Source organism: Leptosomus discolor, chromosome 11, assembly GCF_034619465.1.
Source record: "Leptosomus discolor isolate bLepDis1 chromosome 11, bLepDis1.hap2, whole genome shotgun sequence".
NCBI classification, from domain to species: Eukaryota; Metazoa; Chordata; class Aves; order Leptosomiformes; family Leptosomidae; genus Leptosomus; species Leptosomus discolor.
The window spans coordinates 20,812,911-21,075,745 of NC_141401.1; the positions used below are offsets into that span (position 1 = coordinate 20,812,911).

Genomic DNA, 262,835 nt, shown 5'->3' on the forward strand with positions numbered 1-262,835 from the left:
CTGCTTCCTGTCTGCTAAGTGTGATGCTTTTTTTTCTGGCTAATATCCTGTGAAGGTGCCAATTACCCTGCTGCTTATCAGCTGAAAACTATGCTTTGTGCAAAGGGAGCATCAATTATTTGCGAGCAGAGAGCAAAGCCTGTTTGAATCATAATGATAGGATGCTGGGGCTTCCAGCAAATAGAACATATCAAAAGGTAACATAAATCTAATAAAGTGTAGGTCATAAGGGATCATCTCAGAAGTCTACACTTCAATCTTTAATTGTAAAAATTATGTCAGTTTTGCAGAAGGCAAGTCTGTGAGTGTACATCAGTTTACTATAGCTTAATAATGGAAAAAACCCACAGCAGAAAATATATTTTTTCCAAGCAACATTGTCTTTAAGACACATAATTTCTTCCACTCGATTCATTCAAATCGTTAGGCTTTCTACTTCAGTGCTGTTGTTTATGCCTTGATTCTACACTGATAACCATTTTGCAGCGAACCCTCCTTGGTCTCAGCCAGACAAACACGCTGCAAACCTGTAATCCTCTGCAGATTGCAGAGAGAGGCTATAAAATGATTTTGTGGGGACACTAGTCTCTTTATTTGGTATCAACATCGCCTTTACAAGCTTCCTCCCCCTCCTTTCAATTTCAGGCAAGCTTTTGTACATAGGGGGATATGGGACAGAAAGATTAGGTTATTCCTTGAACTACCTCTGTAAGGTCAACTCTTTATATGCTTTTGAAACCCAATTTGAAGGGCTTGTCCCTACTTTTTCCTCAAGGATTGTGATTCACAAGGGTTACTACAAGAGACCATTATCTTATCGTAACACCTGCTCCAAGTGGTGGGACTGCAGGGTAGCTCCTGCAAACCGGCTTCTTTTCTATTACAAAACTGCTTACCTGCTGACTGACACAGCCTCATTCAAATGATGTACAAGTGTGTCCCAGCCATTTATAGGATTATGGTGCTCTTCTTTCATGAGGCAAGTACCCACCCCCACCCCGACTCGGGTCAGAAATCAGGAGATGGTGCTTCTATGGAAGGTCTGACTACTCAGAGTTGCAACACGTAAGGAATAAATACTGCACTGGTTTCTATACCTCCAGCGGCATGGGAGTCTTATTTTGGATTATTACCCTGTTACTAGGAGAGCAGCACTGCCACTTCTTAGAAAACTGTTGAAACTTATCAAAACAACCAGTACAGAGTATTGCTTTTAGGCCACTGAGCCTTAGGCAGAAAGCTTCCTAATTCCTGAAAAGTTCCCGCTTCCCAAGGAGTGCACAGAATACTGCATTGGTACTGCAAGAAAAAAGGGGTGTCACAGTCTCAAAGTACTCGTCTGAAACACTTTGATATTAACAAAATGCATATGCACACAGACATAAAGACAAGCCTCTAGTGATGGTCATCATCTGGCAACAGCTGTCACAGGATGGTCAGAGGCATGGGAGATGCCTGAAAAACCCAGGGCAGCAGATGCGACACAAACAGCGTAATGGAGAAAGATGCCGAACGAGGCAGCTGAGGAATGGTGCCTTTTTCTGCCTCATCTCTGCACATCTCAGACTGGCCTACAATGTTCTGTGATCAATTATTATACTTGCAGGTCTGCTTAGGGATCTAGAGAAATTCAATATTTTCAGTTGCAGCTTTCTTCCCAGCAATTGCAGGCCTCTAGCTTCCAGAAAATGCACCCCACATATCAGCTTGTAACCCTGTGCCCCTTGCAGCTAGGAGCCTGCAGGCACTCTTTGTGCTAGGAGAAAATACTGGTGCTGACACTCATTAATCACTGGTGTTCTTCAAAGGAACTGAGGGAACAGTCTCTTCCCTGTATTACTTGTTTCAGTGAGTACCCACTATTTTCCATTTCCAGTGGTTATGAGTGTGAGGGGCACACGCTGCCCTGTCAGAGAACAGCGATCTTCCATCATTTGCCTAACATAGTCAATTATTCTTCTACTCTGGCACAACACTCAGAGTACAGCCGTGCCTTCACCTCTATTTCTCTACACTGCCTTTGGAGGAATTTCCCAGGACACGGGGTTAGCTCCTGCGGAAGTCCTCAAGTCACAGCTTGTAACTTGAGAAAACGGTCCCTAAAGTCAAAGCACAACACGTGCTATAAACCTATGCAGGAGAGGAAAACTTGTTGCTCTAGCCTGCTGCACCTGTTCCTCACAGCATATAGTCCTCATGTGGCCCCAGAGACCATCAGCTTTTTAATCTCAGGAGGGATCTGAGAGCCTTGGGCAGAGCCAGGCTGACAAGCTCACAGGATGGCATGTTATTTCCTACAACTGAGCATCAACAGAGCCACAGATTCTTTCTGCTGTCCAGTAAATAGAAGATGGGAGGAAGTGCATTTCTCTGAGCCACAACCCTCCTCCTGATGAGCCATGAGGATCACTCAGTTCCTTGGTTTGCAGCCTGGCTGGGACAGGGGGCTCCAGACCAATAACCTGTGTCACAAGGCAACCCAGTCAAACAAGTTATTGAAGCCAAGGTTTCCAAGGCTGCAGTACCTAAAGTGATATTCAAGCCATTTTTAAGTGGTATGCAAATAGTCTGTGGACAGCTGACTGCTTTCTCCTGGCATTTACACAGCTTGGCCCAGGACCAGGACTAGCAGCTGTAGTTGCTGCAAGCAGGGATAGCTAAGAAAGCTAGTTAATATAAATAATAAGGATACAAATTAGTATCAACAGTGAAAAATCACAATCTTATCAGAGAAGCAATTCTTCAACTTACACAGCCTTATACAATTCACAAATTCTGGGAAAGGACGGAAGATTAGACAGACCTTGCCATGATCATGAAAGTCATGAGTAAAAGGGGGACTTTAAGATATAGGGCATCATGGCCATTAAATACAAGCAGTTGTATACACAAAAACAATTGGGCAGCCCAGTAGAGTTCGAAATACCACCTCATCCCTACTAAAAAACCTTGTAAACAGACCATCAAAACTGGGACATTCTCGCGCATCATGGAGTGCACAGTCTGTTGCACACTCCAGTTGTTGTGTCCTCGTGTCCAGTCTGATATTCTTCTTGCCAACACTGCACCTAGAGCTGCCTGCTAGAAAGCAGGGAAGAAAAAACACACCGTCTAGGGCCAATGAAATAGAAGATCCAAATACAAACAGCACCATAATCTCCACATCTCACTTAAAATGCATGCTGACTACAACAGCTTTGAAGGAGTCAATCTTTGGGAAGCTTGGCTTGATTTGTTCACTCCAAGATGACATTTCGCCAATCCCTTTTAGAAAAGGCAAGTTCACTTTGTGCAAAGATACCACAATGGGCTGTGGCATTCCCGCATCTGCTGTGACAAGGCTCCTCTCACACCCTGCTCAGCCCCTTCTCTGCTGCTGAAGGCTGAAACTGTTACTCTGGGGACTCTGGGGAACCTGTGGCAGATCTGACAGCAACCAAGGTTCTGTGCCAGAGCAAGCATTACGCCACTCTCCCTGGATGCACACAGGAAAATATCTCTTGGCCTCCTCCTCAGCCTTTATAGGGACACCATTCAAAGAGATAAGATAGGAGAGAACCTTTGCACAGTGTTTCTCTGTGGACAGTATTAATTTCCCAAGGATGATATTAATCAGAAGGGCAGGAATAATCCAAACATTAATCCGCACTGTGGACACGGATCATGGAGCCAAGCTAAGAAAGCAACTGGATTTAGAAGCCTTTGAGATACCTGAAAAAAGTGGCCACACAGAAGATCTTGCCTTATCATTTGCCCTAGCTAATTCTTCAGGTGATCCAGGTAAACCTTGGAAATGTTGAAAAGTCACAAATGAAAGAATGATGTCTTTTCCATGACAGTCCTCATTTTTCCCACAGAAATCCAGGCAATTTCTTTTCAAAGGTCTATCTGCTCTGTCATAGAATTTGAGGACAAATTTAGCCGTCTTGGTTGATGGCTGGTACAATTAGTCCCAGACTGACAGCAAATGTTTATCAGGTTTGAAATATTCTGGTTCTGCTGTTTCTGAGGTACAGGAATGAAGTTTAATACAATTTTCCTTTATCTGAAAGTTCATCTAAAGAGAAAGAATATAAAAGGAAAGCAGGATTAACTATTTTCCAGCTATATCCCAGAGTATAAACCTTCCTGGCTACCTGCAAAAAGGATTATGAACCCTTCTCACCAGCCTTATACCTTCCATTCTGCTGACACTCCTTTATGCAGCCCTGCAGCACTGGAGGTAATAATTTTTTCCCTTCCACCACCAGTGAGAGTGGATGTACCCTTCCTCATGCCTACTGGATAGGGCAGGAAGAGGAATGCATATTCTTGGTTGCATTTCACGTTTCCGTGCTGCCTTGTGGAAGGTGATATCACTGGGTGGAAATGACGATGGACCCAGAAAGGAAGGGTTGCTTTTGCTGTTCATCTGAGCTGCCTTAATATCTCTGCTTTTACTGACAATCTCTGATCACGTAGTGAGGGGACAGAAAAGCTCTTCAAGGAACTGAGTCAAGTCACGTAAATTAGACATTTGGTCAAAGTTGTCCTCTGCAGGAGCCCATCTCTTCCTCTATAAAATCCCTGTGAGACTAGCCTCATAGCTTAGGCACTTAAGATAGGGCCCTATGAGGGTTTGTATGAAAATCCAAGTGAATTTTCCCTAATACATGGTCCCTTTCAGTTACAACTGATGTCTAATATTACAGCAGTCAAATGACAAAGAAATACCAGTGGCTGCTAGGTTGAAAGGTAACATGAAGAAAATATTTGTACACAAGACCCAGTAAGAAGTCACCCCTAAGAGCAAGCCAGCAGGGTTCACCCCAAACGCTGTTGCAAGCAAACTCCTTGCTGTCCTACCAAGGAGGAGGGGAAGGTTTGAGCACTCCCTGCCTGCTGAAGACATCAGAGCTGCAAAACCCCCTATTTATCCTGTTTTCTTAGAGTAAATCTGGTGTTTCTGAAGAGGGAAGGGCCCTCATTTGCTCCCCTCTGCCCAGAGGTTTATTTTTCAAGAGAGGCCCAGTGGTACTCCCTGCCAGCCAGCAGCCACATCAATAGCGTTTGCTTCCAGCTGGCACTTTGAATTAACATGCCATGGTTTCTGGAGTTTATAGGAGGATTCGGGTCCCCCATGCCCTGTACATGCAAAATGGCCAACAAAGAAAAACCTCAAGTGAAACACAACGGTTCAGCTTAAGCTAGCAAAAAGAGCAGAGGAAACAGCAACCAGCATTATCAGTGCTGAAATAAAAGCTTGGGCAGAATTCAGCTAAAAATATAGATCAAGATGTGTAGGTAGGTTTTCATTTCATCTGCACCAATTTCTCCATCTCAAGCATTATGTATGGGGTTTTAAAAATACAAAGGCCAACCACATCATAAAATGACACATTCTGGCTAGTTTACACTGTCCAGCACGTCTGTTACGACTGTTTACTCTCTCATGAGTTGACAGCTAATTAGAGCAGATTTACAAAGAAATATATAACAAGTATGGATGCTTCAAAATACAATTTATAACTGTCTTATTACTGCAGGTGCAAGTCTTTAGCAGAGTGATCAATAGCACTAAGATCTACATCTCAAGTATTAAACGTTTTACCCAGCCTAAAAGTGCTAAGATTTGCTTATGTTTAGGAACTCAAAAGTAGATCAAGATAATATATCTGGCTTGGGAAAAATTATTTCCCTGAGGTACTGGTCTGTCTTGCTCATGAATCCTGGTGACCCCAAGCCAATTGCTACTTACAGTAACATAGTAACAGCAGTGGATTTGGCTAATCGTTAAAAATAGAAACTTTAAACTTTATAGAGTTTGCAGACAGTCCCTGGAGTGTTACAGGACACTAAGAATGAATGCCAAAGAGGGATTTTTTTTTATCTCTCCTTTTTCCCTTCCACTCTGAAACAATCATCAATTACCCTTATCCACTAGCACCATCTCATCTAAGTTCATTTTCAAGATGAAGTTTCCTCGTTGGATGGTGGCTGTCCAATCCTCTTTCTGTCCATCATGGACTGCTTTAGCGCTGTCCCCAGATTGACAGCCTGAGAGCGAATCAATAATAATTATCAGACTGCAACCACAGCGAGCTGTGTAATTCTGTGATGGGATAGCACTGAACAAACAGCCCCACATCTACTGCTACAGCTTTAAATATGTGGTCCAGGGCTGTCCATTTAACTACTCTGACCATGTGGTTAGTAGTTAGCTGTGTTGGCCTTATTTCCATTCCCAACATAAAACCTCTAAAAATTGCCTGCTACTCTAACACGATCATGCCATCTCCTGCCTTTTGCTATGTAAAAGCTCTTTGCCAGCAGATGTCAAATAAGCCCATGGAATAAGGCCATACAGAACTGAAGTGGTGGAGCAGGCTAGTTTTCCTGGGTGTGAGCACAATCACTGCAGTACAGTAAAAGTGATCGGCATTTCACATACTGTGTGAGTGACAAAGGTCTCGGGGCTTATCCAGGTGGTGATAATGGTCCCAGCTCAGCCGTGATACTGCTGGCATCTTAGTCTCACTGGATGTATGGGCACTCACCAGATGTTGCCCAACTACCCCGGCAACGAAGCAGCTGGACTAACGGAGAAAGCGGTTCATCTTTTCCCGAGGAGAACATCCTAGGGATCTACAACATAAGGGAAGGTGTATGCACGTTGTGCCACATGCTCTAGGAAAAAAGAACTAGGTATGTGTACAGGTAAATTGGTGCTGAAGTGATTCGCAAGTCAGTTGTGAGTCTTAAGAGCCAAACTAATGTTCTGGAAGCACTACAAGGTACGAAACTCAGGTGTAGGAAAAGAAACAATGTTGAAAAAGCAGTGGTCTAAAATGAATAATTTTCCCAAGATCCAGAGGTATAACAGAAGTATAAAGTAGCACAACATAAGGAAGAATAGCAGCTTTTCTATGACCATCATGTGGAGAAGAGATTGGTAGTCTTTCAGAACGAAGGCCAGAAACCGAAGACAGGAGAACTAAAAGGACACAAAAAATAAATACTGTAAGAGGCACCATCTTTTAACCAACTGTAAGAAAAATGAAATGAAGAAGATTTCTTAACAGCAACAAGACTAATTTCCTGACAAAAATAATATTCTAAAAATACACAAATACATAAACACACACTATACCGTACTGTTACCAGAATGGCATGGGTGATTCTTGATGCAGTACACTTACCATGGTGTTTACAGAAATACACAGTAAAAGAACTTGTAAGCTGATTTTATACTGCACTTTTCCAGGTTTGCTTCAGTGTAATTCCAGATGTTTCTTGCAGTCTCAACAGCAAAACAAGCCAAGGCATCATGACTTGACAGACCAGTATGAGGCCACCCGAAAGGGCCAAGTGCCAAGACCAATGTATATTACTGACCCCACAAATGTTAACACAGTGGAGATCTACTATAACATCAGGCACAAAACAAGACATTTCCTAAAATTTATGCACTTATGAAAGGTCTTGGGTGTTAAATGGAGAGACTTCATCACAAAAGAAATTCAATAAATCTTAGCCAACAACTTGTCTCCTCCAGAATTAGGAGGACATGTTGAGTGTGTTTAGGATGCGGACACTGCATGCTGGCAGAAAGCGTTAGAAGTTACCAAGCGCAAATGAACAACTGTGAGGAAGAGAGGGCTTCCCCAAGAAACTTTAGAAGCAACTTGAACATAGCAGTACAATCCACATCAACAGTACAAGACAGACCAAGGTACATGATCTCAGTAGATGACGGGTGTTAAGAGATCTTTAGAGACTATATGTAGAAAATGATTTGAGATTCTCATCAGTATATTCTCGACACAGCACCTATTGAAATGTGTGCTAAAGCTCCCAGTACCTTCATTCTTAAAAGACCAGGGGCACAGTGACATAAAGTAGAAACATTTTACTAATGGATCGATAAAAATTAGGTTGAGTAAAAAGGGGCCAGTGACAACAAACAAATCTGTACTTTCAGTATTTACGATAATTATCATGAATTTATCAAATGGATTATGAAGAGCTCCAGTACATGGGGGTCAATAAATAGTTTAACACAAATAAAACAGAATTTAAACTGTAGTTCAAATCCCCTCTGGTTGGATTTCTGGCTTTATGCCTTGCTGAAATTCCCTGTTTCTATGACCAAGTGAGAAGCTGGCTGAATTATTTCCTGGTTAGCAATCAGAATAAAAACAATGGCTGAGAAAAAGCTTACTGCTTCACAAGGACACAAGGACAGTGAAAAAATGGCCTAGTCAGTCAGAGCTGAAGGTCAGGATGTGGTCTTGAGTGTTATCTACCATTGCTAGATATCGGAAATCCTTATAAAGAGTCAGAAAGGTGTTGCATATTATGTGAGAGGTTTAACAGCAGTAAAGCCATTATTGCAAGAGCAATTTCTGAAAGCTAACAGAAAATCTGACTCTCTAGTTCCAAACACAAAACAAGCTTATCATGCTTATCGTTGAATTCCCACTGGAAGCTCCCCAAATTCTACCTTCTCCTGTGGTTTTTTCCCTGTGATTTTTTTTTTGCAGAGAAGCGCTTACTGCCTTCAAACATACGTAGCTACTTACTTTCTACTGGCAAGGAAGAAATTAAATGAAACAAGCCAGAGGCAGGATATTAATGCAGAGTGCATTAAAAGAAAAAAAATGATAGTATGAACAGGGTAGTGACTGATTTATAAAATCAATCACATCCTTTTGGCTCGATGTCATGTTATAAAAAGAAAAATAACCCTGTTTACATGAACAGGATGATTAATCACTCTTTTCCTACTATTTAAGATAGGCAATTTTTATTTCCTTTTTTATTTCCTATTATTTGTAGGCAGTAACAAAGTTGGTTTATAATATAAATCTATTGTGTTCTGATTATAGTGAAAATTTAATGCACTTCTGTAGTTAAAAGGTCTGTCAGCAGCAATTCTGAAACAAACTTTCAGGTATTTCTAAGTCAAAAATTCCATATTGGATGAAATTTGACTTTTATGAAGTTTTATTAAACAAGGAAATACTACAAACTTGGACATAATGTCTGTAGATCACATTGATAGCACTAGATTTCAAGGCAAGTGTTTGGAGCTGGATTGTTCTGGGGCAGCTTTTTTCCTTTTCACATGCATGGAAACAAATTGGCAAATTTTCAAGTAATTTAAAATGTGACTGCTCAAGGTGCAGCTGTTAATTACAAATTTGCAAAAGTTTATTACTAGTGTAAAGGAGGCTTCTTTTTATGCTTTGCCAGCTCCGATAATTGCAAGATAACACCCATCATTGATACTTCAAATCAACGCTGTAAGTCATTTATGTTTTGAAATCAATAAATCTGTACAAACTGTCATAACTCACTTTCCTTCTGAACACATCTATTTCCTGGGATACATACAAAAGAGAAATTAGAGAAGGAAATAGAGAAAAGTACTGTGAAAAATAATGGCACTGGAAATTTTATCAAGACTATGGGGCACCCATGCAAAAAGAGCCTGATGTCAAAGTTGTATAGGTTCCTGCCACAGTATTGTTGTAATTAATAGCCAATAATAGACATAATCCTCACTTGTATCTGAAAATGTACACTTATCTCACCTGCACCAGTGCAGAGGTACTCAAAGTAAATATGTAAATTTGTAAATATGTAGTACAGCTCCTTTGCATAGTGATTTTCGTCAAAACCTACGAAGGATTATAAACTTCATCTATTGCTTGAAGAAGAGACAGCAGAAATGCAAAAAATCCAAAACCTTGAAAGGAATAATATCTAAGAAAAACTATCAAAACCTCAAAATTAGGTACTGTAGTCTCTTCTTGGGTCTCTTTGCTATTCCTGTATCACACAGCTAATATTAAACACAGTTGTTTCTCGTTGTACAACCTTAAGACCCTCTGTGTTGCTAAATGCCATCTTTAAATTAATCTCTGAGCCTTCTTTCACAGTAGGTTTTCTTCTAGGCAGACCCTCTTTGAAACACTTTAGGAGACTGGCTCTTACAGGGAACAGGAATCAGCCAACCAATGCATCCTAGTTTGATCGACTTTGAAAGACAAAAAAGGAAGTTAGTCCCCCTGAGGATCTTATAGACATCCAGGATGAGTACAATGTCTATGAAACTGGCTTTAACAAGTGACAAGAAGTGCTGAAGATCCTTCTATGGGTGGTCCGGGTGAGAAAGACAGCAGCAGAAAGATTAAGAATTGGCTCTGAAAAAGACCTAGAGACTGGACTGCAGGGAATTGTGCAGAGACATGAGGGAGTCTGAGAAGTCAGTGTTTCCTTTTCTTCCCTGGAGAATTCCCAGATGACAATCAAGAAGCACATGAGAACTTCTTAGAGCACATGGAAGAACAAGACTTCAAACCTGCAGCTGCAGTGAAGACCCAGTGTGTCACGCCAGCAGATCATCTCTGTGTTCTAAATCACAAAGTGGTAAGAATTAAGGCCTTAGATTAATCTCCCCAGCACTCCTGGTAGTACTGAGAAAGGGACCAATAGAGTGAGAAAGTCTGTGACAAGTGCAGGCAGATAAGAGCACATGGACCACAGTGCTGTCTACACTGCCTCTTCTATGGTCTGATGCATGGAGGGAGTTCAACATCTTAAAAGGGCGTTGAGGAACAGCTGCATCATCTTGGGTTTTTTATGCACTGTGAAAATATACCTAGAGAGTAATTACCTACAACTGATTCCTAGTCTTTCCCTGCATTTTCTATCATTTCTTCACTTCTTAGGTTACAAATGTCCACATTTACTTGCACAGAAGTGCTCATTCTAAAGGAAACATTCTGAAAGCATTTTAAAATTATGTCACACAATCTGGGAGAAGATGTTGACATAATGTTGTTAGTAAAAATGATTTTTGTTATTTCAAAGAAGATCAAGTGAGATTTAACAAAATAATCAAGTGGTATGATAATCTCATGAACAGCATTATTTACATAGTGTCATCTTCACAGAAATTTTTAGCAATCTATGAACTGCTGTCAATCAACAACCAGTATGTAGATGTAATTGAACTTCTTGATGTGGTTTAATTGTTAGATATTTTGAGGGAAAATAGCTATGCTATTCGCCTTAGCTGTGTTCCAGAATCATGCACAATTCATTCAGGTGGTAGGACAACAAAGCATTATTTCCTAATCATGAAGAATACAAAAACTTAATTAAATTCTTGTCAGTGGTGAAAGCACTCCTTTCAAATTAAAGATCACTGACGACCAGCCTATACTTGCATAATTAAAATTAGAGTATATGAAAATAATTTATCAAAATAAACACACAAATACAATCAAAGTTAACTGATTAAAAGTCCATTGATTAAACACATGCAAAATGTTGTTAATATAATAAGAACAAACATCGCCACTTATAGAAAATGTGTACTTTGTCATCTAGGACATGTGAGCTTCTGTTGGCAGAACATTTATAGCTTTTATTTTCTATCATTGCCTTTGAAAGCTAGTTTTATGCTATACCTGAAGAAAAAACATTATGAACCTTATCATCCAGACTTCTTTTATTCTTCAATTTACTTTCATCTTAAACTTCTGGAGCATACGTTTTCCCTCCATAACACTACCTCCCTCCCATGATAGAGCAATGAAAATTATTCTCCTTTTCTATTAGAAATATTCTTCACTTATGCTGTTGCTTTGAGTTACCTTTGTATATTGCCAATGTAAGTGTTACCAAAACAAGAAGGGGATGGCACAAAGCAAACTCCATCTAATAAAGCGATAAACATATAAGCAAATGCAAGCAAAATGTAAGCAAAGCCCATTTACATTTGAATATTGCAGATTCCTGGCAGTCCCAGCTCAGATGGCACAAATGCAGACAAGGAAACATGAATATCAGTTAACTTCCACCTGGGATAAACAAGCTTTGAGGACCTAATCCACCCCAACAGGTTCCTTTTGTTACTGTTTACTATGATTTCTGTGGTCAGCACGAAGCATTTGATAAGGCAGTTTCAAAAGGTTTTCTTTCTGTCTCGGGCAGCTCTAAAGGGATACTGCTCCTCAACTACTTCCAACGGGATTTGGAGTCTTCAGTCAAATACAAGCTCCGCATTCATCAGTCCACGAACTGTGAAGTTAGAAAGTGTACGCTCAAACTTGTCTGTTCTTCTGATTTGGGAATCTAAAGTCAGATATCGCCATGGAACTTCACTAAATACTTGTATCGCTTACATGCTATTTTTCTTTCCTATTTCTGGGAATGATCTACTCCTGGAATAACCTTTGGGGCAAGGACAGCTTCGTCATTACATGTGATCAAGCATCATCCTGAAGGACCAGTGAATGAGGTGCAGCTTTGGTTGCATTCTTGAAGATTTCATTTACAAAGAAACAGTCTTTATGCGGCTACAACTTTGCAGTGGCATTTAGCAGAGTTGTGTGAATAATTTCTCATGATAGCAGTGCAGAATTGCGCACGATTAATATTTCACGATGTTGCCTAGGGCTCAATAAAACTGCAAATTCTCTTTTTAAAACTCAGGGAAATACCCTAGATTTAACTTAAACTAGGATCTTCCATCAAAAACTGGGAAATCTTATTCGAAGACTGATAAAAAGCAGAAGCTGCTTAGAACTTTCAGGTTGAAGCAGCAGCACAAGATCTGATGCAAACCTTGTTTCTCTTTCAAAACATGATATTTTATGTATTGTTTCATTTGTTCACTTGTCTGAATTATTTTATATGCTCATACCAACCGACAAAGAGAAAACACAGAGAAAAAAATAGATGAAATGGTTTAGATAGAGGAATTCCATTTAAATGTAATTCCCTTGATAGCATTAATTTGGTAAAAGCCCTGGTACATGACCCAATCCTAACCTTATATTGAGCAGTCAAAGACAGCAAAAAAATTCATTGTCAATTCCAAGCTGCAATTGCACTTGTTTGCCACCAACAAAGGCACCTTATATCACATGTGCAAAGTAACTAATAAGTGCCTGATTGAAGTTTTGACTTCTATTAGTCTAGCCAAGGCCAGAGCAATTTTCTGGGTTTGAATATCCAGGGTTTAGCTGGATTCCCCTGAGGATGAGCAGGAAATACCACTAGACAAAAGATGCTCTGTGCCTGAACTGCTTCTTCTGCATTTGGTGCTACTGCACTGCTCCAGCTGCTCCAGCCTAGCTGCTAATAATGTTTTTGTATGTCAGCCCTGGCTCCCAGCAGACAAGGACATTATTCTTAAATGACATTTGAAAGTGTGATTATCAAGACACTGCATTCAGTCCTGGTGTAGTTTTACAAGGATTTGGAGAGTACCACTTCTCCAGATTATATTGCAATCTTTTGTTCATGTGCCACAGTAATACCTGAAGGAGTGTAATTTGCAAACATTATGGTTAACTTCTGTGACGCTACTTTTTTAATGGATTTGGGAATTGGCAAAATTATAACCACACACAGAATGACTGACAATTCTAGAAATCCTTATGCTGACCAGTGAACGCACAAACCACCCACCCGATTCAAAGCCTGTGTAACAAGCATCGACTTCAATGAGATCTGAATCAGACTTTCCAGGTTTACTACGTTAACTATGAATTGCCCGCACTACACGGGTATTGAAAAGCACAGTTATCTTCAGCCAGCCTTTTCTCTCCCTATACCTTGCAGAGTTTATGGTCTATCAAAGGTTATCACTTGTTTTTATTAAATTCAATTTGAAGCCCAGGGGCTAAATCCTAAAGTCTTTGCCCAGCCCTTCCCTTCTTCCCCCAGACAAACATCCCCACTGCCTGCAATGGGAGCCTGAAATCAGTGGAAGTAGAAATGATTGAATCAGCTAAAATCTAACATCAGCTTTTTGTTAACTGGTGTATCATGCAGTACCTTTATTCACTGGATAAACCTACTTTATAGTAGTGTTGTCCTGTATGGGCATTAACAAGGAGGGAAAGGATTCTATACAGAACTTTTTTACTTGTTCTGTAAATCTGATCATGAAGTGTTTCCACCAGAGAAGATTTTATTGAAGCTATTACTTATCTGGTGATTCAGTCAGTGCAGACCTATAAGATCTGCGAAGTTTACAAGGTGCTAAACAAAACCCAAAACAACCAGATTAACTGGGATAGATTTCAGGGTATTATTATATGTGATAATGCCACCTAGAAAGTACAAGTCCTGAGTGTTTAGAATGGAAGACAATGTTCTATATTTAGAGGGTCAGATAAAATAGATTTTGCCTTTCCTTTCTGTGATCAAAATTGAATAGGGTTTTTTGTTAAGGTTTGAAATCCTGGATTAAACAATAATTCTTCTAAACCTGTTTGAAATCATTATTATTAGGCCATTAACACATGCAGTCCTCCGCTAAGAACAGGGCTGCAGTTGTAGGGAGTGCTGAAGAAGCAGCTATTGTCTGTCCCATGCAGATGCTGTTAGAACCAAATGAGCTAGGACCGCCACATTCTCCACGTGTATTATTTTTAAATTATTTCCATTACTAAACCCCTTGCCATTCTGTAGTACTTTAAACCCCTCTGCTTCTCACCCACCATAGCCTTGTGTCCACTTCATCAGCAGGTCCCTACATCTGAATATCTGAGGACTTATTTTAAAGAGCAGCATCTGTGCATGTAAAACATGATAGCTCTGCATTTGCTCACCACTGAGAGGGGTGCAAAGAAATTCCGTAACTCGTCCCACAGCGCACAGAGAGCCCCTGTCAGTGCAAAGGGCTGCATGGGGATTTCCCAAGCCTTTTTGTCATAAGGAGACTCTTCTCCTTACGCGGGACCAATGTGCTGCATTTTTTACATAATCTCTTTCACATACATTGTGCAGGAGGTTGCACTGGTGGTCCCAGATCTGTTGTATGCCACTGTCTGCTAAAGGCTACTATTCTGAATTGATGGTTTCCCTTGCCAACAGGGGGGCTAATGACACCAAAGGAGGCTGATTTCCATCGGAGAAAGTGTTTTCTCTTGTGCTGAACATAGTGACCATTTAACAAGGGATAAAAGTAGGGTAAGGAAATTGGCACAAGTCTGTTTTGGCTGAAATAACACTCAGCTGGAACATCCACAGAGAAAGGCACCCAGCCAAAACAAAGAACCCAACCTTTTCCACATTTTAAAAAAGACATTTTTAGATATCCTTGAACGTAAAAAAGCAGCTGTTCATATTACCTATCATAAATATGCTCCTGGATAAAAGGGAAAGGTAAGACCCTTCATATTTACAGCCTATGCTAAATGGAGATGGAATGAGGGAGGTTATTGCTAAAACTTCCCCCTAGACCTGCCGCAGTTACATCCAAGCTGTAACAAGAGAATGGACACACATTGACTCTCAATTAGCTACAAGGTTTTGATGAATGCCAATACCTTCAGGGAAAATCAGAACATTTTAATAGACAAAACCCTTCCAGTCCAGTGTAGTTGCTATAGAAGTTCATCACTTGCATGTCATGGAAATCTTTTTAAAGAAGCAATAAGTGAAACTGTGAATAAAATTGGTTAAAATTGAACCTCGTCAATCAGCTGACAAAAGAAACATGCCAGTTAATTTCCAGAAGCCTTTAGGCATGTATTTATTACTTGATTTCTAATCAAAATTATATACAAAACAGGAAAAAGTGAAATTACTGGTCTGTTGTAATACAAAACTAGTCCAAAGCTATGGATATTTGCAGCTGCGCATTTATAAACTAATATACTTACGCGCTGCCAAGACTAATACACTTTATTTGATTTCTGGCTGCAAAAAACCAATGATATATGTTAACCTGGATATCTGATTTTCAGCAAGGATACCTAAGTACTATTTAACATTGACAGTTATAGATAGCTTAGCAATCAACTGGAGTCTCCCTTGACCTCAATTACCACACTAAAATATTGTTAACAAATTTAGAGTAAAATTGGCATTTATTATACAAGATTAGGTTCACTCTGAGTAATTTACATACTGTCACCAGGACTGCCAACTGCTTACATCTTCATGTAGTTTGGGGAAAGCAGCCAATGTTTATATGAACAGGGCAGATACAATGACAAATAGAGTTTTAGACCCATGGCAAATTAGAATTTTCCTTTTGACAGCAATGGACAATGATTTCACCCACAAAACTAGTATCCTACACACTACCTACATCCTTTATACCACAATTAGAGGAGTTCATATACACCCAGAGGAAAGTTTCTGTAATTTTTGACCCATGTAAACTGTTTTTACGAGGTTTGAAGCGGTGCATGTAACACTGTATGCCTGGTGCTTTTGTGACAGCAATTGGTTTGTTATGTATTTCAGTATAAGTATTTCATCAACATCAGCATCACAGATAACATAATACTGAGTCTGTTTTTCACATTTTTGCACACTTATGTGTTCATGGTGACACATGAAAGATGAGAATAAAAATGTGTGGATGTTTACTCATGTATGAAATACATGAAGATAAAATACATACGCATGTTTCACTTGTGCCTCTTAGATTAACAGGTTTTTCTAATATTTTAGAATTGATGACCATCTCAATGCATTTTTGTGACCTTTAAGTTTTAGTCATAAGGGAGTAAGTCACACAGCATTAGAAATCTAACTTTGATCAGCCTTCAGAGTCCCACAAGGAAAAGTCATGAAGCCTCTGGTCAGTTTATAGTCAACCCCTAATTAGCCAAAATGCCCAATGCAGTAACGATTTTATAAGGACTCCGGGATTTGGCCTACTGTTATTAAGCAATGCAGAAGAGGAATCATGGAGTACTTCCAGTTTGCCCTCAATCTGAAAGGGTATTTAGTGCATTAGGGTAGATCTCATAAGAAATGCTTTCTTAAAGGCAGATTCTGCAGTGGAGGAGATTTCCAAGGTATGTAATCCCTTCAGCAGAAACATCAATTTATCTCAGCATGCTGTAAAAACCATAACAGCAAACAGAACTACAAATCCAGAGATCAGTTTATGCCTAATATTCTCAATCATAAGTGCTTTCTGAGACCTGCAGACATTAACACTGTGCAATTCTTTGGTTGCTTCTAAAAAATTACTTAGCTTAGTTTCATTGTAAATCTTTGGAATTGCATGCAACTATATGGCTAGTCCACTCCGACTGCTTAGTTTCTTGGTTGCATATTTGCAATGCTTTTATTCCAACTTGCCCAGCTCTGCAGACTGATTAGTCTTTCATCTTGCCTGTATGTCTTTTTTTTTTTTTTTTTGTTAAGAGGGGAAAAAGGTTTTAAGATAAACTAAAGGGAGAAACTGTGTGGAAGTTCATAGAGGTTCTCCAAAAACTTAATCTTCCTGGAGACATTTTCCACATGAATTGGTCAGAATCTGATGGACTTTTTGAAGAAGCATTATCACAGAACTCCCCAGAGACCTTTCGACTTGCAAAAAACATCATACTCCTACTCCTGAACTCCTATGAAAAGACAAAATAAGGCACACTTCAACTCCAAGTGAGGTTCTGACCCTAAAAGAGACTCTGAAGACTTACGTAGGATCTTTGGGTTTAGAACCGGAGTTGTGCACAAGTTTTGCTAGAAAACGCACACATTGGTCAAATCCAAAACATTTCTTGCACATGGACACAGGCCAAAATAACTGTTGTTGTTTGGGGGTTTTGTTTTGGTTTGTTTTTTAAAGTAAGGAAAACTAATAAATTTTGAAATAGTTATTCCTATATTAGAATTAGCAATCTAATTAAAATTAGCAAATTTACACAAAAGACAGATTATATGAGTGAAACTAGAAAAATATGCAGATTTTTTTATAATAAGTGAGAAATTGTCCTTTTCATTTTAACAGCATATTCTATTTATAAAGAGTCAGAACTCTACAACAACCTCATCTCAAGAGGCTGTGTTCAAAGTTATGCTGAGGAAAAAAAATCAGAAAAGATTCCCAGTAGTGAAAACTGGCTCCTGTGCACAACATCGCTAATTCTTGAAGCAATATTTGACTCTTTAAAAATGCCTCAAGTACTTCATATCCATAAATCAAAAGTATTTCAGAGTCAGAATAAGTGGGACTGTCAGACCGGCCCTACAACTACTTTTTTGGTCCTACCTGAGGACCAGACTGGAAGTCTCTGCATATTTTTCGTTATTGCATTTACAGCCAAGGAGAATGCCACTGAACTAATGGCTGACTCCAGTCAGGAGTGCTTGGTCTTCTGGAACCTGGGAGACTTTGATAGCTTTGGATAGCATGTTTTACAGAGCAGCCTCTGTGCAAATACTGGCCAAAGGCACAAAACAGGTATACTTTTGTTTTGATTACCTACAATAAGGTAAACTGGTGTACTATCCAGAATATAGCTTAATCACCTATGAAAAGCAACACTAAATCAAATAGCACACTAACTGCTGTCCTGGAAATATTATGTAACTGACTAATCATTGGTAACTAGACTGATGTGGTATATCTAGCAAAATGTATATCCATACACATTAAATGTACTCTGCTACTGAAATCCACCTAGTAGACCTTCAAGTCGGGTTCACCTGGACTACCAGTGCATTCTCAAGCCTATTAGTAGCCTGAATGGGGAGACAGCAAACGTGACTTGGCAGAAAAATTGCTTCCTATGAGCTGACATACTAACTACAGCACATCACGAGGATGTGCTGCTCTGAAATACCTTATTGGATGGATCCCCAACAGAAAGCACAAGACCTCCCTGACATTTTCAACAGCTGCCCTCTTCTCTGGTGAGCAGAGAACTGAGTGCGCGTTTCTCTCCCTACAGCCTCATGATTTGGATTCCATACAAGTGAGCTCCCTTGAGTTTGCCATAGCACTGAAGTAAAACCAGTTTACAGCATGGTTTGCCAGTGGATTAGTATTCAGCTGCTTTATTCTGGGCCCTCTGCTTCAACTATGCATTTTTCACAGATTCTTGATCTTTCTAATCCTCAGGAAAGCAGGTGTCCTTATATGCATCTTGAGTTTTTCAGGGGAATTTAATGTGCTTGCTGAAGATCCTTATAATACAGAGCATAAGTGTCAAGCCACCACCACAATGCATGCTGTAGCATTGCAGTAAGATATATTGCTTGCCATTTGTAATGTGGATGTGTGCCTCCACAGAGTCTGAGGAACCAGGCAGTTCTTACAGTTACAGTGCCATCCTATACACCTTAGAGTCAACCCTTCTGTAGATCAGCAACTCTTACTATAAAATGCCAGTAACCTAATTACAGTACATTAGACAGTTTGTGAACCTCCTCTCATTCTTTAAATACATCTTGCAAAAGGAAAAGGGCCCTAAAACATGCCCTATAACTTGACCATTTCAAGCCAGGGCTAGACAATGTTCCAGAGCCCAAGAGCCTCACAGAGAAAGCTACCGCAGCAATCTACGGACTGAAAGGCAGACAACTGATTTTTCATACCTTTCTATATAAGACTTCTGTGCGCATCACAGAAGCTTTTCAATTCTATTATAAACCCTCATTACTTCTTTTTATTGCAGACTTAGTGGAGCCTTCTTGTAGAAATTAATCATATGATTAACTGTGAGATGGTCTTTTAATACTGTATAGCCCATACATTGTTAAATGTCCTTCTTGACCCTTTATTTGCAGCTTGGGTATTCTCATAGGACAGAAAATAACAGACAAATCAATGCAATACGATATTTCATCCAAGGCTTCCTGCCCTACCCTAAATTCACATTATTTTAAATCTTATTATTCAAGGAAGGTATGGGATCAAATTCACAACTGTCAGAAACCATTAAAGTCAGTGGAGCTCTACCTGCTTATTCTAATGGCCATGGAATCTGGCCAACATCATAATTTTATTCTTGATTACCTTAAACAGGGGAAGTTTTGCAATACAATGGTGATACAGAAAAGAATCTCCAAACTAAAGACAAGGTGCTCAACCTTTAAAGGCAATGAGCCTTCACATAAGGCTACAGATAGAGCTTACAAGAGCAGAGATATTCAGAATAGACAAAATGGGGAAAAAAAAAATCCCATAAGCTTCATTACCCTAAAGACTTGGGGAGACATTTAGTGGAGATGGAACCCGTGTATCTGTGTGTGAGTTTACAGCTGCACAGAAACAGCTCCTTTCACTTGGTTTGCCGTTTAAATGGTGGAGCTGCAGTTACTGTTTTTGCAGGAAATTAAATCTGCAAATTTAAACGGAACAACAAATGCTTCCATCTGCTTGAGGTTTTTAGAACACACCCACCACTTATTTCTCTTTCTCTTGAAGGAGTCGTACTGAATGTCCCAGGACCCTCATTCTCTCTCAGCCTGGATCACCATCACAAGAGTTAGAGCATTTGTCAGCCCATTAAATGAAGCAAATGCCAGTCAAGATGTCTACAACACCCAAAACCTTTTTTTCACAGCTTGAAGTCACAGTACACGAACTGTGCTGTGGAGGCTCTAGAGGCTCTTTGCAAAAGAGACTGGCGTTTTGTTAGGTATTTACACTGCATCCCAGGTCCCAGGCAGTGATGCTGCAGCCCTGCAACTGCAGCATCTTCTCTGTGCTCAAGTTAGGCAACTCTCACTTAAGCACCTTGGGCATGTGGTAGCTGAAATTCCCTTTGAATTGGAGTAACATTCTCACCCAAGCTAAAATCAGCTCCACTAACCACCACAGCCTCTGAGGTTACTTTTCACCATTTCAGAGCCTGTACAAGAATCTACTTGTTTCAACCTGCAGCTCTGTCTAATGGCCAAAGCAACCCTCTAAAGGCAAGAAATGAAAGAGTTCTGAGAGCTATTGAATACTTTTCAGATTTTTCCAGTGGGTTAGCCCAAGGACTTTTAGAGTTGTAGTGCTCAGGGGTTGAGTTTTCAGTTTTAGACATTTTTAAATAGAAATATTTAGTGACAGACATATATAGGTTGTAATTGTAACTAATTGATGCTGCTATCGTAACATTTTAAAAATATTCATATCCAGCATATTTAATTGAAGATTTAAGCTGAAATATTTTAGGTGTGATGTTTTCTAGCTTATCTCAGTTAATGTATTTGTGTACTAGCCACACTAATCAAAGGTATGCAAGTGCTTAAGAGGACAGATAGGTGTCTGCTTAGACATTTGTGCCAATCTACCATGGATTTTCCCTGACAACATCTTAAAATGTCTATGTTCTTTTGTAAACCTGCCCTGGAGAGTGGAGCTCACTACTGGTCAGCACTGATTGTGCCTGAGAAAAATCTTTCTAAACGTCCTTAATCTTTTAAGTCAGCTATCTTTACTGTTGATGTAATGTTGTAATAGAATCTATTACGTGCAAAGGTATTTAGGAGTTACAAAACAGTGTACGGAAAAGTCAGCGACATTAATTCTTTATTTTACAACCAAGTGGAACACAAACTGCTGAATTAAAACACTGCCTGCTATTCTTCTACCACCTGTACGTTTTCATAGGACTGCAGGATTCAGCAGGGCTGAAATACAGAAATCGTAGTAGGCTGAATGCTGCAGCAAGAGCCGAGACACCCCCCAGAGGGGCTCAGCACCTGGAAAGAACAGCAATGTTCAGCATGTGCATAATGGGAAAAAATATTTCAGTCTCAGGAGTGGGATTCTCTTCTCACCACAAGTATAAATCAGGAATAGCTCTTCTGAAATCAGGAGAGGTCGATCACAGAGAAGAAAAATCAGACTTTGATGTATCTAAATATAAACCAAACATGCACTACATTTACCAAAACCTAGCTACCATTACCTTTTTCCCCACCAGAGATTGCATCCAAACCTGCTGCTCACCCTGACGTGTATTACAGAGAGATGTGAAAGCTGATCCAAGTGAATATGCATAGTCCTGGCAATTCTCTTGTTTATTTTGGTGCATTGCAAGACAGTCCAATATTATCCACTTCAGTATAAACTTGTCTTTTCAGCTATTTCTACAGAGAATGAAGTGTGTGCCCTGTACTGCAGTTCTACTCAAATCCATCTATCATTTTATTGACCTGCTGGGAAAAAATGTCCTCTGTTTTCTAGCTCACAGATCGGGGGTCTTTATGACCACAGAACAGAGATATTTCTGAAGATTTTTAAAAACATGCAGATGCTTTCCCTTTGTGTAAATGAGCGATGCAAAAGAAAAAAAAAACCAGAATAAATTCCTGTAAGGATGCTTATTGTGTCTTGCAGAAGAGTGACTTGGTTAACAAATCTTGAGTTCAACAATGATGAAATGCTTACTGTAGATTAAAAAAAAAAAGACCACAGAAGGAATCCAGCACTGATGGAGGCCCCAGAATAGGAGCTCAGCAGAACAGGATTTGCCACTCCTTTATTCTAGAGCAGCTGAGCCTGGTTTGTCCCTGGCACAAGGCACCATGAGAAGAGCTGCCCCGCTCTGTATTTGCCTGGTTTGTCCATGGCCACACACCCCTAAAGCTCAGATTCATGGCAGCTCTTTCCTGCCTGCTCCCCTCCATCCCAAGTCAGCTCAGACCTGCCTGGGACTCTCCAGGACAGTGTAGGACTTTCTTATCATGGGAGGAAGATCCTCCTCTGTGGGTGGGAGGGAAGAGATAGAAGTCCCGTAACTCACACTGTGGCAAGCAGTCCACAACGCACCTGCAAGTCATGAAGTTCTGCCACACAGTAGTGGTGAGCAGTCAGGGGAAGCGTGTGATTTCAAGAGATCTAAACATTGTATTAACCCAAACCATCTCCTTTATTAATGCAGTATAAGGAATATCAATTGAATATGGAAGATAAACCACTACTTTAATATAGGCCAGTTCACTCACAAAAGCTGGCATCATGTTGCACGTTTTAGCAACATAGACCTTCTTTCAGTTTGCTTTGTGCTCTTACCAGCTGAAAGGCATTCAGGTGCTTGATTTTTGTTACAAATTCTGCACTACAGATGGTTTCACAAACTGAAACTATACCTCAGTTGCTGAAATGTTTTCAAGTTACAAATGCCATTTATTCTCTCAGTGTCTTCCAAGTTTGGTGACGTGTGTTAAGTTTCTTGCCTATAAGCCAGTTGGTCCTCGCCTGTCCTGTTTGATAGATGGATAGGAACACATGACAGAAAAAGCAGAATACAGTTCTTTCACGTTATCAGCACTAACGTACCTGCGGTTTACCAGTCATGAAGTCCCTAGCCCAAAATGTTACACTAGCATTTTCCATAAGATGATGGTGAAGGCAGACAGGGTATTAGTCCAAGTAAGCTATACCACCTGACAGTTTTTTGTGTGACTGATCACACCATTTCATTTTTCCATCCACTTTCCCAGACAGCAAAGAAGGAAAAATAGCATATCAATACTTACCAGAGCTGGATATTGATGTTTGTAGAATATTCAGATATTATTGGAATGGGACCATTTTATTCCTAAGATTGAGGAATATCAAATAAAGAAAAAGCTAGATATTCAGATTATCTGTACTGGTTTTGTTCCTCAGATGAATGCAAGTATCCCTATGAAGTCCTGACATTCCAGCTTCTTGCATGAAAATGCTGTTCATCTCTCTAAAGCAGTGATCTATCCTTAAGCAGCAGTCCTTAAATTTTAATTAACGACCTTTAATTAAACACCTTTTGTTTGATCTCCTCCCATTTTCATTTCCAGTATCTGTTGTCATGTGTTTTTCTAGCAATGTGTCTCATTTCAGACAGAAGCAGGTAGTGTATGGCTGAATGAGGAACTGTATCTCCACTCAGCATTTCCTTGTGCAGTGGGGAAACCCGAGCTATCTTCTTACTACTGACAGAGTGAGAAACCTCAGTTCCGGGCTATGCCCCTACATCTGTCTTTGATACGTTTGTAGTTGAAAGAAAGGTACAATTTGGAACTTAGAAATCAATGGTAATTGGCCTTTGTACGAATTCACTTTAAGTGAAAGACTCAATTTCTTGTGATATCGTACTGATTGGAAATCAATTTTTACCAGCAAAAAATGTTTTTAGGCATCTCAAACTCATTCTTAAAGACCTGGATCACAACCACATTACAGGACGGAAGCATTTGTCTCCATACACATAAAGATTCAGACCATAAAGATTCAGACCTTAAAACTTCAGAAAAATCTGAAGTGAAATGTTGATGCAAAAGGCCAATCATCTGAAGCTCATTCAGCATCTATCCTGTGCAGATTTGTGAAAACAGAACAAAAAAGTCACAAATCAAATTGTTTCAAAATCTTTCCCACTACATATAATGTACAGCTGCAACAATACACACACTGTATAATCTCACTCTGAGAGGAGCAATGGCAACATCACACACGTATCTTTCAAGATATGTAATGTGCAGCTGTCTGGTACACGCTCCTATCCTTCCCTGCTGCACCAGTCTTTACAATTGCACAAGAAATCAGGGAGCTGAACATACAAACCCATAAGTTCAGGCTCTGCCCTCCTTTCTGTTCAGCTGGAGTATAGTCAGTAACCAAATGAATTGGTTTGAACTCTTCGAATCTTAGCCAGCATTATGCTGCTTCTCAGCAGCACTCAAATAATGCCACACTTTCTAACTATATCTGTTTGGGATCCTACTTCAAGATAATTTTCCACATTCTCTGACCTCCTCTAGCACTCTTGGTTTGGCTCCACCTTCTCTGAAGTATTAAAGAAAAAACACTTTTCCCTTTCTTATTTAGAAGGCACATCTTATTTTTCTTACATCTGCTCCCACTGCCAGAGGTCAGTTCCTGCCTCTCTCCATCTCATCCCATCACCTTCTTTGTCTTTTGCTAAAAGAGCACTTACATCCTCTCCCATGTTGTCCCTCTCAGTTGGGTTGGGCTTTCCAGGAACCTCTGGAAAGCCACAGAGGTATTTCATCACCCTCACCTAAACATCAGTTTAAAAGTCCCATTCCCTACGGTGCCAGCCCAGCCCTTGATAAAACAAGTTCAGGCCCATGCTGAGCTACTGCCTGATGCCCTGGGCCAGCAGCCTCCCACTCTTTCATCTGCTCCCTGGCTGGGACTCCCAGCACCAAGCATAGGGTCTTGGATCAGCAGTCGTCTTGCCTTATGGTAACGCAGTTAATAGTGATATAAATTAGCCTCAGACATGCCATTATTTGGTGATGCTGTATGATCTGCATGGAACTAGAACATATATCTTTCTCCAGATGACATCACTACTTTTTGCCCATACCAGCATTCCTCACTCCTTCAAGTCTTTTTTCTCTAACTTACAGAATACAGGTTAGGTCAATCTTTCTTTCTAAGTCATACTTTCAAAACCCTAGATCATACATTTGCTTGCCTTCCACTGCACTTTTACAAGCTCAGTCAGCAATGTCCTTCCTATAATACATTGCAGAATTGCAGATATTCCAAATGGAGTCTGACTAGTGATTTTCAAAGTGGCAGAGTAACTGTAGTAGTAACACACCCTTGCATTTGTACTTCTGCTAAGGTTTTCCGTTCCAGACCACATTTGAATCTCTGGTTTCCCTGAGCAAGATAGGAACTGGCGCATTCCAATGCAAAAGCAGGTGACCTAAGCCATAATAGTAGGGGTTTCTTCCCAAACATATTTCTCTGAAGGTGGCAAAACCACTTTCAGAGTAATTCACACTTCTAATACCCTACAAGCAAGCTTAACACACTGAATATATCCACAGCAGCGATTTCAGGTGTTGTAAGACGCATCAATATTAAATCAGTAACATTCATACCCAGCTAATCAAATGAATCCAGAGCCAAAACCACAGAGCGACTTTAAGGCCTTCCACCCTCTTTGATTTCCTGTTCATTGGATGAGATGCACGCTACAATCTCTTTAGTAAAAATCCCTTGGAGAACTTTGCAACAACCCTTTGGTACAATGCTCTGGCTCAAATCCATTTGCTACAATTCTGTTTCACTATCAATAGCCTTTCCTTCACAGTCTTACCCTACCACCCTGAAATACAGTCTAATGTACAATGCCTAGGAACTGCTGCATTATAACTTCAAGGGGGCATCATTTTAACACTGAGGATATTGATTCCAATTTAAACTTTGCTTAAATTGACGCTTTAGGACAAAAGATGCCACATAGAATCACTGCTAATGATCATCACCTCTCCCCAGGATTATATCCGTTGATGGGTTATTGTTTGCTCTGTCAGAGATTACACGCTGCCCACAACTCCCAAATTTTATACAACTAGGGGTTCTTCAGAGCCTGTGTATGTTTACCTGTTGAGATGGCATGATGCCTGGCTGCTCACAAGTTGGTCAGACACTTCCCTTAAGACATAAGTTTCCAGGGAATATGAAAGCTCAGACAGGAGGCCTAGATAACGTTTAAGTGCCATCACTTTTACAGGAAATCCTTTCCACTGTGACAGCTCTGCCACACTGGTGTCACATCCCTCTTTACACTTCATCACGCCTGTTCACACTTTGGTGCATTGATGAATCAATTAAAGCATTTTCTTGGCTTTTTCTCTCTCCCTTTTGCATCAATATGGGACAGTTGGCTCACAGCATGACAAACTTTCACATCTAGATTTTCAAACTTTTCCTGGAAGCTAACGGGAACACATGTTCCACACAAATCAACCAGTATAGCAGGACAATAATGGAATATTTCTCTGGCTCTATTTTGTTTTCCTGCAAAATTTACAAAATAGTGGCTCTGATGTCCCAGACTGAAAACGAGGATCTGGTTTACTTTTTATCAGTATAGGACTTGCAATAACTGCTACTATGAAAGCAAAGTTATGTTTGGATTGTGTTCTAAAAAAACTATATTTTTGGAGTCTGGCCAAAATTTGGAAATATTAGTGTATACACATTACACTCTGAACCTAATTTGGGTTCCCGACAGAAGTTACTTCAATTTCAGGAGTGATACATGCCCATGAATTCCATTGCAGTTAGAGAGCATTACAGGCACTTGACAGCTTGGAAAACATAGCTTCATCTACCTACATGTAGGAAGAGGGGTTAGAATCTACATTTAGGCACCCATGTTTAAAAATGTTTATCACACTGATATTACCATGTACGCACCAGTGTAATCCCTGGGCAACCTTTTTAATATCAAGTCTACAGAAAGCCTGATTTTCAGAAATACAAAGACATATCGGCATATGTCCTTGAAAATCAGACCAATAAAAAAAAATATTCTAAAGCTTTTTAAAGCTGCTTAAACAGAGTAACCCCAGAGAACTCTCCTTCTTGGAAGTTTGCCCACTTTCCAGATTGTAATATGGAACTTCCCCAAAGGGAATCAAATGAGTTTCAGACTTGCTGCTCCAGTCCTGGCCTCACACACTCATTGCAGAAACAACTCCAGAACTGGAAGAACATGGAAGAGGAGCCTGCTTTTACAGGTTATACCTACATACACACACACATATATATGCCTTTATAGATACATATGCATATACACACATATGTATATGAAAAATACAGTGTGAAAATAGAGATATTTTGCATAACTATAACTGAAGAAAACCTATGTCCACCCACGTTTAGGGTCATGGAGGTCCACCACCCAAAATGATTTAAGTCCTGTCCAAAGATTTACCAGTGTCACTCAAAGCTAACATAGCAAGCTACTGCTGAGACCATGACAGCACTTTTCTAAAAAATATGCAAAGTAATCTACTTAAATGACTATGACTGAAATCCTTTACTAAGTAAAAAAGCAAACACATGCTCTTTGAAGACAGCTACATTATCCTTTAAATAAAAGGATTTTCAAGCTATACTCCCTACCATACGTTAAGTATATGCCCTTCATAAACACATAGTGTTTAATCCTACCATTTCTTTCTTATGAGAGTTGTCTTCACTGTCCATTAGTAATTTTTCTAAATAGTGTTTGCATCATGGGTCCAACCTATAACGTGCATTTTGAGATATTTTATCCCAAGCGTGATTAAAACCACATTACCCATTAAAACTTTTCTTAACCTGTTGCAGCTGCAAAGAGAGCTGCAAATTCTGAGCCTTTCCCACTACACTTTTTCAAGAAGGTAAGGTAAATGAAGTTTGTGTTAAAGCTTCTGTAACATTTAAATCACCGAATTAGGGATTTCCCAATTAGAGAAGAAAGTTGTTCCAAGAAAAGTGACACGTGAGTATTTACTTTCTGTTTAAAGACTTTTTTGATTAAAAGACATTGGAACAGATAACACAACAAAATTAGTTTTTGCTGTGATGGTGAGGTTAAGGTTTCTGCTGTTGCTAGGATATACTGCCCTATCACAGCCAATCTTGACGGTGAAAATTGGTGCCTTAATTTCCCAGTGGTCCACGCTACTTCTGACTTAGGCCTCATTCTGGTTAATCATGCTGTCATTCTCACTACAGATTGCCTTTTGACATCTTCATCTGCAAAAAGATACTACAGTCAAGCCTGACCATGGCAAGTCAATTCAGTGTTTCACTGGTGGTCAAGGCAGAACTTGTGGCAGAGTTTCTTGTGAAAAGAGCAGCTTCACTAAAGGATGAGAAATATGGTAATTGGAGAGTTATTTTGCTTGGCAGAGGCAGGCATGGACCATGTCTGAGCAAAATGTAATTGGAGCAGTGATCACATTTGGCTCCTGGTACTGCAGTGTCAGGAGCCACTTACACTCTTACCAAGAGTCAGGAGACAGAGGCTTCTCCTGCTTGTGCTGGTTTAAATAACAAACCAGAACAGAGCTGCTTCTCATTTACACTCGAGAACTGGAGTGTGCATTACACTTGGTATTGTCTTGTCTCAGATGACAGATCCTGTTAAAGACACATATTTAGACAGTTTAGACAGCTTTTTTCCTAAAACTTAATTTCTGAGATTTTACTGTGATTTCTGTTACACTGTTCCTAACGTGTAAAGGGTTGTTCATTGTGTGTGATCCACGGGGATGATGGATTGTCTGTATCAATTCCTTCACGAAGTTGCAATTCGTGCCCTCGGTTACCTACACATTTGCCCCGTATAAGGCAGTTTCATAGTATAGTGAGATGTAATATATACCCAACAAAGCATACCCTGTGAAGACATGGCTGCTGTCAAATGCTGCTTAAAAACCCCTTCTGAGGATGAGTAACAGGTGTCTGACTATCGGCTTTGCTTGGAAAGCAATGTAAAAAACCTGTGAGATCTGAACAAGGTGACTTCTAGCAGGCTGAAAAGTGGGCATGTGTCTGAAAAATAAAAAACTTGTATGTTGTACAAGGAAGAAATTAATTCTGTTAGAAAATTAAAATAGAAACTGTACTTTATATGCAATTATATCCAAACCACATGCTTCTTCCCCCCCAAATACGTTATTGCTTCCACTGCCGTATGTTTAATGTGTCCACAAACTACATTAAGTCCCAATTTCCACCAGAGAATATGTGCAGATGTCAAAGTTATACCAGTAGAGAAATGCAACAAAACACTGTGCTGTTTTGCTATAGGTAGGAATGAACAGGAAGCATTTTAGTATTTTGAATAATTTATTGATGCTTTTGAAAAGCAGATATGCTGGCATTAACACTGCCTCTCTGATAACTTCTGCTCTTACTACCAAGATTTCTTCTGGTGACAGTCATATACAATTTTTTCCCCACAATTATAAAAGCAGACCACTTACTACAGAAAACTATGAAGAAACAGTACAGCCAGCCTTGCAGATTTCTCAACAATTACTATCTTCTTATTAGAAAAGAGCAGAAAGATAATCTGATGCTCTTAGCACCTTCCTTGTAACCCAACAGGTATCTCAGCTGTGAGGGTATCAATTGAACTAACGGGGGGGGGGAATCATTATTTCTAGTACATCCCATGAGCTAGACTCTGCTACTCTTGCTTACAGTAACTAATAGTTTCACTAACGGCATCTAAGTTTAAAACAATATTTCTTACAGAGAGAGTAAATAATACTTAACATAACCTAGTGTAAGAACTTGAATTTTCTAGAAAATAGGATAGCCCAAAATTAATCTGGCTAATGTAGTAGGTAAATGGAAGTAGATATAGTTGCAGGGTACTGGAACAGGGAAGCAAGCAAGGAGTCGATTGAAAATGTGGCTAACGAAGTAACTAAAAAATTTAAAAAGTTGTTCGAAATATATAACACAAACCCAGAATGAACCCCAAATCTCAATTCTGTTTTGCAAATACACAAAACGGCAAAAGGGCACACATTTTTAACAAAGCAGAGATCTATTTGGTCAAAGAGTCTCCAGAAAAGTGTTTCTGGTTAATGTAATTACAATTCCTCTGCTAATTCATATCATCTTGCCAGTAAAGACACCATTTCCCTTTTCAGCGAGACTACAAACAGTATTAGCCCTCATATAAAATAATTACACACACCACATATGCAGCAGTGACATACATGCACTAAACTCCAAAACCAAGTGATAAATTGCATTTCTGCAGCACCTCTGACCACCCCACCTGCACTCTGCCCACTAATCCATCTTTGCCAGGACTACCTCTAACCTTCCAAACTTATCAGCTGCTTGCAGACAAGCATCATTTTTTTTTCAGATAATAACCTGCTAAAAAAATATTTTCTTCCTTCCTACAAATGAGGAATTTGCCCCCAAAATGTATTGGTCTGAGGTTCAGGGCACTCTTGGAGCACCAACAAGTTTAAAGTCCAATATCACAGAATACTTGAAGCTTAGAAATTAGTACATTATATAAATGGGGGAAAGCCACAAACTCACCCCCCCTAACTGCTCGATCTAGGCTTTATCAGATGTAAAGTGTTTTATTTTAGACCTGTCAGATTGTAAGATGTCAAATTACCAAATTGCAGTGTTGTGAGGCACAGAAAGGCTCTCAGCTCACACTTAAACATTCTAAAGTTAATTATCGGGGTTCTCTGCCTTGAAAGGCCTGTAAAACTAATTCACATCACTGAGGCAGGTTGGTACAAAGGAAGTAAAGAGGACGCACACATACGTGATCCTTAAAAATTGCAAGACACATCTACTGTTACGTGGCTATATGGTTTACCAGTACGAGTTTGTTCACATCAAATCAGCTCCAAGTACAGATGAAGTCCATGCAGTCTGTCACACCCTGGGATTTTTTTTTCCCCCTTCCACAGTGTAAACAAAATACCAGGAGACGCCAACAACATCTTCAGTAGCTGGGTGCATGTATAGAGAACTACCGACATCAGGGTCGGCGTTCTGCCTCAACAGAAGGCAGGCGTTTCTCCCTGTGCACATGGGCTAAGCGGCATATCCCTCCACTGTACACAGAGATAACATTCAATCAAACAACCATGAAACCATCACCTCCCTTCCACCTCTGTGCAGCGCACTGTGATGGAAGGATACAAGGCACCGTAAAGCAACAAACTGCCTTTATGTATTCCAAAGCTTTCACACATACTCCTAAGGAAAGCTCTGTCCATCTCATTTCCCTGATCTACAGCTGGAGAGTCAGCATGACCCGGCGCATTGTGAGGCCTCAGGAAGAAGCAGACCTTCCCACGCAGTGCGCACCAGTAGGCTACTTGTCCTCCTTCCTTATTGCCCTATTGACTGGCCTCTTTCACTCAAAGAGCGAAGCACTTGGGAAGGAAGAAAAATGGCCAAGAGCATGCCCTGACGCCTTCCGTCCTCCTAAGGCGGTAGGAAACAGGAGCCCATGGAACAGGATTTTGGGTCATGCGGAGCACACCTGCCAACGAAAACCAACCGCAGTGAGTCTGTACAGCAACCGGGAAGGGAAAGGCAACCTTGCATGTGCTGTCCCTGCTGATGCAGCTCACTTCACAAGCACCTGGCCTACTCGTGCTTCCTCTTCACCATCTCTCAGAAAACTCGTATTTTGTGCAGGTATAGCAGCATCTTGTCCTTTTCCGTTATGGGAATTGAATATTATTTTTTTTTTTAAATCCCAATATAACCAGGGAATCTGTTAAACAGCAAAACAATCTAGTCACTTTTGCAAGAGTTTGGTAACTATTTAAATTATCTCCTCTGCATAGCTGGCTAATACTGAACTGATAACGGCACAAATGTGAGGATTCTTGGTTGAGAGTTTCCTTAAAGCCCTAACATTTTCCTCCCACTTTATCTTTTGGTTGTGAGAAGTGAAGAAAATCCATTATTCTTCCTGCTCCATAGGAATATTTCAAAATGGCTACAATGGCACTTCAAAATAACTAGATCATTATTAACTCATTTGCATTTTAACAACAGTAATCAGACTGTACTAACGTGACATTACTGTGATGCTGACAGGTTTCTAAAAAGAACTTTGAAAGACCGAAGATCAAGGAATGAGATTGGTAGACTAGCACTGAAGATTGGAAAGAAATACTTTTTCCATTTAAAAAGTTTCACCATGACCAAAGTTCTTCAGTTAACTTCTATGCAGGTTGTTCCTGGCTTTGAAATAAACAAAATTAATAAGAACAATCTGTAATAAATCAGGGTTATGTTATAAATACCTTATGATGCACGGACAGTCAAAAACCCTTGTTTTCCAGTGAATTTCAAGGACTGCTTCCAGCTAACTGTGTGTTTGAGACCAGAGCTGGTCAGTTGTGCACAGTTAGTTTTGTGTGCACTTTCAGATTTTTAATCCTTGGATTCCTGCAGAACAGTTGGGTTTTTTTCAACCGTTTGCAAGCCACATGTTCTAAAAAGATTTGAAATCTTGATGATTTTCTAACTCAGTGATTCAGACAAGCTGAGAGAGGTTATGCCAGCTAGGTGCCATCACAGATATTGTCCTCAGCTTGCTTTGTTTCAACAGTCATAGATGACAAGATTGCAGTATAACACTAGCTTCTGGATTTAGCAGCTAGGTTTTGCATGGATGCAGTTCATAGCATCTTCACCCCAAGAAATTTCCAGAAAGCCTAGGATGGCTGCTTCTCAGGTTCCCCCACACACAACCACAATGCCAGGGGGTATATCCCATTGCCATTTGTACTTCTGGACTTATGGCCCCGCAACTTCCATTTTCCAGGTAGACCAAAGTCCTTCGTGATACACAGAAAATATTAAACTGTACATGAAAAATCATGAAAGCAAATATGAGATCCAGCCCTTAAACTGCATATTTTGCATATATGTAAGCATCAGCTCATTCACCACTGCTGACAAAATCCCTTCTGGCAGCTCTTTACACCACAGAGACAACAGTAGAAAGGATGAAGCAGTTAACACTATTCAAAAACTGACACATAAAAAAACCATTAAAAGCCAGGATCAAGTTTTCTCATGACGGTATTTTAGGTCATACCCGGCCAGCATATTTGGACCATACCTCTATCTACAGAAACTATACGGAGTTACATACAGATAAATACCTGCTGGGACAATTCTATACAGTTATTTGGTTTTGCATACACTTAATCAAGAACTAATATAAATCTCAGAAGAATGTAAGGGTGTTGGTTGATATGGTCTCCTCCAAAAAACCTGTATGTGGAGTTGAATTCTACAATCCTCAATCTGTAAAAACAAATTTCCCTTCAACTTTAGTGAGTTACATTTCCACAGGACATACGTTTCCATAAGATGCTGCACATAGACCTTATTTTATCTTGTAAAGGTGAGCAGTTAGCAGAGCTGGGATTCACACCTTTGGATCAAAGGAGCATAGGTATTTGAAACCTGATGCTTATGCCATTAAAATATCTGCTCTGGAACATGCTCCCTATGTTTTCCCACTTTGCTCTCACAAGTTACATTTTGTAATAAAAGCTTTATATTCTCTTTCCGAATACCATGAATTTTACCAGAAAACTATGCTTTAAAAGAAAAAACCTAATATGATGACCTTTGGATGACATGATTGACTTTTAACAGCCTTTCCTGGACCTCCATGTGATAGCAGCATTAGGGTTAGTCATATGGACAAAGATAAGTTTAGGCTCTAGAAAAATTAGCAAGTTCTTCTTGATAGACCTAAAACCAAACAGAAGGAAGCGATAAGAAATCGGTGACAAATAAACATTTTATTTGTTAATTGTTTAAACAAGAATTGCTTATAATTACCTAAGTTTTAACGGTTTTCTAAAGGAAACCGAATAATTCTTAGCTAACACTTCACTTTGTAGCAATGAAGATGGTTGTAAAAGCACTGTACTGTTATCTGTGCCTTCCTTCATATGTTGTGATTATGTGCTCAGTAAATAGCATCCAGACTAAAAAGATCTTGTTGTGAAATCAAGCAACATTAACTCATTAAGTCAATAATTCATGGATTCTTTTATCTAAAGTGGCAACATCACACCATCAATTCACAAAACAGCCACTTCTCCGAAGTGTATGTGATGATAATAATGGATTTTCTAACAATACACTCTCAGAGCAAGGTCACTGCGCACAGATGCGGTGGACGCCATGATCTGACCTAGGTCAGCAAAACAAGGTTTATTATTGAACCTAATTATGAACTATCAAGATAATGGCCTAGACTAAACTGTTTCCTAGGGGATTATTTAGAAACTAGTCAGCCATTTTAGGTTCAAACCTACTGTACAGCCCTACCTTCAGCAGTAGAGCAATTGCTGCTAGCATGCATCGTATATGCTAGGTACAGTACATATATATACATACTACACAACCGCTTTTAAAATCCCCATAGCTGGCAAAGACAACTCACATATGCATAGCTCATATCCAGATCAAACTGAGCTGCACTTTTGATGAGGACAGTCTAGTCAAAGTGAAAGCACAAAGAAAAAGGATGTGTACAAATCTGAACGGACATCCACTAAAGGGTAACAATCTACACTTTGCCCTTGACTTTTCTTAGGGCTAGAGATAAAAAACTTTTAATATAATAATCTTTTAGTGCCTGATTGCAATACAATGCTAGTAAGTGAAGAGAAATGAAACAAAAACTGTTTGGGATACCATTGGCTGCTTTCAGACCAACCACACTAAAACTCAGGATGTTCATAATGCATTTCCAATTTATACCTTAAGAGAGCTCATGGAGGAAAAGTATTTTGTGCTTCTTACATTTCCCTGATTAGTTAAAATTAATGCATGGGATCAAAGCTGCCTAGTGTCATTTTTGCTCAGCTGAGGGTATTTTTACTTTTTCCTCCCCCTAGAAAGATAAAACATTTCAGTTGAGTTCACCTCTCCAGCCAGAATAGTCATTAAAATATTTCCTTCCCTTGTGTGTCTCACACTATAATTCTCCCAGGTATATAGAACTGACTCATTATTATTTTATATTTCAGCTCATGTAATTATACCCAAGTTCCAGAAAGGAATAGTTCCTTGAGATCAGAGCTCTTGTTGTGTTAGAAGTGAAGCCAACCTCTGAGCATTCCTGGCAGGGGAAGATTGATTCCCTGTATGATTCCCTCAATTATTTAAAATGATCTTGTTTTTATTTAAGGTTTTGATTCATATGATAATGAGAGACCTATTTTAGAGATGTTTGCTTCTCTAAGATCACAGTTCTGTTGCTGTGATAAACTTCTCACCTTTAATCCAGCTTCCAGTCCCAGTGAACCAGTCAACCTGTATGAATTAACATGATGTGATTGACCCCGTACCTTGCCTGTGGGTTTGTAATGAGACCCAACCCATGGGAAAATGCACAGGGAGAAGGGAGGGGGCCGCTCAGCCTGGAACCTTTCCTTTAACTGGTTGGCCTGTGAACCCATATGAACTGGATCTCCCACAGAAGTTACAATTTGAAAGTAACCCTTTCAAATCACTCTTGGAAAGGTTCACATAGCTCTAGTGCTAATACACTGGAGCAATTTGCAGAAAATTTTGTATTTCTTCACTCCGTACTGACAAAGACTGAAGGTTCACAAGCTCTAGGCCAAAAGCAGCCATAAGGGAAAAGCAATTTTGCCACAAAAATCAAGATAAAAGAATGACTTAGTCATACGTTGATGGAAAGAGTCTTTAGGAATAAATGTAAGAGGGAAGAAGGGAGAAAAAGCCTACTTTTGCAGGGGCACTACTGAAAAAGCTGTCTTTAAGAAACAGAGCTTTCTCCATTTCATGCCCCGAACTAGCCAAGCTGCATTTATTCTGTACTACGTAGACTTCCATAGCAAGGTTTCTGATTTTTTTCGGTAATAATTTAATAAAGTCTGGAGCAAATTGAGAGTCGTGTTAGCAATAGCTGCTTAGGAAAATATTCCCAACCATGTGCATTAAAGGATTTTTTTGAAGTATCTTTGAAAAATTTTGTGTAATAATTTATGTACTCTTTCGGTTAATATCTCAAAGAGAAAGGGCAGAAACTTTCTGATTAGAATTAGAGGTGCTGGTAGCAATACTGTCACAAAGTACAGTGGCAGACATCAACTGTATACCAGGTATACTATGCACCAAAGGCAGAGAAAAATTATCAAGCATTAGTTCTATCTAGCTCCTAAAGGACCCCAAATCATTTTATAAGGAATTCAAAAGACAGAAAACCCCCCTGTTAATATTAAAAAAACCCAGGGAACTGGCAAAAAAAAAAATCCTAAGCCCCTGGAACCCCAAGGAAGAAGTTTGAAACAGCAGCAAAATGCTCAACACTGAGAACATAGAAGGGCAGAGAAGCCTAGCGAGGAAAAAAAAAAGTACAGTTGCACAGGGCTATGGTAACATAAAGAAAACATTGATGAAACCAGATCTTTTGAAAGAAGTTTTGAGAGAACAATCTGTGAAAAAATACCAAAATATAAGGACCGATTGCTCCTCATTTGGAAAGAAACAAAACTATGTCATTTTACAACAGGGAAGGTCTAGCTCTTAAGTTAAAAACATCCCCCAGCTAAAAGCACATTGTTGTGTTTTAGTAGCTCAGTACACAGAAGAAACAGTCCTGTTGTCCTACAGCCCTGTTTCTTCCTTTGCAATAGCAGCTCAGATACTTCTCAATGAGAGTTTGATCAACATTGATAAATTTGGGACTGAATGCTATCTAGGTCCCCGGCCTATGACCTTATTTTTGTACATGCTGTACATTTACAGTTCTCATGGGTCTCAGGTTGCTACCAGATAATGTCCACGTAGATATCTAGATATGACTTTAGACATCTAGCTGTAGGTAAATGCTATTTGAAAGCAAAGTTTCTCTGCAATTCAACCTTTTGGAGCAATCCCGCCAACAGTCCCATCCCTTACCCTCCTGCTTCTGCCCCTGTGCTCCTGACCTTGCTGCGGCAACCCCAGCTGCTGCGTGGGTAGGCAGCAAGCGACACCTGGAAGAGGCGACAGCAGAAAGCCGGGGAATGGCACAGCAGGGAGCCAAAGGGTCAGTGCCTGATAAAGTTTTGGGGCACAAACAATGCTTTGCTTCTATAGGAAACAGAATACCCAGGGTCTACACCTTTGCTCCTGCAAGCCGTCTCCATTCTTCAGTTATGTTTTTAAGACAAGATGATGACGCTTATTCTATTTATTCTATTTCAGCAAGCTGTACACTGCTTCCCTGCCGCAAGCTGCAGGGAACACGGGCTTTGGGCAAAACATCACAGGATTTAGAAAGAACCTTCTCTTTCATTTAGTTAGACTTCAGCACGTGTTTGAGGAGCAACATGAAAACACTGGGTTTGGAAGGCACTTTAGTTACTGCATTGCTAATTAACATTTCAGGAACCTTTCTTGCAGAAAGCTTTTAAAATTGAGACAATTCCAAAAGGCATTTGGTGCAGTTAATTTCTAAGGTATAAACGACAGTGGGAAACATGGAGCAGTCTTGCATAATTTGCAAGCATTCTAGTCAGTTTACTTTCCTCTTTGTGTGTGCGCACACCAATCTGGTTTTACATCCCCACCCGCCTTTGGTAAGTGGCATTAGCCTTTTCCATAACCTCATGATACGTATGTGCTGAATCAGGCCAACACACTGCTTCATACATAAGTGCTAGCAACAAAATCAATTGTCTGGAGCATTATCTGATGTAGTCAGCCCATGGAAGGCACTTTACATTTTGTTTATGCCTATGCCTGTTTGCTATTTTAAAATACAGCGTCTCAAAATGGTGTTTGCTTTCCCCTATAATTATACTACACTTCTAGATTCCATATAAGGAAGGAAACGCAGAACAGACGTGTCTACAAAATTTTAAGGGGCAGAATACTTTAAAACATTAAAAACTAAGTGTTATTTAATAGAATTTCCAGGAAAACAAGACTCTCTTTTCTAGATTATCTTGATTTCAATATTAAAAATAGAGGTAAAATGGGAAGGCACCAGGCCAATCTTCAGTAACAGTAAAGAGAAACTTCTTGAGAGACTGGATTATACTACTAACACTATGTTCTTCCCACCTTGCTATAGTTTATTTCCCCAAATCCTGGCTGGAATCAACTCTCTTTTTATCTGATTGTGACTGTAGATAAGTATCAAAGTAGTAGAATTACTAACTACAATAAGAGGATACACAGCTTTTGTGCTAATAAGCACCTCTTTTTAAATGCTAAGAGCAATTAGTCCTTTTGTGTCAACTATTGATTATGCAGACTGATAGACAAAAAAACCCCCACACAGCCTCATTCTTCTTTCTCCTGGATTTCTAAAGAGCAAAACTGGCTTAAAGCGATTGTAAAGCAGAGCGATACTCTGTCTTTGGACATCATGAGCAGTTTAGCTGGTTTAGAGAGCAACAGTGATGGCTTCCACTATTAGTGAGAAAAGCAATTTCTGATTAGTTTCTTTTTCAACACTATTTCATGAAAATATCCACTTTTGCTATTGGCTTTCTAGACTAAGTATGAAGGTTCTTTCATAAAGTTTTAACTATGAATAGTTTTAGCTGTTTCTAATCAAAACTGGGTTTTTTTTAAAATTCACTTTTTGCATAGTTAAGCTACATTCATTAAATTTAAAATTTGCTCTCTAAAGAACAAACACATTCAAAGTTTGTGCATTTAGAATAGTCTTCTGACTTAATTATGCAGCTCCAGCATGATGATATCCTTAATCGCCATAATCCATGATCACATGCTTATAAAGTTACGTGTCAAACAGCTTGGTTCATTTATAAAGCATGTAGCGTCAATAAAATGGCTTTAAACGTTTGAATAATAAATAACTGGTATATTGCAACAGCAGAAACGCATGTTCTTTCTAAAATGTAAAAATGGTCCTGTACGTTTATAAAAAGATACTCCTTCAAAACAGCATTTGAATCCTATTATGACATCATACTTACATGGACACTGCTAAATCCTCACCAGGCTCTTAATGCATTTAAGCTAGATATACGGAAATAGTAAAAGAGTAGAGTCACCTATTTTCTTTGGTAGTAACAACATATAGTCAGGAGTTACAGGAGGTGTTACAAGCCTATTGACTGACTACAACTGTTTAATAGTCCTATGATTATTCCTTTAGGCATATTTCCATCAAAATATGGGAACCTTTGCAGTCCCAGAGCAAGAGAAAGGTGGAATACAGTATCTCCAAATTATCTGCAATTTGTTGAAGATATCTTTTCAAGACAGAAATATAATGCTTTCATACGTAGACGAAAAGCATAACCTTTTATAATTTCATGTCAAAAACAGCAAGGCATTTAATTTAGTATGCAACTGCAGCTGTTTTTTTCTTAGTTTTTCTTTTGCTGCACTGCCACTTCACACAAGTGACTGAAGATTTTTCATGAACTGCTAATTGATCTCTATGAATTTAGTACAAACACTCTGAACCTCATCATAACAGCATCCTTGAAAGACAAGCATTTTGAATGTCACAAGGAGATGTTGCCTTAATAAAGGAGAATGCAATAGGCCTGCATGCACAGAATTTGTGAGTCAGAAATTTTTCAAAGAGAATAACATAAGTGTGTGCCTTATAAGGAAGGCAGATCCTATACATATTGCCGTTTGAAGAGATGACACATTAAATCCATAGAAGGATTCTATTTTTAGGCATACACAAGAACATACTAGCCTGTATCATATTTGTGCTTTGGAGACAGTACACATCTGCCAAGGAAATTAATACACTTATTACTCTTTTCCCTCCAGAAAGACGAATACAGAGTATGAACATAATGTACACCAAAACTGCTAAGAGCATTAAAGTTCCTATGAATGTATCAAAAAATTTGCACAAATTGATCCTAATTCAGATTTCGGGGGTAATTGTTTGACAGTCCTGCTGATCTAAATGCAGTCTCGGTTTCCTAAAATGCCCAAGTGCATCTTGCCAGCATCTGGGCCCATATCACAAGTATTCATGCAAAGGAACTATAAGTATAAGAGGTAAACGTACTCATAACGCATCAATGTCTTCAAGGTCATAGATATTTGACACATGCAGAAGCACTGCAATGTTTTCGTAAGTGCTTATTGGCACATTCATTTGTGAAGTTTGAATGTTTAGTAATGGGTTATTCACATCTGCATTTAGAAACCAAGTAATGTGTTTATGTGAATCTGCCTTATCTGATTAATGCTTTGTTTCACTAGGACTTCTTCAGCTTGAAAATACCTTCTCAGTTGCCTTGCTTTCCATGAGCACTGTTGATCCCATTACTGAAATCTCTACTCAACCATTAGGTTACTTTTTGTAAGTGCATGCATTGCTTTTGAAAGCTGTTGAACTTCCAGATTTATGACACTGAAAATCTAAGCCATTGATCCACCGTGCAAATACGTTACAGAGAATGCTCACAGTACACAGTAGCTACTTTACTGAAGAGCTCTTTCAACATGCTTCAGCCCTGACCTGGCACCCATCTCTAGAAAGGAGAAAAGTCTTCTTGAGTCATTGGACTTCTCAGTCAGAGCTGGAAAATGTACAAATACTATATATTGCTATGGCGATGCTGGCATTACTGAAAGTGTAGCACACTCCTGTCCATACCAGTCCTTCAGTTTCAAGTTTATACCCTCTGGAAGAGAAGTGCTGCATCTCTTCTTAACTTCACTACAAGCTTTATGGCCTTTATAAAACAATTAGCAGCCTAAGCATAATTTAAATGACTAAAATGCCATACGAGTCTATAGCTCAAGACTTCTGAATTTCAGAATAAGGGCATCTATAAAATTTATTTTAAAATAATTATAATTAAAAAAATCTATAAAACCCTATTTACAGGCTTTCGTAAGGAAATATTTGTGAACATGCCATGATCTTGGTCCTTTAATTTTTAAACAACGGCCAACAAAAAGTGATAAGGCAGTAGAACAAAAATATTAAGTTACTAGCAATTCTGTGGAAGTCTGAGCAGATAGAGAAACCCGTATGTGCTCCACACTAAAGAGGAGGCATTCAATATCCTGTTCTTATTTCTGTTCTGAGAATCAACAGCCACTTGGCTGATCCCCATACCTGCACACTGGGTTTTTTAATCAGTATGTATGCATGCAGTTCGAAATCAGACACAGCAATAGCTTTCAGTGGCCAAACAGGGAGAGAAAGCTGGGACTGTGGGGATACCCAGTGTTGAGAGATGGGTGGGACAAAGCTTCACAAGACCCCAGTCTTCATTTGTCTCACCACTGATAGAAAAGCAGTTTTTACTTCCTTACAGAACAACTTAATTTCTCAACAATTAAACCATACCTCATACATGTTATGTATGTTAAAGTTTGTTCATAGCTCACAGACTTGGCTTTCTGAAAATAAAGTACTGGTGTAAATAAGTTTTAAATTGGGGGTCTAGGACCTAATTACAAGTCATTTGAAAGCATACCTCATCATTTAAAAAACCAACAAACACCACACTTAGGCGTGCAAAACTGAGCTTGAAAACAAAAACTGTGATAGCAAGAGTCACTGAACACTGAGTAAGAAGGCTGGATACTCAGTTTCCAGCACTGAAAAAGTGAAATCGTTCAAAGAAAATTTTAGATTATTCCACTGTTTTTCTTCCGTCTGTTCATTTGCAATTGACATGGTTTGTCTCACAAGCACAAGTCAATCAAATACAGTAACTCCTGCTGAACAATGGTTTCTGTGCACCCTGTGAGGTCCTGTCTCCTTTAGCTTTGTTGCTTCATTTTAAACATCTCCTAGTGACATGTTCAAACATCAAACCAGAGTCTAGTGTTCAGCATAAGACCATGTCAGCTCCTCACTGGTCACAAAGCATATTGTTCTGGTCCATCTGTGTTTGTCCTTATTACAAGCTTCCCATAGGACCTAAGAAACCAACTGAACTGACTAACCAGCCCAAGGTCCACCCTAGGTGAAACACACCTTTCTTCATATTACAGTCATTTACTTTCCCCAGAAAAAAAGCACATTAGTAGCAATATTCCATTGGATTTAAAGGAAATGTTGAAATAAGTTGATTATATGAAGAAGACAGTCTCACACACCATGTTTATGGTATAGTGTAATATCTAAGCAAAGTTATTGCACATGTATTACATAACAGAACAAATCATACTTAGTTGAATATACCTTGGGGGTAGGAACACCACTGGTGAAGCAACTTGCTTAAAAACTCACATCAGGCTTTTTTGTTGGCAGTGTCAGCTACGTCTGACAGTGAAACAATTTCTGCTGGTGCAGGGTTGTCTTGATGTTCCACAATAGCTGTGTTTGCTTGCATAAGCATATCCTGCATGACAAGACTATAGCCAAGAAATCACACCAAAGATACAAGAGAAAAGCAGCTTTGCTCCTAAAATATCCAGCTTCTCCAAAAAGCTACACAATTGAGAAAGAGGCAGGTACCTCCATCTTTATATTCTGACAAATCAAGTGAGGAAGGGCTTGGACAAAGGATGAGACAGACACAATACACATTTCTGATCATTTGGGAAGGGAACTAAACCAAAGACTTAACTGCAGATGGACTTTTCAATGCAGGTACAATTTACTACTGTGTTCATGAAAATGTAAAGTATAAGCAGATGACTGCTAGGAGCAGATTTACAATACATGAGGAAGTAAGATTATTTGTATGGAAAATTTTGGAAAAGAAGCATCATGGAATATCTGTTTCTCAGGATAATCATTCTTCAAGAAAAGGAAAACCTCAGACTTCAGAGAACGAAAGGCTCTTTTTTAAACCACAAAATTCCTGATAGTATATCAAACATTTAAAATGGTATTTAACAAAACTTCATTTGCAGTGAATTCTTGTATTATTTTCATGTCCTACTGTTGGAAGATGGTCAGAAAAAGGCAAGATATAACATTTAAATTAAATTTGCCACTTGAAAGAGATGTGCATAAACATTTAGAAAGAAATATACATCTGTTATTTAATATTAGACAGGAATACACTAACAATTTCCTGTAAACTCAGCAATTACAATGAATAACCGCTATTGTGGGAAACAGATAAATATATTGTCAAGATTAGATCATTCTTAGATTGGAGATTTTTTTCTCTTGTGAACTTTTTTAAGTACTTGGAACTAGAGGTGGCTCCTTTGGAGTGTTTTTTTTTTTTCTGGGTTTTTTGTTTGTTTGTTTTCATTTAATGCAAGTGTTCTCTCTTGGCTTATGCAATTGGTTTACTAAAGAAAAATAGTAGCTTCTATATAATGTAATTTAGGATAAATTAGAAACTTTGAAATATGCTTTTCTGTTGTGCAAATCATCTTAATCAAGGTTTACCACTAATATATTGACAATAATAATGTCTGAAATGTTTTCCTGGAATGAAAGAGAAAAATTCTCATTTTGATAATGCATCATGTGACAAAACCAGATTTAATTGCACTACCATTTCTGACCATTGCAGTCATAGTGACCTCTGGAGAAAGTTGTCTACATTCATCAGCTTCCTAGAGGCCCCAGCTCCTGCCTTCATTAATGACTACAGCCCTATTGCTGCGCAAAGGCTGTTCAAGGAGTGTTACAGAGCTCACCTGAAGTGTGACAGCCCCTTCCCTGTCCTGCCAGCACATGCACAGCCACCTGCACACTGAGGTTACAAGCACATGCTTTCAGAAAACCTTGTTCAACTTTTCCAATTGGTACAATTTATGAAAGTAAGTTTCTGTTCAAGGGCAGAAGAGGCACTGAGTAGCTGTCTAGCCAACCAGAGCTAAGCTCAACCTTCAGAGCAACTTTTTTCCCTTAAGACTTAATTAACTTAAAACATTGTTCCTCCAGCCAAAACTTGATACAGTGATGCACAAAGATTAATACAGCTAAGCATCACAGAAACAAAGAATTTCCTTCTAATTAAAACTTTCTGGCAAGATAACTGAATTGCCCTCATATTAAAGATTAATGCTTTTGATAGGTTTGGTGGCTCAATATCCCCTGTAAATCGTAACAAAGATGCTTAAAGAATTGATTCAAGCTTATTAATTGCAAAAATAAATATCACAGCATTTGCAGCAACTATAAAAAACTGAGTACTAATCATTGCTAAGTTAAATTTGTTTTTTTTTTCCTTAAATACACTGTATTAGTGGGGTAACTAAAGCATTGCAGCCTCAAGGCTGCATTTTGCAGCTTCCCCTTATGTATTGGACAAACACCCGCTGACCCACACGACATTATGTAAATGCTGTGTTTAAAAGAATAAGCTGCTGCTTTTCCCTTCAGCAGGTCTGTAGCTGGGCATTTATATGGACTGACCCAGTGCTGCTCTAAGAGGGTATATGCCAACTGGAAAATCAGCTTCTAGGGTGTGGTGACACAGAATCTCTCCAAGGCTAAGCCCCCAGGATCTCTGTGTTGTCACTCCAGACTTTACTCCTTGCCCCTATTTATTTTGCATTTATGGACTTGTCTGCCACTTAACCAATAAGAGCAAATCCTTACTGTGCATAAAGGCCTCTTCATTGGAATGTGAGCAGTATTTATTTCAAAATGAATACAGACATAGTTTTATATACTGCTCTGCCAGAAGCCCTATGTTAGAAGTGCTTGAGTTCATGTTTATGTTGAGTTTTCTACAATATTGGCCTTGAACTCCAAGGGACTGAAAAATATTACACAATTTAGAGATTTTTGATTTTTTTATTCTTCAAGAGATTAATGATAAATTGGCTGAAGATCTGAGCATAATAAAATTTAAGCTAGAACTTGTTTAATGTAGTATATTGGTCCTTCCTAATTTCCTGCCTTCGGACAGACTTAGTTTAAGAAAGAATAGAAGGTGTAGAGGTATCATCTACCTGGGCGTAATCCCAGTTCAGAGTCATTAACAAACTTCCTAGAATTCAAGCCTTTTCAACAAGTGGAAGCATTGTCCTCCTGAGGCCGGTGATATAGAACACTTCCAGTCTGTCTTCTGCGAGTGCCACTGTCTAACAGTTTTTAGAAACTGAACTTCAATTTTAAGAGGAAAAATTTTGGTATTCTCTCATCTTTGTGATGTTTATTAAGTCTCATAGAAAACTTACAGAAGCAATGCCAGAAACACAATAAAAGCAGTCCATATTTCATTATGCAAACGCTGCCCGGAGATACAATTTTTTTTAACCAATCTGCTTTCTGTTTATCCAGGATCAGTTTAGTACTCACTTTCATTTGCTATTCCAATGTGCTATATGCTTGTAATCTTTTATATTAGTAGGCATTAGAGGTAAAATAGAGCAAAATCTAAATACGTATGCTAAAGAACAGTACAGGAGGCATTGCAAAGTTCATTTTCTCCTGCAGGATTTGGAGAAGGGATAGTAGCTTAAGTACATTAAGTCAAATTCCAATTCCATGACTCATACAGAAGCTGAAGATGATTGCATGTACAAGAACTAGCCCATCATTTTTACTTATAGAAAACCGTACTAGTTTTTGTTACTGTTTCTCCAGTTAAATCAACACAAAATATCTCTTACTTGTCTGAAGAATTAGATATTTTAAAACTAATTCAGTAATACCACAAGCACCTGTGTCATTGTGAAGCTGGTGTGAATGGGTCCAGTTCTCTAAAAGCTGTCCTATAATGCTGTCCCTGCAAACGGCTCAAGGTCTTGAATACTCAAGCACCAAAATTTGTTTTAGCATTTCCACTTTCATGGGAAAAAAAGAGATGCCAAATAGCTTAGAATGAATGTTTTCTTATGTTTTGTGTGAGATACAGATGGGATTCAGCACAGCCCACTTGTATTAAAAAAGCAATCTTGTTTTATTTTTTTACGTTTCAACACTTGCTTTCACATACGGGCATCCCTAGGCACTTCAAAGTGCAACAGGCTACATAATTTAACTTACAGTGAGATAAAAACAGCTGAAAGAATCCAGAGTATTGCCTTCACTTTTGAAGTTCAGGAATACTTTCTTTAGCTTCTTAAATTTATAGTAGGCCTCCCACAGCCCTTGGGGATTCAGATTCTTCACTCACTGAATTGACTGAAAGTCTATTTCCTCAGTGGGGGATGTGTATACTTAAAATTGTCACTACCCTAAGAGCCCATCTTGCAGAACAGTTCTTATTCTAATAAGAATTTCATCATCCTATTGCATATTCTAAAACTGAATTTTTCCTGTTTCAAGTGTGATCACACCCCTGTTAGAGCACATCTGAAAGCACATTAAAAGTCAACAGAGTAACTCCTACTGAATTCACTGGGCTTTGAAATCAATTTCTTCACATTGATTCCAAATGGAGCTGAAAAAGGACTTGTGTGTGCTTATGAAGTTGCGACTGAGGAAGAAAATACTGCATTTCCCCTTATTATGATAAATTAAAACTGCATCATTTTTGCAGCCAATAGCTCGGACAGGATAGTATCAGCAGAGGTTTACTTATTTGAAATTAATGTCAAAAATGAACATGCTTAGATGCCTGAAATTCTATGTCTCAAATACAGGCAAAGAAGAAATGGAGATGAACTCTACTGTTTGTCTTTCCATCAGTACAGTATTTGAATTCATAGTGAGAGTTGCAGATTGCGATTATGAAGCAAGGCTTCTTGAGAACAAACTTAGAGGTGCCCTGCAGCATGAGTGGGGCTTTTCTCCTTGTAAAATTCTCCCTCCTGGGAGATGTTACATGGATATACAGCATCCACCAAGCAGCAGGGAGATCACTGGAGCCAACGACATAAAGGTACCAAGTCTGCCCATGCACCTAAGTTCTTGCTTCTCTCACAGTGTATCCTGAAGCAGTAGCAGCCCTGCAGTATCCTTTCACTGGGCTGGTCCTTCTTGAGTTCAGACACCTCTCTGTTTTCTAGACATTGCCACCCTTGCCTCTTTACAGTGCACTATCATTATCTGAAATGACCAAATTAAAAAAGGGACTATGTAATCACAGCATTTCCTGATGGAGAGGTGTTGGTCACTCTCAAGGAAGATGATAAAACCAGGTGGAACCATACCTTGAAAAACGAAAGCAGTTAAAATATCTTATCTGCCTTATAGTAATGTGATCATTAAAGAGGGAAAGAAGAATAGTCCTTGCTTAGTGCTTTGAATCGTGCAGAAGATATATATCCCCAGCTTACCCATGAAGCTGGAGATTATGACAGGAAGGATATGTGCCCAGCTAAGGCACTGAGCTCAAACAGCAGGCACTGTGAAGGAGAGCATTCTCCATCACACTAGCTTTCCAGGGACAGAAAGCTTTTTGGAGAAGTGAAACAGTTCTGTGAGCAACTAGGCACATTTCTCAAGACCTCAGAAAAGGTAGAAAAACATAGTTTTAATTTTAACAAAGTAAAACAACCAAGGCATCTCAAATTTCTTTATAATTCACAATTTAAAATATTTTCAGCAAAGAGTTCTGAATTGGGTGTAGGAACAGCACCTATCAAACAGTAAACTCGAATATCCATTACCCTCTGAATGAGAGAGAACCATCCCAAAAAATATCTTAACACAGGAAGAACCGAAAAATCAGAAAAGTTAGCATTGCTGTCTTTTACAGAAATACCATGAAATGGTAAAGATTCAAGAAAAGCTAATAGCCTCTTTTTTAAAAGAAAATAGATTGTCAGCCCAGTATATCTAGTCTGTAAGAATAAACCCCAGCAACTATATTCTTTTGTGACAGAAAGATTATTATTTTTTCATCTTTATTTCTTTCTAGGAACAGGCAATTCCTCTACAGTCAAAATTAAAGTAGTGAGGAAAAGCAGTCTGTCTCAAGTAGTAAACCAAGTAAGGGAAACAGTAATCCCTATGATAGAAGTGAACTTCTACAGGCTGTAGACATGAAAGCCTTCAGTCAGACAAAACCCTTAAGACAAGTGGCTTTAATCCTACAGAGAAGCTGTTGAGCTCTGGGAAGCAACCAGCTTTGTAGACCAGCAGCAAAGCTCTAGAGAGGCACCACTCTCCCCAGACAAGAAACTGGACTTGAGGGAACCATCAAGATTCTACAAAGGTAGAAACTTCCGTGGGCAGCTAACAAAGTCCTTGAGTGTGTACACATGAGCACACATACACAAAATTGAGTCTGTAGAGGGGACTCATGGAAAAAAAAATTGTATTAGTCAAAATCCTTGAAATAGGATCTTAGAGGCTTAAAACCAACTTTCCCTGGAATTCTCTTTCCTCTATTTTCCTTGGAAGGATGTTTTTCCTTAGAAACAATTAACTCAAGATTACTTCCTCTAGTTCCTAAAATATTATACCAAAGTTTCCCCAGAATAAAGAGCATTACAGATTGAAATGTTCCATGTCTTCCAATTATGGTGTCCCCTGCCCCCTGATTATTTCTATGCTCTGCTAGTATTCAGTTACACACAAAATTGTAATGGTTATTTACGGTTTTAAGAACTGTTCAATAGTTATGCTTGCATAGCTCTGTCCCCCTCAGTGCCGGAAAACAACTCGGAGGCAGAGAGTATCAGGGCTCACCAGCCTCCCTAGATTGGCTCCATGAATCTTTCTGGTAAGGTGCAGTTCAGTGGTTAAAAAAAGTAATCAGCATTCATTTTCAGGCAGACTCATTTCAATGATTATAAAGCAGGTTTCAACTAGATTGAACACAAATTAAGAAACTCTGATTAATAGCTAGTAACAGGTATGCAGGGTCAAAATGCAACAAGGCAAATTCATGGAAGGAAAATCCATTGAGCACTACCGAACAGAAAGGGTAGCCCACCAGCCTCTCTGAGCTACAAGCCACAGCAGGCTAGCTCGATTTGAAGTATCACTACCTGCTTGCCATATTCTGGTAGTAGGTCTTAGGTATCTACTTTCAGTTCCTCTCAGAGACCAGATAGACTCAATCACCTCAAGGCCACCTTGGTATGGCCGTTCTTGCATTTCACCATGCCTCAGCTAATCTAAACTAAATTCACAAGAAAACAGTACATTCTTTGCTTCCAAATCGCAAGGAACCCTTTTCTTCAGCACATAGTTGTACAAATTAATTGCTTTTGCTGGTAAAGCACTAACAAGCTTTTTGGTATCGTTCATATGACTACTATCTAAGGTGAATAATTGTGGAGTTGGGCCATCTGCCAGCTGAGACATTCTGTCACTTTTACTGAGTATTACTTTACTTTGCAAGTTGACCTGTAATGAGGTTCTGATGGGGATAGATAGAAGCTTTTCAGCCAGCATAATTCAATGATGAAAAATGATGGGTATGAAATTACATTTCTTTCATATCATTCTCCTGCTCCTTCTACTGCATCCCTGTAGCTTCTTCTTTTAAGCTACACACAAGGATTATATTACAACTTAGGGTAATAACAAGCAGAAAAAATTGACCACCTGAACAGTAAGACTTGCGGCACTCAGTAACACAGACGATTCCCCTCTAAGCTTTCCCCAAAATGTATTTTCTGAAAGGGTGTTGTGTTCCATTGCCTGCAGTGTCACAAAACTTACTTAACATACCTGAAGTCCTACTTGCTGTCACTGCCCAGTGCACAGAGTAGAAGCACACACAACAAAACCTGAGGACTTTTCAGAGAAGAACATGTGTTGGCTGCTGCTGGCTCTGTTTGTGCTCAGCAGCTGGTGGATCTCAGTGTACCCTAGCATCTGACACAGGTCAGGATGAGCCACATCAGATCAGCTCAGCACATGCTACATGTTAGCAGCGAGGCATCTGAACAAGCAGCCTGACACCACCATAGCACTTGCTTTCCTAAGGCACAGCTGACTCAAGGGCCAGCTACATATTTATTGTCAAGGTGGTTTAAAACTGGGGAAGGAGGTTAATTTTCAGTCCTGCTACAATGTTAAGTAATGCAGAAGAGAAATGTGATTATCAGCAAGAGGCCAAATTAATTTTCTTCTAACCATTACCAATCTAGAGAAGAAGTTGGCTTTCAAACGAACTGAGCTGAAAATACTTGGCAGGTAATTTATTTCCAGTTCTTTCTCAAAGCCTAAAATAGTTATACATACAGATCAGAAAATTTTATTTCCATAGCTTTGAAAACTGTAAATTCTACACTTTCTCCCCTCATAAGAAAAGAGATGCACCATAGACCGTAACATACATCAGGAGATGACACATCAGTTATCAACAAAGTCCCTGCCACAATTGGTGTCTTTTGCTGCTTTTCTGGAGTAGTGGCCTGGGCACCCTTTTTTCTGGGCAGTGTTCTCACCACTAGAAGCTGACTAGCGTTAAGGAGACATACGCCTTTCTCCTTAGCTGTTAGATTCCAATAAACACCATATAAACAAGTGCAGGAAATGAAAGTAGCTGGTAAGAGGAAACAAACAAGGTGTTACAGAAACAAGTTTACTCAGGTACAATTTTCTGGAAATATGAGTATAGGCAATAGGTGAGTGAATGTGTGAGCATTTGCATTAATAATTGCACATACAACAGCTACGACTGCCTAGTTGTCAACTGGGTCATTATTAGCTTTTAGCTTCAGATCCAAGTGAGGTCTCCAGGAAAAACAGAGTATAACAGCAGCATGACCTTTGTAGGAGGGGAAAAACTTAAGGATGTTTTGGTGAGAAGACCAGTTTTATTAATATTATTATTATTTTTGAAGCATAGATGGATCATCTTGGGTCCCTTGCTTATTTCAGGGTAGCTCCCATACTCCATTCCTTGTCCGAAAGGAACACATTTGGGCTGGCTGCCTCTACATCTGTTCATCCTCAGCTCTGCCAAAACTTGGTTTTGTGCTATGAGCAATTGACCACAGAGGAATAGGCTATTAAATAATTGATTTCTCAGAGCTTGTGTGGCCTCAAACAGGTTTAGAGAGTGCTGAAGCAAGACAGTTTAAGGCTGTCCCTAATTCTGCAGCTCAAATCAAAATGAGAGGCAGCTTTATGGGCATTTACAAACATACGGCTCTGCAACCAGCCGAACGTGTGGGGACTCATAGTTGAGGCCTTGAAGAACACCCTCAGTACTGTCACTCTCCTCCTGTACTGGACACATTTTGTGGCACAACTTTCGCTGTCTGGGCATTTTCTACTTCCTTTCAAAACTGAATAAACTGCAAGATTTCCCCAAAACCTCATTCCTTTGAAAACAAAAGTCTGGTTTTTTAAAACATTAATGCAAAACACATTAGCATTCTGTCTCCAAAAGCAATGAGTTCTGTGACCAACTTTCATTGTTTACAGGAAAACATGACAGTCAGCTCTAAAAATTTCTCAACGAAGGAAAATGACATTTCCTGACAAAACAGCTATTTTAAAATTTACCAGTTGATTTAGCCAAGTCCTTTGAAGTGTTCAGTTAAAAGCTCTGTGGCTTAGTCTTCTAAAAACAAACAAACAAGTCACACTACCAACACAATGCTGTAAGCATTATTACACTCACTAGCAACACCATTAGTGGACGCCCTGACAGTACTGGCACCAGTGACCTAAAGGTACATTAGCTCTTAAGTTTGTCTTTGCTATTTTACACAGCAGAGGAATGCTAAAGATTCACCTAAGGAAGCATTTCTGTGTCTGTTGCTCAGAGGCATTTCACAGTACCTATGTCAGCATCTCAAGGCTCTTTCAGCTATTAATGATTTCAGTAAAACATGAAAAAGATCTACAAGAGCTCAAGGCTCTTGTGATTGATAGAAATTTTGTTAATGTATGAATTAACTATACATGTGGTTTTTAAATTCAATTTAAGCCTGAAAATCTAACCTTGGGGGTTTGAAATAATGGGACATTAACTTCACTGCCTTTTACAAACTACCATGAAACATAAGTAAATGACAAAGATGAATAAAATCAGAATGATAAATGCTTTGTAGTTGGTATTTTTTTAAAAATAATGTTATTGCCATTGAAAACCTAAGTGAAATGAATTTGGTCATTTCAGCTTAGTCCCTGGTGTACAATAGTCCACATTTCAAAAGCATCACACATAATTTGGCAAAATTGGCAGCTTCAGCTCAGATGTAGCTTAAGGCTGAGTAAGCATGCAATTCCCCTAGTGAGAGTGCCCCTTTCCTTCAGGGTTAAGGTCAATGGCTAGTCACTGTGGGGTAGAAAGGCTGATATCGTCTGCTTGTATTCGTCTCAACTACAGAAACAGAATTTTAGCTGCTGGTGATGCACAGCCTCCCAGTGTAGGCGAATATATTATACTCTTCCCTTAAATATACATGCTTCTTCCTTCTCTCCCACTCTCCAAGATGAAACATGCACCTTCCCTTTCCAGGACAGACAGCCTTTCAGTCAGTTTTATAATCCTCGTCTCCCCCCTCTCCTCCCTTTCCCATTCCACAGTCATATTTCACCTTATACTAGATTTAAAAGATTGCCCATTCTTGACCCAGAATACAGCTGGGCAATATACTAGTTTAATGGCAGGAAAACAGGGGCATCAATGGAAATTATAGAAAATCAAATTGAACAGATGTCAGGAAGCACATCAGGCATTGTAAATGTGAGGGATGCCCATCAGACAAGGTTATGGAGGTGAAAAAACAGAACACGTAAAAAAGCAGAGCAAGAACAAGAAAACCAGCCCTCCCCGCAGCTGCCTGTGACACGCTTTAACTGACATGTTTGGAAGGTTATTCTGTACCACCCTTTAAAGTGACAATGAAATATACTGGATTATGTGATTATAAAATAAGACAAACAAGTGTTATAATAACATATTAATGTTACAAAAAACAGTTTAAAAAAATTTAGTCTCATTAAAAGTTAATGGAGATTTATGTCCAACCCCCCCCAAATCACAGGATGTTAGGGGTTGGTAGGGACCTCAAAAGATATTAATACATCTTAGATTTCACAAGAATTTCCCACTGATTCTAACCTACAGAAGGCCACATTTTTATTTAAAGGTATTCAGACTTTTAACACAGTAGATTGTGCCCAGTGGGATTTTTAAAAGAGCCTAGACATGTAATTCCCATTAGCAACAGAGTTTTGAAAAGCCTGCTGTCACCTCATCAGCATTCTTGGCATTTAAATAACTTTACAGACTTTGCTCAAACTGGAGCTTTTTCTGCCTTTATTGCCACATTTAAAGAAAACAGCAGAATCAGTTTCAAGTACTAGCAGGACGTATGAACTTTTGCTTTCCTTCAGATCAGGCAATCCCATTCACTGACACGGTATCACACTAGGACAAGTTTTGCTTTCCTTTATCCTACTGAGTCAAATTTAACTGGAACAGTAGTCATTTTGGGTCTTGAGAAAGAACAAATAAGCCTTGCTCTATCTTTTGAGATAACAAATGTCTCACTGAAATTAGCATTTAATTCACAAGGTACCTTTTTTATTAAGGTTGCCAAATCACATATTATTGTATAGAACTTCCTGTTAATACTTCTTATGCCTTTAAAGGAGTATGCAATGCACAGGAGAATATTTTGTTCAGTCTGTGACAAGAACTGTATTAATACATCTATATGACAAATGATTTAAAAGTTGCTTTAACAAGAAACAGTACCTTGGCCAAGCAGCTTTTAAAACATTCTTCTGTTTGTTCAGATATTTACTACTTCAAAATAATTTAAAAATTGTAAGGTTGTCCTAGTTTGTCCTGGCTATTAAAACCTGACCAAGCGGTTCCCTTATCAGTGGGCCATAAGAGAATGGGACAGCCAGCATGCCACCCCACACATGAGCCACAGGGTGCCCAGCTGGGAGGCAGGTAGACACTCAGGACTGATGGCCCTGATAAGCTGAGAGCAAGCAGAGCCAGGGCATCCCTCCACCTGACACAGGTCAGGACCACCTAAACAAATCAGAAAAACCTGTTTATATTAGACTGTAAATTTGTGCCTGGAATCCACGACATACTACTACCTGTTGCTCGCAATGAAGTTCAGGTACAAGAGTTTAGAAGGGTTCTGTGGCACTAGGCACAGAATAAGACAGACCAAAAGCAATGTCACTTATCTACATGTGTTTAAAACCACAAGAATCATACTCCTGCCTGGAAAGGTATTGCCTATTCTTGTCAGCCACTCCACTATTACTATTGCTGAAAAGGCATTTTAGTTTCTTCACCTATTAAGCAGCACTATGTGCATGATCCTTGTTTCTACTGCGTATAGTCAGTTGCCCTTGACCATGACTCAGTTTTAACCAAGTTAATAGTCCAACAAAATATCTACTTAGTTTCAGATGTTTCAGAGTAAATAGAGAAAGGAAATTAAAGGAAAAGGGAAAACAACACAAGAAAACGTGGCCAGCAGGCTCTGAAGCCAAAATGTTTTGAAATTACTAATAAAAGTTTCCCTTAATTGAAGACGTAAAGTCAAGTAGTGTGCAACTCAGATCTCAGCAGGAAATGATGGTGCAGAGAATATCAGGGTTTAAATGCATTGTTACCCTAGAACGTATCCCTTTCTACCTGCTTACAGCCAAAACTCTTTTCTTGCTAGAAATGAGACTTGCCAAAACCAGGATGTCTGACAGATCTCATCTCAGAGCCCACCATGAGGAAAAGGGTGCTCAGGAATCTAGCTTTTTCTCCCTATCATGTTCTAAATTTGCAAAAATACCTCTTTACTATCACAAGGTTGAATGTTGCTATGAAACCACCTTGCCCGTCATTTTGTTCATTACTTCCAGTTCTTAATTGCTCGGACCAAGCCAGGCCAGCTCATCTTTAATTGGAATAAAGAGTTAATCTTTTATACAAAGGACCCAGCTGAGTCTTTGTACGTGTTTGAATGTGTAAAGGGCTTTTGGCAGTTTAGAGTATATGTGGTGTTAGCGGGATTTAGCTCATTAGCAAACCACAAAGGCTCTGCTGACACTGTACTCTGGGTAAAATACATGAGGCCAGCCTACACCCTGTGGACATGTACAGCATAACTACATAATAAACAGGCATTTATTAATAATTTTATCTGTCACACATGCAGAAGGAGAGGGTGAGAAGTCAAAAGCTGTCATATGTTGCAACTAAAGAGGCATAATTAAAATGATAAGTGTCATGTGATTATAACCCTTGAAGAATTAATCTAGCATGAAACAACAATGGTATAAATACAACAGCATATGTTCCAAAAATTAATTTCACATAATAGGCAGCTGATGTAAGCACTTAGACCCAATTACGTATGGTCATACAATAGCAGCTGATGCATGGAAAATCCCTTCTACAGTGTACACTAGAATAATCCCATTATAAACGAATGAATAGAAAGACTCCTTTAAAGTCTTTGCACTAGTGTGTATTTACAGACAAATTAGAATTTATAGAAATATTACGTAGCTTTAACTTCTCCATTAATTTCTTTTCCAGGTTTAACTTTTCAAACCAGATATTGCTGTCTCTGTCTCAGAACATTAGCTGTTCTGCAGAAACAGAATTTGTGGTGATGGCAGTTACAACCTACAGATTTGTTTAACCTCAATTTTAAATAACTTTAAGCCAATTGTTTAATTTAATAATTTCTACTTTACTCAAACAGGACTTGATTCCTGGTATTGTTCTATGTGATTCTCCCTCTGAAGTCAAATGAAACAGAATACTACATGCTGCAGAGATCAAAATTGAAGAGATTTATCCTGTAACATTCATTAGTAGCTAATCTTGAATATTTTGGCTTTACTTATATTAACATTCATTTTAATACTCTGATTAATATTTTTCTCATACTGAAAGAGTGAATAGCTTATATATAAATAAGGCATATTGGTGTTTCAGTTCACACTGATCATGTGCACATGAGCTTTGCTCTGCTTGTCTGTTGACCTCAACTCTGGTTGCATGCAATGCAATGTCACATCCCAAGCTTCAGCTTCAGAGCACAATGTGCATCCAAAATTTTAAACCTGGAAGCACTGATAAGAATTCAGATGCACACCGATTACCTCCTGACAATGACAGAAATAAACTTATTCTAGAGAGAAGCTATATGTATTGATTAAGTTTTGGCCCTGATATCACTTCAGATGCTTGTAAGGTCAATCAGAATGACCTACCATATGTTTCAATAGCCTTTGGTTCTCTTTCAAATTATGCAACTTTTAGTTACGAAGCTGTGAACGTATCTGCCACTACCACTGACCAATGGCACTTCATATGTTTCTGCTCAGGAAAGCTAGAAGCAAATTTCATTCACTGCATCTCTGGAGTCAATATACTATACAAGAGGAAAAACAGTGGAAGTATTATAGCACTGTGACAGGAAAACAATGTTATCTACTCTCTGGAGTTAATGTTGAACTGTAAAACAACAGTATTCTAGGTGCCAGGCTAGGCAAAACAGATTCAGAGTAGAAGCAGACACGTGATTATCCATTCAGCTAATCACATAAAAGTATATCTGACAAAAAACATTTAACGAACAAAGTCTTCAGCAGAAAGAAAAAATGTACGACGTGTCTCCAAAAATTCACTTGCAATGTACGCTAGGAGTTCGTTTTAGCTGGGTGCCTATGTTATTCTTTCAGCATGTTGAAGAATGAGAAGGAATATGTACAGCTCACTAAACTGATTACTAACACAGTTCTTATGGACTAAAGACACATCTGGACTTTAAATAGAAACAGCAAGAGGTGGCCAAGATTTTAACAGCAAACAATATTTGTTTAGTAGACAGATTACATTATGGCAGCAGTTAGCCAATGACAGTTACAAGTCCTTTTGGGAAAGTAAATAAAGTGTTATCTTTGGAGAACACAACTTTTTGTTGGCATCTAATGATTTTCCAGGTGGAAGCTGCAGCCAGGACTCTGCAGCTGCAGGTGTGCTTTTCACCTGTCACCCAAGTAGAGCCAACCCTTAAAGTTTCACAAGGAGGAAGCAATAGCTATTGCACTCGGGGGGTGCACTGCACCACCAGGGAGTGGCTTACTAGCTGAGGGACTGGTGGATTGAGAGCAAAATGGACAAAATTAAATAAAACAGCAAAATACCATGGCTTTCTTCTTTCAAAATTTGATCTATTTCCTACAAGTCAGAAGAGGGACAAAACATTTTAGGGGGGAATAAACACTTGAGAGAACAACAAAATTAAAGGCCAAACCCTAATTGCCTACCTGAAATAGGAAAGGAGAGCTTCTGTTTGAAGTTAATGCATTTACCCAGATTTTTGAAATTTCACTTGACATTTAATTCCAGCCATTTGTAAACTATTGATTAAATTAAGTTCTGAAAACATTGACACAGGCAAATGACAAAATACTGCTTTAAGAGACTACTAGTTACAAACCCAGACTTGCTTCCTGAAGGCAGCCATCAGCACTACGCTCTCTTGGGAGAACGCCCTACAGATGCCGCTTGCCTCCGTTACATGAGTGTTCCAACATACCGTTTCCGACAAACTGTGCAAGTTACTCCCAGGCAAGAAGCTACATGTGAGGTGTGCACTCCAGGACAAGGTGTTCACAGAAGTAGCCCTTTAAGACTTCTCTGCAGAGCAGGCCAGACCACCCCAGCCAGTTCAGTAGGAGGGCTAGACTCCGCAGCCTCATAAAACACGGGATGAGCCATCGGACAGCTCTAATCTATTGCAACCTGGATTGGCCCCTTGGGGACCCATTCTGCCAGGAAAGGGTTATTGGACTTTGCTAACGTCCTTTCCACTCCTGGACATGCCTTTAAAGAGCAGACCACTGCAAGGGCTTGTGTGCTGACACAGCCTGCAGTCCACGAACTTGTCTTTAGGCAGGAATAGGATGTCCCCATGAGTGGGACGAGAAAATTCACTTCAGCCAAGGATCCATCCTTCATCCTTCAATTTTCAGCTAATTTTAGTTCAAATAGACTCAAAATAGTCCATCACCAAAGGAAGTTTTTCCTATTCTGTCCTGCCCTGCTCAGGGTCTAATGCATGCGATGCTGCACCAGATGGTATGCACCACACGTACACAACAAGTGACCTGGCTATTAGCTTGATCATTTAGTGTTTCAGCTACAAAGTTAAAGAGGAACTGCACATAGGTTTTCCTGAATGAAATCTTACCTTTATCAAACAAGCCCACACATTTAGGCCTGGAAGTAGTAACATCTGTAACTAAGCGAATATTATTAAGAAAGGAGATAATGAATTGGGAAGTATTTGAAGTTCTGACCTTTCACCCCTAGCACTAAGATTCAAGCTAACCCTGAAGACCTGACTATGATCTATCAATGATTTCTGGTTTAGATCCCCAATAGTTAATTTGTTTCACGCTGAGAGAAGTTGCTTGATACGGTTTAAAAAGTAGGCTATTAGTAATGGCATATTACCTATTTGTGCAAAACCATGCACACAAGCTTGCCTTAAGCACTGAAAAAACCTATATAAATATGTACACATATTACAAGATTCTGGAAACACTACATTGAAAAACAGATTTGAATTCTGAGAGTAGGAGTCATGCTAAATTATTTTTCTTGCAGAAAAGCCTTCAGTGAACGAGCAACAGTATTACTGGACTTCATGCTATTAAAATTAAAATAATATCTGATGAATTTACAAGTACTGGACACTTCAAAGGCCACTTCATTATATCTTTCAAAAATATGACTCTATTAGAGATGCACTTCATCAGTTAGAAGGGTGACATTACTCAGTATTAATGAAATACAGAAGACACCTGAGGATGTACATATCTAATTTCAAATGAAATTATTTTTTATGTTTTCATGGATAATAAAGAACAGTCCCTCTGAGTGCGGAAAAGTGCTAAGGAGCAAGAGGTTATGGGAGGATCATTCAGTGATGTTATAAAATCCTGGCAGCACCAAAACGATACTAAGTAATACATGTCCCCTTCTTTCTTAATAACTGCAGAAAGGAAACACTCCAGAGCTTTATTCACACAGTTCACTTTGTCTCCATTTAAACTGAACAGAGCTTCTTCCTTGCTTTTCCTCCAATTTTGGTGTCAAGTAAATATTTAAATTTTTCTTTGGCTATGTTGTACAAAATTCACAAAAGACCTAAATATAGTGGCCAAGACGAAGGAATAATGTTTTATCAGCAGTTTCCCCCCCTTTTAACTGTTGTTTGAGACCAATCCTGAGATAAAAAGGAAAGGTTATTACACTTGAACAACCTTAATTCTTCAGGGAAAGATGCACAGTTTAATAACAGCAGCCAGCCATCTGCTGCTCCCAAGGTCTGCGTGCAGATGGAGCAGCCTTGCAATTGTGCCAGCTTGGAGGCAGAAGATATCCACTCTAGTGCTGTGAAAAAACCCGCCCAGGACATAATCCCTTCTCACCAGCAGTATGGGCTTAAGAAGCAATGGGACTCTGGGTGCCACTGCTGTGAACCTCTAGCGTTCACTTCCCTAGTGTGGCCGCATCCAGGCCATAATCTCACATTTTAAAAGACAGAATGTCTTGGTTTGAAAGACAGGTGTCTGGGGAGGAAGGCAGGAGCCTCCCTTGAAATGGAAAGTGCAACCCCCTTCCCTCCAAATTATTATCATTTTGAAATTAACAGGCCTTCAGGCAAAGATATGGGGAATAGGAATAACAGTTCTTTACTAATATATATATATGTAACACAAGGCAGGGAAAAACAAACAACCCACTGGTTTACACTGACAGAGTCAGAAATACAACCTGACACCCTGTTAGGGTGGCAGTAGCAGTCCGATAAGATGCTGGCTGCAGTCCTCCTGAAGCAATGGATGTAGTTCTGTTGAAGCAGCGATCAGGTAAAAGAGTCTGGTCTTCCTCCGAAGGTCCAGTGGTAGGTAGCTAGCTCTTGTCCTCTGGAACTCCAGTGGGGGGAAAAGCTCCTCTGGGAATCCAGTGGAAAAAGGCTGCTAGGGTGTTCAAAATCTCTGTTTTTATTTGGCATGGACTGCTTGGCTCCTTCCCCGCCCCCCCCCCCCCCGGGCGGAGCATCTCACAATGGGATGGGGAGTCGTGAGGCAATTCCTTGATGGGCCATGAACAGGAGATAGTCCAGGAGCGAGTTATCGATGGGTCAGGCGATAAGGCATTGTTGTGCCCATTAACAGGAGATAGTCCAGAGGGGGGGGAGGCAGGCAGCACTGCCCCACCTGGTCTCAACAGCTCCTTAAGATGCTAATAGAATTTTTTTTTTTCTTTTGGCACATTTTACCCTGTAACCCAGGACACAGAATAAGTTGGATTTGCTTTTTAATGCCATGAGTTTAAAGACAAATTAAGAGACTAAAGGTTCTTATTAAATGCTTAAGTTTAGCAAGTAAGTGTTCACATGGCTCAGTGCACAGCATGCAGCACGACAGCTGGGAATGGAACGTTACAGAAGACACAGGTACCTGTTTTCCTACCATTTCATGGGTTACTAAAAGGAAAGGAGGTGGCAGGCTGGGACCCCAAACACGATGTATGGGCACAGATCTTGGTGAAGGGTCCAGCAATGGGCAAGTTAACACTGTGGAGAGACATGGACTGGGGACAGTCCAACAAAGGGCCATGAAGATGATTGAGGGATTGGAGCATCTCTCCTATGAGGAAAGGCTGAGAGAAGTGGTATTCTTCACCCTAGAGAAGAGAAGGCTGAAGCAGATCTTATCAATGTATATAAATAATTGAAGGGAGGGTGCAACCAGGACTGAGATAGGCTATTTCCAGTGGTGCTCAGTGACAGGACACGAGGCAATGGGCACAAACAGAAACACAGGAGGTTCTATCTGAATATCAGGAAACACTGTTTTTTTTTACTGTGCGGGTGACCGAGCACAGGCACAGATTGCCCAGGGAGGTTACGGAATCTCCACTCTTAGCGATATTCAAAAGCCATCTGGCCACTGCCCTGGGCAACTGGCTCTAGGTGGCCCTGCTTGAGCAGAGGGGTTGGACCAGATGACCTCCAGACGTCCCTTCCAACCTCAACCATTCTATGATTCTAAGAGTAATACATCAAATTGTTAAGCAAGCGTTAAGTCTCTATTCATTAGGAATTCAGTTCTCAGGAACTGCATCTTACACACTGGATGCCAGACTCAGAAATTGGTTATCCAATGAGGCATTGCAAGTTAACCCATACAACCTCCCAGAGCTTTTTGACACCAACATGTCCAACCTGAGTACACACAGAAAAGAGATCATACACACTCTGCAGGCTACAGGTAGAAAAAGGTTTAATTGTGGTTTTGCTGAAAGCTCTCAGATGGAGTCAGTATGCATTTCTGAGAACATGAGAGCCAAGGGTCACACCCTTGCTCCATTTCCCCCTCCCATAGATTTTCCACAGACATACTGGAAACTTTTTTGCCAGGTTTATACATAGCGTGAACTCTGCCAGTGCATCAGCTGAAATGGCCAGTGCAGTGTGGGAAAGCAGAGCTGTCTATCCCTTTGCTTATGGAGCTGCCACAGCTGTTTTTTTTCACCAGCAGCAACACTGTAGAGGATGGTAAGGAAGTAAGAAGAAATTCTCTGTTTTCTTACACTTTTGCATCAGTGTGTATTACCCTGTGTAGTGTATCATTCAAAGGCAAAGAAACTCAGAAATGTAAAATGTTCTATGGACAACTCAAAGGAAATGGGAGAATATCAGTTATTCTCAGTCTGAGAATAAGTGCTGACGATTACCATTTCCTCCTGTAGACTGAAGCAATATGAACTTCATCTGACATTCTGAGCTAGTTTCCTAAGTCAATATTATCATTGAATGGGACCCATTGATCAACCAAGTGAAGCAGTAAAAAATGCACTCCAGCTGGAGGAAAAACTCGCTTGGGAAGCTGCAAGCCTGGCTTGACTGGCTTGGCAAAGCTGAATTCTTTGTGCTTTGACTATGCTATAACGGCAGCCTGCACAGCCAAATAAACTCCAGGCAATTACAGCCTAGATTTAGCAGCATGCTGCAGTTAAAATATTTTCCAGACCAAGATTTCACTTAGCGAGCTCAGCAGACAAAGCTTGACCTGGCTCGAGTAGACTGAGCCCATGACATTGTTTGATACAGTTAGGTGGTCAAACAAAACCCTACTCACTACAGCCTTGCCAGGAGCTTGACTTTCTAATGAGAGGTTGGTTGTAGCATGACTGTTTCTCTAACCTCTCTTGCCTTTTGGTTTATCACACTTTAATGGAGAAGAATAACAGATGAGAAGGAAGGAGGGGAAAGGGTGTGAAGCAAAGGATGGGACTACATCCCAGCTGGTCCGGCAGAGATCACAGTGGTAGAAGGATCTTTGTAATAACTGTCTAAATCTGCCTCCCAGACAACACTGTAAAGCTTTTTATCATGCCTTTATGGTACACAAATGGCTTGTTCCTTCAAGCATCAGAGAAAAAGGTCTATAATAAATCACCGCACAGGACTCCTTTAAGGTGAGTATGTGATACGTATGGTGAACTACGGCGGAAATCTGGATAATGGTAGCAAGCCAGGAAACAGAAACGATAGTTACATAGCTCAAATTATTGCATCCCTTTCTGTAACTGAAAGTGTACTGTACTCATTCATTAGGAACATGGGTATTTCTTTTTATTGTTTTCCTGCTGCAACTAACTTTGAAGATGACCAAGTGCTGTTCTCAGGTCAAGCAATTTATTCATATTCCATCAAAAAGCATTCTAGGCCATTTATTATCAGTTAATCAAATGAGCTTTTCTAAACCTCCTGTAATTTTACCCCTAGCTAAAAACCCAGAGTGTCCTGTTTTCCGCTTTCATTTGACTCTGCTGAGAGAGATTTCAAGCATTATCAATACTGTAGGTCCCTAGCTACAACAAATAGCTACCACCAAACCCCTCATTTTTATACAACCGACACTGGACTAGATATTTTCCCCTTTTCTATAGGTTACTATATTGCCTGCATTACCATAGCACCTAGGCAGCTTTCCTTAATATGTTGAGACTACTAACTTGCCACATGCAGTTGGCTCCTCTAAGCATCTCCCAGAAGAAAATTATATATTCAACTCTATATGCAACATGATTTTTTCTTTGTTCATTATTGTCTCTCTCTTTTCCAATAGGGTAATATTTTTCTATTAGCCTGCAGTCTAAAATATTCATAATAAAGTGTTTTTATCAAGACCACATCAGATTAAAATCTTAGTTTTAGAAACAAACAGAAAATTCAACCACATTTCCCAATTGTGCCCGCTGTTTTAAAGAAATTCCCCCAAAACTTAACTGGCTCCTCATAGTCAGCTGAGGTGTCCTAGATTCATCTGTAGATGTTTCTGATACTGTAATAATTGCAGTAACAATCTCTACAGTGCAGAGAGTCCATCATTCACATTTACAGGCTATTTAAACATTGCCAACATCAGACGAATGACAGTGTGCGCTCACTCCTGTACAAGAGCCCCAGCCCTACACAAGGGGCTCAAGTCCCACCGTTGGATTCTGCTTCAAGTCAAAGCACTGCTGCGCTGACTTCATCCAGAAGAATATTTAAACCACACATTTCCATGTTGGGCACTTTATTCAAATCTGAAGGCAACTAGTGACAGAAACACCCTGGAAGATTGATACGGTCTGAAGCGTGTTATGTATGGCTTTGCTGTTCAACTTGCAAGTAATTTGTAAAGCGGGTCTGTCCTGACTATGAAACATTGAATCAGTGTGATTGGAATCAATAGTTCCTGCACTGTCATTTGTCACATATTTACAAGCCTGAAAAATAGTTCATTTTGTCCTGATCCTATAATTCAAAAGATTGAATCAGAACCCTGGAGGGATCTTAGAGTGCGACACATTCATTACTGGTCACTAGTCTTTGGTGATGCTGAGATCACTGCCGCACCAAGAAGGGAACACGCCTTCAAATTAAAGCAGGGGTGCTCCTGCATGTGTTTTCTGCTCAAATATATTAAAAACCTGTTGGTAGGTTGTATATGTACAGATTCATTGTAGTTAAAAGAAAATACTTATGTACAACTTAAGTTTCTTTACAGTTTTAACAGTCCTATTTAGAAGAGCTTTCAGAATTTTTGCCCCAGCTTAACACATTCCAACTACTGCAACAGTTTTAAGGAACAAACCTGAGCCATGGAATAGTCAAAATCATTTACAGTTTTTCTTTAAACTTCCCTTCCCTCCTTCAAACCAACTTTTGTGGAAAAATCTTCGTTTAAAACTGTCTTTCTTAAAAGATTTTTTACTGCAAACTGTACGTCTCCTAATCCTGTACTCTGAAAGCATGGCCCAGCAGCTGAACTTCCCGCTATGTCTTCAAAACCAAAAATTATTTATGGCCTTAAAGCAGACTGCAGTCCAAGTTAGCAGTTCATTGCCATGAGGTAACACTCACTTTCCCAGGCCAGCTCCATGCTCTATGAACTGCCAGGACCCCTACACCATAACTGAACAGAGAGATTCTGCACCAACCCTAGGTTAAAAAGTGAAGCCGGTACCCTCAGGGTTGTCTTGTCCTCCTCCTGCTGTTCAGCCTGGAAGCCACCCTCTGCCCTCTAGCCCTCAGAAGAGGAGGGATCAGTACGGGTGTTCGTTGCAGGTGGGGACACAGCTTCCTGCAAGCTGCCACATTTATCCAGCTAAACCAACATCCAGCACAGAGGAAGCAGGACCCCCAGTCCTCTCCCACACTGCATATTTGGCAAAGTAGCCCTTAGTATGGTCAATAACGGGAATACCAAGGTTATCAAAGTATGAAAGGCAATACTGAGAGCCTGTGCTCAATCACTGGGTACACATATGGTCTGCATATGCACATACGGCCTAGAGTGAAAACCTTCACTGTTACGTAGTTTTCTGGTAAACCACATTTTCTGATAAAATGGTAATTACTCTTAAAACATTCAATGAGATTTAGTAACTTGAGTATAATACAACAAGGCAAAACGCAAAGTACTAGCTCGCTGATCAGATCTAAGACAAGAGTCCAGCTCTTTGTATCAACAAATAATTCAGTCACAATTTCATCAAAAACATCCCTTGAAACTATTATCTCTGCACACTAACAAAAGCATCAGAGTCACTTTGCAGGGTAGCTTAAGACCGTATAAGAACCTCAGTTACAATCAGTCTCAGCTAACGTGTCACACAAGCATGAAGAAGCTGGAATAATAGAACCAAAAATATGATTTCAGGAGAAAAAAAGGAAAGCATTACTTTGCTTCTGACTCATGACTGACAATCTACAAAAATGAAGCAACATTTCCAATGGTGTCTCAGGAGAAAAACCACTCTGATCAGCACTGTGAGCCAGGACTCCCTCATGGTCACTGCTGGGGCCCTGCTCAAGTTAGGTTATACCAAGGGAGAAACCAGACCTTTATTTTCCAGGCTGTAACTGTTAGAATACTTTGATAACTGTAGCACTTTTTAAACATTACCTTAAAAACGTTTGTGAATTCAGTTGTAACAACCACCTTGGTTTTCAATGTTTGTTTGTTGTAATCAAGGGGTACACAAGACTGTGTAACGTTTTTACAGTATACTATATCCCTGTAGTAGTATTTTGACTGCAAAAAGGAAAAAGCAAGAAGTTTCCACATGAAAGCCAGACAAACAAGAGGACAACACCTGACTGCTCACACAAATTTCATTCACTTTGCATTTTCACAGACAAAAAGGACTCTTCAGGACATGGGGGAGGGCACTGAGCAGAAGTAAAGGAGTCAGAAGAAAGAAGCTTATGACTAGAGAAAGGGTGGAAAGAAGCCAGTGCAACCCTTGGGCCCTTATCAAGTTGGGCAGATAATTCAGCCTTGGAAAGGAAGAGCAGAAAAGAAAGCACTAGGAAAACTGAGTTTGGTGTTTTACCCTTTCCCTGCCATGAGGCTAGGGCAGGGTGCAGCCCCCCATTTCCTCCTACATCAGCATTTCACCCTGCCTTGGCATTGTTTATTCTCTCACCAAAATATCCCTCTCCGTTAGATCTCAATATTTTTCATGCAATCGCCTAGAATTTACTGCATCCCCAGCCTTGCCACAGGTCTTCCCCCTTTCCTCATCAACATTGCCAGACCAACACCAGCACTACACTGGCCTTCCCACTTTCCTCACAGCAGTTACCAGCTCACGACTTGCAGCTGCCTTTTTCTCTTACCTTTACAGTCTTCATCTCAAGGCTTGGTGGGAAGTAGATGAAATTCCTCTTGCCACATACCTTATATCTCTCTCCTTTATTTCAGGCTTTTTATCTTCAAGCACATGTGCTTGCCCATCTCCCTCCCCCAAAACTTCAGAAACTCTTTTTTTCTAACAGCCCCTTCTATTTTTTGTCAAATTTCAAACAAGTCCCTATTAGCATTCCCCCCCACACAGCAGCCATCTGTACAGTTGAGCCTTCTCCTTTTGCTTTCTCCAGAAGTGATAGAGCAGGTCCCAGAAAAGAGGTGGGATGACTGTTACCAAATATTAGTTGTAAGAGTTCTCAGATGCTAAGATGCTTCTAGCTCAATAGGTAAAAAGTGACATTTTCAAACACAGAAACCTTTCTATTTCTGTTAGTTCTGTAAAACTTATGACATACTTTTATACTTTACACTGACAACACATATTTCTTCAAAAACACATTATGTCCACATTATAAGTCCTTTTTGTTGTAACAAAACAAAAGTAAGTATGAATGGAGTGCTAGGATAGGGTCTATTTGTTATTTAGAAACCAGATGAGCGAGGTTTCCCTTTCAAGTCTAACTTTATGCAGACTTAGGCAACCAGTTAATACCCTGCAGGCCACAGAGTGCTTCACAATACTGTGGAACAACCAGTAGACATATAATGAACAAATTCAGAGCAAATAGGTCATGGGAAGAGAAAAGGATAGATGATGGGTATCTACAGAGCTGGGAGTTAATTTTACACTTGCGGTGGCGTTCAGGGCCCAAGTAGTCCTTGCTCTGCCTGTTTCCATGCCTCTTAAAACCACATTTGTGCATATCCTTCTTGTATCACTCGTCGTTTGTCAGAAACATTAATAAGGTTTAGAGCCTGTAAGCTTTTCTTAATCATCATTCGTGTTAATCTGCACACTTCCTGATTCTTCATCTGTTAGCCTTAAACATCTGATGCAGTTTAAGTAAATCTCCACCATCTTCATTTGTAAAACCAGATGCAAAACAGCTAGTATCTCTGCTGTTTAATATCTTAACCGTTAATCTGTACTATAGCATCAACCCTTAAGAAGATCATGTTTTTTCAATATTTGTCTCCTGACTTCACAGTAATCAAGAACTCCAACCACAAGTGAAGTGCCTTACTTTAATTATACCCCATTGCTTCTGAATTTCCTAGCCTTTGCTTTTCATAAACAAACATCCAGGAACATAAAATGAAGAAACCAAAGCATAAGAATGGTACTGGAGCTAGGGATGTGGTAACAAAGTCCTGCTCCCTATATTTCCACTACATTCCCTGTATTCTTAAATATTTTCTGTCATCAGTTGCCTCACTGCTTATAGCTTTTCATCATGGAGTTGCACACTCCTTCAGTCCAGGGGGAGTCGATTATATGAATGGAAACAGAGGCAAGCACCCACAGCACCCAACAGGCCTCTTACCTGTGTCTCCACCGCTCTCCTCAGACAGCCCAGCAGGTACCGCACTCCACTCCAGCTTTCAAGTGTCCTTATGCAGTCTGCCATGGAAAGGTGTAAGGTGCCTTTTATCTGTCCTCTTTTGTCAGTGCAGCTCCTTGAAGTATTTCTTTTTCTGTCCTAAAGTCATTATGGCCGCTATTGCAAGCTCATAAGTTACGCAAAGAGAGCTCTGTCTGCAGGACAGAGACGAGAGGCTGCTGCTCACTTCAGTCACGATGGCCTCGCAGGGAGATGAATAGCCTGGGCCGTCATGGGGACCCGCAGCCTGGCAGGCACAAGCAGGAAAAACTGGGTTTGCACAGGCCTCCAGAGCAAGCCCTTTAGCTGCTTCACAGGGGGGCACAACAGCCACCCCTCGCTCTGGGAAAACACCGAGGCAGGATCCACACTGTTGCAGCAGCAGCAGCCTTGCAGCACAAGGCATTTTTCCACAGCACAAGCCAGCTCACCGAAGCCACCATCAGCCATCCTCTGGCAGCACCTCCACCCTGGTGGGTTCTGGCAGCCTCAGGGGCACACAGGTGTCCCCCCCTCGACGGGGCTCCTCTTTGTAGCCTCCCCCCAGGTGCTCCGGGGAAGGCCTGACAAAGCCCATGAGCTCTTTAGCACTTCCTAACAACTTCTGGCTATTAGCCCAGTGCCACCTGAGGGAAAGAGGAGGTTCCTGCCTCTGAGAACATTTGGGTTCAGACAGGATTTGGTGCCGTGCTTACATAATCTTTCTCAAAATCAGCAAGCCTGCCTAGCCCTGGCATTTGGGGTTTGAGTTCCTTTTCTCCACCTCCGCATCGGGGAGGCGATTCGAAGCCTGTGCAACACGCGTGCCTGGCAGGCCCCAGTTCTGCACTCTTTCCTGCAGCAGGCTGAAAGCTCTGTCCCTCTCGGGCAAGGCTGTGGGGAGGAGGCAGCCTGAGGCGGAGGGTGAAGGCAGGCCCCCCCCGCCCCCGGCCGAGGCAGGGCCGCGCTGATGTGGAGCTGCAGGGCCGCCCCGGTCAGAGTGCGGGGAGGCCCCGGCAGGGGCTGGCTGGGACCACTGAGGCCTGATGGTGCCCTGAGCCTGCAGTGCCAAAACGCCAGTCCCTGGGCAGCCTGCAGGGCCTCGTGGTGCGTTCCGGGCTGGATGGGGGCCTGGGGCTGAGCGCGGCTCTCCCGGTGAGCTGTCGAAGCAGCGTGTCTGTATCATGTACTGATGCAACACATAGCTCTGTCTTAGAAGGATGTGGAGATTTCATCAAATTAACACATTTCATTCACCAGAGAAACCTCTTCATATTTGTAATAGTGACAACATATTTAGCTAACGTTCATAATGACATTGGTTTTTTAATTTTGTTTTTAAGAAATGAGTCTTTGCAGAATATTTGAAATATAAAAGTGTGTTAATGGAGGGGCTTCAGCTGTGCCCACAGGTGAGGCTGATCAGCATTTAGCAAGTGTGGGCTGTCTCAGCAAGGCATACTTTATCCTGTACATAGCTTTCATGATCTAAAACTTTCTCTTCCACCTTCCTTGAGAGTGTGTATTTCTATAAGGCACCATTTGTCATCATTACAGACAATATGAGCAGCTGTTGCAAAACTATTATAAAAATTGCTGAAGATGGCTGCTAATATTCTCTTTGCACATTCAGAAATAATTTCCTTTTACATAGACTCTTGTCTCTTATTTGGGATCACTCAATAGGAAATTAAGTAGAAATGAACATCAGATTTGTCTGAAATTGCCAAGAAACATGGAGGTTCTTGACATGAGAAGCAGTCTAATAGAGATGCACACACACTCACACACATTCATACACACACACCACCACAGAAAAATGTCATCCATTCTTGACACAGTAAAGGAAATATTAATACTCTTGATTACAAATAGCTTTCCAGACTTATTACAGACATGGATATCACCTACTACATTTTTTTCCCCAATTGAAATGTGTTTTCACTAATGTCTGATCTGGTGTTTTGGACAGAAGGTGCTTGCACATGAGGAACAGCCTAGAAAAGATCTCCCAAGGCACTGGTGCATCTGCATAAAACTTAATTTTATGGACAAGTAGAGCACTCATATAATTCATCAAATCATGAATAATTGGTGGGTCTTGACAGTGGCAGTCACATAGCCAGACAGCCAGAAAGCTGACACCCCCAAGCAAGCTAACATTAACCTGTGAGTAAAACGTATTACTTACATCAGTGCTTTCTCTCAGTGTGAATCATTTTCTTTTACTAGCTCTAACCGTGATGTCCTGTTCTTCATATCTGTGGAAGATTTTACAGAATATTAAATGATATCAGAAGCAGTGGCATTGCTGTCCCCTCCCCACGCTCAGTCTGGGAGGAGAGGGAGGTTTTGGCTAGGCTGGGATGATGGGAGGAGGTTGTGAATGCTCCATCATCAGTCCACTACAGTCCTTCCTGACTTTAGATTCTGGTCACAAGCAGCCCCTCGAGGGTGCCAGCAAGGGGTATTTTGCTTGCACTTACTGAACCTCCATTATTTTCTTGTGACCACAGTGATAAAGCCATGATCACTGTCATCATGGTGTAATTACAAATGGCATGATACATGTTATGGGGTGTCTAGTATTCGCAGAGGTAAAGAAAGGGTTTTCTTGAGGTGCCCAGATAGGCTAAAACCAGTTAGGTATTTTTTCTTTCTTTGCAACATCAATAAAAACAGAGCCAATGGGACTCAAAACCTAAATTTTGTAACGTGTCCCAATTGAATTACATGCTCTAATGAGTAAAGGTTATTTTCAGTAACAAATGCCAATGTGATTGAGTGGCCTATGGCCATCTGGGTGGATAAGGAGCTGTGGTCAAGGGCCATTGCCACAGTGCTAAATGTTAAGGTAAACCTTGAGGTTTGAGAAAAGGGATGGACAGCTTCAAGGCTCTGTCCGCCTAAGGCCAGAATATGCTATAAAGCTCTCAGTTCAACCAGCCTACAGAGGAGCGGTACCTGCTGAACTATGAGGAGCACTTTCTACATTCATCTGCCTTCCAGACAAGGCCAAGCATCATGGCATAGCCTCACACTATATATTGCATCAGCACTTAACGAATTCCCAATCACTGCTTCCAAACTGGATTTAGTTACAGAATACAAGCAGTCCAATGGAGGGGGCATTCTCTCCTGGGTTTTAGTAGCAGGAGAGGAGGTGACAGGGTGTATCAATGTCAGGAGTCAGAAAGCAATTTTTCTTCATATGTAGCAAAGCAGAGGGAAAAAAAAAGCAGAGAACAAAGCAAGCAGCAGTGTACTCCACAGCAAGAACACATTTTATGAGAAACAGCCCATAACACCTTGGAAAGCAGAACAGGTATGCCACCTCCTGATCATCAATCTGTCACACAAATATAATGTGTAAGACAGGGGACAGACATGAGCCAACAGGATGCTGATCACTGATAGAGAAAGGGAAAGATGAGCCTACCACAGCAAAGAATTTCACAGGTGGTTTTTGAGACTGGCATGTATATAATCCCATTCAGCTTCCATTGACCTATTAGTAAAGCAGAAACTTCCAGAGGGTTGATATACAGGTACTTCTCACAGAGGTTTTTGATATCAAAAGCTCTCCGAAGGAAGTAAGCAGAAAACAGAAGGATATGAAGAAAAAGGGGCTCATGCCAAGCTCCATTACAGGAGCTGAATGAAAGCTGGACAAAGCTTTGTCAACTATAAGGATTATTGCTACTCTTGTGGCCATCATTCTTGTATTATCTAAGCATTGCTACGTTGCAATGTGAAGCAGGAAAAAGTAACTCCCTGTCGTAGGAAGGTTTATTAACTCCAAGACCTCAGGAGTAAGTTGTGACAGAGCCAGCATTTGCATCAAGCTCCCAGGCAATGGCTTTTTCTCAAGATTATGTTTCTAATGCCAGTGAAGGAAGCAAACCTGATACTTATCTTCCTGTTTCCCTCTGCTTTGCAGCCTTCTTTGGGAGTTTGCATTTCCCTTGCATATCACTTGCACAGTAGCTTGCATTTTGTACAGCAGGGAGAGATTCACTCTTTTTACCGTGCTGGCAGTCTGTTAGTCAAACTGCCTCTTTGAGTCAGAACTTTGGAAGTGGTATGTCTGTTGCTGATGAGACACTCTTCTCCTCACGACTATGTCAGTGGTGAAGGTGAGATTGATCCTGGGATTGAAAAGTTAGTAATGTGAAAGAAGCCTTAGATGCAGGAGTTCATGGATCAGTTTTCATGTAGAGCTCATGCATCTGCAATACTGGGGTGTTCATTAATAACACACATTATTAGGTTTCTCCTGAGTAAATAACGTATGGTGGAGGTGAGGTGTATCTTCCCCTCCATGAGGTTATCTTCCTCCTACACTCCATTTAGCATTCTCCATACACATTCAAAGGGGCCTAGCACTACTGTTTATACACAGTTCCCCACTTTAATATTTGTCACTTGACTATTCACAGTGGGGATTTTGATACAAATAGTGATGCTAAACAACACACGTGTTTTAAATAGAGACATGTGCTCCCAACAGAGTTGCAGCTAGGAAGCTGTAGAGAGCATGTTAACTGAATTTTTATAAGCACATATCTCAGCTGAACAAAAAATACAAGGTCAGTTATCTACTGTTTCTGAATGTCCTCAGTCTTCAAGTTAACCACTTACTGTTCGGATCACATAGGCAGTTTCAGCATCTGTATGCACCATAGCTATCTCCCTTCTCAGTATCAGACTTCAGCACACTGATACTCAGCCAACTATATCTTTCCACATGACAACGGGCTAAACGTTCTAATAAAAACATTCTTTCCCCCTAAAATGTGTGAAGCAGTTCATGAATTTATAACAATTTTAGCAAATTAATCGGAAAGAAAAAAAAGTAGTTTTTATAAAAATGAAAATGTTAAAAAACCTGAAAGCCAAATACTTCAGTTTAAATCAAAAAAGAAATCTTCAGCATGCAGAAAGGTGGCAAAAGCCTGCAAATCTCCTGAACAAAAAAGTACTTCCACATTTTCACTGAAAAAGAAAAGTCTGAACCAGTATATCTTTTTTCATCTCAATTCTTGTTTTGTTGTCTCCAATCTGCAATGAGGTAACGCTTCAGTGTTCTAGCTCAGTCCTGGGCCTCTCCTAATAGGAACTGCCAAATATGCCAAATAGTGGCAATTACATGATAGCTTTGTGATGTGGACCATTGCCCATTAGGGACTCATCTTTGACAACCAAACTGATTTAACTTAGGACCTGAGGATGGATTATACAGAGCTTCCAAATACAAAAGCCTCTGCTGTTAGCACAGTTTAATTGCTGCTATAAACATAAATACAGGCTTAAAATTGGTTATATCTTCTTACGGTTGATATTCAGGACACAACATCTCTTGAATATCATGACTACTGGCTTAAACTTGCAAAAAAACCCAACAGACTTTTAATGTTAAAGTTTTTGTTATATTTAGTATCCAATGGAAAATTGATAAAAAATTTATTAAATGAGCAAGATTTTTACTACTTGCCCTCGTTGTTCAACCTGATATTAAAACTATAGATGTATATTTTCTTCTCACTTGCAAAACCCCTGAACATCCCAGAGCTCAGCCGGTGACTGATGTTCCTCACAGAATGCACCCTGGGTTTTCTAGTTGTTGCATATGTTTAATTTAATTACAATTAATGAGTTACAATTTTCCCTAAGGGAAAACTAGCTTTTGTTGACAAAGAGGTGTTTAGTGAATGGCATTCAAATTCATGACCTAGACCTCAAATTAACAGGCTGTCTATTAAGAATGCATGAGTAGCTTTAAAGACTGCATTTATCTGTCATGGTCCTTTAAGTCCTCTGCGATGTCTTAAAAAAGACAATCAAAACTCTGCAATACTATAAAAAAAAGATTCAAACATTACTTTTGATGGGTTTTTTTTCACTGCAAAATATTATTGAGTTCTACTGGATTATAGTCCATAAAGAGACCACAATGAATTATGGTCTTACTTTTAAACTCTGTTCTGCTTCTAACACAGTACACCTAAATACTGATGCCACTTTCCTTCATGCCAGAAATAAAATACTAGGACTCCAACGAAGTAAATTACCAGACACATTCTTCCCTCTTACCTAAGCAGTAGAGAACTGCACTGACATATTTGGAAGAGGAAGTGTGGGCTCAAGTGTGGTAAAAATGTGGGTCAAATTTCACAGCAAACAATTAAAAAACCATGTCCTTGGAGACTTTCATTCTAACTACTGCACCACAAAACTATTTTCAGATCTACTTTTTTTAGAAGTTAACAGGGTATAAAAGTTAAGAATACCAATTCAAAATGAAATAGAAACAAGTTTTTTACAGTATTTCAGAAATCTATATGATCAAACAAGAGCCTTTATATGATGCAGTAAAAGATATAGTCTAGTTTAAGAGTTCAGCTTACGTTTAGCTAACCAATATCTGTGTCATTCGTGTGTTGTTTTCCTCTTCCAGGACTGGGCAGGATCACATTCAGCCTATGGAAAGCAAGCACAGCCGGATGTACCCTAAGACTGTGTAGGTAACTTTACGAAATCTTTTGGATTAAACTGTTATAAACACTAGATTAATTTTATTAAATTATAGAATTGTATGTTTTAACGGTAACTGCAATATCAGTACAAAATTGCCAGCCATGTGCCATTGGTATTTTTATCCCTTTAACCAATGTCTAGGGCTGGCATATACCGTCGAGTTTCTCAGAAACACTTACGTGTTTCTGATAATTGTTTAACTATTAATTTATTAGCTTGTGGTATTCAGTGCTTTCTCAGAGCCACAGTTTCTGAGAGTTTTCTGCTTCATTCTGCATCTTATTTCTCAGTCAATTACAGTAGTAATACATAAAAATAAAAATCATCATTAACACAACAAACACCTACATACGTTCAAGCTGCTAATATACTAGGGCAAATTAATATTTTAAAGGGTTGCTGAATTTATCCAAATTTTCCTGAATTTCCCTGAAAGAATATCCCAGACCCTGCTGGTGGGGTTCTCTGTTATTTGGGAAGCACCATGGAGCATTATTACGACAAGCAGGAAGCACCCCTTTCCCGCAGCACGCTACAGAACTGCCACAAGGACAGATCCTGCCTGGCTGAACTGAGAATGGCTTTGCTTTGTTTCTGCTCCTTCAAAGGATTCACATTTATTTGATGCTGGGTACTTGGGTGTGCAAGCTGGCTAGGACAGGCGTGAGGGCAGCAGGCATTGCTGATATCTCTTCTCTCAGAGCGGTCTGGATGGGCACTGCCCTTCCTGCAGTTTATCATCTGGACAGAGGTTATCACAGAGTCTTGACATGCAAGTTATTTATTCAGTTTGGTTCAGGGGTATTTCTGGAATGTAGTGGCGGTAGATGTACATGTGACACAACATGCTTGATTGTGCCAGATATAAAGTTGATCCTGTATTTTCAGAAAAGAAAAATAAACACTTTGGGAAGCAGACAGACCTTTTCACTGGTATTGAAGTTCCTTTCACCTTGACTACTTTCAAAGAGTTTTACAATTTAAAAAGTTAATCATGAAACTCAGATATATTCAATATATGTATCTCAGATATATATATTCTGAGATGCTTCTCTATCAAGTGTTCTACATAAGGTATTTTTTTCCCTGATATTTATCCCTAAGTATCCGTAATTTTTCTTTACTTTGAAATTACTCTAAGTTAACAGCATTAACTGTAAGTTAGTTTTTGTTGGTGAAAATCAGGCTAATGATACATGAAAGTAAGAATCCAAAAACTGAGGCACTTTTGAAAAATATGGCAAAGCATAAACCCTTAACAGTGGAGTACAGATCTTCTATCCATGTGTAGACCACCAAGTACTTTGTTAGGCCCGTGTGAATAGTAAGCAAAAATAATGCAGGAAAATGGAATTATAATCACCCTGAGCTAACTGGAAAGACTCAGGCAGGAAAACAGAGCAAATTTTTGATGCACAGCATCCAGAAATTAATGTTCAGCAAACTCCTATACCTAAGATATGTTGAACTTTTCCTACTTTCGTTAACTGGAAATTACCTCAGCTTTTATTAGCTTGTTAAAATGTGTTCTCTGATTGGGATATTGCAGAATATTTGGTAAAAGAGGTCTAGGGAACAAAATTCCGCCAGTTCACTGATATCTTCTACATAATCTTGCTTAGAGTACTACAAATTAAAAAGGCAGTTCAGAAATTGTTCAGTGTGAATTTAACAATCTGTAAGACAGTGCTTTGTTTTCAGCTTGCACACGTGCAAAGCTGCTGTCTATACTGGGGAAACCTTCCAAGAAAGCTTGGGTTAACTGTTCTCTTCAGATATCCCCTAAGAATCTGTAAGTGTCTGAATGGGATCCCTTTGCTATTTAGATAGTGAGAGATAAGAATTCTTCTTTAAATATTAGCTGTCAAACTGTATTATGTCTTATTATGTTTCATCAGATTGGCATTCAGCATGATGAGGTTTAACAGCACAGGCTGATAACGCACAAATAATGTTACATAATTTAGGAATAAAATTAAAGGGCAGTAGACTATTTTCAGCTCAGATACCTGCTTATTAATGTTTTGAGAGAAAGCACAATTCATCCGCAACAGGAAATGTTAATCATATTCACAAAACCGGCAAGTTGTTCTTTTCACCAGCGAGCTGAATTAGAACAGCAGCTGTGTGGACTGCAGTGGGGCTTGTGAATATTTTTAATCACCATAATATTGCCACAGTACTTTCAGGGTATGTATGTTTCATAGTTCCCAGAACAAAGAACTGCCATTTGAGAAGTATTCTTTAGGTTCCGTGTTCTGGATGAGTATATAAGAGACTTGTGCTCTGTGTCCAGTACAAATAACCGCTTGAAAACCAGCAAAGGGCAGTTCAACCAGCCTACAGAACCTCTCTCTTATTAAACGTGCTGAGCTTATTCTATGCATCACAGTTTGTATATCTTTAAACCTCTTTCATCAAGAAGAGAGGATTGGAACTCCACTGAGATAACTTTTGAAAGTGAAAAAGTGTCTGATTGATGATTTTAATAGGTTACTCAAGTCTGTAGTCAAATTCTCTCACATAAACTGAGTTGTAAGAACTCAGCTGGACTCAGTTTTTAGTACACCTTTTCCATGCAAACTTTTATTTTCTCCTAATTTTGACTGCTAATGTATTCATGTCAGATAATTTTTTATCTCCCTTCCTTTCTTCCCTAAACCTCAATTACAGGTTGCATTCCAAAAGGTGAATATTTGTGCATGGTTGGGAATTAAAACGCTGACCTTCAGTAGACTTTTTTTTCCTCAGTGTTTTTCCGACTATCTGCTCTGTACCTGACAAATGAGGCAGTGAGGTCCCTCCATATTCTGTTTGGGGTCTATTGGCTGAGGAACTCCTGGTCATCCTACCTGCCTGACGTCTAGGATCATGATGAATTGTCTCCAACTCTAGCCTCAGATTGTTTTTTAACATTTAATTTAGTTTCTTCCTGTGCTTGGATGAACATGGCCATGTTATGGATTTCTGCTCTAATGTACACCAGCAGGTTGGAAGAACAAGCCTCAGCAAGCTGTGGAAATAAGAGAGGCTGGATCAATAGTCAAGGTCACGACCCTGGCTCTGATTTTGTACACTGTCCTGAGATTTTCTCCCCTTAAAAGCCTCTGACTGCTTCTAATGCGGATCCAAGTGCATATTGAGGGAGGAATTCTTAACAATTGACTCCTAAAAGGTAGGTGTAGCTGGACCCTCTTACCTTTTGCATCTTACATACAGAGCTGACAAGGAATGTGCTTCTGCATTTGGTCTAAAAAAATAACTTATTTTAAACATTGTCCCAGGAAACCTTGTGATAAAGACAGGACACAGTAAATTTTGTCATCTGGTGCTGTAAAAACATTCATTCATTCATTCATTCATTCATTCAGAGAGTAATTCAGAACTAGTAGAAACAATTTAGGTAGATATTAACTGCAATATCCCATTATAACGAAGGCGGGTAATTGTTATATAAACTAAACAGCAAAAAATTTTCATTTGACAAGTATACCTCGATTATAACAAGGAGAAAATGCTGCCATAAAGTGTTGTGGTAAAGGAACAAAGATGCTAAGTCATTTGTTGAGCTTGCCTTTGTGCTGCAGATAGAGCTTTGAGTCTTCAAATATATGACTGTAATGCAACAAGGCACATTTCTGAATGGGGTAGTAATTTTCTGCTGCAGGATACAGTCATGCTGAGATTTAGTGCTTAAAAAAAAGAAAGAGAGAAAGAGAAAGAAAGAAAGAAAGAAAGAAAGAAAGAAAGAAAGGAAAGAAAGAAAGAAAGAAAGAAAGAAAGAAAGAAAGAAAGAAAGAAAGAAAGAAAGAAAGAAAGAAAGAAAGAAGAAAGAAAGAAAGAAAGAAAGAAAGAAAGAAAGAAAGAAGAGAAAGAGAAAGAAAGAAAGAAAGAAAGAAAAGAAAGAAAGAAAAGAAAGAAAGAAAGAAAGAAAGAAAGGAAGAAAGAAAGAAAGAAAGGAAGGAAGGTAAGGAAGAAGAAGAAAGGAAGGAAAGGAAGGAAGGAAGGAAGGAAGGAAGGAAGGAAGGAAGGAAGGAAGGAAGGAAGGAAGGAAGGAAAGGAAGGAAGGAAGGAAGAAGGAAGGAAGGAAGGAAGGAAGGAAGGAAGGAAGGAAGGAAGGAAGGAAGAAGGAAGGAAGGAAGGAAGGAGGAGGAAGGAAGGGAAGGAAGGAAGGAAGGAAGGAAGAAGGAGAAGGAAGGAAGGAAGGAAGGAAGGAAGGAAGGAAGGAGGAGGAAAGGAAAATGATTGCAAAGGTATTTAATGTATCAAAACATCCCCCCCATCCTTGATACAGATAAATTGACATATCTGTTAAAACCCAGCCCACAATGATGTGCAGTCAATACAATAAACAATCCAGTCTCCAGTAGAGATGAGCAAAAGAATTTCTCACATAAAAAGCAACCTTTTTGTTGTTTCTGGCAAAAGAGTGAAAAAAATCACTTTTCACTTGCCCCTGTTTCTGACTTTCACTTAGCAGAACAGAAAGCTGTATATCGCGATGGAGGGAGAGAGCTGAAGGTCAGTCCAAGACATTCAGCTTGTTGCATCACACCGTCTTGATCTGAATGTGATCCGCACGCTCAGCAGTGGGATGGCTGAAACAGCAACGAATATGAAAAGAAAAAGAAAGCATTGCTTACAAATGTTTCCCATAATAGCTGAAAATTTTTTACATGTAAAATTGGCCTCCTAATCAAGGGAACAGGAATTCGTAGTGTTTCACAATGTGAGAGAGGAAGATAAGCGAGTTTTATGAATTGACACAGTAAGGTTGTCTGGAGGTATTTAGGTGTCTCATGGGATCTTCAGTCAATGTAAATTAGATGTGCAGTGGGTTTGAAAAAATCTCACTCTATGCCTATTGCATGTTGAGGTGCCAAATCACTTCTAATAATAGTCACTGAGCCCTGTTACCCATTGAAAATGAAAGGTAGAGGACTTTGCTTTAGCTTTGGAATTGTCCTTTTGGTTCCAACTCCAGCTTTGAATTTGGGTATTTCTCTTTTGCATGGTGAGGACTAAGCAATCAGACTCCTCTCTTGTACAAAAATTGGTACCTACATACCTGACGGTAGGACCACCGCTCTAAGCTCCTTAAGGAATAATTTGACATTTTACTTGAACTAAATACACCATCTCAATGGGCAACCTGTAGGAACAACATGCAGTATTATTTCACCAAATCTGATGCTACAGAATTATGAGATATGGCTGGATGACATGATTGAGAAGGAACAGAGGAATCAGTTAAAAATCATGAAAGAAATAAAGTCTTATTCCTATAAAAGGTACCAAATTCTACACTGGTAAACAAGAAACAGTATCGTGTGTAGTACTATGGCAGGATACAGAGCCATAGGTATAACGTTAGTGTTGCTATGGGGCTAAATTTTCTCTTCCATTATGTCCCATTTACACTGCCCCATCAGCAGAAAGGGCTTAGTAACCTAATCGGTGTGATTCGCTGGGATGCAAAGAAAATGTACGTGGATGTGCAGCACGGTCTACTGCATGGGTCCACACTTACTGCATAGCCCCATGATGTTCCACAGCTGCCAACAGAAGGATGAGAGGGAGGGGACCTGTGTCACAGATGGAGTGCTCTACTGCAGTAAAGTACATCCCCACAAGAGAGCTGCAAAATGCTTTGCCCTACTCTTTTGAATATTTTCTGATGTTTTTGCTTGATTCTTACCTTGTCTGTGCCAAGCACTTCCCCACCGTTGTTCAGGGCAGCTGTTGTGTTGCCTGATGGCTTGTTTCTCGTTTGCCAATATGTATTTTGTTTTAGTGATTCACTTGGCTACTAAGAGAAATAATACTTTCTGGTAATGTTATCCCGTGCTAGCAAATTGCACACCCAGAAATATATATGGAAGAACTGAGCATCGAACAGGGAAGTAGGAAATGCTGTTCCTTGAATCTGGCTTGGATGATCTATGTTTCAGTCAGACCCAAAATTTCAGAAGCAACCCTGTTGGTCAGGGCTTATTTTTGCATATGCTATGTTTGATTTTCAGGACTTAATTTCCAAAAGGAGAGAGCGCCTTGGTAATAGCCACAGTTACATTCTGGAAATGATATACCACTCTTGCTTTCTAAATATATTATTTCTCATTAAATAAGTTTCATTTAGGGAAGTAAGCCTAGCAAATAAAAAGACTTTGGGAAAAAAATTCTATCATATCAGCTGAAAATTTTATTGTAAATATGTCCCTGAAAATCTATGCTATTTGCAAAACAATGATCTAATACACAAAACTTTCATGTTATCCAATTTATATGATAAAAGGTTGGTTTTTACTGATCTCTTTGTTTATGATTAACCCTTACTTATCATAACTTTCTGGGTAAAATCTAACTCTGTATGGAGAACTGTAAGGGCCCAAGGATTAATTGCATCCCAGACAGAGTTGTTTCTATTGGGGTGCTGTCCAACTATGTTTTTAGTGAAAAGCAGTTAGGATCTGCCATTTTCTGTCATTCTTGAAAACCTGAAAATACCTGCAGTTGTTAATAAGGCAGTATCAGCTGTTTCTGCTCATGGGATTCTCAAATTATCACTATGTAGGTGTGAATTTGATCCTTAATAAAAAGAAATTTTTATTTTGATGATGGAAAAATATCTGAGAGAGAAAGTGGGATTACCAAATTCTAAATCTGTAGAGATCCAGGGATGTATCCAGGAAAGGAAAAGAAAAGGAAGGACAAATAACCTTAGTCTAGTAGAAACGATCCAGGATTTAAGAATGCAAATTCTCTGAGGGAAACAACAGGCAAACATTAAGGATGACAATGACAAGTATTTTTACTTTCCTTCATGAAGATAGTATAGGATGTGAACCGAAGCATTGGAAAGCAGCACTTTCACAAATATTTTTTGCATGAGCATGTAGCAAAATGGTTTTTTACTTTTCCAGAACATCAGTTTGTTACCCTTTCAATTCAGCCTTTTTTCCAATGCTTTTGTCCTATTTTGGCTATGAATACCAGCTATTTATATCACAGTTATAGTCAAAGAAATGCCTTTTGTAAAACATTTTCTAGTTGAAATTTTGCTCCTTTAAGGGCTGTTGGAATTTGGCCAGGCAAACCTGGGATCTAGGTGACTTAAGGTGGCAAATTTGAGTGGAATTATGAATAACCAATAACCTTATTACTGTTTAATAAGGTACATATTCATAAGGTTGTTTTTTTTAAAAAAAAAGTCTGCCTGCTCCGTGAAAATGGGTAGTCTCCAGTGCTCAAGGGAACCCTGAAGAGTTGCACTTCAACAACTGCATTCCTTGTCTTTCAGCAAAATCCCTAGGAAATTGCTTCATGTAGAAATGATCCAGAGTCCAACTGGATCACAAACATGTTTATCGATTTCCACACACAAGGTAGTCCAGGTCCCATTCTCAGTTACGTGTGTGTGAGCTCACTGAAGTGAACAGAATTGCTCAGATGCAGCTGAGGTGGTAGAACCTGGCCTAATCCGTACTGAAAACTATTTCACGATGCTATACATTATCGCAAATCAGTTTTGCATTTACACAACAAGAAAAGATGCTGCAGGAGTCTGCCTTAAAAAGTTTGAGCAATAGGAGGATAAGGAGTGCGGACTTCACATAACTATGTAACCCTAAGATTTCCAGGCATCCCTGGCACCTGTGCACTCGTTTTCTGGCTGATTTCAGCATCCCAGCAGACACTGTCTGCTCCCTTTCACCATCTCATTTCCCATCGCAGCTGTAATGGGTGATTGCTCCAAGTGTACCATAAACTCCAATTCACATTCCCAAACAGTTAAAGAGTGGCAAAACACAGTCCATGTAAAACATGTTTGTCAGTCTCCAAGATCAGCTTAGGCTGCTATTGGCTATCCAGGAACATGTCAGTGTGTCTGAGTATGTCCTTGCTCCAAGGGAGATCAACAAAAGTCACCAATATTGTTACTGATGGTATCAACGTCACCTCAGAGCCAAACTTTTTCTTTCTCGTACTATTTTCTGAAGTAATAGTTAAGAGGAGAGCTCAAGACTGTGTCTATTCTAGGACGAAAAGGAAAAGCCTCATTCTAGCATCTGTTTGTGCCTATCAAGTGCCTTCTTTTCATACTATGGAGCTTGCTCTACCTCATGAGACATAATGTCATATTTAACCCATCTACCTTTCTTTTGCTCACTCCACCAGAAAGTGGTTCTTGCTTTTGATTGCACATGCTCTTTCCATTTTTATTGGTGACTCTTTCCAAACACTTGTAAACACAGTGCAGAATTTCTTTTGCCCTTAAGATGTACTTCCATGGGCTCTGTATCTTCTCCACTAGTTCAGCATGCGAAAATCATGCACAGGGGAACCCGTGTGCTGCACCTCAATAAAAAAAAGCAAAAATCAGCAGCAGCTCAGACAACTGGTCCCATCTGTTCTCTCATATACCATGCAGGGAACACAAAATGCAGAAGTTCTCTCATAACTAAGCCCTCCCAACACTAGTGACATAAAAGATACGGCCTATCTTCTTTTGCAGTGCTTGCTGCAATCTAATCCAGTGATGTTAAAGAAAACTACGAGAACTATGATTTTATCAGTACAGTATTAATCAAAAAGTACCTTCCCAGACAAAAAGAAAGAAGAATTACTTTTCTTGGCTCTGTGAAAATTACTGTCTCAAAAAAAATGCTTGTGAATTTTTTTTCAACATTATGCTTGTTTCATGATTTACTGCCTCCTGTTTATGTCCATGGTGAAACAGTCACAACCTACCTGTCTGAGCTGACCTCCACCTCTCTTCCCTCTGAGCACAGATGAAATAAGCAAAGAGATCACAAGATTAACTCTTCTGTCAAATACACATCTTCTCGATGTTGCAAACAATACATACATAACACGCAAGGACAGGCCAGACTTTCAAACTGCCATTCTCTTTAGATGTTAACAGCATCTCAGCATCTTAATTAACCTTTGCACTCCTGGATTCTTGTATATATTGTCCCTATCTATAAGCAGAGGAAAGTCTGAAAAAAATCCGATTTAAAGGATGTCAACCACTTCAGTTTCCACCAGCTTTTGAAAATGTGGAGGTCATAAATGTATGAAGAAATGCAGCCAAGTAAAAAACATCAAACCATCAAACTGAGTAAACTCTGTCTCACTTACATGAAAGTAAGAGAAAAACTTCATATTTACCTGATACTGTGCTTCAATCAAAATAATGGCTATTCTTCGTTTCTGGCTCTAGGTACTAGACTGAGATCAGACTCACGGGGAAAGGATTGTTCACGCGTTGTCTCTTGTTCACTCTCACACTGCAAACTCTGGACACACAGTTTTGATTGGGCACATTTCCCTTGCCACTTCACAAACCAACTGAGACAAGGCCAATTACAGGAATCTTTCATCTCGTAGAAGTGAGGTATCAAAGACTGTAGTTTTATAGAGGCAAAAACTTCTAGTGAGACATTATCTCATGTGTTACACTCACACATGGGACTATGGACATCAAAGATCAATGTAGAAGAGTACCAAAAGGTCAGTTTTCAGGATTTCCTGAATATTCAAGGATTCAGCATATTTTGTTTTCAGTCTGTTGAACAAATCCAATTTAAATGTAAAAAATCCCTACTTGTGGACTGCCTGGTCAACTTCCCAGACCTCCTCTACTTGTCAATGTAGAGAGTCAAAGAAGAGACAAACATTTTGAAAAATGTCTATTATATATTTAAATAATTTTTTAACAGAAGAGTCAGCCTTAAGTAGCTTTTAGTCTCATCAGCAATAGCTTCTGTATTTTCTGAGAAATGGTAATTTGATAAATACAGCTACAGATTGTTTAAGGATAGAAGAGATCCTCCTTCAGAAAAAAAAATATTAATTGGTTTACTGTGAATATAGTCTCTTAATAAATGTGTATTTCACAATTTTATTTATATAAAAATTTTCCTAAACTATTGTTTAAAATCATAACAGGAAGTTAGGCAATCGTATCTAAAAACAGGTGACTGAGGAGTATGGCTTTAACTAGAGTAATTTTTAAAAAGGAGAAGCTTGACTGAAAGCTACCAATAGAGTCCCAAATTTTCCATGAGAAAACAAACATTTGTGTCTAGGAAGAATTTATAGATCTGCAGAGCTCCTCAAGCAACTTCAGTCTTTCCAAAAGCTTGTTTTTGCCTCCTTTCTCTCTCCTTTTCTCACTCCCACGTACTCCCCAGAAACACACATAAGCACAGAACAGACAGGAGAGATGTTTGTGAAAACTGCAGTTTCCACAATCAAAAGTACAACATTTACTATGGCTTTTATCAAAGATTTCAATTCCCTCATCTTAAGGAAAATGACCCTTTTATTTTGTTGTGGACATAAAATTATGGCCCAGGGAAAATTGGAAGCATTTCTGTTGAGGGAAATCAATTTTCTCACTGCCATATATGATCAACATGTCACAGCCATCACCTAGATAATAATAGTAAAGTACAAGTAAAATGGCTGGTAATACTGGCTTCAGGAAAAAAAAAAAAGAAGAAAAAAAAAAGGCAAGGTAACACCTTCCCCCCCCCCCCCCCCCCCAAACATGTTTGCAATAAAAAAAAAGAAGAAAGAATGAGAAGGTTTGTCCTGTGATCACAGCCTTTCAGAACAAGAGTGTTTTATTTTGTATATTGATAGTCTGAGGTGTTGATGAAGCTGATGAGAAATTTGGTGTTCCTGGAAACCAGCGCTTTGCGTAAGCTGTGCTGGGTCCTTTTCAATCAGCTTGTTAGTAGGTGGCTAATAGTAAGGAGATGTGACCAGCCTGCGATTACCCAGGAGTATGTTTATGTACAGTCAACCCTCAGAGCACAGAAGCATCCTCTTGATTTGGATACTACAAAGGAAACATCAAATCTGACCTTGCTGGGGAAATGTTAATGGCTTCTACTTATCCTCCTTCTGCCACTTAGCATCTCTGGTGCCCCACCTTGGGAAGCTTCCTGGCAGAAGTGTGCATTAGCAGAACCCTGCACTTACAAAACCCTGGCCCAGGCAAGGAGAAAACATTACAAGTGATTAAATGGTCTTTTGATGTTCACTTCAACAGACATAATATGTCACTGCGGTTAAGCATGTCTCCAGTGATGCCATAGTAGTATATACAAGGTAAATCAGAACTCTGTTAAACAAAAGGAAATAGTTTCGTTTTCCAGCTTAAAATTTAAATGGTGCCAAGTAAAAATCAAGAAACTACAGCTGAAAATGCTCAGGACTGCAACACTGGAAATGAGAAGAGATACCAATGCTAATTTTAATTCCTTAAAGAAATCTGAAAGCGATAGAATCTCTCCAGCCCTGGGGAAAACTGCTAGTAAATAGTTTCTAGGAAATAAAGCTATCATCTTCTCCAGCTCTTCTATCTCTATTATATTTTAAATTTTACAAAAATGTAAAGAGGAGATGGTGTCATTCATATCACGCTACAAGAGTGGCAGTAGGCTTACAGAACAAGCTGAGAAATTAGTATAATAAGGTTCGTCTTAAGACAGAGAGAGGACAAAAAAGAAAATTAGGGCTGCTCAATCTCCCATAGTTTTTGCTGATGCTTTTGGACTTTGCTGCTGTTCCTAACTTCTAAATCCTGAAAGATTATTCTTTTTAACCAGTTGCCAGAACATGCATGTCTGAAAGTAACAGGTTTTGCCTTTGCAAATCTGGTAGGTTGTGCATTCCTACGAGCTTATGTGGGATCCAAGAGCAAAACCAGTGGTATCAGATCATCAAATGAGTTAGACTCTTCGAAGGAAGATGTCATCAAAATTGGCCCCAGATTTGCAGGGCTAGGTTTTCAGAACCAGTTAAGCACTGCTTGGCATAGTGCATGAATGAATAATAAGATTTTCCTTGGTTGTGCTTGATTCATACCCTCAAACTACTCCCTCCAAATATGTCCCAAGTGGCATGATTATGTAAGGCGATGTAACTGGCATGATTGTGTAACAGCATACGAAAAAGAAATGACAGCACCAGATTGTGGCCACATAAAACTATAGCTTTTCCTGACATGTCTGTATCTATAATTTCTCTTGGAGAAGCCCCCATTTTTCTGCAAATGAAATACTACTGTCCAAAAACAAGCAGTGATCTGCAGGTCAGGGGAATAATGCCATCAGTGTAACTCCAAGTACTATATCATCAAACAGCCATTCTTTTATATGCTTTATAATTAAAAACAAAAACAAAAACAAGCAACAAACCTAAAAACTAACTCTATGAAGTAACAGGCATTTTATGTCTTTGGGCTTCTGTAATACAAGAGTATACTGGAGTTTCCTTGAGAATCTGTAGTACAATTACCATAAATACAATTCAAGCAGACATGGTGATTCTTGGCAAGTAAATTATAAATTATATATTATGTTGTTAAGGGAAATAACCTTTTCTGAAGGTAAAGTTTCTGAATCAGCACATTTTTGGGACCAGAGCCCTGGTATTGTTGGATTGTCATGCATAATGATAAATCATATCAAATATATCTTGGTCAAATCTAAAGGTAAGGACATCTATTTGCATATTAGTAGTTCAGCTACCAATTATAGACACTCTGTCTCTAATAACTGAAAAATAAGACTGAAGTTTATTGGTTCTTCAAAATACAGCTTGAGCAACAATGGTCAAGCATGTATCTCATCATATATTTAATTATGGAAATCAAAAAATCATGCTTTGTAAAAAAATGCCTCCTTGGTAAGTTAAGCCATTTTCACTCAGCAGGGTAACATGGTAACAATTTGGCAGGACAATTTGCCATTACTGACATTTTTAATCCTCGCTGCTGCAGTATGAGGACTCGAGCAAGAAGTCAGTACATTGCTGATGAGGATGACAGAAGACAAGCAGTACTAACAAATTCAGTTAGCAGAACTATCACTTCCTTCTTGCTGTATTACTGAGGTTTCCCCTAATATAAGAAGTAGAAGCAGAGAAATGCTGCAAAAAACTCATTATTCTTTTTTTTTTCTTTTTAGCTCAAGAGTGATGATTTTTTTTAAAGCCTCAAAGCTAGCCTGCCCCTGTATAAAACAAGCCCATGCTCCATGTGCAGAGCACTTCACAGTAACAAGACCCCATTCACAAATACTCAACACTAGTGAAACTTGTGCTTTGACTGTCATATTCACGTAATTCCTGTGAGAGGTAGTGAGAGAAGGGACCTGATTTGTGTTCTTCTTAACGACAAAATTGAGAAAGAGACTTTTATTGATGTTGTCAGGCAGCAAAAGCATCTAATTTAAACACTCTGGTAGTCACATTAATTATTATCTGCCCAAAACAAAGAATGTGTTTTGTATTTTTTGCAGGACTAACTGTAAATTTCATGGAAGTCCACTGTGTCCTCGGTTTGGCAAACTGTTCAAGAATAAAACTACTGTGGCTACTAACATGCTTAAAATCAAGCATCTGCTTTGTCAGATGCGGAGCTCTGTGTAATAATTGATCAAGGTTAAACATTACATTTTCCAAGCCTATCTGATCATTCTAAGAATATGCAGTGCCATGACATGCTTCAAATTTAAGTACAGTCTGGAAGTTTGCTTCTAAGGAGTAAAAAGTATATGTGCTAAAAATACGGTGAAGACCTTTCAAATCCTTTTTAGCCTTTAATCCATTATTTAGCAGTTCATTCTTTAAAAGAAACCTCCAGCTCTATATCCTCAGAAGCACAACCTTGAAACAAAGTGTTTTTAGACATGCACAGAAAGCATTAGCAGCTTTCACTGCAAAATGACACCTGTGCACCCATACGTCCTGATCCCTGAAGTCATACTTCAGAGCATAGACTTACTCATTCAAAAACACTTCATCTGATTTATATCAAAGTACCTGCTCCTGGCAACACAGACTAAGTAAATGTCCAGCTCAGACAGCAAACAACTGTTGTCTTGAAATCTTTCATTCTGGTGTATTATCATGCATTTATCATTACGGTGTTTCATACCCACATACTCATAAATATTTGGTTTTGGTTGTCGGCAGACCTGAGTGTCACGGAAAGCTGACCTGCAAGTAAGTAAGAGGAAAATCTTATCTGTGGCCTTGGAGAAAAGGAGATAAAAATGAAGGGAAAGTTTGAGTAGTATGAGTAAAACTTTTTTTAAAGCTAAATTAAGTAAATGTCCTGTAGTCAGTTATTAACTTCACACGGTTAATGCGGCTGTTTGGTCTAGAAAGGTTATCTGCTGTAACATTTCTTAACATTTTCATAATGTTATCAAGAATTAAAAAGGTAACATTTATCAAACATTCACAGTGTCTGTGAGTCAGAACAAATGAGCAGCCACACAGTTGTGATAACGTCCAAGCTGTCAGTTAGAAGCAAGTACAAATACCTTGGAGATATTTGCTTTTGGATGATGCATTCTTTGTCATGTAAAAATGTAACTTTTCAAAGTACACATGTTACTCATTAAGTTGAAGTCAGAAAATCTTATTTCCTTCTAATTATTCACAAAGCCCTGTGCAAAAGATGGAGAAGGATAATCAACGGGATGAGCCAGATAAAAGAGAGCCTTAGCATGAAGAGAAATCAAAGGGCCCAATCCTCCAAATCCTTCTATGATTAGTCTTTAATCTGCAGTGAGATTGCTCATGTGAAACAGAATTTACAGGATCAGATCTTAAATCTCCCAAGTGCATTTTTCCTAAGAAAAGAGGTGGATTAAAATCCAGACCTAATGTCTCATTGTGTTTGGCAATGTCAGAAAAACAGTGGCAGCAGCCATTGAGTCTTAAAGACTCATAGCATTCCAGTAGGCTTCAATTTGATCAGCTAGGACTAATCCTCAGTGCAGTGAGTAGGAAATTTTGGTTCTAGCACTTCATGTTATATCCCTTGCCCATGAAGCAAGTGAACCCATACAAGTGACCATGCCAGAGGCAGCTGAGAAGCTAGCATTTCCACACCTTTCCTCTACACCAAGCAGCACAACCTCTGATTGAAAAGCTCACTACAATATGAGCAGCCAGCTCTGCCTTCTCTTTCTGACATTTCCAGCAATGGCTATCATTACTGCCAGGGTGTCAGCAGTGGCTTGTGGCTAAGACATTGTGTTCTGATTTAAATTTGAACAATTATACTTATGTGGAGGCTATTCCAAGTAACAGCAATGTGCAAGTTAGAAAATGGAGAGGATCGGAAACCACGGAACTAAACAGCCTCAGCTACACCCCAGGTCTGTCCTAGGTTCACTTCCAACCATTCATTCCCCCCTGCGGATCTAGGCAGTATCTGGCACTTCTGTGTTAACAGTTCCAATCCAGACCTATTTCTGGTCAATAATGAGAAGAGTAAATAGGTGAATAGAATTGCTAGTTACAATCTCTAACAAATTAAAAGCCGTCAAATCAATATTGTTTCAGTGGGGCTCCGTGCTTTCCAATTCACTCAATACTTCCTAAAATTATCATTTCACTAGTTAATCAGGGATTATTTAAATTATGTGTTAGCTATGGCTTTGCTGTCACTGTGTCTTCCATTAAGTCCAGTAAATCCTGCATCAGGAAGTGGGACTGGAAGGATGAGAGGCACCTGCTCGCATTCCTCTGTGTTGTAGGTGCATACACAGTCCACAGGCTGGATTCTGCCCCTCTCTTCTTGGCTCGCAGCCCCTCTTATGGGAGGAGTGAGCAAAGTCTGGCTTTGCTTCTGTATCTGTGGGACAGGAGGCAAGGACAAAGGGAGCAGCAAGTGAGAGCCCCCATTTCTCAGGAAGGAGAATGTACTTCTGTTCTACATTCTTCTTCTTTCCCAGACTTGCTAATCTCTTAACGTAAAAGAGATCAAAATGATAGACGGCTCATTGTCTTCACTCTGCTTTGGAGATCATGTTACTTCACTTTCTGATGTCCTGACTCCTCTGTAGAATATAAAAGGTCTTAGAATAAACCTACTAATAAGAGCTGTATACCTTACTGATTCTGCTTCCCTTCCTGATAAGCACTGCACACATCCCTTCTCAAAATATGTTGTGGGTTTTGTAGCAAAACGCAAAAGTAGTGAAACAGCATTGTTACTTCATTTGGGTTTTTTAGTCATGCACGTGAAAAGATTTTCTATTTTATGTAATATTTGATATTAATTACAACCATTTATGCTCTCCTTAGAGGGCTATGATTAGAATTACCAAGGCTAGTCCAGGATGAACAACCAATTCCAGGCCAGATTCTGATCCAGGTTATAACCAACAAGTACAGGATGATCCGTTGATTTCAGTGACATTGCTCTGGCTTTACTCTGGTCTAACCAATACCATTATCAGGTTTTCTTTGAAGACATTGTTCCCTCAGATGCCTTTTCAGATTAACTGGCACAATTACATCCTTCTTTCCCTCTCCCCCTCTTAGGTCGATCTATATGTCAGAGGCTTACAGGCTCTGTTGATTCAGAGCTGAATGAGTGCTGTGGGGAACCACTGCTGAGTTACAATGGTTCCCCTCATCTCTAAAGGTCCAAAATCTTCTGGTTTTCATGTAGAAGTCAAAAAAATACAGTAACCTTTCATTCGCTCAGACTTCCTCTTCTTCACTTGAAAGGTAAGAGACACTTCCAGAATGCAACGGGCTGTCTCCCTTCACCTGTGAAGCACTTCATGAAACCCTCACATGCACTTATTACTTCATCAGCTACCAGAGTAAAAAGACTATTGGCATTCACAGTCAGAAAGTAATCTTTTAACGGGAGAATTGCTAAGCCAGAGGGGATAGCTTAGTGATCTAAACATCTAGGATCGAATCAAGCCTTGGTGCAAGAGAAAGCGACTTGGCTGCCTTCAATGGAGCTGTGCTCATTTACATCAGAAGTGAACACGTCCTGCAAGACTGCATGGCACAGAGTTGAACCCTGACAGCCAGGAACGAGTTGGGAGTGGTTTGTCATCTCAGCAATATGAGAGAAGGTTCCTTATGAACGCTAGATTAGCAAGGGCTCTTGTGAGTGGAAGTGGAAGATAGAGCACACCCAGAAATGAAGAAGGCTTGCCTCGGAAATGTGTTTGCAAATATATGGCATTTCATACAGGAAAAAAAAAATCCCTCCCTCTTTCTTTTCAAAAATTCTAATTTCTTTGCTTGTTTTCTTCAAATATTATTTGAAGACATCATTGCATACCCCATATGCAGTATGAATAATGTCATTTAAAAATCCATCAAACAACAATTTGTGATTTTGCCCCACTTTTCTGCACTATTTCTCTGTTCTTGTTTCCATTGTGTTAAAAAAAAAAAAATCTTTCTTCTTTTAGAACACGGGGGAGCAATTAATACTGCATTTTCTTTTTTCGACTGCACTTTTACTATATATTTTCATTATTTCATCAAGACTAAGTAATCAATATTTTCATTTAAAAATAAAGACAAAACCAGTATTATTAACAACATAAATGTCATTTTCAGACCTGCTGCAATGCACTTGCACAGGGAAAGTGGAAGGGGAAATCAACACCAGCTCCTATTCTCTCCTTTCCTGTTTAGATTCCAGGGGAAAAGGCTGTGGGTTAGCAGCATGCAAAGACAATGTTCCAATATTAGAAATCTCCCAACCAGAAAGTTGTATTTTGGGCTTGTGTTTCCCAGACCTCTGCAACAGCACAGTCCGTAAGTGCCGTTAGAGGGCAATTACATCTTAAGCAAAAAGGTATTGCAGATCATTGATTCCTGCAAATCTCCGCTCCTTTGAAGGAGCAGCACTTGCTTATGAATGAAGATACACACACTTTCACCTTGAAATCACATGAAGTTATTTTCTCTATTTAGTCCTGGAAGCACATGAATTAGATGTTCCAAATTGGATACATCTCATCTTAAGAAAAGAGGTTTGATCTTGAGAGCCCCACTCTAAGCAGGCAAGATACTCGTGTGAGCAGTCCCAGCAATATGACTGAGACCATTTGTGGGAGTGAGAATTACGAATATGAAGTTTGCAGAATGCAGTTCATGCTTGTCTTGGACCTAAACACTCACAGCTCCACTCAGGTGAGTATGATCCAAGTCATGCAGCTGCATCCCACCTGAACATTTGTGCATGCAAGGATTCCTTCCAGGAGGATGGCTCGCAGAACCGCGCTGTGTGAAACCACACAGTTGATTGACGGAGAAAAAACCAGTAGAATTAAGCTCTTCTTTGATTTTACGGCACATTGACTTCTGCAAATGTGACCTTAAATTCAAATTGATTTGATCTTAAATGCAGGAGATTTCATCTACCTTCCAGGCAAATATGCTCCATATGTTAAATACCAGTAAATATAGTTAAGTTCTCTGTTGTCTATGAATGGAATACAGAACAGCTTTTCTGTAAAGACCAGATTCTCCCTTAGCAGCAGAGGATTTAAAAGGTCAGAACTAGTAATGATCAGCTGAAAACAAGGGCTTGCCTGAAAGCTGTTAGAGGGTTTGCATTTCCAGTAGGTCCTAAAGCCCATTGCTTGGCAGTCATTACAGAAAAATTCAGGTGAAGCAGCGCCTCGTGTTTTTTTTTCTGCTAGTGATGCTTCTTTCTTTCCTTGGCTGCTGCTGCTGAACAACAACACTGGAGTGTTATTTTTAGGAAATATAATCAAAAGTCAACAAATTCCTCAGTTATCCTCTGAAAACTGCCCCAGGTTCGGGATTTAAACTGACCGCTATGGGGTGGGGTAAGGAAATAACACTCATTAGTTATCTCATAATTGCTCACTGTAAGATTTTGTGTTTTTTTCTTAAGTATATTGTACTGCTCATCACCTGGAGAAGATTTCTTCTAGAATTTTGGCTACTTATTTGTTATGCAGCCATCTGGTATTGTTCTGGATAGCCTCTATTTTTAGTTCTTGGATTGTACATCCTGAAGAAGAAGAGCGATGCTATTCTCTCTCCCCAAGATAGATTGCCCCTGAGTGTCAAAAGCTGGCAAAGGAAAAAAACAAAAACAACAGCAAAGTGCTCATGGCAGAAGGCTTGATGGAAGCTTTAGGGGACTAATTCTGATATGTTTACTTTATTTTCTTTTTAATGGGTTGTCAGCTGAGGGGAACAAACAGCTCTTCCTGCATCCAGAAGAGTAAGCATTTATTGGCCCTGATAAAGCACAGAGAAGAAATATTATTCAGGGTGTGCTATAAGTCATCACCATGTCTCTTCAGGTAAAATGCCAAAGTATTTCTGTTGTAGTTTTCGCTGTGCTGCTCTGTGCAATACAGATAGGTAGTGGGATGTACTCATGGCCATTGGAACAGTGCAAAGTTTAATACTGAACATATCCTCTTAATCTTACCCTGTAATAGCCTCTCGGTACAAGTGTTTCTGATTAACAGAAAAATCAGTTCCCTGTGCACTTTCACTAGAAGGGTACACGCTCATATGTATGTTCTGAATCCTCCAGAAGCTAGGAGGGTTTGGTTCTGGGAAGGTCTGAAGAGTCAAGTATTGCAGTGTCCCAACTCCGACAGGCATGCACTGGGAAGCCCTACTGGCTCTGTGCTGCTTAACCATTCCTTCTTCCTGGACAAAAGGCGCTTGCTGTATTTTCCTCTTCTCAATCCATATCACAAGAAAAGCCTTATTTTTTTTTTACATTGGCATTGGATTAAGCAAATGATACACATGGACATCACTTTCCCAGCTTTTCAGGATATGGACCCTAGCACAAACGTATGAGATTATTTTCAAAGTGTCTGGGAAAGGAAAACACATTGGTACTGTTTAGATATGTTTCAGAATGTTGTCAGCATAAAGTGCAAAAATACATCTCCCCATGCTCACACTGAAGTTGGCTGGTAAATGTACTACTGAGCTACATTCCGTGTCCTTGTAATGAGTCAAGTCCATGTCTTTACAGATACCGGGGGTTACAGCGATGTGCTCTGGGTTTAGAGCAGAGAGTAGTCGTACAGATCCATGTTTCCTTTATGTATTTCAAATTGCTTTAAACCACAAGCCTTTCTTTGCAAAGAATGCTTTAGAAAGTAAAATTCCTCATCACCTTTTATGTTCTGGATCAGCTTCTCAGCTCTCACACTAGGTTTCATTATGACTGTATTTGTGTTGCTGTGTCAAACTGCCCAGAGGGAGACCAGAATGGCCAATAAATCTTATTTCCCAAAATGAATATTCTTCTGGTCAGCTTTGGTGTGACTCAGTTGAATTGGCCAGGGAGAAAACTTTTGGGCACTGGTTCTTTCTATGACTTCTAGTATCTACCTACTTGGCACGTCAGTGAGTCAAACACTGAGCAGCCTTTGGCTCTCTGATGTGCCTACGTGGTGACAATGACATTACCCTCAAAGGCAACCCAAGGACGTTCCTAGATTGGCACCAGTTGAGCAAACAGGTTTTGATGGTAGCCTAAACACATGCTGATGCCAGGCTCTGAGAAGGAATGATAGAGAAGCCGAGTGTCAGCTCTTGGAGGTGCTCTGGAATACAGGGAATTGCAGGAGCCCTGTCAGACACAGTGGGAATACAGCCAACAGGGACCAGCAAACCCAAAAGCCAGCTGGGTAACTCATGCATTCCACTGGTTTATGGATGTGAGAAAGCTAATGTTGCCATTTTATCAACAGCATCTCATTTAATAACTGTCAACTTACTTATTTTATGCCAATTACTAATGGCATCATTTATACTTTTGAAGACCTGTGCCGCTAGTGTACAAATAATTCCAATCTCAGATTCTGCTCAGGCATAATCATTCATATATATCAGTCAATGACAATTTAATTGCATATCCTTATCATCATAAATACTGAAATATTTGTATGTAATAATATGTGCTAAAGAACACGTTGCATTTCAGTTAGCCGTTAATTTCCGTTTGCTGTTTGTATACAGCATATGGATTTCAACTTTTCCCTTGACATTGGCATTGTTGAAACAACCACTTGATCTATTAAATTTTTTGAGTAGCTCTTTAAATTATAAATAGTGCCCAGTTGTTTATTTCAAGTGCTTTCAGTACTCCAAATGTGGTTTAATTGTATTTGAAAACTGCCAAATATCAATGGAGATCAATCTTGTCCCATTGATCTGTTTATGCAGTTAAACATGTAGAATATCAGATTCAGGCTCTAACATATTTAAATACTCCTCTATTGATCAGCCGCTGCCATGATCCTGCACAGATGATGGCATAGATGATTACAGGAAACTGCCTGCTCTGGTTTGCTCAACTGATACCTCCACCTTTCAAAAGGCGTGATGGAAAAACTGATCCACAGCTCAAAACCAGAGGGCGAGTCAGATGGGCACACAAGCTTGCCTTACAAAAATGTTCAATCCATGGCAAGATTTTAGCATCTGGCGTTGGAAAGCACAAACACACACATTGAAAAGTGTGGGAAAGTATATTAAAATGCTGCATCTTACTGCCTGAATGAGACAAGAGGTGAGTTAGGGAGCTCAGGCAATCTTTGTTCCTTCACAAAAGCAATGAACTACTCTTCAGGGCTGTTTGTCCAGCAAAAGGATAAAGGTCTAAACTTACGACACAGAACTGTCTTCTGTAGAAGGTTATGGCAAAAAAAATAGAGAAATGCCACATCTTGTAATGTTGTTATTTCAGTATTTTGCATTAGCATGTGATCCTGGTCAGAGAGCTCCACAAACAGGTAAAAAATACTTTGCTTCAACTCAAAACACCTATGAACAGATTTTCTAGAGCTAAATATATGTCCCTTTTATTTGTTATATATTTTGAATATCCATGAAAAAGCTGACGAGGAAACATCGACCTTGTATTTGTAGTTCAGAACTAACTGGGCACAGAGTGCATGGGGAAGGATGAAGTGTCTGTTCCCAATACCATACACAGACCAGGGCCAGAGAGCAGAGGGAAATCTCTCTCTCTTGCCAGTGGTGAGGTTTCAAGGGAGCAGTTCTGTGTAGGTACCTCTCTGAAAGCAGAGAGGAAAGCACCTCTCATATCCCTCAGACCACTGCAGCTAAGTGAATGCAGCAAAAGGCAGAAGGAGATGAGGGTTTAGATCCTGGGAAAAGAGGAGGCGTGGGATGGATTAAAGAGCAAAACTGCTCTAGAGGATTGGCTGAGCCTTGCTAGGTAAGGAGATAAAGGAAATCCTTGTATAGTTCCAGAAAGTGGCCAATGCATGTGACAATGCTGCAGAGAGAGGAATGATGCGAGGAAGCGCCAGGAGTGTGGTCTGCCCACTCCTAAGCACAAAATCTCAGAAGAACTGAGCATTGCTGTGGATGAACAAGCACAGCTTCACGCAGCTCAGTGACCCTGAGAGCCGAACACTTCTTGGGCTTCTTTGGAAATCCTACCTGGCTGTATAATACTGTGGTGAAAGCAAAGAACAAACACACAAAAACGGCCCTGTGGTTTTTCAGGTGAGTCAAAGGTTCGAATGCAACTGCCATTATTATTATTATTATTATTATTATTATGCTTTGTCAGCTAGTAAAGGTAAGCAAGAAATTGTCCTTGTCAAATGTTCTTCAAAACTGGACCTTGCTTCAGGCCTTAAGTACACAGCTTTCTCTGGGAACAGGCGCATGTGGTACTGTCATTATACTATCAGATATGTACATTTTCCTGAACTGTGCACAAGACAGTGTTTGAACAAAGTCTAAATGTTTTTAAACTTTTCTTCATATGCTAAAACAAGACTAAATCTACAGTTTAAGATAACCTACATACATGTTATGAGGTCATATTAACTTCTTCTGAAATTAGTTTGTATTATTGTAGATTAAAAGAAAAAGACTTTCAATATTAGTGATAATTATTGTAACTATTTCTACTTACAATAATTTTTGAGGAGAATACTGTGTCTGCAGGACTCACTTTATAGTTGATGACTGTCTTTGGCAGGACTTGAAGATTTCAGCAGATTTTGACAGGGATATAATAACAACAGTATTTTGCACATTAAGAAACATGAAATAAGGAAAAGTAAGACTGTGTTGAGTGTAGAAGACTTCCTTCTTAGCAGGAGTTAAGCATTGCAGGTAATTGCTGGCAACACCAACTTGGACTAGCACTCATCGATACTTCTAAATGACTAAGAAGAATCTAGCTAATCATTAGTTTCTTTACACCTTCTGGTAACCTTGCAGAGATTGCTATGAGTTAATATAAATCCCATAAAGTTCACAAAATGGCCTGTGACTACTGGAACTTTGTGGGAAACACTAATTTAATAACCAACCAAGAGGTCACAATACAAAACGTTTGTTGAAGGTGCCTTGGTATCTGGGTGTGGCTGACAGTGTGATGAATGATAATCACTGGGCTAGTTTTGAACCAGCGTCCTTCCTCCAGCACACTCAAACAGACCTGGCAGAGAAGTTATGGAATTCACAGGTTTTTTTAAGGCAACCAGAGATCAAAATTCATATGCCAAATCTTTAAAATTCTGAATCCAATCTCAGGCGTATATTCCATATTGAGCCCTATTTTAGAAGCAAATGTGAAGATTCTTCTCAAAAGAATCTCTCTGGAGTTCTCATTGCTGTATGGTGGCTCTGATACCCCTGTGCTCACAGCAGCAGAGACTTTGCCAGCAGAGCCCAGGGGTGCATTCAGAGGAGAGCGTGAAGCCCTGTCCTGTCTGTCTGCCAGGCAAACTGCGAGATGTCAAGGCTTGGTATAAAGAACATTTTATTGTGTGTACTCAGCAGATTCTTTGCAGAGTGCTCCAAAGCAGGCAGAGAGCATGGAAAATGTTGTCTTTCTATGTGTGAATGTGGAAGCTTCTGTTAAACTTCACCATCCATTATGTTTAAAGGCTTAACAGTCACACGATCCCTCTTCTTAGCACAGACAATACGCACCAGAGCATTTATTCTCAAATGCAAACCGGTCTCTCATATAAAGTGGAAAAAATAAGGACGGAAGGGGGTAAGATATGCAGGAAGCTATCCTATCCCCACATGGCCTGAAATTTGCTCAGGGTATTATACATGTGATTAGCAACTGTCTGTCAGCTAAAGGAAAAAAACTTGGAAAATTTAAGGAGGATATGGCTTTTACTGAAGATGCGGTAGTCAAACAATAATTAAGTATAAAAAGCAGAGTTATAAATTTCTGCCCCAAACATGAAGTCTTTGGAGACAGGGAAAATAACTGGTAGGATTCTCTATTTTTTGTTTGTGGGCACGTTTGCTAAGACCTGCCTCATAACGGGTTAACATTTCAAATGTGGCGCCAAATCTATCAATTGCATTGTTCTGGTCCAATTGCCAGGACCAAAATTAGACCCATTTATCTTTAACGTATCTGTAAGAGTGCTAAACATATGTGTATATAAAAGTACAGAGGAGTTTGATGAGGCAGTATTATTGATTATGAATGGACACGGGCTAATACACATAAAGATTGGTGTGTAATACATAGGTGCAGCGGGAAGAGTTAAGTGTTGCCACATCCATTCTTCTGCAGTCCTATAGCTGACATTTCCTAATGTAACTGTGTTTTTTAAAGCACAGTTTGCTTTTAAAATAGGGCTCAATATGGATTATACAATAGCAGAGAGAAACAAATACATATGCATACACACACATACTTAAACTGCTTTAGAATCGTGAACCTGTTACGGTGCGGTCACAGCAAATAAATGTGATGTTTTCATATAAATTTACAGTCTTAAATTTTCGTGCATTGTAAAAACTATTAAACATTTTAATTTAGCATCCCTAATAGATATTTTTACATTCTAACATTCATGTTTCAGAAACCAAACATTCCTCATAAGCATATATGATTTTGTCTCTCTGATGGTAGATTTTTTTTGATTTATGTGCAAGATGAACTCTGACAGTGCATTCATACCATGCTTTCTTAAGATGCCACTCAGAATATCTCATGGTGGATTCAGAGTTATTGCTACTACTTTAGGCTTCACTCTATAGTTCATCTCTATTTTAAAAGTACAACGAATCTTCTTGAGAGAGGAAAAATTGCATCTAGGCACTTAATATAATGTTTCTTTTACTTTTACAGTAATAAGTGGTTGATAGCATCTAACTCTGATATTTTATTTCTCTGCATACTTACCTAGCTCCGCCCCACTATAGTATCTAACTGATTCACAAACCTTAATGAACTTACACCCACAGAACTCCCAGGAAGCTAGAAATTGTTCCTCAATTTGTGTGGGAACAGAGACTTAAAGAGATTCACGTGGCTTGTCCAAGAGCAGATGAGAAGTTTAAACTTGAACAAAACTCAAGTTTTCTAAATTTCATTTCACAAGAACAGCATGTCTTTTATAAAGTGTTCTTATGCTCAGGTTACCTTTAAAGTGACTTCCTACAGTATATGACCTTTACATCAGTCTTGTCCCTTTTATGGCTATATAGCTACCAAGTAAAAGCTGTAAGAAAACATGCGTAACTTCGTAATCTATTGTTTACATAACCATATTAAAAACAAAGGCTACCTTTACCAAATTATGCAGTGTACCCTATCAAATACAGTACTTATATTTTGCCTGCATTTATGTACAGAAAGAGAACTGAGATGAATCGGTTTACCTGCATGTGTTCTGCTAAAGACATATAACAGCTTGGTTTAGAAAGGTCAGTAACAACTTCTGAAACAACACTTTTGGTCCTCTTCCTCGTCTATAGCTGTGGAAGAGCAGAGAGCACTATATTCTCAGCAGTAAAATGGTTCTGTCTACTTAGCTAATTTCCCCACAGACTCTGTAGCTCAGTGGTGACATATGTCCAGTGTTTCCCCAGGCTTAAAAGGAAAGGAACTCAAATTTTGCCAAAGAACAGCCAAGACCATAGAGGAGGTGAAATATAAGATAAAGTAGTAACACTGCAGTGGAATGAACCCATATGGGACCTCGATTTTTTAAAGTGACATGTTACAGGCATAAAACGGAGTTGGAGGGATCAAATCTGTATCAGCAGCAAGAGGTAAGCTCTCCAGAATTCAGCAGGGTTCAGATCTCCTGCCTGGGCGTGCTCACATCCTTCTGCGAGATGAAAATGTAATAGGAAACCCTAGCAAGAACATGTATTTTCAGCTCCATGATTTGATTAATATTGGTAGAGCATTTTCACGATGACTCATACTGCATGCCATGTGTTTCTCTTGAAGAGGATTCGATCCACTTTTATACTAACCTTTAGCACATGCAGGAACGCACAAATAGTACACTTAACGTACACTCTATTATTCTGTACCTACCCTTTGTATATATATCTGTAATAGCAAATTAAACGTGCCTAGGACTGTTTTCTGGCAATAAAGCCAACTGCCAGAGAAAGACCTGAAAGAAAGGTTGAGTGGAAAAACTTTCACCCCCTAGAAGAGCATGGACATGTTCAAGCACTTCCTAGCAGGTATGGTCATCAGGAGTGTATTAGTTGCTGTAGATCAAGAATATGGAGGTTATTCCACCATTTCATCAGTCTGTATGAGTTCCCATCCCTGAGAACGTTCCCTCACTCTAATTTACCAGGAGAGATACAGCATCTATTTCTAGTCATCTTGCAGTGAGGGCCCAGGCATACTTGCTCATATAAATACATAGATAAAGTACTAAGACCGTGAAAAAGAATATAAATACCTCATAAGGAAAAACAGATTAGTACTTAATTTCACAGAGCTGGGCTCAGACAGGCGGAGGTTGTCAGAGAAGCACAGTCGTACATTAGTTATGCTATTTTTTTCGTATGAAATTTTAAGCACTCTATTTTCATTATGACTTACTTTCTAAGGATAACTCCAGGCACCCAGGCTTATGAGTGTGATTTCATTAGCAGAACTTCATTCATGAGCAGTGTTTCAACAGATAGTCATTGCTGGTACAAAGGTAAGATAGGCAAAGTCAAACCTGGGCACTGCCAGTGTATTTACAGCGGCTCTTTTCACCACGGGCACACTGTTCTGAGAAGAACAGAAAGAGGAGTGTGTTTGCAGGGAAGGAGGTGTATGAGGGCAGAGGAGGATGAAGTATCTGCTGGCTTTTGCTCTAGATGCCAAAGCAGAGCTTTAACCACTGGCTGTCACGGAGGGCCCTATGACAGCTTTCACAAGAGCAGTTCAATGCATTTCACTTAGTTGTCACTTTTTTTTGAAAACCCTGTTGTGCAATGGCATTGGTGTGGAATAGAAGCTGAATTTCACCATAGAGATAGCTACATTTCAGTGGTGTGTGAAGTGATCCCAGAAGACTTTGTAAAGCACTTTGGGATTCCTACAGATGAAAGGTGCTATATAAATGTCAGGTATTGTTATACACCACTTAGGAGAAATGTTTCCATTTATTCCTCTGGATTTACTGTTGAACATTTAGAGATAATCGTCATTGCTGGTAACAACAGTAAGAACAGCATCTTGAACGCTGTGGACTGTGTAGATGGTTCTGTATTCTGCTTGTCTGTGACAGGAGGTCGCATACTGATAAGAAGGAGGAATTTTTTGACAATGCAAATATGGGGAACTAGCTATGTTTCATAATATATAGTCAAAGTGCAACTGCCAGAGTTATTTACATGGCTGCATCATTTACAGGCCAGGATCATTGAAAAGATTCAGCAAAAAGGTAAGCTGCTTTCATGACGGTATTCAAAACAGCATAGTACAGCAGCTTCGAGTAGTAGGGCCATTGTTTTTACTATATTACCTCTCTCTGTTTGTTTAAGTTCTACTCATTCATTTTATTAATAGATTTTATCCAAATGCATGATGGATGTTTCTAACAATGTTTACTCAAGCACTAGTTAGAATTTGTTAGAGATTCCACCATCTATCCTAACATGAGTGCCTTTGGATTTTGGTGGGGTTTTGGGGGGAGTGGGGGGGCGCACTACTTTTTTAGCATAACAGAGTCCCAAAAGTATTGATTTAAATAGGAGTGTGAAATGCAGACTATTTTTGCCAGGGAGATGAGTAATTTCAGCTATGCTTTAACAAATCATATGGTCTTTATAATACTGGAAAACAATCCTGCCCCAGTCATCCTCTCAACTGAGTAACGCCTGAATATAAAGACCCTCACATTCCCCTTCCTCTTCTGCTTCCCAAGTCTCTCCTCTCAGATTTTTGCCTTCCAATTGGGGTATCTCATTAACCTGCAGGCTCTATCCTCGCCTCATTATCTTCTGAACATCTGAGAGAGGCAGAAGCCAGGCTGTATTAACCCACTGATTGCTGCTGACCAAGTGATGCCCCTGAGCCCTTTTGGAAGCAGCTTTGGCTGAATAAAAACTGCTGGAAGATGCGGCCTGGGACTGAATACTGGATAAGAAAACAGGGGTCATCTACTGTGGGGATTCATTTTGTCAAAACCTTGGCAAAACCCGTGTGCAAGGGAGCTGGATCTATCTCTAAGGATGCCATGCAAGCTTCCCTCTTATTCCCAGTGTCTTTTAGTACAGAAGCTGTAAAAGCATTAAAATGTCCAGAACTACCTCCTCCCTTCCCTGTGAGTTGGCAACAGCGCTTTCCTGTCTAATCCAGAGTCTAACCCAGGAAAAAGGGCTGAATGCCTAAGAATGTTGCTGCGATTCACCTCATAGTGCCATCCCCCTTTCAGGAACGCCACATTTGAGCTCAGTGCGGTGGGTACTGTACCTGACACCTGCAGGACTGTGTTTATGGCTATATGTACCCTATGCAAATTCCCAGAAATTCCCAGTCTTCTTAGAGTATTGACATTTACATCTACCTTCAGCAGCTCTGTTCAGAATTACCATAAAAAGATCAGAGTTCAGCGTGGAGGTCAGTGTGATTGTAATTTGGCCATGCTGGTATATTTACTCTTGCTAATAGAGTTTACTTCTTTTTATTTTTCCTTAATGCTGCTTTTACCTTGTTCTCTCCCTATGGAAGTTTAACCACTGCCTATCACAGGAGGAAGAAAAAATTCAAAATTCTGGGAAGAGTGTGATGGATTTTTCTCACACATGAGGAAGAAAAGAAACAGCCAAATAGCAGAAACACAGACGAGCATCTATAGATTTAAGCATTGTAAAAAAGTGAGTAACAGACTGCTACATGTTAAAAGTCAACACCAATAATATCTGCTTAAGGGACTTAAACAACAAAGAAGGCAATTTTAAAAAAAAAATCTAGAATGAAACCTGTGAAGTACTCATGCAGTTAGTCAGTGATGTGGCTCAAGACACGAAAGACATTTCTGAAATCTCCTACAAAAATTATATTAAAGCTAAAGGTTTACCCCAACAGTATCATAAATTCTCCTCATGCACAGGGTTACCACATGAAATGAAAGCATGAAATGTCTTTCAAATATCAACTCTTCTCAAGTGGATTAATATTCTTAAGTATTTAGTGAATAAACATGTAAACATAACAAGACACATGTTCCTCATATGACAGACGGTGGATCCACCTAACTCTTTCCAGAGATTTCTTTATGGAAACCACCAAAGAACCTCTGTAATTTAATCTCCAGCCACTGCAACTGGCTGACTGCCTGTTAATTGCTCAGACAATACCCAAATTGTCAAGCTAAAAGACTGCCCAGTGATTCATTGGGCTGTCACTCCATATAACTAAAGCAACAAATATGAGAAACAGTGTCTGGAACGAGTCTTTGCTTGTGAGGTCTTCTCCGATGTTTTTCTCAGTATCCTATCCATTAAAATTGTCCATCAACTTCTTTAAAAGCTTGAAATCTCCTTGCTGCAAATCTCAAGTTCCTAAAGAGCCATTCTACTCCAAGGTGATTCTGCAAAAATCTCTCTAAGGAAAGCCATGTTCTCAGAGTTTCTGTATCATATTGCTCGCATAGTTTTGTTGATTCAGCCCAACAAGTTTGGGCAGGGATAACAAAAATCTGTCAAGATTTTATTACATAATTTTGGTTGTGTATTTTACTTACAAAATGCTGTGATCACCCACACAATTCTTACTACATCCTTGCAAAACTTCTCCAATATAGGGCCTTGCAAGTGTTTCCACTCCACAGACAAAATACTAACACACAGAAAGTTATTTTAGTTTGCAAGAGCTTTTAAAATATGTATTCTTCACAGGTCATGAACAATCAGCACTAATATGAATGCTGTGTGAATTTAAATGCATTTTTGGGTACAAGGGACAGAACTCTCCCATAACTACATTGAGTGTACTACCAGTGTGATAGAGGAAAAGCGAAAAGATATTTTTATTACTTAAGCAGTGGCATCATTTTGAAAATACATAAAAAAACCCCAAACACGTGCATTTAGACCTTGAAGCAGCTTTCTGACAAATATCTGCTCACTGGAATGGAATCTGAGATTGATTTAAAGGATGCTATGAAATGGAGAGCAAAACCCACCAAATCTCCAAAACATACCCTGTAAGCAGTTAAAATATATTTGCTCTCGGCATGTATTTATCTGCAAGAGATTCGAGAAGGGAAGTGCTTTTCCCATTAGCACTCTCTGATGTAGCAGCTGTAGCATCATACCCAATGGCACGCGGGAGACAGAAGCTGGCTATCCCGGTGTTCTGATGGGACCTGTATCCTGTTGCTGCTCTGCTCTCGCCGTCGTTAATTCTATTTTTACTGTTGTTACTAATTTTCTCAGCCAGAAATTCATACTTTCCCTTTGTTAGCCCTTTACCTGAAGCACTAGTTAAGCAGGAGGAATGCTGTCACTCCAGGACAGGGATCGCATCTGTAATGGCTTTTTGGTCTCAGCTCCATTAGGCGTTAGGAGCCTGTTTGGTCACAGATCACCCACTGAGCGCAGCTTGAAGCTGTAATGGACCCTGCAATGTGGAATCCTGCCCTCTGAAGATTGTCTGCCTGACTACGAATGGCTGGACGATATACTGGGCCAAGGGTTTCCACTTCATGCCACATAACGAGGGATACTGGTTCCTGTTTCTCTCCCAGCTTCTGCACAAGGCTAGAACAGACCTGTTCAAACCTGCAGCCGTGGCAGTTGGATGAGGATGGGCAAGTGCCACAGTCTGCCCACTTTCGCAGTTACCTTAGCTGATTCCATGCTCAGTGTGGATTAAACCTCCACCAAATGCATCCCCAGACAGGATCTTACGAAATGCTGTCCATCGGATATTTCATCTCCCTGTTACTTCAGCTGCTACTGGTCAAGAAGCATTGAGGGAGTTAGTGCTTATCTACTTGGTATTACAGCTTACTAAAACACCACCATTTGCCTCCAGCACTTAAACACTATTTCCTCATTCAAGGAATGACCATCATTATGCTTTTTTGTGCTAGTTTTTTTCCTCTGTGCACAGCCACATGTGTAACACCTGCTTTTATCTCCCAGGGCCTGGAGATGATCCCACAAAGCCTCCCTGAGGTTTCAGCTGATGCTGCAGAGACTGAAGCTTGCAGACAGCTTTGACTCTGGGTCTCAGTTCTGTGGCTTCTCTTTCAAAACCTCTCTCTACTTCTTAGCCAAAGTAAATGTCAGAGTGCAGACAATTCCACACTATGCCAAGGTAAAGATATTTGGACCTTCCAAATGTTTTTTTCCAGGACAATTAATGATATTTTTTTATGAAGCACTATGATTAGTAGAGCCCATAGCACAAAATCCTACACTGTCTATCCTACTGCCTTCTTCTGTCGGTCTTTCTATCATCAACAAGGATGCCCACAGCCAACAGCTTTCCTGCTCAAGCACCTGCTACTGGATTCTTATTCTGCAAGGAAATAAACGTGGGGATTATCCTAGTAAATCTTAACATTTTTGAACTTTCAGAAACACCCTGTGTCTCCTGAAACCTAGCACAGCAGAAAAAATACTAGCAATTTAATTTACAGAAAGAAAATACATCATAATGTAAAAAAAATAATATTGGCACCTATATTCGTACAGACAGATATGATACATTTCCTTTCAAACACCGGTATTATGAAGTTACAGGCTTCTTTAAAGGTATGTGTAACCAAGCTGATATCCATCTCTAAAGTAATCATGCTCTCAGTTAATTCTCCACAACAATATTCTTAAACATGGTGTTTCGGAATAAACTCAAGAAAAAGCTGGAGTGAATTTCAAGGCTTGAGTGCTGCTGCCATCTACATGGCAGGAAGACTATAAACCAAACCAAACAACAAAAATATGTACGCTCTGTTTACTGGGCAGAGCTGTAAGTCTGTTTGCCAGCATGATTATAGAAAATGAAGTTCTGAAACTGAACAGAATCTTTTATTACCATGTGTTTCTGTGTGGAAAATTCATAATGATTTAGAGTACAAATTCCCCAGGTTCTTATTATCAAGAAGTTTACATATTATTTGGATAAAATTTGAGAATAAGTAAGGAAAATATTAGTATGTTCTAGTGCTGGATATTGTTAATATTTTTCTGTTGAGCATTAAGGTTCCAATTGTTAAAAAAAAATAAAAATCTCCCAGTTGCTGTAAAAATGGAGGGAGTAATGTATTAATGAAACAATATATACTACTTACTCCGGTGATGTGATTTTTCACAGCTATCTTATTGAGAATATTGTAGAGGAAGAAAACCAACTTTTATCCCTATGTTTGCAAACCACCATGTAAATTCAGGCTGCACAACTCTGTCCCCTCAAGCTAAGGTTTCTGGAAATACATGAAAGAAAAAGATAAGTGCAATTAAATTTGTACTGTGTAAGAATCATATCAAATGCACAGTCCACTCCAAAAAAACTCTGCAGATGTTTCTTAAGTTTCATAATGTCTAGTACTGTTTAACAACTTGCAGTGCTTCACCTTGCCAGCTATATTTGTACTTACCCACCACACCATATCCAGGTCACGCAAAGTCATGGGAAGAGGGGAAGGTAGGCTTTGCATGACGTGCCTCTGTCCTGCAGCGTGGATCTTGGACACACTTTAGACTTTCCAGCAGGTGTCATTCAAGAAACAAACATCCCAGGGTCCCCAACCAGGCAGCCTGGGGTTACTGTGTGAAGTTCATGTTGCATCCAAGTTCAGTATTGCTTCTTCAAAAACGAGTGACGACTTTTCACTTTGAGGGTCTATGAATTCAAATTATAACCCAACTCAAAATCTAGTAATAATTCTAAGAGCTTTGCCTAGCAGTTCATACCCCATGAGAAGGAAAAAGGGGAAGACCAGCCCTTGAAATTTCTCTGCATCCTTTTCTCATGCAAGAAGAACGGCCTCGACATTCAGCAGAAATATCCATTGCAAGAAGCAGGACTTTGTCTCCAGATTCCTCATCAGGAACGTGTGTGCAATGCTACTCAGCATTGGCACAAAGACCTGGAGATTTGTGCCCTGGTCTGCCTTCAGAGAACACGTTCTTTCAAAAGGAGTAAAAAGCTGGAGAGAGGTAATGCTGCTTATTGCACCTGTCCCATTCTGTTCTGAATTTTCAACACTTCAGCTCAGTCAGACTTACAAAATCATTTTCCTTGCTAGATTCCTGGTATTGTCTGGGGCTTGTAGCCCTGTTACATAGAGGTTTTGTTAAAGTGTCTCTTTTTCTAAAGAAACACTGAATCTCATATATACATATTTCAAGTTCCATGCCCATTTGTTTTCAGAACAGCTTTCATTGGAATGGGGAAGAGCATTGCTCAATAAAATACAACCCAAAAAGGGAAGCAGTTGATTTGAATAACCAAATTTGAAACATCTAAATAGCACAAGAGATTTCAAAATATAATATTTGGATTTGGAGCATAAGTTGGTCAAAGTTTAGGGATATTTCCAGGCAGGAATCTAGGTCAGTGACCATTTAGCAAGTATGAACCACTTGGAAAACTCAAAATCCCTCAAATCAAAGAGACATCAATGAGGTTTGGTTTGGGCTTATATGAAAGGACCAGTAACTTCCTTTAAAATTTTTTTAATAATCTAATGAATTATGCACACACCGTAAAAAATTCCTATAGGATTTGAAAGCCGAAAGTCTATTTTCAAGAAAGACCCCTGCATATGGCACCTTAAAACTCCAATTTTGTGCTGCGACGACGCTGATATATGTGTGGGTTGTCCCCCACTTACATGGTACTTGTGCCTTCTTCCTGCCCTGGCCTGCTTACCCCACAACTGCTCTTTGCGCTGAGGGCAGTGCTTGTCTTGCCACCGCCTGGTCATCCAAGCACTAGTGCAAACAGAAGCGAGGAGACACGGAAGCACACGGCTGGAGTGGGGAGAAATTGCCCTGACTATGAAACCACAACTTGAGCCATACAGTTCATTGGACCCTGTGACTTCTGGATGAAAAAAGTCCAACCTTGCTGCTTAAGCACTTTAGGTACTCATGAATTTTCTACCCCATATCTAAAGTTTAGACAACTACTCTAAAATATTAGCATATTACTCCTTTTGGCAGGACTCCTTCAGTGCAACCCAACAGAAAAATATTTAATTTAAAATAATTACCTTGCAACTTCATTGTAAAATTAATCTCCACAAGCATGAATACAGTGGTATGTGAGAGTGCATTAATATAGAACCGGTTCTTCAGTTACTGCTTACAAGAAACAATGTCAGGAGGTTAGTACGTATTTTTGTATATAGCTCTAAAACGGTCACTTTGGTGCACTAAGATTGTCCTAAGCAAGTGCTCATCTTGAGCATATACTGTAAAGCTGGTTGTTTGAAAGACATCCAGACCACATGGGAAATATATTTGCTTCACTGGGAAATAAATGTACCTAATAAAAAATGCTCCTGCCTTACCTTACTGATACTGTAATTATAATTAACACAAAACACGCATAAGCATGTGCCAAACACCAATCACCACTGCACAAACCATTCCAAAGGCTGGCTGTATTGGCAGTCTGCTGATGTGCACTGCTTTGCAGAATTAAAGACAAGCAATCAAATATTGTGTTGCACAAATGTAATTGCTGCTATAGCAGTAGTGGGTGTTGCGGACAATGCCAATTCCTTGAGCTATGAGACCTCTTTGAACACACCAGGTTTTAAAATATTTAGCAGAAAAAATTTTAAGGAGATTTCTTACCCTGGCACTAAGAACAGAGCTGGCCCATGTGAGCAGATGCTGATGCAAAGCAGTCATGTTTGCTGTGAAGGGAAACGGACTCCTCAATGCCACTGGAAGACTGCTGTGGCAAACTAGAGGCGCCTGTTGACGAGGATGCGTGGCGAAGGAGACAGTGAGGTCCATCCTTTACTTGCCATTTGTTTTACTGTCTGCAAGGTTCCTGCAGTGTTATTTGTTCCTGTAGTTATATTTGCAATCTTATTTTTAACTTCTTGATGTTTGCAACTCTGAGTTAACCATAAAAGTTCAGAAGAGGATAGATGTCAGCTGAAGATACATTCTGCTCTCAGTTGTGTTGTACAAATATAAATAAGTCAATGAAATTATTCCAGGCATCCAGCACAGTAAGTGAAAGAACAAAGCTGTAACACTGAACATCCAGATTGTTCAGTCACAGTAATCCAAATACGAGCTTATATAAACAAGAGATACGTTTTACATAGGAAAATGCCTTCTAAGAATAAGTAAAGTTGAAAAATAGCAAACGTGTAAAAAACAGTGACTTTTCTCGTAAAAGATATAGTTTTTCATGGTATTTAGAATTACAGAAAAATAGCATTAAAAATCTTTATCTTCTCTAGATTGCAGCCTACTTTAATGACATATTCTTTATTTGAGTAAAAACTGAAATACTGCTTCGCAGAAGGCCCTTCCACGCAATGTTTCTTGCTGCCATACGCTGCACTTGGAGGTACGGACTCATGGGCTACAGAAGAGCAGAAGAAAGAAGGTTTCACATCTGCTTCATGTCTAACCACATCCAAGCCATAGTATGGCAACAGAAACCTGGTTCTGTCACTCCTGCAGCCATGACATTTCCCCACAAGTAAGAAAGAGATTCACTGCCAGAGAACCTTTCCACACTGAAGAAATCTTCACGCTCCTAGTCCAGGCAGGTCACGGCTAATGTGACCGTTAGGAAGGACAACATCAGACCGTGATCCCCACCATAAGCTACAGATCCAGCAAAGCACATCCTCAGGTCCCTTTGACTTCGTCAGCACTCCAGCTCTTGGCAATACAGGAAGTGAGCCTATGGCTCTGGGTGGCCGTTATTTGTTGAAACGGCATCAATCACCCAGAGCGTGAGGTGACAAATGAGTCTAATAGCTGCAAATATTCTCCAAACATAATGATGTATTTTTTTAAAAACACAAAAATGTATAGCTGCTTTTCCCAAGAAGCACCAACAGAAATTCAATGAAGTACATAATTTCAGAAGAGGACTCCAATGGCTTCTCCAGCTTCTTATTGGTACTATATTTCTACAGATGATGGTGATGGCACCATTTATAGAAAAGGAAAATTTACATCCTGGGCATGACCAGATTTATAATCAATTTCCCATGCTCTCCAGTGCACAGAACATTCTTTGTATTTTAGTTGTTTCTAAATAGTCCATGTTTAATTCAAAATGTGCATTTTTCCTTTAAAAAAATCTAATTATTTCAAATGCATTTCATTTTGCTCAGGGTTAAAATGTTATTGGTAATAAAAGTCAGAAGCAAGGAGAGAGAAAAAATTAAATTTGATGTATGTAAAAGAATATTAAAATTGATGCAATTGTTTCATGGTCAATCAAAGTTGTAAGATTTGGGATTACTACACAAACTAGTGAAAAAACATCTAAAATAAAGAGCTGATATTTTCTATGTTAGAACTATCTAAATTTAATTGAATAAATGTAAAACTGTTAGTGATGGAAGCGTGAATTGAAGCCAATAAATCAGCAAAAATAAGCTGATCTTATGGAAGGTATTTCTTCTGAAAATGAACTGTTAAAGGTATACAGTAATAAATATAACAAGCCATTGTTTGTCTGCGCCACATATTTCTGGGATATTCTTGTGCATCTTCTAATTCAGCTAGGCAGCGTTTTCTAACACATCTTACAGGAGCACACCTTATTTATCCAGGGATGAGGCTTCATGTCATCTGGAAAACAAAATGCATTCAGCTGCCTTAATGATTTTACAGGTTGAGGTAATATGCAAGATTTTGTTTTTAAAAAATAAGTTATTTTACAATCTTTTCATAGAGTAATAAACTCTGTAATTTTTGTAATGGAATGAAAACTTTCAGTACCAACATGCTAGTGTTAAAAAATCTACCTCCAGCTGACTGTTTGCTTTATAATTGCTGTACTACAAGAAGCAATATGGAACCCAAACAGCTCCAGAGAATGTGTGGCATTCCTCAAAAGTTTTCTCCTGAATAGCTTTCTCCTTCTTCTTCCTTTTTTGTTTTAAAGGAAAACATTCGGGTGGGTCAGCAGAAAGATAATTTCTGTTTTAAATTAACAGACTGTTTGCATTTCCTCTGCAAATATAGTTTTCACATTATATGTTGTTTCTTTCAGCAGAAATATTCCTACAATAGCTGAAAACAGAAGTAACTGGAAGTCATGCTAACAAGTCATTATATTTTAATTCTGTCATGGCTTATTGGAATTCCACAGAAAAGCACTCTCAATCATCAGTTTTTATCTTCTTGATTTCTTCTTCTTTGATGTATGGTAATATTTATAACCTGAATTTTAAATATCACTTGTATCAGAAACACTGCTTAAATAGGTACAACACCTTTCATGAGTGCAAGAACATCAAGAAAGCAGCACATGCTATTTTTTTCCCCAGTATAAATGATATTTGGTAAATTTATCATATTATCTATCATCTTTCTGTCTATCTGTGTCATAGACACAGACACACACACGTTTTCTTGATGTCCACGATGTAGTCTTCTGGCTTTACAGTTTGATTTACTTCTAAAAAAACCCAAAAAACCACAAAGCAAAACCTATGCGTTATGACACTAGTAACCCAGAATGCTGATAGGATGTGACACTACATCTACTGCAGTGGAATTATTATGGATTCATCTGTGCCTACACTGGAAATTCCAGAAATTCTTTCTGGGATAATTCCTAGGCACCAACAGTCTATACACAGCCACTGAGCAGTATGGGCCATCAGTGCCTGTGATCAGCGGGCTGCCCCTACATTGCATCCTCTTCATCATCATCAACAACCTCCAGCGCTCCACTCCTGAATCAGCCCTTATTTACTGCTACCTACTTTTCACGATAATGCAAATACAGAAAATGAAAATAATGGGGTTTGCAGGTGCTTCATACTTACAAATTTACTGAATATTTACTTTTACATTCTGCCTGCGTACAGATCAACAGCCATATAGGTGACACGATGCTGATTTAAGCAACGTACTCTCCAGTGGATGGAATTTGGAGCTGGTAAGCGAATATTCGGTAATTATAACTTGCCTGATAACAAGCCAATCACAATTTCAGTCCTGTATTTTTAAGCATGCTGTGGCTAATAAGAACTGTTGTTCTTGATACATTCTCATTTCTATTTGCTGCAGTTCTGTCTCCCACAGACTGTATTTCAGGGACAGAGATCTTTCCCATCTCTGTGCCGAGGTCTATCTAGGACAAGCAACTAAGCAAGAGTGCGAAAACTGCTCAGATTTTCACCATTATTTGTGATACACCCAGAACTACATTCTGTCCTGAAAAGTCAAAAAATGAAGAGGGAAAAATTTAATATGGGCAATGTTTTTGGGATGAAGGGGTGGGAGAGATGATGAGCTGCAGAAGGGACCAGCTGACTCAGGCAGAGATTGTCCGGCCACTGAAGGCCATAAGCGCATGGGGTTCTTATCGTTTACACGGTTTTCATCCAAAAGATAGAAAACACTGTAATTTCCACCTGCAGCTTCCAACTCAACCTTCCATTTAAGGCAGCTCCATTTCCCTCTATTACCAAGTGACGTAATAGTCCATTGCCTAGTCTAGTGCAATATATCTGTTGGGAGAAATAAGAAGCAAGGGGCCCCTGTGCCTACATAGTTTTCATGACTTCAGCTCAAACCTATGCCTTTTTCTCATAACAGCTATGCTCGCAGAACCCTCCTTAATGGGACTGCACCACATATAAACGCTAAGACAACTCCAGTTGTGTCAAGTCCTGCTGCAATCCTCTTAGATGTTGACTGACAAAATTCTGAGCATTTTCAATCCCCTTAAAACCCATCTCAAGCAACTCCCTTTGGCCAAGATGATCTGCCCTCTGGACATGTGAATTTTCCACCATGGTTTTTGTACAAGAAAACTTGGTGAACAGGTCAGACCTAGAGGTCTGACTTATACATCCGTGTTCACCCAGGTTCAGCCTCTTTCTCTGTTTCCCTAAATATGGAAAATTTATCTGATAAAATGGAAAACACTGCTGGGAATATTTATTTATATTAAAGAAACACTCTTAGGGATAGTGAATTCTTTACAGGGGTTGATATGACTAAAAGTCAAGTTTTACAAAAAGCTGCTGTAATTCTTATCTGATTATTATGTTCAAGGCCAGAGCAGAGACAAGTTTGAAAAGCCAAGGCTTTGCATGTCAAACAGAAGTGGTCCTCAGCATGTGGGGAAAATGGCAGTGATAAACCTACTATTAGGCATCTGAGAGAGAAGCCTAGCACCTCCTCTGTGAGGGGGCTAAAACAGCCATGAGTCACTATCACAGGTAATGGCAGCTTGTAAGCACACGAAGGCAGCAACTAAAATCCATTTTGCTTAGACAAGAAACTGCAGTCTGATATTTACTTGTGTCCATCACATGTGAAAAGTGTTTACTGTGAATTATCCAAGAGAAAAGTGCAGGTTGAGGGGTTTCATTACCTATCTGAGAGTAGTTCAGATCACACACTGAACACAAGAAATCACAGGTAAATCTCAGATTGCTGTCTCGGGTAGTCAAATGGATTCCTGCTATTCATCTGAGTATATGCCTTTTTCTGCAATTGCTGGAGGCCCACACCTGGAGCAGTGAGAACAAGTGCAGACACACAGAAAATGTGAAAGTAAAGTAAGCAGAGTAAACTTTATGTGTTTTTAGAAAATTAAATCACTTCAAAGTGACTCTCAGTCTAATGTCAACGTTAGAGACTGCACCTTTAATTAGAAAACACAACGCACAGATATGTCTGTTGACAGCTGCTCTATAGCCTTCCCGATTCTGGTAGGACCCTTTCTAGGAATAGCTGGAATTCCTTGCAGGTATATTGTCATATTTTCACCTTTTCCTCATTAGAAGAGATAATAAAATCAATATACTTCTTAACATCACTTTCACACATATCACAACAGATTGTAAGTGAAGTGCAAGAGACTCCCAAAACACATATACATACTTTTAAATAAAAACTTATAAATGAAGCTTGTAAGTTTGCCCAGACTTCAAATATGTGTGAGAGAGATTCTGAAGTCGCAGGTTTCACCAAAACAAATGCTGACCTTCCAGGCACTCTCAGATTTCAAGATAGGATTCAAAGTGAAAGCACCTGAGAAACACTAGAGAAAATCATAGCCAACTGTATATCATACTATTGTTTCAACATTTGCCGCTAAAAGTGGTAAGTTTTAAGTAAATGCATTGTGTTACCAATCTTTCCTTTCAAACAAGCACTTCTGGCAGAAGTGTCTTAATTTCTTATCACAGAATTTCATCCGCACAAGGAGCAATAAATAATTCATGTTCCTAGCTCTTTGTTGTGTGTCCCTGAACTGCACAGAGCTGGAAGGCTGACAGCTGTGTCAGGACAAGCACCAAAGATCTGACATGACAAGTGACTAACAAGTTTCTTTCAGTCTATAGTGAAAGAAGACAATGGCGTAAAGTGCAAAAACGAAATCCTGAAACAAAATGAAACTGTTTCTTTCTCTTTACCTAAGTGTTTGCTATGAGCTTATTTCCGACCCATAACCTCTGGTCATTTTATAGTACTGCCCAACCCCCTTTACTCCTCACATTCGCCTGGCCATTTACGCCTGTCCACGGATCAATATGAGCAATTCTTGGAGAAATACGATGTCTCCATGACAACCAAGCCACAAATTCTCAGTGGAAAGCAGTGAGACCAGTAGTGAAATCTCCTGAGGTTTTCAGACCTATAAGACAAGATGTCTTAAAATGCAGGAATGGACAGAAACAAAAGCCAGAGTAATTCGTTGTTTATTACTAGTTTAATGATGTTAGACGGACCGAATGGAACCCAGTTTTTAAGTTTAGATGCTTTATCAACATGTATTTTTGCCAGTCAATATTCACCTCCCGACAGGCTTCTATTCTTCCCATCACTTCACATGGATATGCAGAGTGCGAAACTGGATATTAAAGTTCCCATCCAAATGTGCACACTTTGCCACACAGAATTAATTTAAGGCTACAATGAATGTTATCTTTAAGGTACATTAATTGTCACCCGAACACTCTAGTGCCACCTTGTTTTAACTCTTTCTGACCTCAGAACAAATCAGAACTTGGACAACCTACATTTTTTTGCCATAATCTTTGTTGAAGGGACTACAGACAGTCTCTGAAGGAGGTGCCATACACCACAGATTGTAGGTGCAGTAAGGAATTAAACTCGGCTCTTTCCCAAGTTGCTTATCTATTTGTGTCTAAATCTTAGGCTGGTTTCTGCTGTACAGCATTAAGTCCAAGCCTATGTGGCTTTAAAATGAATACGACAATTCATTGGTTTCAATTATTCTAACACACACTGGTGCTCATTTCTGTGGAAAAGATGAAAAGGCAATGTAGTTCAAATCAGGTATATGACAGCAGTTGAACTCCCAAGGAATCTTGGAGGAGTGGAGTGTGCTGAAATATAATCCCCCAGACATGGGTCCTATCTGGGTTCTGAGATGACTTAGGGGACCTGACATGGATTTCAGACTGCACCCTTTGACTGAAAATTAAATCTCAGCTGTGTTCCTTGGGGAAGGATCAGGGGACTGTTGGCAGCTGCCCCCTGTCAGCACAGGCTGCAAGATTTGGAAATCTCTTAACTAAGCTGACAGGCCGCAGAGACGATGAATCAAAAATATGATACACGGATCAGCACACAAAGATGCGAGAGGGTACACAGAACTAGATAAAGCAGGGAAGGAAAATATCAAGTGAAGAAAGATGTTTAACACTTTCACTAATGAGGACTACGTGCAGGTTACGTCTATGGTTTACATGGGTCAAGCTCACAGTTTGCTTAAAAGATCTAGTATTTAGTCACACAGAATGTTTTTAATCAGCTGTGACTCGATACACTTTATATTTAATTGTTTCCCTTTGGGATTCATTTAATAAATTTCATAGATATTCCATAATGAGAAAGATAATGAAACTACATGAAGATAAATCTTTTAGTCACCAAAAATGATGCACTTTATGGATATTCCTGTATTTAGCAGAATCAATGTTAAGAGCCATTAAAAATGAAATAATGATTGTGAGCTGATTTAAAGAAAGGAATCAAGCTATTTAACACCACCAATTTGCTTTCCTCCAGAAATACAGGTTTGAATGTTGGCTGCTGCACGCAACTGCAGTATATACAGTCCTTCTAATTTTTCATAATCTCATGCTACCTTCAAAGGGTCAGACGTCGTACATATATTAAGTAAGCAGTGTAGTCCAAAATTAATTATAATGAACTAGTAGTGTCAGCTTTCTTTTTGGTCATAAAGCCTTTATCCTTTCTAAGACCTGAATTCTTGATGAAAGAGGAAAGGATAACAGCTCCACACTGTGACCCCTGGAGGTGACCATTAATTTGACATTGCAGCTGCTAAAAAGGAAACAGCATTACAACGTGCTTTTTTTACAGACCCAAAAGCTGTGTCAGATTTATCACTTGATACTTGGTGACTGTCTTTAAGTGCCTCTCACCTGGACTCTCAGACTCTTCCAAGACACATCTGTCAGGCGTATCCTCCACATCTGGGAAGTTTGCCGAGTTTGAGCTCTTGTCATGCTTCAGCGCACTGACTGGAGCAATAAAGAACAAAAACGGGGAGGGAGAAAGGTAATGTATTCAGAAACAAACACTTCCTGGTTTTCTGCAGAGCTTTCAGTGCTGAAGACATAATTTGTAAACACAAATAATAGATTGAAACAAAACAGAAGCTCGAAGTACTTATATGCAACCACAGCACAGCTGAAAAATCCATGGACAAGAATTCATTCAGGGAGAAATCTGAGGCATTGGCTTAAAAGTGAACGCTTTGAAGTAAAAAGAACGTTTTTTTTCTTATAGAATCCTAAAATAATTTAGAAGCCATAAAAAGTGCTTGTCTGTTTCACCAAAGAAGCCGTTAAACAATATAAAAGGTCAATTAGGTGGTTTTGTGATTGCTGGAGTCACTCACCAGGGAGAGAAATGGTGTTTGTTTTAAGATGAAAATATGTTGTATATAACAAGCTAGAGTGTGTAATAAAATCAGTGATAATTCCAAAGTGCAGTATAAACCAGACCGAGTTGCAGTTTAGGGATTACCAAATTCGATTTTTCTTCTTTACTTAATTGATAAAAACATTTTCATGTCAGAGCAGGAAAATATTTTCATGGAAACAATTATTTGTCTGTATATGACTTCGTAATTCACCTGGCTTTAGAACAAATTTAGAACATAATTTTTCCTAAAGAGAAGAGAGGTGTTTCCCTTGTCAATGTCCATTTCCCTCTCTTCTGCTCCATATCTCCATATGGAGCCACAAATATATCTTGAAGATAAAGTATAATTATTAATCAATGTATTATAGAATAGTACAGTAAAGATTAAATCCCAAATTTTCAGTCCATTAAAACTCTTAGCTGATTCCATTTCTTAGGAAAATAGTAGTGACTAGAAAATACTTAACTTTCTCTAATATCTAGAAAATTAAGTAAGGTTCCAAACTTCCACGTGGATGAGGGTACCAACGGCTACACACAATCTCTGTGTAGTTTTGCCTTGTGTTTTAAAATAAAAAATTTGTTGCCTTATAAATTTTGATGGATTTTTTTTTTTTTTTTACCAAATGAATATTTGGTGAAGGACTACTCAATTTAAACAGTCATTTACATTTTCCAAAATTATGAGTGAATCAACAAGGCCTCAGGACATTACTCAGACAGGAAGAGCTCAAAAGACACATATTCTGTTTCAGAGCTCTGTGCCTCCCATCGGTTCGCAGCTATTGATCTCAGGTCGCCAAAAGGTTCCATCATTCTCGACTCCTCCATCTACAGAGTCCATTTGAAGCAATCAGGGCTTCAATACAATTGTGGAATTAGATCCTTGAAAATACAATATTAAAACATAATAAATAACAAAATCTATGATAGTGAGACCATGCATTTCACCTGAAAAAAAACCCAAAACTGTATATTTTGCTTAAAGAATCCACTTTGGATGGCAACTAACCAGTATATAAAACCCTGCCCAGGTAAATCATGAACACTGGTTACATTTTCTAAGCTTACAAAAAGCCAGTACACTTGTATCAATGGTCAACTTATCCACGTGAAGAGGAGTTTTAGTTCTTGTCTCTGCCATGGAAGTGTTGACATGACAATCTGAATGAGGTGAGTTGACACTGAAGAACAACTTACAATAAATAACAAATGTTCTTGCTGACACAGGAAAATGCTACGGCATGAGCAGGAAGAAATGTCTTCAAAGATATCTGTGCTTTTACAACATCTAAATAATTTTCAAACACACTTTGAAGGCCAGGATTCACACTCCAAAAACAAAAATTGGAAAATACAAGTACGCATATTTTCAAAAAACCTGTTTTGTACTAAATTTATTAGAACATTCTTTCTAGAACAGTTCTTCCCATTAAGCAGTCAGTTCCACTGTGCTAAGATTGAGTCATTACAGCTGCATGAATTTAAAAGTCAGAACTACTCTGAAGTAGAGCAATAGGAAAATTTCCAACAGAGTACACTGTGAAAAAGGGAGAAAACAAAAAGTAGGGATATGCCTCTGCAGAGAAAGAGAAACATCACTAGAGCTGTCATCTCTAAAAACACAGCAGTGACCAAACATTCAGAATCAGCCTTTTGAAACAAATGGTGGGTTTTCACCCAGTAAAGAACTCTCATAGTGTGAACCAAGGAGGGTTTTCACAGCACTAAGCATTGGTCCCAGTCAGGAGACGGCAGGTACTTCCCTCGCTGGAAGTCTGTGCTGTAACTGCTCTTGAATGGGATCAGGACAAACCTGTTCAAGTGCTCTGTCCCAGACCACGTCAGTATAAGTCATATAATTTAAACTAACCTGCCTGATTTTACAGCAAAGCAGAGCTGAGCAGCATTTTGAGGGAAGGTACAAGGTTCAGCTGAGAAGTAACTCAGAACATAATGAATAAAACCCAGGTAGAAGCAGGTCCATACACAGATGAGATACATCAGAAGGAAGGTGTGAAGTGAGCAAGAAAGAAACCAAGAGAGGCAAGCAAGATCCTTGGACAAAGCAGGGGGATCTCCAGTTGATAGGCTTGAGTAGAGATTGCAGAGACTAGAGGCGATTCAGGAGAGGATGGAGTCACTGAAAGCCAAGAAAGACAAAAATGAGAAAAAAGGGATCGCAGGCAGAGCTGGTATGGCTCAGAAATGACCAAACCCAATGATGATACACTTGCACCCACAGTTGGTGGCAAGAAGCCATTAGGAACAGTTTGAAGGGAGTGGAAAGCACGATGGAAAGGGTTTTCACAGGGATGGAGAGGCAGACCTCTAGACAACTTGTTTTAAAAGAGCTGATGCAGAACGAGGTTCAGCAGGAAAAAGTGAAGGGAGGGAAACACTGATTTCAGAAACGCAGGAGACAGGCTGGGGCAGGCTGGGACCAGGTCACTGGTGCCCATGGCGGATGTGTGTCTTAGCCCTGTCACTTGCTCAGAAGTACACATAACTCCCTAGACAAAACTTCGGCAAATAAACTTCACAAAACCCCAGTTTATGAAGTTACACAATGAGTGTACACAGTGAGCAAGAAAGGAGTCCAGGCAGAGACCTTCAGGTCTTTCTTTTTTAAAACATCACATGTTATATGCTCAATTTGAAGAGAAAGGTTCCTTAAAAATATCATAGAACAACAAAGGGAATTGAAAAGTTAAAAACAAGGAAAGAACAGTCTGGCCCAAATAAAGAGTGAAAGTGAAACATGGAATTATGTAATAATGAAAAAAATATTAAAAAAATCTTAACACTGACACGTATCTTACTGTATTTTCCCTTAGGGCAATAGGATTTTAAGTTCAAATGTCAATAGGGGAAATATTGTTCTTAATTGCTTATACCTACGATGCTGATGGAATTGAAGCTACTTCAACATCAGCTGTGATTTTTATTAATTCTGAGGATACTCTGTCCTACTGTGGATTTAAATGGACCTTAAAATTACTGTTGCTTTCATCTGAAAGCAAATTTATGTAGCCAAAGTGATGCAAATGTCTGGAGTATAAATAAGCTCCAAATCCACAAGTCAGAGAAAAAGTTAAGAAACAACAATTTCTGATATAATAACTCAAATGACATTTTCTTTCTACTCAGTGAAATGTAATTTCAGTTATTACATGGCCAGTAGAATTTATCTTTGTTAGCATGGAGGCAAGGCAAAAGGATGGATTTCATTGAGGCAAATGACCTTGAACTTAACATATAAAAATGACATAAATCTGCATTGTACAGGATCAATCTTGAGAACTGTGGTAATTTTTTCTGATACATCTTAATAAGCTTCTAAGAGTTGTTTACTGAACTTGATACCCATTCTTTTACATTATTGAAACAGAAAAAAAAACATTAAAAAATAGGTATAGAATTTCGAATAGTAAAAGAATGTCATAGGATCATAGTATTCAATGAACCATTAATGTAAATAGTTTCAAAATATTTCAAATTCCACTAAATAAAACCAAATTATTTCCAAAAAGAAATCACAGGCTGATTGGTGATCAGTCTACAAAAGAACAGTCTTTATGTGAATGAACTGTTCAGTGATAAGCTGTTCTTTGTGCATGTACACTAATCACTAATTACAGCAACAACTCAGCACTATAATTTATTTCTACATGTTTTGTTTAAACTCTGAAAAGCACTCTGGAAATATCACACCTAAAGTCTAAATAACTCGCTCTGCATACCTATTTTCAGAGGGCAGAAACAGTGGAGAAAGAAGTTTGCGTAACACAGGTGAACAAACCAGTTAGGTTTTCTGATAAGATGCCTTTGTTATTGGTAAGGTGGATTAGTAACTTAAAGACAGTCTATCTGAGGAGAAAACAAGAACCTATTTGTCATTCAAAACAAGTGGATAAGGCAACAAAAATTATTTTTCAGTCAAAAACATTCAGCAAGATAGCCTATAGGTGACAAATACATTTAAGGTCCAATACAGAATACAAAGCAACCTGAATCTAGATAAAACTGCATGAAAACAAGCTGTAAAGGAAAACAACTTTTTTTTTTTGTTAATGGATGAAACAATCATGCTGCAATGTCACTTCTGGGATGTACGGGATCTGCAGGCACTTACCGTGTTATACCCAAGCAGCTTGATGGAGAGCTGGGCAATAAATGCTTTGAGCGCTATTTTAAAAAGCACGTTTCATAGATATCATAAAAAGCATAAAACCAGCTGCACTTACTGAGACCAGGTATCATCAGTGCTGCGAGTCCAACAACCATACAGTAACACTTCACCAGAAATTTCTCCTAAACTCCACTCTGAAACGCTGGGAAATCCAAAACTTTTTTTTTTTTTTTTTTACATTTAATAGCACAGTAGATTTCTATTCCACAAACTTCTCCAGTTTCCCCTTAAACATGCAGAATTTTCCCATCCTTAACATTCTGCACCCTAACTTGCCTTAATGTGGCAAGCTCCATTGTTTTACCACGTAGGCAGGCACCTCCTTTGGTTTGTTTGTGCATGTGCCTGTAAGCTTGATGTGAAACTTCTTCTTGTATGAGACAAGGCGTGAGTACAAGCCCTGCACACCCTCCATGGTGCTTGTGACCGAACTGTCCTTCGTTTTATCCCTGCAACCATCCCTGTTCCAGGTTGAGGACTACCACCCTACTTTGCTTTTTCCCCATACTTTGATGCCAACCTAAAAGGATATGATTATTTCACGGATATTATCCATGAAAGGGCAAGTGAGGTGTTAGCAGCACTCACCACAACCACCTAGAAATGGAAAAAGCAGGCAATGAAGTTACACCAGCCCGGGTGGAGCAGCCATCCTGCCGTTACGGTGACAGCGCTCTCCACTGCGCAGTGGGCCAGCAGGCGGGGAGTCAGGTATCAGGTAGGCTGGGATGTGCCCCTGAAAACATCAGGGGCCCCTCGGCAGGTTCTGCAGGTGATACTCTCATTTACAGGTCCTGGCACAGTCTTTGTCTTTGTTGTCACTGCGTGAATGCTGGTGACTCATGCTTAGCTTGTGATCCAGATCCTTTCCTGAGAAACTGCTGCCTCGCTATTTCCTCCCCATCCTGTCTCTTTGCAGAAGATTAATCCTACCTCAGTCTAGATCCTTGCTCTTGTCCTTATTGAACTGAACCCTATTTTTTTCCAAACCATTTTTCAGGCCATATAAACCACTAATTCATCTCACTGACAGAAGACATCAGTTGCTGGTCATTTCATAATTTTTAGTGTCATTTAAGAAAACCTGCACTGATGTATGTAGTTGTCATTTAACTGCGAATGGCTGGTTGTTATCTTCTGATGATTAAATATCACACTGGCCCAGTCTTCATTACATTTTAATTTTAAGAAGAGAAATTAAGAAATCAACCTGGAGGAATACATTATTAGCCCAAAGTGAATGCTGCAGCATACAATAGTTGGAACTGTCCTTGAAATAAGCCAGCATGGAACAAGCCAAACTGGAAGCTACAGCAATTTAAATCCATTACACTGAATGCAGAGGCAGGACCTGATATTACATTGCAGAGTTCAGTTTGCAGAAATACTAACCCACGTGCCTGGGGAAGTCTGAGCTTGCTCTTGCAGTCTGTGAAGACACATGCAAACAAAGCTCATTCCACTCGCTAGGTGAATTGCAACTAAAGAGCATTTTTCCTGCTGCAAGTGTGAAATTTCTTTTACGATTTTTACGTATTTTAAATTAAAAAACTTGCGAAATTCCTTCCCCATAGCTGAGGACAGCGTTATTCCAGACAGGAAACCTGAAATTTCCAGTGATTCTTCTCCCAACATACCCTGAAGTTTTATTCACCCAGAGGGACTTCCCTACTTCTCTCAACTAAAATATAATGGCACATAACAAATTATGCTCTCAAAGGACATCCCATTTTTGTTTCATTAGTGCAATGAAACATTCACTCAATTTTAAAGCAGTTGTCTTGATCTTAGTGGTGATTTATACCAGAACCTGTCCATGTATTCTATGTAGTATATATAATAAACCACCTAACTAGTTAAATTTGTCTCAGTGGGTTCTGCTGCAAGAAATAAAATACTTTCCCATAAAATCCCACACATTTACTGCACAGCTCTGAAGCATATGCTTCTGTAAAACTCAGGAGGATTTAAACAAGGAAAATGTAAGCCCAAACTGTATTTCACTAATTCTTCTATCATTATACATTGCTTTTTATTCTCAATGTCCTCTCTGGCTAGAAAGCCAAAATTTCTGTTTTCCAATTTCCCTAAATGTGTGTTAGTGCATATTTTAACCAAACGCAGTGTAAGACTGAATCATTTGATGAACATTATTTATGCCTCTCTCTGTTTTTTTTCAACTACTAACTGGGAGGCAATAGAAAAACAATTTTATGGGAATTAGTAAAGAAGGCCAAATTTCAGTTCTGATAGTTACTAAAGAATTAGTTTGTTTTTTTTTTTTTTTTAATTAAAGTGTATAGCATCTCCTCACCTGTCCAATTTTCTAAAAATATATAGCAAGGTCCCCCTGGTTTCTGCACATTAGATCAACGGCTTGGGAGAGTACATACTGCAGATACAATTGCCTATCAGTGTATCAGCAGCTTCTATAAGAACAACAAACAAGCAAAGAAATATGTATTTTTAAAATTGCATTATTGACAGTATTGACATTATTATTTTCATGACAGTAGATTGATTTGCTATTCAAGTCTAAAATCATTAATCAGGGAATTTTCAGAGGATTCTGATTCTGTCCATTTCTACAGAGGAATTCTAGCTGTAGATTGCCTTAATTTGCTTTTAAAGCCAAAATGAAACAGAAGTGTGCAGCACAGTTATGACACTGACAGATCCCTGTACATAACGTGAATGTTATAGCTTGCATTCTCTTCCCTTCTCTCGATCAAAGCTGTCCAAATCGCTTAATCCATGGGAAAAAAATACACACAGAACCTCTTTATTAACCTCTTCTGGCCAGATTATTGTTATTATTTTGCATTATGGCCTTGAAGATGTATTACTGATAGGGACGTAAAGCTAACTGCAGCACAGCAGGACGCTGCTGAATGGCTGCTGTATGGAAGTGGAAGTACTTATTTCCAACACATTTCTGTGATGCTCCCTACTGTTAAAATGTTATCTGACTTTAAAAGATTTTCAGTTCAATTGTAAGCAGTAAGTAAACTCGGGCAGTACGGTTCCGTATGCTGAAGAGTTTCACTAGCTGGTCAAAGAGGCATTATTCCAAGAAACTAATGCTGTATAGGACTGCTTCCTGGTGGCTGAGACCTCTGATTGGCAAAAGACAGTGGACTTTTCAGTCAGCAAGCTAGTTACCCATGGATGTGGCTCAAGGCTGACACATAGATTGACTGGTTCACACTAATTTACTTCACACAGATTCCATTTATCTCCTAGAAGATCCCCTGGCAGCAGCTTATAATGGCATATCCTAGGATGCCTGCCTGCATGAGTTTTTAAAGCGGCAGAGCTTGATGAATCTAAGTCCAGAAAACAGTTCACAGATTGAGGACTAGGTGCAATCAAAAAACATCAAGTAGCACAGCTGGGACTTGCTAGCTTGCTTGACTGGTTTGAGCAGCTGAGCATTAACTACGCTTGCTTTCCTGCTGGCAGCTCTGTGTCACTAGGACAAATAGGAGCACTACCCGACAGAAAGAAAAAGAAAGAAAAAGAGAAAAAGAGAAAAAAAGAAACAGAGAAAAAGAAAGAGAAAGAGAAAGAGAAAGAGAAAGAGAAAGAGAAAGAGAAAGAGAAAGAGAAAGAGAAAGAGAAAGAGAAAGAGAAAGAGAAAGAGAGAGAGAGAGAGGAAAGTTGCAGAGAGATTATTGCTTTGCATGGATACTATTAACAGACGCAGGAAAAATTAATTAGAACATTGAATCTTTATGCAACTCCAGGATTATCAGACTAAATAATGCTCTGGTTAGAAAGTTTTGAGGATAGGAATCTGGAAAATTTGTTTTGGTCATGCTAACAATTCCTAGGGAAAAGACCTGAATAAAACTAAAGCTGTTGCCATTTATTTCCTATTGAAAATAAAATGATATTCGATCTAGCAATACAAGCAGAAGGAAAAATAGTTACCAATATACTAGGCTTTACGTTATAACAAGGTGAGGTACAGGTCAATGCAATCCCTCACCTCCATAGAGAACAACAGACCTCAATAGGTGCAAGCTTATAAATTGTATTTTTAAAAGGACTGAAAATACAGGCTTACACTATAGCTCTCCAAATTCAGATCGTCAGAGAATATTCTTTAAAGTCCTTCTCAGAAAGGAAGCAAAAATTCATACTATTAGACAGTAACATTTAACAGCATATGTACTGTGAGAGATCCAAAGCACATTTAGTACTTAGGAGGTTAAAGACTCAGCTGTAGTGCTAGTTGATGAAAAAGTAGGATTAAGGCTTTAGTATGAGTCTTGACATGATCATGTTGTCTGCCTGCTGTCTTAAGCTTCGAAAAACAGCTGGGATCATCTTCTTATAAGCTCCAACTCAAAGATGTTTAAGCAGTTCCCAATCCAATTAAACAGAGGTAAATATAAGGAAGGCCCTACTGAGCCAAATCATCTTATTTTTTTAATGAAAAACAGCATAATTGCAGGTTACACAACTCCTTAATCTCACTTTAAACCTAACAGACTGCTGCCTTAGAGTGCACATGGCAGGCCCAGTTAACCCAAGCATTCTGTATTGGTGTGCTTAATTTTTTATCATTATCCTTTATTATGTTACTTGTAATCCTAAAAGCCTATGATTGTGTCCAGATATTTGGCAAGGATTGTACCTGGATATACAGGGATTCCTCTTCTAAGAGTAATGGATTAATTGGATAGTCCTGTGTGACTAGTAGAGGGTTGGCAGTGAAACTGGTATGCAGGTTTTAATTTGCGAAGTCCACTTCCTTCTTCTGTTCCTGTTCTTCAACAAACTGCCCTTTGGAAGATCAGCAGTGCTGATGCAGTAACCTATCTATTCTCACCACTAACGTGACAGTGCTGTAGGAAAAACGCTGCCCTACAGAGGGGGCTGCTTACTAAAATCCTCTTCGTAAAAATTAACAGAAGATATGGAAATCCTATTTTTCAGACGGAATTGCAAGTTCAGTTTAAAAGCGGCTATCTCATGCACATGACCCAGTCATAGTATTATTACTTAAAGGCTTAGAGCATCAGGCCACGTATTTTCCATACAGTCAAAAGATTTTTGAGGTGTGCCTATGTGATCATACCGTGCCAAGGTATGTATTTTTTAAATGATTACAGCTAATACCATAAAAGCAAAAATCCACCTATGTAATCCTTCTGCTTTGTACTATAAATATGCACAAGGACATTCTCCAAGGATGTAAAAGTACAATCTCATCAGGGACTACTTCAAATACAGGCTCCTCATGTCCATAAGAGCAAGAAGGAAATTTAAATGATCAGGAGCGAACTGTTTGCAGTAGCCATGTTACATTATGCATGATTCTTGGCTGCACAGGATTTAGTTAATGATTTCCAGTTACATGGTTAAAGAGTTGTAGTGAACTGGTGTTTAGGGCAGCAAACTAGCATCCGACAAATTTATATAATTTTGTATTTTTTCCCAAACACCAGCTACTAGGAGTGGCTGTCCCTTTGTGGGTGGCTGGAAATTCATTTTACATACACGGACAATGACTCTGGGCTGTGTTATAGAAGCACGATTCTAGATTAATTTTGAGGCAGCTACACTTCTGATGCATATGAGCAAATAATCTGGACTTTTCTATTCTGAGAATTAATAAGCAATATTTGTTGATACGTATAAGTATCAGAAAGGTGCATTATTGAACTGATAGGTGATACATAATTATGTTAATAATGAATATGGACCATCTGTGTCAGTTACCACAAAAGAGACACAGGTTTGGGAAACACTCTCCTGTTTAAAGCACTACAAGGTACGTCTCCAGAAAATGTGGCATTCCCTTAAATAAGTAGACAAGCAAGGAGCTGTGAAGCAGTTAATGAGTAAAAGATGACCCCTGCATAATACTGCACCTTCACTCCATTTGCCTACACTCAACTTCCTTCTTCAGACCATCAGCAAGAGGTATCTGTAAGTGGACAAGAAAGCCTGGACCCTCCACTTTGAGATGGGTAACGCGCAGGTAAGACAGGCACTACGGGCACTTCCAAGAAGATGGGTACCTACCGAGGTGACTGACAAGTCTCTCTGTGGTTCAGGGGCTGTGCAAAGCCACGTCTGTGAGGAACAAAAAGCATGGTTCCAAAAACCGTGGGTGATCTCCTGCTGACAGGTGAAACACGGTACAAGACCACATTCTTACTGGAGTTAAGCACCACAGGGGTATGAAGAGCCAAGGATTAATACAAATGTGAGCTTCTCCCTGCTCTCTTGGGTACATTTACGTGCTACACAAGAACATGAGGCAGAACCAACCTAGATGGAGAAGGGGCAGGGCTTTTTAAATGTCAAATTCATTGCACTTTGCTTAAACCAGGTTAGTCAAACATAACAGGAGCATGCTGCTCAATGCTGCCAAGCTTAAAAGTTTGCAATCAGTTTTGGTGCTGCCCACTTTCAGCATAAGACTCCATTCTTCAGAGGTATAAGGTTTTTTTTTTTTTAAAAAAAAAGAAGTTTTATTTCATTTCTTTTTAATTTTTTTTTTTTAACTGTCAGCCTTTTGGAGTTTTGAGCCTTTATTCCTCAAGAACATGTAATTTTCTCTGGGCTTCTTTTGCTTTTAGTAAAAGTTAATACTTTCGTATTATCACTTTGCTATAAGAACAGGGACTTTCAGAAAAGAAAGAAGATACCGTAAGATTTGCCACAAAATTATGAAGGTTGGTGAAATGGCATTACATTCACTGACTGTATTTTCATGGGAGCCAGGTCACTAGTTAGAATTGGATTTTTTGTTAATGTCTGATCTTGTTAATCCTGAAAGCAAAGATTTCTAGTGCTTTTTGAAATATAACTACTTAAAACTATCTGGAATGTCTTTATTTAGGTGTTCTGAAATCTACCTGTTCCAGGGTGTTTATCTGTGCACATCTGTGTTCCAACTCACACGTAGAAAAGGCAGGCATACACTGACTATTTGGAAATAATCCAGTCCTCAACAAGAAATTCCACATGGGACTCTCCCACCTGTCTCCTGCTGGTAGTTCCAGTTGTATTGCTGGTATTCTTCTCTTTTACTGGTTGATCTGTTTCTGTTCCTATATGCTTTCAACTACTAGCTTGTCTGCACAATCAGAGGTGAATCTAAGGACAGCCATATCTACCCCTCCACATACGGAAGGATAAAAACAAATTCAGTGTTCCAGGAAACAAAACTGCCAACTAGAGGTTGCACATTAGCTCGCAAGAGAGTGAAGTGGAAACGCTGCAAGGAACAAAAAAGGTACAAATGTGCAGCAGGACCTTTGTTGTCGTTTCAAAAGCACAGTGCGATGGCTGTAGCACAATTAGCAGAGAACACTGCATCCTTGTGAAATAAATCACAGAATGCTCACCACCTGCTCGGGGCACTGAGTTCATCTCGGTGTTAACTAGGTGCACTTCTAAAAAAGCGATAGGGCTGCTCTTGATGTACCACAGCCTGAGTTTGGCCAAGGTGGCTAAGCAGCAAGCAGCATATAAATTTCTAATGGATATGTAAAAAAGATTAGAACAGATATTGTAAAAGTCAAAGGACTTCCCATAACTACATTCAAAAGAGCAGACGACAAGTTCACTTTCACCAGAATATAAATGGTGCTCTGGAATCTGCCTATTCTTTTCCAAAATAACCCAAATAAATTCTCAGCTCCAAAATAAAGCCTCAGCCTTCTTAGTCAAATGTTTGGAGACTGCACAGCTCTAGCACAGCAGTATACCTAATTTCAACAATTAATTAAATGCACAAAGCCTACTGAAACTCATAGGCACCCCAGGTTTTGCACACGGGTCTATGTGGGACTTGGAGAGCATGCAAACAGATTCACTGTTTGTGAAAGGCACTTAGTACCTGGGTTTGTCAATTCACTTAGAGACACTCTTTGTTCCTAGGGAAAACTAAAAGGCTAAAAACCAGATTAAAATAATTCTATCAGTGTAAAGAGTTAAATTCGGGTTTATAGCATTTGGATTACAGCAGTATTACCATGTTGTATTATTATAAAACACATCATCTGTATCTGTCCGACGCTTTCACAGTTGCATTCAGAGCTGCCACTTCAGGCTCTGTTCCAAGGGAATCACTCAGTCAGTCAGGGCTAAAGGAAAGTGAAAACGTGGTTTAGAAGAACCAATCACTTGGTCTGGTTCAGTGCATGAAAACAGCTATTGAGTGCAAATGAATAGTCAGGGCTCACCTTCTTCCTCGTCTTGTTTTTTGTTCTTACAATGCCACCCACTAAAGAGGAGACTTTTTTATTCATTTCTTTGGTACAGCACAGTCTTTTGGATGTATATTCATTTTCTTCCCTTTACTTTTCACTTCTTAAGAAGTTTCACTTAACATTCAATGTAAAGACAATAGAGGGATTGTCCTTTCTCTTTGTTCATTTAGTTCTAGCACTTAACCCTGCTTAATGATAGGAATAATGATGGATACACATAAAGACATGCCAATCTCCGAGCACTTAAATGTTTGTTAAAAGCGGAAGATAAAACTTTTTTCACTAATCTACTTAGTACTCGTTTCTATAAATTTTTCTTCTCATTTAATCTCTGCAGCGTTATTGTACAATTGCTTTTGACTTCTAACTTGTAAACTTGATTTCTTTCATCTACAGCAACGGCATATTGTAATGGGTCTGCCTGAGTTGCAGCCCTCACCGTGCTGTGCAGTGGTAGCTAGATAACACACCAGGGTTTTGACTGCTGCTGAGGAGTGCTCACACAGCATCAAGGCTGTTTCCCCAACATTTCCCCAGTAGGCTGGGGGTGGGTAAAAACTTGGGAGGGGACATAGCCAGGAGAGCTGACCCAGACTGACCAAAGGGATATTCCAGCCCACAGGACGTCTGCTCAGCAATATAAGCTGGGGAAAACAGGAAGAAGGGGGGCACATTCGTTTCACGTTTGTCATCCAGAGCAACCGCTACGCGTACCGGAGCCCTACTTCCCAGGAAGTGGCTGGACATCTCCTGCTGATGGGAAGTAAAGAATAAGATCTTTTGTTTTGCTTTTGTTTCCACGCACGGCTTTTGCTTCATTAAACTGTCTTTGTCTGCCCCACGTGCTTGTTGTTCTATTTTCTTTCCCCTGTCCAGCTGAGGGGGTGAGAGTGATAGAGTGGCTTTGGCAGGCACCTGGCATCTGGACAGGGCCAAACCACCACACATGCCATTCTCCACATTTCTCCAACCTAAATTTTAGAACATTTGAATAATTTTTATGATACTATGAAATGTATCCTTGATCTCTTCTGTATACACACCTCCTGCCAAGTATCTTTCATGGACACGTAACATTCATAACACGCAGAAGCAGGAATGACAAATGTGGTTTTTCACTTTGTAAAGTACACTGGGATATGTCTGGGGTGTTTTGAAAGTGTGAAGATAGAAAGTGTTTCTCAAACTGTCACATACTGTTAATATTTATTGTACCATGATTATAATAGAGTTTGTGTAATAATAAAGGCTGAAGTAGGACCTGGGGTTAACTCAGCTGTGAAAGCACATGGAGATGTTTCCAAAAGATTCAGAAAGAATACTGAGAAACCTCAACACAGCTCATCTATGCTAGAAATAGATTACTTGTTTGGGAGCATGGGGTCTAGTTAAAAGCGAAGAAAAATTATGTATAAAATTACAGAAAACCTGCAAGATACAGATATTACTTATGAACAAGAGAAAGTATGCACTTCAAATCCTGCACAGGGCTAAGTACTATCGTGTAATGAAATACTGGATTTCATTAATATCCAATAACTTTGTTTAATTTTCAGTTAAAAACCCCTCAACCACAAAGAACCTTAATGTGCCATCAGAGCAGCTGTAAAGAACACGAGACTGTTCTTAAGGCTAAGACATTTGTTAAAAGGACTGCTGCACCGTCTATAACTCCCCCCACAACTGCACTCCCAGCTTCCCACACCTGGAAGAAAACACCTCATTCCAACCAAACATCATATACACCTTGACTTTGTACTAGTATTATTATATATTATTTTTCTCTGCTACCGGAAATACCGAAAGATAATAGCTGATAACCTTACTGAATACTGATTTGTGACAGAGCTTCGCTTACAAATATGATTGACTATGGGTATTTGAAACACTAAAAATAAACTATTCACAATGATCTAAGTACTTCTATGAATATAGATGTTCAAGCTTTTTACATAATTTTAATTCAGTGCCTACACATCTAAAGTACTTCTCTTAGTTTATGTATATATGGTTGGCCATGTTTTAGACACATATACATTCTCTTACTTAAAGAATATGTGTTTTACAGCAATATTTAACAAACCATAAATTTACTACAGTATTACTAGAGGAAATCCATTTCCATGAAAGCTGTATATTCACAGTATATTGTTGAAGTATATATTGCATTAATACTTCACTGTGCTTATAAACATTAATATAGGTTATTTGTTTATTACTGTGTCAAGGTTATTCATCATATGCAGTGTCAGAAAGCACAAGCTGACATCTCATATTGTCTGCTTCAAGGGCAAGACCAATGTGACCTTTGGCTCCTTCTTTTAAAAAGGATGAAATCATTCCACAGGAATAATGCTGAACTGCACAACTCCCTTTAAGAATCAATCTACCATTTATGGTTTCCAATTTTCCATATTGCAGTATGGCTTGTTAAGATCTGATGGCTAATTTTCTCTTCCAAGTTTAGTGTTCAGAAATTCCAATTTTTCTTACTGTAACATCATTTGTGCTTCCTATTTATCTACTATAGAACAAAAATGTCAAATCATCAGTTCTTTGTTAATTTTGCCAGGGTCCTTGATCTTGTTTGGGACTGAAATCATTCTGGCCATTGATTCCATAGATCTAAATTTCATAATCAGAAAATATTTTTAAAATATTTTGGATTCTCAGTGTTCTGTCCAGAATCTCCAAGAAAACCATCTTCATATTTATTGGCTTTTCTTGCTTTACAGTTCTGAGTTCTCCTATATTCAACAGATACACACATGCAGGGGAGATACAGTTACCACTGAAAATATATTGAATATATAAATACTGAAAAGGAATCTGTTCAAAAGAATGGGAGTGGTAAAAGTGAGAGGTCGTCTGTTAACGACAGAGCTCTGCCTTTAGCTGTCTCAGTAGCACAACAGTGGAAAGTAGATGCACAATTTGAAGCATACGTTAGACGTGAAGCTACACGTGTTATTGCTCAAGGACGACAAGGTACATGCATGGTCTTGAAGCACACATGCATTTGTACAGGCAACTCTTCGAACTTCACCAGCCTTGAAGGGAGTACATTTTTTGAAAGAGAGGGATGAGAGTCACATGAATTGGTAATCATATTATCTGTGCATGATACTGATTTCACTATAAAATTCGACCAAGGAGAATGCGGCATTCTTTGACCCAGCTGATAAAAGGTCAGAAAGCAATTTTGAATAATAAATGAGACCTGCTGACCTCATGACCCAAGTCTGGCAGGGTCAGCAGCAGCCCTCTCACCAGATGCTGATGGCAGATATACAGATGAAGACAGCTCAACTAATGAGCTTCCTGGATAAGGGTTTTAGATCCAGTGACATTTAAGTGCTATGCAGTACATAAAATAAACTTACAAATAATCTCTGCCATAAAAAATTAAAGTGATATTTACAGGGAGGTGTAACATGACATACTTTAATTCTCACTACAGTGATTATTTTACTGCTTCTCCTAGACGGTCTTTAACCACAAAATATAATACCTGACTAACATTTCCTTTAAGGTCTTTTCTCTTCGCATTTATATGGTTCCCATTCAGAGGATGTACTTCGAAGAGATATACTTTGATAATGCACTTGTTTAGTACCTCATTTAATACAAGTCAACAAAAATTACTTTTAAGATAAGATTTTTTTTTTATTTATTTAAATTGAAGCTAATGTATTCCTTCCTCAGTGAGTAAAAGACAAGCCTAGAACATCTAAGGCCAAGAACGATTTTCTCCTTATCACTTCATCCGCTCAGAAGAGTTATAAAGCAGATGGTTCATGAAGAAGAGAGGTCAGTATACCAGAATTCATTTTCTCACCCAGTTAGATTCCACTGTGCAAATGGCTTAGGCTCACTACTCCATCCCTGAGTTTTGACTTCACTCTGTGCTGGGTCTGGGCTCCACAAACTGCCATCACATTCCTCAGCTATGCTACATTTGCTTGTGTATGAATTTGCAGGAATATATCTACATGTTTACTTATATGCTGCATGAATCAGCAAGTTAAGGCCAAATTTCTAAATACCATTGTGGGAGGTTTTTAAAGATCTGATTTGTATGGAAAGATAACGGCTTGGCTTCTCCTCATATTTAAATACTTCACTGTGAACACAATTAGATATAGGAAATAGAGAAGCTATAGGAACTTTACTACATCTTTTTAAGGTCACTATAATCACTTTTATGGAGGATGTCCTTCAGGTGCTGAAGTCTACAGGCTACTTCACAAACTCTACAGACAAGTTATTGTGCTCTATTCAATTCTGTATTACTTTGCACAAGCTAATTTTAACTTAGATAGCAACTGAACTTGGAAACTTTCAACAGTTGGTGGAGATGGAGAAAAAACGCTGCTCCACTTCATTGAAGGGGAATCTGAGGCATTAGGTATCATGAAGAAACATGTCTTTTAAGCTTTTTAAAGCTTGAACCTTTCAGTTTAGCTGCATGTCTGCATGTTCTTGAATTACGAGAAAGGATAAAGAATAAGTACTTGATTTACTTTTGCCAAAAAATTCATAATTCTGTATACTTCTACAATATTCTTTCCTATTTATCTCCTCTTTAAACTAACCAGCTTTTAAAGTTACACTTATACAGAGGCCTGTTAATTTTTCTTGCCTATCTTTAAGCTCTCCTTTATTTATGCCACATCTTTTCAGAGTCAACAGAAAAGAAAATGACCTCCCTCCAAAAGGCCCCACAATCAATGTACCTAAAAACTTTGTAATATTTGCAATGTTATTTACATTCTTCTTACACCTTTCACAGCAGATCAGCTCTTCTGAGTGCCACTGTACAACTTTTGACTGAAATGTTCCCCCTGACATTTATAGATGGAATTTATCTCTGCAGTGGTGACTGGCATACCACCAGGGATCCTCCTGATCCAGGGGCTGCCAGGAACCATTTAGATCTTTTTAATCGGTGCTGATTAAGGCAAGTCAGATGACTACCTGCAAATTTATCACTGCCTCTACAGCCCTTGTAGCAGCCGATAACTAGGGTAGCTAGCACAAGGGATTGTCTTGGTCACACGTCCTCCCTCTGCACTTGTGAGGACTTTCCAAGGGGAATTACATACTGTCTCTACATAATTTCTCCCAATTTTTCACTGAGTCAAGTGTGTGCCCAGAATACAATTTGGGGACTTCAGTAATGTGTGTAGATAGCAATTAAACTCATCGTTAGTGAACCCAGCTTCTAAATCTTAGTGCATTCATTAAGGAACAGTAACCAGCTCCTGTGCTTTCAGCCTGCATGCAATTGAAATAAAATTTGATTATAAACAGATTATAAAAGTTGCTAAAAAATCTGACTGTAGCTTTGCTTCACGTATTTAAGACAGTGGTAGCTTCCACAAGGGAAAGAATTTCTTACTGCATCAGTAAAATACATTTACTCTTGCTTTGATTTCTTTCCTGCTACTAGATAACGTGTATTTTTAGAAGTCTGCTAGATTTCCTTAAAAACATTACACTCACTCTGCTTTACAACTGACTTGAGCTCTATAGTGGGCAACCAGTGTCTAATATACAGTTACGCTCCTTATTTAAGCCCTTCCCTACTCCCCACTCCTGAACAGGGCCTTGGTAGTCCAAAGGCACATCTCTCTTTGAAAGCAATATATCTGGGATCTTTGGAAAATATACAAGGAAAAAAAAACCCAAACCATCATCTAGTTTATAGCTATGAAAGTACAATTCATTTTGGAAGTCAACAAGAAGTTGTTCACAATAGCTTCATGCCTATTTCCCCCTGACAAGTCCCTACAAGGCTGTGAGGTAGCAGATGAATCTTCTGTGACATAAATCAGCTAGGTTTATGTTAATTGTTTACTGATAGAAGTGTGAAGCAGAACAGTGCAGTCTGGAATTAGATTCACAGTTTGGTGATGTCTCCTAACCAACATCTGAAAATGCTTTAATCAGCAAGAGAGAGAGGAGGAACTCAAGAGATTAACACCTAGTGGGATCACCTACAAGAGAAACTTTTTGACTTTGCCCCAGCAGTAGCAAAAAGTGCATACGACAAAGTGGATCTCACTATGGGCTTGCAAGGGTGTAAGCACGGGAAGGAGAAGTCAGAAAGGTTACTGTACCCAACTGGCACTGTAATAATATGAAATAATTCTCTTACAGAAAACCATTCCCGATAGGTCCTGCACACTAAATTTGTCAAACAAATCTCCTAGCTGTGATCTGATGTACCCTCTGCCCTGAGCCACTGCAGTGACAGCTAATGCATGGTAGGCTGCTGGTGTCCATCACTTGTCCTGCTTTCATGCAGTACAACAACGACGTTCCATTTTATTTTTTTATTCTGCACATTTATGCAGCAACACGGACAATGAGAATTACCCCAATATATGTATTTTTTACTACACCCACCACAGGATCCATTTTTAGTATTACCTCTGTGCTCTAAATGAGGAATGTGTAAATTAGTCCTGTTCACTAAAAATCAACATGCTTTCCAGAGTGTACAATATTTATTCTTCTTAACCTGGAACAGAGTATTCCCAAAAGCAATTAACATGCCTTATGCTCTTTCTTCTTCTCCTACTAAAACCACTACACAGAAAAGTAGAAAACTAGGTCTTCATTTTGGCATGTTTTATCTAACTTTGGGACAAACTGAAGTCTTAGTTGCCAGTTTTTAGCACAATTATGCTTGACAGGAGCCACATTCATAGATGTCAGAACCACATTCTGCCATCTGTGGCTTTTATTTTCTGTTAAGAAGTAATTGCTCATGCTATTTTTCCCCTAAAAAGATTACATTTTACTTTGCTGCTTAATGCATACTACAGCTTTGCAAATCACATGAACTAAACAGCTGAGAATTTAAGTAGAACTTGCACATTATCACAGTGATAAACATGCCGCAGTAATTTCTTTTATTTTAAAGGAACCAACCCAAACATAAGGCTTTTACCTGCATTCTTTATTAGGGCCTTAATTTACTACAACACATTTTACATGCTTTTTTTGTCAAAATTCATCATACGTTCTCAATCGTTAAACTGCACTTAATGTTAGTCTTCCCTTTTGGATTTTGTAAGGCCGTAAGTTGTAAGTGCTAAAAATGTATGAGCTACGCAATTGCCTGTGGAGTTGTGTCCAACTACGAAAACTCTTCTGCCTCCCCATAGTTTACATATTTGTCCCTAAATCCAATTTTTAACCTTTACCAACCTTGAAGTCCTCCTTATATTGTATCAGGAGGGAAGCTCATTTGCAGACAGCTGCAATATGAGTTTCCTTAACCTGCCCTGCCATTGACCTACAACCTGATCTAAAAGAACCACCTTCTTTCAGAGTGAGAAGTTATTCATTTGCTGTAATAGCTCTATTTTGGGCCTCCTCAGCAAAAACAGACAATTGTGTCCAAATAGCGTGAGGTTGTGTGATACCAGCCTTGGTTTATATATACTGAAAAAACCCACAGGAACATTTCACTGAGGACTGGCTCACGAATAAGAGACAATAAAAATTAGATTTAAAAATCGGCTTAATACATACTTTGTTAAAAAAAGTATAGGAAATTTATATTTCTTGTTCATACAGGTTCATTTTAATTTTATTCTTTATACTATGCAGTTTATTCACAGAGTAAAATCTCGTTTTCCAGGGCAGCCTTCAAATGTTACCATTGCCAAACAATAAATGAAAAGAGATAATCAGGGACTATAGAATCGTAATTGTAAATAAATAAAACATTTCTGATGAAAACAATTAGTCACAAGCATTGCAAGTTGAAATTCGGTTTAGTGTTAAAGAGACAGTTTAGAAGCACATGGTACATTTATCACAGCTCCACAGACAAGTTATTGAGCTGTCTGTGAGAAACAGAGCCAAACAGGAAAGCTTTCAGCAGAAAGCAGTGGTTGAGGTCCTTGATTGATAGAGTTAGATGATGCAAAGCTGTCTGATGGCCTTTCTGCAAAATAAAGTGAAGGAACTCAAGGTCTTTCATGACGATCTCTGACCACAGATGAACAGCTACTTTATTAGAGCACAGATTGAGGTTGCACCTTAGTCCATATTCTGCCACTTTTGGATGCACACGGTTAACTTTACCAACAATCCACTGTGTTTAACGTAAATGTCTGCCATCTTTACAGGATTTAAAAGGGACGGCAGATTGCAGCAGTTAAAAGATTCACCTCCTTTCCATTTAACTGCAGTGACTGAAAAGAATATAATCAGTTTTATCACAGGCTTCTCAGTGCAATGATAGGGCTGATTTTTCAGGGAGAAGTGCCTCATTTAAAAGATAGGGGAAAAAAACCCATTGTGCATAACAGCCAAAATGTACCTGCTGTGCTGCTTCCCTCAGAAACAAAGTTATTTACTTTTCCCAAAACGTAATTTCCATCTTCCTAATGACTTAGATGTGGTTCCATTCTTCACTGACATGATGCTACTGATTTCATAAAATACATATTCGCAAAACCTGAGCATTATTACACTGCATTTGCTTTTAGCAGAAATTGAATGCTTGTCTCCATGGTTATGATACCTAGGAACATTCCTTTTAAGCAAAAGAGCCAACACTGCCTGAGCAATGTAAGGCGTTTACAGTCACCTAAACAATCCTGATTTGTGGGGCACTATTAAGTCCAGGTTAAAACCAGTGGCTTCTGTTTACATTAGGAACCGAGGATATATTGTTCTGATTTTTTTAAAGCTGCCTGTGTTTCACACTGACTGAGGCCCCATGTTATTCTCTGATACTAACACAAGTATAGGAGGCTAATCAGATGTTTTTTTCATTGCTTAAATACCTAAACCCTGCTTACAGGAATTCTGGCCCTCTCTCTCCACAAACTTCACTCTGGATACTTCAAAACTAGCACCTAAAACCACATTAACTTCTACAGGGCACTTTCAAATGAAGCCGACCAGTAGTTTTCACTGCTATCCAAGTCAGAACAGTTGGAAAGGAGAAAGAAAAGATTTGCGGCCTAAGGCTATTTATCCTGTAGGCATTGTCACATTGACTGACACTTCTGATTTTAGAAAAGCAAAAAATTCCATGAATAATTTTTCGGAGTATATGAATTTGACTCTGTACCCTATTTCATATTGTATATCTGGCTTATGGGGTTGCTAAAGCAACTTTAAAGCTGTTGCTCTCATTCACTCTCATTAACTCTTCTTTGAAGAAAAACGTGTTTTCAGACATTCAAAGTTCTTTTTCCTTAATCATAGGTGTCTCTCATTGACAAGGCCAAAGAAGTGGCCTGGACTAGATGATCATTGCAGGTCCGTTGTAGGTCCCTTCCAACTGAACTATTCTTGTCTACTGCGTTTTATATTTGAAAGGCTTTCATTCTTTTGGATACTCCAATTTGTGTTGCTCTCGGCGCTAGTGCTCCAGCGTGAGGGTTTAAGTGGGAGCATCCTCACATGAGAGCAAGTCACCGTAAAGCCCAGCAAAATTCTCTCTCCCCAGGAGGCATCTCAGTAAGCAACCAAAGCATCAGTGACTGTAAAAAGCACAGGTCTAACATGGACAGGTTCACATATTCAGGCAATGTCTGAAAGAATTATTCAGCTTTCTAACAGTTTCTGCTCTGCAGTTAAGTGATGAGCCTTACTAATATCAACACATTTCCCCCCCATCTCTTTGATGGCCTTGGTTCTAAAGTCAGGGTTAATCCCTGCTCCCCAAACTCTCTTCCTCAGAATAGCTTTTTCTTTCCATTACCTTAGTTTAATATTTACTTTAGAGGTTATGGAATTCAGTGTCTCAGCTATCAAAGGACAAGAGAAAGGCTGCCTTGAAATTCTGACTTTGGAATGGCTAGTTTTCAAATGCTTTTAAAACTATTTTTACTAGCACTTCACAGTAACTGCACACTTCAAATATGAAAAGTGTGTTTATTTTGGTGTTAGGCCACAATCACCTAACTAGGTCAATGTAATAACTGTGAAACCAGTAACTGATCAAGTAACACAAAGAAGTTGAGACAAAATTAAAAAATAAGAACAGAATAGCTACTGGAATTTAGTGTTCAAAATAAAGTTACTTCAGAAAAACTTTCTGTAATTCTATGAGCTATTTAATCAAAGTGCATGCAGTAGCTATGCTTGCTAGTTAGAAAATGCGTACACAAAAACATGGTCTTTAATGAGAGGCTGTATGAGCACGTTGCAGAGTTTGAATTTGCAGAACTGCCTAGCTCCTTTTTCATGGTTGATATGGCATATAGATACTTTGGCCTAGGTACTCAGCTTTCAACTCCATTATCTTACAACAAAAACATATCCATTTATGCAAGAACGTACACCAGCAGTAGTTTTAAATTATAATGTTTTAAATAGCTCACTTGATATCATTTGGATGGATTCATTCTGATTGATGGCATACATGCTGCAAGTCTTGCAGAATTTCTACACAAAATGACATTTAGAGTATCACAGAAGATTTTTCCTCCTGTATCGTACAAGAGACTCCTCATCACAGTACAACCTGATAAAAAGAAAGATGCACTCAATTGCCTGGTTTAGATACTGGTCCAATGGAGTTGCAAAAAATGAAAATAACTGACTGCTATCAGTAGGGACATGTACTGGGAAATAAAAACAACTTTAAACTGATGGGTTTTGTTTCTCACCACGAAATTTAAAATGAAATTCTAAAGCACTTAAAATAATTTCAAAGTAGCATTTCTCTCTGATTAATATGGGGAACAGTATGTTTTGACATCTTAAAGGCTGAACTATAGAGCGGATTGCATTTTTACATCTTTCTATTGCGTAAGTTCAACCTTAGAATAAAAACCCTTTAAAAACAAAACACCATGTCTGGTTCACATAAATAAAGGTGTTTTAAAAACCTGTATTGACTTTTCCATGTTACTCAGTTTTTCAGATGAATCCAGTTGTTAAATGGTTGTTCTAGTAACTGGCCTGTCATCTGGAAATGTTCTTAGATTGTTTTTTTGACACAATGTCCCTGCAGAAAGTTGGGCAGTGTGACATAAAGAGCACAGGTTTGCCTATCACGCTGATTACTTGATGTTATAGTAAGCAAGCTTAAGTGAACTGTGTGTCTTCAATCTTTCCAATCACTTAGGGATGGGCACCAGAGGATACCATCCATCATCCATGGCCTGAAACATATGGTGCATCAGCAATCTTAGGCTGACCTAAATGATAGTAAAAGCTGCTACGCTGTTCACAATAAGAAATTGTTGTCCGCTGAATTACAGGTTTGTGATTAGATTGCTAACATGGCCAACGTGATGTATAAGTGAAGTGTCCGGGAAAGATATTCCCTAGGATCCTTTGAAGATTAATTTATACCCTTGAAATGTGCACCAATCACAAAATGAAAAAATATGTCAAGATATTTTTCTTGTGAACAAAAAAAGCACTGCAGTGGTAATGGCTATTAATTTATTTTTGGCAGTTTTAGCCAACAGAATTCAATAAACAGGGTTCCTAAAGGTTTTTGTTTTGTTGCAAGGCTTTTATGGCTCGACTGCTGAAAGCACTGAGCACTAAAATAATAACTTTTGTAAGAAGGACAGCTCCCCCCTCACAGGCTACTCTAAAATCTCATCTATAATTGCAAATATCACACAAAGACCGCTGGAAAAATACTGAAAAGTCTTCATTTTGCATTATTATATTCCTATCTAATGGACCTAAAAATATAATACAATTTTAGGAATCTATTTTTAAGATAGCAAATGTACTGTAATATATCTGACCACTCATTCCAGAATTATCAGTCTTGCTTCTCCATAAAGTAGATTATGCTTATCATGTTGTTCACTCAACAAGTTAGGAAAAACGCATCCACATCACACAGTTCAGGTTCAAACTGCAACATCAACTTTGGCAGGACTTGGGGGGTGGGTGGGCAGTGAAGGAAGGGTGGGCAGTTATTCCTGAGCAGCCCTACCCCTTAAAGCCTTTTTAGGTAGTAGAACACAAATGGTGACAGGCATATTTTGAGAGGCACAGTCAAAGAGTGAAAAAGAACACTGCCTTATAATAGCTGTGAGCTATATTAGGGCATAACTAAACAACAACATATGTTCGTGCTGGCCATTCAAAACCCTTCACAAAAACCAGTTTACTCCAGGCTGTGTGAAATTACTCCCTTATAAGATATAGAACTTCAGAGAAGTTGCGAATATGGCTGCTATGTACAGTTATCACGAGAAGACTGGAAACCATGGTGTTGTCTGCCCTGTCTGTCAGTCTATTCCTTTTTGTGATATGCCTTGCTGTCCCTGCACAGGTAAGGTAGATCTGCTTGCTACGTCTATTAGATCAGACCTTCTACTGATGCTTTAGCTTTATTTCTAGTGTGCTTGTCACCGACATAAGTCCTTCACCACACACAAATCCTATTTTAAAACATTCCTAACCATGCAACTAAAGCATTAAATTTCATTCAGAAAAGCATGGGTTTACACACATGATATTTTTTTTACTATACCTTAATATAGTCTATTGCCAGCAGTGTAATTTATATAATACACCATATATCATACCTTGACAGGAATAACAATGGTCACTAGTGAAAGGGGCTCCTTTTGAACTGTCCAAGAGGCACAAACTAATTAAATAACGAATTCTTTCCTGCGGCTTGAAGACGGCCTTAATCTGCTGAGATTATCTGGGACACACCTATTTGGAAGATCTTCCTAATTTATATCAATATGCTACTTTTTCCTGAAAACACAATTTAAAAGCAGTGCCTGCTTAACTTACATAACATTAAAAAACAGATTGCTGCTTCAGTTAAGACAAAGATTTATGTTCATTGTCAGCATTAAACTCTCCAGCCTGGGGAGATGCAAAACCTTGACAGCACTCCATCTCCAAGAGAGACAGAAAATTTGGCCATAGAACATTATCGGTACATAAAACTGAGCAGGCATGGTTTACTTATGTCAGACATACTTTGTTTCTTTCTTTTTAAATTTATTTAAGGAAAAAAGGAAAGGAAAAAGGAAACCCAAAAGCTATCCTGATATAAGGGTGGTAGAGAGGAAAAGAATACACAGACCAGCTATTAATTATTCTACAGAAAATACCTCCTGGATTCAAGTTCCTACTTCACCCTCTTCACTCGGCTATCTGAGCGTCTTCTAGTAGTGCAGCAGGTGATGAGACCAACATCCATCATATGAGAACAACACAGGTACCTGGTCTTTAGGAATTAGTGATAGGTATCTTAAGCATGATACAAGTTGAATTTTTCAAGGAGTGGGGTGGGGAATCTCCTGCTGACACACTTTGAGAAAAAATTTCCTCAGATGTACTGGAAAGGTTTCTGTATCATTAACATTTGAATTCCCATCTTTATTAGTAAGTACCATTGAAGAACTAAAGTATAATACTGAAGCAAGACAGAGTGCTTAGTGGATCTTTGGGCCTTAAAATAAAGCATATGCTGAAACATGAAATGTGAACCAGGCATGAGAGGGAAAATACGGAACAATATACTTATTAAATTTCAGAATTTGGAAGTAATCTTGTGCTGATTAGTTTTATGTACCATCCAAATATGAAACATTATTTCTGCTAATAATACTTATCTGCTCTGAAACAACGAGCTCATTTTCATATAAAAAGCAAACTAGTTTCTGGATTACATATGAGACATGAAATACAAATGGATGCACTAAGACTTCTGAAAATGTGTGAAGGTGCAGAAGTGCACGCAGAGCTGAACAAATTCTCCATCCTGAAATTTTAACAGTTCTGTTGATAAATGTTCTACATAGTGATGGATATACATGTACCTCCAGCTGGTTCAATATTTTCCTGGTAAGCTTGATAGGTAAGAAAGGCTTCCGCTGAGTTATTTCCATTTTTTCTTTGCCGAGACAGCTCTCTGGTTATTAGAGACAAGCACTGTTCAGTTGTGTTGCTCTGCTAGGTGAGTGTTAGCTATATAATATCAATACTAATAATGAAAACTTCCATAAATAAAGTAGTTCTACCATGTTTTTTTCATAAAATGCATAATGGAAAATTTCTATCTTACTGGAAATTATTAGCAATAGTTTGAAGTCATTTCTTTCTGCAAAGAAAGTATTGTTTTTAAACCAAAAAATACTATTAAAGCATCTAACTTGTCCTACTGCCAGATAATTATTGTATTACTGTTTAGTTCAACGTTTGAGTTGACTTAATTTTATAGTTTCCTTTCATATAAGTGAGGGGACTCAGATATTCTCAAATTCAAGGACAGGAACATTTCAAATACATCTCAAATAGGTTCATAAACCAATTCTGTATCTTCTAAAAGATTAAAAAATAGAAGATTCAAAATTGGGAGCTACCTTGCTTCACATATCCTAAAAAATAAATTTAATAGATGCTGTTCCAATCACAAGACTAATCAAAGCATGGGAAAAACGGTTAACTGCACTCTACAGATTGGTCTGGCTTCCCAACAGCCCAAGACAACACAAGCCATAGCTAACTGCAATCAAATCCTCTCAGCAAGATTTTATTCCTCACAATAAGCAAAAGCCAGGCAACAGAGCCCAAAGAAAAATATACTAACAAACTCTTGCAAACCTTTTTCAACCAGGGCAGCAATATAATCACATAATATGGAGAAGAAAACTCTTCTACCTGGGGATCCTCTTCTTTATCCATCCTTTCCTGAACCACTCCTTTCTCAGAAAGGCATCCAGGTCTCCAGTGCTTCTAGGGTAAGAGCTATTTGAGTCTATCCCGACCTTCGTGCACCCGTAAACATTGTACATGAACATCAAACAGCAAAGAAATTTTATAGGAAGAAATGAATAAAAGTAGTATCAGGAGGGTGGAGATTACGGAACATCAACAGAGCCCAGAAAAATTATATATGGGGGGTTATTATAAATACAAGAAAGGTTTTCTGACAGTGTTGTTCTGCTCTGTGGCTATTTGCACAGGGCTAAGTTTCAGTACCAATAATGGACTATACACAGACGTGCTTCCCCCAGCCCCAGTCTGCTTCTCATAATAGACCCATAATTGAGAATCTTCAGCTTTGCAAGAATTATTAGCACAACAAATTCTAGAGAAGTGTTACACTTAGAACTAAAGTATTCTTTTTGTGTTGTTTTATTCACAAGTTTTTTACAGAAGCTGGGTGAGTGGAAGAAGGACAAATAAAGAGTGAAGTAGGGAAATACCATTCAGGCCTATGAGTTACTTCACCATGTGGACAATGGACAGGAGAGACTCTGAGCAGTTGATATCCTGCATAGTGCTAAGTTAAAACAGGGGAAAGACAAATTTCAAAATGTAACCTAAACAGGGGGATACAACAATAGGTTTTGTTCTCACTACCTTTTTCGATCAAATACAGACTTACGTTATACGGACACAGCTTGATTTAAAAAAAAAGCATGACACACAAGAAATTAAAACATTACATTGTGACTTACACACTCATTTTCCACGGTATGTTTACATCTCTTCCAGTTCTAAGGGAACACCAGGAGGCTTATTTGACCCATGGCTCTGTATGCCAAATTAAGTCATAAAAAACCCAGGGTTCCAACTTACAAATTCTATGCTGTTTGCAAGCCCGAACATTCTGGCTAACAACAATACAGGCAAGGAGACATTCAGAATAAGGAAGAGGTTGCTCTTCAAAAAAAAAAAAAATCCCCCCAAAAAAACAAAACCAGAAGGTGACAGAGGAGAGCAGGCTTGCTCCAAAAAAGCTGGGGACACTGCTTTAAATGTGGAGTTTGCAAACTTGCAAATGAACATCTAAATAAACTATAGAGACTAAAAATGATAATTTTACATGCTTGTATTAACAGCCCAAAAAAGTTGTTTCCTTTTAAAGATCTAAATAGAAGGTATATCAGAGATTCTTCCCATTCCGTAAATACTGATAAAAGCACACAAAAACCAAAATGGTGCAAACTACATCATGTATTTGAATTTGGAATACATGTCATCCTTACTGCCTCCTTGCCCAGTGAATCCTATCCTTCCTAATGTTTTGGAGGAGTCTGAGATGGCGCCTGTACAATTTGATTTGTGTAAAAATACACACCAAATCTGATTTTTGCTACATTAAGGAGTTCTCTGGTAAAATATATGATGCATGGAACAAAATAAGCTGTAGTTCTAGAATGAGTCTTTAAGCTTACTTCCTTTAGTACTTGACCACTAATATTAAAGACTACTAGATCAAAATACAGTTTTAATTGGATATATAGGACATGATACAGTGGTATAGCTAAACCACAGGTTAGATGCTAAAATACAACATTGATTTGTATTCTTTTACTGGAAATATTTGTAATATGAAACTAGGATGTAATACACTCATTTTTAATACATATTCAGTCCATGGGAAAGCTACTGCTGTCACCAGCTTACACTCCAAGTCCATTCATCAAGCAAATGCTAGATTAATTGGTTTGCTGTTTCAACAGACTAAAATGAGATTACAGATGAATCTAATTCTCATCAATAGTGATGAAATGTTGATTATACAATTATTTCTTACAGTGCTTATTGCTAATACACACACACAAAACTGGCATGGCGGAAATTTTTTTTTAAAACAGCCTGAAGTAAGTCTAATAGTTCAGCGAATTTTGTTATGTGTATGAACTTGTCCAGGAGCACAAAACTTTAGTTCCATCTAAAAACCTTCCTGTTCCTGTTGGCTGAAATGTTTGCACTAATAAGAACAACAGATTGGACAGAGAAAGGAAATTTCATTTTGGAGATAATTTTTAACGTTCTTGTTTCTCAGGGAAAAAGAAGAAGAGCAAGATGAGAACGTAAAGGAATAAAACAGCCTGGAAGAATCCAGGTGGAAGATGTAACATGCCAGACAGGAAGATATCTGAAGCAAAGACAAACCAGTTGCAAAGTAACAACTACAAGAAAATATAACCGTAATGTTTGGTTCAGCTGTCGCTCTAAAACTAAAACTAAAGTTTGGAAATACTTCAAAGCAGAAAGACTACATAGGAAGCGGGACAGTTGATCAATTGCATTTGAAATACTCATGTTTTAATCACAGATACTGTGAGGCTCAGAAGGACATTTCAGTTCATGCATTTTGGAGGATCCATGTATGAAAAGAATTCCTGAAGTGTAAACATTCTTGACAACAAACAGTCTTGACATTCCTTCATGTCAACTTTCTCACTCATTTTTACCAAAACCTAGGCTTACCTCATGACAATAGTAGCCTGATTCAGATTCCAACTCACATGAACAGGACTCTACTTTGACCTAACCAGATCAGCTCTCATTACATTTTGCAAGCAGCATTTTCATACAAACTAGAAATGTTGTGCTTGAAAAGAATTTAGGGTGGCTTCATATACATGTAATTTAATCACTACTATGTGCAATCTATTAGTCCTGTTGCACTTTTTGGCCAGTGGAAACACAAGCTCTGGAAATATATTCTAGACCTTCATATGCTAAACTGAAGATACTTAACCTCAATACCCTTGAAAAACCAAACTAGTCTGAGAAAGCAGCAGGTTTCTCTAAAGCAATAAAGTCTTGAAACAGCCTGTATAGGGTATATCACCTCAGGTTTCTTCAAATATCTGCATGTTAAAAAAAAAACACAAACCCAACCAGTAAGATTTGTGAGTTTAACAAATAAATTATAAAAACTAACTCAAACCCTTCACTTGATTTCCTTTAGGATGTCTGTCATAATGAAAGATGCTTCTTACTGTCTTTGGTTTTCTTTCAGACAACTAAATTGTCTTTCTTCTTTCATGTGATTTGAATGTGATAAAAAGGAGCATTTTCTCCTGTGCTCTTCAAAACCCATGCTTCTAGGAGATGTGGATTCTTAACTGCTTGTCTATTTTATTATATCTTTTCTCAATTTCCTTCAATCCAAAATCATGCACACTATAAAAATTTCCTCATTTTCTACTTCCAACTAATCTCAATAGCCTTTTTCGTACCAGAAATGGGATCAAATTCTATTCTTGATTTTTTTTCTTTTTATCAGCAACCAGTTTTCTGGTTGTGATTTCTGTTGGAAAACTGGAAACCTTTTGTACATGTTCACATTGCCATGCTTCTATTTAATTTTTTTCTTCTCCATTTTCCTAGACTTTTTTCTTTTTACCTCCGGTTCCTTCGTACCCCATTCTCCTCTTTTCTTTAGCCTTTTCTGTTGTTTATCAGAAATCCTCCCATGGGTTTCTCCTCCTCCCCTCCCTGACTTCATCCCCGCTAGTACGAGTAGCCAATCCACAAGAGAAGAGAGATTTCCTGAGAGCTACACTGATAGTTTTCATTTTGTGGTTGTATGGATTTCTAGGACTCCAGCACATTTTGCCCAGACACCTTTCTCCAGATTTTGCCCCATTCCTTCATCCTTGTTGGATATGGAATGCAGGCACAGCAAGGCGAGCAGTTTCAAAGACTGAGTACATCACATACACCACAAGCCCAAATCCAAACTTAAACTAACACAGTAAGGGAAATGTAAGGATATGGGTACAAATGTACCTTTATCTGAACGTAAAGTGTTAAGCCAGAAATTGGTTCCTCAGATGTTGTTCAAGTTGTCTGGGCATGTAGCATTTCACCAGAACACAAACAGTACAAATTATATTAACGTGACTACAGTAAATAAGAGTATCAACGCATTTTACACCCCTAAAAGTTATTTCCCCAGTAATCAGGCAACCAAGGACAAGTTATCACTGAAATGCTATGCAATCTTTGTGATATCAATGGTCCAAACAGACTAATGCTCAGTCAGGAGTGTCTCCTGGGTCTTTTTTGTTTGTTTCAATACAGAGTCAGAATGCATACTTAGACTAATATGAAAAGGCAGTAGGTTGTAACAAGATGACAAAATGAAAGAAACTATCAGGCACAGAACAGCCTTTCTCCTTCTCTGCACTTCCTTGACAAAACCTTAAGACTTTGCAGGCACCAAGAAGATCCATTTGCTATACAGAAAGACACAGTCACAGAATGGCTTCCTAGGAGTCGACATATAAAAAGTTGTCTGCAACTGGAGAGATTTCTGAAACCCAGACAATAGAAGTGTTTGAAATCCTCTGCTGCAGGTCACTATACTTTTCTAGTGAACAGAAGCTGTTATATCCCGCCTTTCATTGATTTACCATTACTGAATGGATTCCTCATTTTAAGAAAACATATTGTTATATTCTAGATAAGTCTTTGACAATTCTTTACACTAACCTATGGAATTCAATTGCCACCATTAATTTCACTCTGGTATTTATCAGCAGGAGCTTTTTTCCTGCAAGAACCAATTTATTTAATTGAATGGTTTAAAGAGCTCCAAAACCACATACAAAAGATGAGGTTATAGCTAATAGCTTTCAAATATACTTAAAAGCCTGAATCATTAACAGTTTCTTAAACTACAAATTTTTAAATGCAAACCAGAATTTATTGCAATCTAGTCTTAGTGGTGTGATTTTTCATATTTAAAATTTTCACAAGTATAAGAGGCAGTTAAAATAATATTCTGCATTTAGGAATAAAGTCTGTACTTCATGCTTTTCTTTCACTTTTCCAGTTTTTGACACTCCTGGAATATCACATACATCAGTTCCTCAATTTAATATCCAAGCATGAGCTTCTTAAACACGTTTATCCTCACGATTTTCTTAAAAGGTAAATAAATCCAGCACTTCGCATTTTACAAAAACTTGAGGCACACAATTCCAGAAGAACTTGTATGCTATAACGCTGTTTCAGGTAGAAAAGTTTTGGTTCCCTATGCATTAGAATATATAGGTATCCAAGAATGCCACATAGGAAACTCTTTCAGCGCAGCAGCTAAAAGGAGATCACAGTCCTATACACAACTGGAGGTCAAGGAACCCCATTTCTAACTCTTACTCTTGCAAGTATTTTGAGATTTCCATGTAGATGACTCCATGCAGAATGCCTTGAGGATAGGCAATAAATACTGTTGAAGACAGGGTTAAAATCGACTACAGGAAGGACTATCCAGTTTCTCCATAACCAGTCGCTTGGCTGTCATATGAGAACAGTGGTATTGCCACCATTTTTGCTCCAATCAAAGAAGTTCTGCACATGGCTGGGTAGGGACTAGAGATGTATGTCATAAGATCAAATGCTACAAACGAAAAATGAACAAGGAATGCCAGCAAACTTAGTTCCTCTTGGTTTATGAAAATAAAAGTGGATAAACAGATTTTTAAGCTCTGACTCAGATAGCAGTGGAAAACAATATCACACCGACAACCTCTTCAATGATACCATTAACCTGAGATTATCAGTGTTTAGGAAAAAGGCAAGAAGGGATAAACTGCAATGTACTTTCAGAATTATGATGAATGTCAAAAAAATTAGGGAAAACCTCTGCTTCTTTGAAGAACTGAAGTAAAGCTTGCAGAAATCAACGGCGAGTTTGCTATCAATATGTTTGGAACAGGTCCAAAGTGATTATCTCGGGCATTAACATAAAGAAATTGCAATTGTTTGCATTTATATCTCCTTTTAGCAACAATGGGAGAATGTACTAGGACAGAACATGGTTAACCCTTTCTCTGGCATGCTTTACGTGAATGGCTTTTTTAATTCCTTGACTTTGTTTACGGAAAAAATATATTATGGGTTTGGTGTGGTGGTTGTTTTTTTTTTTTAATCAATTAACAAGCAATTCTGTCTGTAAGGAACCACAGACTAAAATATGGCATTTTAAATTATTCAGCAAGTGAACCTCTTGTCTAAACGTTACCACCCTTAAACATTATGTAAAGATGCAGGAGCTTTCTGAAGAGACAACTCTATAATATACTATAAACTTTAAAGATAATAAAAACTGAAGGTCAAATCCTGAAAGTTCTGTCTGACTTTTTAAAGAAAACTTCTATTGACTTCAGCGGAAACTTGTTGAATTAAACATCTCCAGCTCAATTCTGTTAATTCCAATTAAACAAAAATGTAATACAATACAACGATGATGGCAACCAAGATTCAGATACTTTTATTTTGGGTCAGAGTGCATGATCCTAGTCTTGAATTCTGACTTAAAAACCTGAAACAATATTTAACCTTTACCTCGATGTTGCACAAGACGACAGTTACTGTACAACCCACAAATACAGAGTATTTAATAAGATATGACATACCTATCAGATGAACAACTAAAACCAGACATAATTACTTGTCTTAGCAATTACACTGGTTGCAGACTTTGTCCTGGATGGGTTTTTAATAATTTCTGCATATCATGACATGCCACAGACACTTTTACTTTCTAGCATCTTAGAAATCACAAAAAAGAACTTGTTCATTTCTGAATAAACCCATCAAGGTTTGCAGTGCCTATTAGAAAACTACAGAAACCAAAACAAAAATATTTGTGCTATTTACATACTGTGATAAATAATGCAACGAGCTAAAACATGAATGGAAATGAGAGTAAAATGAAAGCTAGTATGATATTTAATACTTAGAGCGTATCATCTCTTTCCTAGTCTTCCTGTATGTTTTTTATCTATTCCAGAATACATTCAATTGCTGAACAATGATATGTTAAAATCCACTCTGCTTTGTAGGATATATTTATGTAGGTCAGACCATGAAGTATGAAAAAAGGCCTAGTCAGTATAAATGCATAGGAACACTGTGCTCATTCTAGCAAAGCAATTTTCTAGTTGTTTATTGAATAACCTCCAAATAATTGAGTTAAGAACAAAATGACAGTAAAAATCTTTTACTAGACATATAAGCAATCAAATCCCCCTTTCAGATAGCGGAAAGCTGTCATAACCCCCCTGAATTCATAACTTGTGTAAGCATTAATAATTAGAATTAAACAACATGTACCTACTAGCCTGTTGTAATCACTCCAGCACTCTTTACATAAAAAATGTTTTTTCATCTACTATAAGTTTTGAAACAAACCAAAATACCTAAACACATCTGGAGTTTGCAGATATCTGCATTTGTGACTTTCAGAGAGTTCCATTTTTGTTGTAACCACATTGAAATACAACCTGATAATTCAGGAAATTTGAAGTCAAAACTGTATACGAACTTTACAGCTGGGGGATATTTTAGTTACAACGCATCTTGTCCCAAATCACACAAAAAAATAAAAGAATTCCAAGTAATCTTGAGTGTAAGCAGATTATAAACTCATCTATGACAATTATTCAAAACATTTTGAGTTTCACTGTATTCCAACAGTCTAAATCATAGAGACACGGTTTTGTTTCATGGTCTGAAGCAAGTATCACTGATGATTTTTAGTACCCTGGAACAAGCAGATAGGTAACAAATTTTCATGACAGACACACACACTCGAGATTATAAATTATAGTTTCTCAAGAGAAGGCTCACTAATAAGATTGGATCTAAAATTTAAGTCACTTAATTTTAAGACTCAGCTAATGGCTAAAAAAAAAAGTTTACCTTCATAACATAAATCCAGATTCAATCTTTTTTACCATAAACATTAGCACTATTGTAAAGTTGCAAAGAGTAAGCTTCTTGTAAAATTAAATTATCTGATTGTAAAATGCATTTGATATCTCCTTGCAGGGAGGTTATTTCTAAAAGAAAAATAAAATATTCTGTATTACATTATGAAGTTATAAAATTCAAGCAATTAATTTTTAGTGCTGTGTAAGTTCTGATGTTATTGAAAAGATAAATTTGTAAAACTTCTTTTCAATATGATTTACTGATTCTCTTTCAAACACACTGCTTGCTTTATTTGCAAATGTATTTACAATACCGGAACTATCATACCATCAAAGAAACTTTACCTTTTCTTCTTTAGTGTTCAGAGCTGATGAGGGAGCGTGAAAGTCCTTTAACTCCCTTACAATCAGGCGAGAATACTCATCGCCTGATAAGGTCAGAAATAGGCCATTTGGCTTGTCTTACACAGAAATTATGTATTATGAACTCATACTCCTAACAGGTTCTGAGTACTAGGGAAAGATCTTCTAAAAGAATATACCAATAAATTTCCACCTGCATTGCAAAGAAAGATTTTTAATGTATTGCAGATCCCTCTCCTCAATCTTTGGCAGTGTCCAGAACTTACCATTTCCATTCTCTACTAAGGTCATTGGCTCTTTGCAGATTGCCGTCTTTCTCCAGGTAGTCACAGCCCTTTGAACTTCTGCCAGCAGCACCGCTTGCATTGCCTCAATCATCTGTCATAAATGCAAATTATTATTGGATGATATCAGTACTTCAATTATTTATCTAAGCATTTGACAATTTTAACTAACTACTACAAAGTTTTAAAACTGTTCCTGTGAATATCATTAGAAAGTCAACACTTCCCAGTATCTTTCAGACAGTGACAATCATGTGTGTCTACATACGTACTGAGAAATGTTAACTGGACAGCAGTAAAACAGTGCAAGTTGTTGATTGTGACTACTTCCCGCTAATTAAATATTAATTTCCTTTAATCTTAAGATTAGAATCAGTTGTCTACTGCCTCCTTGATTTCAAGGGGTCAAGACAATACATGTTAGTAAAGCACACGGTGACAACAGCTAACAACAAATATCTTCATTTTTTTTCTGACGTGTGCAAAAATGCCTCACAGACTGAATAAGGACGTTGTATTTTGACTTTTTTAGAATTTTTGGTGTCTAGTATCTCTCTGAAAAGCTTCAACAATGTTCTGTTATTAGTGGTGATGCTCTATTCCTCTAGCTCAAACATGATACTATTGTATTTTTTGTCTAATAGAAAGAAAAATACCATTCCTCAAACTCCTCTTATTCCAAAAGGAACATCTGCTGGAGTAACGAACAGCCTATAAATGGCGCTTGCAATAGCTGTTGCACCACAGACAGGTGTTAAGACGGTATGATAGACTTAGTACTTTCCTTCTCTTTACATTAGCAGAGATGCCTCAGGAGAACTGAGAAAGTTTAAGACCTAAGATGTTTATAAGGCACATGAAGACCTCACACAGTGGGCCCAAACTTTTGCCGTTGTTACTCAGTCTAAGTTTCAGCATGGTGCAGATGGCAGCATGCATACCTTCTCTTCATTTGGCATTTCCTCCAGAAAAGAAATACATTTTTTCCCCCTCAGGTATTAATTCTCAAGTACAAGAAATTGCCTGAAAGACATAGAGAATCTAAAGTTTCCAGGACAGTGTACTTCACCTAAACTTAAATATTAATTTGAACTGAATATGAAATATTAAGTTAAATATGTTGATATATCAAACATGTTATGTTTATATGATATTTGTATTACAAACAATCTATTAAAATTATTTATGTTTAATATGAATTGAATTTGATATGCAGGCTCCCTCAAATTTGCTGGAAGAGAGACAGTTTCATCTCACTAATCAAGTAGGGTGAATTTGTGGGCTGTCCTCAATCACATTTCTAGCTGCCCTTGTAAATTCAAATCATTAAGCAGAACAAAGGCTGTAGGTGTCCTTGGTGACAAAATCCTTTATTGTAGACAAGTGTACCATAGTCAGGCCCACGGTGTCAAAGTTCACAGCAAGTGAACCCAGCCCTATGTGTTTTAACACAGCACGAACCTTCGTCTTGTTATAAAAGCGCTTTATTTTACCAACAGCAGTTTTCTGTTCCTCACATCCATACAAACCCCAGCTTTGGGATTACAGATCCTGACTTTACAGCAGACTCTTGCAATATATCCACCGTAATTAAGAGAGAGAAGGCAACACAGACATGTTGTCATTGTCCTGGGAAAATTTTTTTACAAAAAAAAATTCTTAAAGGCACACAAGAGAACTGCACACATTATGTGTTTTTCATGGTGTTCTGATCTGCTTAGAACCTGTCATTAATCTGGATTAGATATTCATTACGTGCACCATTGCTGTGTATTCCAGCCAGGCGGCATTTGTAATATGTTATTTCCCCATACATCTTCAAATGAAATAAAAAACTGCAGCAAATGGCACAACATGATATTGTAGAGGCACCTGTACGTCTCTGCATGCTACTTGTCTACAACTTTGTTGAATTTGCATTTCCACAGTGCTCAGTGTAGTTTTGTCCTTTCACTGCATCTTCCCCAAGGATTCATGTACCTCATCTATCATTATCATCAAGTTTAAGACTCTCTAGAAGCTTTGCTTGTTTCTAACAGAAAACAAATCTACTTGAGCACCTTCCATTTTCTTTGATAGTTTCCACGTCATCTTTAGCGTCTTTCTAGATCTTGTTGGCTACTAATACATGTGCTCATTTTTCCCCAATAATTGTAACCACTGTTGTAAGTACTACCTGATTTTTAATTGGGAGTGTGAAATATTATGCCTCAGAAAGTATAAATAGCCTATGTGCAGCTATAAATACAGATATTAAGGAGAGAAAAGTAAGTCTAACAAGAACTAACTTCACTTAATGAGATTTAAAAAGCTCTTAGAGCATGAAAAAAGGAAGCAAATTATTTCCTATCGTAGTCGTCATCCTGAAATGCCTGAATAAATATATACAGAGAAGTCATTTCAACATCTGTCATTTGAAGACTAAGGAGCTAGGAAGAGCAAGGAAATAATTATCAAAGAAATCCTTCTGCTGGAAAAAAAATATCCTTATATGGATATCCTTATATGGATATGGTTTCCTGTCAACCACAGGAAAAACATTTTGATTGCACTGCAGTTTGACTATTCTGATAACATTTTTTTTTTAAGTTTTATTTTAATGTTCACCCTTTTTTTTAATTAAAATATGACCAAATACCTATCACAGATATAAATGAGGAACAGGTTATTTTAAATGTAGAGTAAGAACAATTAAGGCTATAAATGCAACCACTGTTTCCTCATATTAAATGTTTCAGGGCAAGCTTTTTTTTTTTCCTATCTATATGAAAAGACAAGCAGAGTTAAGTAATTTCTGGGCGGGATGAGAGTGTGGCACAAGCTATATTTTATCTGAAAGAACAGCAAAATGCATGAAGATGACCTTTCCTTTAAAATCACCTGTGGAAAAAAATCCTAGAAAATTATTTTAAATATACACACATTTTTTAAAATTTAAGACAGAAAAAGACCTCCCTCAGTCCTTCAATCTCAACAAGTCAGTAGACCCCTGATCAATCATTTGCAGCAGGTTTTTTTCAGTTTCCTTTGCACAGAATCTGTTACAGCACTGTAAGGAGATGAGGAATCAATAAATGGCAGGTCCTTTGGGTCATGTCTGAGAGTCAGTATCCTCCGCTGAAGATAAAAAGTTTTTAAAAGCTAGGTAACTAGCGATGTTTTAGGTAAATGTACACGAGCGCTTAATCAGGCCGCTCAGGATTGATAAATTGGCCATGAATCTGTGTTTGTATAAAGAAAGGTTTAACAAAGCCACCCTACCATCAACCAGAACTATAATTTTGTATAAATCATGTGTGCTGAGTACCCACACCTAATCGCCAACATCACAAATTATTTTGAATGTTAAAACATTCACCATTCATGACAGTCTGGCTGCAAAAACCCCAAAATCTGCACTGCAGAGCAGGTTAACAAAGCTTGTTGAAACTACAAAGCTGTGTCTGAATAATGTTAAAACTTCAGAAGCACTGGCAGCGTGGTATTTGCAGTATATGACAATTTCAGTGTCTTAAATTTTAAAGTCTTTTCAGGTGAAAAAAGTGTGAGGCAGCTTATTCCACACCTTATCTTCCTGCACACTACCCTCCCATGGTAGATAAGACCATTATCATTGTATAAACTGATCAGTAACTAAATTAATTGGAAAATACAAATACATAGATCTCATATAATTAGCTATACTACAAATACAAGTTTCATGGCTATGCAACTCTACTCTTTAGTTCCAGCAGCTGACCAGGTCAGCAAGAGATTATATGGAGTTCACATGACAATCGCAACTATTGAAACAGAGGTCCTGTAATTGGTTGGTTTTTTTTACATTAAAACAACTTTAAAAAGGAAAAATCTGATTGCAAGAAAAGGGGACAGTTTGTGAGGGAAGAAGGATGCTGAAATAACATGGAAGATGTGCAGACAGCGGAGATATAAACAACAGATGAGCTCAAGGTAAAATGTTGAATTCAACTGAATGTGAGTATCTGCAGAAACCTTTGCTGCCTGTCTATAGAACAGGAAACCATCACTGCAGTACCCCTGCAAACCTCTGCTCTGGAAAATATTCTTTGTACATGAAACGCTGCACAGAGTTGCATTCGATTTTAAAAGTAACATAATACACTTGTAATAGGTATTTCCCTTTTCTGGAGTAAAATCCCTTGTGGTCATTGTATACCGTCTTGAGTTTTGTTCTCCTGAACATTAACTCACTCAAGCAACCACACAACTTGATTTAAATGCATATCTCCAAAATGAAAAATGGTCTCTAGATTTCACTGTTCAGACTATTTCACAGTTACCTGCCAGCTCTCAAGAAAGAGTAATTTATCTCTCAAGGTGTAAGATTCTTCACTAACAACAGGCATGAGCTTCATCTGACCCGGCCTGGGAACACATAACTTTTGTAATTCTTGAAGAGTGTTCTAATGAGTATTATTTATCCCTTCAAGATGACGTTTTCCATTTCTTCTATAACAATATGCTGGTACATGACACTGCCCTTATTTTGGCCTTATTTTCCTGGAGCGTGAAATGGCGTTTATAATGTAAGTTACGTCTGGTTGTTAGAGAACAGGTAACTCATTTTTTAAACACGTGCTATGAACAAGATCACCTAGATTAAAGATTAGTAGGACCATTACTTTCCCACATCTAAACATGCACTTTAAGGCAAAATAGTTTAATGAGTAGCGTACTTCATACTGAAATAATCATCTGCTTTCCATAGATCCGAATGACATGATTTGTGTAATAATTTCACCATAAATTCGTAACTATTAGTCACATTACAGATTCCAAATACTAAATTACAGCTAATATTACTTAAGGATTACATTGCAATGACTGACACAGGTTATTTCCTACCTTTATAGGTTGGTCACTCCAACAACAAATGAGCTTCAGTAATGAAACACTCCCAAAGTCTGGGGGACGATATCTACTTTCACCTGAAAAACACATACATAACTTATGAATTTACAATATACATAGAAGTACACAAATAGAAAGATATTTAATGTTTTTAATTCTTCACTTCTGCAACATACTTGAAAAGATCTGAAAAAGCGCAGTTTCTTAGAATACGCTTTCATATGATACAATAAGCACAAAGTGCTCACACAATGTATTGTTTGAACATTTATTCTTATCCTCAAACAGATTTTTTTTTTTTCCCAAACAGAGGTCTGATATCCCACAGAGTATGTTTTCATCAATTTTCTAAAGATATTGAGAACACTTTCCAATTTGTACTACATAACTATTGATTTTACTGTGTGAATTCTAAAACTACTTGAATACGTGTTTCTTTACCTTCAAAACAGTAGCATCAGCTATGCAAAAATATATTCAATGACATTTTGTACAGTTACAGTTCTGCCTGATTTACTTTTCTGCTACAGGGCAACAACATTGGAGTGCAGTCAAGATGTCGCATAGCCAGTGACTCACTGGTTATTCTTGCAGTTAAGAAAGATGTCACATTTATGGATTTGCATGTGAGTTTTATTACTACCCATCCCAATTTTTCAGACTATTTCCAAAGCAAGGCACAGTTTGAACCGGCAGCTGTGCTGGTTTAGTCAACTTCTTCCTCATTTGGACTTCAACAGACAAATGTGACATCTCAGTACTTTACTGCAATTTTTGTGGCCAGAATTAAGTTGGGAAAATCGGTTCTATAATCCTTCGAATCCACACAAGGATCTCTGATTGCCAGTAAGGTACAACGTCTTGAGAATACGAAACTGAATTGTAAGTAGCAACTGTGTGTGTCCCAGTAACACCAAATTCACGAGTACCATGACAACACAATGCATAGGCATTCGCTTAAGTGTTGGATTCCTGCAGCAGACTGGGGTTGGATAAAATCATGTAAGTACCTGCATATTGCAAAGCAAACGGGGTACATCAGTGTACTCTGAATGGGGGAAGTATGCTGTTCAGTAAGTGACTGTATAAATGGAACTATGTCAATATCTAATATAATACATAAATATGTGTAAAAGCACATGCAAGTATGATCAAACAAAGAAGAATGAAAAAGGAAAGAGCAAAAAAGAACACTAGAACATTTAATATCATTTCACAGAAAGACAGGGAAAGAGCAAGTATTTTATCCTCTAACTCTGACGGCTGACACGGCCTGCACTGTAACACAAAATGTAAAGGCTAACATGAAAACATAAAAAGGGATGACAAAACGAGAGAGGCAGAACTGATCACAGGAAGGTAAACCTCTCCTTCTCATGTTTTAATCTGGATTTTATCTGATTTCTTTATATATCAGGATGAATTTCGCTTTTTTTCCTTTTTACACTATTTTGGAAACTTTGCTGTGTCAAAGCTCAATGTTGTTATTTCAAACCTCCCCCGCCTCTGACTTACAAGTATTTTCTTTAATACAAACCTGCCGAGTCTGCAGTTACATTCCCCCTGTTGGACAGAACCAGCTCTCCAAAATCTTGGATGTGAGGAAAGACTCAAGCAATGCTGATTTGAACTAACAGCTTTTTTAGTTTTTACTGACTCAAGAGCTGACCCGAGGCTACTCTGGTCTAAACACAACAGCCTTTCAGGAGGCATCCCCATTGACCAAGAACAGTACAGCCAATATGGCACTTATCTAGCCTTGTGCTCTGCGGTGGTACTTCAGTTTCACATTCATGTATGCAAAACAATAAAGACTCCTGTTTTAATTTGGTTTTGTTCCCATCTATTTGAAGAGCTGTAAATGTACACAGAAAGTCCAGAAACGTCAGCAGAATCAAGATTTAACATCATCCTTTCTGCCATCCTTGATGTTAAAGAACTGGTCATTCCTAAAATGTTTGAGAGATGTACAGGTCTCAGGTAAGATTTTCATTTACAAATCCAAACAATTGTGTGCACTAGGAGATATGGGATATGAGTTAGATTACCCTAGCAGTTTTAGGTCACTTAGTAAAACTATTTTTATGTCCATGAACATTTTAGTCATCTCTACACCATTTCCATGCCCTTCATCTACTTAATTTTCTATTGTCACTTGATTTCATGTTCCATCTCTTTCTTCCAACAGGCATTTCTGCTGTGATCACAAGTTCTACAGTTATGGTGCATACGAGAGTCAGAGAAAGAGAGCTACACTAAAAGCTGGGTTTAGATGGGGATATTAAGGCTTATTTACACAGCAGGGGGTCAAGATACGACTTGAACAAATTTGTGTTATGAGTCTAGACAGGACCTAGTCTGCAATAGGAACACTCTATTTGTTAGGTGATGTATACTGACAAATATCCATATTCTGTTTAGGTTTTTATTTAAACATTCTTTGGTTAGTTGTGTATTGTAAACAAACTTGGACTTGGCTTGCAAAGCCAAGGTTGGCAAACAGTTGCCTGTAGGACATTAACACAAAGAGATTACTCCTCCAACCAAAACCAAAAGTCTAAGGGCACTACTGAAGAGTCAAGAAAACGCCTGTATTACCAAGGCAACCGTTTGCTTGAAGGGCTGTATACATCACTCGGTGGGCATGCAGTTGTGATAAGGGTGATGGGGGAATGTTTGTCTTACTAAATTTCTGTTTTTCAAATTGCTAGAAAAAGTCTTAGAAACTCAGCTGAGTGTTTTGACATCACAGAAAAGACATCATCGATTCCAGTGTTATTTAACAGTCCACAATTTGTTTACATGCTTTTGTGATATTCACAGAAGAAAACAACAGAATAATCCACTTTCTGTATTTGCCAACTGGACCTGTCCAAAGCTAAAGAATATATATTTTTTTTTCATTACTGAACTTAAATGATGTATTTTAGCAACAAAAATGTGGAAAAAAGCTAATATTGCCAGTCCTCCATATACTTACTGCTTGGTAACTCTCCATAAAACCTGGGGAACGAAGGTGTTACTGCTTCTATATTTCGCCATTTGTCATGTACAGATTCTGATTTCTGTGGACTGAGAGAATATGAAACTATTAAACAAAACCTGAACATATTTACAAAAATCTTATGCCTTAAGGTAAGGTTTGTTGGTGTGGGTTTTTTTGTTGTTGTTGTTTTTGTTGGGTTTTTTGTTTGTTTGGTGTTTTGGTTTTTGGTGGGTTTTTTTTTTTTTTTTAAAGGTAGGTACTCTGCTATCAATTACTCTCAATGACAATTTAGTTTCTCCTTAAAAGACACTTGCATTTTTTTTTTTCGCCCACAACTTGGTACCAAAACATTCACTTGTACACGAATACTGAATAGCACCATCCGTAGGCAGGAAATCCACATTCGGCTCAAAACTCTTTACAGTTAACTTCTATGTTGTATTAAAGCACCAAAGTCATATGTGAAGAATTGATTCAAAATATCATTTTCACAAACAAATAGTACTGTTTTATTCTGTTACATAGGAGAAGAGTTCAAGGGAAACTAGCACCTTTATTTTACAGGTTTCTATTTTTTTCAGTGTTAAATAATTCAGAATATTATTGCAATACTTGAGTTTTCAGTAGATGGTTACAATTCAGGAGACTAGTGGGTATGTCTGCTGCTCTTCAGTACTTTGTCACTGACTAACACTGTAACCTAACCCTTGAAGACAAAGGATATGGATGGAGGGGAAAGAAAGGGGAACAACTTCTCCAAACCCTTGCACTATTCTAAACTATTTCTTTTAAATACATTGCTATAAGGACTCTGCACAAACTATATTTCGGTGTCTTTTAAAAAAAAAAAATCTATTTCACCATTCAAATTCACTATAATCAAGAGTAAGCCATAATATCTCAAAAGCTTTGCAATACTAAACAACTCTAAAAGCTTTCAGCTTGAGAGCTTCAAGTTGCAGATACAAAATGCAAAAGGCAGGAGAGAAATTCGTTGAAGATCTCTTCTGAGTAGCTTCTTCAAGTTTCTGTCCCACTTTTATACTCTGACACATTTTACTACAGGTTCCTTTAATTCCATAGGCTGGGTCAAGTTGCAAAAATGCAACAGATAAACAAACACGTTTATGAATGTGCTTATAGACTCAGGTGCAAGTTTTTCCAAAGCCATGTTTTTCATACTTTATTCTTTTTTGGATTATGACCATTTTTTTGGTGAAATGTTCAAATTATGCTAAAAATTACTGATTTTTATTTAAAAAAAAACCCCTCCAAACAACCCAGGTTTGTACTGGTCTGATAACAAGTGCTTGAAGAATGTCATTCACTGTTCAGTATTTTCACATTCCACAGATTTAATTTATTAAATAGCTAATAGTTCACAGAAATACTATAATCTGAAACTTACTGATCCAAAACACAAGCTGAAGACTTATGACAGCAATTAGTCAAGAGTTTTTTCAACTAAATGTTTTTCATGGGGGAAGTACCACCTGTTAAACTCACGGTTTAAGCAGAAACGTACATATACATGCTGACAAAGACAGAATTCCTGCTAAAATGAGAATACCAGACTTATCCAAGAGTACCTATTGTCTATGAATTGATCAAACGCATTTTCCAGCTTTGACTCTCCAGATTAGAAGTATACAAGTGTGCATATTTTATTTAACAAAGAAGAAATTCTTTTCACTCTCCTGTAACAGCAAAATCACCAGATATGCCAAAGAACAGGGATTCAAACTTAATTACCGCGTTCCCTAGATCAAGGCCAGAGTTGACTGACACTAAAATAATTCTCCTTACAGCCCAATATTTCATTGCTATATGCAAAGTGGGTCAGCATTAACACTTGGGGATCGCAAAGATATTACTAAACCAGTCATTAGTCGTTACACACTGCTGCATTACAAGAAATATGCAAGTCCATACTCCAGCATCAAAGCAGGCAGAACTATGAAGATCAGCTGAATACACGTTAAGCAAGTGTCCTAGTCGCTGGATAATCTGTTCTGATATTCTTTCTTCAGTTTTTAATTTAAAAGTTTAAAAACTTTGGAGTTCATACCAGTTTGCTAACAGAAAGTAAACTTTCATAGGATGGAGAAACATTCATGGCTCTGCTGGCAGATAAGCTACTGAAAGGACATCAGAATGCATTTTCCCCTCTCATATCAGCAACTGAATTAGTAAGAGCTGTTTGTACTACTTAAGGGACCAGGACCCTTACAACCTGTGAAAGCTGTCCTACTAGCCTAGCATGTCTGAAGTTCTGAAACAATTCTTGGAAGGCAGGGGAAAAGATAAACCCTGCGCTATTATGGGACAGAGCCATGATGAGAAAAAAAAAAATTTCCTGTCACCAGCAGTAAGGAGGAAAATGTCCACGTGACTAAAACCCCCGAGGTGTGCGTAGATAAAAACGCAGCAAATACAATCTAGTTCTGAGCAAGTTTCTTAAGAAAGAACACTTTTTCCTTCAGTAATACAGACAAATTGTGGCTACTTCTCTGTTTACTTTCTGAATGTACAATAAGGTACAGCCTCAAAAGCAGATAAGAGGGTGCAAGTGCCGCCAGGAAAAATAATTGTATTGCCTCTATTCAGGCCCAAAGCACTTGCTGCTTAGAAACTCAAAAGGAAAATATGGAGCTAAGGGAAAAAAAAATCAACAGCAACACAACCCAAAACACCAAAACCCACAAAAAACCCAAACCAAACCAAAATCCAAGAAAAAGAATTGAATGGACACAACTCAAGTGCTCTTATCCAGATGAAACCATTGAGAGGCAACAGCCCATGTTAGAGCATCACAGATGTCACCAAACTAAAACTTCGCTACGAGACAGATATAAATAAGTGTGCTACTCAGCTCTGGAAAAAGAGACAATCCAAACAAAGCCATGTCAAAATCCCAAAAGAAACACTTCAGTCCTTGCATAAAATTCATAACTGTTTAAAACCCCAAAATTATGGAATTTTCCCCCTCTCTTTTGTAGAAAAATTCACCTATTTCTACAAGAGATGATAGCTTTTATATTTCCTGGAGAAAACTAAATTATATGGTATAGTTTTCACATACACACAAAAAAGTGCATTTTTTCTTGCAACAACTTTAATAACTTGTAATTTTATGGGAGATATGTTCCAAAGCCAGGATGTGTATGTCTAGGAAAATGTTTGATTCTGGTATGATGACTAGCTCACACAATGTCTTTCTAACAGGGTACTAAGACACAATGCAAGCATGAAGTCCCTTCTTGCATGGAAAGGAATTCATGTTCAAGCTGAAAACCTGGAAACAACCTTTCGTATAAGAGCTTGAGTTGAATATGGACCAGTAGGCAACGTGATCAGCAGTAAAAGTATCTGAGAAATGTATGTTTGTCCTGCGGGATGGTACCTGTCTGAAGATATGCTGAATGCCTAGAGCTTTATGAAAGATGCACAGACATTTGCAGCATCAGGATCATTATTTTTTTGTCCCCCTTCTTGCATCTGGGCCATAGCATCACCCACACTGAAGTTAATTGTCCTTAAAATGCTAAATACAGACCAGCCTAGGCTTTCTGAAAAACAAAAGTCTTTGGACAATACCCATTGTCTGATTAGTGGGCTGTATTTGACTTGGTCAAATAATGTCGAGCATGCTATTTTGCCTTTAATGCTGAAAAAGCATTTAGTCAATAAATTTGTTTTGAGTAACATAAATGTTATTTGGGATGGTTCTCACAACATAAGGGCTGATAAAGCACTCATTCCCAGCAGCTGCCGTTATTACTGGGGGCACTGTACTTTAAACAGTGTAACCAGGACAGTCTGTTCTTGTCTCTCATGTTTTATTATCTGTGAAGCCAAGGGTTTCACGGTAAAGGAAGTGTATTTCTTACAGAGCGGAAGATAAAAATAGCACAAATGTGCTTAATGCACGTCTCTCAATGTGCCTGAAGAGACCTCATTATTCCGCTTTGTTTAAACTGCAAGGAAAAGAGTGAACTCTGGAAAAACAGGGTGTGAAACTAGATGATTCAAGTTCTTGTTCTGTTGAAAAAATTTCTTGCATCAGTTCTCATCTGCTAAATAGAAAAATGTAAAGATACTTAGCTTTATCCCAATCTCATCCTGTTCAAAGAACATCCTATAAAAAAGCTCTAGAGAAAGAATGCAAACTACTGCAAAAAATATTTACAAAAAGTGTTTGTTTCATATTTTTTCACTTTTTATAAAGGAAGAAGAGACTGATAATGAAAAAGTTCTTACCTTTCAACTTCACCTGTAACTGCTGAAGGTATGTTAATTATCCTGTTGATTAAAGCTATTCTGCTAAATAAGAAGAATACTGTTTCCAATCCCTTCGTTCCATAAACATTTTTCTCTGGTCCATCCTTCTTTTCAGTTTGTCCTTCAGTTGCAGCAAGGTACTTGTTTGATAAATCAAGCACTCTTTTTGAGAACAAGTTGATTACCGCAAGTTCTTCTAGCACACCACAGTCAGTACATGTCCATCCCGGCAGCAGCAGCGATAGATGGTTTTTATTTGACACAAGTCCAAAAGAAACAGGACACTGAAGCTTCAAGATATCTAAGTGTCCAACACAAAGATTGTCTATTTCTTTATCTACACCCCATGGTAAGAGACATGACAAAAGCAGTTTAGCTGCATCGGTGGTGATGTTGACATCAACGTTTCCTGATGGCTGCATTCTGATCTTTCTTGAACTCTTCATTTTTTGCTGTCTTTTCATGCCACCACTTTCTTGCAAAGGCCTACCTGCATTATCATCCCTACAGACCTGGTTTGAGCAAACCAGGTAAGTATCTACTTGCCCATCCACTGGAGATATGGAGCCAGCAGTTTTATTTCTTTTTAATGTCAGTGCCCTTTTCTCAGTAGTGCTTTTGGCTCTTTCTAGAGTGTCACAGTTGTGGAATGAATTTGATGACTTTAATCCATCGAGTTGAGATGACAGAAGCTCCTCAAGTTTCTCCAGATCAAATAAGAGAACATGAAAGCTTGCATTGCTCCATTTTGTCTTAACTGGTAAGATAGTAAAGGGCTGTTGAATGCAGCTGGTATCAGCTGGCTGAAAGAAAAACACAAGTGTCCAAATACAAATCCATAGTATTTTGTAATTTTCAAGGTAACAGCATAGAATAGCATATGGACTAGACCAAATCTATTAACTCTATTAAGTTCAACTTAATGATATTTATTCACTTCTTACTAAGGAAAAAGGTTTTTCTTCCGAATAGCTTCAGATACACAGAGATGTATGCATGGAAATACTGTAATACAGGCTCCCTAACACCTCCAATTATACAGCCATACTGTAGATCTCATTTATCTTAGCCAAAACTCTAGGATGGTATTTCTTCTGCTAGGTTTCATTTCAAGCTGAAAGGCTTTCAGAAAAATTTTAAAGAATACAGGTTTGTATCCCTCCGCCGCTGCCCTGACCCCAAAAAATAAATCTAGGGAAACACAAATCCTACGATGTTGCAAAATTCTTGCAAACCCTTAGAATCTGTATGTCTTGTAGCAATTTGATATATGTCTGGGATAAAGACTATGCCTTTTGCCATTTCAAAACTTGAAAAATTATCTTAAAGTTACCTAATTCTGAGTTAAGTCACACATACTTTATCATCAACAATAAAGAACCTACGTAACTAGATCTCCAGTTAAACATTAATTACCTTAGATGAAAACAATTGAGAGAAAAAGGCTAGAGAGCTACTACAGTGTTTGTGAACATCTGACTTCACCTTGTGGCATTCTATTTCCAACCTGGATCTTTCTAAAATTCCCCATACTTTTTCACCAAATTTAAAGGCCACTCACAGCAACGGCTTTGCAGAGCATCACTGCAGTTCCACATACTAACGTGATAATCGTGCTGGTATAAACACACATCTGATTACTGCTGTTAACAAATACCCAAAGAAAATAGTTTTTGAATCCTCCTAAAATCTGTCAGAAATGAAGATTTCAGAACAGCTACAGTTACTCACAACTTTAGACTGACATATTAAACAGTAACCTAATGATGATGAACTGTAATAGTGTCAGCTGAACAACATGAGTAAATGTTCAAAGTCACCTTGAAAATATATTTTAAACTCAGTTTTATTCTTGCAGTTTCATTATTTAAATAAATTAGCATTAAGAACAAAGTTTACATCTTTTAGAATTGGAATTAGTTTTTATTTTGCTAGTGTCCTTGGCATAGGGTAGGTACTATGCTGTGATGAACTCCTGAGGAAGGGATGTCTTTAGACACATTAAAAATCAGCTCCTTATACAAGTATCACAGAGGAACTCGCCCACACAAATGCCAGATAAAGATAATCTGTCGTGGACATTAGAATCTTACACAGAACGTAGTCTAAACATACAGAAAGAACACAATATTTGAGAAGAAAAACTAAGATAAGTCTTCTCTATTAGGACATAAACTCTATAGATTAGATACTCTCTCATTAGAGCCTGTGGAAAGAAGGAAAGAGCAAGAATAAACACAAGAATGAAGAAAAATATTAATATTACACCACGTGAATGGATGACACATGCAGGCAGTAATAAGATCCTAAGGACGAACAAGTCAAGAGGGGGAAATTCCAAAGTCTGTCCTGTAGCTGTTGAGATATTTCTATGTATGGAAAACATTCCACACGTGCTTTTCCCCCATTCCCAGTTTCCAAAGAATACTTCAGGAGAGATGCTCTGTCTCTGCCTTCTGTGCCAGCTAATTTCTGAGAGTCTTTAAGGAGAGGAAGCACAGCAATTTACCTCAGATCTCATATTCCAGTCAAGATCCACTCACAGAAGTGGCTTTCCTGCCTTACACATCTCCAAAAACATTTGACATGCCTCTGCTCTTCTCCCTGTACAACTTTCTGTGCCTGTGTATTCCCAGCATAACAAAAACTTTATGACAGAGCTTCTGCAGGCTTCGAAAAGCAGAAAAAATTTTACGAGTGGGGGCACGGTAGAATACCAGCTTCTTTTGCTGCTTCCTTACTCTTTTGTTTTTTATTGTAAAAGGACTGAACCTGCATACCACCTAGTGAAGAATCTGCAATAATAATGCTATCAGTGACAGTTAGTGACAAATATTCACATTCTGAAAGGATGATCTTAATGTTTCAATAAAATCTATTTTCCTCCTCAGTTTTAGTTTTTAGCTGTATTTTAATACATAAAGTCTGAAACAATAATTCCTTTTAAGCAAAAAATTGAAATATTTTGTAAATATTGACTCTGGGCATTACGAATTTTTTAAAAGATCTTTTTTCACAGGAAATGCGATCTTACATAGAGCCATAGATATCACAGAAACGTTTACCGGAAGGAATGTCTGTAGGTCATCTCATTAAACCTCCTGCTCCACAGACTTCCATGTCACTGATACTCTTACGAAACTGATGGTATTTCAGAATTATTTTCTGAGGAAAAAGCCCATGACAAATATCCAGTTGTAATTGGATCAAATTGGAACAACATCCTATTACTTCTGCATGCAACTAAACATCTCAGAAACTGAACTCAATGACAGAGTTGAATCTTTAAGAATACTCCATTGGTAGATGCTTTCCAAGATAAAGACAAAACTCTAAATTTTTGTCTGAGAGACTCCAGATGAGTTTGTAGAAGAGTGACTACTTTCTTTCACAAGAATCATCATGCTGCACGACCAAACAACATTCCATGAAGGTACTGGGAGGATCATCCAATGGTAAAGTTACGAGATTGGGACACAACATCTTTTATCAGATTCCTGCTGTATCTATGAAAGAGCTATCTGTTACCTTTCGGGGAACAGCACACATCAGGGAGCATAAATTCCTCATTGACGCTTTTGCCCTTTTCTTTAAGCACTTATGACTTCTACGTTTTTATTGTCCTGCACAAGCCTGTGCTCCCAGCACCATGTTCAGTCTAGCTATTCCACCTTTACAAGCAGGCATGAGCAGAAAGACAGCATCAAGAAGCAACTTTTCAGTCCAGGGATACTTTTGCAAACTGTCATACCAACTTCCATATCACAACTAATATAGACTTTTCTAGATCACTATGTCAGTTTTAATTTTCTTGTGATCATTAGAAATATTCCACTAATGCAAAGACCTGTTTCTGTTGAAAATAGCTGAATCTTAGAAGAAACCATCAAGTGTGAGTAAACAGGATAACAGCTGGCTTGAACTTGAATGCAATGTCAATGAACTCATCTTTCTGAAGACCGCTCCTTACCTTACTCCTTTTACATTACAAACCATGATTTTACACGATTAGCTATTTTTAAAATTAATATTGCAGTTAGGAATAACACAAAGAAAAAATTTGACTCTATACCCTCTAAGTTATTTGACTATTTAGTTTTGGAAAACAAAACTAATTTGGTTGCAGAAAACTATTTTGTTTTAGAAAAACAAAACTAATTTGTTTTTCTGTTATTTAGAGAATGATGCTCCCACCAGATGAGGATGCACTCTAAATACATAATCTTATTTAAAGATCTCCATAAGGAGTCATAAGTAAGAGATTATAACTGCTTGTTCAGGTTTTCTTTTTATCCCTTTCCTTTTTCCTTTTTAAAAAACAATACGTTGTAGATAAGCACTAGGATTATTTTAATCTTTAATTATGCGGTTTCCTAATACATAGGGAGAACCCCATGGAATGCAAACACCGGAATTCACAAGCTCGCTTTAACATTAATAGAAGCTATTATTATTTGATCTATCCTTTTCATTTTTCTCTGTTCTGTGCATTTATATTTGTTTGATCAACATTTAGAAACCTTTAGGAAAATCACCATCCAAACAAATACTGTGACAATGTCAATCTGTTGAGGCATCTCGTGACGCTACTGTGTGTGAAGTCACAATAAATGTTTATTGGCAATATGAAAGCTTATTGACATAGATCCTAAAAGCATCTACCAAGTTATCTTAGCTCTCTGCCATGGGCATTTCATTCCAACGAAAGGTGGTGGACATCTAAAGCTTTAGACCATAAAACACTATTTAGGAAATATGGACAAGCTATTCTCTGTAAGAGAAGATGACGGAAAATGGAAGGAAACCCATAAAACTAACTACGAACTAGAGACCTGGGAATAGCATTTGATGACGGATATTGAAAAGCAGATTAACAGATATTTACATTCTGTACTACACCTTTCCTGACATTCCAGAAGTATTTCACAAAAATAAATCCTACTACATTCAGATAAATATTGCCATTATCTTTAATTTTTTTTTCCAAATGTACACACTAAGATTTAGTGACCCAGTGTCAAAGCCCAGGCTAAAAACAACAGCAACCACAAAGCATGACTTGTCTCCGAACCATAGAGTCCAACTTCGAGGCCAGGGTTGCCCACACACAGGCTTCAGTAATGGAAAGATTCCTTTTTCCTTTTCTGACAATTTTTACTTAACTTGGACTCAGTTACCACGAGACTGTCTTTCAAACCCAAACCGCTTAAGCGGATACATCCAAGCCATTCAAGCCTTACTATTCTCACAGTGAATTTCAAATAGTCACATCAAAACCCAACTCATTTTGTAATACAGAGGCTTCCTTCAATTCTGCAAGTTAATAAACACCACACTATGTACTGAACACACCCTATGGATTTTGGTAATCATAATTTTGAAAGAAAGTACAGAAGCATCTTTTCTAGTCTACCATTGCTATCTTTAAATTTTATTTTTGACATGGCCGACTTTCTGATTTGCTATTTACACATCTCCCCTGACCACCAGCGTTCCATCTACTTTTATTATTTAGCTGAAAAATTGGGAAGTTTTTTAAATCATTTATTTTAAAAATCTTCTGGAAGCTATTACAGAGAGGGCAAACTTTTATCAGTTTCAGTAATTTTATCCAGATTTTGAAAGCTGATCCTCGTTGTTGTCCAAATACATGTATCTAAAATAACTATAAATGTTAAGGTCCCTGAAAATTAGCAGAATGTGCTACTTCTTTTTTTGTGCATCACTAGTAGTAAGTCTAACAAGGAGTTAACCCCAACGGAGGTGTATGTTAATCAAAAAAGAAAACTCTAGTAATAAGAAAAGTCATGTTTTCATAAAGCGTAAAAATTGTCATACCCAGGGCTAAAATCAGATGTTTATCGCCATGATACAGCTTACCACTTATTTTTGTTGGAAACTGAGACGTAGGAAGGACTTTTTTATTTTATTCTGCGTATGCACGTATTATCTCAAAATTAATCTAACAGCACCACCAGCCATTTCAGTTAAAATATTGGCTAGTCCCCAATAAAAACTGATGAATAAGTACCTCATGAAGCTTCTATAATTAACTATTAGATCTTAATTTAACATTTCCAAATCCCGAACCAAAACAGCCCACTTTTTTTTTTTTTTTGGTAGAATTAACAAATCACTGTTTGAAGCTGAATACTTGAGTAATAAGGCTAGACCTCCTTTGCTCAAAATAAAGCCATTTGTGTGCTGATAACATTTCTGGACCGTGGAACATTTTTACCACTTGCAGAGATCCGCATTGCTTGATAAGGCTCCCTATAAGCCTGCACTTGTAAGCTTTACAGAAGTAAGAAGTCTAGCTACAGACCAAAATTATATCCTGAGTCTCACAAACCTCTTGTGCATCATCTCTGACTGACTTACAGAAGAACAAGATCTCTACATCTAGGAAAGACCAGGAGCAAGGAGGGGGCTTTGAAAAGGTAAGCTATATTCCATGCATGGCCACTATCACCTCTAATAGCTCCCTAGTTTGCCACTGAAGATGTTTCAGCCAGGACAAGATGAGAGCTAGAACAGACTATTTCAGTTGGAAGCGACCTATGACAGTCATCTAGTCCAACTGCCTGAGCAATTCACAGCTGACCAAAAGTTAGAACATGGTATTAAGGGCATTCTCCAAGTGTCTTTTAAACACTGACAGGCTTCAGGCATCAACCACCTCTCTAGGAAGCCTGTTCCAGCGTTTGACCACCCTCTTGGTAAAGAAGTGTTGCCTAACGTTCAGTCCAAACCTCCCCTGACATAGCTTTGAACCCTTCCCACAATTCCTACCACTGGATACCAGGGAGAAGAGCTCAGCACCTCCCTCTCCACTTCCCCTCCTCAGGAAGCTACAGAGAGCAATGAGGTCACCCCCCAGACCCCTCTTCTCCAAACCAGACAAGCCCAAAGTCCTTAGCTGCTCTTCATAGGACATTCCTTCCAGCCCTATCACCAGCTCTGTTGGCCTCCTCTGGATGCATTCAAGGACCTCTACATCCATTCCCACTCCAAAATTCACAAGCCTCCTCTTCATCTTTTCTTCTCCCTTTACACATCTTTACCAAACCACCTTAGCACCCAAGGAAAAATTTTCCCATGTCTAAGGGAAGGGGGAGGCAGGAGACTATCCTTACTGTGGCCCCCAAATACATTAATACACGCCATCATCTTCAACAGGTTTAAGACAGACATACCACACAAAAATTCATGGGAAGTACAATTCAAGTGTTATTTCACCTAGCTGCCTTCTCATCTCTAAAGGCCTTTTTCCACTGGGATCCAACTTGTTCTAGGAACGTTACTCCACTTAAAATACACGCTTCCATTAGCTGACAGGGGTTCCCATACTGTTTCAGCTCCGCATATATATATATATATATATATATATATGTACTTTCTCCACACACCAGCTTCCTTTACCAGATGCATTCTATTGGGGGTTTTGTGCTAAAAACAGATTTGACAAGAATGGTTTTGACGTTCATTTTACATAAAGGAAATAAAGTGGCAAAATCACATGGTAGATTTTTGGAAAGAAAACCAGACTCAGAATACACTTAGATGCCACCTTGATACCACTGAAAAGAAATTGCTCAGTTCTCACAGCGTGGGTCATTTCAACTTCTATGTAAAACAAGTCCTGAAGTATTAAACGTGACTTTTTCTTACAGACTTTCATCCTCCATTGTGTTCTCACTTTATCCCAAACATAACAGGATAAAGTGACAGAAAATTGGCCGCAAAGTTCCTAGTGCCTGCAGAATGAATCATGCTATGGAAGTGAGCTATTCTGCTGATTCTAATCAGTTTTTTAAATTATGTAATATTCAAGGGGTTTAATTGTGTTCCTTTGAGCTTTCTCTTGTGATACAGTATATTTTGATCCACTAACATTAAACAAGTCAGAAAAAAGATCAGTCCCCTCCTTCATCCGCTACTTGCTGCCTACAGAGGCTCAAGAAAATATTAGAAATTGAACAACTTACTTTTAGGTGAAAATTTACTTAGATTAGGGAGGTGGGGGTAAGCTTAATTGCAGTATTGTCAAAAGGTACTGGAAGTTTATTAACAGAAGCTGCACTGCTTCTGATTTTATTAAGGTGGGAGATTTTCTGTCTTTTATTTATCTTGGGTTTTCTGGCAGATTTATAATTTTTGATGTTGACAGTCATTAGACTATCAGCTTTTAATACAGGCCCAATACAATAGCGCACTTAAGTACATGATAAAGTCTGCCAGATAAGCAAGACTTCCTCTTTTAAAGAGTAATTAGCTCATTATTAAATATACTTACTATAAAGAAAGCTGCTAATTTAATCAGTAAAATACCCCCATCCCACAGTCTGCTCATGTGTATTCAGCGAAGACATCCTGTGACCAAGGTACATGTACTTCACCCTTTCAAACAAGTACCTTTAAGCAAAACCTAGTACAGAATCACTACAACCACTGCATCTCAAAGTCTTTAAGAAGTTTCTCGATATAATTTCTGAAATATCACAATGAAGTTTAAGAATACAGTATCAATACGCTTATTTCAATGCAACTAACATTTATTTTTGCCATCCATCTTTGCCGTAGTCTGACCTTTAATTACACTACAATCTCAATAGAAACTTCCAAGAGCATTTACATGTTTGAATCACTTACTGTTCGTTACCTCTGTGGCAGTCAATAACATCGACAATAAACAGGATTATTTGGTTTTAATTTTTAAAAACTAAAATGTGAAGAACCTCAGTTCCAGAAATGAAAGGGTGAGGCAGTAGAATTTGACAGAGTAAGTTTAGGGCTAAGAATTTTCTGTGTCTTGATCATAGCAGTCACTGGGATGTCAACAGACATTCAGACCTCATAACTTTTCTCAGAATCACATCTCATGATCTCATCAAGAGCTGTTTTAACCGAAGCATGGCTACTACACCTAGGGGCCTTAAACATTAACTTATATTGCCAATGACAGCTCTATTCTTCATGATGCTTTATCCTTGATGGTAGGAAGTGATACCTATGTTTGGTTTTGTTTGGTTGGTTTTCCAATCTTTTTTAAATACAGAATAGCTTAGTAAATGTCTTTACTTGCATAGACTTTTTTTTCCTCTTTAACATTTTAAAAAAATAATAGCATTCCATATAACATAGATAAGGGAAAGAATTACATTTTGGAGACATGTTTGCAGGTGCTCACACATAGTTTTGTAAAATAGGAAACCTGTAATTGTGTCATGGAATTGTCTCAGAAAACAAATATATAAACAATGCACAAAATGGCTGGCACAGTGTAAATTAAAGCATTAAATTCATTTCTAAATCCTGAGCCCTCTGTTGCTAGAGATGGTAGTCGATAGCGGTAAAAAAAAAAATCGCCTCCTTGAAATGTGCTTGGTGGACAGCAGCTTGATGATTGGCAGCACAAATAGAAGACAAACGAGAAAGCCTTCAATCTGCAGCTGATGCACAGGAAGAACATGGGGAGCTGAGTTTACAATAGAGAAAACATTACCAAGCTAATGGCACAGGCAATCATTTGACCACCATGCATCTCTGATAGCAGCAGGGCATCCATTTTCAGTTAAGTGTAAGAGTACCTTTTTGCTTTCTCTGACCACTGCAGGGGTAAAACAACCTAGTGCGTGAAACCCACTGACTGGTAATAAATTACTATATTGGATACTTTTTGTTTTCTTTTGGCAGTGACTTCACTGCGTATTCCTGCTATCATTACCAATTAAAGTGGAGATGGCGTTAGCAAGCTATATCTAACTGTATATCAGTCCCTGTGCTCCAATTGCTTTGGAAAGTACCACAGGGTCAAGAGGCTCCTTTGACCTTTATCAGCTAAGTCTCTCTGACCACTCAGTATTTGAAGCAATCTCCGCTGAACAGATGGACACTTTTGCAGACTCTATAAAGCTTAGAATATAAAGATAAATGAAATTGTGTTTGGGGCTTCAAACTGGTTTATGAGCATAAAATATTGTTAGCAAGTTCCACAAAAATCTCAGATTTCAAATAGCACATCTTAAACCTATACCATGAACACAACACCTCTTCATCTATTAGGAAATTGATTCTTTTTCTGTTGTGGTTTCTACAGATAAAACTAAAAACTTAATGTAACTTCTATGCCAAAATTTTAGTCATACAATACAAAAGAAAGCTTCAAATTCCTTAGGTGATGTTTGAAGAACTGATAATAATTAGATACAAGCGTGGTCTTGTGATCATTTTTATGTATCTGTAACCAAAAAACAATCTATTGTTTGAGAATAACATTGAACAGTCTTTTGTTTGAGCTAAATCACACCAGCAAATCTGCCTTGTTAAATAACAAATATTATACAGGCTTAACTAGATTTAGTATTGAATATTTCTTAAATTGGACAAAATCATGGGATACTAGTTGTTGGGGTTTTTTTAAGCCTGGCGTGGTTTTCAGAAAAATAAACTCCCAAAAGGTAAAATTCTGATCTGCATCTTTCTGCGTAACGTCATGAATGTTCCATAGGAATACTTCCTCAAAACAATTTTTGGTCCTTCATTCTAGTATCACCCCAATTCAACCAACAATTCAACACAGTCTTACTAACACTGAACCTGCTGTCACCTGCAAATACACAGCTGGCTTACTTTCTTGCTCAGCTGAAGAGACGAACAATCCAGGACATGTGCAGAGATGCATGTAGTTAAGAAGTGACAAACAGCAGGTACATAATTGAAATGGCTCTCTAGAAGAACCTGCATAGGATGGAAGGATGCAGTTTATCAGCTACACTTTGCTTTCCACGTAAAGACCATATGCCCCTACTAATCCAGTACAGCTCATATCGGCAACCCACACATGCACACTTGTATGTCTGACCCTTCCTACCTCCTGGAGCTTCGAACTGAGGGAGCATGCGAACAATTCCTGTCACTAAAAGCATCCATAGCCTCCCAAAGTGAGCAGATAGGCCAGGCCTACCTTCTCCAAAGCAATGCTGGTGTTACACATAGGATAAGGATCACCCAGAGTGAAGGTGTTACTATACCAAGGTCGTTCATACTCCTCACCATCAGACACTTCACTTAGCCACAGGACAGAGGAGCCTCTTGAAGGGGGCATGAAGAACTTATTTTCTTATTAATACACCCTTTTTAAACCTCAAGTACTCACACATAAAAACCAAGCATAAAAAGCCCGGAGTCAATAGTGGTGCCCCAGTTTGCTTTTACAAGCAATGTATGCTTGACCCGAGGCTTCAGCACTTGGCCAATGTAACCCCCAACAAAGGTGTCCATTCATGATTAATTTCCCTGTATGAATCAGTTTAAAGAAACTGCTTTGAACTTGCCTTACATTACTTTCATTATATTATTCATTACAACAGCCCTGGTGATATTACTGAGGATGCCTCTGTCTCCCACACAGAGAAGGCTACAATGTTTTTTGAGCTTACATCACCAACGTTTGTCTATCAATTCAATTGCAACATAAACAGAGTCAAGCTCTTTCCTTCCAACACTATAATCTTTCTCCCTTTTTTTTTTTGTCAAATCCCAGTGGAAAATGTTACTATCTTTGCAGCACTTTGAACAGTAATTGTGGCATTGCTCCTGATGAGTCTGTGGCACAAAGTAAGTAATAAAGCCAAGGAGTCTTCAAGCTCAAGCTGTGTGATGAATAGACTAAGCAACTGGATAACCCCCACTTTTTATCATGTGTGGAAGGCCACCATCAGGCAGATTGTTGGCCAGATGGATCTACTGGGCACAACAAACTTTTGATTGTTCAGGGAAAATTGCTAACACATCTATTGCTTAATGTAGAGACCTGGTAAGAAAATGAAATGTTTCTCATATTTTGTTTTCATGTCCACACTCTCTGTCTGTCTCTCCATCACAAATATTGAACTTAAAAATTTAATTTGATTTAATGCAAGAATACATACAAAAAGTGATCCTAGAGACAAATCATAATATAATAGCAAAGAATAACTGGTAAGTAAAGATAATATACAGAATATTCTTCACATTAGTTTGCAACAGCAGGAAACAAGACTACATTTTGTTTTTCAGGAAATTATTTGAAGAAATGTATATGATATATAGACAACTTCATACAGACATCTTTTGCTTTGCTCTAGAATTTGTATCGCTATCTGTCTGGGCTCACTCTATAAGAATGGCAATTCTGAACACAGTATGCTTGACAAAGTCTCTTCTAAGATTTTATTATAAAAAGAATATAATTAACTGGAGATCCACTCATCTCAAAATAAGATCTGTCTTTGGCATGGAGAGTCTCTACATCATGAGAAGTTTAGACGGAAGGGAATGAAAAGGTGTTTTTAAATGAAGCTTTATTAATTTATGTCCTCAATATTCAAATACTCTATTTATATCTTAATATATTAACTTATCTTGAATGTAAAAGTAAATTCCCTAACCATATATTTAGAAATATATAGGGCCTAGCAATGAGTATAGCCAGAACCTCTTCAGCCTTACTCAGCATTTAGGAAGAAAAGCCAGAAGACAGAATGTCTCCCATGTTTCCTAGATCATCAACTGGACAAACAATGCTACAACAATCCACAAAACTCACGGATATAGGAATTATTATACTGAACAATTTACTGGATGAATGAACATCCAAATACCTGTGAGAATAATGCTGAACACAGACACTGCCACAATGACCACAGAAGGAGGGTAAAAGCATAGGAATATTGGTTTGTCCTAAGGAGGACCAATGTATATAAACATTAAGTTACCAACCCATGGCTGGCTGCCAACTCCAGCTGAAATAACATATTTGCCCTAGGCTGCTCTGGCAGTGCATTTCCCATATAGAATTATAAGAGTCTCACCCATAAAATTTATCTACATTAAAAGTACAAGATCAAATCCTAAGCAAATCACTTTCTAGTAAAGAAAAAGAACAAAAGAAATCATGTCATTAAATTCTTAAATTTTAAAAACCTGTCTGTCCTAGAAAATGCTGTTCTTGAAAACACAGGAATAGGCAAGCCGGACTTTCTTCAGATCCTGCATCACTCTAGGATGTATCAGGACAGCAGCCAAGTCTCCGCACCCATAGATTTCATATCATTCTTTCCTTAAGAGCTGTTCAGTCTTACTGAAGGCAGCAGAACTGCTTGGAAGCATAGACTTCCAAGTGGACAGTATTTGCAAACATTCTTAGACATACCTGGTTAGCTGATTCATCCTTTCCCACAAGTATTACAAAAACCAAATCTGACCACCAGAACAAATTGAAATTTTAGTATTAATATGTAGAAAAACAGGTCAAAAGAATGGAAATGTAACCATTGTTGTTCTTTTATTTCTTTTAAATTGAACCACCATTTCGCTTAATATTTTATTTCTACTATTTAACGGAGACAAGAGATTCAATTAGTTACCAGAAGGAAGCTAGCAGATAGCAAGTCTTTATTTTGAAGATTAAGGTGTGGTGATGCAAGTCCTAGTTCTATAATTGCATTTAAGATGCCAATATATTTCTGAAAAAGTCACTGCTCTTTTTTTTTTAATAGGTTTGTGATGCAGAAACCTAGGAAAGTCTCACAGATCTTAATTCCTGTTGACACTTTTCTTCACTAAATAAATAGTAACTAAACTGTAAGAGGCCAGGAACTTAACATTTAGAATAGAAAAGACGATTATCACGACTGTAAAGATTTCACTATCCTCCTATCATGAACAGTGAAGAATTCTCAAGAACATCCCTGGACAACGTGAAAATATAAAGGTTCTAACAAAGATGATGTAATTTATTTTAGAATTATTAGAATTAGGTAGAACACACAAGGAGGAAAGTCAACTAGGCTGATCCGCAAACTTAATCACATCTTGGGGACTAGAAAGTAGTAAAGGTAAAACGTAAGACAGGAAAACTCAAACTGTAATTGACTCCCCATCCAGAACTAAAAGAAACAACCATGAACAACATTTCTGTACAATAGCCACTCTCTTACACTATCCATACAGATATGTCCCTAAAAAGCAAAACACAAACTTTGCTACAGTTTCCAAGGGACAGAGAAGGAATTGCAGCATGGCAGTTGATGTATGGGAGAAGACGAAGACAGCAACAGCTAGCTTAGCTTCAATAAGTGGTCCTTCAACGTGAAATACTTCACAAGGACTGTTGACATTGACCTTACAATTATTTCTGTTAGGACACTGTAGCACCTTCTTCAGCTTTAGCACAGGGTCCAATTAGTTGTCTAGGCAAGGAAAACTAAAATTTTTAGAGTCAGTTACTTTCAGAATAATAACAGGAAAAAAGTTTGTAGAAGCATAAAGGAAACAGTGTCCACAGCATTGAAATAAACAGTTAAGGCTTGCTCTCAGATTTCCGTCAGCCTGCGTCACTGTCCACATCTGCAAGAATGAAGTGTGCCACAATGTCACGAAGGTCCTCCTCTGGACCTGCTTGAGCAGGGCTGTCTTTCTTAGTACGTTTGGTTCTACTGTCTGTTTTGCTTTGTTCTTAGTAATCCACTTCATACATCAAGATCCGTCATTCCTCACAATAATACTCTAAATACTACAAAAGGAAATAAAAGGAATCTGTCTAACACACCATTGTTTATGGTACTACTCCTGATTTCATATTTGATAAGCATTATTTGGTATTTGTGCTTGTAACTTATTTCAATTTTTCTATCAATTTTTCCATCAGCAAGATTTAACTAGTAGTGATTTTCCAGGCTTCCAATAACAATTTTATTTTCAAATTGCATCCTTTACTATACTAAAACAAATAACTGCTATTGTCCTATAGTCTTCACTTGTCTTACTTATTCTGTGCAGCAACAGAACAAAGTAGATTTCTTCTATTATTTAAAGCAAGAATGTACAGAAATTATAAGCAACTAAAAAATATAAACTTTTACTTTCCCTCTAAGAAAATACCTCTGTTTCAGAAGCATCTTGCCTTTACCTATTTTGTTTAGAACAGACTATATATGCTATTACATAAGTGAATAATAAGTTCTTTAGAACAACTAATACCAGGTATGTCGATTTAAAATGCATTTACAAGTGTTACAGTAACTGGTACTTAACTACTCTGGTCATAATTCTTTCTAACAACTGTATAAATCAAAATGAACTTTTAGAGATCCTGTGTAAACCCTTTTAGATGTTCTGATTCTACATCATACATTAATGCTCAAAGAACAGCATTTTAAGAAATTATCAAGCAAATATATCAAGCAATAAATATCATATGTAAATAAATACATTTCTCCCCCTCATCTTTGTCTTACACACAGAGTAAAAATTTCCCTTTTCTGGTCTAGCTTTTCAGTAGTAGAATTCAGCAGTCCAAGGTTTAGCAATTATTGCACAAATTTTAGAAGCTGCTCTTCCTCCAACATTTTTACTCAGAAGCAGCTCTAATTACATTGATGAAATAACTAGAAATACCAGTGCATGATAAACAGACTTATATACAAATTATTTATGCTGAAAAGCCAGGAAACTTTCTGGCATGAAAGGTTTCTGGAACATCAAAAAAACAATCCCCAGACATATCCAGCTTTTTACGTGCATCAGTGAAATCTTTCTATGATGCACTGAAGCATTTTAATTTTTTTTATTTTAAATCAGCTTTTCACACAGCTCCAATTTTCACATATAACTATGATTCCAAGGTGTAATGAGAGCTAGTTCCATATAAAGACCATAAGCACACAATCTAGTGTGTAGTATATTGTAATTAAGACCAGTGATTCAATACCTATTGCTACTGGCCAGGTATCATAGCAACCTTGTGTCACTGAATGCTGCTGGAAAACTGTTCAGCACCAGCAAGACTGCTTCAGGAAAATCTACAATGGCACTACAGATTGTCAACATCTGCGGGGGTTGTTACAAGGAGGACAACAAAGAAGCCTGCTTTAAAACCCCCTATGCTTAGCAAATTCACAGGGATGCTACAGTAGCACTACGACAATGAAAAAATGCAGAGGAAGGAAAGCCCATGTTTTGTCCTTAGTTATGTAACTTATGCTCCCACATCCCAACAGCCACCTGTATAAACTGAGAGCTGAAAACACCCTGCATTACCACGTTGTTTATGTATATCCCCAAAGTATTTTTTTTTAAAACACAAGCATCATTCGTCACCAGTATTAATCTGAAAATAAAGAGACCCACTTTTAAAATAATATTTAAACTTCCACAAATGAACTCTAGATAGTCTTGTATAAATCTGCAAAAAAAGAAAAAACAGGTTACTATGAACAAGAACCCAATATTGATTTTTCTGCGGTGCAGTAAAGCATCTCCATTCTATTTGGCTGCTGTCAAAGCCACTCTTTAACAGCTGGAGTCAAATTGCACTATTTACAGCGAGAGCCCTTGTCAAGTGGACCATAAGTATTCTAACAATACACTATTCAAATGGCACTTTGCCACACAAATTGCTGACTTGATGAATACCCTATGTCAATGACTAAGGCCAATATAAAAGTTTCATTTTTATGAGAGGTTTTACATTCACATATTAAGTAAAGCTTTCTTGAAGAACTATTAAGCTATATATTTTGGGTCTTTTGACATTGAAAATAATTAAAATCTGTTTAAATATATCAAGGGGATTTGACAACATTAATATGGATCTTGTGTTAACTGCATTTGTCACACTCATCCGTTATTGGTACTCCCACTGGCACGTGCAGCACAATAAGAGAATTAAAATGGTCAAAACACCATGAAATCAAAGCATTCTGCTTTTGTATCTGTGACTTACATGATGACAAACGTTTCGAAAGAAAGCCTTTGAAGCTGGCCTGCTATGTGAGGATATTCTTCTTTCTTAGGACAGAGTGAAGAGTGACCATTGCTTTGCAAATGTTATTTTGTCTTCAATATAATATTAATGATACAAAAATGTAATAATAAATATTAAGAAAAAATGCTGAACCTTACTTGCAGTCTTCAAGTGGATCACCTTATTGCACAAAATAAGGATCACTCACAAGGGTAATACCAACAGGACAGAATAGCTACTCCTCACTTTTTTCTGTTACATAAATCTTCTGAAATGGAATACTTAAAGAGGCTAAAATTGACCACATTGTTAATAACATTTCTATTTAAAAAAACAAAACCAATGTAGCATGTTGTTAAATTTCTAATACGCAGTTTACCAAAGAAGCAAATTGATAATGAAATACTCATATACATGCACACTCAAACCTTTTGATAATCTGAAAGTTTCATGATAGTTTCATCTATGTGGTCATTACACGCTTACAAATACAGTATGGAACACTGATATCCACAGAACTCTCACTAATGTTAGGAATCTGGGTTTCAAGAGACTATTTCAAGATGCTAAAACACAATGATCCAAAAGAGTCAACACAGCACTTTTTGAAAAACCTAAAGAAAAAGTTTCCTGCGTGAGAACTTAGAAAAACAGCGGACTTCATAGCAAGCCTCCATCTCAGTAGTAACAAACCGGTGTTAAGAAAAGCTGTGGAGCTCCACGTTCCTTTTTTTGGTAGCCTGTATCGGGCTTCTCGAATAGCATTAAGGGGACCTCCATTGCTCCATTCCTCCCAGGTTCAGCTACACCTTATACATTTAGCTGCCAGCATCTCCCACACCAACCTACAGAACCTTCTCTAACGGGGACGGAGGTGAGAAGAGGTGCTAGATGTAAATGGATGACAGATTTTTGATGAATGAAAAGTGGTTCCCCAAGTATAGAACTTCATTTGTTAGGAAATTAGACTAACAAAACAAGACTGTAATAACAAAAGTGAAATAAATTTAAAAAAGGTATTTTGACAGTCATAGGGAAGTCTCTCAATAATATTCTCTCAATAAAAAGTTTTCATTGGGACAAGACAATTAATGAACAAAGTTTAAACATAAAAATGGAATATTTTACTGAGAAATCAGAGCAGCCAAGATGTATGTCTGATCAAGAAAAGCGCTATAAATTATTATTACAACTCCACTGCCACCTACTATGACATTACTTACAATTTAAGGTCATAATTACCAAAGCATATTAAAACTCCACACTTTAAAATTTACCAAAAACTATTTTCCCATATTCCATGAACAGCACGGGTTTTTTTGCCAGCCACTTTGTTAAATCCATGCAATTTTCAATTTAATAGGTATGACCAAAATTACATTCCAAACATAACTACTGTAACTTTTTCTGCTGTTCCTCTTTAAAAGGCAAGAAGAAACTATTCCTTTTAATAAACTAACAGTGAGATCAGATTCTGTGTCAATGGCCAAGTAGTGCACCATCTGCCACACAACATGCTCAGCAGGATTACGCTCTAATAAGACTTTTCAGAAAATGGGATCAAAAAGAACTTTAGAAATCAGACTAAGGTTAGTAAAAGGTCAAAGACAAATATTAAGAGTTAAACAACAAGCCTTATAAACTCAAAGTTATCTGTAAATTTGTAGGTACAATAAAGAAAAAGATCAAAAAAGAAAATTCAAGAATGAGGACTTGGATTAAGCTGTACTTTATCAGACTGCATTTTGGAATCTCCAGTATTTCATTTACCGTAGCTAATAAAGCCAGAAAAAAAACAGAGACCATTCTGAAGGCTGTTTCCACATGCGAGTTGAAGGAAAGCATTTTTCACCTTCCCATACTTGTGGGAAGATACTTTTTAGCTACACTCAGGGTTGAGGAATAGCAGACATTACTGCCTTTGTTTATGGCAGAGAATGGAATTCCCTAAACACATTGATTAAAAAGTGTCAAACACAAACAACCAACCTTGGGACTCTGTTCTTGTATCAAGAGCTCAGTGACTTTATTCACTCCTGATGCACAAGCAGGGTTTTCAGAGAAGTGTATGCACCATTGTCTTTCAACTGAATAAGGTAGTACCTACCTTATTGTATGTGAGATTGTATTAAATTTGACAGTTTTAATAATTGCTTTTTGCATTTAGCAAATACAGGCTTTTAAAATATCTACATATACCTGATAAAAACATAGGTCTATCTAGGCCACAAGCAAATAGAATGACTATTGTATTTTTAACCTTACGTCTCATTACATGGTGTGTCTGTGCTAATTTTCTCAGCTTTAACACCACATTGACACTGGTTTCAGTACGGTATTTCCTTTTTTTTAAAAAAACATGAAAAACAAAGAGCGCATCTTTTCCATCAGTCGCAATTATTTGGTTTAACGACTTTTGTAGAAAAATTGTTAGATAAAGCTAAGTACAATCCCTGAACAAATCTCTCCTGAAGACTTTTGTACTATTTACAGCCCAGTATCTCACAAGGAACATCTCCATCCTCTTTTTAACCAACAAGGTGACAAATTCAATCACACTCATATAAATGTAAGGCACTCGCACTCCATTCTGCAAGGATGTTAACAGAAAACAAACACCCAATAAAAGTTAGCATTGAATGATAACAGCAATCTGCAGTTTCACAGAAAAGCAGTAATGCAAATGCCAGTAGCGTGGTACCATGATATGCTTTTTCTCCAGACACAGACATCCAAACCGGTGGGTTCAGTTGCTCTGAGATTACTGCTAAGAGGCACACTCATAAGCCACAGGCACATGGAAATAGGGTCTAACTACGGGTGCTAGGTCTCTGTGAAAATCCTTGAGATGAGCTACTGGTGACCTTGCATAAGGCACTCCTCCACCTTCCTCATTTGTTCTATGAAATGGGGTTGAAGGTATAAGAACTGAGCCAGTCAGAACTAGCCTTTATAAACGTAAAGCCAGGCCTCCATGCCACTTACATAAGGCTACACGTCAGTGACGGTAAACGGGTAAACAATTTGGAACACAAATCATTGCTCTTGAGAAACGCTTTACTCTTCATTCTTACCTTATGTGAAGGTTTTTCTGTATGACTAAGATTGTAAGAGACCATGCCATGCTTGTAAGAGCTAGAGTGTTTGTATCCAGCATTTCTATTTCTTTTTGACCCTTGAGACACAGGAAGTAGAGCATCTGCCACTAAATATTCTGAATCTTCAATGGAAGCAAGAATTGCTTTGGCTGTTTCACCTGTTTCATGTCGTTCCAGTGTGCCTAGAGAAACACAACAGAAACTGTAATTTTTTTCAGGGAAATTCACTGTTCCATATTTCAGCATAAATCTCATAGTATTAATGTAGTACATTCCATGCGAGAAGATAACTCATGAAACATGTACAGATGAGCCAGCTAATTTCTCATTTTCTGGGCTTTAAAAATGTAATTTCACACAAGGGTCTATCCTACAGCATTGCTATTTTAAAAAAAACAAAAAGATTTCTAAAAAAAAAAAAAAAATCACTGCAGCAAATACCTTCGATTCAGACCACAAGAAACTTAAGATATTTTGTACAGTGTGTGAAGTCAGATATAGTTTTCAAAAGAAGAAAATTCAGCAGAATACCACTTGCCCTAACTCTGTTCAAAACAGTCATTTGTTTTCTGTCTCACCAAGCCCTCACAGAACATCTGTATCATTAACAGTGTAAACAATAACACATTTATGTAATATTTTGGTGCTGTCCTCTAGTGTTCTAGATTACAAATAGCAAGGGAAAGCTCAAATATTTCCTTCCATTCCTACAAACCATCTTTACCTCTGACACTTCTGAAACACTTGAATATACTACACGTAGCTTAGTAGTCAGGAATATGACTAGGATGTTTCAGAGGCTATTTCATCACTTGTGTGGCTCTAGGCAATACCTAGGTTACTCAGTCATATTCTTTTAGTGATAATTTTATTTAGTAATATTTACTTCGTAATTAACATTAAAGATTTCTAAACCGAGCTTAAATTATTTGAAATGAGCTCCTATTATACAATATACATTTCCTGTAGGAATTAAACTCATAAGAAATTGTTGAAATGGGATGTTTCCTACAAATATTGGAGATAAAAGACATGTGAAGGATTTAAAAAGTATTAAGTATGTGCTATAACTTGAAATGTTTTTTCCCTTAAGTTTGAATACTTTGTAGCCTCAAGTAATACAACATGAATTTTCCCTTTCACTGCTACCAGAAAAAGTGTGTAACATTGAAGTTCTATCAGTAACACCTGCTAAAAATATTGGACTGGGATTGAGGGATCTTATACGACAAGTGTTTGCGTGTACGTGCGTATAAAATCTCTGTATCTGAAATTATGTCTCTGACACTCATCCATTTCTGTTCACTATACTGTCACTTCAGTTATTTATACGGCCAAGAGCCTTTGAATTCAGAGCAGAAGAAAGTAATGCAACTACTTCTTTGTCCTCTAAAAATCAATCGAATACCACAGATTACTATAATATCGCGCTGAAAAAACAAGGATCTACCCCAGTTGTTTTTAGTATGTCATTTTCTTCATCCCTTCCCAGGATTTGCAGTCAGTGTCAGGGATCATTACAGAACTGGATATTTACTGGAAGGAAAGCAAATCGCCTAAAGACTTCTACAGTTGGAGTGCCTAGAGATACTCCAAAACAACACTAGCTACGAAGTTCCCAATATTGCCACACTTCAGCGTTTCAGGAACACAAAACCTATATTCACAGACGCCTACAAGGAAGGATTATGCAATTCATACTAGACATGTGAGCAAACTCGCATTCTGAAAAGTTTTATAGTGTTTGCAAAGTGAAGAAGTTTAGCAATAACACAGTAACTCAGCTAATGTTTTGCCCTCCTTATACATGCAATGTATTCTTTAAAGCTATAAGCATGTCCTGTTTCCTCACAGAGCTCCCTGCATCATTCAGAGCAAAAGATGAACAAAAGTCATGAAGGAAGAAGTTGTTCTACCTTATTGTTAAGTGTGAAGAACTAAGCTTTCTCTACTGCCTTCTGCATCCAGTTCACTATGCAGGGAATATTTACAAGTACATACACACACATATACCCATCCTTGTTTTCTGTATCACTTTTGTTTGTACAATTCACTGCTAGAATACTCAAGGGCTTCAGAAAGACTATTATACAATATCCCTGTGAAATTACTAGGTATCAGGTTATTTTTATGGACAAGGATCTAAGGCAGATTATAATAAATTTTTTTATTAAAAATTTTGGGGGCACAGTATCAACATTTCAATGACCTGATTATACGTACTCTTTAGCATTAGACAGAACTTCAAAACAGGTTTTGCTAGCTCCAAACGCCTCACCACCAGTCATCCCTCAGAGTCAGACTAGTCTGTAGAATAATCTTGTGGATATGTAATAGAATGCAATAATTTAATTAAGGCAAGAGAGGACAAAACCACGTTTCCAACAAAAATCAAGATCCGAGTTGCCTGACTTTTAATCCTCCTATACATGCATATATATCCAGGACTAAAAAATGAAAATACATTTAAGACCTGCATTATTTTGCATGTATCAGAACTTCTTCCCTAACAACAGCTTCAGAGCAAAGTTTTCAACTTCCAGTTGAAGGAAAAATTTTTAGTTGAAAGAAAAAGAACCAGACCAGAATAAGTCGTAAAGTTGCAGAGGATGAGGCCAGTAGCATTTCAGCTTTGAAGACCATGGCCTGAATGGGAGAAACAGGCAGTCTGGATGTACATGAAAGCAAATTGATATTTTCTGTATTTTGCACACACATATCTTATTTTCAACAGTTTACAAGTGTACTTCTACATATTACAGACCTATGGATGCAGACTGAGAAACAACCAAACAGGTTGTTGGGTCACTGAATACTTCTGCTACCTACCAAATTCTAAGTGTCAGTGTTCATGTTATAGCAAGCATACCATTTTGTATGTGTAGTTTGGACAAGAGAAAAATCAGCTTCTCATCAGCTGAAAAAATCCCAAGAAATACGACTTGGCCTCTCACACGGAGGAGTTACAATATTTTTTATTTTTTAAAGCACATTTATAGACAGGAACATTGAATAGAAAACAATGCCCTAGACAACGAGCTTAGTTTCTTACAGACAGAAGGCTATGATCTCATAAAATCAATTTCAAAAACTTAAAGTTCCATCTTTAAATCTTTTCTGTATCAGTTGTAACAGCTACCTCAAATCCCTTATATGTAGCACCTTCTAGAAGATTGTTCCTTTCTTAAAAAACATGCTTGCTCATATATACCTTTTAGTCATGGGTCTCGCTCTGTGTATACGTATATTTATATGTACAGATTCAGGTGTCCATCTGGACCTGCAATAAAAGGGCACAAAGTGCATAGGAAATGAGCGTGATAGAAGAGGGTGGGTGATGATAACAGTATTGCAAAGTATTTATTTTGTCCAGTGTACATTACACTTCTTCAGAGCCCAAAATACTAATCTACAGAGGGAGTAGTTGGCAGAGACAAAATAAAGGAAGAAATCTGTATTTTGTGGTTCCTGAATATATCTTTAAGAGAAATAAATGGGAGGGCAGGGAGCACAGCGCAGGCAGAGTCGGGGGAAGGATGGAGAAACGTGTACATGTGACAAAGGCATTCTGACCACTGCAAACAGTCACAAGAATACTGAGCCAGGGTGGTTATTGTTCAGAAACAGCTATTTGTGAGGAATACGTTGACTCTGCTTTTAAAATAAAAATAAAAATAGTAAACAAAAGAAACAGCCTGTACATGGCAGTACAGGAAAGAGGACAGAAATAAAGACAACTCTCAAAGCTGAAGTATTTTAAACACAAATGAGCCCCAAAGCTTTTGATTAGGGAGCAAAAAATAGCGATGGACGAAAGGGAAAAGACAGGGTTTTCTACCTAGCAGCAACACCACTGCTATGACTCCATTCTATACATGCAAAATACAGGAAAAGAAAGTCTTTATCTCTCTAAAGCTGTGACCATGGCAACCAAGTCTCAGGAACAGACAAGAGTGGAGTATTTCAGTCTACGGGGCAACTCTGGACCCAGATGTGACTGGCTAGACACCGTTACAACATCTCATTCCTCTTCTGGACCAAGTACTACAAATTGTGTCTCTTGGTGTTAGTGCTGTCCATGCAGTTCTCTGGGTTCTGCTCATACGGAATGATGCATTTTTACTGGGGAGGTCACGCATATTATCCTGCCTCAAGACAAGGTATTCACTGATGTCACGTGACCTGTCATCATCAGGCTCCAGCGCTTTCTGTTTGCTGTCACAGCTAAAGTATTGAAAATCATCAATATTGTGGTGCTGCTGTGACCCAGTAACTCAGCTGAATCTTACAGCATAAGAGTGATCTGTGGATGAAAAATGGTTTCAGAACTGATTTTATTTTAAAAAGCAGGTGGTCAAGAACAAATCCTTTTCTTTACTAGCAGCCAAAACAAAACACTCACCTTTCAAAACAAGTATCATCTATATATTAGTTGGTTTACTTTCCGTCAAGATCTTCCTTTCCATTAATACCTATTTCACTTGAAAAGAAACTCCCACCCACTTTCTTCTATGCTGGTAGAATTAGGCAAACAAAAATTTTAAGTTCCTCACTAGAAGATGCTTGAATTTCACAAGTCCACCACCCTGCTCCAAGACAGTTGTCAAGCAATTTGCTTAAAAAATTTCTCCTAACTGCTAGTGCTACCACTCCAGTATCAAATGGTCCAAAACAGATGGAATGAACACGGCATTAAGTAAGCATATATATTTCCAACCAACATCAAGACAAAAGTAAATGCAACCTAACCAACAGAAATGGGACAGATCAAACAAAACCCAGCCTATTAAAAATCTAATAATCTTTAAAAGGATATTTTACATATAGGACTAGATTAACAATGGAGATGCCCTGTGACTACAGCACTGCTTACAGGGGCAGGTAGGGTGTCTTGGCAGACACTCCTTGATGGTTTTCGCATTTGGAAGATTTCTGTCCTGTAGTGCAACTGCTGTACATTACTGAAGTTCTTCAGACTATACATTTCAGAATACCGTTAGCAAACTATTGCCAGAATATCCTTCACCTAAAGAAAGCAAAGAACAACAATACAAAGAAAACTACTGGAATATCGTATATGATGCAGTTTCACATATGTAGGTAAAAAAAAGCAGTTCTCCAATGCAGCCAGTCCTTGTCTCAGGATTTCTGCTGCAGACAACAGCCCAAAAAAAAGGACATTAAAACTCTCCTCTGTTCTCCCTGACTGCACCTAAGCTATTCTAAACAGCAAAGGACAATACTCCTGTAACAGGAATTGTTGATACAGTTAAGAATACATTGATGTATTGTTTCAACGACCTGATTATATGTACTCTTCAGCATTAGACAGAGCTTCAAAACAGGTTTTGCTAGCTCCAAATGCATCTACAAGTGCCTCACCACCAGTCAGCCCTCAGAGCAGAGAATGTGCTCAACTAGGCTGAACGGAAAGTGGGCAGCTCTGGACTTGGAAGAGATGTGAGCAATTTCTGTCTAATTCTTTAGAAATTTCTGAGATGTGGAATGAGGATGAGAATCCATCCCTTAGTGTCTGGAATGAAAACCCTCCCTGATATGAACTCTTCTGTCTGACTGCATTGACCATGTCAACCAGTTCTCATTTCCACTGTTAATTTGGGTTTTGTTTGTTTGTTTTAAATAATCTTACTTCATTATTAATAATAATATAAGAATGAAGATCAACTATCAATTGTAAGACACACATCCTTTTAAAGAGACATATACCATCTACATTCCATTCATGTTCCACCTAGTATACATAAATATATAAAAGTATGTGTGTGTATATATACATAACATGTATAAAGATACCTGACAATTCTCAGTATAAAAGTCCTTAGCTTCTACAGATTGGGAAACTTCCCTTTTTTTCTGATAGATTTTTCCAGGCACTGTTACCTTTACTATTCTACATCAATAAGTAGCTACTGAACAACGACTCAAATTTAGAGAACTATGAAACATTCAAGTGCAAGCTACAGACTAACCTGAGGCTTACATGTATAAAATATAAGATGCCATTTAACAGGCAAATTATTAGTAAAGTTTTAAGTTAAGGCTGACATATTAAAACAAACCCAAAAAAAACCCCAAACTCTGAACTTCCACAAAGCACATATATGCATGCTTACGACTTATTTTGAATCATTCACATTTTCAAAACATGCTAAACAAGGTTTCCTCATCCTTTATGTCTTTTAGAAAGGTATTTAAGTGCAGAAGAGCTACAGTAAAATGGCAACCTTCCATCTTATCGCATGTAATCATTTGCATCATACAGGTAATTTTCAACATACCTTGAATTTTGCCAAAGAGCTGCTTTCTTAGAGAAAGATTATCTAAACCAGAAATTGTTTAGTGTTACAGCATTCTTGGCCCAAGAAGTTACCTTGTCTCAGTTCAACAGTGCACATCTGGGTTACTGGTTACACAGTGGTTAACTCACTCCCTTTCACTCCTTTTGCAGGTTCTCCCTTTCTCCAAGGATGAAGATGGAGGTGGGACAGAAATCAAGAAGATCTCAATCCAGTCTGCCCTGACTATTAATGTTGAAGGTCAGAGCATGACCTAAGAACAGAAGAACTAAATCACTAGAGCCTTTTTCCAAATACAAAAAGCTCCCTTCAGGGGAGATACAAGCCTTTCAGAGTCTTCAATTAACTCCTCCTAGTAATGCAACAGGGTACTTCATATTTGAGCTGTAGTTTTGTAAGGGCTATTCTTTATAGTTTCATAAGGGATGATGAAGTTAGGTGAATAACACTGTTTGAGAGATCACTAGGACAAATATCAAATGAGATCTATCTGTCCTAATATCAGAAAGAGTATGCACAAAGGTGTTTTTTGTATAACCAGGCAGACTTTAGGGCCCATGTTCTGAGTGCTTCCACAGGTGTACCTGACTCAAGACAAATCTGTTATTTAAACAAATTACTTACCAATATTACATTGTGTAATTCTAAAATGAAGAAAGCAAAGATCGTGTGGGTGTGAATTGAGTGTATGTAGAATTTGTGAGTATGTGTACAAGACTAATCGAATGACATGACTTTTCTCTAGTTTCAGTCTAATCTTATGCTTTAAAAATTTTACTCAAACTTCAGAGTGTCATTGAAAAAAAAAAAAAACACAAAAAATGAATGAAGGAATTTGTCATATACCATCTCTCCCTGAAAAACTTGCATCTTTCCAAAAGCCTTCTAACGCTTGAATGTTTTCATTCACATCAGTTATGGCAACTACATTAAAAGTTTAATTTTATTATCCAAATATCTAACAAGAGTTCACTAAAACAACTCTGTAGGCATTTCTATCAGGTAATATTTATCACAACTTGGCATTTTTGAAGACTTACGGTTTACCATCAGTTAAAGATGAAGCTCATTGCCCTACTCACTTCAACAGCACAGAGACCAACCCGGTGCCCCTTCCTAACAAAAGCATTTCACAGTTACTGCCTCTTACTCCTGCAAATATAAAAATGTCTTGGATTTCTGTCCAGGGGCATAGGACCCTACACACAAACTTTGTTAGCTAGGAGAAATTGAATTAAAGACTTCACAGAAACTTTTAAGAGGCTTTTTTGTTCCCAAACAGGTAAAAAATATGCGCATGGTGTTTCACAAAAGACTTACCAGATGTAGTTACCAAGCCCTCTGAATTTTGCATCAGCCCAGATCTTTAGGCTATGCAGAGTTCATTGAAAAAAGAAAAAGGTAGTGACCACTATGACTTTGACCTCAGCTACATCACAGCCTCTAGCACGTGAAACAGAATGACAGGATTTATCAGCTCGGCCACATTCACCCACTGAAATCTAATTCTGACCAATGACCTGAAGAGAAAACGAGAGAGACAAAGATGGAGAGATAGAAGAAAAGGAAAATGAAAAAGAGACTGTAAATCACTAACTTTTACAAGGACAAGAGGATCACAGGAGTGTAATTATTGTTGCTTCTACAGTTATCTAGGCATAAGTGTATAGTAAAATAATGACTGGGTTTACTTGGATAGAGTTCTGAGTTCCATTAAAACAGTACAACTTATTTCCTCACAGCCACCTGATGAAACCTAAGCCTTAGTTTTCTAAACAACTTAATGACTAATTTCTTTACAAGGTGAGAAAAGTTGTCAGACATACAAGTGAGGGTCTACCTAAAAAAACCAACCAAACCACCAAAAAACCCCAAAAAATCCCCAACAAACCCAAGCAAACCAACTCCCACACACTCTGCAACTCATGCACAGAGGCTTAGAAGAGTTATTATTGGTGGCACCAACTATAAAAATATTGGAGCATATATAACTACAAACAAATTATCTTTAAACAGTGTTTGAAAATGTTCCAGCATGTTTGACCATCAATATGATGAAAGGTTTGATCTATAACACCACTATGTGCAGAGTAATTTCATCTTCTCCACAGCAAGGATGCTTCTGAAATAGAAAAGGTTTTAAGTGACAGTTAAAATTGCTCAATGTGGCATTAACATTGCAAGAAATTTTTCAGAGTATTTCTGAACTCTCGTCTACTTTTATAAACATTTTCTTTTCTGTGATAGAAGTGACCATAAAGATAAATTTGACTAATGCTAGACATGGCATATTTTATGAGGGCTGCCAGTCTCATTAAAAGCCTGTTTTAATTTACTGATACCTGTGTAGGTTTCAAATGGTTGAACTAAAAGGTTTTCTTGACAGCTACCTTAAGGTGGTGTTTTGGTTTTTTTTTTCCCCCTCAGCAAAAGTGTTTCAAAACATTTCTCATTCATGCTAAAGTCATGAAACACAGGGATGTTTCATCTCAAAGTATGGAGTCAAAGCTGACTATTGCACTTTGAAATATATTATCAATGCTGCTGTATTGTTCCCACCACAATGACAATTTTAATTGAAGCACCATCACCTTTTCTGTTCTCCTCTTCAAGCAGGAGAGGTCTACACAGAATCCAGCCCACATGACGACATACATAGAGTCATTATAGTAAGTGGAAGTGATAGTCTTTCACTTACCTCTGTTAAAAACCCAAACTATACCGATGTAGAAAATCATGTGTAAGTATCAACACAATGCCAGATTTGCAAAGACAGGTGGTAACACCAAAGAAAATCTCCAAACTGAGGTACCAGGCAGTTTTATGCAAGTCTCTGGTGCATCGCACACATTAAAACACGTTTTTTTAAAATGATGTAACACCTCCAGTGATCTAAGAGTAATGCTATAGAAATCACTGGCATTTTTAAGATTCCTGCTTTGCTCAGATGCAGAAGTTAGAAGCCAAGACAATTGTAATGCTTCTGCACTTGAGAGGAAAAGGGCAGAAATATTGTTACTAAGCTCTCAGATACTGTGATAACTAACATGGCAAAACTCAAGAAACTGTATTATATTCAGAAAAGGATTCAAATAGGGCACAAAGAGGGAAAGCAACAGTGTGGATAAAACAAAACATTATATAGACATGTATTTAGTAATTGTCCTCAAGAGTTTAGAGGAATATGAAAACTAAATGCAGAACTGCACAAATCTAATTTGTTCCATTAGATTTGCACAAATGTTCTTAACCTGAACAACTCTGAACTTTTCAAAGCTTAACTTCATAAGCTTTTTCACACACATATCTCCTAAGTGTAGAGCTATATAAAACTGTACTTTAATGATCTTTGGTTTTGTCTCCATTTCATCACCTATGGCAATTCAATTTTGTGTAGAAAAAAATTAGTAAAAAATAAAAGACATAAAACTAAAGTTAGTTGTCCTGTATGTAATTAAATGGTACAAATATTAGCAAGTAAAAGATAAGAATACATAAACAATTCAGAGGTGAGGCTAGTCATCAAAAAAAAAAAGTCAAGCAGGTACTTAAAAGGCTTATTATATATAACATTTAGAATCAAATATCATCTTATGAATTATATTTCCCAGCAGTGCACATTTCAGGGAGATATAGTAAAGTCATCACTGTGATTAACAGAAACACAGATTAAGTACTAAAAATCATGACAATCACCACAGCGTTTGTACAGATAGCAAGGACAATGTGGAAAAAAAATGTATTGAATTTGGAAGTGATATATGAATAATTTATCTGAAGTGTTTTGTAAAAATGTGTTAGATATTTTCAGTTAGAAAAATTAATGGAGTTTTTGTTCCTGAAGGACTGGATCATCCTTCAGATTATTCAGTGCTTTTGCAAAATTAATAAATCAGGTTTTGTGTATAAAAAAAATAATTGTCCCTTGTTTGTAAAAAGCAAGATCCCCAAGGACAGGGGCTTAGAATATGACAGAAAGTTTTTTGAACTTCGTTTTTAAAGCTCACAAACCATTTTTAATAGGTGAAAAAGTATAGTGGCACTACTACAACAACATGTGAAAGCACCCTTACTGGTCCTCTGAAAAAGATCAAAGGAAGGAGTTTTCTGCATTTTGGACAGTTTTGCTCATCACATGGGGTACTGTGCACACCGACAGGATGAAGGCAAGTGAGTCGCTATCAGATCTATTCTAATACAGCACACTGGCAGCAATGGCAGGAACAGTGTCGCAGACAGCAGTGCAGTAAGGCCATCCCCAGTGCATTCAGGTAAGAGGCCTTTAAGATGACTAAGGCACCTCATCTTCTCAAACCGAAGGGCATTAATGCCCCAACACATCTCAGCATTCTTTTGCCTTAATATCTTACACACTCTCTATTCAAGCTATGTCATCTGCCATCTGAATCGCTTAACTGGACACAATCTTCCAAAAACAGAGTCAACTACACAAACCTGAACTACTACGTTGATGATTTTGACCTTTTCTAGTAAGGATTGAAGCATACATTTAATTTTGACTACACAGGAGAAGGAGATCCAACCTCAGCAGAAATACTCTTTAGGCATGTGTTTCAATTTTTTTTCTGTGTTGGGGCTAGCATCATGCAAAAAAGTTCCCAAAACTTGTATTCCCTGTGTGAGTATAAAAAATACGATTCAGTCAGTGTAAATTTAAATGTGTATTATTATGGTAACTGAATAAAACATTTTAACTGATGTTATTCTATTTTTAAACTCACACTAAGTAGGTCATAAAACAATAAAACAGAACAAGACTTGCAAGGCAAAAGAAAATAACAGGAAATTAGTAGATGATTCATTCTGCAAGCATGATGAACTACAAGGAATAAATTCATATTAAACTAGTACTAATTGAAGGACTAAATCTACCTCTGATAAATGAAAAGTGCTACCTCTAAGGAAGGAAGATTGAAGTTTACTTATTAGATAGAAGCGTGGCTCAGTAAACATGCTGCCATATGCTGTATACAGCAAGAAAACACACATTGATCCTTCTATTACTACATCCTATCATACTAATATTTACCTTTTTTAAAAAAGCAAAGATACCAACTGCTTAGGAAAATGTAAAAGCAATATAGATAACAGCTAATTTCCTTATTGAAGTGGATTTCAAGTGGTGGCCATTGGAAGAAATATTTTGCACTTTAATTAGAATAAAATTTGTTATTGATTTTCATATTTGTCTTCTAGCACATATAAGTTTGGAACATATGCTGTACACATGCCGTATTAATATTCCAAATGTATTATTAGATCAATATTTATTGTCATGGAAAGATATTCCACTGTAGTGGAAAGCTGCCATATCTATATATTAAAATTTAGGCAAAGAACATTAAACTACACAGACATTAGTTCATGGCTTCTGTATGGCTTTCTCTATCACTACCCACATGCATGTGTAACAACAACATTTAAACTTAGAATAGAATCATCTTACTTGTTCCATAAACCAAAGGACTAAAAGAATGGGATTCAATTTATCTTACTCTACACTTGTAATTGCAGCAGACAATTAGCTTTGCTCCCCGCCCCCCTCTTCTTTAGACTCCCCTTGCAGTCAGTGGGGGAAGGTACAGACTTTTACTTATTCCTACTTCCTCCCGCTTATTACAAAACTAACATGAACTACTAGCTCACAGGTAGAGGGCTTAAATACAGATAGAAGCCTCAAGTTAGGTAAGGTAAATTCCACTTGAAGTCAACTCTTGGTATTTAACAGATTTCAGCACAAACTCTACTGAAATGCCTATTTGTTTGGAATAAAGGCAGCCAACTGTACTCTGGCAGCTTCCCATTGACCATGTAAAATAAGGTATCTTTGGCAAGCTCGAGAAAAGCATATGTGAAATAGTATTAGCTTAGGTTTTAATCGGTGTGACAATGTTTCTCCCAACCCATACAGTGTAAAAAGCCTATTGTGAAAGCCTGCTAAAAGACAACTTAAATTTTTAAAATTTCAGAATGCTTTTTGAAAAAGTGTATCAGTCTCTGTCATAGGAAATTGGATGATGAACTGTTATGCAGAATGAAGTCTTTCATCTGCTTATGGGGTCACCCTCTTAAATACCTGGTAGAAGGACAGTTTTGGACCTAAATTGGTATAACCAAAAGACAGTCATAGGTACTAGATGTCCCTAAACTTTTGTGAAGTTGTCTGTCAAATTCAACAGAATTATTGCTGACTCTACAACAGCGTAAATATTGAAATATTCATGGAAACACCTTAATCCACAGCCTGAAATTATAAACAGACTGGCTGTTTTCCCAGTTATCCATCAACTCTAGTCCAGTAACACTGTTCAGACTCTTTTAAACTGAAAACAGTGATATATGAGTCTGACTCAAAATCAGGTCCTCCACTGACTCACTTGGAGGCAAAGCCTCAGTCATGAAGCTAACCACATAACTAGAAGAAAAATAAAGAAAAGCACTGTTTGACTATAGAAATCACAGATGCTTTACCTTATGTCCATTTTTGTCAGGGGACCCAAGCCCAAGGCTACCACTTAGGCTTCATCCTATCCAACAGTCAGGAAACATGCTCACAGGTAACCATACTGATATGTGCATGGCTGCCTGATCATTTGCCAGCAGATGAAAATCATCATGAAAGGCTGCTGCGTTTCTGCAGAGGTTTGTCTGTGATGCTTTATACACCCTTCCCACACAGGTGAACAACGCTCTGTCTGCCCGAGTGGCACTGAAGTATCTACATAACTCTTGATTTAGGACAGGCCAATTTCAAAGATCAAAGCCATGACCTCTCCTGTTCTCCTGCAATGCAGATGTAATTCAACATTACACCAACTACAGTATATCCCAGCAGGCTTTCCCAGGTATTCACCCTAGATGGCATCTTTTACTTCACACTGCGTAACAGGAACAAAACAAAATAATTTTTTAATTGCTAATGTAGCAATAACTTCAGCCTTTCTTGTGTTCCAGCTATTCCTTAAGAGGCAGTGATTGCAGCTCCCATTCTTGCTTAATACTAGTAACAAAAGAGAGAAACAGTAACTAAGAGCCATGCTTTTAGCCACCTGCACCCTTTCTGATACCTAACATACATGAGCAGTGGCATTAATTTTACTTCCTCTTGAATTTTGAAATTGGCAGCATTTTTAAGCCTAAAGGAAAGACAGTGAAAATATACTCTGATTTTTGTCTCTACGGTACCATTACATTCCTGCATTATTAAATCTCGCTGATTTACAAAGAATTCACTATACTTCAGTGTGAAATTATCTAGCCGTACTAAATAAACATAGCTGCACCTCAGATGCAATTCTGTCTCCAGACCCTTAACTTCTGGGCTGCCTTGGGCATTGTATGGTGATAAAAACTTCTAGTTTTTACGTTGTTAAGGGCAGCAATTTGCATTTTGGCCTAGCATCTCTATGGAATTGATGTGCCAAAGTAATTTTCTGTGTTATGTACACACAGCAGCAGCACTGAATTCACTCCACAATATTTACTGTCCAGTAATCTAGGAAAGAAACAATTGTTGGGGTTTTTGGTTTGCTTTTGGGTTTTTTTTGGTTGCTTTGGTTTTTGTTTTTAAACTAAGAACCTCATAGCACCATGCTGTGGGGATAAAAGCAGTCCCACTGTCACGAGTTAATTCAAAGGCATATGCTGCCTCAGTACCATTTAATCCTGCAAGGTACTTTTGAGCAGTGCAGACTTGGCCTTCTCTAACACCACACATGGAACTGTCTTTTCTCAGGCCTACGCAGATGACTTCTTTAAATCAACAGTCCAAAACTTCCATTTAAAAATGACACAGTGAATTATTTCGCAATTATTTACTTAGCCCCAGAAGTCTGAAATACCTATAACTTGGCAGCACTATTTCTAGTTAATAATATACGTTCCATGAAGTAATAAGAATACTCAAAGGCTGAAAAATAAAAAGCTGTGAACTTGCACAATTTTTTTTTTAGGTGTGGGATATACTTAAATTTTCAAGATTTTAACCACAATTTCCCCACCTAAATATCTCAACTGTTTTCAACAGTTTTTTTAAAAGAGCAATAAAAATATAGATAGAACAGCTGGAAACTGGTAGCATCTTTACAAACTTGTCCGTGAAAATACATGTATCTATTAATGATTGCTGAAAGTGTAGATGCCTCCTCTCATTTCCCTTAGTTACAACAGAGATCTAGGACAGTATCTTTCCATCCTACCTTTAATATTTTGCTACTAGTAAAGGTGACTTTCTGGCAAAGTTTCTTGCTACAAAACAAGCAGTTAGGCAACTATAAGAATCAAATTAATTTCTCATTTTCACTGTTTCATATACTTTATGCTAAAGTATCGGGCAGATGTAGCTTACAGTTTTTACTGTTAACAGAAATAGTGTTTGCATAGAAAAAGTGCATGCTGCCATTAATAATGAGCTCTAGTAACACCTTTAGGAACAGAAAAGAACATGTTGGAGAGGAAACATTCTTCCTTTTAGAGAGAGAAGAGGGAAACAACAATTCGCAATATTGCAGATGGACTGTCAGAGACTAGTAAAATAAAAGGACTAGAGGAAATAACAAGACAGGAAGAAGGATCCCAAGACTGTGCTGTTCCACAAACCCTCCAGAAAGCAGATTGAGTAGAAGGGTAGAACCCATGTCCTGAGAAAGTGCACTGAAAACGATAACATCATGCATCTACATAAATAGCAGAACAGACATAAGAAGAATCTTAGATATTTACAGGAAACAGCATTCAGAGTTATGCAGGAAACAGCAACAAGTAAAGGCAGGATAACAAGCTTAGAATACTGTAACTCAGAGTCCACTACTTTTGAAAATTTGACCTTGCATTATTTTTCCCAGCAGAGCAACTAAAGCTAAAATTCTAAGCAAAACCACCATATAGTCACTCAGCAACAAGATGACAGCAAAGAAAAACAACTACAACACTATATAAAAGCCAACAGTCTCCTGAGCCTGAGGTCACACCTTCTCTTCTTAATTTTTTATTGATGTTTTTGAACAAAAAGATTAAAAGAGTTTTTTAATCTCAAAATATAATGCAAAAATATGAGAACTTCATAACAGAACTTGGTATTTTTGAGTAGCTATAGAAAAAACCCACCAGTGTAAACCCACAGTTTCTAACTGACTATAATTGTTAGTTCAATTTAATTTTATTCTAAGCCTTTTTATTTAAAGTAGAAACTCGGGGGGGGGGGGGGGGGGGGAAGTACCAGAAGGTATTTCCAATGCCAGCTTAATGCCATTAAATAGCTTACTAACACAACAGGCTTGTAATTTACACTGTACTCGTTTTGCCAAGTCCTTTATTAAACCCAGATAATTTTGTACTTTAAAACAAGGGACACTTGTCCAAAGCAGACAGCCTAGACAGTGTGTTGTAGCAACTTTTAAAGCAAATTGTGATCTCAGTGTTACATTAGTAAAACTGTGTTTTCACACCGTACCAATACACTGTGCTTTTCAGCGGTTCTAGACTCATTATGCACGTCCTCCCTCCCAGGACACACAGCTCAGTCGCATGAAAATACCGTATTGTAATGTCTAGGACCATCACAGCTTCTGATAGTCCTGTCTGTCAAAGTTCAAGTAACTACATTTAGGATGGTGTGAATCAGCATTACACTCTCAGATCACCTGGGAATCTACAGTTCAACCTGAACCGCTCAGCTTTAGTTTTCCTGACTACACAGTTGTGAGCTTTGCAATTATCTTCCACTATTAACTGATTATCAATTAACTCAAAAGGCTTCTCAGATTATGATTTTGCTGAAAAAAGCAGAACTTCATGCCCTACCTTGGGATTGTTATGACTGAAAATTTTATTCTTTTTAATACCTAAAGAGAATAACTTACATTTTATTTATAGCTTCCAGAAATATTCTGCTCAATTCACTGCAGTGTCAGCTAATAATCTCACTGTCAGGATATGACTTAAGCGATTGTATTTTATTAGTGACATACCTTGAACCATATGAAAATTTTACTTCTTTCTTGTTTATAGAAATGTTTAAACTCTCTGATTAATATATTCAAAGTGTTAGTATCTCTGCTTTGGTCTGCTATAAATTAGGGTTGTGTAAGACTGTATGACAGACAAACAAAACTGAAGTAACCAAAAAAAATCCTGTGTTATTACCTGTTTCAATTTCCCAAATATAAACCGAATCATCTTCACATCCAACAATTAGGATATTTTCAACAGGGTCAAATTTTATCTTCTTCACAGGAAACAGATGCTTTCTGGCATGTAAGAGACATACTCTCTTCTGAAGGTGTAGAAGTGCTACTGAGTGATCACTGCACACGCAGTACACTGTGCTGTGGTCTTTTAACTGTAAAACAGAAAGAACTTCAGTTTCAACAGTGTAACCACAGCATAACCACAGTCATAACCACATCATTTTAACAAGCCTGGTAAAAATGGTTCAGCAATTTCTTTCCCAGAACATACTCATTTTAGAAAATGATGTTTTATTTCAGTCTCCAACTTGTTTTTAACAGACCAGCTGTACAACTGATCTCCTGACACAAAAACATAGAATCTCCTCTTTTTTTTTTTAAAAATACCATTTATTCACAATACTTAGCCTACCAAAGCAATGATTATAGAATGAAATATATAGCAGCAGTTGTCCTAGAAGAGAAAGCATTAAAAAGTTACCTTAAACCAAACTATTGTTTGCATGATATAAAATTATTTCATGTCTTATGACACAAAAGCCAAGGGCAATTATTTCTAACAAAAAATTAGGTATGTTCCAATTGCATTTCACATATAGATCTGATTCTGCAACGACTTCCCTTCCTGCAAGTAATTTTTGGTGACACACGAAGGAATTCACCCTACGGAAGAATTCAGCCCTGTAAAGCAAAGTGAAACACCACCCAAACAGGCACTAAATCCTATCTAGTTTCCAGAAAAAGGGTGAAAGGGAGCCTTACAAACAGTAAGAACTTATGTCATTGCAAAACATTTTTTGGACTACTTAAATGTTGGCACATCGGTGAACTCCAGGTGAACCCTAAGTATCAAATATGTCTTCACAGGCTTTGTAAAAGAAAAAAGATTAAATCCTAGTGGCATGGAATAAAATGGGGACAGAATTTGTTCTACAAAATCTCACAGAGCATTCAGTAGAGTAAGTAGTCTAAATTACTACTTCAAAATTCACTTAAAGAAAAGCATACAGAATTGCTCTAAATCTCATAAGACACAAAAGCATACACGTAAGGGACCGCAAGGATGTGTCAGGAACCAAAATCAAGCATACGCATGTAGATTAAAATCCTATTGGTCCAAATCTTTTTCAAATGTTCAAACCCCTAGTCTTACTGATTGCACTTTTCAACTTCAGAAGTTAGGAGATAATTAGATTATCATACAGATTGATAACCATTATATTAAAAGTGGTGAATATACTCCTAAGAGCTTCAGTTTAGTATGTCACTCGTTTAGGATTATTTTTCTGAATTACTGAAGTTACAAGCCAACCAGAAATCAACCCCCTGAAATTAAAAGCAACTTTCAAACAAGACAATGAAGCAAATGTAAATTAAGGGTAAAGTGCTGCAGGATAAACGTATGTTCTTTCATTCATATACACACACACACACATATATACACACACACACACACACGCACGTATACAAAGATACTTTTTTTTTTTTGAGATCATTTATTATGCTTTTACTTACTTTGTAGTTTTCTGGAGATGGCAAGAGCTCTATCACTGGACCAGACTGCAGACTAAATTGGTGTAAGATGCCTCCAGTAAACATATCCCAGCAGATCACGACAGAATCCTGGCCCCCTGATAACAGCCAGCTTGGATCAAATCTTACTGATTTATCATGTGGATAAAGTAAACAAGTGACTCTGCTACTATGACCGTTCAGAACCTTGTAAGGTAGATTATCTGAAATAAGATGGTACACAAATAATTTCTGTTCTTTAAGAATGGGGGCTCCATATTTTACAGTACATTTGCTAAAAGTCAGGATATTCAAAGGACTAAATACAACAAGCCTTTACATGGGATCAAAGAATTTTGGATATTCGCCTCTCCTAAAAGGGAGGGCAAAGGTCTGCACCCTGAGCTTCATCTATTGAGATGCACCCTTTTTATTCCTCCAGTGGAATGATCTTTTAGGTAGAAAATTACAAAGATGACTATCTCCTGTATTGTGACATCCCACATATCTCACTTCCAGGTGACCCCATCCCCACAGCCTTTCCAGCACTCCTAACAGTGCAAAGCACCTTGGTAGTACTAAGCTATGATCTGATACAGCAGCTACAGAGGAAGAACATCATAATCTGTTTTCCTCACTCAATCCCTGACCACCACTCCTATTTTTCCAAGAATTTTTACAGGGATTACTGGAAGGGATGTCAGAAGTATGCAGTCTTCTGTGCTTGATTGAGATGAATTTGAACAGAATTGTTAAAACTTACCTTTCAGCAAAGGTATGTTTTCTAGAAGCCTTGCTCTTGCAGTTTTTAAACCCAGTGTTACAAAAATTTTCCCATTTTCACATCCACACACAAGCTGATCGAGACTGGGTACGTATACAGAGGAACTGACAACTCTACTTTCAATTCCATCTTTAGATGCATAAAGATGATCAATAATGCCCTCTGACACTGAATTGTGTTTATCAAAATTATCCTGAAGAGTCCATGTTGCTGTAATTGGGATCTCTAGAGGGTGGGGGAAAAGAGTCAGGCATTTTTAATTTTTTTTTTTTGAAATTCAAGACAAAATAAAAATCCAAACAAAGGAAAACACACTTTTTCATCTCTTCACCACTTCCCCTAACTTATCCTTTCTGCAACCCAGAGATCGAAAGTCAGCAGTTGCTATTGCAACACTAGATCACACCTCACTAAATCCTATCTTTTAGACTTCCCTATGAACAATCATAAGCAGGACCAATTACTTTCATGACATCTATTAGAGAAGCATTTATGGGCAGATCATAAGGAAAGAGGAACATTTATATGTTCAGTTGCATGAAGAATTTATAGATATTAATCTTTATGACTGTCTTGCTCCTCCTAACTATGGGCAATCATCACACAATGAATGAACGAGCATCACTTCCTACTGTGAAAATATTTTCATGAGAATTTAAGTTTTCATGAAAATTGACTTAAAGACATAATTAAAAAGACTGTATCAAAGGCACAGAACTACCAAACCTTTTGGTGAACCATCAAATGTTGACACAGGCACATCAGGAACATGCCACAAAGTGATCCTTCCCGAAGCTTCACCAGAAAAAAGAACCTTATAGAAAGGCTCCTTTCTTTCATTCATGAAGCCCATGACAAAAGGAAAATTCTGTCAAAAATAGCAGTAAGTCAATATTCTGCTATGAAAGAGCTGATAAAATAATGTAATAATTAATTGTAAATTCAAAGTTTTTTCACATCAAAAGCTGTAAAAACATAAAACAAATAATGTTTGAACCCTCACCTATCACTAAGTTCTGCTCAGACCAGACCTACCCTGCCTGGTGCAAGCCTCTTGAAAACCACCTCTGCCTTGCCAGTATCCTTGGCTAAGCCTACATCCCAAATGGGAAAGTGGAATGGGGGGGTCTCCAGGTTTATTGTCTCTACATGGAGCATCTATCAACAGTATCACCAGCATATAAAAAAAAAAAACAGCACCATAAGCACCAAGATCAGGATGAAAAAAATAGTGAAAACCTGATAATCTTCATATCAAAACAAATTCAGTAAAGCTTCACTCATGACAGGTTAAATTACTACAAATAAAAGGCAAGAACTATGCTTTTACATAGAAAGGTCATAGTCTAACACACCATCACTCAGTCATCTGGAAAAAGTTACATACTACAGAAGTATAATATTCATAAAGAGACTTAATGAAACTAGGTAGACGTCAGTAAGTCAACACTAAAACTTACTGCACTATATTTGTCTGACAAACATCATGTTTTTACTCTCCCATGAGACTAGAAGTCTGTAGGTTGTCTTTGCCTATAGGTATAACACCACGGATAAGTCTGTATCACCACATCAGTAACAACCAAACTACATGATGATCTACTGGTGACTTGCCAAGAACATCCTGTTTACTTGTTACACAAGCTTCATTCTCAAGTATCAAGCTGTTAACAACTGGTGAGGTGTCTAAGGCAAAGCTTCTTATCGCTCAAAACTTAGGAATTAGGAAATTAGGAATCTCCAGGTATGTCTACATCAGTATGTTTCAATGTAGACCAGGCACATACTTCAGAAGCAAACACTTAGGTATGAGTTGTGGAGCTGTCTTGGAGCACTGAATCAGGATTCTTTTTGCACGAAAGTAAACTGGGAGATGTGTGCAGGAGCACATACACACGCACGAGAAAGACCACACCAAAAAACCTCCAAAGCACAGCCTGTACTGTGGATAGCGTGGATGAAAGGTCATGGGCACAAACTGTTTTGTTCCACACACCACCTTTACTTAGATACTGTAGACAAAGCTTGACTGTTTGCTCCTTCAAGACAGTTTAATGACATCCCCATACGTTGGATATATTTTATTTGGAACATTGAAGTTTGGGAGTAAATTCCACAATAAGCAACTGTGCTGTAATGTGCTTCAGTTTATAATCTAAGAATGGAGATAAAATAGATCATCACTCAGGCAGTTTTGTTGTCTCACAAATCTGCTATAAAAATTATTCAGGTAGCAAGATAAATATTAAAGCAGAAATACTAGAAGAGGGCAGGTGACATTATTTAAAAATGCATACGTTTTGGGGGAAGCATATCTGAGCTTCCTACCACCACTGTAACCCTATTTGCCAAGCCATGTGTTTTGGCTATTTCTTTTCCCTCACTACACCTGACCTTTTGGCATCCTTCAGCAGTTATCCTATCCAATTTTAGATCACAGCATTTGGGGGATAAGCTGAATGGCTTGTGCTATTGCCCTTCAACTGAAGATTAAATCTGTCAGGCTTTGCAAGAGTATGTAACATAACATGCTTTCTAAGAGCCTATGGTTGCCAACAGAAAGAAAAAAGATGACTAGAAAACCTCACAGAGGTATATATTTGACAGTATTTCTAGTCAGGTACAAATAAAACTGCGTCTCCCTTGCATATCTTCATAAACTGTTTAAAGACCTGCTTGAGCTCCTACGCAAATACTCAAATGAACTAACGCAACTGCAGGTAGGAATTAAATCCACATCTTGCAACAATGACTGTTTCATAAACAGTATTAGCAATAAGACTTGGCAACAATACCAGAACAAAAGGTACACAAGAAAATTCATTATATTTGTTTTTCGTCAATTTTTGTCAAAGTAAGAACCCCTGCCACGGATTATTTTTTTCTTTTTTACTTCCTAATTCTAATCAGTTTTCTACTTTTTAAATCAACTGGTTTTCCCTACCTCTTTCTTTGTGGTCACACAAAGCACTACTCAAAAAGTTACTCAAGATGTAGGTTTTCCAACATAGCTGAGTCCACTTGAGCTACTTTGTCTAAGCAGTAACTTCTAAATTTGAAAGTGGTGTGACATGCTCGCCTAAATGTGAGTTCTCAATCAGAACTGTAACAATCACCTACTTTATCTTCCTCTTGTCTTAACCTTAGAGGCTTCCTCAAGCAGAGACCATGGTTCTGAAGAGATCACATGTGTCTAACTATGTTCTGGGGGCACTATCGGTCTGCCTGCAGCATAAGGAAGTTGGGGATGTGATTATGCCTCTGAAGGCTCAGGGTAACAGTACTCTGGATAGAACGGCACAGATTCAAATCCCTTCAATTTAGGATGGACACACAGGAAACAACCTACTCCTGTAGTTACACTGAAACATACATATATTTCTTCACAAAACAAGAACTGAGCAACTTGCTTACATTTCGCTTGTGGGCTGGCTTTTTTGTTGTTTGGCATTATTTTGGTTTTGTGTTTTCTTTTTTTTCAGATTTGGAAATAAAAGTTTCTAAAGCTATTTTAGACCAACTTTAACTTAAAAAAAACCTCTCCCTTTTTTTCCAAACTTAGAAAAAAATAAAATCACTTCAACATTTAGCCTATCTATAGCTGAAAACACAGGATTTTCCCTGTGAAAAAAGTAAATATTGCCAGAATTTAAGACAAAAATATGCTATGAGCCTCTCCAAGTTTGTAATTAAAATCTTAAAATGAAGGAATATGACTTACTTATTGTTTTCATAGAACAATAAAATCTGTTGATGAATTTTTAGGGATCATTCAGGCAAACAAATAATGAATGAACTTTTGAAATAAACCTTTATGAGTTTTACCTTATTTTCCTTCACATCAGTGAAGCAGAGCAAATGAGGATAAACAGTTTCTTTCAGCAACTTCCCATGAGCAGGATACATGCTTTTAGAAAGCCCACTGCATAATTTGAAAACAAAAAATAAGTTAAAAGCCTTAGACAGTCTTATTTTTTGGAAAGCAGAACAGTAACATCCAAGATTCACAAGTTCAAATACAAGTTGACGAATAAGTAATTACAAGCTACTTTTTGAAATCACAGCACCAGCTGCCCAAGTTCTACATGGCTAATCTTATTCCTATGTCCCCTGCTGTGCCAAACAAAGACGGAGGGCTGTCAAACTCAGGGTAAATCTTTGAGTGCCAAAGTGGTTTTGTTCTGGGTTTTGATCATTTGCAACATGCAGAGATTTTCCATAATAAACCTCCCAAAGTTCATTTTGTACCTGAACTTTTTGTGTGAATTTCCCATCTGAGCCCACCTGTTTAGCAGCTGGTAGACGTAACTGTAGCCATCTTCTGTCCAGATGATAAGTCTGTAAGCTGCTAGCACTTCTCCACCAGCAAAGCACTGACCACTTTTACAGAATTCAGTACAAAGCAAGGAGAAATCACAATAATCATAGACCTAGGCTCAGAAAAACAATAAAATACAAACAGTATTGGCACATTCATTTTAATTCAAGCTGTTTTGGGGCAATGGATCAATAAGTAGAACATTAGCTTGACTCTTTGTAGTTTGACTACCTCTTTTGATGCCAAAGCAGTTTTCATATTATCAAACTACTGCAAAGTGAGACTCAAAACATATATTTCAAAGATACAGAAACTGACAATGAAAGAAGCACCATTAGAGCCTTCTGTTATATTAGGGGATTATGGATGGGATTTACTTTTTTTGCCTTGCATTCATTATTAATATTTACTGCACTATTAATTTCTTATAAAGAGGTAGGTAATGAACTTAGCACATAAATATGACATTGAAGACTTTGATAGAAGCTATAACTGCTTCTGTGTCTATTCTTTAAAAGATGATCTGCTGGTGTAAGGACAACATGCATCTTATCAAAGCAGATTTTTTCTTTTCTTCTTTGGGGAGCAACAGAGATTTTCTTTTTCACAAATAACTGAAAGCAAAGAACATACAACACCTTTGCTTGCAAGAATTCTTCTCTTTTCCACTTCTAGAGCTGCTGAAAAACTATTACTTGTTTGCTTCCTCTGACCTTCCCATTTTAAGCCCAAACAGGATATGACTAGGGCAACCTAGTGTATTGTCTGCTTGTTCAGGTTCCTAGTGGCCTCACGGAGAGAGTAGTCATAGCCAAGTTTTTGTAATTTATTCCAGCAGTGTGAGGAAACAGATTTATGAGTGAGAATTTCTACAAATTATTCATAGCTAATTTCTATTCTTTAGCTAATTTCTAGTTAATTTGCTCTACATTTTAATTACTATAGAAATGGGTTACGGAGCCACTCTAAACACACATGTGAATCTCTCCTATGCTACATACCACGTATGTTTCTAATTAAGGAATAAGATCATCATCATCATCATCTTTTACTTTAAAGCTGTATATTTGTTGAAACACAGAAGTTGAAAATCCAACTGGAATTATGGATCTATAACACTTCTTCAAGCAGTAAAATATAAGTATTCAAATGCATAGTGGAGATGCTACAAGAAACATGCACCTCTTGTACAAAAATGTTATAGAAATTAATGGAAAACAATGCATGTTACACAGATTTTTCCATGAAAAACCTATCCATTCTATACATAGAATTTCTTTATAAATACTTTTGTACAGACTTTTTGAAATAGCCCAAGAGACACCTCAAGGATACTCTACAGATGAATTATTCAAAGTTGACTCAGGTGTATGTGAAATTGCACACACCCCCCCCATCCCCAAGAGCACTGGTGATGGGATGAGCTACATACACTGCACTAATAGCTCAGGATTATTTTAAGAGGAATGTCGTAACACTGGGAAAAAAATACAGAATTTTTACAATAAAGTTCAGCTTGTCTCAGATTTAAAATAAACTAACAGTTTCAGTAACTACACAATGTATTTATTTTCTTACAGCTATAAGAAAGCGATATAGTTTGGGGTCTTTAGCTTTGCTGGCTTTTTTTTAAGTCGAACCCAGGCTATTGGCCCTGATGGAACAAAGGCCCCTGGTTACCGAGGACTTGCCAACTGTGAATACTTCTGTCAAACAGGTTTTGTGAATCTCTGTCTCCTTTTGAAACGCACTGTGAAGAGGACTATAATGCACCCAGTGCTCGAAAACTGACCAATACTGAAAGTAATCCCCTTTCTACTCAGCCAATTTTTAAAGCAGAAATACATTAACAAAAAATAAACACTTCATCTCAGTCAGGCAGTTAAGCAGAGAAGCAATAAGCACACCATTATATCTGAAAATTAGTAAACACTTTTTCTTTAAGCTAAGGAATAAAAAAGTATCTGCACGTAAAAAAAAAAAAAAAAAAAATCACACTAGCTTTTCAAACTTACTAACAAAATTAAAAAGAAAGTATAATGCTCAATCATGTACCTGCCAGTATGTGGAGGACACAACCAGAAGGAGCCTTTCTGTGTAAGTACAAAACCGTACTGCTTGACAATTTATACAGTCCAGAGATTTTGATTCCTTCTCGCACACCCTTTGTCTCTCCTTTACAGCACAGAGAAAAAAGAAGATTTATTCTATATAAGCTTTTAATTTAGGATAGAAACAAACTACTGAAAATTACTTTGTTAACACACACTTTCAAAATGCAAAACAACATATAACTCTTAATTAAAGTGAAATAGGAAGACAGCAGGTCTCACAAGTACCGTGTAAACAGAAGACATTCAGCACAGTTCAGACCTTGATCTCACTTAAAGAAGTAATAATGAATATGGAGAAGGAATAAAGGCAGGTCATAGACAGCACCTGCTGCAATGAGTATCTGCTACATATTTTTCAGTCAAAAAAAAATAGCTACAACAATCTGTAAACTGACAGTATCAGGTTCGGAATGGCTGGTGAATATTCTGCTTTCCCAGAAATCCTTATTACAACCAGGACAGTCTGAGGTATGGTGCTGTCATATGTCTTGTCTGAACTCAACGCCTCTAAAAAGCAGTGGAAAACTAATTCATTTTCTTAGCCTTGTATTGCTGAATGTACAGATAGTTTAAGAAAAGATGCATATATTTCCACCCTTTTTGTGTGAATATCAGGCTTACGAAGGCCATCATGCTCAAAGTTATCCTACTGGAGTTATTTTTATTAGTTATTGATTAAATCACTGAAAACTGATGTTTTCTATTTCAAAAGATACCAACAGTATCATAACTTCTCAGAGAAGTGCTATGCTGGTCATGGAATCACAGCTATCAAACTACAAACTATTCTCTCACTACACCTTGCAGCTCCAATTATTTATTAAAATACTGCTCTTTAAAATTCGAAGCAGCTAGATTGTTACTAACTCTGCCCTCTTCCCTTCACAAAAGAAGGCCCCAGGCAGTAAAATGATGGCACCATACCACATATGCTGCTCTGATGTAATCAGTTGTTACAGTGCTCAGAATTTCTACAACGTGACAGTATTTTTTGGCCCAGGAACGTTAAAGAGACCCCCCCAAAACATTGCAGATAAGCCAAAAACACTGGTGTGGTATCAAACTTGACAGACTCTCCTATGGGGCCTGGTTCTACCCATTAACACGTAGTGCTGCAGCATGCTCTGCAGTTTGTCAAGCAAGGCAGTAATGTATCACAGATATTCAGAGAAGACTGATGACATTTTGCCGTGGCTGTTGATGATTCATAGTACTTAGCTGTAATACCGACGTCCCTTTGTGAATCCAGCTCTCAGCGTTTAGTTCAAACACAAACATTGTATTCCAATTCTAACACTTATGCGTGTCAAGTGACAGCTGCTGAGAGTATTAACACAGAAGAGTTGCACAGAATAAGAGAATCTGAGGATGGAGAAATAGAGCACTTGACACAGCAAGAGTCTTTTCCAAGTGAAGACAGCATTGTGGAAGGCAGACATAGGAAAACCAAGTCTAAAGAACCATTTTGAAGAAAGTAACCAGGGTGAAGAGGTAGTACAAAGGCCAATTTTGAAGAGCTTTGAGTTTGAAGGACAGAATGAAGGGGTTTGAAGAATGGAGCGACATTATCAGGACAGCAGGAAAGTGTTAGAACTTCGACATCATGGAACATGGAAAGACAAGAAGCCTTGGCGAAAGACATTGGAGTTGTCAAGGCAAGAGCCATCTGATAGCCCAACTAATTTCAAATACCAATATGAGGGCATGTTTTTGGAATTTTGTGACAAAATTAATCAATTCTGTTTAATATGTATCCAGAAGATTACAATTTATTCATATTCTGCTTCAATCTATCCTTTCCTTGAGAACATTACTACATTCACATTATCATTCAAATCACTGTTTCACACCTCATACAAACTGACCTGTATGCTATTCAAAAATGAAGATAGGTCCCACACTTTAAGAACTCCTGTTACAGACACTGCAACCAAAGAGTCTTCTGTGAAAAGTTAAGTGAGATAGTCAACTTGAAACCAAGTTCAAACAGTGCCTCACACCAAGACAGAGCCTTGGCATAGACACTGGCATTCTATACAGCATTAAAACACAGATTCTGCAGGACACTGTTTAGATGAAATACTGATTTTACACAAAAATAACTAATTGGTATATAGAAATACAAAACACGTAAGCAAATAGTGAATAATTATTTTGTCTAATCAGATATATTTCAATCGAAGGCACAGAATAGTGGGTTTGTGCCCTTAATTTCCCTGATACTACACAAGTAATTTGTTCTTATATCCAAGAAATGAGCTGCTGACAACCAGAGTAAAGGCTGCTTGGTTTTCTCTTCAAGAAACAGATGAAACGTGACCAACATCAGGAATATTAAAAACACCTTCTTATGTGCTGTCAGTGAAATGTTAACGTCTTGTACACAACAGGTCTGTGAAACATAGTTAAACATTAAATCTAGTAGGATTGCACTGTCTATACAGAAATACTTTATTACAATTTAATTGGCCTACATAAATACATCTACAACATATACCTTGAATTCTTGCAGAGTGTACAATACACATACAATTTATCCAATCAGAAAACTGAGATGATGATAAAGAGTGAATAACACCCAAAGTCTTAGCATCAATAATAAGGACATCTTGATATTCTCCACAACAAAGCAGCCAGCCGTCACCTGTCATCCGGAATGAGCAATGGTAATACTGTACGAGTGGGAAGAAGAGAGTCAGCATACAAAACTACACAAATATGCATGCATACTTTCACATTACGCGTGTCATGCTTAGAATCATAATCAACACTTGTAGCATTACTAAAAATCTAATGCATATGTGAGACCTTACACAATTTCGCTAGCAACACGAGCATTTCACATACATTTATAATGATTTAATATAGGCATACAGCTTAGTAAGAGGTTTCATACTGAAAGTAGCATCTGCCCTGCCTAAATATTAGGATTTCTGGAAGCAATCAAGGTGTTAATTTTCATTAAAAATTGCTGAACAGTTTGGGACTTGTTTCTTTGACAGGCCTCGTCTCTCTCCAAACGTTTGACAAAGCTCCAGTTATCAACAGGGTAAAGATAAAATCAGGTGAAAATGCAGAAGATTCATAATGAATATTCCACTATTTTCCAGGAAGAATTTCTACTCCATGAGATATTTTTCATTTTTACATTAAATGCCCTAGTGATGAGAAGATTCTTTCTTTCTCAACAATCATGTGAAGAGAAGAAAAACTAGACACATCACAAAGTTCTAAGGAACAGAGATGACAGCAGTGCAGAGTGACTATGAAGATTTCTTTTTTGCTAGTTGTTTTATATGTGCAAGGACATTTGTATTTTATGCAAGATCTATCTGTAATAGTACACATAATTGCTATAAATGCATGAGCAGCCACGTCAAACGGAATTTACAAGTAAATACTATCCTTAAAGTACAGGGAACAATCATGTAGTCAGAGGAAAATACCAGATAGACCCACAAAATTGTGCCTCATTTACTACAAGTTCTCTGTATATTCAGTTTCACTTAGATAATAATTCTTGGTCTATCAGTTAAGTAATTGAAGTCTGAAAATTAAAGAAGCAAAAATAACCGGGAATAGGATAAGTATTACCACAGATATTATGAATGGTCAGAGGCAGAAATGTAGGAACATTTGTAATTACTATCCCTCTTTAATCAGGCTTGAATTGTAAGATTTGTATAGTGAGTTAATCCTCTGAGGAAATCCCACACTGGTTAAGATCCACAAACGGTTAAGAACCAACCCTGGTGTTAAACTTCATTTGAAATGGCAAATATTCAGTTTGCACTGCTTGACATCTGCCATTTATAGGTGAATCATCTATGCTGAATAAAAAGGACCTGCTAGACCAGATAGATTAGTAGGTTAGTAGTTTAATTAAAACCTGATAAAACACTAACTGAAAATAAAGCAGCAATCTAAAATGGTGATGCTGTCAAAATCAGTGCACACTAAGTCTCCCAGACAATAACATTCTGCAGGAAATTACACGCTCTCAGGTACTATTATGCCACAAGCAACCATTGCCCACAGAACAACCACCAAAACCCTGTAACAAAACAAAAAACCACCACAACAAAAAACACCCCAACCCCAAAAAACCTTTACAAAAAGCCCCCAACAATTTATTATAAACATTTGAAGGTTACATTTTAAGAATAGTTTCCCCTCCTAGCAACATCTATTCTTTTTCCTAAAAAAGCTTTCCTGTTAATGTTCCTATTTTCCTTTAGCCATCTTTCCCAAGTTATAGAACTAAAATCATTATCTAGCCCAACTTATGTTCAGCTCACTTGTAATAGAGAAGTAACAATCTTCTAGAAGTATTTGTTTCTCCTACTTGAAGGATAAGAATGAAGATTCTGCTTCTGATCTCCACAAAAATGTACAGAGATTGTCAGATAATCTGCAGAAACCCTTCATAACTTTAATAGTTAAAATTAAGCAATACCACAAAGCAGATCATACAACACCTCTATTACATTTTAACTGAAGTATTGTTTTGTGTGTGTATATATAAAGAATATACATGCTTTAAACATATACAAAAATAAAAAGTTATAGAATAACTTCTTAACAATCTATGCATTTTTATATATATATATATATATATATACACACACACACACATGTATGTAAAAAGCTTATATTATTAAGAAGTTATTCTTCTATAATTTTTATTTGGTAATTTACCCAAGCTTTTTCTCTTGCCTTTGTCATTAACACCTGTGTTTGAATTCATCACGTCAAGCAAAACAGTGCCATGAAACAGTGTTTCTTCTGGAAGCTTTAAAACATTTGGATTCTCAATTTGGCCATAGTTTGAGTCACATGAGGTCCCAGTTTTCCATCGTTTGGAGGCTTAGTTCCAACCTAAGCTTCCTCACTGAAGAAAAACAGCATTTTAATTAAACTAGGAGGCCTGAACTCTTCTACTAATATATCCAGAAATGAGCCCTCTCCCAATCAAATCCATACATGCTGGGCTCCTCAACCATATAGACATGTTTATTTCAAATGCACCCATACACTCTAACATCTAGATATCTAGTGTACCTGGATACAGACCAAAGCAGACACTTGAAATTATCTAAAGTAGCATTTAAAGCAATTTGGGCTCTGAAAAATAAGTGACATGTCCCAAGTTCTGCAATGAATGAAAGTGTGGTTTTGGAAGTCGGGCTGAGCAGTCTTTTGGAGGTCAGCAGTTAGGCATCAAAACCTTTCAAACGTTTAAAAATAAGATCTTCAGCAGACTGTCTTACAGTGTTTGGCTAGATTGCTTGTAATTCTAAAATATGTCATCAAAAAGCCAACATGAAACTTGACATTTCCATGCAATTTTAACACAGGACAAGAGTAAAGATTAAGACAGTTTCAATTCACTACCCAATGACCAAACCTTACAGTAAGTGAACTGATACTGCATTCCAGACATTTGCAGCTTAAAAATAATCAGTTTGATTTGATTAAGGAGTTCAGAGGAACATAAAAGTCTGTTGTTTTCTTAGGAAGTGAAAAAAGGTAAATTAACAGATATAAAAGTACTTATATTGCAACAAGTTTTTTTTCTCCTATTAAGTATGTTATGAGATATAAATTTAAAGTTGTGTGTTTCTGAAAGAGATGTTAATAAAGCAAAACATCTCTTGTAATAAGCAGAGATACACCACGAAAAGTTGCTGTACTTACGTAGATGGCTGTATGCCTGTAAGGAAGCTTTGTGTTCTCAATGCACTGTCCACTAGCAACATTCCAAACGCACATCTCCCTGCCAAAGATAACTTCATATTATTGTCTGTCATTTCCACTCAATTGGCTGGAATAATTTTGTGCCACCAAGTTTTTCTCTAGTGCTATACTTAAGTGCAGTCTGGTCGTTTATGGGGCTTTTTGTTACAGATTACTGGGTAAGAAAATGTTGTGGTCATTAGCAGGGGATGACATACAGTATCTGATTCTTTTTGTTTTGGTAATTACACCCTGCTGCCTTGCAACAAACCTGACTTTAAGGCCAACTCTGGTCTACAACAAATTGTAGGTATACTGCCATTACGGCTTGTCAACGTGTCACTGTAACTATCTGTCGTTGGAACTACAGCCTCCTGAAAATGATTCATTTCACTGAACTTAAACCACACGGTTTGAAAAATACAACGCATCTTCTGCCGCCTGAAGAGTTCAGTTCTTGAGAGGAACAGCGACTTCTGCTGAGCAGAAACAGTGCCACCATGAGGCTCTTCCTCAAATCCGTTATTGATACAGCACTCGCCTCCTGACAGCCTAAATGTCTGTGCAACACTGCAGCTACACGGAATTACATTTAAGGTTAATGTTTGAGAAAGATGTCTTAGTCTTCCTCACCTAGACAGTATCCCACATGCTATTGGACTACAGTACCACAGGAACATAATCAAATTAAATGTTGTAGATGGGGTTGTATGAGGTATATTTTGTCATAGTTCAGTAAATGGATGTTAAATTTGATGCTTTTAGGTTTTATTTAAACAGCAAGCATTATTTCCACAGTTGAAACAATCTTTTTATGATTTCTGAAATTATGTTCTAATACATTTTATGTATGAGGACTTAAAATAACACATTGGGAAAACATTTTATCAGAAATACTACTTAGTGATTTACGTTTTAATCTACACTTTCACATTTTTGATAGTCTAAAAATATTACTTTCTTTATATTTTTCAGCTGAGCAAAAGCAGTGAAATCCACACATTTGTAGTGTAGCATCAGTGTTGGCAGATCAAAAGTCATAACTTAAACAGGATGCTTATGCAGTTTGTTAAACATTTCAAGACAGTGAATTTCTCTGTGTTTATATCAGAATGACAGTTAACTTCACTGCTTTAGCTACTTTACTGTGACACATATATACAAACATGCACAAATGAGACCGGAATATACCTTCACCTACTCCCTGTTGCACTCAGTTGACTGTGTGTACTAACAATGAGCGAGTGACACCACATGTGGATAAGCCTGTCCCACAGCATATGCTACACACATGCGCAGGACATCAGTGAGAACTTCTGAATAATTATGGATTAATTAACAGGTTTCCATATAAAAAGTACAAAACCCCTTGTTCAATATTCATCCTTCTGGGATAAGTCATTTATACAAACATTTAAGAGATTCTGAAGCAGGATGGGGGAAAGTATCATCTTCCATGCAATTTCTCCCACCCTTGATTCACAAGCCAAAAAATGCAATTGGACAAAGCCTGCATCTCCTGAAGACGAGGCTTCCTATTTGTAATTCTCAACTTTGTATCGCAGCCCTCCAGGGATCAGCGATGGATACTTTGCCTTTATGTAATACAGATGAGAAGTGAGCAGTAATTTGGTAAAAGTGAGCATTTAAAGGAGCCAGAAGACTATTCAGTCCTATCTATGCACATGCCAAGCAAGCCCGATGATCCCTTCAAAGGTAGAATTTTTAGGGTGTGAAAATCTCTCTGTATAGTACATCTGTAACAAAAACGTTACTTGTTTAACACTTTTTATCCCAGCTTTTTGGAAATACAGTCTCTTTTCTCCCAATATCACCTGGAAACTACTGCACTAACAGAACTTCAGAATTAAGATGAAAAATAGTTTCACCTCTGAACCCTTGAGTAGAATTGTAGGAGGGCAATATAAAACTAGTTCCATAGACTTCTCACCCTCCTTTCTGTAAATAACAAACAGAACTGTTTACCACTATCTGTCCAGTGGGGTGGGGCAGTCTAACCTTTGAAGATTAGGAAACCTGAACCAGGTTGTTCAAGTTATCCCTTTCTTGTATACTCCTGATTGAGTGAAAGAATCCGAGATCCTAGCAGCTGGAAAGGACAAGCAAGCTACTCAGTGAGAAAGTAATAGCCCTAAGGTGCTGAGAGGTGTAGCTTGAAGGAGAGCAATTGACAAGAACTCTTCAAGGGAAGGTTTCAACAGAGCTGTCCTGTTAATTGCAAAAGATGAACCCAGAATGAGAGGAGAATATCCTTAAGCAGCAAGACAAACTTGCTCAAGGAAAGCCCTTAAGAAAGCAAGAAGCTAGCCCTAACCACTTTCAACAGCTGAAATCCTGAACACACAGGCTTCAGAACCCAGCTGAAAAGATCGTCAAATATTCAGAGAGAAAAAAATAAATCTTGAATGCTAACCTAGCGGAACTGCAGAAACTTTGTGACTCAAGCGATGGGCCAAGTCACAACAAACACATAGGAGACAAGCTGCAAGATCAGGAGCCTCTTACAAGGATGTACTCCAAAATAGCAAGTCAGATGTAAACAGAGACATGGAATACATATGCCTTCTATTCAAGGGCAGTCTTTTCTGTGCTTCCGTATGTACTCACTGAGCAAGCAAAACCTGGATCAGAGTACGTTAGCCTCTTGTACTGATTCAATTCTCAAGACTGAGCACAGGAAGGAACACAAAACCAAGCACTATGATATTAAAATGCTTCTGAACCTGCTGATTCCCTCCAATCGCCCATTATTCTCCCTTCGAATGAGGCCTAGCTGGCCTTCTGAACAATCCATTCTCCTGATTATTAACTGGATATCTAAATCTGCCAAAGCCTTCTGTTGTCCAAGAGATGAGCTCTTAGTTGGACTATTGTATATAAGCAATACAGTCATTATCCTAACAAACTGCTGCCCTTTCCATATCATGGAAAAAATGGATTAAAAATCTTCTGCCAAATGCAGAATCTGACCGACGCCTGCCGTACATTTCACGATTTAAGAAATTAATAATTGAATATTCAGTTACCTACCCATTTTCAGTAGCACTTACTACATATGGCTGTTTCTCAAACTCTCTTGCTTTTGCCAAACAAGTTACAGAAGCAGTATGGCCAAAGAGAATTTCTTTAGATGAAATCTAGGAGAATAATACAATGGTTTAACGTTAACATTTTCTGTATAAACTAAAGAGATCTAAAAGCAAGAGAGTATTACTTGTAGATGTTGTTTTTAATGAGCAAGTGTCAATCTTATTCTTATGTTCTTCAATCATGTTTCTGGGATGTGAAAAGATGTGGATGGATTATGCAGTTCGCATAAAGTACAGTCTTTGTATTCACTGTAGTATAAAAACTGCACCTTCAGAAGAATTTATGGAGTGTCAAATGTTATAAAACAGGCAACATGCAGAGTATCTCCGGCCTTCACTTTACAGCATGCAGCAAAAGTGGCAGACTGAAGTAGGGAACTGATATAGCAAAGCTCTTAAGCATATGTTTCACAGGACATGTTTAAGTAATCCCTTTGATTAGCTTCACTGCATGCAAAGATCTTAATGGAAAAAGGTGGCCCGACAAAAGTGCAAACTAAAGTTTCAAGCTGTATTTGAGCACAAACGGGGCAGCCAAATCCAAACAGACTAGAACCATAGTTCAAGGAAGACAGAATAAAAAACTGGAACTGCTTTGGTTCTGTTCCATTCTCAAGAAAGTAAATATGAAATAGTCAATGCAATAGCAGTAACATACCAGGAGATTTGCAGCTTAATTATACCAAAAAGATATATTCCATTTTACTTCTTCCATCTTTCTACATTTTTTCCCATTGTTAACCTGGTAGAGTGCTCTGGTTTTCTATAATTAGATATTTTTTCCTTAAGTGACAGGCCATGATCAGTAATTGATTAAAAAAAAAACCCAAACAAATACTTTACAAGATAGGAATCATGATAATTGTGTATGTTTACTTGCTGTCATTACTCACAGCACACAAACTTGAATTATCATCCACAGGTCATGATAATCTATGATAAACTTTCCAACATCTGCAAATAGCTGGTTGCTCATATAGGCATTTCAACACTTTTGTTTCATGACTTTCCTATAACAAATACCACACCAGCTTTAAAACTTCTAAATAGGTGCAAGTCTGGATAATCCCATTGTTAATAATAAAAGATAAAACTCCAATCTATTTGGCAAACTGTAGCATGGTGAACACAAACCTTTAAATCTGATGAAAGATCCCAGAGACATATTTGTCCTTCTTGACTTCCGGTAACTACAGTCTGCTGGTCATCTGTAATCATAATCGCAGTGATGCTGTGAGGAGGAGCTGTGTTCCCCCACACTGCCACAGCCTGTACTGATATCCTCATAGTCAGCACCTGAAAACAGAAACAAGTCATGATCATTCCAAATAACCTGAAATGTAAGAAAAAACAAATTAATAAAGGCAATTTGATCAACAGCTGAAAAGAACTACAAAATAGTGCCGCAAAAAAAGTTGACGAGGTATCAAAACATTTTCTAGCTGTTGCCAACATCATACTAACACTTTAAGCTAGGTATCCACTAAGAGCTTAAATATGCATCAGGACAGTGACGTGCCTCTATTTCAAATCTCAGCAGTACCAAACAGCACCAGAGTTACAAGGGACCAGTACTATCTCAATCCTGCAACAGCCACAGGAGTCATGTGCTGCCCCACACAGCCTGGCTTATCTCCAATGGGCCTGTGTCACTGTCGTCTCCCTAATTTTGGCTGGTGGAGCATATCATGCCTCCTCTATTCCCTCCAGCCAGCAGGGCTGCTCATTCTCAGCAGCTAACTGCTGGACCATGGAGATGGCACAGGAGCAGGGTGCCAGTAAAGAACCTGTGGTTCCTAGGAGGATAAGGCAAAAGAGAGAAATAATCGGGCTGGAAGGAAAGAACAGGTGATGGGGCAGGGTTGAGGAAAAAATGAGGCCCAGGACAGCAAAGCACTACGGCCTCAGCCACCCAGTGGCATCTCATAGACATAAGGCCCAGAAGAAAGGTGGAAGCAGAGTTGCAAGCTGGGAAACAGGGAGAATGAACAGACTCTTTCTGTTGCTCAAGTCATGAGTCCCTTGTCAAAAAAAATTATCGTATAACACATTTTAGTCACTACTGGGAAAAACTGATTTAACGAATTTGTCCAGAATGACCACTGGTCATTAGCTAATTCAGTATAGGTTCTTACGAACCGCATTTCCAGAAAACTATTTCAGTGTCTGTTCAAACACCAGTACGTACAAAATATCCTAAAATCCTCCTTATTAAATAGTTCTCCTTTGCTTGTTTTCAAATTTGATGTCTGCCCCTTTTAAAACCACCTCAGCTTGCTAGCCAGATTCTGTACTTGTTTTGCTTCAAACAAAAGCTTTGAGAAAACTGCTTTCTCAATCACCTCACAAGCTTTCTGCCACATTGCTTGCAGTTCAGGTTCCCATGTTCATAAGTGACTAATATATTTCTAGAATATTCCCAACAATACCTTCAAAATGAAAAAAACAGTAAGTACCTGACCATAAATAATTTGGCACTTAAATAGTCAACTCATCTAAAAAAAAAAAGAAAATCACTTTTCAGGGGCCCTGGCAATACATCCAACAAGTATGTCTCCTTCAGATTAACTTATGTGAGAGGATTAATTGCTAAAAACAGACACAGATGAGTGATATCTTTATCATCAGTGTCCTTACATGAAAGAGCCCTACACCAAGCTGCCAGTGTCTACCTTAGCCCAAATGTAAACAATACCCATACATAGAAGTCAGCTGTATCAAAACTCCCAAGTATTAACTTGAGCATGCAACGGTCTCCAGCACTCCTTCCCTGCATCCTATGATGGTTCTTCTCTTCTTCATTTCTCCAGAAAGCCTGTACAGACGCTTCCGAAACTTCTCTGGTTACCTCTCTTCCCTTTCAACTTCCGGAAAAAATGCCAAAAGATTGTTGTCATCTGCTTCTAACTGTTGTCAGGGATGGAGAAGGGTATGAAGTTGACTTGTGCCTGTGAAGTGACTCCTCTGAAAACTGAAATTCTCTTAAACTTTACTGAGGGCAGTTTTGACTATCACTAGCATGCAGGTAATGGACAGATAGCTGACGGATACTAAACATCAAAAATGTTCATGTCCATCAATGTGTTATTCCCAAGCATGAGTGAACAAGAAAAAAACAGATTTTAAGCTCTTCAGATGCACCATTATCTAGAGACAATTAAATAAACAAATATTTTAATTATTCCTTTCAAAATTTTGTATGTCACCTACTTTTTATCCAAACAAAAGCAACACCATTGAAGAGATACTTCAGAGCAGCTGCTCTGCAGCCACTAAGCAAAACTCACCTTTAGGAGAAGGCATGCTCCTCTGTCCTGGAGAAAGGGGAGACAGAGCCCTTAGCACATACTTAGCAGAGATATTTAAAACTAACAGGTGCCAGTAACAAGTGGCTAGAACAGTGCAGTTGGGAGCAGTTAGCCAAAAGACAGAACAGTAAAGTTGAACTCTTGTGAGGATAGACAGGAATTGGGTAGAAGAAAATGCATGGCAGCAGGTAACAGCCAGCCGAAGGAAGTAATACAGGAACGATGCAAAGTGACATGAAGAGCAGTTCCTGTTATAATTCAGAAGAGACCACAGAACAGAAGCAGAGCACAGAAGCAGCCTTTTAAGCTATGTTTAAAGAAACTTTAACACAAACCATCGCTAAATCCAGCATAGTAGCACCTGAAAGTAGACCCACAGCCAAGAGGTATCTTCATTACTACTAATAAAAGCCTTAAGTGACACAGCACTAGAGGAATGGTCTTGCTTCCTGACAAGAACGTGAGATGACGGGCCTAGCTACCGAGAAAAGGGGCTGAAAAGCCTACTATGGCGGACTATCAAGGTCCTGCCATAAAACCTCAGCCAGAATGTCAAAGGCCAAGGAAGAGGAATTTAAGAGAAAATTAATTGAGGTCAAGAGTTTATTAGGCTAAATCACATTTAGGTTCATTTTAAAGCTCTTTGTGGGCATGTCACAAAATACTGAGCTGTAATTGATCTCAGCTTAGAATTTGACTTTTCTAAAACTTATTCTTTAAATCTCTAGTCATATGAAGTATTATGTTTCCTGGTGAATGCTGAGGTCCTTTTTTTCTAGTTTATGTCCTGAAATAAAAGTTGTTCTAGCCAAACACTAATGATATGTTTTTAGCTATCAGCTAAGCCAAGAAAATTCACTATTTTCATAGGGCTTATAAAATGGTGGCTGCCAAGTTAGGAGTTTGATAAGCCAAATCCTGAGTCTTTAAAATGCATTTTCTTGCATATCATGTAGTCATTTATAGTTGTGCCATGGGAGTGTTCAATTAGTGTAAAACACTAAGGCATCAGAATTCAGGTTTGTACTGCATTGAATAAAGCCATAAGTTATATTTTCTTGTAAAAGCAGCACAGAATCAAGATCAATGTTCTCAGCAGAAGACCTGCTCCTGAGCAAGTGACGAGTAATAGAGAACTCAGACGATCAACAGAAGTAAAAAACTAAACAAATTGATAGAATCTACTAATGTATAGATGATCTATTTGCACATGTTTGTTTTAAATATCCATGAGTGTTATGAATTAATAAACAGCTACTACTACTGACAAAACATGGGTTATATAAGAGAGTAAATTTAGACTGAAATGTTACAAGAACTTTTTGTACTTTTTCCTTTACATTATGACTGAAGAGCAAGAGAAATAGAAAACAGAAGGTATACAAACCTCCATGTTAATATAACAGTCCTTAGATTCTTCCCCCTCTTGCTTCTTGGTTAACTTTTCTTTCAGATTAAGACATTCAGACGCAGAAGGCAAGTATTTTGCATGAAATACTTATCTATTCTAAGAATACCGTGACTTCCCTAGTAATACTCCACACTCACATACACACATATCCACCTTTTGTCTGACAATGTTTCACTTTATCAAAGCTATTTAGTGATGCTGATGGCACCTAGAGCAAACTTTTTAATAAAATCAACAGATACTTATCAGCCTGTTCCTTTAACAAAGGTAAAAACTGTTTCCACAAAGTCAAATATTGCCCAAGGCAATAAGCCGCACGTAGCTTATCAGCACGTCAAATTCCTCCAGCTCTGCCCACTCAAGCATGGCTGATTTGCAGTATTAACCCATAATTCAACTTTAAAATCAAGTTGCTTAGTCCTGCTTACAACCTAATAAACTTCTTTGTCCTGCCTTTGATCACACTGCTAAAAGAACTCTCATGACAAAAAAAAAATAATTCCCTGTTCTTAGTTAAAACCATACCAGTTCATCCCACCACTAACTTGTCACATCTCTACCGTTCTGTCTCTAGTTCTATGAATACTTTTCACAATAACACCACACCACAAATCTCTCTTAACTTGGAAAATTAACCCAATTTGTCCAGCTTCAAGGACTTCAGCTGTACCACTTTAGCAACTTTGGGCTATTTGTACATATTAAAGTTTTAAAATTGTACATATTAAAGTATTAAAGTTTCATTTGGAAAGCTGAGTACACCACCTTCTATTCTACAGAAGCCATGAGGTATTTAAAAGTCTAATCAAAAGCTTTAAGGGGCCACAGAGCAGGAAGTCTGACCTTGAATGCCTTTCTAAGCACATGTTAATGCAAGGGCTTTTCCTCATCACTCGGCTTTTTTGACTGGGACTGGTCACGAATCCCGTAGAATGAAAAAGGTCAGATTATACCATAAAGAAACAGCGTTATCGTAACTCAACATACTTTCCCCATAGAGCTGCAGTTCCAATACAGTCAGCACATCTTGACACTGCCTCCTCTACTAACCTCAAAAAAAAAAGTTAGATTTTCTATTAGGCTCATCTCAGACCTTCTGATCACTGCCACATAGCTACTGCTTAACACCAGGCACACACCCCTAGGCTGCATTTTCTCAAGATAAAAATTATAACCCTTAAGCAGGTGGTTTGGGAACATATAAGTTAGAATGGAAGGGTTGCTTAGGTCTTAGGAACATGCATGCACATGTGCTCACAGTGATCTGCAGTGAAAAATCCGGGTTCTGTTTTACCCCCAGTGCAGCTCACATTACCTATAGCTCCTTGTGTTTACATGCAGAGCTTCCTCAGAAGCATAAAGAAACCTTTCCAGTATGAAACGTCCTGAAAAATATTGAACTATTAACTACAGTTATAAAAGTCACATCTCTTGACAAAATTAATTCAAAATTCACCAGTTCACACATCCATCAAAGTCCTTAGAATTAGGAACTGAACTTCCCAGAGTCCTAATCTCAAACAGTTCACATCATAAAATAGCAGTTGTGACAGAAACCTCCTCCTTAAAGCTACCAAATGGGAACTTATAGCTTATTTATAGAAGGAGAAAAAGACTTTGTCCAACAAAAGATCACTCTACAGGTAACAGTCAACCTGCCAAAAAATCTGTTCTAAATTTACAGTCATACTTATTTCATGTTGCTTCGGCACCCTAAACTATCAATACAAAATCAGTTTTTTCTAAGTCCAGTTAAAGGTGTGGCAACCAGTGCAGGCACAAAAAAGATGCAGAAGGTGGCCTACAGCCCTGAAAATATTAAGAGATGAGCAGCATTTAACCATTTGTATTGGATTAAAAATACAAATATTTGAAAAAACAAACACACACACACACAAAACCAGCAAAAAGGATAGATGGGCCAAAATTATTAAAAACAATTATTGACAGTTTTCTAAGAGCAGCATATGTCTTCTGAGCCTAGCAAAATTCTATTTGCCCAGGCTTCAATATTCTTGATGGCCAAGTAAAATTATTTAAGTTCTACACACACCCTCTTTCACCATTGCACTAAAGTGTTAGGAAGTAAATTTTAGGCAGAGCCTAGTAGGTTTTCATGATAAATTCTAAGGTTTGTGTGTTCCTAACCTATCTCATTCTTGTACTCCCGTCTATTCTTTGTCTTTGCCTGACATACTCTCTCTTACTGTCTGGATAAGAAAATAAGAGTTTATCAATAATTTTTGTATTGTTAGTAAAATGCTAATTGTTTTCCTTAAATATAGCTTTGACTTGCAGTCTACTGATCCATTCTATATTGCTTTCACAACTTTCTCAATTGACTCTACATCATAGACATTGCACTCCCCTTAAAGATGTTGCATATTACCTCTGGTAATCAGCAAAGATATAACCTTTCCCAAACTAAAAAAAATGTATTCACCCACTGTCCACAATACATAGCAAGTCCATTTAAGAGGCATAAATAATAAAATACATTGCATTTGCAAAATACTTGATAAAAGTATCTAAAGTACAAAATCTAAATATACAGAAGTGATATAGTGCTGTCTTTGTAAGCCTGCAGGTGTACCACATTGATGCTCATGATGCTGCTCACAGATTTGCTATTAATATAAGTTGCTGTTCAGAACACTATTTCATCCATGAATCTGAAAATACAGGTCAGCAATACTTTGCAATTGGTGAAGCAGCAGGGTATACGGGCATTTGTATGGGTGTGAGCAATGGAATAAATTAGAAAAGAGAAATACAATGCTGAGAAAGGTGCTTAACAGAGAAATGGAAGGGAGAGGCTGCCAGGAAGAAGGCAGGTTGGGTAATGCAGGAAAAGGAAAATGAGTAAGTGACATGGGACTGACAAACAAAGAAACCAGCAAAGGCCAGCAAGGCAAGAGAAAGGTAACAAAAAGACCTTTGAAGTAATTAATAGCAAAAAGTAAAACAATGGAAGATTTATGAAGATATTTTTTAAAATATGATTAAAAACCAGGTCATATTTAGCACATAATTGTACGAAGTGACTAACAACTGGCTCCTTTAAGATGCAGAGTCTGCCCATACAGGTACAGCAGCAAAACATATTTCTGTATTCAAAATATTTTAGTCGATATATCAGAAAGCAGGCAACAATTAAAATAATCCAGTAATCAACAATTCTATCCAATGCCCCACTTCCTTGTGTTTAAATATATTCTGCCACAACCCTCAGTATTCCACACCTTTTCCCCTACTTTGCTTTTTGGGGCTCCATCCTGGAGATCCTGCCTGCCTGGCGCTGCACTCCCAGGTTCAGATTTAACAGGACTTCCCTTGAGACCTGTCCGGGCTACACCCTGCTCGGCCAGAGCAGTCACCATTGAGTGACACTCAGGTCTCCCCTGGGGTGTGAACGTACTGCTTTTGCAGTCCAAGGGAGCAAGAGACTGAGACCAGGAATCAATACAACCCACTTTAACTAGCAAGAACTACCTAGTAATACCTTGTTTGTATTTCTTGAACGAGTGACACAAGAAACACTTATTTCATTCCACACAATAATTCACCACAATCAGAAGGAGCACAGTAAGGGCAATACCATCTCCCAGCTGCTGATTACATCAAAGTTTTGCAGCACAAATTCAATTTTATGATGTTAATCTCAGCCTGCCACTCAGAAATTTTCTCTGAGGGATATGATTTTTCTCTGGATTTCATTCTAAGAATGATTTTCTTCTTCTACAATCAATAAAGATATGTTTTCATCAAAAGACTCTATCTTGGCAGAATTCAATTGGCTATCTCAGAACCTTTTGGTGACACAATATTAATTAAAATAGTTTATGCTGCACCTAAGCTGGAAAATGGGGCAGTGAAAGCACCAGCAACTCAGAACACCTGTGCTTTACACACTGTCATAAGGTACAGTAGTATAACCTTCACCTCCTTGAAGTTACTGTTTTACCCTATGAACTGTTACACTTTTTTAAGCCTGCTAGAAATGTGTCATGAGATGCTCTTTTGCTAAGCGGAAAAAATTAAAAATGCATGCAAAACTACAAATGTCCACTTTCTTCCACTGTCATTAAAGGCTTCAACAACAATCAATGGTATAATAGCTGTTTAAACATGTTAGACAATAATGCACGTGAGCTAACTTTGTTTTAAATCACACTGAGGATTTCGTATACATACAACATTTATTTGAAAAAAAAATACAAGTGTGTTTGGAGCCATAAAACATGTCTTTAAAGAAAAGACAATCACATTTGTTTTTACTGTGTGAAACACAATGTCTGGATGACCTATCAACCACAAGAATGGTTAGCTACAGGAAATGAAATGTTGCTTAAGCACTATACAGAACTACATTTATTCTATTTGCCACTTCCAAAGCCTCAAGCACACAAATAGTATCACTTAAGTCACCTTCAGTGGAGTTACTCACATTCAAGTGGTGAAATGCTTTGCTGAAGCAGAGCTTTTAATCAGGTCTTAGGACATTCACCCATCAATTCCTACAGGAAAGCACCTGTGACAGAAAAGGGCCATCAGCTCCTGCACAACGTAAGCTTTGATTTCTACAGAATTCTGTCTTACTGACTTACAGACAAGTTTTAACCTTAGTACTATATACATTAAGTTATTAAGTATGCCTTCACTGAAAGGAACAGTATTCCATGTGTAAAGGTGCTGCTTCCTTATGCTAGCAGAGAGACAGCTCCTTACATTTTCTTAATTATAAATTGTCTTTTGAGCAGAGAGACATTTATGTCCTTTAAAGAGTCAATGATCCCAACACAATCCCACATGAATCAAAGGGTCTACTAAGGTGGTGTCAACTCCAAGTTTATGGCCTATACAACTTGGAAAGCCTAGAGAGTAATAAACTTTAAGTCTGTGTCAAGACTTCCCATAGATGCAAGCAAAGTCACATGTAACCTAGAAGAGCTTTGATTGACTTTAATTTTTATGAAATATCACAGGTTCTGTAACCAACCAGCCATAAAAAAGCCTACAGAATTCACTCTTATTTACACTGCTTTAATACAAAAGATACAAAATTTGGTAAGGTCAAGATACATGAAACCTAAAAACCAACAAATTAGAAAAATCTCAAACAGATGCAGTGAAATGCATCAAAGCTTCAGGTCACCCATTTTGTCTTCCTTAAGTGACCTTGAACTCACTTAAAATAAAAAAAAACTGGTTCAGAGAGGTGATGTTTTCAGTTCAGCTACACTGTACTGGAATGTTTAAATAACAAACAAAATTGCAATCAGATGCTGGAAATAAAACAACTAAAACATTTCATCAGCTTTTGGTTTTGGAATAGTGATGCAATAATCACTAATCAGTGGTGTAATCAATGGCATCATAGTGAGGATTTCCAAACTCTGACAACATGAGCTTATTTTTTCATTTTTTTCTTCGAATACTCTTACTTACCAAACTGGCCTCCATGCAGCGTTCTTCACTGTGAGGCGTGCAGCTGTTTAGTGTAAACAGCTCTGAACAATTTATTATATGAACACAGTCAAATGTGCTTAAGTAAAGAGATGCTGTTTATTATGAAGCAGAATCAAAGTCCAAAATTGATTCAATGCATTGCAATGCATGGATTGCAGGTGTCATTACAGCAAACTGCTAGTTTTAACACTGAACATTTTTTAATGAGAAAAACCTGCTCTAGTCATGTAGTCAATCCTATCGACACAAACCTGAGCACAAACCTAGCTCACCACAGTAACCTTTTTTGCAATGAGTATTCCCAAAAGATCATAGTTCCATACCACTGGCATTACTGATATGCTAAAATGTCACAATCTATTAAGAAAACACTGCTACTGTTTCTAGCAGCAACTAGAAAAGTAATCATGACAGAAACATCACAAGGTTAAGTGAGCCATCCTGATTAATTTGTAATTGAGCAAGTCTCAAAAGATCTCTAACCAAAACTATTTTCAAGAGAAAACAGAACTGCTCTAAAACAAATAAGAACTTATTTCTATGCTAAGGTTTTGCATCTACTCACTAAAATAACACAAAAGCATTTTGTCATTTCAACGAGATAACATTTTGAGCTCTGATGAGTCCTCGCTACTGCTTTTATCCAAGAAGCCCAGCGAATGAGTATGCTCCAAGATGATGGAATATGCATAATTCACTAGATTATCTTGCAATCGGAAGTCTCAGACATGTAACATCAGGTATCAAAGCTGAAATATAACGAAGTTAGACAGTTGATGCTAAACGTACAGATGACCAAACAAAACTCCCAGAAACTGGGATGAAATTCGCCCAAGGAAGAACGAACAAACACCGCACCAGCCAAAAAGGCCGAGCACCCGCCAGAAGAGCTCTGTAGCCCCCGACGTTACGGCTCTTTGGCCACAACAGATCCACACCCCCCCTCAGCGCTCCCCTGAAGCACCCGAGGAAGCGGCCGAGGTTTCCCGCCGAGGGCGAGCCGGGTCACGGCACCGGCTCAGCGCCCGCCTCCGGGACGCCAGTGCCACCGCCGTCTCCAGCCCGGCCCCGCTGGCGGGACGGGGAGGCCCGCACCGGGCTGGAAGCCTGCGGGAAGAAGGACCGGCGGGGGAAGGTGGCCGAGAGGAGCCGTGCCCGGAGCCGAGCCCAGCCAGCGAGGCCGCCGCACAGCACCTTACCTCCAGCGGCTCCCAGGCACGGCGAGCAGGTGAGCCGCGGCCGGCGGCAGCGAGAGCGCTGAGGGGAAGGGGGAAGAGCCGTGACGGGTTTTATCCCGCTCGGGGGCGGCTGCGCCCAGCCCAGCCCGGCCCGACCCGGCCCGGCCCCGCTCCCCCTCCCGCCCTGGGCGCGGGCCAGCGACCGCTCCTTGGCCTCCGCGCGGGAAGGGCGGGAAGGGCCGGCGCGAGGCTCGCGCTCCCCAGCGCCGCCCTGACAGCGCCCGGCGGCGCTCGCCCGCCGAGGGAAGCGGCCCACACGGCAGCTTTGTGCCCCGACCACTCCGGGTGAAGTAGTGAGGGGAAACAGGGGCCGGAGAAAACGTACGTGGGGTTAAATCCGGTCTGCGGCCACCCTGCTCACCCGCCTGCCTCTCTGCCTGCCCCTCCGCGCCCCCCCTGGCGGCTCTGCAGGCCCGGACGCGGCCGGACCCCACCTGGGGTGGGGCTGGCAGTTGAGGGCCCGGCCTGCCCTAGAGAGACCCCCCCCTGCTCGGGGTGGCAGAGCACGGGAAACGTTTCGAGTGTCCGCTCTGCCTTGAGGACGGTGGGAAGACTCCGCCAGCGGGGGTCGGTCCAGCCGCCGGCGGTGCTGGCTCCCCATCCGAGAGGTGCCGGGCGCGGGCCGGCGCTGGCGAGGCCCGGGCAGTGCTGCGAGGGGGGCGCTGGATCCCTCCCGGGTGGGGGAGTCGGCAGCTGCTCTGGGCGTCGGTATTTGAGGGCAGTGAACCTCAAACTGGGCACCTCGTGGTAAGGGAGCGCGTGTCGTGGGGGATAGGAGTTGCTGAACTTCACGTATTTCTGTTTGAAAACGCTAAATAGTGAATGAACACAGTAAGAAAAAGAAATATCCGTTTGTTTAGTAACCTGCCTCTTTGTTCAAAGGTCGGTCACGGAGATGCTACAGTCTGCAGAAGGTTCTCGTGAGGAGCCAACCTGAGCTGGCTATACAGCATGCGAGTTCGCCTTCACTGCTGAAATACTTAGAGCCACATGCAGGGCTGCAAACAAAATTATGAGACAGACTCATCATTATAAAAAAAAGATATTTTCTTTTTTTGAAATAAACTTCCTAAATTTGTTTACCTGATTTTGTTTTGAAATGGCAAGGAAATGCACAGGGAATGGGAAGGATGTTAAGAGATTTAAGTTTGGTTTTAGTGCCTATGTTTCTCCTATTTTAGCATAATAAGTTCGGTAGCTAAAGTATGAGGGGCTTTTATTGCAGTATTATTGAGTTCACTAAGTCTTACACTAACACTATTAACCTGAGGCATCTGCCTTGAAATAAATAGTAACGTTCTAAAATGTGTCATAATTGTCCACATCTCCAAGGCTACGTTTTAGAGGTAAGTGAATGTAATGGACAAAAAAACCCAAAACCATGTAAAGTTTGTAACATTTTGAAACACATTTATCTCAAACTTTAGTTTTTACTTGTTTTAGCAGTTCTGCAATTCAGATTTCAGAAGACAATGCAATTACATAAAATCCTTTAAAGATGAGACTTCTTAAACCGCTTTATGAATCACTTTATGTAAGCAAGTTAGAAACCCTGAAAACAGAACTTTAATGGAAAGGGTGATGTTTGGTTAGATTGTATCAGGCCAAGTGAAGAACACTGAAATACGGTATCTTAGAGGAAAACTTACAAAGATACCTCTTTTCTAGGCTTGCTTCTGGCGATTATACTAGTAATGATATTGAAAGCAAAATGAGATGATACAAATCAACTAAATTTAAAAACAATAGTATTATTTATCTCAGAAAAGATGAATACTGGCCCTTTGAATAGTCAATAGTGATAGCTGGAACTTTTGTAGTCAAAAGATGCTTGTCAAGAAAGTGAAATAGTTGTATGAGACCAAGTAACCTAATGGATAAACTAGATATTGCTTGTGCTTTTTGACACTTCATGTGAATTGTGAATTCTGCCTGTGAACCTGAATAAATGATTTTTACAGCCTCTCCTTAATCATCGATACGCGGAGGTTTCCATAAGAAAAACTGTCACATACATTTTAGCACAATTTGATACAAAGGGAAGGTCACTCCAAAGACCTTAATTGCATCTTATACTCAGAGAGGGTCATGAAACTGTGTGATTTCTAGTTTGTCTTTCAACACCATATTTGTTACCTTGGTAAAATAAATAATGGTTTACTACTTTCACAGAATTTAAATATACTTACAGATGCACATTAAAAATACTGGTTATGAAAGCTATACATACCGTATTTACTACTTATACTTCCAGATACTAAGAACTATCCCCAAAGAACAAGTGGGGGTTTTTTATTCCCAGTCTCTACAATATGAAGCATTCTGTTCAAAAGTACGTAACTATTCATCTTTTATAAATTGTAGAAGTTTTAATATAAGGTGGTTGTGGTAGCATCCCAAATTATACAAAATTTTTTTTGAGCACTGATCCTACTTAAAAATGAAACCTCCTATACCTTGCATAGTATTTGTGTAAAATTTTCATTTTAATAATTCATTTTGGAAAGAGCGATTGAGCTGCTACAGAGCTGAAATAGGTAAATAATTCTAATAGCATTTTTGCAGTAGTGGCTTAACAGAAACTGTTTTTCTGCACTAGTTTAATAGGAGTGATGTTGAAGAGATTTCCCAAACCCACACCAGTTTTGTGTATATGATTTAACTTGTACCAAACTGCTAGAAACCAGATGTATGCCAGAACAAAATGCCACACACAAGTGTGTACTGTTATAGCCAAACAGGTTTACCACTGTATCTCAAGCTAAACGATGTAACGTGTGTCAAAAATACTTGAGTAAGACATTTCAAATCACGCTGTAGGCAATAAAAGTCTTTTGCTGAAAAGTGTACTATTCACATACCACTGTTCTTTTAAAAGTAATGTTTTGGTTCTAAAAATAAATTCCAAGATTTATAGATATCACAAGATTTTTAAGATAACATTGTCCAAGGTTTGGAAACTCCTTGTAATTTCCTTGAAAGAAATTAGAAAGCAAGATTTTGATGTGTGTTTCAAGAATAGAATCTAGGTTTTTAAGAATAATGCCAGAAAATGAACTTACCTTAAGTATGAGAGTGTAAGTATTTTATTATTTTCTTAGTAATATTTTTTCTCTTTTTATTGTTATTGTTTCATTAAAGCTGTTTTAGTTTTCTTTTCCAGTCTGTAAGTGTCTCTCCCTCACCCTTCTAGGGAGGGAGAGGGGTTAACAGAGATTTGTCAGTGGCCAGCCCAGCCCTAACCGGTGACACTGCTACAGAAGGTTTGCATTTTAAGTCTAGTATCTTCCTAGTGTTTGGTCTGGCCTACAGACCACTTAATCTAGTTTTATCCAAACATAATTGTTTGTAAGACAATGTGCATAATGAAGTTTTGTGAAGTATTTTTCAGATTCTTTTGTTGAAGAGGATTTATTTTGTCTTTCTAGGTAGTGCTAGACTCAGAAATGCCAGGTTGCATTGCAGATTTGGGTACTGGTCTACTTGGAGACATTGTGCAGCTAATTTCGCCTGTCAGTGTTTTATTTTTCCCATCTGTAATTTAACGAAATTGAGATTTACTTCCATTATGAAAAGCCTTGAAATATATTGATGAAAAGCACTTAAAAAAAACTTTGAAAAAACTCTACTAAATGTAAAAAGTTTGGACTGTTTCTTATGATCTGGGATTGTATAGGTACCCGTACGTTCCTATTTCTCACTAAAAATTATGTCAGCACACTAACTTATTAACTGTTCAGACCACATAATAATTTCAGTCTCTGTTGTGATTATTGTCATCCGACAATTAATTTCTCCAGCTTTCTTCTCTTCAGCACCTTTTAAAGACTTTCCTCTTTACCTGAATGGGCAGCAAAATAGCTTCAAGAAACTAAAATGTTTACCTGGCCTCAATTAGCAATCAAGGCATGGTTTTGAGATGAATAAGAGTAATTGGTGGTTAAGAACATTGTTGACGGATGTCATGTACTGAAATACGAAACAGCATTAGCTTAGATTACATTAGGGGATAGTTGTCAAGTACTGAGAATTTATTTTATTATCTTATGTATAATGTGATGAAATATTGATGAAAAAATATCACAGTTCATGTCAATGGAGCTATTGTTTTGCAAAGATAAGCTGTGGGTGTGTTCACCACTGGATATACTGCTGGAGACTTAAGAATGTTGTGATTGAATCAGTGCTTTTATGAGAATAAATGCAATTTCACAAATTGATATTGGATAAAAGGGTGAGATAAGCCTATACCGGTTACATTCTGGAATTAAAACAAGGCAGTGTTTGTTAATACAGAATTCAATCTGTTAATGTCTTTCTTACTACATTTACAAACTGCACTTTATTGGTTTTTTCCAGAAAATAATCACGCTGATAGGTCCAACAATAGGGTAGTTTCACAATATTATTCGTTTGAAAACATAAGTAATAAGTACATTTTTGCTTATTTATTGTAATGATAAAGGAATGTGATATATCCTGTGAGACGCTAGAGGGAGCAAAGTGAAACCAGGGAGAAAGATCCTATTAACTGCTTAATTTGCTCAGGATGCAAAGACGTGATTTATTGTCATTGAACTGCAGTTTACCTACATTTGAAGTTTGTAGAAGTAACCTTCTTGATTTGTCCTTTTTGTAAATATTTTTAAAGGCTTTTTCCTTGCTATGATTACTCACTTCATGCTTTTGCCTTGCAAGATTATCTGCATAAAATGGGTTTAGTTTTTGTTCTTTGTGTTTTTCTGAGGAAAAGTGTGGAATACCAAACTATATTTTGAAAGGAAAAAGAAAAGCAAAATTTTTCCCGGTTTTAAAATCCCTCATAATAAGCAGCATGACCACACCTTTTCCAGTATTCTTGCTCCTGTAAGACCATATAATGTAGGCAAGTATGGCAGCGATATTTGTTTCTAGGAGTTCCTCACTTCTTACTTTTGTGGGACATGAGAACCTGGGAGAAAGAAATCACCTGTTCTGTCTTGCAACAGAAGCAGGATAGGAAATGTTTGGGTTTCTGGTAGATACATATTTCATGTGTGTGTTTAGGGTATAAAGTGATTTTTTTAAAAAAGAAAAGGCTGAAAGTGCTGAGCCATTATGAATATTTTAGAAATATTCATTTAAGCGCTTCCTATATGTTCATTAAACAGAGATACAGGAAATAAAGATATCTCGTACTTTTTCATTTCCACTGTGGTTTCATGGCTTCTCTTGAATACTAATATTTGAAAGTGATCTGAAGAGAGGATTACAATTTTAAAAACATGGGTACTCATACAGATTAAAAGCAATCATTGAGTGTCCCAGGAATGGAGAATTTTTGAAAGCATTAAGAAAAGACAAATTAAATTTACAGCATATGTGACTAATAGTAAACTCATCAGATTACCAGGGCTGACTGGGTTAGAAACATTCTGCTAAATCACAGAGTGGTTAAACTAACAGTCTGTTTGCTAAGAAACTTTTTTTTTTCCATTTAAGCGTGGAGATGAAAGAATTACTGAGGCTTACCTAATTTCTTAGTAGGGGCTTTATTCTGCCACCTTTTTTTGCACGTAGAACAATTTCGCTGGCACCAAGAAAGCCAGCTAGGTGCAGTCACTCACAAATCACAAATTCAGAGGGATGATTGTATGGGTACAAACATTTATGAAATTATTAAAAATGGCATCTGTTTGAGATTTATGTTTAGGAAGAAATACAGAGGCCAAAGTAACAAATCTGGTGCATAAGATGAATAAAATTGAATGTTCTGAAGGAAAAAAAAAAAAAAAAACCACACCAAAAAATGTACTAGATATGTTTACTCTTCAGGTGTGTATTTAAATCAAGAAAAAAGGGACAAAAAAATTGTTGTCATCTCAAACTTTTCATGTGTACTGAGAAATACAGTTCTGTATTTCAGTACTTTTTTTTCATAAAGTCGAAAATCTACTGTGCTGTGTTTTAAGAGATAAATAAGATCTGAAAACTTCTGGAGTTCGTTCACAGATGAGAAATCATTGCTGTTTTCCAGAGCAATCAGACTCGAGCCGCTAGGTGTCCCTAAATGTAAAATAAAAGTAGCCAAGAAGGCAGCTGAGACTCCATAAGAACAGGTGGAACAGAGATGCAAGAGACTGGAAAGCATTTCCTTTCATAGGGAACAAACCGGCGGTTTTAACAATCAGTTACCGAGTAGAAATGTTTGACTGGGCCTCTGATGAGCTAAGTTTCTTTTGAAACTTATTCCTCCTTAAATAAATGAGCACAGTTTCATTTTTGTGGGGCAGCAAGCAATTTTTACAGGAATACTGATAAGCAGAGCTACTAACAATGGAATAAAAACTTTAGAAAATCTTGATTAACTTAAAATAGACTCTGAAAAGAAAATACATTTTTCTTTACAAGATTTATATTTTTTGCATTTTTTAAGGCAGCTTTGCCTAATCTGTCTTGCTATACAAAGGGGGCATGCTTCCTGGGGCGCGTGACTTCAGGGGTCCAAATGACTCCCTCATTGAAGAGACATAGGTCACAGTGGGGGCAGAATAGCACCCAAACTTATGGAACATAATCAGAAGTGTGTGATCCTCTTCCCAGTTAGTGATGGTACAATGACTGGTTTGTACATATTCAGTTTCTATTTACGTCAAATAGTAAAAATATTTCTCTTTCTTGTCACAGCATTCTTAATGAGAAGATCCCAACGCACTCTACAGATGTTAATGCCAACACTATTTTCATAAGACAGGTAAATGATAGAAGTCTCAATCTTCACAAAATTGGAGTCAAGGAAGGAGGGATGTGAGTTGACATGCAAACTTTCTACACAAAAACTTTAAGGTTAATCTGGACTAGAGAATCTAGTTTTTTCTTAAAGCTTCAGACCAAATTAAAAATTATCTAGTTTTCTCATTAATTCCAGGTATTCAGTTATTCAAAACTTAGAAATTTGTGGCACTTACTTATAGTTGAAATACCACTTTTCTGTAATAGAATAAGAAACAAACTGTGAGACAAGTCTATTTTAGGGTAATAACTTACTAGCTCCTGACTCGCAAATATGACAGGTGGAATATGAATCTACAATGAAAGTTGTTATGTTTTTCTTTGTGTTAAAACTTCAGGATGATTTTTATTGCTGTGGCTTGACTTTTCACTGCAGTTTTGGAGATTAATAACAAATAGATATTTCAATAAAATTTGTATCTATGTACTTGGTGGTTAATGACAGCATTTTGAAGGAGGGCCCTTCCTTTGTTTCCTGTTGGAAAAGGGTAAATAGAGGGCATCGAACGCATTTATCGAAGTGATTCTTGTGGAGCCCGGAACACGTCACCTGTTATCTCTAGCCACTGTTTGGCCTGTCTTTTGGAGGCAAAGACAGAACTGATCCAATTTTGTAGTTCCTGTCTTCAATATTGCTCGTAGTTTCTCAGGTCAGAAATCAGCTGGCTGATTTTCTGCTTATCCTGTCACCTTGATGATGTATCTCTTGTTAGCATATTTTGTTACAGAGTTCATTATTTCTATTTTTTATCACTTATGGAGTCTCCTGAAAATTGTAGAATACAACTGAGGATGAAGAATCTGTATTTCTGAAAGGTAGAAATGAACTGGCTGGAAAACTTGATTTTTTTTCTTGTTTTCCTTGTTGAATTTCTTCTCATTGGTTTCAGTTTTCTGTGTTATGATCACAATAATGATAATATAGCTGTTTATCTTTGAATTTGATCTGAAGTGTGTGTAATTTTTTCCCATAATAAACAAAAATTTCCCCCTAGCTCTCATTTTAAGCCAATGGCTGACTTTAAGGGGAAGGCAAAGAAACAGTTTGTCTCCTAGTTTTCTGAGAAGGCTGGCATATTTCTTCTTGTACCTGTGTAAGGAGATACTGATGAATGTTGATCAGCTGAAAATTTCACCCACTATATTTATTTGTGAAGGTGCAAATTCCCTTTCTTCTCAAGGAAAGAATTTCATAAGACAGACAGTTAAAATGTTGGTGCTCCAAAGTCAAAAGTTCTTTAAGAATACCCATGGGTCAGCACAAAATAGCCAAGAAGAGATGGCTTCATAATGTCTCAGGTAGAAATGTAGAGGATGCGAGGAAATTGCTCATACACTCTGTATTTGTAATTGAAATTTGGCTAATTTTTTCCTCCACCAAGTTGATGTGTTAATATTCTCTTCTGTAACCAAGGTATCTTAAAACAGCAATAGGCTGTGCTTTCATTTTCCTGTGAAAGTTGAGAGGATGTCTTCCACATGGTTTTGCAATCGGTACTCAAATGTGCTCTGTTCCTTGGTTTCTTTAAGCTACATATCATATTAAAATCTGTGAGTTCATGACCATAGTTGTTGCATTACAAGTATCCTGTAGAGGAGGAGCTTCCTGAGAAGAACAATATGTAGTTTTAATGCCAAGTAGGTAAATCATCAGACTGAAATCTTGCTTTTGATGAATTAACTGAAAGATGCTGGCAGGCTTCAATTTGCTAATATGTGCTGTATAAATTCATATAAAGAAAAAGAATTTAAAAAAACCCACAACCCCAACAACCAAAAACCCCCTTGATTCTCATTAAAAAATAAAGTAAGCTCACAAATGAAAAGAATTGTATCCTCCTTATGTCAGTTGAGAATTTGGACTGAAAAATAATTACATACAACTTTTGGAAGCAGATCACTAACAGCATTGCATCTAATCACTTTCATCTATTGAATAGAGTAGAGAGAAAGTATAGACAGTTTTGATATCGTTTAGATAAAATGCAATGTAAACAATTCCTTTTGATCTTTTTTTTCAATGTCTTTCTAAACTGTTGATTCTACGTATAGATCTGCGATGTTGAGACCTTTTAATTGAAGTTGACTTACAGGACTGAAATGTAGTATCAGGCATTGAATAAGAAATGGTAATATGGAAAAGGGAAAACACTGGGGAAGGCATGACTAAGTAATAGCATAATTACTTGAGGTACTGTTATACCTTGTTAAAACTTGATACTGTCAGGTTTTGAAACACACATGTTGTATTGCACCTTCTACTTCTACCCCCTTTAGCCAAACAACATCTTAACAGCTTGTTCCAGCTCAGTGCTTTTCATTATTCACTTGTTAAATGTAATACATGCTTTTTCCAAATGGGAGACCCCTGCACATGCCCTGTTCTCACTCCACAGCAACCTTCTCCCTTTGTTCAAGTATTATCTGCATGTTTCCTACCATAAAGTCATAACATCTTGCCCAGTTGCGTACGTAAGAACCAGCCGTGACATCACAGCCAAGTAAACGAACCACAATGACTGCTGTTGCTGCTGGAACCCAAGGACTGAAGGAGAAAATCATTATTCTGCATGAAGGGCCCTGATAGCTGAGAAAGTGGGTGAAGGAAAGGAAGAGGAGGCAATGTTGCGTAATTTCAGAAGGACACAGAGATGCAGCAGTGTAACTCTGACTCCTGCTAAGGCTTACTGTGGACTCTGTACTGAACCTCAAGGCAGCAGTGACTAGATTTTTGTTCGAAGTAAGTATTTTTTCATTTGACTCAAATGCACACTTAGGATCAGATTCTCAGCCAGTGTGTACCAGACAGACTGTGTTAGCTTCAGCCAACTCCATTGCTTGCATAAGGTGGAAACCTGGCTCTGAGACTATCAGACTGCTGTCAAAGGCTTGTTCAGAATAAACAGAAGTCAGAAGAGAGATATGCAATTACATTAACCTAAAACACAAGACCAAAGGTAATATGTTAACAACTTCACATTATGATGTAGTAGCTTGATCTTAACATAAGTACTAGACACTTCTGGCGGGGTGGGGGGGTGGGGGGCTGGGGGGGGGGGTGTGGAATCAAGACTACACATATTCTGCAGAGTGATTATGAACTTCATGAAATCCTGCACTGAATTTTCTTCAATGTCACACTTAACAGATTTTTGACTTTATGGGTTCTCACAGAATCACAAGGAAGGAACCTCTTGAGATCAGCCAGTCCAACAGCCCTGCTTAAAAACAGGGTCAGCAAGAGCAGGTTGCCCAGGATTGTGTCCAGTCAGGTTTTGAGTATCTCCAAGGACAAAGATTCTACAACCACACTGGACAACCTATTTCCTTGTTGAACTATCTTCACAGCAAAAATGGGTTTTCTTATGTTCAGGTGAAACTGAGTTTCAGTTCGTGCCCATGGCCTCTTTATCTGTTATTTGGTAACGATGAGGAGTTTTGTTTACAGCCTCTCATCAGGTATGTATAAACATGGACAAACCTACCCTGCCTCCCCAAGCTTTCTCTTATCCAGGCTCAACAGTCTCAAATCTCACCTCTCTTTTGAGGTGTGCCCGTCCTTCAGACCCAGTTTCTTGAGACTGCAGACAGCCACTCCTGAACTCGGAAGATGTATGCATTCCCCTTGGGTCCAAGGACTCCCCTGCTTGAATTTAAGACCAAAGGCTACAACCATAATATGATGGAGACCCAAGAATTTTAAAAGTAAAATATTATGTGTCTGTGGAAATATGTATACTATTAATTACAATTAAAAACCAAAAAGTAAACCCCAGTATTAATCTGACCATGTAATCGTAAACACCACCGGTTTTATAATATTTCAGTGTTTTGATTATTATTGTAAAATATTTTAACATTGCATGAGAATAATTACAATCCAACAAAGTGCTGCAATAGAATTAGAAATTCATGAAGTATATTGAAATTCAGCTTGCCTTTTTGTGCAATACTTATTCACATTTCATTTAGTAAATTGAGCCTACTTATCCTTAGCTATAGCTGGTATGGTAAAATATATGAATCTGTGTTAAAAAAACCCCCGACCTTCTGTACTCCACTTCAGATGCTTTGCAAGTATTAAAATCAAAGTTTAAGAACTCCAAAAGTATGTTCTTAATAAGACAGCTGCACTGAGTTTGTTATTGCTGGCAAAGATGGCATTCAGAAATGTGTTTAGAATAGGGACAGCTGTACACAGCAGATAGAAGCTGAGGAAATGAGGGTGAGGAGACACCCTCATTGGTCTTTTCCTCTTCCATCACAAAGTGTGTAGAGGGGGAGGAAGAATTTGTCATTGGTCTTTCACCACTCCATCAACTGACTGGCTTTCCCCTGTGTGAAACATGGGAGGAGCAGACAGGAAAAGTGAAACACACTTGCAGTGAGAAAACAGCAGGAAAAGAATAATTTAGTCTTCAAGGTAAACTAATTCGTTTCCCATTTGTAAAAAAAGCTTAATTTCAATTTATATTCTTTAAAATATTTTTCTGCTGGGATGGAACTTCTCTCTGTAAAAGGTAGGTTTTTCTCATCACGTAAGCTCCTTTACCAATGTGACAAATTTAAATGTGGCTGTAAAAATCAACTGCATAGACTGCAGATGTGCATTGCTTGTGGGAATATTTCTTGCAATACTTCCTCCAAGGGAAGTTAAGTAAGTGCAGTGCATGAATTCTATACTCTTGCAGCAAAATGACTGCTGCAGTGTTTGGACTCGGATTCTGGCTCAGCGACAGTTTGACCTCTCCCCATTTGCGCTGAAAGTGAGAGTTTTCTGTGTGAGGCATGATGGAATTATTCAGACAAATATTCTGCAAATATGATGCAATTCCACGGAGTACTTAGTGATGTTTAGGGCTAGATCAAGCAAGAATAAAGAAAAGGAAGGTAGGTGAAGTTAGGCAAGTGGAAAGGGAATTGGAAACCAACAGTAAGCTTTTGGGAACCTTTGTGGTTTAAAGTTGTGGACTCGACATTTTGTTTTATTGGCAATGATTAGGTCCTAAGTATAGCAGTGACATAGATGATATACATAAGTATATTCTTTGAGTAAGTTTAATTTTTGTAGGACTGCAGTGATGTTTCGTTCAAACTGTCTTACATGCATTGATATGGCAGGAAAATTTAAAGAATATTTAATTATACTCTTTGAAAGTCTAAATTCAATGAACTTTAGTTGTCAGACACGATACAAAATGATAGCCAGGTTAGATTTTCATAGTTATGATGACTACCTGAGTCACAGTCCTACTGGCTTCAGGGCATTTTTCATTAATGGAAGTGATACCATAGCATGGAACTTAGCGCTGTTGAACAAAGTCAGGATTTGAAATGTTCACTTCTTAATTGGTGGGGTGTGTACTGCAGTATGTCTTTCCTAATAGGAGGAGTAAATACAATGCAATTAAGGATTCTTTGTAACATGATAGAAGCTACTTTAGATTATATGAAGTCTGTGAGCCTGCTGTTACTATTATTGAGAAGAATTTTGAACTAGCATTGTGAGTGATGGATAGTATACTACCCTTCCTCATTACCTCGTCTCCATTCTGCCCTTTGTGTTGTATCCATGTATTTGCTGAGTTTCTGCAAGCTGCAAAGACTTTCCCCATATTTTCCTTCCCAAATGATTCCGAGTAATCACATCTGTAGCTTACATTTTTTTAAGAGTACATTTTTAAAAGATTTTTTATACCATGGAATTCCCTTAGATTTTTTTTGTTCCATAAAATTTATTGGCAAGCATTGTTAAGGTATTTTCAGAATATATATATATTTTTTTAATAGTGAAAAAAGGAAAGTTGGATAAAGCAGCTGGTAAGTCTAATTTCCCTTTTAATTTCTGGGTTACATTTTCATTTCGTGGGCATGCATGTGTGTATCACACTAAAGAATCATTTAAGCATTGGACTACTTGCATGAATTTCATCCATAGCTCAGTACAAAACAAAGTAGGAAAGAATTAAAAAATATACGTATATTTTAAAAGATCAAATTCTCAAACATGATTGTGGCCTCAGACAATCTGTAATTTTCAGCTATTAAATGTTATTGTCTTTCAATTGTGGTATTTAAAGGCTATTTCCACTAAAAAACTTTTTTACATTATTTGGTGACCTAAATGGGTCATCAGTCAAGAGAAACTATTTTATGGAAGAGAAAGTCCAAACTCAGCCAGAGATTTATCAACACATAGGTAGACTATAAATGTAAAGCTTTCAAGATCTTTGTAATTACTAGTTCTCAGAAGAACCTGGTGTACAACCTTATCAATGCAGCAAAATTTGCCAGTAGATGTCTCGCTAATATATTTAAGCGACCTCTGCAAGTTGTTTAAAGTTGTCTGGCTTAAAGAAAGGTAACCTGAACTAGCAAAGATTAAGTGGCTTTCTGGGAACATGATTCTTCTGCCTCTCTGGGAAGTAGTCCTTCTTCCTACCAGGCTGTGAAGTATGTGAGTGAAGTACAGACTGAAGGATCATCTTTCTTTCATTCGAATCCTAATGCAATCAGAAGAAGGTTCTGCCATGTTCAGCAAATCTAATATTTTGCTGGTGCTCAAAAGAGGTGATAATTTACAACAGGTGATTATCAAACAATTATTTGATAAAAGTTAAGTAATTTTATTTTTCCTTTGGATGCTGTTGAAAACTTGTTGGTGCCAGAAGTAACAGCAATACAGTTTGCACGGTGTACTCACTGATAATTTGCCACGTTTTCCTGGGCAGAAAAATGATGCAGGTGGTGACTGAGAGCAGTACTGAGGTACCTGCATGTTTCTCAAAAGTCTTGGATTCTGCTGTGGTTAATTTACTGCTTTGTGTAAGCTGCCATGGAGCTTCTGTGCTCTGTTTGGGGCTGAAAGATGAAGATGTGGGGATAGCCTGCCCTTTTTTGTTTCACAAAAAGTTGCACTAGGTACCTCCATTTTGCCTCCCTCCCAAGTGCTGGGAGCTGCAATAATGGATTTGTGGAAACAAAGCTTCTTGTCATTAGAGCAAAATTTACAGTTCCTTTCTACTGCCAGGAATTGTAATAATATTCAGTCTTGACACTGTTATTCTTCAATAGGTTACGTATTTGCAATTACTTAGAAGGTGGCGTTTCTACATTTTCTTACTTGAAATAATTGATGAAATCTGAAGAAGGTGAATTAGTGGTAAAGTGCTGAAGGGTAACCTGGCATGATACATAGGAACATGAAACTTTCAAATGGGAAATAAAACTCTATAAATAGAGTTTAATATGAAGATAATAGTACAATGAAACAGACTACCACTAAAGTGTGTCTTTAAAAGTCTGTATCTTATCAGTTATGGCTTCATTTAGAGGAGATAAGTTTTAATTTGGGGGAAGGTTCTTTGTTCTATTTTTGATTTAAACATAGATATAGATGTGGGTGCTCACAATGTCTGGAGTTAAACATTGTAGGTTGCTATTTTCAGCCAAGTGATTTAGTGGAGAGTTCTTTTGAAAATTTCTCAAACTTTTAGTCACAAGCTCCAAACTACAAACAAAATTTGCAACTACGAAACATTACACAACTTTTGTGTGTTGTTTGCCTCAGCTACACAGAATGAGCAATAGGGTGGTATGTGAATCACACACTGTTGACACCATTTCTCACAAAGAAGTCACCAGACTTCTAAATCTATATTGACTTTGTCAAGTTTTTTTGGTGTAAGAGCAGAGACATGTTTGAGAAGACTAGTGCACTGAATTATAGAAAATAAAGAGATAATATTGATCACTTGATTTTATTTATTGAAAAAAATATTTCCCATTACGTAACATTCTTTAGTCCCTTTGTCAAACACTATCAGCTGTCCTAATCGATAGGATCTACATCCAGGATGTTCAGTGCTGACTGTTCTCCTTCACACTTTTTGTTAACTGTTGTGTAATTTGGTACAACCTATTGTAGATAGCCTGTTTGATTGTCCTGTGGTAATACAGACAGCTCAAAAATGACTTTTCTTCTTGGCTACATCTCATATATGTATTTTGGCAGTAGTTCTATATTTAAAAAAAAAAAAAAAAAAATTAACCATATGTCAATACTGATCCTTGTGTAGGATGCTGGAGGCTAATGAAGGATGCATGACACCATGTAAGCTGAGAAGATTTTTCTGAACAGCCACATTCATTGAGATGATATAATAAGCCCTTTTCTGCCTTAGATTCTAGTGTGAGGCCCTAAAGGGTAGAGCTTTCTGTTAGTTCTTTTGTTTTTTCTGTCAGTGATATTTTCAAGCACTTTGAAAAACATAAAATGTTATTCTTTTTGCTGATTAGGTCCAATTTTACGAATACTTATACTGTGCATTTACAAAGACATCTACAAAAATGTTTGATTTCATTTGGGACTGAATCTGAAACCTATTTTGTTGCTGCATCTATAGATAGAACTAGATTCACACACAAAGACAAGGCTGAATTACCCGAAGTCTGTGGCATTGCCTTAGTTGGACATAAAAGCCCATTAGCCAGGCACCGATATCATCATGCTGGTCGAGTGGCAAAGAAAATCCTAATTTGCAGAAAGGGAGCGTGTACTGGTTTCATGCAAGATTTGTCAAGGAGATTGATAAATAATCTGAGAAGCAATGTCTGGAAGCTGATCCTTAAAATACTTGCTCACGTTTAGGAGTATGTTCTCTCCCATCTGCGATGGGCAGAGATTTTCCTGTCATAATCCCACTAGAATTAGTAAGAATTCCCTGTTCAAATCCATGTGTTTGAACCATACCTCTGAAAGTTTTGTATGGAGTAGGAGTGAAAACCCTGCTACCATGGGTTGAATGTTCCAGCTTCTAGGAAGAAATAAAGTGGGGTTTAATGTGCTGGTTATTTATTTTTCAGATGCATTCAAAACCTATGTTGTTTTAAAAGTCCAAAATTTAAAAAGCACTACAATAGACAGAAGGGGAAGTGAACCTTACTGGGAACAGGACTTCTTGTTGTAAGTAACAGTGAATTCTTATAAATTTTTTTTTTTTTAATCTTTGCTGTATTTTGATAGTTTAGAGCAATTAATAACATCTGAGGTCACGTACAGAATGCAAAAGCAAGGAAAAAGTATCCAGCTCAGAGAAAAGTTGCCAGGCTAGTTCTAGGGAGCAGAACAAAAGTTAATTTTGCAAGTCACATTGCAGATCAAGGCCAGCAGCCAACAAGGGGGAGAAAATATTTGTCTCCAGTACCTTTAGTTTCATGTAGTGTTTTAGGAATATGGGAATGAGAGGAAAGAGAGCTGAGCCCCACGCACCTTGATTTCCTTTCTGTATGACTCATGTTTCATATATTCATTTATCTACTTCACTGTGAATTTAAGTAGTTTCTTTACCCATACTGTTTGTTACTTCTGTCTGCAGATCTCTGTCCGCTTCACTCCACGCTCCACCTTGTTATTCGATCTTTGTTCTCCTTTTTTCCTTAGAGCCTCATATACACCTCGCTGTCAGGAGGGTCCAAACACATATACTGACTGACATTCTGAGGAAACCTGCTTTCAACTCTCAATTTCAAAGCAGCTAAACCAAATAAATATGTAGCCTCATTAGATGCTGAGATAGTACATTAACCCGTGCTGTATTTTGTCCCTCCTTTCTCCCTGCAAAAATATTTCTCTGTCATCACATCCTCTTTGTGGAAACACAGATTTTATTCCTGAGGTCTAGAGCGGGTTGAAATATTTTTACAGAGTTAATTGGCTTTAGTTATGTTTATGAAAAATGTCCTTTTTACAATTTTGGGGTTTTTCCTAATGCAAGTATTTTAATATTTTGTCAGAAGAATGGGTTCTTTTGAATATTTTTTCCATACTTTCTGGTTATCAGAACCTAAAAATGTCTTTTGACAGGCTCCACAAATGCTGAAGCTGATATTTTGATTGAAATAACACCTCCAAATTTAATTTTATTCTATATTAAAAGCAGCATTTCTGAAATCTTCTCCATTCTTTCCTCACAGATATTTCACATAAATTAATTTTATTTCACAATGGTTTTAATCTCATTTAAGGGCTTCATCTTCATAACAGATTTTTCCTAAAGTTATTAATTGAATTTTTTTTTTTTTTTGGTGTTTTTTTGGTGTTGTGAAAGTAATTTCTTAGACAAGTGTAGCAGAGTGCTAGCCTGCTTCATTGTAGACTCTGAGTGACTGAAGGGCCTGTTACATTAAGCCAACATACATACCTTCTGTATGTGCCATTTTATGGCTAGGTGTAATGACATATCAAAGTTGTCAAAAATTCTGACTTCTCACCATAAAAAACTAATCTTAATCAGAGGTTAATTCCTCCCCCACTCCCCAGTCATCAGTTTTCTCTAGCAGACTCTTCAGAGCCACAGCCTAAGTTACCCAAACGGGAGGATCACCTCCGCAAATGCCAAGGAAAATGAACATCAACAGCCAGCCTTTTTAAATACCGTTCTTACACTGCAGCTTTGACTTGTTGAAAAGATTGCCATGCTTCAGTGCAGATGGATCATTGCTGTGTGATAACACTGTGTTAACATGGCTGTTTTGTCACTTTACTGACCCAGACATACTAGTTCTGTAAAACATCGGGTGTGGATTGGATGACAATGTAGTAGTGTATCAGGAAGTAGATCAATTAAATTTCAGCATTTGCCCTATCTATTACTGTTAGTGCAGGAGGCAATTAGAAAATAATTTAAAGTGGGTGCGTGTAACCTATCCTCTAAATTTTCCTGAGGAATGTGTTAAAATATTATTTAATACGTTTGCTTTTCTGTTGTATAAATGCTTTGCTTTTAAATCTGCTGTGAGTCACTAATTAGGGTTATTATGATAGATTACTAAGCTGTTGAGACTGCGTTTTCCATTTAACGGTTTGTGTATTCCTTGGTTTTAGTGAAATCTCTGCTGATGGAAAGGGCTTCATTATAGAGCTGTGGAAGAAAGGCTTGCTCTGGGATAGCATTTTAGGAGTTTTATGGATTCCTCTTGCAACTGTGGAACATGCAACAGCTGTAAGTTGACTTTTTGTGGAAATATAAAACACTGAGTAAAATCCAATGAATTTCTCATTCTTAGCCTCCCCAAATACTGTAATGATATTTATGATCGTTGTACATTTCTATCTAATTTGTTTCAGTCTGTAATATCGAGGCATGATGTACACATGACTTTCAAAGTGACAGCTGATATGCATTAGACCTGTACCCTAGAGAAATGGCTCACATACTGAGTCAGGTGTAATTCAGTAAGTGGGTTAGAGTTCACCTGCACTCATGAATTACGAGGGAGGCAGGAACAGTTCGGTTTATGTGATTAGAGTGAGGGACTTTCAAATTGAGGTTCCTGACCTGGCTCTTCATTGTGTAACCTTGGGTAAATCTCTGTTAAAATGGGCAAAATACTGTTGTTCTGCCTCTCAAGGGAATTGGCCAGTATCTCAAAGAGGAAAACAGACATTTGCTCTGTGGTACTATGGAAGAAATTAACAGTACAGTGAAAGCATAGAGAAGGATGAGTGGAGAAAATGGGTCAATCCCAAGAGTTATCATGTATCCAGCATAGTCATAGGTAGCCACCAGAATGAGCATGCTTGTTCTCAGAAGGCTAGACAATAAAGAAAAAGGTTTCTGTGAGCGTGAAGCAATCTGCAAGTGCTGCAAAATTGTCTGAGATCAGAAAAACTAAAAGGTACCTTATTCTAATACTCCACAATTCTCCCATTCACAAATATGCTTTCCTACACATAGTCCATGGAGTCTATTTTTTAAAAAGTAACTCTGAATTAGAGAAGAATTTAATCTCTGCAAATACAATTAAGTTTGCCTCCTTTATTATAATATAATTTTTCTAAAAAATAAAAAAGGCCATTGATGATGAGGTAAAGGACAGAGAATTGGAAAACCAAAAAAAATTCTTGTTAGAGCATCTCCCATCAGTCTCTATACCAATTTCTTTATAGGAACTAATAAATATTCATATATACATTGAACTGACGTTACAACGATTCTACTCAGAGAATGGAAGCAGGGGAAGAAAGTAATTCTTGCTTAAATTAGAAGTTGCTCTGTATCACAGCTGCCAAGTGTCATTTCAGGCCCCAGGAAAAGTTGTTTTGCTCTGCTACCCTACCTATTGTTGAGTTACAACTTGCTGACACAGAGTTTGTGGCTTAACTGTAAATACTGAAACTTTAAACAAAGAAAGATGCAAGAGTAGAGATTGTTTCTTAATTTCTTCAGACCCTCTAAGCCATCGTTTGTAATTACGCCACTGTGGAAATTTCTTAGTTACTTATCCTGCTCATCTTAATCCTGCAGCTCTGCTCTGGGCTTTATAGCTTAGAAATAACCTATAAGGGAGGGTTACTTCAGAAGCTCTTTCTTGCCTTGGTTATTAGCATATATTGATTGTTTCCGTCTTGCTAGAATGTACTTGTTTGGCACCAGTTCAAAGGGGAGCAGGAAAAATCTCGGTTCATAACAGTAATTTTCAATATTTCTATTTCTTGTGTCTTAATCATCTGCCCATCTTAATGTGTATTTGTCTATATGGTAGAGCAAATATTTTATTCTTTTGAATTCCATGCCTGTGAGAAAATTCGGTGAAGTCTTAACTACTAACACAAACAAAAGTTGGAAGAGTCTAGAATGGATCCTAAGGCTATTGGTGTCATAAACACCTGCTGACTTAGGGGAACCTTCATGCATGAAAAAGTGGATGTTATAAATCCTACTGAGGTAACTTTCAGAATACTTCTTCCTAGGAAGGTCCAGGTTCCTGGTGGACATTGCATTCTGAAGTAATAAAAATGGGAATGAGATTCAAGGCACAAAAACACCGACTTGACATAAGATCTTACTGGATGTCTACTTTGCATTACCGTTCGGTAAGTTACAGATTGAAGTCTCACTCCAGCTTTACAAGCATTCTATTCCACTTTAACTTCCTGAAATACAGCAGTGAATATATTTTTTCTGTAGAATCTTAAATGCTTATTCATCACCGAAGCATTTGTGTAATTAATACGTGTAAGTAACAGCATCACTGAGAGTCACTTCCCACGAGGAGCTGGATGAACCATTTCACTGGTTAATGTTCATCCACACATGGATTGTAGACCTAAAGAAAGAAGCACTTCCTTAAGGTTCTACTGGAGCCTGTATTTATAGCTCTGCATCACGTCAGCTTTGGCCAGCTGTTTGTATGTTTTAGTAAAATCTAGGGCTTCACAGCATTCTTTATCTTATTAGCAAAGGTTGCGCATAGCGCGTAGGAAGTTGGAAACTATATATATGTGTATGAAAATAGTATATATGAAGGTAGAAATGAAAGCTGAACATCAAATAATGCATCTCCTCACATTATTTCCAGATATAATACAAAGAAATTGACTTTATCAAGCTTATCAGTCCATCTATATGACATGGTCCAATACTCCAAATAAGTTCATAAATATAAGTTATGTTAATGTTTTACTCTTTAAACAGTCTAATGAACTATGGCTAAAAAGACTAATCCTAAAATTTATACAAGAATAAAAGTAAAAAAAACATGGAAAATGTGAATGAGAAACATATTTGTCTTTTGAAAGGGAGGAATAGAAGTCATATGAAAAAACATGCTCTTCAGCTGTTTAATGTTCTTATTGAAATACATTGTCTGAAATGGAACTTGGCAAGCAGCCACAATCAATTTTCTGTTGTCTGAGTAAAAATTCTTTTTCTTCTTGCTATTCACAAGTTTCTCCATCTAGACTATTCTCACTTATGGGATAATTTTATTTCCTTTAAGCACAATGGACAGTATATGTATGTCAAATGGACAGAGTCCTTAAGTATAAAAAGAGAATAGTAGTACAAAGAAGGAATGGCTTATGAAGAAGATGACAGAAAAGGACAACGGTTTGTGCAGTAACAGTGGAATACTCTTTATAAAAGGAGAAAAATTGGTACAAATTTTATTTATTCTACATGCCATAAATTCTTCTCAAAACCTCCTTTGAATCGGCAGAATGTTTTAAGTATGTCCTTACACAGTTTTCATGTCTCAAAACCTAGTGCAAGTCTGTTACAGAAAGTCTAATTGTGTGTTTACAAGTTGTAAATCCAGGTTGTTACTGAGTTCAGACTGCTACTTGGAGGGAGGTCGCTTTGCAGGTTGATGCCTGTGTTGGTTCCAAATAAATATGATTGAAAAAGTGTTTTAAGGCCAGTCCCTGGGAACGTAGTCACGGACCGCTGTGGAAATCCTGTAGAGATCACTCTTATACTCCAGTTTTCTGTGTAGAGGGAAGAATTCAAAAGCGTTGCATCTCGGGTATTCAGAAAGCCGTGTTTATCTTTGCCCTCTACCTGGCGTTTGTCTGCGGCATTACTTTGTGATTGCTTATTCTGTTGAATGATTCTCAGCTCAACTGTGACCGGCTGAGAATCTGTCCTTGACTAGTGGAATAGGTACAGCCTTTGTTATAACGAACTACTTTGGAAAGGAAGAAGACTGAAGTTATTTTTCATGTTTCCTGAAAGATGTCCGTTTCAGAATGCCAGATGCTTGGTAGAAATGTGAAAGCCTTCCACACTGCCTTAACAGTACGGCTTCATTTGGACTTGAAGCACTGCATGTAGTGATGGAGAAGTGTTTAACATCATTATTTCTTTTGTGCTTTTTTTTTTCTGGCAGTATCATCTAATATCAGTTGTGGTAGCCACAAAGTTGTCATTTCACCATTGCCATCTAGACTGAGCTCCATTAAGCGGCTGCTAAGTAAAATGAGGATATTGTATATTTAAAATTCTGCAAGAAAATTCACAGTAATAAAATATGGACTCTAGATACTTGCTGAATTGCAAACACTTCTAATGTTTCTAAAAGTCAAGGTTTTTAAAGGATAATCTGGTTTTCTTACGAAAAACAATAATTTTGCTTCGAATTTATTAGGTCATTCTTGTAAGAGAAGGAAAGAAAATGTAAAGGACATCACTTATTTTTCCTTAAATCCAGCATTAGAGACATATATCATGCTCCTTAGCATTAAATTATACCTTACTTAGCAAGTATAAGATAGAGAAATTTAACATAATTTTTCTTAAGTAGAATGTATTTGTTAATAGCTATAATTTTGAAAGTAATTTGTGTGACTTGGGAACTAAGATCTCATTTTGCCAAGTAACCTACTGAAAGTCAATCGGACTTTAACCTCAGGACTGATTTTAGAAAACGCCATTGTCTTGGTTTGAAAAGACAGGTGTCTGTGGAGGAAGGCAGGAGCCTCCCTTGAAATGGAGAGTGCAACCCCCTTCCCTCCAAACTATTATAATTTTGAAATTAACGGGCCTTCAGGCAAAGATATGGGGAATAGGAATAACAGTTCTTTACTAATATATATATATATATATATATATATATATATATAACACAAGGCAGGGAAAAACAAACAACCCACTGGTTTACACTGACAGAGTCAGGAATACAACCTGACACCCTGTTAGGGTGGCAGTAGCAGTCCGATAAGATGCTGGCTGCAGTCCTCCTGAAGCGATGGATGTAGTTCTGTGGAAGCAGCAATCAGGTAAAAGAGTCTGGTCTTCCTCCGAAGGTCCAGTGGTCGGCAGGTAGCTCTTGTCCTGTGGAACTCCAGTGGGGGGAAAAGCTCCTCTGGGAATCCAGTGGAAGAAAGGCTGCTAGGGTGTTCAAAATCTCTGTTTTTATTTGGCATGGACTGCTTGGCTCCTTCCCCCCCCTCCCCGGGCGGAGCATCTCACAATGGGACGGGGAGTCGTGAGGCAGTTCCTTGATGGGCCATTAACAGGAGATAGCCCAGGAGCGAGTTACCGATGGGTCAGGCGATAAGGCATTGTTGTGCCCAGTAACAGGAGATAGTCCAGAGGGGGGAGGCAGGGAGCACCGCCCCACCTGGTCTCAACAGCTCCTGAAGATGGTAATAGAATTTTTTTTTTTTTTTTTTTGGCACATTTTACACTGTAACCCAGGACAGCCATGCAGGTATTTACCTCTTAGGCTTGGTTGAAATTCAACTCATTATCACTTTCTGCCATATACATTAATTAGCAAATGAGGGTATGAGGTAACAAGAACAAAGTAACAATGATGAGATTGATCCCTGTTTCTTGCATTAGTCACCATACAAATCACTCGTTTTTCAATTGTAAAATGATCTATTTCCAAGTTTGTGTAACAAAAAGGTAACTGGTTTGGACATCTTGAAGTTTTCAGAGCAACAACCAAAAAGTGATCTTGGAACAGTGTTTCTGCTGTTCTGGTAAAAAGTAGTTTAATTATAATAATTTTTTGCAATTGACTTGCTTAATTCCCTGTTACTATGAATTTAATTAACTCATTTCATTAATTTAATGTGCACTATCTCTTTTAGAATTTCCTCCTGTAAAATGGACTGAAAGTTTTTGAAAAGCTTTTTCTTTCTCTACAAAGATTTAGATGGCAGAGACTGGCACAGAGGGACATGCCTTCAAGGTACAAAGCATTCATATCAAGAAACATATGATAGTCTGTCTTCCATGGAAAGTGGTCTCAGCATACAAGAAAGCAAACCAAGGTATTTTAATTTGTCATTTCAGACATGTTTTATAACATCTATTGATTTTTTTTTTTAATTTAAATTTCTGAATGATATTGTGGTATATGTACAATTATTTTAAGCAAGGAGGTGCTGGAAGTTTTATAAACATATAAAACCGTAAGACATGTTTCCATCATTATGATGGGACAGAGCATGATATATCTTCATATTCTATTGAAAGAAAAAAATGAAGAATGCTGTATCCTGCCAAACCCATTTGCAAATATGTATGCTTTCTCAATGAATCGTTGGGGGTCAGAAAAGGGGATTTTAGCCTACAAAAAATCTAGATAATAAAGGCAATCAGAAATATTATTAAATTCTTGTTCTATAGGAATTTGCCAGAGATACTTCTGGGTTAAAAATTGGAACATTTTGCCAGGTTAGCTCAGTTAAATGTGGTCCATTTAATTAATATTTTGCGTTAGCATAAAGGAAGAGCAGAAAGAGCAGGGGCAGTTCTAGCTTATTCCAGATCTGAGGTCTTGGTGGTTCAACAAGCCTACACAGCTCACCATAGAACAGGTGTAGTCTTTGACAGAGCTCTGAACAACAGACCCCGTCTTGCGACAGGAGGCGTTAGAAAGTCTGATATTACTGCTATTTGTGTTACCTCTGACAATGACTGTCCAGGCTGTGGTTCACAAGCAGTGTGCTGCCTGCGTGACACTTTAATTGTAATGTCCATGTTAAAGACAGTAGAACTGAGACCAACAGGAAGAAAAATAACATTTCTCAGAGTGCTCAGTGTGTCAGCAAAAGTGACAGATGAGTGGTCTATAAGATTCCTTGCTCCTGTCTTTCTGAAAATACATGAAGTTTTATGTGGCTAAGCATTGAAAACACTTCAGTGGCATTAAAAATGCAAAGAATTGCAGTGCTCCCTATCTGCAACTGTGACTGTGGGTGTCTAGATTGTTTTACTTTTTAAACAATTGTCTCTGGGAAACCTACACAGCTGAGACACATAAGACAGTAATCTCAGCAGCTCATTAGGAGCCCTGCTTTCCCCTGATAGTCAGCCTTCAACCATATCCCACAAGGTGAAGCAGGAAGGCTGCTTCTTCCCTGCTTAGGTCATGTGCCATGGATGCCGAAATCCCAGGTCTCCCAGAGCTGAAACAAAGGCTATACAAATGTGAAGAGCTGCTCACAACCAAAAATAAGGTGAAGAATTGAGGGACCCTGCCACATACTGAAAACTACATGCCAACCCATCAAAGGAAAATTCTTAACAGGAGCAGTGAGATGTGAAAATGTTTGTGCATAGCTATATGTGCTGCTAACACTGTACTGTATGTGGCAGCAGTTTATATTAGGAGTTCTCTCTTCCCTGTATGTTCTTAGGCCATGACTTTATAATGCAGAGTGCTCAAAACCAGAATTGGCTTAATTTCTGTTGCTTGACTCTGTCAGCTCACTGTCCTCTGGAGTATGGTGATACAAATTTTGTCCTCATCCTACTAAAAAAAAAAAAAAAAAGGGAAAAAGAAAATTTTTGTAAGGTTGGTTATTTTAAAGGCAAATCTTTTACCTGAATCATTTTACAGATTTGGCAGCGGCTAGTGCAAATATTGTTCTCGTACGGTATTGAATAGGTACAGATACAAGGGGCAGGTGATGGGGAAAATAAGTTAGAATTGTGCTTACTGCTTGTGTTGTGGAATTGCAGGTTTAGAGGAGATAGAAGAGTGCTTGTAAAGTGTGTGCTTGACTCTCATCTAAGTGGAATAACTGAGCCATCGCCCAGATTTAGAAGCTAACCACATGAACTGTTTGTTGTTTTTCTGAAACAGTGGAGCAATGAAATGTTTAGTATTGCTTTTTTGAGATAGAGAGTAAACAGTGTGGAAATACAGATAGTGGGGAGTGAAAGCTAATAGCCAGCAGGGTATCAACTTCTGTTAGGGCACTCTCTGGTCATTCGATATTTCTCATCTCTGATAGCCTGCCATGAAAAACAATAGATACATAAGTGCTCCTGGAGATGAATGTTTTGCCTAGTGGGGTTATAGCTAGCTCTGCTTCTTCTGTATGGGAGGGGAGATGGAGAGAGACTCCAGAGAGCAGTGCAGTGTAGCTGCTGCTCTTAATCACCAGTCTGGATTCCCAAACCTGAAGCTTTGGTGAGATAATCAGCTTAATTTGGTCCAAGACTGTGCCAAGAAAGCTTGAGTGGAGGAACATCAGCTAGTGGTTAGAGGAACAAGATCAAAAGAATGTCTGTACAAAAAGGTAATGTATAGTCAAATAAATGTCCCCTTATGGGTGAAAAAAAAAGCTCAAAATCTTCTATTGAACAGATCTTAGGTGATATAGGGTTTTGTGTTTAACCCCAACAGTAGTGACAGTGTTGACCTGTAAGACTTTGTGTGTCTGTCCTGTTCTCACCCTTGGGCATGTGTCTACATAGGATTCAGCTATTGGATAGTGACTTTCTGAAAGCTTAAGAAAGAATAGGAGGAAAGTCCTGACATGATTTGGGTGTTGTAACTAATTGATTGCATCTGGAGAACAGGAAAGGCATTTGATTCTATTTTTGAAGCTAATGTGTTTACCTAGGCAGGCTACCACACTTTCTAGAAGTTTTCTGGAAGGGAATTAATTTTTTTTGACTATTTGCTTTGAAAAAGCAACAATGTTATGGGGGGAAAAAAAAAAAAGAAAAAAGATAAGGGAAAGATAATTGTTGTCTTTCTGCTTCCCTGAGTGTGGAAGATGCTGATGCATAATGGGTGGAATGGGCAAGGAATGAAGTGGCCACAATGGTGTCACTCACCTGCCATCACCTTCTGTCAAGTGGAGGTGAATGCTCAGGAGGGAGTCCAAACAGCCTCCAAGAACATCACTCAACAGCGGACTCTGAGCAGAGAAAGCTTCATGTGTGCTGGTATAATCACTTCTTCCTGCTTGCAAAGGCAAACTGGGAAAAAAAAAAAAAAAAAAGCTCTCTCTACTGTTATTTTGACTTTCATATCAGCTGTCACAGACTGTATTACTCTTCATTCAAGGTGTTCTCTATCTACAGAAACTGAGGAAGGACGCAGTCTGTGAGCAGCTGGCACTCAAAAAGGTGTGTGGTCCTGATGAGGCATAGAACAGGCTCTTGGTAAATGCAGCAAGAATACACGGAGTGTCAGGCACTTGGCTCACGTTTAAGCCATGTCTAACAGCAGTGGTACCAGAAAAATAGCTCAAACACGAGAGAAAATATAAAAGCTACTACATCGTTAAGTTATATATTCTCTGAAAGGACAACGTGTTATGTATGCATTTAAATGACCTTTTCGTGCACAGTAGAACAGCAGAGTCCCAGTGCACGTAGCTTCAACACAAAATTCCTAGGCAGTAAATGAGTCTACCAGAAGGTTATCGAGGTCCTGGATGCAGCTAGCCAGTAAACTGCCTATGTACAATGTGCTGCAGCATCTCTGGCTGCTGTGATCCTTGGCCTGTTTGCATTTACTCGCAAGGGCTGGCAGGTTATTTACAGAGAAGTGCGAGGGCTTCCTGAGAGTGGGAGCTGTCAGTCAGAGCAGTAGGCAAGAGCTTATTCTCTCTATTTGTCTGAGCACATGCCCAGTCATTAGCACATCATCTGGGCTGACAGGTCTTTTTCAACAGAGCTATGAGCCTCTGAGCAGGTTAAGATAAACCAAAAGAGATTAACCTGACCTGACTATGTCCCAGACAGATTTATTAAATTTAAATGAACTTTTCTATTACTAAATTGAGGGTCACCACTGAATTACAAGATATTTTTAATTGGAAATTTTTTTCATCAAGTAATAGATATTTTCAAAGATTATAAGCAGGAAGATAATGATCATTTTAAAGCTTAATAAAAGACAGATACTTGTGTTTATTCAAAATACTTGCATTTCTACTACAAAAATATGTAAGAAAAACCTGAGAAGTTAGAAAAGTAATTAGACTATTTGTTTTGAGTTTCTATATTAAACACAAAATTTAGCTATCCTGCAAATATTTGAATAATAGTGTGAACAAAAAATTCTTGATTAGTATGTTCTTTACACTGATATTTTATTTACCAATTCTTTGGTTATTTACATAAATGGTGTTTATGGCAGTTGACTCTAGATGGAGACTGATACCTAATTAAGTGGAACTGATTAACTTTTTCCATAAATCACAAATTAACTAAATAAGAATTCAAAGGATGTGGCAAATGATTAATTGACTTCTTATTAGAGCGACATATTTTCTACTAAAAAAAGAGAGAAAAGAAGGGAAAATACGATTTAAAAAAAATCTGAGTTCTGCTCCAAATAATGTAATTAATTAAAAAAATACTGTAATTTTTTAAAAATCTAAAGTATTTTATTATATACTTCATTCCATATGTGTATAATGACCATATGATAAACCCGTTGGTTCATTCTGTATGCGTTATTAGGATCCAGTGCTGAATGATATTTCATGTGACAGTAACGATTTAATCGTTAATTTCTTTGAAACCATTCAAAGACAAATATGTTGCTGTATAGGCAAAATAGCTAGAAAATTACAGATTCTACACCAGAATGACTGAAAACAAGTGCCTTATAGTTTAAAAATTTATAAATGACAGAGAAGGACACAATGAATGAGTACTTCAATTATATGCCCCTTCTTCATGAAAAATATGCCAGACGTCCCGACGTAGACCTCAAGCCAGACGTCCCGACGTAGAGCCGAACAGACATCCTGATGTAGAGCCCAAAGAGAGCAAAAGCGAGACTTAGACCTCAAGCCAAGACTTCCACACATGGAGGCGAAAGCGAGCTTAAGCCAGAAGTCCCGAGGTACAGCCGAAAGCGAGCTCAAGCCAGAGGTCCCGATATAGACGTCAAACCAGACGTCCCGACGTAGAGGCGAAAATGATCTCAAGCCGGACGTAACGACGTAGACCCGAAAGCGAGATCAAGCTAGACGTCCCGATCTAGAGCCAAAAGGGAGCTCAAGCCAGACGGCCCGACGTAGACTTACACGTATTCCAACTTTCGGCTCTAGGTCGTAAAGTCTGGTTTGAGCACCCTTTCGGCTCTATGTTGGGACGTCCCTTGGCCTCTACGTTCGGACATCTGACTTGAGCTCGCTTTTAGGTCTGCGTCGGGACGTCTGGTTTGAGCTCCCTTTCGGCTCTATGTCGGAGGTCTCGCTTCAGCTCGCTTTTAAAACTATGTTAAGATGTCTGGCTTAAGCTCGCTTTCGGCTCTACGTTGGGACTTCTGCCTTGAGCTTACTTTCGGCTCTACATCAAGACATCTGTTGGCCTCTACGTCGGGACATCTGGCTTTTGCTCTACTACGGGACGTTTGGCTGGAGTTCGTTTTTGGCTCTGCGTCGGGACGTCTAGGTTAAGCTAGCTTTCGGCTCTTCGACGGGACGTCTGCCTTGAGCTCGCTTTCGGCTCCACGTCAGGACGTCTGGCTTGATGTCCTACGTCGGGACCTCTGGTTTGAGCTCCCTTTCAGCTCTATGTTGAGACGTCTCCTGCGCTCTACGTCGGGATGTCTGCTTTAGCTCGCTTTCGGCTCTACGTCGAGACATCTGTTGGCCTGTACGTTGCGACATATGGCTTGAGGTCTAGGTCGGGACGTCTGCCTTGAGCTCGCTTTCGGCTCTACGTCGGGACATCTGTTGGCCTCTACCTCGGGACGTCTGATTTGAGCTCGTTTTTGCCTCTGCATCGGGACGTGTGGCTTGAGCTCTACGTCGGGACGTCTGGCTTAAGCTCGTTTTTTTCCTCTAAGTCGAGACCTATGGCTTGAGCTAGCTTTCGGCTCTAAGTCGGGACGTCTCTTAGGCTGTACGTTTGGACGTGTGGCTTCAGGTCGCTTTTGCCTTACGTTGGGACGTCTGGATTGAGCTCGCTTTCTGCTCTGTGTCGGGACGTTTATTGAGCTCTACGTCGGGACTTCTGGCTTGAGCATGCTTTCGGTTCTACGTCGGGATGTCTGGCTTGAGGTCTACGTCTGGACATGTGGCTTGAGCTCGCTTTCGGCCCTACGACAGGACGTCTGGTTTGAGCTCGATTTTTTTTCCTGCGTCAGGACATCTGGCTTAGCTCGCTTTCGACTCTACGTCGAGATGTCTGGCTTGAGGTCTATTTAGGGACCTCTGGCTTGAGCTCGGTTTTGACTCTGCGTCGGGACCTCTTGCTTGAGCTAGCTTTCCACTGTAAGTCGGGACGTCTCTTAGGCTGTGCGTTTGGACGTCTGGCTCCAGCTCGCTTTCGGCTCTACGTCGGGACGTCTGGCTTTAGCTCACTTTCGGCTCTACGTCGAGACATCTGTTGGCCTGTACGTTGTGACGTATGGCTTGAGGTCTAGGTCGGGACGTCTACCTTGAGCTCGCTTTCGGCTCTACGTCGGGACATCTGTTGGCCTCTACCTCGGGACGTCTGATTTGAGCTCATTTTTGCCTCTGCGTCGGGACGTGTGGCTTGAGCTCTATGTTGAGGCGTCTGGCTTGAGCTCGTTTTCAGCTCTACGTCGGGACGTCTGGCTCCAGCTCGCTTTCGGCTCTACGTCGGGACGTCTGGCTTGAGCTTGCTTTCGGCTCTATGTTGGGACGTCTGGATTGAGCTCGCTTTCGGATCTGCGTCGGGACATCTGGCTTTTGCTCTACAACAGGACGTCTGGCTGGAGCTCGTTTTTGGCTCTACGTCAGAACGTCTGACTTGAGGTCTACGTCGGGACGTCTGGCTTCAGCTCTCTTTCAGCACTACCTCAAGATGTCTGGCTTAAGCTCGCTTTCGGCTCTACGTTGGGACTTCTGCCTTGAGCTTACTTTCAGCTCTACATCGAGACATCTGTTGGCCTCTACGTCGGGACATCTGGCTTTTGCTCTACTACGGGACGTTTGGCTGGAGCTCGTTCTTGGCTCAGCGTCGGGATGCCTGAATAAAGCTCGCTTTTCGCTCTACGTCGGGATGTCTGGCTTGAGCCTTCTTTCAACTCTTCGTCGGGACGTATGTCTTGAGGTCTAGGTTGGGACATCTAACTTGAGCTTGCTTTCGGCTCTACGTCGGGACGTCTCGCTTCAGCTCTCTTTCAGCGCTACGTTAAGATATCTGGCTTAAGCTCGCTTTCGGCTCTAATTCGGGACGTCTGTTAGGCTGTACGTCGGGATGTCTGGCTACAGCCCGCTTTCAGCTCTACGTAGGGACGTCTGACTTGAAGTCTACGTTGGGATGTCTGGTTTGAGCTCCCTTTCAGCTCTATGTCGAGACGTCTACTGGGCTCTACGTCGGGACGTCTGGCTTGAGCTCGCTTTCGGCTCTACGTCGGGACATCTGTTGGCCTCTACCTTGGGACGTCTGATTTGAGCTCGGTTTTGCCTCTGCGTCGGGACTTGTGGCTTGAGGTCTATGTCGAGGCGTCTGGCTTGAGCTCATTTTCGGCTCTACGTCGGGATGTCTCCCTTCAGCTCGCTTTCGGCTCTACGTCGAGATGTCTGGCTTGACCTCGGTTTTCGCTCTACGTCGTGACCTCGGGTTTCATCTTTCTTTTGGCTCTACGTCGGGACTTCCTGCTTCAAATCCATTTTGGCTCTACGTTGGGACCTCTGGCTTGAGCTCGTTTTTGGCTCTACGTCGGGACGTCTGGCTTGAGGTCTACATCGGGACCTCTGGCTTGAGATTGCTCTCGGCTCTATGTCCAGATATCTGGCTTGAGTTCTATTTCGGGGCGTCTGGTTTGAGTTCGCTTTCGGATCTGCGTCGTTACGTCTGGCTTGACCTCGGTTTTTGCTCTAAGTCGGGACCTCTGGCTTGAGGTCGGTTTTTCCTCTACGTCGGGACCTCTGACTTGAGCTAGCTTTCAGCTCTAAGTCGGGACGTTTCTTAGGCTGTACGTCTGGGCGTCTGGCTTCAGCTCGCTTTTGGCTCTACGTTAAGACATTTAGCTTGAGGTCGCTTTTAGGTCTGCGTCGGGACGTCTGGCTTGAGATCGCTTTTGGCTCTACGTGGAGACATCTGTTGGCCTGTACGTTGCGACGTATGGCTTGAGGTCTAGGTCAGGACGTGTGGCTTGGGCTCGCTTTCGGCTCTACGTCGGGACGTCTGGCTTAAGCTCGTTTTTTTCCTCTAAGTTGAGACCTATGGCTTGAGCTAGCTTTCAGCTCTAAGTCGGGACGTCTCTTAGGCTGTACGTTTGGACATGTGGCTTCAGGTCGCTTTCGCCTTACGTTGGGACGTCTGGATTGAGCTTGCTTTCTTCTCTGTGTCGGGACGTTTATTGAGCTCTACGTCGGGACTTCTGGCTTGAGCATGCTTTCGGTTCTACGTCGGGACGTCTGGCTTAAGCTCGATTTTTTTTCCTGCGTCAGGACATCTGGCTTAGCTCGCTTTCGACTCTACGTCGAGATGTCTGGCTTGAGGTCTATTTCGGGACCTCTGGCTCTAGATCGCTTTCGGCTCTATGTCGGGATATCTGTTGGCCTGTATGTTGCGATGTATGGCTTGAGGTCTAGGTCAGGACGTCTGGCTTGAGCTCGTTTTCGGCTCTACGTCGGGACATCTCTTGGGCACTACTTTGGAACGTCTGTTGGGCTCTACATCGGGACGTGTGTTCGGCTATACGTCGGGGCGTGTGTTGGGCTCTACGTCGAGATGTCTGTTGGGCTCTACATCAGGATTTAGCTTACTTTTAGCTCTACGTCGGAACGTCTGTTGGGCTCTACGTTGGAACGTCTGCTGGGCTCTACGTTGGGACGTGTGTTGAGCTCTACATCGGGATTTCTGGCTTGAGCTCACTTTTGGCTCTACGTCGGGACGTCTGTTGGGCTTTATGTCGGGACATCTGTTGATCTCTACGTCGGGACGTGTGTTGGGCTCTACGTCTGTAGTTAGCTAACTTTCAGCTCTACGTCGGAACATCTGTTGGGATTTACCTCGGGACTTGTGTTGGGCTCTACGTCGGGACGTCTGTTGGGCTCTAATTTTGTTGTTAGCTAACTTTCATCTCTACGTCTGAACATGTGTTGGGCGCTACGTCTGGACGTCTGTTGAGCTCTATGTCGGGACGTCTGGCTTGAGCTCGCTTTCGGCTCTACTTCGGGACGTCTGTTGGGCTTTAACTCGGGACGTCTGTTGTGCTCTACGTCGGGACATCTGTTGGGCTCTAATTTTGTTGTTAGCTCACATTCAGCTCTACGTCGGGACATGTGTTGGGCTCTAGGTCGGCATGTCTGTTGCGCTCTACATCTGGAT

At 38.4% G+C, this 262,835-nt stretch overlaps 1 protein-coding gene across 1 annotated transcript; it reads right to left on the minus strand.

Annotated features, from left to right (window-relative positions):
* Positions 1 to 110,816: 110,816 nt before the first annotated feature.
* Positions 110,817 to 220,120, minus strand: WDR72 (WD repeat domain 72). The gene is made up of 19 exons (XM_009948463.2): positions 219,968 to 220,120; positions 218,775 to 218,881; positions 215,685 to 215,763; positions 212,485 to 212,659; positions 211,853 to 211,929; positions 209,929 to 210,048; positions 207,840 to 207,985; positions 207,381 to 207,477; positions 204,282 to 204,423; positions 203,535 to 203,780; positions 202,775 to 202,995; positions 201,216 to 201,411; positions 184,711 to 184,916; positions 164,827 to 165,650; positions 160,561 to 160,652; positions 157,575 to 157,657; positions 152,691 to 152,802; positions 116,686 to 116,784; positions 110,817 to 110,872 (listed from the first exon to the last, which is right to left on the minus strand). Exons 1-19 carry the CDS (start codon positions 220,118 to 220,120, stop codon positions 110,817 to 110,819), a joined length of 3,231 nt encoding a protein of 1,076 aa, XP_009946765.2.
* Between the last annotated feature and the right edge of the window lie 42,715 nt (positions 220,121 to 262,835).

Bases quoted from the DNA above. Each gene is read 5' to 3' on its own strand.
- WDR72 (XM_009948463.2), bottom strand. From the start codon at position 220,120: ATGAGGATATCAGTACAGGCTGTGGCAGTGTGGGGGAACACAGCTCCT. The intron at 184,917-201,215 runs GTAATAACACAG...GTGTTTCTCTAG, and splicing joins TATTTGGGAAATTGAAACAG to GCACACTGGAACGACATGAA. The intron at 160,653-164,826 runs GTAAGAACTTTT...ATATTCTCTCAG, and splicing joins GTTACAGGTGAAGTTGAAAG to TCCACAGAAATCAGAATCTG.